Source organism: Callithrix jacchus, chromosome 11, assembly GCF_049354715.1.
Source record: "Callithrix jacchus isolate 240 chromosome 11, calJac240_pri, whole genome shotgun sequence".
Classification (NCBI taxonomy): Eukaryota; Metazoa; Chordata; class Mammalia; order Primates; family Cebidae; genus Callithrix; species Callithrix jacchus.
The window spans coordinates 88,255,255-88,531,576 of NC_133512.1; the positions used below are offsets into that span (position 1 = coordinate 88,255,255).

At 38.5% G+C, this 276,322-nt stretch overlaps 2 protein-coding genes and 1 pseudogene across 11 annotated transcripts; 1 reads left to right on the plus strand and 2 right to left on the minus strand.

The window, feature by feature from the left end:
* Positions 1-42,951: 42,951 nt before the first annotated feature.
* Positions 42,952-209,846, minus strand: CTTNBP2 (cortactin binding protein 2). Of its 10 annotated transcripts, XR_013524091.1 has the most exons (25): positions 209,740-209,846; positions 198,272-198,379; positions 147,515-147,736; positions 126,457-127,947; positions 121,207-121,246; positions 119,069-119,272; positions 117,574-117,673; positions 115,501-115,651; positions 112,929-113,183; positions 102,302-102,419; positions 95,492-95,767; positions 92,936-93,031; positions 91,302-91,381; positions 78,233-78,319; positions 78,051-78,150; positions 68,558-68,710; positions 68,203-68,390; positions 61,054-61,232; positions 57,977-58,182; positions 57,467-57,652; positions 53,752-53,815; positions 52,442-52,574; positions 50,405-50,506; positions 49,471-49,605; positions 42,952-44,073 (listed from the first exon to the last, which is right to left on the minus strand). XR_013524091.1 is itself a non-coding variant. In XM_035254209.3 (24 exons), the coding sequence occupies exons 1-24, from the start codon at positions 209,818-209,820 to the stop codon at positions 43,828-43,830; spliced, it is 4,866 nt and encodes a 1,621-aa protein (XP_035110100.3). In that variant the 5' UTR covers positions 209,821-209,846; the 3' UTR covers positions 42,952-43,827. The 10 variants fall into 10 exon arrangements, 8 of the variants coding, with proteins under 8 accessions (XP_035110100.3, XP_078199392.1, XP_035110098.3 ...); XR_004728092.3 differs by lacking the exon at positions 121,207-121,246 and having other exon boundaries at positions 126,294-127,947; XM_035254209.3 differs by lacking the exon at positions 49,471-49,605.
* LOC100412618 (actin, cytoplasmic 1) lies at positions 140,071-141,767 on the plus strand. Its single transcript, XM_002751780.7, has one exon. It carries the CDS (start codon positions 140,145-140,147, stop codon positions 141,270-141,272), a length of 1,128 nt encoding a protein of 375 aa, XP_002751826.3. The 5' UTR covers positions 140,071-140,144; the 3' UTR covers positions 141,273-141,767.
* A 42,730-nt stretch (positions 209,847-252,576) lies between the features above and the next one.
* Positions 252,577-252,661, minus strand: LOC118144056 (small nucleolar RNA U3; annotated as a pseudogene).
* Positions 252,662-276,322: the final 23,661 nt, after the last annotated feature.

Consider the following 276,322-nt stretch of genomic DNA (forward strand, 5'->3'; position numbering starts at 1 on the left):
ATACATGCATGCCTATCTACGATAATGTTTAATTTATAAATTAAGCACAATAAGAGATTAACAACAATAATCATAAAATAGAACAATTATAACAATATATTATGATACAAGTGATACCAATGTGGTCTCTCTCTTTCTCAAAATATCTTACTATACTGTGCCACAGGTAACTGAAACCACATAAAGCAAAACCTTGGATGAGGGACCTCTCTATGAATATGTGCCTGCTTCTACCTCTTGGATATAGTGAATAATATAAATCTATAAAGAGTCTATAAATGTGGGTATACAAATATTTCTTCATGTCCCTGCTTTCATTACGTAGGATATGTTTGAGGTTATATTCATTTTAAAATGGAGGCTTATAGAATACAAAAGATTTATATTCTGCAAATGTCCATCTATTTCTTTTAAAGCTTATTCAAAGAGTGGCCGCTATCTCATAGCTTTTGATAAGTTAAAAATCTTCATCAAGGAAAATACTATTTCTGCATTGGCACCTGCATGGATTTTCTTTGTCCAAATTCCTCTTTTTAATTGATGCAGCTTCTTTGGTCCACCTTTCTTCCTTGTTGAGCTTCTTAATGAAATGTGCAGGTGCTAGCAATGTGGTGGATGGACTGTAGATCCTTACTGAATGCCAGGCCCTCTGGCACTGTGTTCTCTTTCTCAGAGAGGTTTGTTTTCACATGTAGCCCCAAGAGGGCAGTCTGAGAGCATGTTCTAGTCTAGTTCTTTTTTAAAAATTACTAAACTTTATTTTTTTCAGGCAGTTTTAGGTTCCCATCAAAACTGAACAAGAAGTATGGACAGTTCACATATAACTCCTCCACATATGATAGCCTCCCCCACTCAACATCCCACACTAAAGTGGTACATTTGTTACAACTGCGAAAGAAAATAATCTCAAGACCCCAAGCTCACTATGCCAGAGGGGAAGTTAAGCTTCAGAGCTGAGTCACTCAATATTGCCTTCCTTTTGTTCTCTAGGTAGCTGTAACATTGCAACCCTGTATGATAGCCTCATCCATAAACCAGGTTTCCACAGTGATAGAAGGCCAAATATCTCCCAAAATGGCCTCCCTCACTATTTCTCCCAAGGAAAATCCTGTGAGCCCCTACATCTTTCAGGATACATATCCCTCCTATACAATAGCCCTAAAACTGAGTTCTGTTAAATTTCACCCTGACAATGTCCATTCTCCTCTTCATAGGCACAGGATGAGGGAAAGACCAGAAATCATTCCTCTGTCTTCTCTGCAATTAACACATAATTGACTTTTCCTCTGCTCCCTCTTTTTACTTATAAAATGTGAGCAGTAATCAGAGCCTCACCAGAATAGAACCATTTGCATCACTGCCTACCCTCCCTCCTTCTTTTCCTCCTCCTGTTTGCTCTTTACTCTTTACATATGAAGCTTCCCAAACCCTCTGTGGAAAAGCACAGGTCGCTGATGCTCCTCTGGCTTGTGTTTTTCTGGGTGCATCTGCAAACTTTGGCTAAATAAATCTCTATCAATTGAGACACCTGCCTCAGTCACTTTTTCCTTAACACAACCAATGAACCTACACTGACACATTATTACTGCCCAAACACAACAGTTTACATTAGGGTTCATTATTGGTATTTTAAATTTGATGGGTTTGAACAAATGTATAATGACATGTAACCACCATTACAGCTTCATACAGGGTAGTTTCACTATGCAAAAAATACTTAGTGCTTTGCATATTCATCCTTATTTCTTCCGTAACTTTTGGCAACCACTGATCTTTTAATTGTCTCCATAGTTTTCTCTGTACCAGAATGTCATCTACTTAGGATTATGCAGTATGTGGCCTTTTCAGATTGGCTTCTTTCACTTAATAATATGCATTTAAGTTTCCTCCATGTCTTTTCATGGCTTGATAGCTCATTTCTTTTTAGTGATGAATAATATTCTATTGTCAGGTATATCACAGTTTATTCATTGACCTAGTAAAGGACATGTTGGTGGCTTCAACGTTTTGGCAAATTTCAATAAAGCTGCTAAAACATCTGTGTGTGGGTTTTTGTGTAAATATAAGTTTTAACTTCTTTGGGTAAGTACCAAGAAGTTCAATTGTTGGATCATAGTTTAGTTTTTTAAAAAACTGCCACACTGTCTTCCAAAGTGGCTGCACCATTTTGCAGTCCCACCAATAACAAATGGGAGTTCTGGTTGCTCCTTATAGTTGCCAGCATTTGGTGATGTCAGTGTTTTAGAATTTAGCTGTTCTAATAGTTTTGTGGTGGTATCTCATTGTTATTTCAATTTGTATTTCCCTAATGACATATGATGTGGTGTATGTTTTCATATGCTTATTTACCAGCTGCATATCTTCTTTGGCAAGGCATCTGTTAAGGTCTTTGGCCCATGTTTCAATCAGATTATTTCTTACTGGTGGGTTCCTTTTTTGGATTTCTTTCTTTTGATTAGCGTTAGCATGGTATAACTTTATCACTTTATACATCTATCTAGGGCTTTAAATTTAACTAGGTTTCTTATAGACATCATGTAAGTCTTGTTTTTTGATCCACTCTTACAATCTGGTTTTTTAGTTGGTATATTTAGGCTCTTTACATTTAAAGTGATTACTAATATAATTGGATTAATGTCTACCATATTTATTATTGCTTTCCATTTGTGTCCTTTGTTCTTTGTTTCTATTTTTACTTTCCCATTTTTTATTTGCCTTTTTGACTTTATTGAACATTTTACATGATTCTATTTTCTCACCTTCTTAACATAGCATTCTACTTTTTTTTAAATCTTTTTGCCCTACAGTTTGCAATAAACATTTACAAGTAAACTATGTCCCTGTAAATAACAATATTCCATTTCATATTAGTGCAAGTACCTTAAACAACAAATTTCTAGCTCTGTCCCTTTTACATGGCGGGTATTCATTTCATTTATATATTAGCTTCTATATATTCCAACACTTGACTTTCATTATATCAGATTTTCTTTCCTCTTTCCCATTTAAAAAAATAAAATATTTTAGCCACAGACTTTCTATTTTTATTTAATTGTTTTCCGTACTGAACTCTTGAGTTTGGTGCTTTACTTGTCCCTGTCTATGCCCACTCCTATCTGACAAACACTTTCTTATTTCCTAGTTGTTTCACTTTATTTATCTTCATTATGAGGAAAAAAAACCCCAAACCTGAAATGAATACGCTTCCTTCCAGTAACCAGGGACCTTCCATGGTTGGGAAATTGTTACCCATTAGAGTAAAAGGCTAATAAAACCCCCAAAGTAAATATTTTTGTAGTTCACTAAAGAAAGAACCTCAAATACTATGTGGAAGACAATTTAAAATGAGGTTTAAAGAGCTCAATATAAAAACCTGTTTGACCTGTTAAAACAGGTATGGACAATCACAATTCCCTATTTTAAAATACAGTGAAAAAACCTACAAATGCAAGACAAATACACTGGAACATGAGAACTCCAAATTGTTGGGTTAGAAATTAGAAGCTGCTCCCAGTGTGTAGAGCTAAGAGACCCAAGTCATTGTCAGTTGACAGGAACAGGGAGCTTCAAGCCTGTAGGCCCAGAGGGCATGTTACAGTTTTCTTTTAGCTCTGTGGTCTACCGACAGCTTTAGTGTTAACAGCTCAGTGGGCTTTTTCCCTTTTCATGTGAGGCGGCTCATGTGTACTTGTGTACTTTCTCAATATCTGTGTACTTTCTCAGAGAAGGGAGGGGTCTTGGCAAAATTTTGGGTTTATCCTTAATTCCATGCAGTGGGAATACTCATTTGCTCATTAATAACTCAGTTTTGATAGGGACAGGGGGCAGAGAAATTCTAGGCAGAAAAAGGTGGGTCCCTGGCAAAACCCCACCCTTAGTCCGAAAAACCTGAAACTGCAGCCTAAAGTGAGAAATTCTATCCCTGTTTTCCCATTTGAATGTTGCCTTTCCTGGCCTGACCCACCCCATCCTGTGCCTATAAAAACCCCAGACTCAGCTGGTAGATGGAACCATGACTGGACAGTAGAGAGAAGTAGCTTGACTTCAAACCAACAGCTTGACAGCATAACTTGGGAGAAGAATTGGACAGGAGATGGCAGGACTTCAGGGGAAGATCACCTACCTGCCCCATACCCTGTTCAGCTCCCCTTCCCTCTGAAAGCCAATTTCATCAGCAATAAGATCCCCTGCATTTACCATCCCTCAATTCATTCATGTGACTTCATTTTTCCTGGATGCCAGACCAGCTTGGGAGCCATGAGTGTGGATACAAAAGTCTGTCATTCTGGCACTCTTCCCTTGCTGGTGGAGGGCAGCTGCCTCACAAGAAAAGGCAAAGAATCCACTGAGCTGCTAACACTTAAGCCACCTGCAGAAAGCAGAGCTAAAAGAACACTATAACATGCCCTCTGGGCCTTCAGGATCACAGGCACCCGTACTTGGATGCTGCCACAGGCTGGCACAGCATTTGCTCCTGCTGGCGCCCCAAAGTGGCTGGCTGGTTCTTGCACTCACTCATTCTGGTTCCTGCACTCATTCATTCACACGCTCCCTCCCACAAGGGGTAGATAGGGTGAGATGAGTCCGTGAGGCACCCCTGTTTTATGTCCCACGAAGGGGTCAGGGAAATAGCCTGCTTCAGTTTCTCTAGTTGTAAAATGGTTAAGTACATTATGGTAGGTGGTCAACAATTTTTAAGTGAATATGCTAATGCTGGCCTTAATTCTAAAAAGTTACTTGGATCAAAAGTTATGATATACTTCCAGTACATCTTCTTTTCATTAAAGTACAGAATCTGTACAAAAAATAAAATTTTATCTTCAAAGACTGCTGCCTTGTGGAGAATTGGTTCTATTGTTAAGACAGCCGATTTCCCAAAAGAACACATCAACAACAGAAAAGAGTACAGAGCCTCACATACTAGTGTAAGTGAATCCCAAAGACATTTTATCCTTAAGCCATTTTGAATCATAGAAATTAAGCCTGAATAGTTTTGGAGTACGAATTGCTCTTTATGTTCTTTTCCATCCACCTTTGTCACTGATGGAATAATAGAAGGAACAATCTTTATCAGCAATGGCAGATGTGCTGATAAATGAAACCAAAACTGAACTGAAAAATATTGACACAAATACTTCCAAAGGAAATTTAAAAATCAACCTTGCAATTAATCTCTATGAAATTTAAGTCATAATTTACCAAAAATTATAGAGAAATAAACTTTCTCTGTTTTATTAAAAGAAACGAATAACACATTTGGCCACAATTCATTGGCCATCATTTTTGTCAGTGTTCTAAAATCTAATTAAAAATAAGACTATTTTGAATATAACTATCTTCTTTTTTTTTTCATTGGCAGCAGGTACTGTGGGCTTATTAATATTCTAAAAGAAAAGTTGTGTGAGCAAATTTGTCATCACAGGCAATCCTCTTGTAAGGAAAAAGTTATAACTTTTATTTTCTCTTATCTCCCAATTGGGTCTGATGCTCCAATGTCCTTGAGGAGCCAAAGCAGGAGCCCATGTGTCCTTGCACAAATGCGGCTTCCCTCCTGCTTGGAGCTCACACCACACATTTACACTTGAACCAAACAATGTTGACAGGCTACTGAGCCACAGAAGTTAAACATTCCAAGTGAGCCTGAGACAACCATTACATTCTTTGACATTTTCTGGTCAATTAAAACTTTAATTTTTGACATTTAAAATAGATACAAAAATAGACATAGAGAATAATAAACTTCATATCCCTGTCACTGAACTTCAATAGTTATCAGCTCATAGCCAATCTTATTTCATCTATGCTCCCTCATACTTCTTTCCTATATTATTTTGAGCAAATCCAAATAGCATATAACTTTGGCTCTATGCATCTCTAAAAGACAGGGCTTTCTCTCTTTCTTTTTCTTTTGAAACAGATCCATAATATCATTAGCACACTAGAAAAACAGTCATCCTTAATATCCTCAAATATTCATTCCATGTAAAAATGTCACTGTCAATTTCTTCCCAAATATAGGTAATCCTCATGTTGCACATTAATATGGCACTGTGAAAATCACCATGCAAGATAATTTAAATAATTAATGGGAAAAAGTGTTCCATGACCTTTACAAATATTAAAAATTAAAAACTCTCTTCTGTTGGTTATAAATAATAGGGGCACAAGAATAGTGAAACTAGTATTTATTTAGTAAGTAAGTTGAAACGTTAGAAACATTGAGAATTAAAATGTTTCTTTTAAGTACTTATCAAGAGTAGTTTAAAAAACACTTGGTTTCTTTTGGTTATGTAACTTGCAATATGAAGAAAGCATCTTTTCTATGCCTGGGCAACTTGTCATACTCCTTTCTAATTTAGGACCAGCTTCCAACATTTTATCCTTTGTGATTTCAATGTTGTAAAATATCTCCAAGTGTTTGTTTAAGGTAATGATTTTTGCTGATGTCACTTCCTCTGGGGCATCTTGCAGGCATTCTTGCTATGTCATCCCATAGCACAGGGTGCAAAGGCCAACAGAGAGCAAGAGAGAAAGGGGGGATGATCAAACTTGCCTTTTTATTACAAATGTCATTCCCACCATAAATACATTAATCCATTCGTCCAATTCTTGTTATCTTCCTATTTTGTCAAAAATCACTTTCCTGTTTGTGTCATTAAGTTCACCTCCACTCAACTCCTCAGGCTGTGTATATAGTCTCTTCAATGGCAGAAGTGTCAACACTCCTACAACCAGCTCTTTCTTCTATAACTCCACTCATTTTCAATTAGAATTTCACTTACAGCATTATCACTTTTTGTTTCTTTGCTACACTTGTATCTTTCTTGGCCATTTTTCTTTTTTGACTATACATTTTTGTAAAATGTTAGGTGGGTTTAACACTAGGAGACCAGGAGGCAACACAACCACATGCTTTTCTGTCTGTGCATGAACATGTAGTTGTACCCCACCCAATCACTGACAGACTGTGAAAAAAGTGATGTGATTGGCCACTGATCATAATGCACATCTGCTATATGGTGATTTGTGGACTGAAGAGCTAGTAGCATGTGTATTTTATGCAATTATTCACAGTTAATATACTGCGGTAACTAAAATTCAAACTGTGTTGCTGAAGGACTGGTGTTATTTAAGCCTTGGTAGAATCTCTGAGCCACTGCTTCAGAACTAAGAGCAAATACAATTTCCCACCTCTCTTGGGGTAACACCCATGCTTTAAAGCAAGGTGCTGGGTAGAGGTGGGAGACTCTGCTCTGCTAAGTAAGTTTGCCTCTTCTGGAAGAGAGCCTCTACCCAATGAACAAGCTGGGCTGAGAGCAATTGAGGCCCCAGTATTCTTGGCCTGCTATATTTGGGATGAAAGCCTGCCCTACAGTGGGCTGCAGTTTCAGACTTTGTCCTCTCCAAATTCATGTTGAAATTTAATTATAATTTTAACATTATCAACCAGGAGGACCTGAGGGACCTTTAAGAGGTGATTAGGCTGTGAGGGCTCAGCTTTCATGAATGGAATAATGCCATTATAGCAGTGACTTCATTATAAAAGGACAAGTTTGGTCCCCTCCTCTCTCTTTCTTGCTCTCTTTTGGTCGTTTTACCTTCTGCCATGGGATGACACAGTAAGAAAACCCTCACCAGATGCCAGCCCCTTGATACGGGACATCCTAGCCTACAGAACTATAAGCCAACAAATGTGTGTTCCTTATAATGTACCCCAGCTGTGGCATTCTGTAATAGCAGAACAAAATAGATCAAGACAAAGGGGACTGCAGGCAGGAAAGGAGCCCCTGATCTAGTTTGGAATTTAGCCACTACAACACAGAGCTGGGGCTTGAGGGGATAAGAATTGCTATTTACCTGCACTTCCCAGGGTGATACTACACTACCAGGCTATAAACTCAAGAAAGAGGGAATGCCATAATCTTGGCCACATCAGCCTAAAGTAGAGCTTCTATCACACCAAGCTGGGGGAGGGAAGAGGGAGCAGCTTGTGGGTGAAGCGCCATAAACTTTTGTTCTTACTGAGATCAGTATATTTTCTCGAAAAAATGCTGCTGCTTTTGCTATATGTCCTTCAGGCCATTTTCAGAGACTTCAAATGATTGATAATTTTTTACCAGTAATGGTTATTTTGATGGGTTGGTCCATAGAGCTCCTCACCTCACTGTTCTAGAAATTGTCTTTTAGCTTAGTATTAATTCCCTCACTTTCAGTTTTTCTGATCTTTTATCTCCAGGATGACTCTTTGAAACAACTCTAAATTATTGACTTTGAAACATTTATGTATAATTGTCATTTTGCTCTTCACACAATCTCTGTGAAGGAGGTTCTAAAAACTAAGATGCTTAAAGCTCTACTTTAGGGTCTTCCTAGAAATTACACAACACTCCCAGATTTTGAACCTTTAGAAAGTTTGCATGCTTATTGGAAAATCTAGCTCATTTTTAATCAGAGGGAAGTCATTTTATAGTACCTCACACGGGGAGTCAGATAACTACTTTCTAGTTATGTTTTCCTCTCTAGAGAGCCAACCAGCCCTGCTATACTTACTTTCCCATGGGGGTGTGGAACTCCAGAAACCTGAGAAAATAAGAATGCTTACCACAGGATAAAGCTCATGTTTTCTAGCACTACTAAGATTCAGGCTTATGCCTCTGTTTTTGATTTTTTTAATAGTCTTGCTAATGTCAAAGTGATTCTATCTCACACATCCCAAAGTCTTTAAAGGTGTAATAACAAGGGGTGAGATTGTCTTAAATCAGCAGTTTGTTGATCTGGTTAGTGAGCTACTACAGGTTACTGCGAAACTTCTCAAGGTCTCCAATATCGAAAGGTACATTTTGACTTGGTAAGAGTGAAATATCATACGTAATGTTTCTCAATTTGTTTGGCTACATAACCCTATTTCCTTGTGCCACTTATATCCTGTGTTTTGGGGAAGGTTGGCCTAGAACATTTATTCTAAATGGAAAGGGCATAGGAAATCCTTACCATTGGCAGTGTAGGGAAGGAAAAATTGCATACTTCTACCCATTCAGGTTATTTTGCTTGTTTACAGATTAAGTTGACATAAGACAGATTAACAGGAGAAAAATTAATTATGTGTATATACATGGGAGTCCCACAAAAATATAAGACTCAAGGAAGCAGCCAGATTATTGAGACCTATATATTACCCTGAGCTACAGAAAGGAATAGGGGTTTGGGGCTTTTGGGGGATGTGGAGGCAAATTTGGGGAAGGTGAGTAAAGGAAATGCATGGTCAATAAAGGTTGCCTTGGGTGGATAAAAGTCTCTCAGGTGATAAAGTTGTCTCCAAAAATTAGTTCTCTTCCTGGTACAGACATTTTACTCATGAAGATTTTCTTATAGATATAAATTTTCTTTACAAAAGAGGGAATTAATAATTTATTTTATGTAGTGGAGAATTCAGTAGAGCTTTTCTGTGTTGGCTAGTTTTCAGTTTCTTTTAGCTTAAAATGAGCAATATGCTGAAGTGGAATATTCTAAAATGACAGGTTCTGAATCCTTTCAGCTGAAATACATTTTTATATCAACACTGTTTCCATCTGCCATCCCTTAGGGTCTGCTTGCAGAAGATAAGCACCTGGATGACCATGACAAAAATCTGGAGATTTTGAGAAAACACTGGGGCAAGGCTCCATCCAAAATCAATTAAAGAAGAATCTTGGAAGATGGGATTAGGTTACTGATAGCTTGAAAGGCTTCCCAGGTGATTCTAATATGCAGAGAGTTGAGAACCACGGGCTTTTTTTGATTGGGCTTTTCAGCTGGCTGAAAGAACTGCAATGATCAGGAAACCAGGGGAGCCTAGCGGTAGTGTGACCGGGGGAGACCGAAGCTTGTCAACGGGGACAACAACGGTAGGCCGGTGCCTGGCACCTGAGAGTACATCAGAGGTGCTTGTTAAAACAGAGGTGGTGACATCAAGTGAGAATTCTTAACCAGACATTCAACAAATTGAGTGTTGTCTATGTTTTCTACTAGGTGCTAGGAACAGAGCAGTAAACAAGGCAAAGTTCTCGGTGTCATGAGGCTTACATTTTCATGGGTTTGGACAAAAATAAGTCAATGTTAAAAATACATAGCAGATGGTAACTAAAGAGAAAAGGCATAGAATTAGATAATTTGCCGTAGGGTGGTGAAAAAAGTAGTATGGTGGCAATTGAGCAGAAACATGAAGGAGGAAGTCAGTTGTGTGGGTGTCTTAAAGAGTATTTGAAACCAAGGGAAGAGCAAATGTAAAGGCAGAATCATGCTTGGGCTGTTGGAGGAGCAGCAAGGAGGTGCTGTGAATCTTGGGGAAAAAGAGGGTTAGAAGATATTCTAGGAATACTGCCTCTGAAAGAATCTTACAGCCTCTGTAAGAATACTAGCTTTTACTTTAAGTGATAAGGGAAACCTTTGGCATGTTTTGAGTGAAGAGTGATGTGATTGGAGTGACATTCTAGCAGAGTGAGCTGATGCTGTGCTGAGACCAGACTGAAAGGTGTGATGCATGGAAGCAGGAGGTCAGTTAGGAGTCTCCTGCAATAGTCCTGGTGAGAGACCACAGCGGCTTGGACCAGAGGTGACAACTAAGATATCTGAGAGGTGGTCAGATTCTGCATTTGTCTTGAGAACAGAAGCATCTAAATTTGCTGGTGAATTGTATATAGTATAGGAAAGAAGGAGAGGACTCAAGAATGATGTGAAAGATTTTGGTCTGAGGAGTTATAAGGATGAAATTATTTATCGAGACTGGGAAGAATGAAGAAGTTGGTGGGATGGGAAGGATTTAGGACATTTTAGACATTGTTAAGTTTGAGACATCTTAGTGTAATAACAAGCAAGCGGTGGAATCTGAGTCTGAAGTTCAGGAAGAAGATTCAGATTGGAGGCAGAATTACAAAGGTCATCAAAATTGCATTTAACACAAGTGTGAACTAGATTCTTTTTTTTTTGAGACGGAGTTTCCCTATTATTACCCAGGCTGGAGTGCAATGGCACGATCTCGGCTCACCACAACCTCCGCCTCCTGGGATCAGGCAATTTTCCTGCCTCTCAGCCTCCTGAGTAGCTGGGATTATAGGCACGCACCACCATGCCCAGTGAATTTTTTGTATTTTTAGTAGAGATGAGTTTTCACTAAGTTGACCAGAATGGTCTTGATCTCTTGACCTTGTGATCCATCCGCCTCAGCCTCCCAAAGTGCTGGGATTACAGGCGTGAGCCACCGTGCCTGGCTAGATTCTTGTTACTTGCACCATCAACATCACCTGGGAGCTTGTTAGAACTGCAGAATCTCAGACCCCATCTCGGAACTGCCGAGTCAGTATTAGGATATTGTCATGATCCCAGGTGATCTGCAGGTACTTTAGAGTTTGAACCTTCCTAGATTAGATTACCTAGGGTCTGAATGAATATGGAAGGAAAACACCGGAGAACCTGAGACAATCCAACTTTGGAGGCCTTGGAAAAGATGTGGAGACTGAGATAATATAGGGAAGGAGAATTTAGAGAGAATGGTGTTCAAATCCAAGTTAAGAATGTGTTTCAAGAAGGAGGGAGTCAAATGCAATAGGTTAATTAATATGAGGAATGCTAATTTACCACTGGACATAGCAATGTGAATGTCACTTGTTACTGCTGTAAGAGAATTTTAGTAACATTCAGGATACTGGGAAGAGAAATATTAGAGACTGAGGAAAGACCTTCATGCGTTTTTTTCTAAGGGAAAGGAGAGAAATGGATGGTAAATGGATGGGAAACTGAGGGCAGGTGAAAGCTTTTGTTTTTAAGGTAGGAGAATGCTGGGAACAGTGGCTCACACCTATAGTTCTAGCACTTTGGGAAGCTGAGGTGGGAGAATTGTTTGAGCCCAGGAGTTTGAGACCCCATTTCTACAAACTTTAACAAAATTAGCCAGGCATGGTGGCATGTGCCTGTGGTCCCAACTCATCAGGAGGCTGAGGTGGGAGGATTGCTTAAGCCCATGTGGTTGAGGTTGCAGCAAGCTCTGATCATGACATTGCTCTCCAGCCTGGACAATGGAGTGAGACCACAAACACAAACAAAAAAGCTGAGAGAAATAACATCTTATTTGTGTAGCAGATATGTAAATAACCAATTAAGGGGCGGGGCATTTGGTGGAGCTGGGGAGGCTAAAGCTACTCTCTCGGATAGTAATTCACCATGTTGACTTCTGATGAACCCCTCTTCTGGTAATGCCTCTAAGATTTCTATTTTACCTACTGTTTCTAGTGTAAGAGTGTGTACTTACCATAAATCCTGCTGCCCTCAAGCAACTGTCCTATACATCCTTTCTGAAGCGCATATACACCCTTTCCCTATGGTATGTAAGCCCCGGGGTATGGAGTAAGGGTGTGGAGAGCCGCCATCTCGTCTCCCTGCCACCAAGATACAGACATGGCTTCTGTTTGTAAGTCCCAGTTAAATGTTTCTTTCTGAGAAACTAAATACGTCTGCCTCTTTTTTGGCTTCAGCTTCTACGTTTTGGGGTAGGTTTGCATATTCCCACCCACAGCAGAACAAGGGAGGATTGAAAGTCTTTCAGGATACCTTGAATAGGTGAGAGGCGAGGAACCCTGGGAACAAGAGAAGGGATCACCTTTAGTGAGAAGGATGGAAAGTCACTCATAGACGTAGGAGAAAAGGTAGCTTGGTAGATATGGGGATAGAAAATTGTGAGTTTTCTTTCAATTGACACAGTTGTTATCAATATGAAGGGAAGAATGTCTTTAATTAAGAACAAGGATGGGAAAGAATATACTGGGGATTTAAGGAGAATAAGATGTGCACTGTCACTTAAGACAGTTTCCCCCATCATTTTAAAGTCATGACACACATAAAAAATGAGAATATTTGAGTGGCCACTAGAAAGGGATTTGGAGCCCTGGCCAAGTTTACTGGGGTGGGAGGCAAATGGCTCAGGAGTTCTGGTTGCCACTTGCCCAGATGGCTAAAGAAAGTAATACCTTCTGGCATCCTGATTCTGTTTGACACATGAATTGGGGGGCTCTGAAAGAAGAGATGGGAATGAGTGAAGCAGAGACAGGCAGAAAGGTAGCCAGGTAGCAGGAAATGCTCCATGTGAAGTAGGATTTGTGAATTTGAAGAGGAAACTGGTCAGGATGGTTGTATTTTTTTAAATTTATTATACTTTAAGTTCTAGGGTACATGTGCAGATCATGCAGGTTTGTTACATAGGTATACAAATGTCATGGTTGTGGTTTATTGCATCCATCACCCCATCATCTACATTAGGTATTGCTCCTAAAGCTATCCCTCCCCAAACCCCCCACCCCCTGCTATTCCTCCCCTATCCCACTACTCCCAGGCCCTGGTATAAGATGTTCCCCTCCCTGTGTCCATGTATTCTCATTGTTCAACACCCACTTATGGTGAGAATATTCGGTGTTTGGTTTTCTGTTCACAATCCCATTACTGGGTATATACCCAAAGGATTATAAATCATTCTATTATAAAGACACATGCACATGTATATTTATTGCAGCACTGTTCACAATAGCAAAGACTTGGAATCAACCCAAATGCCCATCAATAATAGATTGGATAAAGAATATGTGTCACATATACACCATGGAATACTATGCAGCCATAAAAAAGAATGGGTTCATGCCCTTTGCAGGGACGTGGATGAAACTGGAAACCATTATCCTCAGCAAACTGACACAAGAACAGGATGGTTGTATTTTTTAACCACTTCAGCTACACAGGTATAGTTGTGCAATAGAGGGAGAACTGGATTTAATTAAGTTTGGGGTTATGCCTAGCAAGTATGACAAAGAGAGGGGATGAGGAAGTTGAGAGATGCCAAGTGTAGGCTAATTATCATGTAATATAAACTAGGTGAGAAGAGATATTAGGACATGGAATAGGAGGGGAATATTGAAAACGGCAGTTTGATGGATTCTGAATTTTGTGGGGTCTCACTGTTTCTGGAGATAGTAGAGGGAAGGAGATGGCTGGAGAATAGAATGCTTGCAGTTGATCATGGATGAGATGCAGGTGTTGGTAAGGACAAAGGGTGTTATATGGGAGTGGGAAGCAGAGGCACTGTGGAGGAAAAGAGGCTGTTGGACTGAGAGGTCATGGTATTGGAGGAATTATTTACATTAATATTAGAATCTCTAAGAATGATGCCAGGAGAGGGTGACAGTGAACCTGGAAATAAAATTTAACAATTCACTTGCTTCATTCAACAAATGAAGCAAATTTACTAGCATAACCCCAACAAATTGACATGACTGTTCAAAGAAGGACCAGTGTAGTCTGGTATTAGAGTCTGAGGTCAGAGCTTCAAAAAGGGGCATTTGTTGGGGAGGGACAACATGTGAAAGTGACTATAAGGAGCAAGGAGGCTGTCATCCTCCACCTCCATGTCTGGCTATCAAAGATGTTAGGGGAGGAAAGCAGCCTGCTTGAGAAGCCCCCCCCCCCCGAAAAACAGTGTTCCCCAAAGGGAGCAGGTTTTCATTAGGACCATGTGGTGAAAGGAATATTCACCAGCTGTTTGAGGATGCAGGAAGTTTTGCTGAGAAGCTGGTGACTCTGGAGGGCCCAGGGAGATAGTCTGGGGAAATTGGGAAGGCTTGAGAGATGAGAGCCCATTGAGGGATGTGTGAGGGCCTAAGGAGATAAAAGCACAAGTGCCCCTGGCTTGAAGAGGCAGACTTCTTGTTACTGAAACTGCTGCTTTATGGATGCTGGTGAGCGAACAACTCCAAATAGCTTCAGAGTTTTCTACCCAAGCAACTACAGGTTATCTCACCTCACTTTTCAGAGATCATATTTCTTCTGAAGACAGAAAATAATTTCCCCATAATCCAGCTGAGAAAATTGCTTGGCCTTCTCTTAACCCTTTCTTGAAACTTTCCATAAAATTATCAATTCCAGAAATGAGAAATAAAAGAGAATCTTGCCTTAATCGCTTGTCTTAAGACAGTTCATCCTGGAAAAATGATTCTTCATTTTTTTCGAGGCCCTCTCCATCAAACCTGTTTATGGAATCTTCCTTCTGATTTGAACATTGATCCAAATCATAAACAAGCCTCATTCCCTCTTAGTGTTATGTATCATGGATGTGAGATTGGGTGTATACTGTTGTGTATGTGAGGGAACGGTGGAGCCTGAATGCTCTTTCGACCTGATCTGTATGAATCACCATGATATTTCTATTTACTATGACCTGTGTGATTTTGGTTGTTACTTATCATGACAAATATTATTCCAGAAAATTCCAGGAGTCTGTCCAGGTTCTAATTAGATGCAATTTCCTACCTTCATAGCCTTTTATTGGGCAATCTTCGTTGACACTCGTTTTTCAAGTTACTGGATTACTCATTTCAGAGTTCAGTTACCCAGAAACCACCTACTTCCATGCCCACAATAAGAAGCAAAACAAGAGGTTTTTGCAATAAAGAGAACCAGTATCTAGGATAAGGGCTGGCATGTGGGCTGGTCCCATCTTTGCTGTGAAGCTACAGGGAGAAGAGAGTCTGGCTTTCTCACAGACTGTTGAGTAACCCCAGCGAGACACCCCATCTCACATCCTGGTAGTTGAATTAGTTGGGCTTTTCAAGATCACAAGAAGGAATCTTATGCATGTCACCTGCAGTGATGGGAGTTTATTGTTAGAATAGTGGGTAGGAGGGGAAGGATGGGAAACTTCCTCATCAGCTGCTAAATTCCTCCTGGTCCCAGGGCTTCGGAGCTAGAATAACACACAACAGACTTCTTACCTACAATCAAAGGGCAGGCAGGTAATTTGTCTTCTTTTTGTTCCCTTCACACAATGGAGATTGTACAATCAAGTCGGCTTTTGGCCTCTCATTATGATGCTCTGCAACTGGACATGGTTACCAAGTCACCTCTGTGATGGTCAGCTTTTCTAGCATTTCGAGTTTTAACTGAGGCTTCAGAGATTCATAACGCCCTGGGATTTTATGCCACAATGAGGGTCTGTCCATGTGTGCATTTTCTTGTGAGAGGATATGATTCTGTTTCTAAAGGGGCCTCAATCTTTGCTTCAATTAGAGGTGGCTAGTGTAAGAGATTTGTGTTTTATTCATGGCCCGTGACAATGCATACAGGGATAAGTCCATTTGAACCACCATCCTCAAAAGGAATCCATGTGCTGGCAGCGAGGGACTCCTCCTGCAGCTGGTCACGTATCAGAATATTGTATGAGGTAATCCCTGTACTTCCACTGATTTCTGATAGCTCCTCTGGTCATTCCATAAGTCACAGAAATGCCCCTGTCTTCTGGCTGTATACACGTGCTCCTACACCACCCCTGACTCCGTGACAATGTAGAAAAGTTTTCTTGCATGGCTCTATTGCCAAGTAAGTCTCTTTTGTGCTACTCAAATAGACCCTACAATGGGTTTCATAGTGCCGCACTCAGTACTATTTTTCTTTTAATATGATCGAGGTTGACTAAGTGAAAGGCATTTCAGGATTTTTAGTTCTTAGAAAGCAGACAGTTTATATATCAATCTCCTACTCTTTAGTAGCAAAGATTCTACAACTGCAAACTTCAAGAATTCCAGGCAATCCTAAAGGTTTTTCTGGGCCAAGCCTCTTGCAGAGGTACGTTTTTAACCATCTCCAATGAGCTTTTCAGTATTTTCAGCATTGACTCAGTTTCAGTCAACAGTGATATCAAAACAAATGAACATCAAATCTGAAAAGGGAGTCTGAATACTGTTCTCCATCACAAAAAAAGACAGGTGATGCGTACATGTGTTGCTCTTTAAAGTTGGTTATTATAAGTCAAATCCATCTACCTTTCAATATAATCAATAATCTTCATAGCTGGGGGCTGCCTGGGCTTCAGACAGCAGTTAGAGAAAATAGAAAGGTGATTTTTTATGCTGTTTGGCTTTGGAGCAATGCAATATGTGGTTCAAATTCAATCTGATTTCATTAACTCTGTAACTGAATTACCTAGTAGAACCTACCAAAACAAACATGTAGAAAACAAACTTTATCTCACCCAAGATTTCAGTTCACTGACATTGAAACGCTTTGGAGACTTGGATCATGTGAATATAACATGAGGGTCTTACAATTTTAAAAACAAATATGTTGAGAACAGGGATGATCACTATTCTGTCAGCATCAAGAATCATTTCTAATTCTTGTAAACTATTTTCCATAATAAGATCAAAGTAATTTGTAACAAATTACCCTTGGTTTGAGTCCTTGGAGAAATCTGGACTCATTTATAAAAAAGGGAATGAAAATTAATTTCTATTAAAGGCACTTAAGGGTTTTATTTATACTTTTGCATTTGTTTTAGGGAATTTTTATATGTTTATCAATAGCCTTTATTACAAAAATTTATCCTTTGAGGTTAAAAACAAAAAGCTGGCTGAGCATGGTGGCTCATGCCTGTAATCCCAGCACTTTGAGAGGCTGAGGTGGACAGATCTCTTGAGGCCAGGAGTTCAAGACCAGCCTGGCCAACATGGTGAAACCCCTTCACTACTAAAAATACAAAAAATTAGCTATGCGTGGTAGTGTTCACCTATAATGCCAGCTACTCGGAGGCTGAGGCAGGAGAATTGCTTGAACCCAGGAGGCAGAGGTTGCAGTGAGCTGAGATTATGCCCCTGTACTCCAGCCTGGGCAACAGAGCCAGATCCTGTCTCCAAAAAAAAAAAAAAAAGATGCACACACACAAAGCAAAACAAAAAGGAAAAAGAAAAAAGCTAATATTCAGTAATATGTGCTATCCAAACCTTAAAGTTCCATATAAACTTGGAATCAATTCTAGGAAAGACACATAAAGCATGGTGATTGTGATTATATTTTATTTAACTCTGTCGTGGGAAGAGGTTGGGATCATGCTTAAATTAAAACAAAATTTAAAACAAAAGTGACAACACCCCTATGAAGGAGGCTAGGTCAACACAACCAGCTGGCATCACGTTTATCTTCTCAGCATAAAAACAAAACAAAACTTTTTGGCTCTACTTCTGACCTTGGCTTTATATTGTGTTCATTTGGCTTTCAGAAAGGCTTGGTTCTTTTATTTGAAGACATATCCTATTTGTTGGAAGAACTTCCATTAAATTATCTTGTCAGTTCTCACTAAATTTCTTTTTCACAGCTCTTGCTGTCTGGGTTATAAAACCCATGGCAAACGTGAGAAGCGCCTAAGGAATGTGTGCTGGCATCCTCTTTAAATTTTATTGTCCTGGATCCTTTGAGCTCTTTGCCTCCAGAAAGCAGCACGGAGAAGGTGGGTTAGCCTGCACAGTTTCTCAGAATGGAAGAGTTTTTCTTTAGAGTAGCCATGTAGAGCAGCTCAGGAAATGACTGCTATCAAGCTGACAGGCTGGCAGAATATTATTAATAAATGTGAAATAAGCAACTGTCCTGCAAGCATTTCTTGGATGCTGTTTCTCCTGATTTCTATCCAGTGCTCTCTACACATCTTCTCAGAGTCTAGAAAGTTGTCTCCTTTTTCCCTCAAGCCAAATGGGTTATTGCTTTCAAGATTTTTTGCTATGAAGACAACAATAACAAAACAGCTATGCCACCTGCTACTTATTTTCAAAACCAGTTTGATTTCCTCTGACAAACTGTCAGGCCAGTGTGACTTTGCATCACTGGATTAGGTTAGTGTAGGTGCTGTGGTTTGAATGTGTCCCCTAAAGCTTGTTGAAAACGTAATCCCCAATGCAACAGCATTGAGAGGTGGGACCTTTAACAGCTGATTAGTTCTTGAGGGCTTCCTTCCTCATTACTGGGTTAATGTCATTATCATGGGAGTGGGTTATTTAGCCAGCAGGTGAGTTCCTGATAAAAAGATAAGTTCCCTACTTCTCTTCTCCTCCACAACAGACATGCTCTCCTGCCCTTCTGCCTTCTCCCATGGATGACTAAGCAAGAAGACCCTTGTTAGATGTGGGCCCCTCAGCCTGGGACTTAACCTGCAGGCCTGCAAGAAATACATTTATGTTCTTTATAAATTACCCACTCTCTGGTATTTTGCTTCTTTATAGCAGCACAAAATTGACTAAGACAGAGTGTAGCTGGATGTCTGAGGAAATGGCCTCTCTCTACATAGGCTGTCTTTGGAGTACAGCTCCAGGTGGACAGTGGCACTTGTTTAGGCCTTCATTACTTGGAGGACAGCTAGGAGTGAATAAAAAAATCCATTATTCCTCTAGAACTAAAAGGGTCATTTTAATTAAGTAATACCATAAACATAATTTATATTAAAAATAAAGTCATATACAAGTTAGAGAAAAAAAAATAAATGCCATTTCCTAAGTCTGATTAGAGCATCTTCATTTCTAAAATTAACTGAGTTCTGCTAATGTGCCCTACCCCAAGTGTAGGCATGAAAAGGTGAACAAGTTAAACCACCAGGCTCTGAATCAAGGGACTTGTTTAATAGAATTACGTATATTGAAGAATCCTACTCACTTTGAATTGAACGTGGAAGTTACTTCACTCACCAAAAGAAGCAGAGAGGAAAGGCACCTTCCAGAAAAGTCCAAGCAGAACTAACAAGTTTGAGCCATATGAAACAGCTAATATTTGACCATTTTGCTGAAGAAAACATCAAATTCATATAGATTGACACAATCGAATCAGCAATTTCTGTAACGGGAGCTGTGGCCTTTTTCACTTTTTCCTGTCTCCTATAGTTGAACAGAAATTTCCAGAAGGGAATAAAACTTGCTCTGCCTCTAGAATAGGCAAGAAATTGTTTTCTCTTTTTCTATCCTTCTGCGACATCAAAATATATCTTCAAGTATTCCAAGAGACATGAATGAATGAACATTATTCCTATTTTCTCCTGGGATCCAGCCATCCAGCCTTCTTTACCTTAATTGGCCTCAAAATTCTTTTTTTTTTTTTTTTTTGAGACAGGGTCTCACTCTGTCATCCAGGCCGGAATGTAGTGGTGAGCCTCAACTTACCAGGTTCCAGTTATTCTCCCACCTCAGCCTCCTGAGTAGCTGGGACCACAGGTATGTGCTGCCAAACTAGGCTAATTTATTTTTTTTGTATTTTTAGTAGAGATGGGGTTTTGCCATGTTGCCCAGGCAGGTCTCAAACTCCTGGACTCAAGGGATCTACCCACCTTGGCCTCCCAAAGTGCTGGGATTACAGGTGTGAGCCACCAAGCTCAGCCCTCAGAGTTCTCTCTCAATTAATCCACCTAAGTTTGCTGGAGCAGAGGGTGAGTGGGACGGATATGGGAGTACTTTATATGTGTAAAATTTTGCCATAGGGTAGGTTTTACTTACTGTTAATTCTTGTGTTTTTATAATTTCTTGGAGGAAAGAACTACTTCAGGTATTGTTCATGATATGTATCTATAACCTCAACTGACTATCTCAATTAAGATTTTGGTACCCAATAAGTGCAGGCCACATAAGCCTCATCCCTTACAGAATGCTGTTCAATGAGTATTATACTTGTCTAGGCGTGTTTCTTGTTACACTTATGTAAGTTTTAGCTTCTTGAAGGCTGTCTCAGAATATATTGACATGGCTCAATGCCTTTTATGTTCTTGGCTTCCTGTCAGTAGAGGCCATAGCACTATGTGCTTGCTCACCTCATCAGCTGTTTGACTGAGCACACATTGCCTGGCATGGGGAAATAACTTCAAATTTCTTCAGGTAAAGGTCCAACAGGCCGTACAAGCTCATGGTTAGTTCCTTGCTGTGAACAATCTTGTAATTTACAGAATCTCCAACATTCAAAATGAGGAACGTGCAGATCATGATCAAACGCTTTAGCATCCTTTCAACATTGGCCCCATTATATATTAGGATTAACAGCATTTTTAAAAGAGATAGTGTATTAGCTTCCTAGGGCTGCTATGACAAGGGACCACAATCTAGATGGATTAAAAAACAGTTATTCTCTCAAAGTTTCAAAAGTTCTAGGGGTCCGAAATCAAGGTATTAGCAAGGCCATGTGCTCTCTGAAGGTTCTGGTGGGGGATTCTTTCTTGCTTCTTCTCAGCTTCTGGTGGTTGCCAGCAATCTTCGGTGTTCATTGGTTTGTAAACGTATCCCTTGAATCTCTGCCTCTATCACATGGTAGTCTCCCTCTGTGTGGCTGAATTTCTCTCTTCTTATCCTTATGAATACCTTCATCCAGGTTGGCTTCATCTTGATATGATTAAATTTTTAAAGACCCTGTTTCCAAATAAGGCCATATTCACAAGTCTGGATAGATGTGAATTTTGGGGCATACTATTCACCTCAGTACAAGTAGTCTTGAAGATTTGCTTCTAAATATACTAAATCCATTTAAATTAAACCAAATATGATTCAAATAAATACTTATACATAATCACCACCACGTCCCAAGTTCCATCAGTTCCATGTTTATATTCATTCATTTGTTCATTTAACAAATACATATTAAAGGTCTATCATGTGTCATGAGCAGTGCTGGGGCCGAAATAATGAACCAAAGGGACAAGGTCGCTGTTTACAGGGAGTTTATGTTCTGGCTTGGAGACAGATACACAAGCGTAATTTCATTAGTTCTCACAAAGCAATATTTATTGAGAACTGACCTAGTGACAGTCACTGAGAATGAAGAAAAGGTAATAAGAATAAAGTCCGTGACTTCATAGAACTTACATTCTATTTGTAGGGAGACAATGTGTAAATGAGTAGATAAGTATACAAACAAATAACATTAGCTAGTGTTAAGTGCTATTAAGAAATAGGAAGCAGTCAAAGAGTTGCAGCATCAGAGAGCTTTGTATCTTTTGATCTGAGCTCTGAAGGAAGCCAGGAAATGAGTCTTGTGAAGTTTGGGTTTAATGTTCTAGCGGGAGGAACTGCAGATACAAAGATCTTGAAGAGAACAAGTTCCCGGTGTATTTGGGAAGAACAGGAGACCAGTGAGGCCTCTTGATGTGAACCACGAAAGAGAATGGGATTGAGTGGTAGCCTGGGGCTCAAAGAGCCTGGTAAAATGTGACAAGAGCTGTTATTCCAATTACTGTGGGAAAGCAAGCAGAGAATTTTGAGTAGGAGAGCAACATGAATGTACTTGAATTTAATGTACTTGAATTCTATGGTGATTGTATGAATGAATGCTGAACTGTAGGGGGCAGTGGGTGGAGAAGAAGTCACACTTGGGTGGGATTTTGACTACAGAGCCTATGGTATTCAGATAGTGGAAAGTGCTATGAAGTAGACATGGCATGATGGAGAGGAGGGTAGGAAGGAAGGTCATTCATTGGGTAGCCAGTAAGTAGAGAGGCTTCCCCAAGAAGGTGATGTTTTCCTTCGTATGTGAATGACTAGAAATTGCCAGCCTTATAAAGATCTTGGAAGATATTTTCAAGTAGAAACAAATGTTGAAAAAAGAAAATTGGAAAGCTCTAGCCCTGGTGTGTTGGAGAAAAGAAAGGAGAACAGTTGGAACCTAATAAGCCAGAAGGTGTCCTGTAGGGGATGAAGGAAAACAGGGAGGCCGGGCAGTGTTAGGGGCCCCCCCATGTTCCTTCCCAGTACTGTAAGCTTCCTGAGAGTACTAGAAGGAACAGTCTCTGTCCATAGCTTGTTGGCACTTGCTATTTTGTATGGTATAACATTGCCCAGTGTGAGAGGAGGAATTGATGACTTTCTGAGGTGCATTGAGTTAGAGGATGCCTCTCTACAAAGTATTACAGGTCACAATTTTAAATTGTCTATTGCCTTATATATAGCAAAATCATTTCTAGGAATTTATCCTACAGAAACAAAATTAAAGATACTTAAATATTGAGCAAAAAGATTTTACCGGGGCCTTGACTACAATAGCAAAAGTAACCAAAAATAACCAGAAATACCTGGATACAGTCCATTGTTAAGGAAACATATAATTAAGTTATGGTATATGTATAAGTGGACATGTATTTGGCTATTGAAAGAATGTGTGGGAACTGTATTTGTTGTTGACTTAGAAAAATGTCCACATTTCATATTTTGCAAGATATATTGACCTACCTAAATATATAAATAAACTCTAATACATAAAATATAAAATTATTTTTAAAAACTTACCCTGGTGGTCTGGTGTGGTGGCTCTTGCCTGGAATCCCAGCACATTAGAAGATAGGCAGATCATTTGAGATCAGGTGTTTGAGAGCAGCCTGGCTAACAGGGTGAAGCCCTGTTTCTACTAAAAGTGCAAAAAGTATCTGGGTGTGGTGGCACAGGCCTGTAGTCCCACCTACTTGGGAGGCTGAGGCAGGAGAATCCCTTGAATCCAGGGTCTGGGGTTGGGGGTGCAGCTTGCAGTGAGCTGAGATCTTGACACTGCACTCCAGCCTGGGTGACAGAGCAAGACTCCATCTCAAAAACCAAACCAAAACAACAACAAAAACACCCACTGTGGGTGATGGAAGTGTTTTGCAACTTAACTTTGTCAGTGGTTTTACAGGTGCACAAACTGTCAAAATGCATGGAATTATACTTTAAGTAAATGCAGTTCCTTGAACATGAAGAGTTTCTCAAAATTGAACAAATGTATATCTTAAAAAGTATCTGTCTTCTATCAGGTATGTGTGCATCTACGTTTGAACAGGTTTCCATGAGCAAAGGAAGAAAATATAGGAAGATACGGTGATTACAAAGAGATGGGTTTGGAAAAAATGGTACTTAATTTTATAATCCTATAGTGTCCTTAGCCCCAAATTCCTGTCCAACCAAAATATCTCAACGTGAAGATATACCTTTGTTGTCTATCAAGCAGAGATAGCTAAACATTTGGGCTGGCTAAGTAGGGAAAATACTTCTCATGTCACTTCTGCACTTTTTGGACACATGGGAGTTGGGGAGAGGTGGCAAGGACATGCTCCAGCATGATGGCAGTCAGCTAAAATTAAACCAGTGATCGGAGCATCAACAAAAGGATAATTATCCTTTTACCGTCTATCATGGAACACAGTGGAAGAACAAGATCTTTGAGGTCAGAAATACCTGAATTTTAGCTCCAGCCTCGTCCCTTCCTGGTAGAACAAGTTTTGTGTGGCTTTGGAAAATTAATCTACATGGTCTACATTTTCCTCAAATGCAAACAATGACTCCCCTAGTGTTATTGTAAAGATTAAATCAGATAAAATGGTTACAGGGCCTTCTACATTATAGAATTCAGTACTTGATATCATTAGCCACTGGGGAAGAAAGGATTGTGAAGTTCTTGTTCTGAGGATTATTGAGTTTATTTAGTGTGCTTATTTAGATGGCTAGCCTAGATGTTATTCTTCACTAAAAACTAATTCTAGACCCTGTTACAAGCCCACTATACAATATTGTTTTGATCTGATAAACTTTAAATAATTGAATCTGTAAAGACTTCAGCCTGGTCTCCAGTATCCCAGTGGAATCATCATGTTTCATCAGATTGCACATGATTTTCTCAGCTCTGCTATGCCAAGTTTAAGGCAGCCGGAACTCTCTTCCCTTGCAGCCAGTGAAATGTCTCTGGTTTGAAATGATGGTCATAGACGTTTATATGATGTTCATGTTAGGAGGATGACTCACCTCAAATGGCCTCTCAGTGCTGGTGGTCTTGTGGTCTGTTATCCAGGGAAACACCATTGCTCCTTGTCACATTGGTGACATGCAGAAGAGATGAGGTTGCCCTTTGATCTATTGATACGCATGCCACACTGTCAGATGGTATTTGAGATTATGTCCTGAGCTAGGAGATGCATGGCGTGAGGATGACATATGAAGGATATCTCTGTGTCCCATTACTGTGGAGCAGCCTTTGCTGCATGACCTAACCTCTCACACTTACAGTAGACCCTCCTTATCCATGGTTTCGCTTTCCATGATTTCAGTAATGTGAGGTCGACTGAAGTCTGAAAATAGCTGAATATAGTACAGTGAGAGAGAGAGAGAGAGAGAGAACATTTACATACTTGTTACTAAAGTATGTTGCTATACACATTCTATTTTATTATTAGTGTTGTTAACTCTTACTGTGCCTGACTTACAAACTAAACTTTATCATAGATATGTATGCATAGGAAAAAAACATATATAGGGTGGAGTACTATATTCAGTTTGAGGCATCCATTGGGGGTCTCGGAATGTATTCCCCACAGCTAAACAGGGACTTTCGTACCCTCTGTCAGTGCAGCATAAGGTATACTACGCCATCATCCTGGGTTTCAGTTTCTCTTTAGAGCAGACTTGGTAGGTAGCTTTACATTAATCACTCTGGGTCCAAGCTATGCATCTGTAAACTGGGGATAAGGATACTATTTCCATATCTGTCAAAAGGCAGAGGAGTGAGCAGATGGTCCTTCCAATTTTAGGTTTTATTACACCCAATTTTATATTTCTCTGCTTTTCTCTTGCCAACTTCTTTCTGGTTGTCCTATCTTTTGTACATAAGACGTCATCACCTGAAATTGAGATATGGAGAACCAAGCTCAGACTTTTATGGTAGAAACTACTATCCATGCACCTCCTAACTTTTAGAGGGACAAAATAAGGGTGACTTGCATGTTTGTCTTTACTGTCCTGACAGCTGAGACAGGAAACCAAGGATAGGAGCTCATGAGGGCAAAGAAGAAACAGGTTCAGGTGTGGAAATGACAACTTTGAAGCCACTGTCTGACTTCGGCTTCACAGCCAAGTAGATCAAATTTACTAGCTACCACACACATCTATAGTGCTACTAAATATCAGCATGTAAGTGGTTAAAACCATGGGGGTGGATGAGATCCCTCAGGAAAATTGCATTGAGTTGAAGAGGATTTCTCAAGGGCAAATTGTGCTTGGATATTTGGAGTGAACAGAAGACATTCCAGTGAAGGAGGTTGAGAAGCACCATCAGAGCAGAAACAAGACCAACAGTGCTTGGTGTCATGGGGACATGGAGGGAGAAATGCTTTATAGGGGCAGGAGACGCTTAAAAATCAAATGCTTTAACAACAAACATGAATAAAAGTTCAACATCGCTGATCATTAGAGAAATGCAGGTCAAAACCAAAATGAGATACTATCTCGTGCCAATCAGAGTAGTGATTATTAAAAAGTCAAGAAACAGCAGAGGCTGGCAAGGCTGTGAAGAAATAGGAATGCTTTTACAACATTGGTGGGACTGTAAATTGGTTCAATCATTGTGGAAGACGTGGTGATTCCTAAGAGAACTAGAACCGGAAATACCATATGACACAGCATTCCCATTACTGGATATATACCCAAAGGAATATAAATGATTCTAAGATAGAGATACATGCACATGTATATTCATTGCAGCACTATTCACAATAGCAAAGACATAGAATCCACCTAAATGCCTATCAATGATAGATAGGATAAAGAAAATGTGGTCCATATACACCATGGAACACTATGCAGCCATAAGGAATCAGATCATGTCCTTTGCCAGGACACGAATGGAGCTGGAAGCCATTATCCTCAGCACACTAATGCAGGAGCTTAAAACCATGTTCTTGCATATAAGTGGGAGCCGAGCAATGTGAACTCATAGATTCAGGGAGGGGCACAACACACACTGCGGCCTGTTATGGGGAGGGGGATGAGGAGAGGGAGAGCATCAGGAAAAACAGCTAATGTGTGCTGGGCTTAATACCTAGGTGATGAGTTGACAGGTGCAGCAAACCACCATGGCACACTTTTACCTATGAAACCTGCACATCCTGCACATGTATCCCAGAACTTAAAATTAACTTAAAAGATAATCGAAGGCTTTAAAAACACCTGTTGCTTCTGAAGACATTGGTGATTTTAGGAAGAGCATTTTCACTAATAGAGTAGGTATAGAGCAAATTTTAGTTGATTAAAGAATAAAGGAGAGGAAGACAAGGCTGGATTAGACAATCTGGGAGGAGATGTCGGTTGTTAGAAGGAACTCTTTTTGTCTCTTCATAGGGGCTTTTTGAGTGACATGCAGGCTCAAGGGAAAGATCTACAGCCAGGGAAGATGAAGGCAACCAAGTAGATCATTGAGGGAGCAAAGTCCTGGAGTCATTAACTGTATAGGTGAAAGAAAGGGAAAAGCCTCCTCTTATTATCTTTTGTAATAGGAAGTAGTTCATTTTCTCTAAGAAGCAGTACAAAGATATGATGAGATGTGCAAGAGATTCATTGGAATAATGCTTGTGAAGGATAAAGAAGAGAGCAAGAGAAAGTGGGGAGACCCTTCAGATCTTAGGAGAAGTCTGACACTTGTGACAGACAGGGGAAGAAAGGGATATGTAGGAAGTGTGTCTTGCTGTAACACAGTTCCAAGAAAGGCCTATGGAGTGACAAAGCCTTCAGTTAAAGAAGATGCATGTCTCACAGAAATGGGCATGGAAGTGTCCCCTCCATACTCAGTCACCAGCTGGGAGAAGCATGCTGGAAGCCTGGTCCCAGAGCAGATGGAGAGGGTGACCCAGACTGTAGCAGCTGAAGTCAGCAACAATTATGCATCAGGACATCTGTGCAGTGAACTTTCATGGTAAAACCCTGATAGAACTGTGGCTGATCTGGATGTCAAGACAGAACAGGAAGATAAGGGAGTTCCTAGGTGGTGGCCTCATTTATTTTTGAAGTATGAAATATAAGGATTATTCTAGCTAGAAAGGGAAGAGAAAATGGAATTGGAGAAGGAACTTGAGTGATGCTTTAGAACAGCAGAAACTCAGAGGATAAGACTTTGACCTGACAAGGTCTCACTGAGAATGGGTACCATAAAGGACTGTAATGCATAGTGGCATTAACACAGCAGGATTATGGTTTTCCTTTAAAAGGATGTAGTAAGAATAGAGAAGGTACATTTTGTGACTTATGTCTTTACTGTTAATGTCACACCTGGTTCCAAGACTGCCCCAGTTTTATAATTTTAAAGTTATTAGTAACTTGTACTTTATCTGATTAAATACAAATACACATTTATTGAGCCTTATGTATGAAGCACAGAAGGAAATATAAGAATGGATTTCTGCTGTCAAGCAATGTGTAACTTAATAAGCAATACCTATGATGCAAGGCAGACTAATGATACGTGATATAAGAGAGGCAGAAATAAAGTCTATGGAACTTCAGAAGAGAAATAGAGTACCTGAGAGGGTAAAAGAGAGGAGGGACTCAAAGACTTTATGGAGGTGGCTTTGGTTTGAGATTCATAAAGTGAGTATAATTGTGACAAATTTGTTATCATCTATGTCTACTGTTGTACCAGGCAGAGACCTTTCTTCTCCATTTTAATCTTCCTTTCCAAGGCCTTCATCTAGGCTGGATGGCAACCACCTCATGCCCAGATTACTAATGAATTACTCAGTCCGTCTTTAAATCTACCATCTCATGTATTTAATTACAAATACAACTGGGTAAATTATGTTGTTCGTATAACCTAGATGTTTTGGGGCTCTTTCCCCTGTTTCTCAAATATAATTGATGCTAATGCACTTTGTACTTTTTGCACATTTGTATGATGTCTTATTTTACTAATAAGTGCTCTCTAGACTGTGATGAACTAGTTGAGTTATAACTTTGGGTAGGAAATTACATATGCTTGGTACATGGTAGTGTTAGGGCAAGGTCTTAGGTATTTGCTTAGTTTTCTCATCTGCTAATGAATTTGTAAATCATAGTCAAGCACTTGGTTTGGAGAGAGAGGGAGGTAGCTCTGATATATTATCTAATCTGATTTTACCAGTAAACAAGCTAATGCTGAATGTTGATTCTTCACTTGGATGAGACTCCAGTTCTTTATAATATGGAATTGTAACATGTAATAATATTTTCAACCCTCAGTAATAAATATATAATGAGCTCCTTTTCTACCTTTCCAGTTACTTGGGATAAACACTACTGGAAATTACAAGATATGCAAAATGTTGTATAATCAGGGCCTCTATCTTAAAAACTGATTTGCTACTATTTTTGGGAAACGTGCCTATTGAACAGTATGGAGATTATTCACTGCTATTGTTAAATTTTCAGCTGGAGCTCAACACAGTCCAGCAACTAGCTATGCTTAGCCTCCTTATCTTCATTTTAAATGTGGCACAGTGAACTCCAGTCAAGAGAACGCATTTAAGACCCTTGACACTTGACTGATATACTTGAGACTTTGCAGTGTTATGCAGAGGCACCAGTAAATATTTAATAGTTGTGAATGAAATTGAAGTCATGGAACCCCTGTCCAATTAAATAAGCCCCTCCAAGAGACTCCTCTGATGCAGTTTACTCACATAGCCAGTGCTTAGATGCATCATGATTAGTAATTTTTATATCCTTTCTGGAGGCTTTTTGCTCTCCATTTAGAGGTAAACTCTGGTAATAAATTTTTGCTCCAATTTTTGCCTAGTTTGCTACTACTGGTTTATCAGAGTGCCTTTTCTTCAGAGGAGAAGCCATCATCTTTTAGGAAAGCTTGTCAAGGTCAATAAAACACGGACTCATGTTAATAATCCTTTTGTATTAACAGTATTTACTTTTAGGATTACGAAGACGTGTTTATCCTTCCAGGCAGCCAGCTGGGTTGTTGCACTTGAAAAAAAAAATGTGGTCTGTTAGAGTTGGAGAATAGGCAGGAAACTTAACGTCATAAAGAAAAGGATGTAAATGGACAGTACCTCAGGGTGGTTAGGAAAGGTCTCTTAGGGAGGTTTAGTCTTCTCTCTCAGATGTGGTAGAAACTTCATGTGAGAACATTTTCCAACTCAGATGAGAACATTTTTTCCGTTCTCCATAAGCCTAACTCTAAGCTTTTTCCTTCTGTACTTTCTGTTATTCTTTGAGAGGCGGGGAGGTGAGGTGCCCTTCCTTTGTCTTAAGGTTCTTACTCTTTTGGCTTACAATTCTCAGAGACTCTGGTTATCTGCATACAGAGGCCATTCAGAGCTCCATTTCAGCAAGCAATTGCATCTTTGATCCAATAATCCTCTAGCACCAGGATTTGGCAATCCTTTCCCAAATATTTTCCAAATTGTTCTTAAAACCATCCCTTTCCATTAGGCAAGTGACAGGTGAATAAACATGGCTAAACACTGTCCATTGAAATTTTTTGTTAGATTTTTTTTTGGTATGGCAGCTTTATTGAGATATAATTCACATACACATAGGATGTCACACATTTTCCCATTTAAAGTACAATCCAGTGGCTTTTAGTATATTCAGTTGTGCAGCTATCACCACTATCAATTTTAGAATCACCTCAAGAAGAAAACTCATTCCCTTTAGCTCTCAGCCTCCATCCTTTCCATCTCCCTCAGTCAGTCCTAAGCAACACTTAATCTACTTTCTGTCTCTATGTATTTGTAATTTTTTAAAAAAGATCGAGTGTTCAATTGGAAGAATTTTTAAAAGTTAATATATTTACAATAATATGGTTTATATGTGTTATATATCATTTTCTTGACATATATTCTCTAGCTTGGATTTCCCCTTTTTCTAGATCATTGATGTGGAGAAATACACATTGAGTCCTGTTCTCTACCCTCCATTTGATCTAGTGCCCTCAATGAAACACACAAATTTTCAAAATTTAAGGCAGAACAAAGTGTAATTTTCTAAGGCTTATCTCATGATGTCAAAAGCACATCAGTGAAAAGGAAAAAGAAATATTGCAGCTGCACTATGATTAGAGAATGTCTTTGACAGGTTTGGGATGGGCTTCCTTTCCTTTTCCATGACTAAATTAAATTTGGTATGCTATAGTGGAAAGTTAGGGTATTCAAGACTTTCAGTCACAGGAGACAAAAGTCTGTTTCACACTGGCTTAAGAAAAAAAAGGGGAAGGTATTGGCTCACATGGAACTAGGGTTCTGTAGGTACTGCCAAATCTCACTGCTTCAGTCTACAATTAAGGCTCAATCTTGTTCTATTTGCTTTTTTTTGGAATGACTCCATTCTAAGGGAGTCTTGACTGTCAAGGTGACAGGATGGTTGCCTCTCGTGACAGACTTACAATCCATCCTTTCAACAATGCTAGTAGTGGGGGAAATGCTTCTATTTAAAGCTGAAACATAGTCCTAGAGTTGAGTGTCTTGGGCTCTGACTGGCCTGGTCTGGGCCACATGCTAACTCTTGGAGCTGGGGAGGAAGTTAGCTCTTCACTAAAGGGAAGGAATTATTTCCCAAAAAAAAGCAATGATGTGTCACCAGAAGTGGTTAAAAGGATGGATTTTGGGGCAGGCAGAAACAAAGGATCAGGATTAAAGAGTGATGCAGCATGAGTCATAAAAATCTGGGCTTCAGTCTAATAGTGTCACTAAGTAGTTTTATTCCCTTAAGCAAATTACTTAATCTCTCTGTAGGCCTTGGTTCCCAATTCTATAAAATCGCAGACTTGCATAAAAAGTCCTCAAAGATCTCTGCTAGTCTAGAGTTCTAATTCAGAGATGAATTGACGAGGTATTTTGCGGTTAAACTGATATATCTAAACCTGATATTCTTTGAATTTAATACAGTGGCTTCCATGGAATAGTATTATATCCTCCAAGTAGTTTTATCTGGAGTCATGAAGTTGTGCGTTGTCTTTGATAGTGAGTGTTGGCCAGGTGAATGCATGGTTTCTGATTCGATTTTGAACTATCAAGGATGTTAACAAAAGTTTAAACCCTTATTTATTTATTTATTTATTTATTAATCATTTTAGGTATCAAGTTGCTTCCAGTGCTTTCTTCATGTTTACATGAATCCTTGTAATGTTGCTTGGAGAACTGATAAATTCTTGAAAATAGCAGGGATTAATTAGGAGAAAAATGAGATAGCATAATTGACCCTTCTTATATAATTTTTTTTTTTTTTTTTTTAGAGAAAGGAAAAAAGGCTGTCTTCTCAGGCCGGGCGCGGTGGCTCAAACCTGTAATCCCAGCACTTTGGGAGGCCGAGGCGGGTGGATCACGAGGTCAACAGATCGAGACCATCCTGGTCAACATGGTGAAACCCCGTCTCTACTAAAAATACAAAAAATTAGCTGGGCATGGTGGCGCATGCCTGTAATCCCAGCTACTCGGGAGGCTGAGGCAGGAGAATTGCCTGAACTCAGGAGGCAGAGGTTGCGGTGAGCCGAGATCGCGCCATTGCACTCCAGCCTGGGTAACAAGAGCGAAACTCCGTCTCAAAAAAAAAAAAAAAGGCTGTCTTCTCAAGTTGGGAAGTACAGAAGTGAGCTGGAAAAAGAGTGATTCCCCCCCACCCCACCCACCCCAAAGATTCCTAAGGCATCTCACTAGTTGCATGACTAGCAGGTAACATAAGCAGCTGGATTAGCTCACAGTATGATTGACAGGAGATGGAGGAGATCTTGAGGGGGGTGGTGGTGGTAGAATTGGAGAAGAGTTATTTATATTTGGGTGTGGCATCTTAGTTTCCTCAGAGATTCTTGCTTTGGATATTAAAAGTATTTAATTTTTATAAAAATATTCAATAAAAAGGCAAATGCCTAAGTGCCCTATAGAAGTTTGAGACTTATATGCCAATTCAAAAATCAAGAATTGTGACTGTTCTGAAAATCCTGTGAAACCTTGTATACTTCATCTGTGGAATTTTTGGCAATGTGCATCTTGACTTTGGCATAGATAAATCACTCACTTGAATTTTTAAAGCAATAACTTTTTGTTTTTCATTTTTATTTATGTTTTTCTTATACTGTAAGTTTTGAGGTACATGTGCAGAACCTGCAGGTTTGTCACATAGGTATACATATGCCAAGGTGGTTTGCTGTACCCATCAACCCGTCATCTACATTAGGTATTTCTCCTAATGCTATCCCTCCCCCATCCCCTGACAGGGCTGGTGTGTGATGTTCCCCTCCCTGTGTCCATGTGTTCTCACTGTTCAACACCCGCTTATGAGTGAGAACATGCAGTGTTTGGTTTTCTGTTCTTGTGTTAGTTTGCTGAGAATGATGGTTTCCAGCTTCATCCATGTCCCTGCAAAGGACATGAACTCATCCTTCTTTATGGCTGCATAGTATTCCATGGTGTATATGTGCCACATTTTCTTTATCCAGTCTATAACTGATGGGCATTTGGGTTGGTATCAAGTCTTTGCTATTGTGAACAGTGCCACAATAAACATATGTGTACATGTGTCTTTATAGTGGAATGATGTATAATCCTTTAGGTATATACCCAGTAATGGGATTGCTGGATCAAATGGTATTTGATTTGTGAGGAATTGCCACATTGTCTTCTACAATGGTTGAATTAATTTACACTCCCACCAACAGTGTAAAAGCATTCCTATTTCTCCACATCCTCTCCAGCATCTGTTGTTTCCTGACTTTTTAGTGATCGCCATTCTAATTGGTATGAGATGGTATCTCATTGTGGTTTTGATTTGCAATAACTCTTTAATTTAGGGCAGGCTTTTGTCTTTCAGCTTGGGCATGAGTGGTATATACTCTGGGAAGGTGGACACGTCTCAGTCTAAGGGAGGTATCATTCACATGGAATTCTATGTAAATGAATATCGGTGGTGTCCCCTGAAGCGTAAGTCTGTTGAAGACCCTTTAAAGAGACTATACTGATTAGATTCTACAATATACAGATTGATTATATCCGGTGGGAAATGTGGCCTGATTTGAAATTAGAAGGCAGACATTCGAATGACTAATCTCAAGTCTGCCCCCAAGATACTGTATGACTGTGATTCTGGACTTCATTTTTTAAAAGTCTACAGTGATAGTGAAGTAGATCTGTCAAGAAAGGCATGAAAAGAAACAAAATGATTCATCTTGGCAGTGCAAATGCTGTAATGAATGGGGAAGTTGGTAGTTGTGATCTTAACAGGGAGTAGGCTTGTGCTGAAATAAACAAATAAATAAATACATACAAACCACAAGACTGATGTGACTGCCCAGTTGTGAACATTGTATAAAGGATAAGTTGGCAGAGTAATGCTTTTCAAGTACATTGAATAAATATTAGGTTTAAAGGCCAAGATACTTATAAGTATTTATAGGATTAAGTGAGGTATAAAATAATATTTAGTGTCTCAAAGGATGAGAAGGAAGATAGTGTTGTGGTCATCCCACAGAGGAATTGGAACTGCCCACCCAAAATTTGGTTCAGTTATCAAAGCTAATGATGACACAAACACACACATACACATACATATACACATACACCCCAAGATGGTGTGAAAAAGTTTATTATTCATATAATGAGGTCTTCTGAGAAAAGCAGCCAGGCTTCCAAGCAAGTCTAAAAATGGATTGAGAGAGCAGGGAGGGAGAACTGACTTGGGGTTTATGTGGTGGCATAGCATGGCTGGAGAGAGAGTTCTCTTGAGTAAGCTGGGGCTTATTTGGTTTGACTTTCTCAATAAAGCCAAAGTTGGGGCATCCAAACATCTCATCAGCTTCTTTAGATGTGGCTTGAGTTGCCAGCAGGCAAATTCAACCATTAGTATTTTGTGTCCTAAGACATCTTGCCTAATCTGCAGCCAAAGTTTTTCCTATTTTTTTAGAAGGTGTATAATTTTCGCTCTTACGCTTAGCTCTGTCATCCATTTGAGTTGATTTTTATATATGTTATAAATTAAGGATTAGCATTTTATTTTATTGGTATTTATTGATATACAACTGTTTCAGCACCATTTGTTGTAAAGATTCTATTTTTCTCCATTGAACAACTTTGGCACTTTATAAAAAATAATTAAGCATGTGAGTAGGTTGATTTTGAACTCTGTTCTGTCCCAGGATCTCTATATTTGTCCTTGTGCTAGTACTACCTTATCTTAATTGCTGTAGTTTTATAGTAAGTCTTTACTGTTAATGCCAATTCTACAACTTTATTCTTTTCAAAATTGTTTTGGCTATTTTATATCCTTCATATTTCCATATAATTTTTAGATTCAGCTTATTAATTTTCATAAAAAACAGAAGTAAAACTACAAAAATTTTTTATGGAGATTGCATTGAATCTATAAATTATTTGGGGGAGAACTGACATTTTAAAAATATTGATTCTTCTCATCCATTGGCATGGTACAACTCTGTGATTTTTAGTTTACAGGGTACACATCTTACATACTTTATTAAAGTACCCATAGATATTTCTTAATTTTGATGCTATTACAAATATCTTTAAAATTCAATTTGCTGGTATGTAGAATTGCAATTTTTTTTTTTTTTTTTTTTTTTTGAGACAGAGTTTCACTCTTGTTACCCAGGCTGGAGTGCAATGGCGCGATCTTGGCTCACCGCAACCTCCGCCTCCTGGGTTCAGGCAATTCTCCTGCCTCAGCCTCCTGAGTAGCTGGGATTACAGGCACGCCCCACCATGCCCAGCTAATTTTTTGTATTTTTAGTAGAGACGGGGATTCACCGTGTTGACCAGGATGGCCTCGATCTCTTGATCTCGTGATCCACCTGCCTCGCCCTCCCAAAGTGCTGGAATTACAGGCTTGAGCCACCGCGCTCGGCCAATTTATTTTTATATATTGATCTTGTATCTTATGATCTTGCTAACTTATTAGTTTTAGTTCCTTACTTTTAGATTCCTTAAAATTTTTGTAACATCAATTACATCTGCAAAGAAAAATTTACTACTTTTTCATTGTGCAAACTTTTCTTTATCTTGTCTGTTTGAACTAGCTAGAATCTCTACTACTATGATGACTAGAAGAGGCAAAAGTAGTCATTTTTGTCTTATTTCTGATCTTAGGGATAAACATAATGTTAGCTGTGTTTATTTTGTTTTTGTTCATTTGTTGGTTTTTTACAGATGAACTTTTCAGGTTAAGTGCCTTCTCTTCCTGGTCAGTTGAGAGTTATTTTTTAATCACAAATGAATGTTAAATTTTGTCTTAAATGTTTTTCTGCCTGTATTGAAATGATCATGTGTTTTCTTCTCCTGTGTTTCACATTTGTTTTAGAAAGATATTTTTACTAGATATAGAATTTTAGATTGACAGTGTTTTTAGTCCATCACTTCAGAAATATTTTATTTTTTTCTGCAGAATACAGTTTATGATAAATCTGAAGTAGTTCTTTTCTATAACAGGCTTTTTTTCTAGCTACTTTCAATATTTTCTGTTTATCATTTAGTACTTCTTAATTACAAATCCATGTCACAGGAGCATTCTAGAGAAATGCAGAGGCAGCTACCACAGGCATTTCTGTAACTTTATTATTGATTGACATTAGAGCCTTTGCTAATTAGTGTAGTAAATGTCAGAAATGAGTTTTTATTGGTGAAATTAATGACTTGACAGTCAGCTTACTGGAAGTTAGAAATATAATCTCATTAGTTAAATAAGTATTCAAGTTCTGTAGCCTGGCTAAAATATTTTGAAGACACTCTTGAGAGAGAATACAGCATAAGCATCAAAGGAACCCAAGCACCTTCTGCAAGGGAGAAGGGGGTTGGGTGGGTATGAAATAATGGAGGTAGAGAAGGAAGACCAAAAAAGAAGTTGGGTAATGCCAAAGCCTGAAATACTGGGAAATACTGGAAGACATGGTTCAAGAGAGAAGCTACTCCATGGGTGCTGGCCAATATCCAGAGAGAGAGGCCACTGCAGGAGCCCCTATTTAAATGTTCAGGACCCCCAAGGATACAGCGTTTGCTAGCTGATTGCCTATACTTTCCACAGTGCCAGTTCTATTTCTTTGGTTTTTACTGTCCTATTATCCACTTACTCCATGTAATGTGACTGCAAGAGTTCTAAAAGCCTGCATGATAGATTCCTATGATGGTAGAGGAGGCGGTGAGAGTGAAAAACTCACAAATTTGCTTGAGAGGAACTTGAACTGAACTCGGGTTCTTGGTTAGGCTAGGACACCACCATTATGTCATGATGATCACCATGATCGTCATCGTATTTTTATAGTTCTTGTCAAACATGTATCTCCTATAGTACTTGTATATGGTAGTATTAGATATTGGAAACCAAAAGAAATGAGTAAGGTATGAATGGACTTTGCCTTCAAGCAGTTGACAGAGTTTGGTTGGTAGCAAATATATAGAACTTTTTTTTTCCTCCTTAAAGTTCCTGGACCCAACTAGGACTAGCCAGATGAAATGTATCTTTACCGAAATGCTAAACTTCAACCTGTGCTGCCTTTTTCCCCCTCGTGTCCACTTTTCTGGTTTTCAGCGCATCTTTCTCTTGGCTTTGTTGCTCTCCACTTCCTGTTCCAGTAGGTTGTTGGTCACTATCCCTGTCATAACAACATGCACATGGTATATCACCCGATGTTAAAGTCCCCAGATCCTCAATCGTATCTGATTCCTTCTCTCTAACTAAATGCAGTGGTTCTGATTCCATTCCCTCAGGATTTGGGCAGGAAAATAAAATCTGAACTATTTGAAATGTGCCTGATGAATTATAGAAGCAAAGAGTTCAGGAGTTATAAGGTACCTTAGCTCCAAGTTAAAAACCCAGATCCAGGGAAGTGTCACATGGTCAGTGATACAGATCACTCACGGGCAGTACAGGGAGGAGTTTCATTACTTCAATTCTCTATTTACCATATCACAAAATAATATATCACATTTTAATAAAACAATTCATAAATAAGGAAGAGAGGGATAGTGTAGCAGGCACACCATGCCTTGCCTCTCAAATTACACCAAGCAGGGGCTGCCTATTACACTCATTCCAACTTCATTACTCACAAAGCCAGTCTTGAAATCTCCCGGTAAATTGTCAGGAAGTTCTGAATGATAAACTGGTTTGATAAAACCAACTCATGCTGCTCCTACCTCAAAAAATATTTTGGTGGAAATATTATTATATTTGGACATAAATACCCCTTGAAGGATTTGTTAGGAAGAAAATAGAACATTGCTTAGGTCCCTTAGCACAGAAACCTGGAAGTCAAACAAACTTGGTCAGTCTGTTTTCTCTTCCTAAAAAGAATAAAAGGCCCCAGATGAATGGGTGGTCACCATGGGAAGAATTCAGCTCTAAGTCAGAATAACTTGAATATCTGTGTGCTATGTTTATTTCAGAAAACCAAGAAGACGCACCAAAAAATCCAGATTAAAAGGGAAGTCATGTGTTTAAAGAGCTGTTGACTTTTTAAGAACAATAAAAATTCCTGCATAGATTTTGGTTAGGATTGCTTTAAATCTGTAAATTTGGGGATTTTCAAAAATACAGTGCATTATTATTATTATTACTATTTGAGACAGAGTCTTTCTCCATTTCCCAGGCTGGAGTACAGTGGCATAATCTCTGCTCACTGCAGCCTCCACCTCCTGGGTTCAAGCAATTCTCCTGCCTCACTCGGCCTCCTGAGTAGCTGGGATTACAGGCTCCCACCACCATAAATTTTTGTATTTTTAGTAGAGACAGGGTTTCACCATATTGGCCTGGCAAGTCTAGAACTCCTGACCTCATGTAATCCACCCCCCTCAACGTGCCAAAGTGCTGGGATTACAGGCATGAGCCACCGTGCCCGGCCAATATATCAATATATTATTAACCATAGTCACCATGATGTGCAATAGACCTCTTCAACTTATTTCTCCCTTCTGTTTTTTTTTTTTTTTTTTTAGACATTGTTGCCCAGGCTAGAGTGCAGTAGCATGATCTTGGCTCAAGCCATCCTCCCACCTCAGCCTCCCATGTAGCTGGGACTACAGGTGCATACCACCACACCTGGTTAATTTTTTGTATTTTTTGTAGAGACAGGGTTTTGCCATGTTGCCTAGGCTGGCCTCAAACTGCAGAACTCAGGTGATTCACCTGCCACAGCCTCCCAAGTGCTGAGGTTACAGGTGTGAGCCCCCATGCCACTCCTCTAACTGAAATTTTGTGCCCTTTCAGCAATACCTTCCCAGTCTCCTCTCCATTCCACTTTCACTTTCTATGAGTTCATATTTTTTTAAAGATTCTGCCATGTTAGTGAGATCATGTGGTATTTGTCCTTCTGTGTCTGACCTATTTCACTTATAATGTCTTCCAGTTTCATCCTGTGGACGAACATTATGTGCCATATTTTCTTTATCCGTTCATCTGCTGATGGACACTTATGATGATTCCATATCTTGGACATTTTAAATAGTGCTACAGTAAACATGGGAGTACAGATATCTCTTTGACATACTGATGCCATTTCCTTTGGAAATGAAATATCCCTACCAGTAGAAGAATTGCTGGATCCTATGTCAGTTCTATTTTTAATTTTTAAAGGAACCTTTATACTGTTTTGTATAATGGCTGTACTAGTTTGCATTCCTACTAACAGTGTACAGGGTTCACTCTACATCCTCCTCAACACTTATCTTTTTTGATAATGGTTATTCTAACAGGTGTGAAGTGACATCTCCTTGTGGTTTTAATTTGCATTGCCTTGATGATTCATATGTTGAACATTCTTTCACATCCCTGTTGGCTTCTCTTGAGAAATGTCTATTCAGCCCATTTAATTGGGTTGTTTTCTTTGAGTTGAATTTTTTTATATTTCGAGTTGAATTTTTTAATATATATTGAGTTGAATTTTTATATATTTTGGATATTAACCCTTATCAGCTATGTGGTTTGCAAAATTGTTCTTTCATTCTGTAAGTTGCTTTTTCACTTTTTGGATTGTTTCCTTTGCTGTGTGATGCTTTTGAATTTAATATAATTTAATCTCATTTGGCTGTTTTTCCATAAGAAGAGTTGCTAATGCTGTTTACCCTGGCCGCTACATACCTTGATCCCTGAAGACCCTTCCTTGAACCATTCTGTTCTAAATTAATCATTTCACAATCTTTACCAAGTGCTCTGTATTATCTTGCTTTATTTGCTTCTTTATTTACTATCTCAGCCATATTAAGGTGAAAGGTGCCTGGCATGTCTTAATGCTTTATTCCTAGTCCCTAGCACAATGTTACTTTAATGAATAAGTAAGGTTTGAAGTCACTCTGAGCATATGTGAACATTTGAATTAGTTCAGGAGAGATATATTCTTGATTTCCTTAAATTACAACTGAAATAACTTTTATGGTGTGTTTAGCTTATGCCCTCACTATAAGGTATTAGGATTTATAGAAACAGCGGGCAGGATTTTTAATTTTTCCATTGGTTTCCTTTCTGGGAGGCAGAAAAACCTTCTGAATTTTTACCACAATGACATCAAAGCCAGAGATGTTGAGTGTCATTGTAGTTAGCTCCGTGGCCAGAACCTGAGCTCACAACTCTTGATATGAGTGCTTCACCCTGAAAGGCAGACTAGATATGGCATGAAACTGCACATTTCTTCTCAGTGTGTTTCCCAGTCTTCTCTTTCAAATTAACACTTAATGGTCATCTTGATACACAACTAAACATATTTATTCATGGTCAAACCAGGCAAATAGAGGATATCTCTTCACTCATTTTTTCCTTTGACACCTGCAGAATGTTATCTGAATAAAATGATTTTGCAAAGGATGGGATAGAATTAGAAAGCTTCACATTACTTCAGAGAGTGACTTTTCTGTAATGGGTCTTCGTTAAGAACAGATGCCTAAATAAGGTGATGTCTAGGGCTAGTCAACTGAATCTGATGTTAAGGATTAACTACTCACAGGAATATTGTATTTGTGAAAAATTGACCTTGTTTATCAAAATTGCCTACTTCTACTAACAAGTAGCTTTTATGAAATCTACTTGTTTTCTCTTTGACATAAGCAACTACAAAATTTATTAGTGTATTTTGGAGAAACTCTTAAAATAGAATGAAATTGGAAATTGCTAAAGTGCTACAGTTACTAATTTCCAGTTAGATATTTCTATGAATTGGTTGTTTCATACACTCATGGTTTAAAATTCAGTTTTCATAATATAGTTGCCAGTATTTGTGAATTATTACAATTTGAAAACATTTTCAAATACCATGGGTTTTTTAAAATTTTCTGATCTTTATTTCTGTTCTTCCAACTCTGGGCTTAGTTTGTCCTTTTCTTCTAGCGTATTAAGGTGTGATATTTAGGTTATTTGGGATCTTTGTCATTTTTAGATGTGTATTACTATGAACTTCCCTCGTAAACTGCTTTTGCTGCACCCCATAAAGTTTGGTGGTGTCTCAAGATATTTTTGTCTCAAGATATTTTTAATTTGCCTTGTAATTTCTTCATTGATCCATTGGTAGTTCAGAAGCATACTGTTTAATTTCCATATATTTCTGAATTTTCTGAAACTTCTTACTGATTTCTAATTTCATACCATAGGTCAGAAAAGGTATTTGATATGATTTCAATCTTTTTAAAGTTAAGTCTTGTTTTGTGGCTTAATAATGACCTGTCCTGGATAATGTTCTGTGTGTGCTTGAGAAGGTGTATGTTCTGCTGCTGTTGGATGAAATGTTCTGTGTATATCTAAGTCCATTTGGTCTAAAGTGTAGTTTAAGCCCAATATTTCCTTATTGATTTTTGTCTGGATGCTCTGTCCGTTATTGAAAGCGGGATATTGAAGTCTCCTACTGTTATTGTATCGCTGTCTACCTTTAACTTCAGATCCTTAAAATTTGCTTCATAGGGAATACCACATAAAGTCCTGAGAAATTGATTACTTATTTTATGAATGTGTGAGGCAATTAGGAATGCTTTACTGTTATCTTTTTTAACACTCATGGACGACCTGTAGGTTTTTTTTTTTTTTAAACACTGAGAAAACTGAATAAAAAAGATTGGCTTTGCATGGTGGCTCATGCCTGTAATCCCAGTACTTTGGGAGGCCGAAGTGGGAGAATCACTAGGTCAGGAGTTCAAGACCAGCCTGGCCAACATGGTGAAACCCTGTCTCTACTAAAAATACAAAAATTAGCTGGATGTGGTGGTGCACATCTGTAATCTCAGCTACTTGTAAGTTGAGGCTAGAGAATCGCTTGAGCCTGGGAGGTGGAGGTTGCAGTGAGCCGAGATTGCACTATTGCACTCCAGCCTGGGTGACAGAGACTCCATCTCAAAACAAAACAAAACAAAAAAACAAAAAGTCTCATGCCACATAGCTAACAAATGGCCGTGCCTAATTCATCTCCAAGGCTGTTTACCACCAAAGACCATATGGCCCCACTGCCACCACTAGGTGCCATTATAGAGTATTGACTTTCAAAGATTTTTGACCATGTCCCACAGTTATACTTTGTGTCACATGTACATACATTCCTACATCCACGATAGAAACTGTCGCAAACAGTTCTTGTATTGACAGTGAGACAATAAAAGATGACGCCGATATTTTCTATTTTTTCATGCTAGCTGTAACTCACTACATTGCCATAATGACCCATTGGTAGATCTCTACCTGTATTTTGAAAGCCCTGTTCTAAATGTCCTCTTTAGACATCGTGTAGTCTGCCATTAATTACAAAAAGTGTACATGTTGAATGTTACTGACAGTAACATGGATAAATGACTACAGGTCATCTTAATAATGCATTACAAATTTGGTTTTGTTTTCTCACCTCTAGATCTTGAGTACACTAATGGGATCTTTATTTTCAGAAAAGCTGCTAATATAAAACACAGTGCCTTGGCACTAACAAATCAAATTAGATATAATCTAAACAGGTGTATGTAAGCAGGAAAAAAAACACATTAGAGCTACCTGAATCTAGATATTATCTATGATTTTGAGAGCATTCAGTTTTGTTCCCAAGATTAGTGACAGAATCTCCACTAGACATTGTTTATTTTAAGATATGTGCAGTTTTGTAATAGCAAGACAAGGCAGGTGTGTGTACTTCATTGTCAATAACTACTCTGGCCAAAAAAAAAAAAGGCTTTCAATGACTTTAGACAAGTAAATGGTTCTTAGTACAAAATTGTACTTTTTTGCTATTTATGGAAAAAAAGGTGTTTTAACTCAGAGAGCACCCAGTTCCTGGTGCTCCATTTAAGCACTTAAACTAAGATTCTTCTAATAGGGTTGAGTCTTGTTAGTGAAATATTAACATGGAGGGCAAGTTTTATTAGCATTTAATTTTTACATAGACTACAAAGAGCTATAGATAAAATGTACAGCAAAATTATTTCACTAAATCAACATTTTATTTAGTGTCAAAGCATCTTAACTGAGTTGTATAAGTAATTTTGTCTGTAATTTTAGAAGTAACATTTCTAGAAAATATCAATTTTATCAGTTCTGGAAATAATATTGAAGGAATTCTGAATTAATTTCTTGAAGCATTTATGTAATTTATATCCACTTAGGTACAAAACTTTTGTAAGAAAGATAACACTTTTATTGCATTATAATTTCATATTTTACAGGAGTCATAACGCAAACTCATAAGCATAAATATATACATGATGCTACAAAATGGCAATGTAACCACTAAAAGATTTAAAACATAAAATTAGAATTTAACAGGCAAAATGCTTAATATGGCTTTTAATGGAAAATAACTGTTTAGAAATGATTTGTTATTGCCCCATTCTAGTCATTCCCCATCAAGTGAACATAAAATTATGATCTCCTTTTAAAATGGCAAATGTTATCTAAACCAAAGTTATATGCATTTTGTAGCATGTATGCAATATGATTTGTGGACTTCCTTAAATATACATACATATGTACATATATACAGATATACAGTACACAGACAATTCTGTTTTAATACCCCTGAACATCTTGATTAAAACTATTACAATTTTTCTATTATAAAACTACTTGAAAAGTTGGCATAACTTCTTGGTATTGAAGTTCAATCCTACAGAATTAAAAAAAAAAGCAACAAAATGTTGGTTATAAATACATTCTTTACAAAAAAATTGAATAGTGGTCCCGCACTCATAATTTATATTACAGTGAAAACATTTTATCCATTTAAAGGTATTTATATCTTGTTGCCCTTGGTTACTGTGTGAAACAGAGGAAGTTAATAGTGAGAATATTGTAGGCAGGCCTATTTGTTAGGTTTTTCTAGGTGTTCATTTTTGTGTAAGTTCCAATTCTCTTCTTTTGAGTTGTTGTTGATTTCTATTTGCCTTGTATTACTGCTGCTGCTGCTTCTTTTGGTGTTCTGGGAACACTGGGTGACTTTACTTCTAGGAACAGGAAGAAAAGATTTAACTCTTGAAACACCCAACTCAGTCTTTGATTTACTGTTGCTGCATTCAGTAGTGTGATGGCTGCTGAGAGGACAGACCTCCTGTAAGAGAAGAGAAGCCAAACAAATCTATCACATATGCCACTGTTGTTGTCAATGTTGTCACCAGCTTCTCCTGTTATGAGCCCTACCCCTGCCTTCTTTGTCTCTGAGCAAATGTGTAGGAGTCTCTCTCTAAAACTATAGATTCTCATGAAAAATTAAAAGAAAATGGAGAGAAGGGGCTGAATAATTAATTTCCTATAGGCTTACTGCATGATTTTTATTAATCCCTTCCTGGTGTTACAAAATTCCTAAATACGGGAGTCAGTGAATCAAGTGCTAAAGCATCGATCTCCTTACTAACAGAAACTTCACTCAATTACAGGCATGAGGAAATCACCAAATTGGAGTAGTCCAGTTTGTAGGCGGCTCTACAGTCACCTTGGGTAAGTCACCTAACTTTTCTACTTTCATGTCTTAAAAATGAACTATTAATAATCAAATAATTTGGAGGCATAAGAAAAACTGTCATAGAGCAGAAAACATAAGAGAAGCATTCCTCCCTAGCAGAGCCTGCATTCTAGTGCATCTATGATTAGGTGGCTCAAGATCTTCCATACGTGGAAACAAACAGCATGTTCTCATTTCTCCAATGTTTCAGAACTCCTATGATTACCTGGTCAATGTCTGTCGTTTTGCCTGTGAAGTATCTGAAAACTGGATAGGTAAGATCACTTACCCATAGTGAACGAGTGGTGAAGCTGGGACAAGACCTCAGGTCTCCCAACTTTCACTCAAGGTGTTTTCCCCTGTATTGCATTAAATTCTACAAACTAACATGATATGACTCCTACTAAGTGAGCCACTCTGAATGCCTCTGAAGGAGTTGATCTTGATAACTTCCCCTCTCCAAAAGTAATAATGCAGCTAAACAGCCATATAACCATTGAAAGATTTAAAACAAAATGAAAATGTAACAGGCAAAATTTAGCTTCAGCTGTCAGTTGCATTCTCCTGGGAATCTTCTTACAGGAGTTGCTGTCAACCTTGACCATGACACTGGAATCACCTTGGAGGTCTAAGAGTCATTGGCTGGGCCCTATTCCCAGAGATTCAGGTTTCATAGTTCTGGGGTGTGGCATGGACGTATGATTTTTAAAAATCTTTCTAATATGTAGCCAAAGTTGAGAACCCCTAGCTTAATTCCTCAATATCCTTTTTCTCCATTGACCAATTAAATCGGGAGTCCCCAGCCTCCAGGCTGTGGACCAGTCCATGGCCTGTTAAGAACTGGTCTGCACAGCAGAAGGTGAGCCAGCATTACCACCTGAGCTCCGCTACCTGTGAGGTCAATAGCATTAGATTCTCACAGGAGTGCAAACCCTGTTGTGAACTGTGCAAGTGAGGGATCTAGCTGGCCCACTCCTCGTGATAATCTAATGCCTGGTGATCTGAAGTGGAACAGTTTCATCTGGAAACCATACCTTCTACCCAGATTCATGGAAAAATGTCCTCCATGAAACCAGTCCCTGGTGCCAAAATGGTTGGGACTGCTGTCTTAAAAGGTACCATTTTTCTTAGCCCTCTATGTCACACATTTGATGATCTTTCCCTTCACAGTATTTCAATGATCTCTAATTACATATCTCCCAAAGTTCTTTCTTTAGCCCTCATTTATCTCCTGCATCTAAGAACTGATTTTCATACTACTAACTCACCTGTTTGTCCAGCCACACTTCACTCTAAAACTGTATTTTATTGCATTTCTTCATTACTACTTATTTCCTGAAGCCATTCCTCGTCTCATTACTGGTTAATGCTGCTCTCCCAGTGAATTTAGCAGGAGACCCTCAGTTATCTTTAGCATCTACCTCTCTCTTCCCTCCTCACCAACCTAATCCAGTGTTACCCACAAAAATGGGCAGAGAATTATGGTGATATTAGTGCAGATAGGAAGGTAAGAGATAATTAAGCCCTCACTAACTGCAGAACAAGTCCCAAGCTTTTAAGCATGTCACTAAAGTTCGGCTCCAATCCCCTTTAAGTCCCACTTTTATTTTCTGCTATTAAAGTCCTAATAATTCTTTGATGCCCAACACAACGTGCCCATTAAACTTCCCCCAAAGTTTTCCCCCAAAGAAAATCACCAAAGTGACATCTCTTGGTGTCAGATTTTCAGACTCAGCTAATTTTAAAGGGAGCAGCAATGTAACTCCAATATACACTTGGCTAGAGGTTTGGGGAAACATAAAAGCACTGAAACATCAAATATGTAATAACAAAGAGGGGACAAATATGGGGTCCAGAACACCTGCATTTGCAGGGAAAGGAAAATGAGAAGTTGAGAGAGCAAGAAGCTAGCTTAGAAAGGCAAGAGCTCCCTGACAAAACAAAAAACAGATGGGCTCAGTGTTAATGACATCCAAGGACGCCTGGAAAAGGGCTGAGCCTAGGTCTGGTGAGGACCCACTTCTGAGTCCATCCTTGTCACCTCCATGTGTGGTTGACGGTAGGTTAAGGGTCAATCTGTTTAGTATGTTCTGCTTTTGTTTTATAAAGATGCTTATGCTTTCAAGTTACCAGAAAGAAAATGAGAAGCTAAATTGCTTGTCATGAGTTGGATGGTGAAAGAGTCACATACTGAGACACAGTGTAAAAACAGTGCAGGTATCATGATCCAATCTCATTTCTCCTAACAAGAAATCAGTTAAGTCTGAAAATGGGACTTAGTCATGGGCTTATTAAGGCCAATTACAACTTGCAATTTGGTCAAAACCACCAGAAAATTCAACATACATAGTATTCAGAAAACATGAAATATGGCATTATAATAAGAACAACAGCTAGTTGGCATACAGAATCTGGTGGCGGGGGGTGGGTGTTTAATTTTGCTATTATTGTCAAACTCCTCCCGGCATTCCAGAGTTAATGCCATGGCTCAGAGGAAGGAAAGGAGACATACACTGTGTTCTAGTCTTTGTACCTGCAACACGATGGAAGAGGAATGCACCTTCAAGTCTGAGGCAGGGAATGTCGGCATGAAATAAAATAATGAGAAGTACCCAGAACTGAAAAATGTAGGTGGGTCAGTGCCTGGAAGTATGAGGATACAATGTGAGGAGGCAGGATGAGAACATGGAGAATCACCTGGGCTTAGTGTGAGCCACAGCAATTCTAGGCCAGGTGTTAATAGAGCATGAGACCGATGCACTGCATCCTGCCTGAAAAGTGCTCCTGACACCCTGGAAGGCAAGACTAGGAGGTAGCGGAATTTTGGAGCAGGAGAGTTAAGGGCATTTAATACTTTTTGGGATAAAACCTCCACCTTCTGTGTATTAAATGCATAACGTTTACTGTCTACATTGCTGTGCATGTTAAAGAAAAACTCTAATTCGTATAGGAAGGCACTGACCTAAAGTAAGTTTTATTTAGCTTTTAAGAATTATCGTTAGAGCAATTCATTCAATATACAGCATGTGCTAGAAGCGAAGAGAATACTATAAGTTCTCTATATGGGAAACTAGGGGGCAGGAGGAAAAAATATATATATAAGGAAGATGGCAGTGGGGGTGGATCTTTAAAGAGGCACAGGACTGACAGATGGAAAGAGAGGGTTCTGTAGGGAGGATTAGAGGGGTGGGGGAGTAGTAAATTACATGTAAAAAGAAACTTGTAAAAAACAAGCTATGTGAAGGCATATCAACCCCTCTAAAGATATATTTGGAAAGGAAGAAATGGGTGGAAAATGAAGATGACAGATCAGAGCTATGTTTTAGAGTAGTGGGTCTCAACCCTGGCTGCACATCGGGGAGCTGTAAGAAACCCATTGTCCAGGCTCTGTCCAGGCCCTGAGGATTAAAAAAAAACTCAAGTGGATTTTATCATGTGACCAAAGATGTGAACTTGTGCTTTAGGAGGATTTACATGAAAGGAAAATGTTTATTAGCATTTGTTCTTCCTGTTGCTTTATGTATATTTGTTTCTAATTTAGAAGACCAGCTAAATGTCACTTGATTCATAAACCCAATTATACTCCCTTGCTGTTAGAGCAGTGAAGAGTTATACTGTGGGAAATAATAATAAAGGTAACTTACTCATTTTGGTTTTCCAACAGATAATGAGGGTTGCAGGCCCCCTCTCCAATGGAGGCATTGCCAGCCTTCTAACCATGAAGGAGAAAGTGAGCTCAACTAACCCAGGGAGGTAAGAACCTCTAAATGCAGATACTTCCTGATAACAGAAGAAACCGGGCATCTAACCAAGAAACACCAGCTGAGTAGAAGAGAAAAGGAACGAGCCAGCCAAGGTTTCAGAAGGCTGCCAACAGTACCACTTTGCCCTCTGCTGGCAGTTTCTCAGAAACACATCATCTAGCTTTTCAGGAAGAGTAGGAGACAGTGGTCCTAATCCCCACATCAAATTGTTCATTTAAATAATAACATAGTGTGTGGGTTTTTTTTAATGGCATAACAGTCCAGATAGTATAAAAGTACCCGTTTTAAAAAAGACCTTTTAAACAAAGTTGCCCAGAGCTTTGATTTTCAGGACTATTATTTTGTGGACAGTACCGTATTGTAGCAACCTAATATGGTCACGTGACACAGAAGTAGGGGTACAACAATGTTTCTCCATTAGACATTTCAACAGCCAGTCTTACCAGTCAACAACATTTTTATACAAGAAAGTGATCTGGCCCTGTGGGGAAGGTGGCTCACTGTTCCTCTTCCTAGATCCTCCTGGCCCCTTTCACTGACCATGTTCCATAAGGAATCCTAAATTCTTAGGTCCTAGAGACTGACCTCCAGTCAAGCATAGCTCAGGACAAGCCATAAATCCAGGGCCAGTGAGTTGAGGCTTTAAAGATGGTAAAGGAATGGGCCCTGGACAAAGTGTTTTCCAACCAGAATGCTCAGTGCTGACTCCAGGTCACCTCCTTAGGTCATCCTCCGAATTATGCTGGGCTTCTAAATTGTTCCCAATTAAACAAAAAAAGGGCAGACATTATGGTAGAGTGAGCTTTAAAGCCATGCATTTCTTCATAGGATATCCTGTTAAATGTTTTGTATTAGGGGTCCCCCCACCATGCAGATTCCCATACCTGATCCCCACAATGCATGCAGCTCATATAGTTCCACAGGTAAAAGCCAGGATCAAAACCTAACAAAGCGGGGCAGGGGGGGCAGAGCTGTGGGGCCCAGTGCTGCTGGGTGAGCAGATAAGGCTTAATAACTTTATAGTCTCACCGTGCTTACTTTATAATCCTGCTATCTGCACCCCACCCTCCCACCCACCCACAGGTCTTTGTAGGCCACGCTGGGAGTAGATGAGAACAGGATGCAAATGGCAATCAATCAACATGGTTTGGTGAACAAATCATATATTACAAAGAGCTTCTGTGAAGTCTGCATCGTCACAACATAACTAATGGGTGAGACGTTTTTTATTGTTTCTGCTCACCTGGGAATACCAGCCTGTGCTAGCTCTTGCCATTTATTAACCAATTGATAATGGTTCAGTGCTGTAGTCATGGAAGCTATTTCAAAAGGTTAAGGAAGTCTATTGGAATCCTGGTTCTTCTAGTTGCCATTCAGACTTGTTTTCAAAGTCGCATCGAAATGTAATGCATGTTATGAAAAATGAGGATGAGATAAAATTGAGATTTTTCTGCAATGTATAATACCTTTATGTTACCACTCAATGCTTTGCTTTGTCATAATTAACTCCAATTTTCTAAAATGCAGGGAATCTTAAAAATACATGTAAAAAAAATGGAACCACCAAAATGACCAAAATTTTGTTAAAGGAGTACCCTCCTCATCCACAATTTTGTTTTCTGTGTTTTCAGTTAACTTGTGGCCTGGAAATACACAATTCCTAAGTTTGCAGGCCATTCTAAGTAGCATGATGAAATCTTGCACCATCCTACTCTGTTCTGCCCAGGATGTGAATCAACTTATCCACGCTATCTCCAGTACCCAGTTTAGCCCCTGGGTTACTGGATTGAAGAAACATAGTACATATAAACTTTGGTACTATGTTGGGTTCAGGCATCTCCTGAGGACAGGGCAGAACTACTATATTTCTAGTTTTGTCATATACAAATGGAAAAAAAAAAGGAGAGCTCAACAGGCATCCAAAATTTTGGAATAAAATTTAGGAATCAAATAGAAGGGAAAAAAGTAATGCTTTTCTATGTCACTTTTTCCAAAATGTTCTATAAAAACTCTTTCTAATCTTGATAAACTAATGAACACTTTTACCTTTATCCCATTTTTCAGTTCTTAGCTTTGGTTTAAAAAAATAACTCTGTGATTCACACTGAAAGATGCTTTGTGAAGTCAATTCCAGAGCAATCCTCCTTTGCTTATTTTGGGGAGAAAAGGACACTTACCTTTTGTGACACTGGCATTCTCAGATTATTAATAGTTGCTGAAAATACAGGGTTGTTTCCAGAACTATCAAACATCCTTAAATCATCCCTGGAATCAGCAATCTGGAAAATACAGAATTTGCCCAGTCATGTCTCCCCAGTCACACTGTGCACACTCAGGGCACAGCTAAGTGGTGGAGAAACCTCAGAAATATTACCCTTATCCTCTTCCCCGACCCTCAAATCCTGAACTGTTCACATGAAAGACTTGAAGTCTTTATGTAAAACTGACAGGAAATGCATGAAAAACATCCTCTAAGGAAAAAGAATCCATTTGAAAAGTCAATTAAGACCAGAAGATGAACTCTCTAGGAAAAAAAAAAAGTTACTTCGCAAGTAAAGAAAGGATATAAAATTTGCAAGATTTTAATCATTACCTTACTTTTCCAGTGAATATATATTTTGTTTCCAACAAAGTTAAATACGATAGTTAAATAAATTGTACTTTGTTGTAGATATTATGATCACTCAAATAACACAGTTGAGTGTTTCAGGGGAACCTGAACAAGTATCGACCACTTTCTTATGCTCCCTTTCAAGCAAAAGGCATCTATCAAGGCAGCTGGGTGAAACCTGCTGCAGATACCAGAGTGCCAAAACAGGTTGAACTTGATGCATGTTTTGAGATTTGGATCTCAAATTTCACAGCTTAAAGATTATGACGATATACATTATACAAGCTAATTCTTTTTCTCATTTGCAAAGAAAGTTGTTGCTTGATCTATAAGTCTGCTGTGATGCTTTTTTTTTTTTTCCCCGAGACGGAATTTTGCTCTTGTTACCCAGGCCGGAGTGCAATGGCGCAATCTCGGCTCACCACAACCTCTGCCTCCTGGGTTTAGGCAATTCTCCTGCCTCAGCCTCCTGAGTAGCTGGGATTACAGGCACGTGCCACTATGCCCAGCTAATTTTTTGTATTTTTAGTAGAGACGGGGATTCACTAAGTTGACCAGGATGGTCTCGATCTCTTGATCTCGTGATCCACCCACCTCGGCCTCCCAAAGTGCTGGGATTACAGGCTTGAACCACTGTGCCCGGCCGATGCTTGTACTTTTCTTATTGATAGATGACTGACATGCCAAAGTTAGGAATATGGAAAGGAAAAAGATATGGGGAAATTCAAATTTAGGCTTATACAAAAAACTGCCCAGGCCAGGCATGGTGGCTCACACCTGTCATCTCAGCACTTTGGGAGGCCGAGGAAGGCAAATCACCTGAGGTCAGGAGTTCAAGACCAGTCTGGCCGACATGGTGAAACCCTGTCCCTACTAAAAAATACAAAAATTGGCCTGGCACGGTAGCTCAAGCCTTTAATCCCAGCACTTTGGGAGGCTGAGGCGGGCGGATCACGAGGTCAAGAGATGGAGACCATCCTGGCCAATACGGTGAAATCCCATTGTATTTTTGTATTTCTACTAAAAATAAAAACCCCATTTTGTATTCCTACTAAAAATATAAAAAATGGCTGGGTATGGTGGTTTGTAGTCCCAGCTACTTGGGAGGCTGAGGCAGGAGAATTGCTTCAACCTGGGAGGCAGAGGTTGCAGTGAGCTGAGATTGTGCCACTGCACTCCAGCTTGGCGCCTGGTGATGGAGTGAGACTCTGTCTCAAAAAAAAAAAAATACAAAAATTATCTGGACATTGTGGCAGGCACCTGTAATTCTAGCTACTTGGGAGGCTGAGGCAGGGAAAATTGTTTGAACTCGGTGGGTGGAGGTTGCAGTGTGCTGAGATGGCTGCACTGCACTCCACAGCATCCAATTTTAACTTCAGGTCTCGGAGGAGTATAGAAAGGCAGGCTTTAAAAAGTAGAGCTCTTTTATCATCAAAATAATATTTTGGAAGAAACAGCTTTTCTAAGCAATGTGAGGGATGGTTTGATTTGGAGTATTAACCATACTATTCAATAAGGAATTTCTTTTAGGAAACTGTGGTCCCCCACAAGTCTCTCAGCTGCTGGGTAGAGCCATTCAATGCCCAATATTTGTACTGCTCACCTTGCTGATATCAGACTCAGACTTGCTGGAGCACATGCTCTGAAGTTCCTTGACAAGATCTGCTTCATCATCTGAACCCAGAGAGAGTCTCTGATCCAAATTCAACGTCAGTGATACATCATTCTCTAAAGACCTAACACAAAGTTCAGAAAAATGTTTTTCAAAGTGAGAACAATTCCCAATTTGGAAATCTAGACACTGTACCTTTTCTAGGATTTGGTGTAGGGTAGGGAAAACGTTTTTAATATCCTTTAAAGTATTTCATAAATGTCATTTAATGCAACAACCCACTCCCAAACCCTGAGAGATTAGAATACTAAGGTAAGAAATTTCCACAGGATTTTGATAACTCCTACTCAAAACTTCTTGATAGGATAGAATTTTGTTTCACAAAGACATTCACTTTGATGTACAATATTCCAGGCCAGATAAAACAAAGATGCTAAACACTGGCATAGGGAACGGTGTGAAAAAATGGAACAAACATGAATTTCAAACTTGGCTCTACTGCTAACTAGCAATATGACCATGCATCAGGCTTTCTTTCTTCCCTCCTTAACACCTGAGTTCCTGGGTTCCCTTTTCTGTAAATAACCCTTATGTGTACATCCTAGGGTTACTGGAAAAATGACACAGTCTGTTGCATGTAATGGATCTAGCAGTGGTCCTGGCAGAAAATAGCAGCCCATGCAGTTTCATTCATCTCCCTCCCTCTCTTCACCCTCTCCTCTTCTGTAATACTGCAAACCAGAGGACAGGATCCTAAATGTTACCTGCCAAGTGACAGGGCGCACAATTTATTGTGCTCTCACAGGGACCTATTTACAAACTGCCTAACCATTTCTATAATTGTCCAAATCATCCTTTATATATCAGTATTTGTAAGCTGAAAAAGTCAACTTCTTAGGAACAATATAAGAAAGTATCACTGTAACTATATAGCACTTAAAAATAGTATGCTGTTTCTGTAAATCTGTGGAAAAGTTATCTAATGACTGTCTAAAAGTTCACAAATGCATAAACAATTTGATCAGAAATGAAATGTAATATTTCTAACCTTATTCAACAAATTATAAGCAAAATAGGGTTTATATTATATTAATCTTAAGCAACAGTTGAGATGTCATCCAAGGATATCATTCATTAGATTTCAGTTTAGTATCAGCATTTGAATGACATCTATTACTTTTTAAAAACTAACAGCATAATAGTCATATAAATAATTGAGAATATGGAACATTCAAAATAGTAATTGAAGTTACTTGATTTATCTTTGTTTGCTATGAGTGAAATTTGAAAGGGGGACTTACATTTGTTTTGACAGAGAAGCATTCCTGTTACAATTCAGCTGTGATAGGGTCTTATTTTTTATTCCTGTTAAAAAAAAAACAGAACCATTTTCAATAGATCATTGTCCCTGTGCATTATGAACTCTATATTTAAAAGAAACAGACTGTGGACTCTGCAAGACTTTCATACCGTTCTTGGATTAGCATCCACCACTTAAGGAAAGAGGCTCTAGGCATAGCCTCCTGCACAGACATTGTGGGAAGGCCAAGGAAGAGCCAGCTTCCTCGAGTACATTTTGATGGAACTCAGTAGCACTAACACTATCTGAATCTCAAGTCAAGAATCCTGAACTTCGCTTTTATCTATGGCGCTTCTCTCTAGTCAAGTTCCTAGTTCCTTAAGGGCCCTTATTCTCAAAGGACCTAAAGATTTTAATACCTGCCTTTTGGTGATGGTAATCACCCTTTCTCTACCTTTGTGTGCAATCCAACATTACTATGTAGTCAGGCATAGTTTTTGATATGTGGCATTAGCCATGCATTTGTAGAAATAGCAGCTTTTGCATTATGCAGTAAAGAAAATATGAACAGTATAGAAAAAGTCAGGGAATTTAAAAAATGCTGAAAATCATATCAATGTTTTTTGAACTGCAGATTATGACCTAATTAAAAAAAGAGAGAGAAAATAGCCTGTATTGCTTGCTGTAGGTATACTGATTCATATCAGTTATATACACACAAATGCAAAGGCTTGTATGTACAGGTCATGGTATAAAATGTATTTCTCACTACAGTTATGGTCAAAGTTTGAGAAACACTCTCACAAATCATTTTAGACTCAATGTTATAAATGCATTAAAACACTTAGTTGCTTTTGAGTGAATTATAAAATATTAATATTGCTGGCACAAGTTTTCTCTAAAGAATGTTTTTGAAAAGTAAATATATCCTCATTAAAAGCAGATCAAAGAAAATCACTGTCGAGTTTCTTTACTCATACCTTTGTCATTATTGTCCAAAAGCACCAACTAGTGGCTTCTACTAATTACTACATAGCACACAGCCTTGCGCTCTGCCCTAAACGCCTGGGATCTGACATCACTTTTTCTGTTTTAGGTCAGAAAGGAAATGGGCTGTGTCTTTATAAAATTTTATGAGCTTCCACAGTGATCTGCATGCAAAAGGATTCCTGTGTTGGTTTTTTTAAACAACCAAAGTCACCCCAACCATTGTAATACTCATATGTGCAATGCAATTATTGGAAAAATTTACCATTATAAAATTAATGAGAGGCATTGTCAGTCATGGTTTTTTTTAACCCAACTACTGACTCGTGAATTATATACTCTATAAAATTACCTTTTAGAAATCTCCTAGAAGTCAGTGTAAACTTATAGTTTTATTCTGTCAAAGAAGTTCATGCTTCAAGGAATTAATATTTGATATCAAATAGTTCTAAAACTAAAATTATTAATTTAAAAATAATTTCAAATCTATTCACTTTTTCTTTTTATATTTAGCATAATAGAGTTTTCTGAGCTAGATTCTTCCATGATACTGCTTTAAAGTCATATTTTGATTCTGTTTGTCCATTCTTTTTTTTTTTTTTTTTTTTGAGATGGAGTTTCACTCTTGTTGCCCAGGCTGGAGTGCAATGGCGCAATCTTGGCTCACCGCAACCTCCGCTCCCTGGGTTCAGGCAATTCTCCTGCCTCAGCCTCCTGAGTAGCTGGGATTACAGGCACGCGCCACCATGCCCAGCTAATTTTTTTGTAATTTTTAGTAGAGACGGGGTTTCACCATGTTGACCAGGATGGTCTCGATCTATTGACCTCGTGATCCACCCACCTCGGCCTCCCAATCTGTCCATTCTAAAGCGTATACCAACAACACTTATTATAGCTCAAAAAGTTGATCTTAAACTTTATGTAGAGATTCTAATAAGCTTAGAAATGACACAGTGAAGAGCCTCAGTGGGTTTCCAGTTATTTGAGTGCCCACAGATCACTGCACATCTAATGGGATTAGGGAGGCATGGACTACAGAAAACAGCACTGGGCTTGCAAGAACCAATTACAGAACCCCACATTTCCAGGAGAGTTGATTTGGAGCTATCTAAGGGTTTCTGAACCTCAGTGTTGTTCCTGTAAATGGAGATCATCTTCATTGTCTTAGAGCGTTCTTGCATACTGAAAGGATGAAGAGCAAATGAAAGGTATAATCCTTGCTACAGAAAGTCATCTGGGTGGTCTATACTGAATTGGTGGGCTGCAGTCTAGTGACTCTCACTCGTGAATCAAACCCTCTGACAACTTTGGGAAGTAATGGCAAGCTCTTAACATCAAAACAGTATCTTACCAATATAAAATATTTATCTTTTAAAAATTATAAGAAAATTCATTTTATTCCATAAATTTTCATTTACTTAAAAAGGTCACAATTTGCTATCATGCACTTGGGGTAATTAAAGAACCCCAGCATACATTGATAGACTTAAAAAACATTAAATTTTTATTAAAATTAACAAAATACAAGCTTAAGAATGAAAATATACTCAAAACTAAAAACAACTATTTTATGTTTTAAAACATAAGATTTTAAGCGTCTAATTTAGAAACCAACTGCTATAAAGCTGGCATAAAATTCCACAAAACAAATACTTTGAGAAGGGAGGCACATGAATTATATAATCTGAAGTCCACAGTGCATACGAGGTGGAATTTTTTTTTTTTTCATTTTTATTCCAATTTGGATTTCTTTTGGGAAGGACATTTATAATTTATATAATAGCTGATTATCCTATTATCAATGCCAAAGGGAATAGGTCTAACACAGGAAGATACAGATGTGTTATATCTTCTTTGTTAGAATGAAATCTTACATATTTATTTTTCACATGATGTCCCATCATATGAAATCTGTCCAATTTATTAGAATATAAACTCTATGAAGTCAGGAATTTTTTTTGTTTTTGAGCCAAGCGTTTTGCTATGTCACCTAGCTTGGAGTGCAGTGGCGTGATCTCAGCTCACTGCAACCTCTCTCTCGCAGGTTCAAGTGATTCTCATGCCTCAGCCTCCCAAGTACCTGGGATTACAGGCATGCTGCACAATACAGGTAATTTTTGTATTTTTAGTAGAGACAGGGTTTCACCCCCTGACCTCGAGCTATCCACCCGCCTCAGCTTCTCAAAGTTCTGGGATTACAGGTGTGAGCCACCATGCCTGGCCAGGAATGAATGAATATATATATATTTTACCGCTCTGTTTCCAGTGCCTAGAATAGAACCTGGCACATGGTACACATCATACATGAGAAAGAAATGTGTACACCTGATTCACCTGGAAAGGCCTTAAGTGGGTATTAAATATGTCTCTACATATATTTTTTTAAATATAAGATTAACTTAGGAGTGATAATAGGAGAGAAATATGCCAATGACTTTATATGCAAATTATGAACAGCAAGAAAAACAAATTAATAAACAAATGACCATTAACAAGGTAAAGATTAATTTTGGAATTCTAGTTTGAAAGTGGTATTTTTCAGGTAGGGATCTCCCATATATTTTTGAAAATGTACCTTCTATATAGTTTATTCTAAGAAAATGTGCATTGAAATACTTAACCTTTGTTTTGCCAAATGCAGAGTGGATAAAAATGAAAGCAGGTTTGCTTTCAGACACTGGATCGAGAATGTCCATCTCGCAGGCAGCATGCCAACCCCTGCCCCTTACCTTCGGTGCTTAGGTCTGGCTTATTCCAGGTGGGTAAAGAGAAGCGGCCAGACTTCCTTCGAGGACTGGTGTTCACCTTTCTCCAGGCACCACTCTCTCCTTTCTTCTTGCTGCAACTGTTATAACTGGAAACTATGGATAAAGGGAAACTTCCTCCTTTGAAATCAGCTCTATGCTGTTCTAGCTCTGAAACAACACGAATCACAGCAGGGATAATGCAGTTTCATTGATTAAAGTAAAATAAATTTCCATTTCTCAAAGATATGGACTCTTCAAAATCACGCACTTGTTTAATATCCAAGCTGGGGCTTTGTGAACCAGCACAAACTTTACTCAGAGGTCTAGAATTCAAGCATTAACCAGTAATTAAATTCACAGTTCTGGAACACTGCTGTAAAATGTATATTTTTCTAATTACAAAGAGAAGATAGCCAGCTCTCTAAAAACAACTTTTAAAAGATATTTTATAAGGGTGTGAATTTCCTCTTTTCTCTGTAGAAACCCACATACCTGCTCTAGGGAGGGGACAGCCATGCAGTACAGCTTTGTTTAGCAAGATGCTGAGAGCAGCTTTGACCACAGCCTGCTGTCCTTGGCTAGGGTGTCTTTTAGCAATTGTCTGCCTGAAGCCAGCTTGTCTTTTCACAGAAGCTCTTGACAATATTGCTTCTTGAACTCTGGGTGTGATGACGCCATTCCACAGCTTAGACATCCATCTAGCAAGAGAGGGGCCAATTCATTCCTTAGGAGCAGGCTTCTCAATTATTATACGCAATTCTACGAAAGGACAGTTTGAAGACTATGGGGAAAAATGTAAGTGTTTCTATAAATATGCTACCTTTCCCAGGTAGTTTTCAAAGAAGTGAAATTATTCAATACAAAAGTAAATCTGCCTCAAAAATACAACGTATTTAAATGAAACTGATTATTTACATGTATCTCTCAGGGTAGAATCAATGCTTGAGTGCTGAATGAATGAATGCATGAACCAACACATGGAAAAACAGGTAAATTTAAAGACTGAAGAAATCTGGAAGAAAGATGTCCTAACAGTCCATGTCTAAAAAGCTTCAATTTCTTTGTTACATCTCCTTAATAAGGTATACATATATTATATTTTAGTATTTCTGAAATTTGGATACTTTTTTTTTTTGAGACAGAGTCTCACTCTGTCATCCAGGCTGGAGTGCTGAGGTGGAATCTCTGCTTACTACAACATCTGCCTTTTGGGTTCAAGAGATTCTTGTGCCTCAGCCTTCCAAGTAGGTGGGTTTACAGGTGTGTGCCACCATGCCTGGCTAATTTTTGTACTTTTAGTAGAGATGGAGTTTCACCATGTCGGCCAGACTGATCTCGAACTCCTGACTTCAAATGATCCACCCTCCTTGGCTTCCCAAAGTGCTGGGACTAACAGGCATAAACCACTACACCCAGCCTGGGATACAACTTATAATCACTGGCAAATTAAATCTACCTGTCCTAAGGCAAGGGCTCACTGTTGCACCTGGGTGGACTCAGTTCTATAGAGAGATGGGGATCAAACAGCTATCGCCTCAGGTGGACTGTTTGCATGAATAGCCATAAACAGTGGGACTTCAGCCCAAATTTGTAAGCACTCAATGCCAATTAAAATTCTTTCAAAAAAAGATTATACTTTGTTGCAGTATTTAAAAACACTTACATGATTAAAGGCTATAGAAACAAAACCACATCACTCAGGTTAGGAATGTTTTCAAAGCTATTGGATGTTGCATATAACTTTCAAGAATTGTCAAACACTATGCCCCAGGTATTAAGCATCCATCGGTTTTAAGTTTCTCTCATAATATCTAGTGCTGTGTAATCAGGAGAAAAATAAAAGTACGACAGGGAACACAGATAAAATTCTGGTATTCTACAGCATGAATCAAAATTATGCAGTTATTCCTAAAAGTGCTAACAGTATAAATATGATAAGCTGTGGTTTGAAAAAAAAAAATCAACTCCTTAACTTAGACATTGGTAGACAAGTCTCTGCTGCATTTCTGCACATCTGGTGTCAGGTTTTGTTCTGGACTATCTTTTCAGTCTTGGAAGACAGAGATAAATGTTTCCTTCAGGAGCAGAGGGCAGAATTGTTTCCTGATCAGGATAATAAAATAACATCTTCTTCCAGGGCCAAGGATCAACAGAGTTGAAGGATCAACAGAGTTGCAGCATCCCTCTTTAGAAGCCTTGGAGGGATGGGAAGGGGGTCTCCACCACTGTGAGGCAAAATCCAGCATCCATGGCTACTATGTATCATCCTGTGGGACTTCAGGGGTAAAGGGATCCTACTAAAGTGAAGCACAGGCTGCCTGCTGTGCTGTGGGTGATGAAGTCCTGTGTCCCTAACTTAGCATCCTGATCCATGGCAGGCTAACTTGGTAGCTTGCAAATAAGGTAAAAATCTTGGAAGCTCCACAGTTTTTGACAAAGACTATACTCCATATAGGAGAGGTCAAGATTGGTTCCTAAGAATCCTGACACTCTGGATATATAAAATAATTTAATTGAGAGAATAATGAAGAAAGTGGTAATTATATTAACAACGGTATTTACTTTGGAGTAAAATTCTAAATATATATTTAATATGGTAATTCTTCCTTTCCTGCCAATTAGCTGTTATAAAAATGGTGGTTTGTCTTACAATAAAGAAGATATACATATATTTTATAGAGACAGGGTGTCGCTCTGTCACCAAGGCTGGAGTTCAGTGGCTTAATCAAAGCTCACTGCAGCCTTGACCTCCTGGGCTCAACTGATCCTCCTGCCTTAGTTCCCCACTCAAGTAGCCAAGACTACAGGTAATGCATGCCACTATGCCTGGCCGCTTCTTTGTTTTTTAATAGAGCTGGGATCTCACTACGTTGCCTGAGCTGATCTTTAACTCCTGGCGCCAAGTGATACTTCCCTCTCTACTTCCTGAAGTGATGGGATTACAGGCATGAACCAGCATACCCAGCTGAGAAGATATTATTTCTATCTCCTGCTTTCCAAAATAGACTTCTGCCCATGACACCAGAAACTGCAGTATCAAATGTGCTTGCTGGTCACAGAAGCATTATTAAGCTAGATGGTGACAATATTTTTCTCCTTTCATTTTTCTCCTGATTTTCTATTTCATTAACCTTATTGTATATATGTCTGTTCTCATAAGCTGCTTCAAAGGAAAACATGGTAAGTATTGAACATATATCTTAATAAGAGAAGCTTTTCAATTCATTAAAACACGGCAGGTTTTTGGAGGGTGTGCATACAATAATTGATGAAACTTCTTATGTGGAACCTCACTCAGGAGACTCTGCACAGCAAGCCGAACATGACTTGGATGAGAGTTTTCTAATGGAGGAAAAACTGCCACCTAGCTCTTAGCAAAAATGCAGCTGCCTTAGGAAGCACGCAATAGACAAGCTGTGGCCATCCTCTGAAAGAGCAGAGAGCACTGGCACTCCATGTCAGCGACAGGAGGTGGCGCAAGGCAGCCTGGACAGCATTCTCACTCTCAAACATCCTGAATTGGCCATGTCTTTATCATAAGCAGGAAAACAAGGAAAAATGGTACTTACTTCACTGTCACTTGGGCATGTCCAGGGACTACAGGACAAGACAGGAAATACTTTGGTCCAAGAAGTGCTTCAGGGGTGCCCAAGCGGGACAGGCAGGAGTTAAGCTGACGCCAGACAGATAGAGCCCAGTCGACAATCTTGCACACAGGATCGCAGGGTGGAGGCACCTGACCTCTGAACTAGAGAGGCAGAGAGGTGGAACACAGGGGCTTGGTTTAGAACATTTTGTCTTTAGAAGCCCAAAATTAAAAACATAATACTTTAAATCAAAACTGAAAACTAGCTGAATCTTATTTAACTTTACTTGGGATGGCTGAAGGAGGGATAATAACACATACTACTGGTTGTGCAAATGTGTTAGTGTGATCAGTATTTTTTCTCCTTTAACTCTCACTAGGAGCCTGAGTTAGGCATTTTTACCCCATTTTGTGTATCAGGACCCCGAGCCAGGAAGAAGAAACAACTTGCCCAAAGTCCCACAGCTAAAAGTGGCAAAGCCAGGGCTAGAGTCTATTTATATTTTTTATTAAGGTATAATTGACAAAAATTATACATATTCGTGGTGTCTATCATGATGTTTTGATGTACGTATATACTGTTAAATTATTAAATTAGACTAATTAACCTATCCATCCTTTCACATACTTATTTTTTAGGGTGAGAACATTTAAGATCTACTCTCAGCAACTGCAAGTATATATTAACTATATAGGGCTTATCTTTAATAGAGAAATAGGATATAGCATATAGCTGAAATAATGAAGGAGTCATTTATCACATTTAAAATGAATTTAGTAATCACTATTAAGCTAAAGAACTTCCTCTTTGTCCTCAGGCTTACCATTTCTGAAGCTCTCTGTTTAAGCTTCACTTCCTTGGTCAGCCAGGGCTGAAAGAACAGGCTTAGCTTTGTGGGCAGCTGATAGAGGGAGAGGAGCCTCTCCAGCTGCCTCATCAAGACCAATGTACAGGAAAGGAGAAGGAGGGTAGAGCTCTCATTAGAACCCGTCCCCAGGAAAACATTATTTTTTTCTGGGAAGATTGAATTATTCTCTTAATGACTGTCTAATAAACTCCTTCTAAAGATCAGACTGTTAGACATTGTAGCAGAATCACATTTCACAGTTCCTAAAGGCAGAATGTAATCTGCCTTTCCTAAGGACCTGAACAAACAGGTGAGCACCCCTTGTCGCCAAAGTACAGATGTTGTTTATATAAAATTTCTCATTTTGCAAGGTGGCCATATATGGGAGAAGTGGTCATTATTGGACAGTACATTAAAAACTGGTGTTTCATTAAAGGGACTAGCTGATAAACAGACTTTCCAGTAACTACATGTTTTTATTTCTTTCCCTAGAGATATATTCCTTCAGTGTTAATGGATAATTTTGCCTAGCGGTGTGTATGCCTACTATGTATTCTATGCCTATCTGTTATTGCTGCTAAGAAGGAAAATTCCACGTAACTTAGTATACTCATAAAATACAAAGGAAACAAAAGAAAAAGTGGGAAAAGCTAATGAAGAGCAAATAATCAGTCCTGGTGCAGTTCAATGGAGCTAAGGAAGCCACCCACCAGGTACTGCAATTGCCTTCCATTTTTTTCTTTTGAATTTTACCAACTGGAAAAATGAGAAAATTGGGTCAGGCCCTTTATCCTTCAGATACCTTCCAGACTGGCAGTCTTGAAATACAGACAGACACGAGCTGCTAATGGTAATTCGAAAGAAAAATTGACTAAATACAGCATGGTCAGGAAAGGCAAATAGATGAGGTGGGACTTCAGCCGGGTCTCTCACAGGATGTCCAGGACACATGATTGGTGGGGGGAGGCGGAAAGCGTGTCCCAAATATAGAAGAGGGAAGAAGCTGTGGAGGAGTGGTCAAAATGAATGCTGATGTTTGCAAATAACAAAAGGGATGAATAAATGACAGGCTTCCACAAGTAAACAATCTATATAACTGTTATTGATTCAAGGTGCTGGACCTGATCCCCCACCTCACATGTCCCCTGAATGACTATACAACCACACAGTTGTCCTTGAGTTTTCCCACACACCAACCTCCTCTTCCCTATGCCTGAGATGTGTTGCAAGTGCTGCTCCTTTTGCCTACACCTCCTGCCTCCCTATTCTCAGCAAACTCTTCTTCCTTTAGATAACAAATTAGAGTGACCTACAGATCCTTTAATGTGACCACAGACAGAGAGGCCTCCACCCCCCAATTCCTAAAATAAGTACTCCTCCCCTCTTCTGCCAGAGTTTCTATAGTGGTATGTTACCTATTTTTTTCACAGCCCATATTAGCCGCCTGTTAAATTAGCATGATTTTAGTGTTGTGCCCGTGAAGTCAAACAGAATCAGAAGTGGGAACACAAGAGTTTAATCTGATGTCATTTATCAGATTTGTGGCCCTGCCACTCAGGAACTGAGACAATGCTTCAATAGTTGAATCCAGTCCAATGCTGAAATAGCATGGGTAAGGGTTACAGATTCAAATTGAAGCTGAGGATTAGGCAATGTGTAAACTGAATCTACCCTACTTGGAAGGCATGGACTTAGACACTTGTACACAGTGACTATTAGTGAGACTCTACTGTTTTTTTCTCCTGTTATTGAGAAAAGTCTAAGGTCAGATCATAAGTCCTCAATAAGCCTAGCCAACACACAGACTTGGCCAACCAAGAAAATAACTCTAAATTTTCACAGAAAAAGAACCCAGGTTTCTTGAGATGGCAAAAAATGGGGGGTGGGGTATGGGGGTATGGGGGATATTTTTATCTTCATTAATGTTCAGGATTAAATATAATCAAACATTATTTTTTGGGTTAGGATGAAAGAATCATATATTGAGTCTTTTTAAATACTTGAAATGTTCATAGGAATTTCATATTAGAAAACCTTCATATCTAGTTTAAAATGGTAACTGAGTTATTGATTTAGAATTGTGATCTTAAGAAAGAAGGGGTAAGAGAATTTTATGAAGTGTATGTAAATGGTAAAAGAATTAAGAGAACATTTGAGCCACTGGATTTATAAATTTAATTTTCTGGTTTTATAAGAATTAAGTACTTGGGAAGATTTGTCAGACAGCAGAAGTTCTTAAAAAGAGAAATAAAATATATTAATGTTTTAAAGACCAATCTATGTAAAGAAATGTAATTAAGTTATGAGTCCCTTCAAAGACGACTGTTAAATTTTGCTCGATTTATACATAGAAAGATAAAGCTGATACAGTTAACTTAAAAGCTTGAGGGAAAGCCAGGTATTTGGGTGTACAACTATAATACACTGAATACATTTTTTAAAATAGCACTTGAATAATATCTCCTGAATAAAAACTGTCCTCTAAGTCCCAATTCCCACAAAGATAGTTTCTTTTTTGAGGCCTGTCTTTCCATGAGAACACTAGCTCTCTGAGGGTGGGGAGGACCCCCATCTCATCCCACAGTTCCCAGGCCAGGGGCAAATATTTACAGAATAACCAGCTAACATTGTTTTGATGCATGTATCACATTGTGTTTTGATGATCAGTTTCCATGGCTAGACATCCTTTCAATCTTAGTACTGCATTTTCCTTAGTGTGCCACAAAGTGAGGACTTATAAAATGCTATGATTGACCAATGACAAGAACAGGCTGAGTAGTTCTAAGTCTGGGTGACTGATAACAAAAAAGGAAGTTGGGGACTGGGGGGAAGCCCAGAGTTAGGTCTGGGGACAGGATGTGTTGAGGTTGTTATGTGTGCAGTGTCAGATGCACTGCATTATACTGATCTGTAGCTGATGCCATGAAACTAACACAAAATAAAGGGGTACATAGACAAAGGAGAAACTTGGATGAATTTTTAAACATGAATTCTGGAAGGAACATTATTTTCATGTATGTATATATAGTCCCTCACCAGGTCTTACAAAGTTGAAAAAAGTTTTTTGACTTAATAAGAATGACATTAAATATTTCATATTCTGGGTAAGTGATAAGATGCTGTACCTGAATTTTAGTATGTTCACCTGGTATTAATGGTAATGAAAAACAATTTTATTTTTCTAAAAGTAAGGTCTCAGCTAAAATGCTAATGTCACCAAAATGTACAGAGCTCTTTCAGCATAAAGACATTTTTTCCAAAATTTAAAATGTGCCAATTTTAAATAATACCACATAACACACATGACCTAAAGGAAGCAATTCTTTTTAGAATTATATTTTACAAAAACCAAATCCCTTTTTTGGTGGTATGGAGGGTTCACATAAAAATAAATATTTATTTACTACTAGGAGAAATATCCCTTGATTAGAAGTCAGGCATAGAAACTAACTTTGTATTTTCTAAGAAAGAAGAGTCTGGCTGGGTGTGGTGGCTCACGCCTGTAATCCCAGCACTTTGGGAAGCCAAGGTGGGTAGATCATGAGGTCAGGAGATCGAGACCATCCTGGCCAACATGGTGAAACATGGTCTCTACTAAAAATACAAAAATTAGCCGAGTGTGATGGCACCTGCCTCTAGTTCCAGCTACTTGAGAGGCTGAGGCAGGAGAATCGCTTGAACCCAGGGGGCAGAAGTTGTAGTGAGCTGAGATCATTCCACTGCACTCCAGCCTGGCAACAGAGCAAGACTCCATTTAAAAAAAAAAAAGAAGATTCACATAAATCTTTGCTTTTTCAAGTAATGATGACATTAAGACAGGGGACAATTGGGAATGTTAGTATGTCTTACATGAAGGGAATAATTTGGCCAAGGAAACCCAAAAATGCTGATTCTATGATACCAGAAGCTCTATTAAATTGGTATCACTGTGTTATCTGAGGCTTTGGGATCTGTTACAATTTTCCTTCTCTTCAAAAGAGTAATGATCATTATATAATTCTTTCAGTTTTCAGTGACAATTCTCAGATCATGTATTTTACAATTAATGACAGTTTGACATTTCCTACTAAAAACGGTATAATTATTTTTTACTTAATACTAGTAGAAAGCCTAGTATTGTCCTGAAAGTTTGGTTTTCTTGTATCTCTTCAAGGAACTGGAAGAAGAAATTGTGATCAATTGCCAGTGGGCTTTAAGTATAAAGATTAGGTTCTGTGACATTACAAGATTTCTGATGTTTCGCGGGAGTCATTCATTCCCTTGTACACACACCCCAGGGAATGTTTTATTAACCTACTTGAAGTGCTTCTTGGTGAGAGACAGGCATTTCCCTTTCTTCCCATTCTATTCTCAGCAGCACACCCCACTCTCAAGTATAATGGGAAAGAGAGTGAACCTGAAGCTTGGAACTTTCCTTTCAAAATAAGTTAATTATTATCAGAGACCTAGGGGGAGGGAGGTACCCTTTACTTGAAATAGGATCAATCCTACATAATAAAACTGGTATCTTTTCTGCTTATTATGTGAATTATCTTGTGCAATGAGATTTAAATATTGACAGTGATAAAGTTAATGTATGCATCAGTAATTTGAAAAGCTAAGACCTATGACTATTTTACCTCACCATTCTTCCTTCTTGTTGAGATCATACAGTGGCTGGGCTTTGGCCAAAAACATGTATTTATGACCAGGTCACTGATTTAAATACAACATGAGGCTGACTTCTCTAATTAAATTGGAGATTTCATATATTAATTCTAACTGTCAGTGGCAGGGATTGTTGGATGAATTCCCAAAAGCCATCTCACCCAACACTTCTCCACCTATCTCCCCCGCCCCAGTGCACATGCGTGCACACACTTTAACACAACAGACACAGAAATCTGTTCAAGCCCTTGGTGGAGAGCTTCAGTCTTGCAAAAGCAGGCCTGGCCATGGTCTGAGATGAAACCAGTTTTGGTTAATGAAACATTAAAGAGAAGTCTTATGTTTCTGGAAAAGTGCTTTCCTCCCTGATAAAGAGACCGAGGAAGCCAAAGCTCTCTATCCTTTGCTGCAGCCTGCTTTCTGCCCTTGAATGTGTTTTCATAAAGGCATGGTGTCTGCAGCCTAGTAGGTACCCTGCAGTCTTGAAGGGAAGGTCAACAGACTCCCCTGGACCTGGGGGCTGAGATGTTGAACACCTACCACAAGACATCTGGTTACATGAGGGAGAAAATCCTCTTTCTGGGAAGCAGCTAGCAGTTGGCGTGTTCTGTTATTAGCAGCTTAAAATACTACAATAATGCAACGATACGATGGTTCTCCAAATGTGGCCCATTATACAGAATTAAATGAGAAAATCTTACTAAATCAAGCTCTATTATTTCTAATCTACCTTGATGCTCAGTTACTGGCCAAATTTAAAATATTAAATAATGATGCATTAGATTTGGTCAGCTCTCAATTATTTTTATCACTTGGGAGAATACAGAACCCTTATTTTGTTATTCTGTGAAAGTCACCAGAAGTTGGTTTTACTCTTGAAAATGTGTCATAAGATATAGAATTCAACTTTTTCATGTGGCTTTTAAATTTTACCATAGCATAATCTAACAGTCCTATTTTAAAATGTGCCCAGAGTGGTGTATGTTTTGAAGGCTCCAAGAAAGCAGTAACTTTTCCTTAAGAAGAGTGATTAATTTTCTAACCAAGCCTTCTGTAGCATTTAGGACTTGGTGAGATTCCCTGAGAACAGTTGATAACAACAGTAAAGCCAATTTACTTTTTCTTGTACATAAGGTAGTGCAGAAATTGCTTTTTGTTGTTATTTTCGTTTTGTTTTGTTTTTGAGATGGAGTCTCGCTCTGTCGCCAGGCTGGAGTGGAGTGGCTCAATCTCAACTCACTGCAACCTCCACCTCCCAGGTTTAAGCAATTCTCCTGCCTCAGCCACCCAAGTAGCTGGGACTACAGGCACACACCACCACACCCAGATAATTTTTGAATTTTTAGTAGAGAAGGGGTTTCACCATCTTGACCAGGATGGTCTCCATCTCTTAACATCGTGATCCACCTGCCTCAGCCTCCCAAAGTGCTGGGATTATAGGCGTGCGCCACCGCGCCCAGCCATAGTGCTGAAATTGTTATGGGCTTCACATTCATTATGTTATTTAGGCCTTCAATATCAAAATATTTTACTTGGCCAAGGCTGCATAGTTAGTAAGTGGTGGAACTCAAGTCCAACTCTCCTGACAACTAAAACCCCTGCTCTCCTGGCTATAGGCTGCGGTTGCTGTTTGTTACCTTATTCACAACTTTCCTCCGTAAGAACCTCTGCAGCAGTCCTTGCATGGGCTCACCATCCCACCGCAGCTGCACCCAGCGGAAATGCTGCTGTACCAGCAAGTCAGAGCCCTGGAGACAGGCCTTGGCGATGGTTCCCATCAGAAAGCAGTTCTCATGAAAGTAATAACACTCAGACATTCCATTTCCTGAAACACACCAAAAGCAATGGCCCATCCTCAGTGAGTTATATTATGGGACAAATTCAAATTCAAATAACTAAAAGAATATGAAGTATAACTGGTACTCGGGGAAACAGAAAGATCAGAATATTATGGAAGCTTGCTTCTCAGCATGCTCTGTCTATTAGCGTTACCTTTGTGGAAAGTGCAGGGACTTTCAGTGCTGCGATTTTCAAGAGGTGCCAAAAAGTCCCTCAATAACTCAAACAATGAAGATTTTTCCAAATTCTCTAAAATGATGATGATTTTCTTCTTAACAGGAGATTGTTTCACTGGGATCAGACAAGCTGTAATAAAAAAGTAAATTCACAGATTCAAGCTTTTGACAAAAATTTATCCAAATTGGCAAAAATCAAAAAGTCTGCATTTACAAAGCATTGGCAAAGATGTGGTATAAGGAGAAGTTCTTAAATTGCGGGGAGAGTGAACAACTCTGGAAAACTGTTTGGAATTATTTGGTATATTTGAATGCATTCATGATGGTGCAACATGTGTTGCTCTGCAACAGGTCTCACATGGAATCAGCCCAATGTCCATCAGCAGTAGAATGAATGAATACATAAATAAGAGTTGTTCATACAACAAAGAAAAAGTGCACAAATGACAACTTTTACGGCATGGAAGACTCACAAACAAGATACTAAGAAGCAAATCAGAAAAGATTATATAAATGTGATTTCATCATGTAAAACTGAAAACAGGTAACACTAAATCTATAATTTAGGGATTCAAACACAGGGAAAAAAACTATTAAAAAAAAGCTAAGAAATGATTATCATGAAAGATAAGAGTAGTGCTTATTTCCAAAGGGAAGGGTTTGTAATAAAGGGTACACACCACACAGTCACATTCTGGGAGCTGAGAATATTCTATTTCTTGGCTTAGTCAGTGGTTAAATGGTTATTTAAAATTATTCATTAACCTGTAAACATAAGTTGTATATATTTTAGCATATCTTTTTCACAATACAAAAGGTTAAAAGCCCTTAAATTAGCTTTAAATTCTGCATATGTAAAATGTTCATAAAATTATATAGAGAGAGCTAGGTGTGTGGCTCATGCTGGTAATCCCAGCACTTTGGGAGGCCAAGGTGGGCTGATCACTTGAGCCAAGAAGTTCAAGACCAGCCCAAGCAACACGGTGAAACTTTGCCTCTACAAAAAATTAGCCAGACATAGTGGTGTGTGCCTGTATTCCCAGCTACTTGGGAGGCTGAGGTGAGAGGATCACTTGGGCCCAGGAGGTTGAGGCTACCATGAGCTGTGATCGTGCCACTGCACTGCAGCCTGTGCAACAGAGCAAGACTCTGTCTCAAAAAAAAAAAAAATGTAGACAGGACCTCAGAGAGTTAAGTAGGTCCCTCTCTCCATTTTCCAGATCTCAGAGAGGTTGAAGTAATTTGACTGTGGTCTCAGAAACAATGGTAAGGGAGGAGTGAAATCCAGGACTTCTGAGTCATATTTTCATATTCCTTCCACTCAGGATGGGAAGGGCTGACTTCATGTCAACCCAAAATGAAAGTTGGAAAGTAAATGAAAAATTATTATTATATATAGGACATAAGTCAGGGCACAAAATACACTTAAACAGTACCTGGCATCTACTAAGCAAAAACTATTAATATTTTAGTTAAAATGTATTATATATGGCACTTCCTATATACCAATCAATTAAAAATAAAAGCACTTTATTTCTCAAAGATTCTAAGATGTCACCAAATTTTAGCCAAATTAACCTTGAAAAGAGACCAGTTTAAACTACTTGAGAGTAACATTACCAAATAGTCGACTTTTTATAAATACTCATGATAGTCTGTTCTCAATTCCTTGTTACTATAGACACAATGCATTTTCATTTTCAAAAGAACTCCTTGAACATTGTAAATGGATCTCCTCTCAGACAGGAATGGCTTTTCTGAATGCTATGAAAATTTAAAAATGAGAAGGCTAGAAACAATCACAGCCACCTCTCAATCTAGTTGTACTTGTGGAAGGCTGTTAACACTAGTGTCTAGTGAGTGTCAGATCCTTTTCAACACAGCTATTCAGTAAAGAATGCTAAAATACTGTGTGTTTGTTTGGGTTCAAATGTTATTTCAGGAATAGATGTATTGTGGAAGCATGAGAATTCCATAGTTAGTTAACAAGACAATGGAAAACTAACAGACCCTTTTAATTCAGTGATTTTAAAAACACAGGATTGATGGTTGATGTATCTGGTTTTCTGTAATTGAGGACTGAAGGTCTCTAGTTTTTCCCTGATTTAAGTGCATCGCCAGTTAAGTGGATCTGAAGCTGCTGCAGCCAGCCAGAATGTATCTGAAGGAAGGAATATTTCCTTGCATTTCAACAAATGCTTATCCAATGCTTCTTTGCTACAGGTACTGTATGCTGAATGCTATGGCATGCCAGAAGTGACTCATTCTAACTGGGGGTGTGTGGCATTTTAAAGTAAGTTTAAGAAATGGCACTGGCTGAAGAATGGAGGCTGGGTAGGACTCAATTCTAGAAGGAAATGGGGCATCGCATCAAGGTCAGAATAATTACAAAAGTGGCATGATGGTGAGCTCAAAGCTGATTCGTATGGAAAGCTGGGGCAGGGCTGGGAACTTGGGGTGGAACCGCGGGAGTGGCGTGGGATCCAGCAGTCACAGCTGTGGGCAGTGGGAGAATGCAGGATGTGTCTTCATCCTGGGCTGCATGAACATTGGATCCACACACAGTGATTCTGATTTCATTGCTCCATGCTGGGCCTGGGGCATTGGTATTTCATAAAAGCTCCCTAGTGACTGGAATGTGCAACCAGGGGTGAGACATGCTGATATGAAGCCTCAGGACCAAGCCAAAAATAAAAAGTAGAAGACCCAGAATGTCTTGTTGGAAGGGAGCTACCAGTTATGGGAATCAGTGGAAGTCTTTAAGTAGGGGGATCCTGTTCCAAGATCCTCGCTGGAGCAGAGAATTGGCTGAGGAGGAAAGAAATAGGAGAACACACCTCCTAGACTCTTAATGCTGTGGTTAATAAGGAAAGAGATGATGGGCGCCTCATTCAGGACCAAGGCACAGACTGAAAAGGCAGTTTGAGACTCAATCAGTAAATCTCAGTGGTTGACTTACTGAGAGAGGGGCAGAGAGGAAATACTGGAAACAACCCTTAAGTTCCCATCAGAGAAGAGGTTGTGCAGTTAATGGAGGCAGAGAGCAGACGACCAAGCATGTACTTGAGGATGGGGTGGTGCTGATGGGTTGTTTCAGGCTTGACGTGTTTGATGAGTGAAGCATTGCTTCTCTGATGTCCAGCAGGTGCTGGGGCATGAGGGTGAGGGCACTGAGGAAGGATCTAGGCTGGAGATAAAATAAATAAGTTTTCAGGCATGCTGGCGTCTCTTGGAAAGAGGCAGTATGCTCGTTCTCCTGGGTCCATAAGCAAGGACTATATTGCTAATGACCTAATTCATCTCACATTCAATGGACTGAGGAGGAAAGAAATGGAGCTTGTGCCCCAGACAAAAAGGGGGAAGGGCTGCTATTCATAACCACTGGGTTATGTTTCCACTTCATCTTTATCTTGGCTTCCCGTGAAGTGCAATCAAGGGTCAAATAGCATGCGTTTCTTTGGGGAAAACCTTTGTCTTCATCTGCTTGCCTCATTGCCTCAGTTTTTCATTAGTACCTACTTTTCCTTCTGACCACTTACGTTCAACATCCTTAGCCAAGGTGGAACAAAAACTCATTACAGTTTCAAGGATTAAGCAGTCTCTGATCAAGGCTCATGGAGAGGTGAAAGAAGGCCACACACCCCATGTTACAGCCGCAGGTTCCTTTTTACCTGTGGCCAGAAAGTCAGCCATTTGAATTCCCTTTGCTTTGTGCTACTTCAAAATGCTATTTCTGAAACCAGTCTGCTCTTTTTGACGTTTCTCTTCCAACTTTATAGGTTCCCTGAGCCCTGCTCCTCTCCTGCAGGTTGGTCATTTTAACTGGACACTCTTTGTGAGGCTCAGGACTACATTCCAGTTTTGAACATCTTTATATTAAAATCCCAAAAAGTAAATTCTGCAGCAAAACTTATCAGTTTAAATATAATTAACATATCATATTTATAGCTAAACCCAAACTGCTTTGTGTCTTAGGTGACTCCAAGTCTATAATCTCCCCTTTGAGGATAGAAAACAGCCCCTCTTTTCCATGTGTTTGTAAACCACGGCTCTGCAGGAACGATGCTCTGAGAGTCCCAGCGGGAAGCACAGGGCAAGTCTTCAGTCTCCTGGAACGCAGGGTCCAAGGACGTAAACTCATTGCTGGAGATTCCAATGAGTCTCCTAGTCTCCTATTGTTATCATATTAATCCCATCCTCATTACTTTTACAAAGGAACGTTCCCTTGAAAAATTCAAAGTATTAAAATACCCATCTAGTGTTTAAATTTGTTTTACTGTTTACAGTCACTTGTCCTTTTAAAAAGTATCTGTCTTGCTAACCCAACTTCATACTTTACACTGAGGAGACGTTTGACCTGATTCTAATATGCATTCACAGCCTCCTTACCAAATAACAGAGTCAGATGACGTGACTCTCTCAAGAAAGGGAATATGAGAAGGAAATGTCATTTAAAAATAAACACAAAGTAATTTATGCTAGAATAGCTGCTGTGTCATTCTCTTTGAAGTAGTCTTAAGTCCTCTGTTCTTTTCTTCATTGGCACCATTTTAATCTCTATTTAAGTTTTAGATTCTTAAAGCTAATTATTTAAAATGCTATTGCTACTCTTCATTTCTGTCCTTTTTGCTCACATAGTTTTTTAACGCTTTCTCTGTGGCTGTTCACTGGCTTTCTTCTTCAGTGTCGTAGAGAGGAACAAGTAAAGCAATGTGTGCTGTGCTCAGTGGAAGACAGAAGCTCAGCATTCTGACCCCAGTTCTATCCACGCAGGTTAAGGCTCTCTCTTTAGAGAAAATAAGGTGAACCATCAGGAATACATGTAGAATACCTCAGGAATCAATGTACTCTTCAGCTGTGGTACTTATCATTTCATGACTTTAATTTCTTTGTAAAAAAAAAAGAGAGTAGCTGGTAGATAAGCTCCATATACTCATTATTCTAAAGGCTTGAGTGGAACAGCTTAGAAAACCGCTCTCCTCCATCCAGATCTCTGCCTTCTCTACCCTGTGGCCTCATCCATCGCCTCTTGACTGAAGGATCATTCCCTGCTGCATGCTTTCTGCACAGTGAAAGTGCTGACACCATGCCCGTTGATGGATGCTTCTCTTTGGCTCGTAGGAGTTCCCCTGCACTGCTCTGAAATCTCTGGTCCCCTCACTGATTCTAGTTCTCTGCTATGTCTTCATCAGCCTCCAGCCCACAGCATGAGTTCTACTGAGAAGATGGTGGTGGAGGCAGAGTGGGTTTTAGGAGATGAGGGTGAACCGTGGCATGGGAAGGATGAGAGGCCAGCCCACAATGTTCCTGATGTAGATTCTGAGGGTTTTAGCTTTCATTCTGGAGCCTTGGGAATGTAACATCAGGGAACAATCTGAATGATTTTGTATCCTCCAGTGAGCCCCGAATGCTTTGTGGAGGGCCCCTGGAGGGAGTGAGACCAGAGGAAATATGAAGGATTAATGATGAAGCCTCCAGAATCCCTTGAACAAGAAATGATAGGTGATAGGGGGAATGGAGAGCAGGAGGAGGAGATGAGATAGAGGAAGTAGATTCCATAGAGCTTAGGGACTGCCTAGCCATGGGGAATGAGGCAGACAGAAGTTATAATGCTCACCTTGCTAACTTGGGGAACCACAGTCAAGGTCTTAGCAAATGAACCTTGTATTTCTATCATAGTTTTATCATTAAAAAGTGAAGAGGCTGGGCACAGTGGCTCACGCCTGTAATCTCAGCACTTTGGGAGGCCAAAGTAGGTGGATCACAAGGTCAAGAGATTGAGGCCATCCTGGCCAACATAGTGAAATGCTGTCTCTACTAAAAAAAAAAAAAAAAAAATTAGCTGGGCGTGGTGGTGTGCGCCTGTAGCCCCAGCTACTTGGGAGGCTGAGACAAGAGTATGCTTGAACCCAGGAGGCAGAGGTTGCAGTGAGCCACGATCATACCACTGCACTCCAGCCTGTTGACCGAGCAAGACTCCATCTCAAAAAGCAAACATGAAGAAAGATACTAATACTTGTAAATTACTAAGCCGAATACAGAATAAAAATCCTTCTGTATGAATTTTTTTCTGCTTTACTCCTTATGATCACTTGTAACTTTAAAATGCATCTGTCTTACTAACCTAATTCCATACCTTGCACTGAGGAATATTTAATCCATTTATAATATGCACTCACAGCCTCCTTACTAAAGCACATTCATGTGATATGAAGGATACAGAAGGATTTTTATTCTGTATTTGGAGATGACACACAATTTCCTACTCTTCCTCACTGAACCTACAGTGAAGTTTTATTTTGTTCTTAGTCTATTGTTTAAACACTTCATTTTTTAAAATCCAAATTATTCTATCTATGTGCCAGGTCCTCAATGACTCCCTTACCAACTCCTGTCTCTCTAATCTTACTTCTTTCTACCTCAACTCTAAGCAAGTTCTTCTACTTGCTGACACCTGAATTGGGCTAAGAATTCCCTTTTTCTTTGCCTATGCTATTTCTTGTATCAGAAAATTCACCAATTCATTCAACAAATAATTATTGATAATCTACATACAAGGCTAAGAGAAGAATAAATTCAAGTGCTAGCCTTCATGGAGCTCATCATATAACACGTGTGTGGGACAAGGCAAAACTAATAATAATACGCTAATTGCCTTGACATACAGTTGGGTGGTGCCCAGAAGTATAAACAAAGTTCCCTGCTGTTTACCAGGAGGAGGGAGTCACAGAAGCTTCATTTGAGGTGTCCTTCAAGTATTTTAGGTTTCCAGAAGACAGAGACTGTGTCTACTTTAATCACCAGTGTATAACAGACTACTTGGCATCATACCTGCCATGTGGTAGCCATGGTGTGTGTGGGATGAGAGGCATTTACGTGTTACTCCTTAATTCTAGTGGAAGCTGCGGCATGAACAAAGACATGGAAAGTGGAAAGCAAAGGATACATAGGGAGGAAACGTCATAATCTGCTGGAGCATGGGTATCTATTTTAAAAGGGTGAGATAGGCACATCAGGTGCCTATCACATAAGGCTCCAGAATAGAAGGCCTTGAATGCATCGACCTAGTCCATTGGGCAATGGAGAGATGCAGGATGGGAGGGACAGAAATCACAGGGATTTTAACCCAAGGTCTGCTGGCCTGTGAAGAATGCTCAGGGAGGAGAAACAATAGACAGAAAAACCACCGACATAAAAGCAAGGAGTTCCAGGAAAGGGGAGCATTAAAGTAAAATGGTGCCGATGGAAATGGATTTTTAAAAGCAGATGGAGACTATCCGTGTGACAAGGGTGAGGGTCTGCAAATGAGAGAACCTGGGGTTCTATGTGGTTCTCATAGTGATTTAAAAAATTAGAATAATTAGTAATACTGAAGGAACAAAACCCCAAAGTTTTTACATAAAAACCTGGATTTCTGGTTTCTTCCTAAAAGTCACAAGACCTGACAACACTGGACCTACAGTTCTGTCAGCAACAAACAGCTGGCTCTGAGAGCTACTGCCCCTCATGGGGACTGGGGCATGCCTCCCCTCTTCCTCCTCTCTACCTGAAACCCCGCCCAGCCTGCTTCACCTCTTCCTGTGGCTTGTTGTTACTTGGGGGCACTGAGGTTTTCAAGCCTGCCAATGAGATCTGAGTTTCCAGTGTGGGAGCCAAGAGACATGGGCCACTCTCCAAACTGGGAAATGAGGAAGAGGAGTTCTTTCTAAGAAGATGCCCACCGTAGATATAGAAACACTGAGCTGGTCACCTTTGCATCCTTCATGACCTCATTCCAGTCTTCTTAGCTCTCTAAGCTTAGAGCAGACTTCAGTCTGTCATTGCTGTCTACCCTCAAAGGGTGAGCACAAAATACTTTAGCTTCTTACATTGAGAAGAAGCAAGACTGAAAGTTGAACAAATGTGGGGAACTTCTGTTAGATAACTAATGGGGGAAAAAGGATATTTTGGCACTTGGGCGTTTTTAAGGCCTGTGGTGAGTAAGGTCAGGCTTAGGAGCCAGACTGCTGGGGTTGGTGTTCTGTTTTGTGTTCCTGCTGTGGGACCTCTGGGCGGGACACTTAATCTTTTATCTCAAGTGTTTTCATGCTTATAAATCAGGGATAGGACTGTACCTGCCTCAGAAAGTTGTGAGTTAATAAATGCAGTGTTCAGAACAGGGCCTACCAGAGTAAGCGCTTAAAAAGTGTTAGCTACAATTAGTAACATTATCAGAAAAAACAGCTTTCTGTGTAGCTAACTTCACTAGTTTCTAGCCCAAGGCTGGCCTGTGTAGTACAGTGATACTCAGATTCTACTGGAATTTTTCTGCCCCCAATATGTGTTTCTAGGTTTGTAGTATTCTAAGGGAAATCCTCTGTACTTCCTTAAACCTGCCTCTGAATTTCATTTCTTTTTTAAAAAATTAAAATAAAAATTGTGGCTACATAGTAGGTGTGTATATTTATGTGTATATGAGGTGTTTTGATACAGGCACACAATGTGAAATAATCACATCATGGAGAATGGAGTATCCATCCCCTCAAGCATTTGCCCTTTGTGTTACAAACAATCCAATTACATTCTTCTAGTTACCTAACAATGTGCAATTAAGTTATTACTGACTCTAGTCACCCTGTTGTGCTATCAAACAGTAGGACTCATTCATTCCATTTTTTCAGTACCTATTAATCATCCCCACCTGCCCCCCAACACCCCATTACCCTTCCCTTCCTCTGGTAACCACTCTTCTGCTCCTTCTTTCTCCATGAGTTCAATTGTTTTGATTTTTACATCCCTCAAACAATTGAGACCCTGTGATGTTTGTCTCTCGGTGCCTGGCTTATTTCACTTAACATAATGATCTCCAGTTCCATCCTGTTGTGAATAGCAGGATCTCATTCTTTACTATGGCCAAATAGTACTCCATTATGTACATTCACCACATTTTCTTTATCTATTCATCTGTTGACTTAGAAAGTGCTGACTAGGCACGGTGACTTATGTCTGTAATCCCAGCACTTTGGGAGGCCCAAGGCAGGCAGACTGTTGACCCCAGGTGCAGCACCAAGGGATGTATTGGTTGTAGAGAATTTATGAGTAATAAAATTTACTAAAAAAATCGATCTGCTGTTTATCACCACCATGCTCCAGCAATTCTAAACAGCATCAAAGATTCAATATCTAAGTCAGCTAGGGTGAACTGCTCCTACCACATCCTCCCTTGGTATACCACTAGTGCCAGTAACACAGTATGCTAGCAACAATTAATGATTCATAACAAAAGATAACAAAAAGAAGAAAATGCAGGATGCTCAACAAATGCAATAACATACACGTGAAGATAATTTTTGCAAGTATTCATTTTTGCAAATGAATAATTAAAGTTATCTTAAGTGTATTCCCAAGCAACACAGTGTATTTCCTTTTAATGGCACCACTGAAGAGCATGCCTTTAGGTTATCACAGCCAATTTGCTAAAATGTTCTTACCGCTACTGATGAACAGGTCTAGTAGCTGTTTCTTGGAAAAACCAGCATCTACTTCAGCTTTCACTATTTCACAGGAGAATCCCGCAGCCATTTGTCTGTGCTGTGATAAGAAAACAAGGTGATTAGTTCTACATACTTGCCAATTTTCAAAGAAAAGGCGGTGGTATACAAGTAATCAATACCTTCAGGCAGAGTGCAAGCTGATGTACTATGTAGTCTTGCAAACTTCCTTCTGGGCCGTGGAAAATGACATTATGATATTGCTCAACCTATTAACAAACCAAGAAGAGACCTAGGGTGAAGATGCTAAGTTGAGAAGAGGAAAAAAAAAAGTGGTACTCAAGTGTGGAATTCTCTTTTGTCTTCATACTTTTGAAAGATTAAAAACAGTATTTTAGAGATTCGTGTTATTCATTGGACATGTGTACTCTCATTTGAATATGAAACGTGGGCAAAGGGTATTTAGCAAAACCTGATATTTACAAAACAAATTTTTCCCTCTATTTTCTACAGTGAGGTTCAGCTGGTTAGCTGAGAAACACAGTTCCAAGTACATTTTGTCCCTTGCAGAAATTCTGTAACTTTTTCTTTATTATCCTTTGCAGATACTCTTTATGTTGAATTTTCTCAGTGTTTATTTAACTTGTTAGTGGTTAAAACAGTAATGTATTTCATTATGGAAATTTTGGTAAACATAAAGCAGAATAAAAAATTACTGAGTGTTAGCACCCACAGTCACCATAAATATTTTTGTTTTCTTCAGTGTTTTATTTCCATAGTGGCTGTGTATGTGTGTGCATATGTTTAAAAGATGGGTACATGAGTGTAACCTTTTTACAGCTGTTGTATATAAGAGAATGTCTTTGTATTGATGTCTTAGGTAAAATATGCTTTGGAAAGTATAAAACTCAGATCAACTTTATATATTATTTCATTTTGGAATTCAGCGTTTCAAAGAAATCTAGGTAGAGATGGATCACTTTTGCTTTGTCAAAAGAAAAACTCTGGCTTTGATGCTTACAGATTTTTTTTTAACCTTTATCCTTGCGTATAAGAATCTCTCTCCTGAGAACATGGAGATTCATGCCTTTCCTTGGATGGAAAGGCAATTATCATCTACACAAGGCAAAGGTGGCGATAATGGTCTTGAGAAAAATGTGGACAGGAAATTCAGCTTCCCACTTCAGTCATCCCAGGGCTGACACCCCTGCCCCTTCCCAGCACACATGCTTGGGAGAAGCTTTCTTAGTGGAAAGCTAGCCTTGCAGCAAGGTCTTGCAGGAAAGGACCTGGACAGGCAAGGCTCCAACCTAACTGGTACCGTTGATGTTGCTCACATGTGAAGATTGAGCCACCCAGACTCAGAGAAATTTTGGGTTTGTTCTCTCTATAACCTAGAACAGGACAATGTAAGAACGTGTTTGTTTATCTCTGTGTTGTCTTTCCATTGTAGTTATCCCTTCGTGATCACAGAAAAAGGCTCACTCTTTACGGTAGCTGGGGTGGACTTCTGTGAAGATAGTAAATATGACTCAGTGCATGATTACAGGGAGGCAGATTGTGGGATATAAAAGAAAGGCTTGAGGGAAAACTCTTAGAATAAAAGATGAGGTAACTTTTTCCTTATCCTAGGTCTTTAAGTCTTAAATTTTGGGCCAGGCATGGTGACTCATGCCTTTAATCCCAGCACTTTGGGAGGCTGAAGTGGGCAGACCACTTGAGGTCAGAAGTTTGAGACCACCCTGGCAAATACAGTAAAACTCCATCCCCACTAAAAATAAAAAAAAATTAACCAGGTATGATGGTGGGCACCTGTAATCCCAGCTACTTGGGAGGCTGAGGCAGGAGAATCACTTGAACTTGGGAGGTGGAGGTTGCAGTGGGCCAAGATCATGCCACTGCACTCCAGCCTGGCAATAGAGAGAGACTGTCTCAAGGAAAACAACAACAACAACAAAAAGACATGAGGTTTGGCCTCTAAAGAGACCAAGGAAGGTTTGTGGGCACTTCTGGAAAGTGGAGGCAAGCCATACATGACAAATAGGTAACAGACCATGAGCTAACAGAGCAGTGGTTCTTTAAGGGGTTCCTTGATGTTGGGCTTGGGGCTGAGTTTTAGGCTCTAAAAGATAATATGTCTGGAAGCCTGCAGTAATATTCTCTGAGTTGGAATACTATCCCATTATTAGCACACTTTTAGTAAAAGGCCTAGGGTGTATGTACAGGCAAGGACCAAACCTGAAGCAGGAACTTCCCCAGAGACACAGGAAAGAAGAATACCCTAGAAAATGCTGCTGAGGTTCTGCCTCTAGGAGTAAGGCAGTGGGGCCACAGGTCTGCAGAGGTACATTATTATTAAATAATAAATAATTATTAAAGAATAATATGTTTTCATTTATAGTTATGAGATGGGGTAGCCCGTGCAATGTACACGTTGTACTCGTCAATAAAAAATGTTGCCCAGATATATCTTGTTATGGCCTCTTTCTCCCAATCTTCAGTGGAGCATCATAAGTCCTTTTGATATGCATAGTCAGAAATTTTGGATTAGGAAATTTTTCTCCGATTTTTTGGTAATTTCTCCTCTTCTAGGTCTCTTTAATTATAAGGAACACCTACAATGCTTAATTTCTGTTTTCTGTATCTATCATCTTATCTCATCATTATAACCTTGTCCTCTTTTGCATTCAGAGAGAGCTCCTCAAATTAGTCTTGCACAACACTCAACAGAATTTTCATGATCTCACTTCTGCTCTCTATAGTCAAGTGCAACTTTATGCCATTGCATTTACGGTTGTTCTAATATTGCCTAACCTCATTCATCTCTAACACTATTTTTTTGTAATCTAAGCCCAGACTCTACTACGACTTTCTTGCACAGTCTACCACCTTGCATTCTGTAGACAAAGAACATAATTTTCCAAACTTCTGTTTTTTCTGGTTGCTGTGGGCAAAATGTTTCTGTTGCTTCCCCTGGTCCCAATTCATATGTTAAAATTCTAACCCCCAAGGTGATTGAATTAGGAGTTGGGGTCTTTGGGAGGGATTAGTGCCCTTATAAATGAGGGTGAGGGGAACTCCTTGCCCCTACCACCACTTGAAGATGGAGTGAGAAGGTGCTATCTATGAACAAGGAAACAGGCCCTCACCACATACTGAATCTGCTGGCACCTTGATCTTGAACTTCCCACACCCTAGAACTATGAGAAATTTATTTCTGTTGTTTATAAGCCACCCAGTCTATGATATCTTGTTAATGGCAGCCTGAATGGACTAAGGCATTAGTAAATAATTTTAAGGGTGTGTTCTTCCCTGAGTTCTCAGGCTGAAAACAATTCTGCAGTATTCTTCCATAGGTATAAGGTTAATTTGTTATTTGTTTACATACTATAAAACCAGAGAAAGAATTTTGCAGGAAAGCAGGATGTGTGGACCACCCCTGGCTTCACTTGCTGTCCACAAATTGTGTGGCTGAATCTCCTTCTTGGGTCAGTGGGTAGATGAAAGCTTGGTGTCCGCAGTTACTGAACTCTGGAGTCTAGCAATGGCTTCAGTGGAATAAAAATCCTGCTGACCAATGAGGATAAACAGCATGAGGATAAACCACAGTCCCAGGAAGTCCTGCAGCCCAGCAGCTCCTGTCTCCATCCCTGCTGAGTGCTTCTGGAGAATCCACCTCCTGGGATGCAGCACAGTCTCACTAATCCACACCAACTTCTTGTCCAGTTATTCCTAGGAGCTGTAGTCTTCAGACAGTTGTGAAAGGACCTCCTGGGAGTGGAGGAGAGTATCATAGTGCAGATATGCACTATGATAAAAAGCAGAGACTATGAAGTAAAGGATAAATGCCCAATTTTCTAACTGGTATAAATCTTATTTTTTTGAATCACCAGGAAGATGGTGAGGGAAGGATGATAATGCATTCCTACCTAATTTCAGGTAGTTCTCACATAAGTGGGCCTAATACTCTATTATCCTTAACAACAGTTGAAAATGTTTCCAGATTCTTGCCAAAGAGAGACCTCAGTTCTCTTTTTCTCTTACTATAAGTATTTGGCAATTTTCAAAATTACATTAGTGGGAAATTGCGTATTAGGTACACAGTTTACTAGTCAGGTGCAATTTTAAACCAGAGCTCTTGAGCTTTCCAAATTAAGCCCAAATTGCTATGACTTATTAGGTAGAATTTTTCTTTTCACAAGTAATGGATTGTTTCATACCGGCGAAACAGGACACCGATTTTTAAGATTTATTGAAAACAAACAGGCTAAAGATTTTCAAGATTTACCCCTGAGATTTTCAACTGGCGTGGCTATTTAATCTTGTCTCACTTCTAAAAACAAGAGTGCTCTATTCATTACGGCCATCCTGTCAAACTGCCTGCACTTTCTTAAGATTGATTTTGAAATCAAATAACAGATAGAGACCCACTTTCATAAAGAAGCTATTTTTAGTTTCGAAACTTCGTTTTTCTCAGACCATAGGCTTTTAGGAAATACATACAGGAAACATTCAATTTAAAATTTCATTGGAAAGGCCATTCACTCGCAGTAAGCCCTTTGTATTTACATAGTCTAATGTTCTTCACTAGATAAAGTAGAAATATACATAAGTGAATTAGATAGGTAACGAGAAAAACAAATATATATGCCTACATTTTAATGCATGCATTTCATTAGTAGGTTTCTCTTCATTTCAGGTATTACCAATTTTTTGTAAAAGGCATTTTGTTATCTCATCGAATGACATAGTTGTGTTAGTTACCATTTAATTTCTGAACAACAAAAAAAATAGCTTAATTACTGGGAACCTGTTACTCCATGCAAAGCTTTGCTGAGACATTACATATTGTTTTGAAGTTATCATATTTCTCCAAGTACCAAGATCTGAATATAATGAATATATATGCTCCATGCTTCCAGCAGAGGGCTCTAAAGATAGATACATAGGCAGATATTTTTGGGGAAAGAAGGGTATAAAGATTCTAATTTTACTGAAAGGAGATCTGTTCTTTGAAAAAGATAGAGCACAACTTTTAAAATTGCAGTCTTAATGATAGTTGCCAGAATCATCCCCTAAGTGCACATTTATAGTGTGACATTTCTGCTTATTAGTAAAGGGACACTGACCTCATTATCACAATTGGTACCAATCCCTTTTATTCTAGTGTCTTCACGGCCTATTCAGGAAGCTCATCACATGTCAATTAGTGCTTTGTGAGGCAAAGAGATTCTGGATTAAATGGAAACAAGCGACCTCAACAATGTATCATGCATCTCTCTTTTCCCTCCACAATGCTTTCCTGCAGAATGGGGTTTACCGGGGAGCTGTGGTCTCCACTACTGTTGATGTGGCACCTGTAATGTGTTTGCAGAGTTGTGGCACTTTAATTTTGTGTGTGTGGCATTTTAAAGCAGTAAATCACAGTCTGGTTTGGAGTTTCAGTTGTCATACACAGTCTGAGGGGAAAAAGTTTCTGTCCAGAGACAGTTCTAGGCCAGCTTGTGCTGATTAATAAAAAAAAAGAAAGAAAGAAAGAAAGAATGAAAAGGGCTTTATAGAGCCAATAAAATTGGGATGGTCACAGCTTAAAATCACATGCTTTATAGCTACAAATTTTATTCCATCCACTTCTGACACCCAATTTTAAATAACTAATTTACTTGTAATTTTAGAGCCATTAATGACACAATTACAGTGTATTCATTAACATGAAATTTTCTCAAACAATATTGGAACATCCAGCATTTGGAATATAAAAAATTGGAATTCTTCATGTTAGAGAGCTTTTAATCATTTGCTGAGGTCCCTTTTAAAGAATAGGTATAAGAGAGTAATAGAAATTTAAGAGAAATTACAGTTTACAGAGAGACATACATGCACTATTTTTAAAATTAGCTTATTGAAACTTAAAAGCCAACATCAGATTGGTTGCTAACTTGAAATATAGACAAGTCCCCATTTATTGATATAGACATAATAACCTGGGTACTACAGCTATTTTAAAAATAGAAAACGTAAAATGGAACTCTCGGACATAACTGCTTCCTTGTCAGCTGGCCTCTGGAATTCATGAAGTTTTTCTGCTCTAGTCCTTTACTGACTTACTGCCCAGAATCCTCTTCCATTATTGCCATGGAAGCCAAATGTTTCACTAGTGGCAGAGCCACCTCTTCCTCATACTAGGCAACCCCAGCTGCTTCCCCTTCCACTAGGACCTCACCCAGGCTTGCTCCTTCCTGAGAAAGATCAGGCTAGGGCTGACTCTCTGCTAACAGGGTCATGGGATGTTTTACACACATAACCATCACTTGCAACTTTCTCTTTCTCTCTTTTGTTTAGACAGTCTTGCTCTGTTGCCAGATTGGAGTGCAGTGGTGCAATCTCACCTCACTGCAACCTCCGCCTCCCGGGTTCAAGCGATTTTCCTGCCTTAGCCTCCCGAGAAGCTCGGATTACAGGTGCCCACCACCATGCGCAGTTAAGTTTTGCATTTTTAACAGAGATGGGGTTTCATCATCTTGGCCAGGATGGTCTTGTTCTCTTGACCTCGTGATCTGCCTACCTCGGCCTCCCAAAGTACTGAGATTACAGGTGTGAGCCACTGTGCCTTATTTTTCTGGGAAAATAGTGAATTTACTTTGGGAATATATGGAGAATAAGTAGATTCTCCTAGCGATGATTCTTAATGACTGGCACGGCACATATTGGAGTGAATGAAAAACAGGTAGAAGAATCTCAAGGATCCCATCCTGAACATTCAGAGTTTTAATTTTAAAGTAGGGCTCAGATCAGGATAATTGAACTCCAGCATTTTTTCTAATAAAATAATTATTCATAATTTAATAATTATTCATAGTAAATTATTAAAATACGACTTTCAAATAACCTAATAAAAAATTACAAACTAGCTAAGAGAAATGTTCGAGTTACGTTAATGCCAAAAAATTCAACAATCACAATAAATTACTAGCGATTCAAAACTCAATTAGGTTGAATATTTTCCCTATTAAATCAAGTGTGGAGATTTAAAATGTACTTGTATTATTTTTAACAATAAAAGTATTTAAAAATAACATCATTAAAAACAAAACAGAAGCAGAATCCTGATTTAAAGTCTTCAGTACATGTGGTGTTCTGCATAAGAGTTTTAGCATATGCATTTTATACAATACATTTGCATACATAGTAATGACTGGTATTACAATGCTTAATCAAGAGGCTAATAACTAGTATAACTATGATTACATGCATGAATAGGCAGAAAGGCTTGTTTCAACTCTGGGGGTCCCATCACTTAATCACTGAAGGCACTAGGTAAATTATTTTGAGTCTGTTTATTTACCTGTAAAATGTAACTTGTATGGGGTGTCTATCTCATAGAAAGATTAAATAAGATTATCCATATATTTAGAACAGAGGTTGGCATATAATAAATGCTCTATAAAAAGTTAGCTTTTCAAAAGCAACTATCATCAGAGTGAAAAGACAACCTACAGAATGGGAGAACATGTTTGCAATCTATCCATCTGACAAAGGTCTCATTATCCAGAGTCTACAAGGAATTTAAACAAATTTACAAGAAAAAAAAAACATTAAAAAGTGGGCAAAGGACATGAATAGACAATTCTCAAAAGAAGACATTCATGTCACCAAGGAACATATGGAAAACAGCTCAACGTCACTGATGATTAGAGAAATGCAAATCAAAACCACAATGAGATACCATCTCATGCCAGTCAGAATGGTGATTATTAAAAAGTCCAGAAACAACAGATGCCATAAGGTTGTGGAGAAAAAAAAACACTTTTACACTGTTAGTGGAAGTGTTAATTAGTCCAGCCACTGCAGAAAACAATGGGGTGATTCCTCATTTCTTTCTAGAGGCAGAAGTATCATTTGACCCAGCAATCTCATGACTGGGAATTCACCCAGAGGAATATAAATCATTCTGTTATAAAGATACATGCAGAGTCGCCCATTATGGACACAAGAAGGAAGCCAGACAGGAGAATCCTGGGCAGAAAAGCACCATCAGTCTTAACGCCGCCGTTCTGGCCCTGGGAACTAACAACTTGGACGTCCAATCATGAGACCTAATCTGAAAGTTGGTAATTTCAAAGACGACGGGAGGATAAATTTACAATGATGGGAAGAAACCAGCGTAAAAAGGTTGAGAATACTTAAAATCAGAGCGCCTCTCCCTCTAAAGATGATCACAGTTCCACATCAACAATGGAACAAGGCTTGATGGAGAATGAGCACATCCCAATGACAGAATCACTCTTCAAGGAATGGATAATAAGAAACTTCTGTGAGTTAAAAGAACATGTTGTAGCCCAACGTAAAGAAACTAGGAACTTTGAAAAAAGGTTTGACGAAATCCTATTGAGAATAGACAACTTCGAGAGGAATATAAGTGCTGAATTAATGGAACTGAAGAATACAATACAGGAACTCCGAGAAGTATGCACAGGTTTAAACACTCGAATTGTTCAAGCAGAAGAAATGATAACAGAGGTCAAAGTCCAACTTAATGAAAGAAAACAAGAAGACAAGATTAGAGATAAAAGGATAAAAAGGAATGAGCAAAGTCTCCAAGAAATGTGGGACTATGTGAAAAGACCAAATTTACATTTGATAGGTGTACCTGAATGCGACGGAGAGAATGAATCCAAGCTGGAAAATATCCTTCAGGATATTATTCAGGAAAATTTTCCTGAACTAGCAAAGCAGGTCAATATTCAACCCCAGGTAATACAGAGAACACCACAAAGATATTCCTCAAGAAGAGCAACCCCAAGGCACATAATCGTTAGATTCACCAGGGTTGAAACGAAGGAGAAAATACTAAGGGCAGCCAGAGAGAAAGGTCAGGTTACCCACAAGGCAAGCCTATCAGACTTACAGCAGATCTCTCAGCAGAAACTCTACAAGCCAGAAGAGAGTGGGGACCGATATTCAACATCCTCAAAGAACAGAACCTTCAGCCCAGAATTTCATATCCAGCCAAACTAAGCTTCACAACTGAAGGAAAAATAAAATCTTTTATGAACAAGCAAGTACTCAGAGATTTTATTACCACCAGGCCTGCTTTACAAGAGCTTCCGAAAGAGGCATTACACACAGAAAGAAACAACCAGTATTAGCCTTACTAAAAATATATCAAAAAGTACAGAGCACAAACATAAAGAATTTTCATCAACGAATGGATCAAACAGCCAGTTAACATCAAATGGCAGTAACCCTAAATTTAAATCAACTAAATCCCCCAATCAAAAGACACAGCCAAAACCGAACGGCATGTTACATCCAGACCTGTTTCACATGCAAGGATACACAAAGACTCAAAACAAAGGAATGGAGAAAGATTTACCAACCAAATGAAGAGCAAAAATAAATAAATAAATAAATAAAAAGCAGGAGTTGCAATTCTCGTAGCAGATAAAATAGATTTTAAAGCAACAAAGATGTAGTGGTAAAAGGATCAATACAACAACAAGAGCTAACGATCCTAACACCCAGATACATAGAGACTTAGATTCAATGAGACAGAAAATTAATAAGGATATCAAGGACTTGAACTCAGATCCAGAACAAGTAAACTTAATAAATATTTATAGAGCTCTTCACTTCAAATACATAAAATATACATTCTTGTCAATACCACATCACACCTACTCATAGGTTTAAATAAAACATTGATTGGCCATTATTAATACCCATTTTTTTTTTTCAGAATAAAGCAATATTTCCGTTAACCCTCCCTCTCTCTCTTCCTCTTTCTTTCTCTCCTTTACTCATTTTTTTTTCTTTCCTTCTCCCAAAAAAAAAAATCAACTTGTAAACCTCTAGATCCAGGTCGGCAATGTCTCTCTCATTGCTTGAATTCCTTCCTTCCCTTCCCTTCCCTCCCTCCCTCCCTCCCTCCCTCCCCAGCCTCCTCCCTTCCTTCCTTCATCCCTTCCTTCCTCCTCCCCTCCCTTCCTGCCTTCCTCCCTTCCTCCTTCCCTCCCTAAAAAAAAAAAAAAAAAAAAAGATACATGCATACATATGTTAGCTGCAGGACTACGGATAGTAGCAAAGACATGGAATCAACCTAAATGCCCATCAGTGATAGACTGGATAAAGAAAATGTGGTACATACACACTATGGAATACTCTGCCGCCATATAAAGGAACGAGATCATGTTCTTTGTAGGGACATGAATGGAGCTGGAAGCCATAATCCTCTGCAAACTAATGCAGGAACAGAAAACCAAATACTCCATGTTCTCACTTATAAGTGTGAGCTGAATGATGAGAACACATGGACACATGGCGGGGAACAACACACACTGGGGCCTGTCAGGGTTGGGTGTGGGGGGAAGGAGAGTATCAGGAAGAACAGCTAATGGATGCTGGGCTTAACACCTAGGTGATGAGATGCTCTGTGTAGCAAGCCACCATGGCACACATTTCCCTATTTAATAAACCTGTACACCCTGCACATGTACCCCATAACATAAAAGTTGAAGGTAAACAGAGTCAACTATTATTGCATTTGTTTATCTGCTGTACAGATTTCCAACAATTCAACACACATCAATATGTGTGTAGTTATTTGTGGAAGCTATGCCACTCTCTGGCTCAAATTCCCCCAGTGGCTTCCTACCCACCTGGAATAAAATTTTAGTTTTTGCCATATTCCTGCATGATCTAGTTTCTGAACATTTCTCAGACTTCACTGTCAACCTAAACACATTTGTATCTGTGGTTCCCTGTACCTCAAACACCCCCCACAAGGCTACTCCCTTCACTTCATTTGTTTTTCAGTCCAAACATCACTACAGTAAGATCTTTCCTGAAAACTCCATCTAAAAATAGTGCTTTCTGCCTCCCCTTCCACCCACTCTTTACCTCCTTGACTACTTTATTTTTCTACACACTTGTGTTAGTGTTGGTCATCACAATACATATGCATTTACTCATTTGATTTTTTAAAAATCTGCCTTCTTTACCACTAGAAGGTAAACCCTATGAGGCCAGGGAATGCATCTTATACATAACTCTATCCTCAGTTTCTAAAACATTACCCGCATTTAAGAGGCTCTCAGTAAACAGCTGTCAAACAAGTGAAATAACTAACATGACACAAAAATGCATAACACATGGTCTATGCTCCTATGGGGCTTCCAATTGTTTATGGAAAAGAAAACATTCACAACCATTATGATATATTGTTGTCTCAGTCACTTTACATTTTGCAGAGACTGCTGAAAAAAGTGAAACATTTTTATTATATTCCTTCAAGAGTTAACTGTTGGATTAAAAAGCCTTTTAGGTACACTCACTGAATTCAGAGTAGAATTAACAACAGTGTTTGTTCTCTGGTTTCCTGGTCATTGGTAGTCAAACTAAGTCTCATGTAAAAAGAGGCACATATATAGGTGTACTTGGGATATTTTACATATAATTTGACTAGCAGACATTTCGTTTTACAGATTTGCTAGTCAAGGATAATTAGCAGTTGCATTTTATCATCTTAAGGGATTAAGGAAAAGTCCTGGGTTAGAGCCTTGCCTTGTATGGAGAAACAGAGAAGAGGGAAAGGGAGAGAAGGAAGTGGTTCTACCAGCTGATTCTGCTGAAAGCCCGAGGCTAACATTCCTGAAAACCAGTTGATCACACCCTTCCACCTTCAGTTAGGCCAAATAATGAGACAGATCTTCCCATCACAGGCATACTTTGATGCTTTAGGGAAAGGGGGACAAAGAGTAAGGCAAAGAAGTGAAAGTATTCAATTCAGGAGAATCCACTTTTTCCACATTGTGAGGCTTTGAATGTTTCTCTGCTACTGTGGCTGCTGGTATGAAGGCTAATCCTAACTTTGAGCCTAGCTAGATCATCAATGGAATGGTTTTGAATACTTCTTTTCATAAGAGGTGAAAACAAAGGCATCAATTCACAGTCTATGGAAACAACTTTTGTAAAGTGTCATAGTTCCAACTCATTTATTTTAAAAGGTCATCTAAATTAAGGGAGCAAGCAAAACTATTATTTTCTTATGTTTTACACTAGTAGCATTAGTTTTAGATGGATCCCATACACCTCAGAGACTTGCACAATTCTGGCTTCATCAATTATTAGAGACATGACTTTGAGCATTTTACCTCTCTAAGTTTCCTCATCTATAAAATGGATGAAATTATCTCATAGGGATGTTCTAAAGAATAAAATAAAATAGATCATAACAGCACTCGGCATACTCCCTGGCACGTAATAAGTATTTAACGAATGCAAAGCATTACATTTATCCATTTTACATTTATAATTTGCTATTTTCTTTTGATGATCACATTCTGCTTCTTCCTTTTAGTAACAGACCACCTAGTTTTAGGTGGGTGCACGATTGCCCAGCAAAAGCCCCACTCCCCAGCTAGGCACCGACAGGTGTATAAGTTCTGCTGAACGGGATGTGGGCAGGAAGGATATGTGCACTTCCCCAGAAAGGAAAGGCTTGCCCTCCAGGCTCTCTCCTTCCAGCTAGGAAGTGGGAGTGGAAGTGGTGACTACCTTTGACCAAGCAGGAAGGATATGGGCACTTCCCCAGAAAGGAAAGGCTTGCCCTCCAGGCTCTCTCCTTCCAGCTAGGAAGTGGGAGTGGAAGTGGTGACTACCTTTGACCAAGCAACACAAACAACATCCCAAGGAAGAGTGGAGCAGGGAGCAAGGGTGCTGAGACCCTGCAGAGGTCACCTGCCACTGCTCCCTCCCCAGCCCTCTCACGTGCTGAGACTTATATGTTTAAGAAAAATAAACTTCTATCCCATTTAAGCTGTAATTATTTGGTTTCTGTTAAAGTGGCCAAATTAACCTTCTCACTAATGCTAGCATCTTTACTCAATTTTAAATTATAAAAGTTTATAGTAAGCCATCTTGATATTTGTGGCCATTCTCTTCCATATTGATCGTCATTTACTTGACATCAAGTTTTTGTTAAAGGAAGACATCCTCCTCCTGCCCGAATTATAACACTTCACAGGTCACAGGTGGTCTCTGGATCCAGGCAATAGATACTTCAATGACAGTGACAGAAATCCAGACTATGTAACGGGTAGTCTGCCAGGGAGTGGGCTGATGGGGAAGGTAATTGTCAGAGCACAGGGTGGGTGGGGGCTGTATGCCTCCTTTAAACATAAAAATGGGCCACCCAATTTTCCAGTGGCAGGGACAGGAAGCACAGGCCTCTGTTCAGCAGTGTCCACCTACCAGCCTGAGGTAGTTCTGCATCATCTTAAGAGGGATCATGGAGGCATAAGTCACACTACTGAGGCAGCCTTCTTGAGGACCTGTAGGAAAGGAGAGACAGAAGAAAAATGGTTGCTCCCTTATTAAATATAAACGATCAAAACACCACAGAATCTATCATAAAAGATAAAACGTGTCTGCTGACTTATGTAGGCAGAGCTAACATTTGGCCAGGAGGCACCAATGTGCCTTTCTGTTATGAAAATATGACCACACTTTGTTCTGGCTGATAAACTGCCACTGATCCTGACCTCCCAAGAGCTCCCAGCTGCTCCTTACCCTGCCCCCTGGGAAGCCCACTCACCTCCCAGCAACTATAGCCAGGTCCTCCAGATCCCAGCCCCAACACTGGGCCTGGTATCTGCGGATTGCTGGGCTCAATGTTTTACAGTTCATAAGTAAAAGTTATCATAGATCATTGCAATCCTCAGAAAGCTTTAGCCTTCACCAGTGTTACGTCCATTGGCAATATTCTGCCCGCCCCCAAGTTCTGCCATTCTCTCAATACATTATTTGGGCCTAAAGCAATGTTCTGGGATGGCCTCACACTTTTCTTTAATTTTCAGTAAGTCTAGTTCAAGTAATAAAATAAACTTTTATTAGTACAGATTGAATTTTCAAAGACTCCATTCCCAAGTATGGAAAATACATGATGAAATCCATGGCTGTTCAGAATCAAGGGCTGAGAAATTGAGTATTCCTATACCACATAGTGGTAGCATGACCTTAGGCAAGAATATCAATCTCTCAGAGCCTCAATGTCCCTGGATATAAAATGGGGATAAGCAGAAATGCGTATCTCATTGGGCTGTTATGAGAATTAAATGATTTGATACTTATGCTATAAACAACAGAGTCTAGCACATAGTAGGTGCTCACTAAACATTAGCCTGTACCATTATAATAATCACATTAAGCATAAACTGTACTTGACAGTAAAACAAAAAAAAAAAAGACATTTCTCTCTCTCTCTCTTTTTTTTTTTTTTTGAGACGGAGTTTCACTCTTATTACCCAGGCTGGAGTGCAATGGCGCGATCTCAGCTCACCGCAACCTCTGCCTCCTGGGTTCAGGCAATTCTCCTGCCTCAGCCTCCTGAGTAGCTGGGATTACAGGCGTGCACCACCAAGCCCAGCTAATTTTTTGTATTTTTAGTAGAGACAGGGTTTCACCACGTTGACCAGGATGGTCTCAATCTCTTGACCTCGTGACCCACCCGCCTCGGCCTCCCAAAGTGCTGGGATTACAGGCGTGAACCACCACGCCCGGCTGACATTTCTCTTTTAACACAGTCTCTGTCACTCTCTTATCAGCATGTCAGTTTGGCCTCTGGTTTATTTTCAATGAGGGATGCAATCAGAATGGCAGGAATCAATGATCCAGACAGACATCACCACGGGTGTCAAGAACATAGCTTTGAGTTTTCCTCCCCTTAATCAAGCATTTCAAAAAACATCTAATGACCTAGTGGTGGAAGTCACAGCGTGAGGCTAGAAGACCCGGACGAAATGTGAAGCTTTAAGAATGGGTGCTATGAGGCAGCCATGAAGCAAACACTCTAATTTAAACATCACCTCAGGTAGAGACATCCTTACCTGACAAAAGCACAGTGATGTGCTCTGCCTTATTCTTTATCATAAAGTCCCACGGGGACTGCACAAAGCTCTGACCCACTGACCATGGCACATTTCCTAGTTACGAAAAATGAAATAAAATGTCAAGGGCAGCTTATGAGTGATTTCTCTCACAAGGGTAAACACATGCTCTTCTCTGTGAGAACCCTAAGGAATGCAGAGCTTAAACTGTCCAAGGCACATAAAGAATACCTATAAGGCTACAAAAGGGGTTAGCTCCCTAATGAAATTCTTGCTGAGGTCAAAGGAAGGTGTTCAGTCTATAGACTTCTCCAAAGCAGCCCATAGGAGGGATTAAGAGAGAGATCTAGAAAGCAAATATATCCACTCAAATATTTCTAGGGTTAAGCTCTGAAGAACAAAGCTGACCATAATCGAAAACTGTTTCAGGGTTCTTCCAATGCTTGTTTCTCAAAGCCTAAGAAGCACTTCGGATGAGATATTAGATCATTTATGAACTGGTTCCTGAGGCCCTTTCCAGCAAATTTTTGGATTCCGGGGGGGGAAAAAAAAAAGATAATTTCAGGTGCTCAGAATAAGGCAAGCCTTCTCCCATTGTGGGCCCTTTGTTCACTCTGGTTCTGAAAGGGTTGTGCTTCATAGATATCTTCCCTAGGGAGTGATTGGTAATAAGTATTTGTTTTCATCTCTTCCTTCCACAGATCAATTCTTAAACATCTACTCTCAGTCTGCCTCCAGTATCATGCACACACACCTGGAACTCTGCTTATCTGCTGACCTGAAGTTCCTTTCATGTAGCTTAGGTTATGAATCCAGCAAACTCACTTACATATACACAATAATAACACTAATGTATTATGAAGCGGTTACAGCCAGGCACTAAACTAAGCCCTTTATCCACAAAACTCAATGATTTCTGGATCTGAAATGCTACTAGTGTATGCTATACCTTTGACACAAGCATGAATACTGCAAGAATCAAGCCTTAGCATGCATTGTGCACAGAGGTAAACTTATCTGTTAGCAATGAATATCCATCTGCCTTTGTCAGTTTCCACATTAGCTGAATGAAGGCTGATGGGAGGGCCATTCCCTTCAAAACACAGTTGTGCTGACTTTGTTTATCAGACCCTGGGGCAGAACCACATTTTGAATAATACTCCATGTGTGGACAAAATGTGTTCCTAAGAACTGGATAGTTTCTTAATGCAATTTTAAGTACATAATAACAATTCTATGATAATAATCTTTTATTTTTTAAAGAGACAGGGTCTCACTTAGTGGCCCAGGCTGGAGTGCAGTGGCTCCATCAGAACTCACTGCTGCCTCAAACTCTTGGGATCAAGGGATTTTCCCACCTTAGCCTCTGAGTAGCTGGGACTACCTAAGTGCATGCGGCCACACCCAGCATAATTTTAAAAATTTGGTTTGTAAATATGATGTCTCAGTATGTTGAACTCCAGGGCTCAGGTGATCCTTCTGCCTCATCCTTCCAAAGCACTGGGATTACTGGTATAAGCCACTACGCCCAGCCAATAATAGTAATTTTAAGGATCATGCCAAGGTTGCATAAAATCAAGTTGTCATAAATACTTTTGTCTAAAACATAGTAACATTTTTTTAAGTGAATAAGCATATATGAGTAAACAGAATAAACTGCTTTCTAATATAATACTCTTACAGATAAATAGCAATGATAAAAAGCCCACCTTTCCCTCAACCTTTGCCATTCTTTTCCAATATGGTGCTATTGAAAGTGCACAAGCTTTCCTATCAGACAGAATCTGATTTGAATCCTTCTGCTTTGCTCATTGGTTCTGTGACCTCGAGCAAGGATCTTGTACACAGTTATCTGTAAAATAACACTACTAACAGGACCATTTATAAAGCACCCAACACAGTCCTTGCAAAGGAGCAGACTTCCCATAGATGGTAGTTCTCCTAGACCAAGAAGAAAGGAGCTAACCAGGGACAACTCATATTTACAGAGCAGTTACTATGCCCAGCAGAAAGTAAGTCTCTTTCTAAGTTTTTTGGAATCTGTTTTGTGGTGTCTATCAAATTGAAATCACCAATTATCACGCTGATTCATCCCATGTGGGAGCATTGAATATATCTTTATTAAAGTGCTTCTTTCAAGTCTAAACTTCATCAGAAAACCTGTCCTAGAGGTAAGGTACTAATGCACTACGGTGCTCCTGGCCCAACTCAGGAACACATTTTGAGCTGTGTTTAGTACTCGTGCAAAAGCAAGCAGCTGCAGTGTGTTTAGTTTCTTACATTTATCTAGAATAGCAAGCGCAATCACAAAGCCTCATCAAAGGCTTTCATGTTTTTTATTCTTAGAGTATTATTTGAGGCATAAAAGCATTTTTATATTAACAGGCAACGTTACATAATGGCTACATTGTGAATACTCAAGATTTTCAGTCCCGGCAGCTGCCACAAGTAAGCTTTGAATGTGCTTAATCAATGGACTAAGAATCATGTTATGAAACCCACAAACATAAATAAACCCAAAATTTCACTTTCTCTTCATCATAGGACTCCTGATACCTAGCGTGATGGATCGTATGCTTCTTGCACTGAGGCCAATGTTGGAATCAGTAGTGTTATTACAAGTCATGTCTTCCAGACTCCACCATCCATCAGAAGAGATTGCCTGGAAATGATTTGTCAGAGCTTGACTCACTGCTTTTGAAAAATCATCCCATGATGTCTGTTTGCGGATATTTAAAGCACATATTGTGTTTTCGCATTCAAAGTCATCAGAACCATAGTTGCTTGGTTCAATCTCACCCACTGAAATCCTTAAGGGTATTTTAAGAGCATCTGTTAGAAGAATAAAAGAATTCGGAGTTAAAAAAAAATCCAGGCAGAAAAACATTGCAAAACTATTATATAAAATAAGCAGATATAAACATTTTTTTAAAAAACCCAAAAGATTGCTATTTTATTTCCTTAAATAACATTACATTGCACGTTCTTACACTGGAGTAAACTTTTGTCTCCCAATCTCTTAAGACAGTTTAAAGCATGTTGTATGAACTGTCTCTTTCCTTGTATCTTTGGCTTGTTCTAGTATTTGACTGCTTAAACCCATTAACTCTTTCCCATCAGCAAGACTGCCAAGTTAAAAAAAATATGAGAGAACTATAAGCCTCCCTTGACCCTGAGTTCTCTATATTCTCCTTTACTTCATAGATAATGTCATGGTTGAGGCAGGTTATAGTTGGAAAGGTTGGTACGCTTAGGACAGTAGCTGAGAATCATATAGACCTTGGGTTGAGCCTCAGGGTCAGGAGCAGCCTCCTATAGCTGTGTGTACTTGTAAACTTCTTGATCCCTGTATCCCAATTTATTTCATAAAATGGAGGGAATGTACATTGAGTTGGTATGAAGAATAAATGAACTTACTTTTGTAATAGCTTTTACATGTTCTTATATGGTAAATACCATAAAGTATTTGAGAAATGGTTAACAGAGTAGTAGGAATGAGCTTTTGAAATGGTCTTTCCAATTTCTCTGACTGAGGCTCCAGTGCAGTGGGTATCACCCTCATGCTCTTTTGCTGTTCTCATGACCAGACTGTATACTGAGTTACTTGTGTTTGTTTCCAAATATTCTATGTCCATTGAACTGATGACTATAATTAGTGAATTAAATATTCCATAAATTGATGAAATATGAGTTACTGTTCCTATGAAAACTAAGTTGAATCCTTTAGAGACAGTTTAGGCATTGCTAAAAAAAGTTACCTAATGAGGCATAAATGGAACACCTATATGAAATTAGAAACAGTTTAATAATCTCTGGACAGACATTACCTTTAGTTTGCTTCATAAATGTGTTTAAGCATTCAAACACTAGAAATCAGGGATGATGCGTTAAAGGTATGTTGTCTTCAAATGAGTATGTGAAATTTTAATTGGTAGAACTAATACTAAAGACCTCTATCTAAATGTTGGTAAAGAAAAAAAAGACTTTGTACGCTTGAAAATTAAAATAAAATGTCTTAAAACAACATGTGTTTATATGATCCTCACCTTAACTGTATTTTTCCATTAACTAACCAACTGCTGGATTACTTTATTTTCCATTTGCTGACTCTCAGTCGTCTTACTTATCCACAGTATCTGACACAAGTGATTTCTCTCTGTTCCTTGATACACTCCACCTGGATCTCCTGTACCTGCTGGATACACTCCTCCTGGATCTCCTGTACCTGCTGGATACAGTCCACCTGGATCTCCTATATCTGCTGGATACACTCCTCCTGTACTTCCTGGATACACTCCTCCTGGATCTCCTGTACCTCCTGGATACACTCCTCCTGGATCTCCTGTACCTCCTGGATACACTCCTCCTGGATCTCCTGTACCTCCTGGATACACTCCTCCTGGATCTCCTGTACCTCCTTGGCTGCTCTTTAATGTTGTTCCATTGACGTCCCCTCCAACTTTTCCAGACTTCTTAATGATAGCATATTTTGGGGCTTCTTTCTCTATTTATTTTGTATGTATTCATCCCTTAGTGATCTCATCCAGTCTCATGACTTTAAATATCTGATAGACTGCTGACCTTCACATTCATTCACCCAGCTCACACTCGTCTCTGGAATTCCTGCTGACTTGACATCTCTACACAGATATCCTAAGAGACATCTCAAATTCCTGCATCCAAATCTGAACTCTCCAAATTCATGAGCAAAGTCTGTTTCACCCACAGCCTTTACCCTAACAAGTACTGGCAACTCCATCCTGCCAGTTGCTCAGACTGGCATTATCTATGACTCCCCGCCTCTCTCATACTTCACATTCAACCCATGAGGGAGTTCTGTTGACTCTACCTTCGACTGTATCTAGAAACCAAGTCCTTCTCACTACCTTATCTGCTACAGCCCTACATTGAGCCAACATCATAGTCTCTCACCCGGAATATTACATTCATGTACTAACAGGTGTTCCTGATTTACCTATGACTTCCTATAGTTGATTCTCAACAAAGCAGCTAGTGCTACTGTTAAAATGTGCATCAGATCCCCTCTCTCCTACACAGGAACCCTAAAATGTCTACCTTAAGTTCTTACGACAGCCTACACATATTAACAAGATCAGACCCCACTCCACTCGGTAACTGCTCTCCTACACTTTAACACTGAAATGGCTACTGCTCTGCCCTGTCCTCCTGCCTCTCGTTTCTCATTCGTTTGAATCCAGTCACCCTGCCCTCCTTGTAGTTCCTCAGACAGAACAGGAATGCTTCTAACTCAGGCCTCTGCCCAACTGGTGCTAAAGCTCCTACCATAGATAACCTCATAGCTGCCCTGTTTACCTCCTTCAAGCCTTGGCTTAAATGTCTTATCAGTGAGGCAAACTTGGCCACCATTTTAAAAGCTGAAACCCACCCTCACAATCCCATTCCCCCTTAGTCTTTACCACAGCACATCTCACCATCTCACAATGCCATAAAAATCCTCTTCCTTATGTCTATTGTTCATTTTATCTCTTAATATTAGACTATGAGCTTCAGGATGAGAACAATCTTCTTAAAAATTCTCTGACTTACCTCAAGTGGCAAAGATAGTGACTGGCACAGACAGCAGCTCAATAAGCATGTGTTCAATGAATTAATAAAAAGGTATTCAGTGAGTGAAGAACACTATTCTAGTAGAGATTTTCTTCCACTGCCTTTCCGTATTATTCTCTGCTTAAAATAATCAGCTTCTGTCTACATACTGCATGAAACTTGCCCCCATTAACAGTAACTTCCTATTTGCCAAATGCAATCGACTCTCCTTCTAACTCTCACAGTCTAGGTAACGTATACTGTTAAATCACTTCTTCCTGTTGGAAGGGTCTCCTAACTTGAGTCCAATTACACTATTGTTTTTTCTTTTTCTTTTTTTCAGAGACAGGGTCTTACTCTGTCACCCAGGCTGGAATGCAGTGGTGCCCTTTTGGCTCACTGCAGCCTTGACCTCCCTTGCTCAGGTAATCCTCCCGCCTCAACCCCCTGGGAGTAGAGAATAGTGGGGACTACAGGCACATACCACCATGCCTGGCTAATTTTTCATAATTTTTGAAGAGATGGGCTTTTGCCATGTTTTCCAGACTGATCTTGAACTCCTGGCTCAAGCAAACCTCCTGCCTCAGCCTCCCAAAATGCTGGGATTACAGGTGTAAGCCACCATGTCTGACAATGCACCATTGTTTTTTTGACTCTTCCTTCCTATTTCCCAAACTTCTTTTAGAGTAATTTTTTTTATCTGTTCTCACCTAAGAATGGGGGTTTCTCTGGGCTTGGCCTTCAGTTCCCTTTTGCCCTCACCCTATACATCATTCATGTCTCTTAGCACACCTGTGACTTGAACTGTGACCCTGTCCTCCAGCCCTGTTCCTCCCGGGCTTGTTCAGGCTTCCTTCCCTCTTACTAGGTAACAGTCATGCTCCCCATCATTGGTACCCTGTGTATCAAGACAATTATTTCCACATTACCTACCTCTTACTTCCTCACTTATAATCATTCAATTTTTCATTCACGTCCACAGGAATGCATCAAAACTTACATGGAGGATTGAGTCAAAAGGAATACAAGGCCTTTTATGATCTGACTTTCCATATTCATCTCCCTCTTCTCCCCAGCACTGCAGATGTAGCTGAATACCTCCAGAGACTCCCCTTCAGTGCCTTCATCCCTTCAGTGCCTCCTGATATGCTGCTGGTTCACCTGGAATGGCTCTACTTTCCACTCTTTCTTGGCTCAGCCCTTCAAACTTCACTTCAATCTTCCAAGGGGAAGCTCTTACCTCCCCTATGCATATTTTTATACTTTGCCTCATTTAGTAGTACTTATAACAAATATAGGTTTGGAGTTGTATTTTTAAACTTTTACACAGATGGTTTTATATTATGTGTCCTTTTATAACTGACTTCTTCACTCAACATTTTTCAATGTACTTATGGTGATTTATATAGATAAAAAATTTTTTGTTTTGTTTATTTATTTATTTATTTTGATACAGAGTCTCACTCCATCACCAGGCGCCAGGCTGGAGTGCAGTGGCACAACCTTGGCTCACTGCATTGTCCGCCTCCAGGGTTCAAGCAATTCTCCTGCCTCAGCCTCCCGAGTAGCTGGGACTACAGGTGCGCACCACCATGCCCAGCTAATTTTTTTGTATTTTTAGTAGAGACAGGGTTTCACCATGTTGGCCAGGATGGTCTCAATCACTTGACCTCATGATCCACCCGCCTCAGCCTCCCAAAGTGCTGGGATTACAGGCGTGAACCACCGCGCCTGGCCTAGATAAAATTTATTTTTAAGTGCTATTTGGTACCTTTAAAATATGGATTTTCTAAAGTTTATTCTATTTATCTATTCCCTAATAGCTTTTCTTTAGAATACTTTCAGTATTCTAGTATTACATGCAATGCTGCAACACACATCTTCATATGTCTCCTGGTACACATGTGCAGGAGTGCTTCTAGCTATGTGCTTAGGCAAGGAATAATTTGTTAAAGAAATGAAAATAATTATGCATCTCTGTGCTTGACATATTCATATTCTTTGAAATATTTGACAGAATATGTCAAATAACTTCCTATAGTTCATTTGCATTCACAGCTTTTATCATCAGCCTTATGGAAGTAATCACAATCTAAATGCATATCCTGTCTATGCTACTTCTCTCAGATTGTCAGATTTGCAAATCTTAGAAAGACCTTAAGAAACAATCCACTCTTTTGCACTCACATATATGAAGAATTATTAACCCTATTAACAGGTGAAACTGAGGTAAGAAAAGGTGAAGCACCTTGTCTGACATTACATAGACCTCAAAAAATGGTACTGGGATTCAGCTGTCCTTTCCCTTAAATCACACTATCTAATATCCGGTCTTCCATGGGATATGCATGTGCAAATCCTGCCATTATGTCTGAGACAGAAATTATACTCAGGTCTCCCATATCAGTCTTTTATTTCATAAAGTCCTCCTTCATCCTCAATTTTAGGATTTGCTATCCCTCTCCTTTACCCTGGTCCAACTGCTGACATATCATTAAAACTTTTTGGTGCTTGATCTGTTTCCAGACTCTCTATAGGCTGATTTGTCCCACATAGAGCTGCCTACAAAATCCCAAAACGCCATTTGTATTATATTATGCACTATCAAGAATCTCACTGGCTTATCTTTGATTGTCATATAAAGACAAAACTACTGAAATGAGCATGAAACTGCCCAAAACGTCAACTGTGCTGCCTCATTCTTCCAGTTCCCTACCTCTAATCACACCTCTATCCCAGCCATGCAAATATGCTTCATATTTTTCACATCTCAGATACCATAGCTATACACATTTATTCCTTCTATTTTTTAAATGTTTAATATCAAAAAGTGGAATACAATTAAATTATAGCATTTAAATTCCATAATAAAATTTTAGCCCAACAGAAAGCTTTCCATGTTTGTTATTAGGTTAGCATCAGCTTGTAATAAGAGAACCATTTTGGAGAAATCCTGTCCAAGGCACTGTTTCAGACAAGGAGCAACAATTCAAAGTTTAAGGCAAGACTTTTGTCAATAAAAAAAGAAAACCCACTCAGGTTTAAGAGAATTTCTATGATTCTCTTTGATCTTTTTATATTAAAGTATACTTATACAGTTTGCATATATGCTTCCTTACCATTCTAAAATTTTCTTCACAAAATCAAAGAACATGAATGTATGTATTAGGTTAAAGATAAAAACATTATTTCCATTTTTAAAATCCTATTTATTCTAAAATTGAATTACTGATATAGTTGGCTGACTGGATGGATTGGGTGATGATCTTAATATAAGAGGTCATAATGTTTTCTAAGGTCTATACTCCCCACTCATAAACCCACAAGTGAACATTTACAAAATGTGCTGAGGAGCATGTACTCTTAGAGCTGGAAGGAACCCAACGGATAATCAATTATCTTCATAGAAAAGTAGGCAACCAGGTGCTGGGAGACAATCAACTTGCCTGGCTCATACAATCAGCTGATGCAGAGTACATAGCTGGGATTTCCCATATCTTGCTTGTCTAATGTCTAGAAAGACAACATAAGTCAGAAGAAAAATGCAAAAAGTACTTAGATTGCTCTCCTAGGTTAGTAAAATAGAAGGAGTAGCCAGCATTGCTTGAATAGCAATTAGTTCTGCAAAAAGTCATTCTACATGGAAAAAGAATTAATTATGACACAATCAATGAAGTATTTTTGCCATAGCTAGGGCTCCAAAAAGGTTAAAAAGGGGATGCGAAAACTGTTAATAGTTGTACCAGAGGCCCAGTAGCATAGGGAAAAGATAAACAATAAGCTCTGAACATCACTCACTCAGATTCTCCAGCAAATGCTTGCAGTCATCAGTGGCAACATCATGCACAGTCCGATTGCACTTGTCTCTCCTCTCCGTCTCAAGCCCTCCGTGCCTACACAAGATTTCTAGGCAGTTCTGTAAAGACAAGGGCTCTATTACCTCCAAATCCAAATGAATTAACTTGAGTGCAAAACCCAAAGGAAAAGCCAGTTGCCTATTACAATCAAATCAAGAATTCACAGCTATAATCTTGTTTCAATTCCATCAACCCCAACATACAGATTAATCTTAAACTAAACAATGTCTAGAAATGCAAAGCAGAGAATGCTTCATTTAAATGCAAATGATATGATCCTAACATTGTTCCACAGAACTGCTTCTTAGGTTTCAAGAAAAAAAAAAAATAGCTTACTAATCACTCATTTGCAGATTGAAATTAAGAACAAAATTAACTTCAGCAGACATTCTCCTTTTATGGTAATTTGGTAATATAAAGCAAAAAGACTTTTGCTATAATGGGATGTACTTTGCTGTCTTCTAGACTATAAACTGCTTTCCTGGTAATATAAGTGCAGGGTTCTAATTTTAACAATTCTAAGAGTCCTCTTAAGCATATTTGTATTTGAGATGTTACCTTGCCATATTTGATTTGAAAAATATGCATATCATGTTTATTGAGATTTTATAAAAACATTCCCTATAGATATTAAAGTTATGTTTCCTCTCCTTTTCAGCTTTTTCTTCTTCTGTTTGCTTAAGGAAATCTGCATTAAAAAAGTATAACTACGTACTGAAAGGTCTTAGTTCTCCATATTTTTTCAAATGCAAAGTAAGAGACTACACACACACACACACACACACACACAGACACACACATTTTCTAATAAATAATCACATGACAAGACATTATATCAGGATATTTACCAAGGAACTTTCCTATATCAATGTTTAACACTTGATAATTTGTTTACTGATTTCCCGCAAGGCTAAGCAGAAAAATGAATAGATCAGAAAGCATGACCGAGAACTAATAACCAGAACAAGCAATGTCCTGCCCATCATTCCCCTAAACACACACACACACGCGCGCATGCACATGCACATGTAAACACATCCACTCAGAGGCATGGGGCTGTTCTGCAGTTCTAACAACAGATTAAATCAAGCCATCTTGAATAGCCTTTTCTAATCTTTCTGTAACATACCCTTTTAACCACTTTAAAAATATACTTTTTTCCTAATATAAAATATTTTTAAAAGAAATATAATACCCAGCTGGATGCAGTGGCTCATGCCTGTAATCCTGGCACTTTGGGAGGCCAAGGCAGGTGGATCACTTGAGGTTAGGAGTTTGAGACCAGCCTGACCTGGCCACCATGGTGAAACCCCATCCTACTAAAAATATAAAAATTAGCCAGATATGGTGGTAGGTGCCTGCAGTCTCAGCTACTCCAGAGGCTGAGGCAGGAGAATCGCTTGAACCAAAAAGGCAGAGGTTGCACTGAGCCAAGATCATGCCACTGCATTCCAGCCTGGGTGACAGAACAAGACTCTGTCTGGAAAAAAAAAAAAAAAGAAAAGAAAAGAGAGGCAGAAGTGTATAACTTGAAGCATTATCACAAAGCAAACCCATTTGTGGAAGGAGCACTTTGGAAGCCCCTTTTGTACTCCATCTCAACAATTAACTCCTCTCTCCCCCGCCAGAGGTAACTGCTATCTGATTTCTAATATTAGAGAATGGTTTGGCCTATTTGTGAACTCTATATAAATTCAATCATACTGTATGTAGGTGCACTTTTATATTTGGCTTCTTTCACTCAATATAATGTCTCTAAGATTCATCCATGTGTTGGGAGTAGTCAGAATTCATCTTCATTAAAAAATGATTACTATGTGGGATTCCATTATATTCCATTGTGGTAAACCACAATTTACTTATCCATTCTCTTATTGACGGACATTGTTGTTCTGCTATAAACATTCTAGTACATTTCCTGTGGTGGGAACATTTGGGTACACAGTAGAGCTGGATTGCTGTGCACAGGGCACGCATATGATCTACATTAGTCCATACTGCAAAGAGCTTTCAAAAGTGGCTACACCAATTTGCACTTCCACAAGGAGTAAACATGAGTTCCAACTGCTTCATGTTGCCTCTGAAACATACTTTTAAATGCAATAATGAGTTCACAAGAAAGTACAGGGAGTCCCTAAGGGCCAGAAAGAAAACTCAGGAAAAGCAGAAACCACCAATTCAGTGGAATTTTAACAGGAAGCCAGTGCTTCTTTGAGGGTAAAGCTGACAGAGAGAACTTTCTTGGATGGTGGAAGAATGGGAAACTGGGTCTTGGTTTCCTGAGTAAAGAAAATCTGCCTGCTTGCAACAGGAAACAACTAGGACATTTGTTTCTCACTGCCTGCCCCTCTTCAGGTTGAAGGGATCTCTCTAAAACTTGTCATTTACATCTGGCAGTCTGTAAAATTATTATGTGGCCATTAAAAAAATAAATCTTAAAGAAAAGTCTGGAAGTTGGCTTTTATAGGTCTACAGTTCAGATTTAAGAAATCACTAAGCTAAGAAATTAACAGAAAACAAAGACAGATAAATGTCAATTCATATCAATTTGTTACTACTAATTTGGACAAAATCAGTAAGTAAATAAGATAGTGTTGATTTAGAAATGAACTCTAGTTAGAAACTTAAATAGAAAGCAATCTCAGAACTAAACTTAGTGAGTCCTCAAGATAAGAGATGAAAATCACGTTTATTTTGCAAGTTAGAACTTGCAGTAAACGTAGGTAAGAGCCACAGCAGACCTGGATTCTAATCCTGCCAATCAAAATGACTTTATCTACCACTGTTGCTGAATCATTTAACATTTTCCTGCTTCCATTTCCCTATCTGTATTTCAAATATCTATGATCTCGTAAGGTTGTTAATTGACTTAAATGAAAGATGCACAAAAAGTTCTTATACTCTTGGCCTATGCTAAACTCCCAATATTCATTAGCAGCTATCATTGTTATTATAATCAACATCATCATCAACTAGAAAACAGTCCAAATATCCAATTAACTGGTGAGGTACTATAACACATCAACAAATGTCACTAATCTCAAGACAATTTAAGTGTTAATTCAAATTACAAACAGAAATGATAAAAGGTGCAACATAAGTTTGCAGTACTCCTGAACTGATCATCTTTTATTTCTGACCTTCAAAATAGGTTATTTCTAATTTTTATTACATTCAGATAGGTCAGTGGGCCAGAACATATAGCAGTGCCTTTCTCTTTAAGGAAGCATGAACGTCAGTCCCCATGAGAGTACTGCATAGCCAAACACTACTACAAGTGTAAATTCTGCAGTGCTATGCTGGCTGCATGGGGGACTCAAAGAAAGTGAAAACTCTGGCCCCACCGACACTTAACAACAGCTACAACAACAGCTGGAGTGCATACTAAGTTCTAGGCACATTCCACACTTCTTAGCCCTCACCACAACTTTATCAGTAAGGCACAAAGCCCCTTTGGGCCAGGAGCTATTATGAAGGCTGAGGGTCCTGAATAAGACAGAGCAGTTCCATGTCTCAGGGAGGAATGCAAAGTGTCCTGATACACTCAGAAGAAAGGCTGGTGAAGCAACAAGTACAGTTTTACTTTATGGACGAGCAGGAGGTAAAGAGGGAGAGAAGCATCTACACTCTCTCCTTGTTAGATGGGATTGTGTGAAGAGGACAAATGCTGTGATACCAGTTTCTGCTTCTGGAAATAGATTTCCAAAGGCCCTAAACTGGGCGGGATATCCTATCCAAGTTATAAGAGAGGGATCTGGATGGATGACTTTAAGCTAAACTCTATTAATTAGGATATGGAGACATCTGCTGTTACAGAGACTTTTTAAAGTAGTAGCTTAGGCCTCAGCTTTCATGTGCACTCACATTCCATTTGCCAGAACTCAAGTATTTGGCCACAGTTCCCTGCAATGGGGACTGGAGAATGGCATCTTTATCCATGGGTCCCACTGAAACAGAGGGATCCATTATTATAAACCAAGGAAAGAGGAGAGGCTGAGGGGTGATGGAACTGCCAGGCTCCTTTAAACAGAGCTGAGAAGCAAGGTACCAACACCCATGAAATTCAGTAGAAACCTAAAGTCCAGAGAACTAGAGATAAAAATCAAAGTCGGAGCAGGGAGCCAAGAGTTTGAGATTGAGCAGAGGAAAAGAAAGTGAAAACAGTTTGCATTTATACATTTATAACCCAGCTCAAGTGCTGAGAACAACCTTGGGCTGCACCTGCTGCTTTACAGGGCTGGGGAAATGGAAGCTGTTAATGTGGAAAATGATGACATGAGCAAGAAGGTGGACTTAGGTGTGCATGGCACAGATGAAGCTGGCTGCTGTCGGCTGGGAAGGACTGCGCGTTATGCAGTTTGCATGCTTTTCTGTGGGCATGGGGATGTGTTTGGGAAGGAAAGTGCCATGTTCGGCTCTTTTCTGAAAACCAGTTGTTGTACTGGAAAATTACATTGGAAAGAAAGAGAGTGACAGGAAGAAGACCAGTTAAGAAAAATGAACTAGTCTATTCTCTTACTGATTCAGCAAACATTTAGCACTTTTGGGCCACAGACTCTGCTGGGCACAGTATACGTAAGGATTAAAAAGTAATTATTCAGAGGAGGTGAAGAGGGAGAGAGGCATGCAAAAAATTACAATAAAAGTACACGCTCTCTAAGCAAAGTGTGGAGAGGTATCCTGGAAACACCGAACTCCAAGAAGCCAAGACTTAAGCTGAAATGTTTTTCAGGCAGAGAGGGGTCAGGACAGGAGAAGAGGCCATTTGAGGTAATGGGAGTAGCAGATACAAAGGCAGGGAGGAGAGAGAGCACAGGATGTTTGCACACTGGCTGGTCACAGGTGGTCAAAGCCTAGCATGCACTAGGGAAGGAGACATAAGAGTGCCGAGGGGAGCAGACCAAGGCCAGATCAGGAAGAGACTTGACTGTCGTGATAGGCATCCCTGCCCTGGAAATGAGGCTTGGGAAGACATGAAGCAGGTCATTATGTCACCATGTTCACTTGTTAGAAAGGCCCCTCTCACGGCAATGTAAGGGAAGTGGGGAGACTGAACATGATGGGACTGTGGCAGTACTCTGAATGTGACCAGACAGCAGATAATGAGGGCTCCCTCAGGACAGTGACCATAAGACTGTGGAGGGGGCAAGGTATTCAAAATTTATTTGTAAAAGAGTAAATCTAGAGTTGTGTTGATCATTTGAGTTCTTTAAGTTAGGAAGACAGAGCAAGTAAACAAATGTCAGGTGGATTAAGGGGGAGAAGCAAGAATTACAGCAGATTTGCTCAACATCTGGGCCCAAGAATGTGCTAGAAGGATAAACATCTGGGCCCAAGAATGTGCTCGAAGGGGTGGAAGCAAAAGTGAATGTGGTCCCCAACAGGGTTAACCTATAATTGTTTAAACTGGAACACGTTAAGGAGTAAAAGGAGGTATTGCTAATAATTACGCTGGGATGCCAGGTATAAAAAGGGCTGTGCTGAGCAAACTGGAAAGTCTGTTACCAAGGAGAGGATAAACCTCTTCTTCCTGAAAAGGACCTGCCTAGACAGACTCAGAAAATGCTTAAGTATGGCTAGAGATGAGATTTTAGAATCCTTATAGATTATATTCTGGGGATCAACAAGATCATTCAAGTGAGAAAGTTCAGAGTGAGATAAGAAAAAGGCTCAAAACCCAGGTCCATGAAAGCTGTTGGTGGGAAACCCAGGAAGGCCCATGTCTTGGAAGAGGTGGAGCATGACCCTGGTTGGCCAAGTTGACATTCCCTTTAGGGTTCTGCCAGTCACTGCTGCCCAAAGAAGAAAGGATTCAGTACTCTTCACTGAACGTTATAGGGAATGAGCATAAAAAAGGCATTTTCCAAAATAATTTTTCTAAAAATTAAAAGAAAAAAGGAATAATCAAAGATAATCAAAAGCATTACAACACAGTTCAAATACCAGATTTCTATTTGTCATGATTAAAATCTAGTTCCAATAACTCTGTGCCTTTATAGGCAACCTTATCTAATGTTTTCTTTTCTAAACTAGTTACCCAATTCCATGAGACAATGAATAACGTTAGTGACTCCTATTATCTTGTTCTTGTTGCATCCAGTACCTAGGAAGAAGGAATCCAAATTATGAGGACCTTTGCACATACCTCACGTAGACCTCTTAGAGGACCGAGGTGGCTACTACAGTGTGAGTGCAAACTCTGACTGTCCTATGGCTAAAAGCTAACAATGCATCAGGCAGACTGCAATCCTAACACATAAAAATGACCTAAAGAGGGTAACAAAAGGGTTACCACCTGATCAGAGGACAGTGGGTCTGCCCAGAGATGACCTCTAAGATGCTGGAGAAAATGTCTGGAGGATAAGTAAAAAGGTAGATATGGAGATACAGGTTTGGGACTAGTTATTGCAGGAGTCATAGTTAAAGCTGAGAAGAGTGGCTAAGCTCTTAGAAAATGGTAGGCAGCTGAGAATAAAGTTTGGTAGTTGCTTAGAGTTAAAACACACACACACACACACACACACACACAGTGCGTGTATGCACAGAAAAACAAATAGCCTGGTCAGCAAAGTTGGAGGGGAAGCGAGAAAAAAGCAATGTTCTGGAAGTCCAGGGAGGAAAAAGTTTGCACTAAATCAACTTGTTAAAATACCCAGGGAGACTGAGCAAGAGCAGAATTGACAGGAAGCCACTGGCTTCAGCAACATGTAAGCCAAAAGTATAACCTCCTCCTCTAGTCAAAAATTCATGCAGTCCCCCCAGTGAAAACAATCTCTGGGTATGTGAGCTTCAACAACAGAGACGCTCAAATCCAGACAATCTCCTTAATTTGATTCCATTGCAGGAAACTAACATGCTAATGGCTTCATGATAGAACACGAAGTTTCATTAAGAAACTCATCTATCTGTTCACATGAAGTGATGGAACAAAGGCTTATCCTTAGTTCAGCAGCTGCAGAGAGAGGTTTTCCAATGACATTTAATGGTGGTCTACACAAATTTCTTAACCACTGGGAAAAAAGACGAAGGGCTAAGATGGAAAAAGCAGATTTGGGAATTTGATCTTCAATGAATTGAGCTTGAGGAATTAGTTACCCATTTCCCATCTGTCCTAGATAAATAGTTTCTTTTTTGTTTGTTTGTTTTTGTTTTTTGTTTTTTGAGACAGAGTTTTGCTCTTGTTACCCAGGCTGGAGTGCAATGGCGCAATCTTGGCTCACTGCAACCTCCGCCTCCTGGGTTCAGGCAATTCTCCTGCCCTTCTGAGTAGCTGGGATTACAGGCACGTGCCACCATGCCCAGCTAATTTTTTGTATTTTTAGTAGAGACGGGGTTTCACCATGTTGACCAGGATGGTCTTGATCTCCTGACCTCATGATCCACCCGCCTTGGCCTCCCAAAGTGCTGGGATTACAGGCTTGAGCCACCGCGCCCGGCCTACTTGGTTTCTTTATCTACAACACAAGGGAGATTGACTAGATGAACTATGTCAGGAGTCCCCAAACCCCAGGTCACAGACCAGTACCATTCTGTGGCCTGTTAGGAACCAGGCCGCAAAGCAGGAGGTAAGAGGAGGGGCAAAGCATTCCAGACTGCGCTCCGCCTCCTGTCAGATCAGAGGTGGCATCAGACTCTCATAGGAGTGTGAATCCTATTGTAACTGCACATGCAAGGGGTCTAGGTTGCGTGCTCCTTATGAGGTAGAACAGTTTCATCCTGAAACCATTCCCACCCCACCCCAGCCCAATCTATGGAAAAACTGCCTTCCATGAAAGCCGTCCCTGCTGACAAAAAGGTTGGGGACCACGGAGCTACGTTCTGTCCCTCCAAGCTCTGAAATTCCACAATTCTCTACTGAAAACCATGTGAAAACTTAAGTCATCTTGGGTTGCAATGACACTACTACCCTGTGTAGACTAGACAAATATATGCTAGAGTAAAGAAAAAACAATCTATTTTTAAGCTCTACTTGTGGTCAGTGTAGAATCTTTTTACCAATACAATGACTAACTCAGAGCTGTATTTCTTTTCAGAAATCTGGCCTTAATAACTTAGTTATAAATGGATTACCTTTCTGAAGAATGATCTCAGCCAGAATATAAATATTAGGTAAGTGATATAAATATATTTTGCAATATCTTTGACTAGGAGAGAAGGAAGTATGGTATAGTGAAAAGACTAATGGACTCAGGCAATCTGGGCTTCATTCCCAACTTTTATCTACTAAACCTTCTGGGGTTTAAATGTCTTAATCATAAAATGAAGAGGTTAGACTAGAAGATTAAATATCCACTCCAGGGCTTAAAACAGATATTAATAGTCTAGCCATGTGTGAATGTTGTCAGTCATGCCCACTTTAAAAAAATCTCTTTCCTTCCCCAAAATTCATCTTGTGCTTCTTAAAGTAGAAGAATACATTAGAGTCATAGTCTATGGGAGAAAAAGGTCACATTTCCCTTGGACAAAAGGCCAGAGGTGCGGAAATCAATGACAATGCCATCTTTGATCATAAAAACACCAGAACTAATAAACAGTTGATAATTAAGAAGCTAAGCAGCATCACAATCGCCCAACACTGAAGTGTAACTCACCCTGGGGAGTGAGTTCCTCTCTTCCTAGCCTGAGAGCTTCAGTAACTGAACATCGTAGAAAAAGTGGATTCAGGTTTTTTCTTTTCTTTTTTCTTTGCCTCTAAGCTGAGTGCAGGCATAACACAGTCCTATCATTAACATCTCATATTACATTCAGAGATTTTCTTTTAAAGGGGTGGAAGCAGGTTGCAAACTACCCTTTCTATGAACCTCTATAACAGCAAAAGAGATTCACAGTCCTCAATTAACTGTGCATATTCAAGTTTAAACCATTCACATTTCCTATCTTCCTTCCTGTTTCCTAAAAACTTATGTCAAATATTATTGCATTCCATTCAAATCAGACATACAAATCAAGTTCCTAGAATTTTTGTATTTTTTTTGTCAAAGGGTAAAGTGGGAAAAACAAAACTACTGCTAACAAACAATACCTCCAGATTGAATTGAATTATGCCCTTTTCTCATTTTGGAGAAAACCAAAGTCCAAAATGAGTATCTTCTGCTAGGATCACAGTAACAGGAAGTTACCCAACCAGGAGCTCTAAATACACGTCCTTAGCTATCTCCAACTGGATGAACAAATCATAGCACCTACATTCAGCATGTCTAAAACCGCATTCAATCTTCTTGATCAAAATGATGTATTTTCTTTGTTCTTTCTGGGAACGTCACTATTATATTTTTATTCAGCTCCCCCATTTCCCACATCTAATTCATGTTTGTTCCTTGGGCGTTTCTAATGTTTCTCATGATTTCCACTGCTCTAATTGTCTTTCATGTAGTATATCTTCCTGATACCAATTTCTTCATCATCCTAAATCTTCTCGATGTTGTTGCTAAACGAATCTATTTAAACTATTGAGTTGATCATTTTGTTCCTTTGTACAAAACCTTTCAATGGTTTCACTTTGACTAGTAAATTAACACCAAATACCTTGATATGTCACTGAAGGCCCCAGGCCCTGCTGTGAAACTCCCAGTCAGGTCTTACTTCTCACTACTCTCCATGATTAATAGGGACCTGTTATCCACCTGTCTACTTCCACGCATTTGTTTTTACTGCTCCTTTCACCTGAACCACTCTCCTTTCTCAGTGGTGATGGTGAATTTAACTCTCCTTGCAAAGCTCAAAATAATTTCCACCACCTCAGACTGAGCCATGCCTGAGCCTAACATTCCTGGAGCTCTGCCCTTTGAAATATGTGTGTTCTCTTTTTTTTCCCCTATAATTGCTGCATGTTTATACTGTTCCAACTGCATTTCTATTTTCCTTGTGCTCATTTTTTTTGTGCTTTTCTTATCCTACATTTGTTGTGTATCCTGCACACTTGCCATTGAACTAGGAGCTACCTAATGGCAGAAACGATCCTTGCAAATGTTAGCACGCAATGCCTTGCAGTCAGAAACTTCCTATTATCTTATTGCTAACACATATTAATGCTGAAGTGATTGACATCAGAACATGAGAACTGACTACTATGTTACACTATTTCTTTAATATTCAGAATCTTTCTATACTCTGAGCATCTAAAGCTCCTTCTTAGATATCGGTAAGACAGCACACATAGGTATAAGTTTGGCAGCTGAGGGTAAAGGGCAAGAGAATGAGCGCTGCAGCACGAGTGTGAATCCTGGCCCTGCCTCTAGCAGCGTGGCGTCGGTACTGAAGTAAGCAACCCAATGGACTAAATCAACACCAATGATTTGCTCCTATCGTAAACAAGATAAAATGTTTGAAATTACCCTCATATTTATTAACAAACTAAAAATAAGAGATTTTTATTAAAAGTCTCTTATAACCTTGACCATAAGTAACTGCTGCATAGGAATAATGTCGATTTGTATTGGTAAATAACATCTGCAAGTGTATTACTCAGTCTCCAATTATTCAATTTAAGTACAATTAATCTATAGCAGACATCTTTGCTGCTCATCAAATTACAGCTGCATGATGAGGCCAGCTGCTACCAGACACACCTTAAAGCCTTTGGAAGCAGCAATGTGGGCAGCAGTCCAGCCTTCTCTGTTGGCGTGGTTAATGAAGTCTGCAGTAACAACAGGCTTGGATTTGCCTTCAGGACTCTCTTCTCCTTCATCCAAGTCAAAGACACCTGACTCGGACTCCTCCTCACTGAAAGAGTTTCCATGAGCTGGTACTCTGTGGTACATAAGAAGCTTGAGGCTGTCCACATTACCAGTGTCCACAGCTGCGTGAACGGGTGTCCAGCCATCCTGAAAATAAAACGACCATGGGGAAAGGGGTTGATAACAACATTAATGTCAAGGATAATGTTACTGAAAGTTCACTTCTAAATGTTCTTGGGCACGGACTATTGAGCTGGGAAAAGCAGGCATTCCAATCCTGAACATCACCACTGATGAGCTGGGTAAAGTTCTCTGACCTCTGTCAGTTAACAGTATTTCCAACTGTTATGACTCATGTTTGCTATTTTGTAATCACTTCCACCTACCAGTCAAACATTTGGGGTGAGCCGGTACTGTCCAGGGCATAACTGGACATTATGTATGGTCAGTCAAAATCTCAATTTAATACTATGAAGGAGAATGAATTTTAGCTTAAAGGGATTTAAAAAATGTATATGCAAGAATAATGTTATTAGCAGAGTACTGAAAGAATATAGTTACAAGCCAGTTTTACTTACAAGGCACTGACCTAACTCTATGATCTTAAAATTTTATGTGAACCATTCTAGAAGAAAAGACCCTAGATAATAGGGAAAAGGTAGACATGAAGGAGAAACAAAGCCAAATAATTTCAGTGGATATTTATGGGCCCCTATTCAGTGTTTTGTAACTGCAGAGGGACACTAATCACTACAAACTTAGAAAATGTTTCAACTAAAATTGTTGGGTCTGTTTTCTAGAATATATTACTTTGGAGCCTTATGACCCACTTAGCCACTTGCTAGAGTAGCGGTATTAATACAAGTCCTTTTTAGGGCAATGGTTCTCAGATGTGGTCTTCAGACCAGCAGCATCAGTATTACCTGGGAACCTGATAGAAATCTGAATTTTTAAGCCTTATCTCAAATCTACTGAAGCAGAAACTCTGGGGATAGGGTCTACCAATCTGACTTAAGCCCTCCAGGAGATTCTGATACACTAAAGTTTGACCAGCATTATTCTTGGAAATATCTAGGTTCTATCTATAGTCTTCCATCTTTATATAGAGGTGGGTCTGCCTTCTACTCAGGCACCCATCTTCATTAGTTTTTAAAAAGTTTTCCATAAAAGAGCCAGGACTTATTTTAGCGATTTGTATTTTGGCTTTATTTTTTCTACCTTTAATTTCCCCTTGACATACTTTTTTCATGTATGTCAAGGGGAAATTAATTTCATTAATTATTTTCATTTCACATTGCTATACTACGTATATTTCAGTAAGCTAAAGCATACTTTAAAAAAAAATAACAGAGTGGAAGACAGAAATAGACAATAAAAACAATCTAAATTTAGGCTAAGTCATCTGATCATTTGCAAAAGCTGTCCCTGTATGATGTGGCTTTTTCTCTGGGTTGGTATCTCATACCAATACAATCCACTTGGCTAAGATAAGACTATGGTGCTTCTATCAGCTCCATGCAGATGTGTTCTTCACTGGGTTGTAGATACCTTGACTTGGGTAGTATAACAGTATACTACACAAGTAGTCTGCTACCAAAGAGTTTAAGTGCTTTTGACCTTTCCGAATTTATATTACAAAGGCCATGCAGCCATTTCTGAAAAAAATAAAATTTCTATCTTCTATTCTCTTTTGAAAATTTCTTATTATAAGGCACAAGACATAATTAATTCTTCCCAATTACACTGTTTTGAGCATCTATACTTCTAAAGGTTTTGTTCAGCTCATCAGCAACTAGCTGGAGCGCATGGACTTATTTGTTCCCTAACTTAAGGTGTGACTGATTTTGATACTGTACTATATATTTTTCATTCAGTCTGGAGATATAAAATTCACTTATTTTTCACTATAGAAATTTATCCTGAATATATGTAACACCACAGGTTTCCCAAGTAATATATATATATAACATGAAAATATAAAACTTAACTGTTTTCTCAGATTTTCAAAAAATAGGAAGAGGTAAAAAAAGTTCTAGCAACAAGAGTCAATAAAAATGTTTATATCTAGCTTATTACGTCTCTGCTTATGTTATTAACTATTGGTTCTCTTTTATTTAAGAAAACCCGGGATCCGAGACTATTATTTGTTGAATGAATAAAAAGTTACATCTTGTCTGCCCTAGTCCTAAAAGTAAAGTAATCAAAGCATAGGTATTTGTTTTCCTGTTTGACAGATGAATCTGAAGCGCAGAGGTTAAAGGACTGGTCAGGCTAATTAACAAGGCATTTAATTAACAGGCAAGAGACTCAAACAAGGGTCAGACACTTTCCAAATCCTACAAGCAAAACAAAATAAAGCAACCTCTATTTTAATGTGTTTTTCTAGTTGTAGAGTTTACAGATATAGTGCAAATTATATATACAAGAAAAAAACAAAAACAAAAAAATGCCGACTGGTACTCACTGTGGTTTTTACACTTCGATCGGTTCCAGCTTCCAACAAGAGTCTAATACATTCTTTATTTCCATTTTTACAGGCCAGGTATAGAGGTGTCTGTCCTCCATCAGCAGCATGATTAATATTAGCATCATATGCTATTAATAATTCTACACACCTAAACACAAGATTAGAATTACACAAAACCTGTGATTGGCCTTTGAAGCAGCACCTAACCAAGATATTAAATATAGAAAAGAAGGCAATGGTGCATCTTTATATACATCAATTGTTTCTATTTATATATCAACTATTATGGATTTTATTACATCAATACTGTTTTTTCACAAGGCTAGAAAATATATTCTAATCATAAAATTTAATTTCTCCCATGGAAATCTGAAAAGTGCTAATACCTGCTTTATGACATTTCCCTATAACCAACTTGTGAAAGTGGAGTCCTTAGAATTTGTTTAACTTGCTGGGATGAACAGTTTAACTGTATTTGATAAGTATATATTATTTTGGTTCAAAATAGTTGGCACATTGAAAAAAGGCTGCTGAGTCATTCTGAGATTTTCACTTGAGAAAATAATTATAAATAGCATAGACAGCAGGGCACCATGTGCCTTCTCTATAAAAGGCAGCAGAAAGGCTGAGGAAAGGGTTGCCTTGGGGAGAAAAGATAGCAGAGGTTGTCCTGTCTCCCAAAGGCAGTCTGGTTGATGAGGAAAAAGATAGCTAAGCAGGAACTCACTGCCCTGAGAATCAATGAGAAAAGAAATGAGGCAAAGTCAAGAATTTGTGACACTTAGTTCCTAGCTAAACATGCAGAGTTTAAGTTGTAAAATTAGTTGGAAATAAACTTAGAAAAGAGGGCTAAATCATAATCAAAGTAAGAAGCAATCCACTTCCTTTTTTTTAATTCCAATGAACGTTTTTCCTAGTTTTCCCTTGTAGTATCTGATTTTTTTAAAAAAATTAAGTGACATGTTGATATATGTGTGTATCAGATACATTTAAATTAACCAATCCCCAGATTTCTCCAGGGTCCTTCCTTTTTGCGGAGTTATCCATGCTTCCATTCCCGTGACTGCTATATTCTCCAAGAAAGCGGCCCGACAGGTTGCCTAGTGAAAGTCAAGGTAAAAAGCACAGCCTAGAAGGAGAAATTCCTTTTGAAGGAGTCAGGATATGTCCAAGGAGTAACAGCAAAATCAGGGTCTAGGGTTCTTTAACAAACTCAGAGTAATGAGATATATGTTAGATATGCAGAAAAGTAAATAATACTATAGATAAATAATTCATTTTGAATTTTAAAAATTTTATATTTATGATTAATAACATGGAGGTCAACCTTAAAAACCCGTATTTCAATAATTTTGGAATTTGTTAAAGAACATTTCTATCAGGACAGTTAGATTCAAAAGCTGAAAGCAGCCTGCATTTCCCACAACCTGCCATTTCAGCACAGGCAGAGAAAGCAACTTAATGTTAAGAAGTCATGCCTATAGCTAACTGACTTAGTAAACTATTAAAGAAATCACTGCTAAAGTTATGTATTATTTTAATTAATATGGTCTCTTTGGCTTAATGCTCAAACTACTTTCAGCATGTACTATTCATGCTTCAATTTTGTTTTAAATGGTAAAACAAGATGAATAATTAGAATACATTACCACTAGGAAGTTCAGATTATTACAACCAATATAATTCTATGTTCTACTTTAGTGACATTATAAGTAAAAAAATCTTTTGAGGGGTTGGAATGGGGTAAAACAGTGAACAACAAACTTCTCAACAGTCCTTTATCTCATGACATATGTGTTGATATGCCACAGATTATCTTTCAAAGAAAGTTCAATCGCATTCAGTCGGGACCCAGCACAGTTCTCTTCTTCACTTCCCTCAAACGTAACTATTATTAAGAGCAAATTTAGAATCCTCATTTACATTTAAATCCTCAAATATATTTAGTGAATTTATTTGCCAGTGATTTTAAACACTAGTTTACACATTCAGCCAGAACTAAAATACATGTGCAAATCATAAAAACAGGCTCCTTTCATAGTGGGGAAAAAAGAATTAAGAGCAACTTACTCGAAATGTCCCTGAGCAGCTGCAGCACACAAGGGTGTGAAGCCATTTTTATCAGCAGCATTGACTTGGGCTTCTGCACTCAGCAGCAATCTCACACAGTCTAAGGATTTTAATAGAAAGCCATGTAAATTCCCCATTTGGAGCTATGATGTGCCAAATTCTATACAAGCTGTAGATAGATTCTAAACCCAAAGGGCCTCTCCCCTGCACAGTTCATCTCACAATTCCATCATGGCAGACATAAGACTCTGCAGACTACTTTACAGGAAAAGCAGCCTCTTTTCCCAAAGAGTATAATACCCCAGACTCACCAACTAAGATACAGGGGGGGTGTGTATGTATGTGTGCGTGTGCCCATGTGCATGTGCATTTTGGGAAGAGCTCCTGCTGAGTAAAAGGAACGTTAGGTGCCAGAAAATGCTTTACCAGATTTTTCCACCAGCCTATCCCAGAAAACAATGTTCCTTGATGGAGAACCAAATTCATTTACCAAATTGAAATACCATTCTTTGTACTTAAATAAATTCTTACTTTATGATGTTTAATCTTTAAACTGCTTTTGGATGGTGGTCATCCTACACTTCCCTCCATGAATGAGGCTAAAGGAGAGCCCATATAAAGTCACCTAACTAACTCAGGAATAAATATCACCTAGATGTCACATTCCTCATGTTACTTACTAAATTTACTTCTATATTAAAGAAAATCTCCATAGTGTTTATGAAATAATTCTAGAATATTTTTTAAATAATGGGCTTTCTTAGCTCACTAGAATCCTCCATTTACCTGAATTAATCGACAATCATATGGGTGCACATATGCAAGGCTATCTGACTTTGTATCTGCGGTCAAATCATCTCTCCTTCTGCACTACCATATGTTTTGGTAGATTTGACGACAGGATTTGCATTTTAAAGAACAAGAATAATTCCCAGTCTTCATCGATATACCATTTATAGCTACACAACTTCTCGGTTCTTTTAAGACATTCAAATAACTATAAATTGTTCCAACCATGGAACAATTTCAGGCTGATGACCTTTCCTAACTACTAAAACTTTCCCTCACTGTAGCATACAGCCCTAAAGTTCTGATACTTAGACTTTCTTACACATCAGGTGTTTCTAAAAGACCAGTTAGGACTGTTCTGTCCCGACCAAAGTAATCACAGATGGAGGGCTCTATTCTAAACTGTGCTTCACAACGAGTAGACCCTAAATTTCTATATGCACAATACATTTCATCGTGCATAAAACAAACATTACTTTTTACTAGCTGTGGTAAAATTTTATATTAAGGAACTGTACAATTTGGATTTTTTAAATGTTTATAAAAACTTTAAATCTCTTGTAAAAAAAAACTATCCGTTACCACCTGTAAAAGAAAAATAAAACTAAATAGAATCTTCTGTTCCTAACAATGGATACGTGGGCTTTTGACTTTCCATCCTTTTGCGAGTGTGTGGCATGATGAGATAAAATCTTGCCATATTTACCTGTATGTCCATTCTTAGCAGCAGAATACAAGGCAGAATGGCCATCTTCACAGGAGTAATTAATGTCCAGTCCTTCTTCATTAAGCAGCATTGATAATAAAGTGACATTTCCCTGGGCAGCAGCTTGCTGAAGAAGGGTGGGCCTGCCAGCCAGGGGGGCAGGACCACCACTCATTAGCAAAGGGGTTAGGGAGGGTGACCAGCCTGTAGGTTAAAGTGACCCTCATTAGAGAGTAGGAGTAAGGACAAGAGACAGATATTACCCACTCCTTTCTGAATTACACACACACAAACATATGAACATGTGTCCCTAGAGGATTATGTGGTGTCTAACATTATCAATCTGTTAATATTTACTTAGCATGAATCTGGACTGTTATTTCAGATCTTCTATCTGCTGCTAATTAAATCAACATACATGGTGAAAAATTATTTTTAGTCATGAGTTTTGCACAGATAAGTGTTAAAGTGATGATTGGTTTTAGAAAAACTCAGATGGCTGTCTCATCTTTTTTTAATTGAAGTTTTGTTCAAATTCCTCTTCAGGATTTTAAAAATAATTTGAATTTTAAAATGTAAAGATTTTACAATGTAAAGGTTTCCTCTAGTTCAGTATTAATCTGGAAAAGTCAACTGATATGTTTAGGTATAAGAGAAATCATGGTAAACAACACATTTTTCTTTCTCAACAAGGTTTCAAAGTTGTTTAACTACAAATTTTATGTAGCCCGTTAAGACGGATCAAAGAGTTTATTTATATTCCTTGAATTCCCTTATTTGGGAATAGAAATAATGGAAGCCAACTGCTATTCAGTATTAAGAGGTAATAAAACATAACATATATAACTGAATCTAGAATTCACCAGCACAAATATTCAATATACAGTTGTGAAGACTGCATCATCTGGCCACCTTTACAAAATGCCTAATAAACTTTTAATCAGCCAACAAAACTGGACACTCAACTATATAATTTAAAAAAAAATAATGAGTTATATAGTTAGATACTTCTCATCAGTATTTAGCAGCTTTAGAAGAGAATCTGTTAAGTGTGTGAAGTCGGCTGCATATAGCATGAAAAATTTTCTGAATTCTTCCTTGATCAAAAGGCTGTAAAAACAGTAAAGTAAAAATGTTCATTCAATGTGATATACAGGTATTTGTGTATTTTAGACTTAAATACAGTGAATAGTCAAAATAAGAAATGTTCCTTTTTTCTTAGAGGGTTCTAATATCTGTAGCATCGTTGTGCATATGTACATATATTCATCCCTAAGGGCACATTTCACAGACCAATTAGGACTTTTTGGTCCTGACCAAAGTGATCACAGATGGAGGGCTTTATTCTAAATAGCACTTCACAAAGACTAGACCCTGAATTTCTATATGCACAATACATTTCATTGTACATAAAACAAAGATCATTTTTTACTAGCTGCAATAAAATTTTATATTAAGAAATTGTACCATTTGGACTTTTAAAATGTTTACAACCATCCACTACCACCTGTAAAAGAATATTAAAACCATATTGAACCTTCTGTTCATAACAATGGTTACACAGGCTTTGGACTTTCCATCCTTTCACAAATGTGTGCTATCATGAGATAAGACCTTGCCATATTTACCTGTATGTCCATTCTTAGCAGGGGAATACAAGGCAGAATGGCCATCTGATAATGATACATGCTAACGTCCCTTTGGTAAGACACAACAGATGTATATTTTACATTCTCTGTACACTGGTATCAGCATAATATTCTAAGAATATGGGTGTCATATTAATACATATGTAATACTCAATTATGATTAAATCCTAAATTACTGGCCTTAAATTATCTTAATAAATATTAAAAGGGTACATATCAAAGGAATTTCTCAGTATTTTAAAAATTCTTTATTAAAATGCAAAACAAAGCCAATTATATAAATGAAGCTATACTGCTTATAAAAAGCTGGATATTATATCTTCATAATCAATTATTTGGGTGTATGAATAATTTATTATTTTTAATCCTACTTGTAGAAACATACGAAATTAAAATGCTCATAAAATTCAATATCTAAACTTTATGATATTTTCCTACTGATACTCATTAGCTCTTCTTACAAAAGTAATATTTTTACTTCATACTTACAAGAAGGCTCCTCTCTGGTACATTTTACCTTTTGTATTTTCTTAAAAACAAACAAACAAACAAAAAACAGGCCCACAAAAATTAAATCAGTACTTATTAGAAATGGATGATAAACAGAGAAAGTATAAGCACAAAGGTATAAAACCCTGACTGCAAAGCAAATACAGGCAATATGAAGGCATCACACTACATCCTCTGTGAACAGGAGGGAATGGGGCTCATAGCCTCTCTTTCATTCTCTCTCTCTTTAGAACTCATCCAAGGGGTCTTGGTTATTGATATTCCTTTATGAATACCAATGTATGTAAATGGTTTGCTATTCTTTTGGCTTTTGTTTATGTTTTTCTTTTTTCACCATAAATTTAGGATTTTGAGGGGAGGAGACAGTTTAAATATATTTTTCAACTGCTTTACATGGAAATATTCAATTGCAGCTATAATTTCCTGAGAAACTCTATTTTTAATTAGTTATCTGAAAGATAATTTTTTTCCATTTTTTTTTCAATATTTAGACCACACAAGGGTCTTATTATACAGAACTTTAGAAGATATGTCAGTTGCCTTATTTTCTTAGAGGTCTGCAATATATTTTAAAAATCTTTACAAAGGAAAAACGCTTTATAAATACCAAGTAATTTAAAACTATAAATACATTTTACATCTTCACTAATGTTTCCAATGTTCTCTAGCACAGACAAGCTTGCTTTAATCAATCCTGCCTAAATATGGGAAAAATAAGACTTCACCATGAGACTATATCGTTTATCTGAAATTCCTGACAATGATAAAAATGGTAATGCTTAGTTAAGTGGTTAAATAATGGTTAAGACAGAACAGACCGGTATTCATACAGCTACTCTAATGATGTTAGCAAAAGGTCATTCAGCTTAGCAGTGTCATATGCAAACATTAGTAAGGGGAGCATCCTGCACAACATGCCAGGAAGAAGGGAACAACTGATCATGCAATGGCAGAGGGAAGGCGTGAGAACAGCTTCTGGCATCAGCTTCAGAGGGTGGAGCAGGTTAATGTCATAGCCCAGATCATTCTTGTTTTCTCATGTAGCCTTTAAGCCAATCATACATGGAGGATAATTTTTAAAAGATATGTGTCAATAGGGAAAAAGTATAAACCAAATTAAATCAAATGTATCAAATAAGAAAAAAAAAAAACAGAAAAAAAAATGTCCAAGGGTATGGAAACTCAGTTGCCTGGAGTGATTTCTGGTTTAGGCTTCCGTTCATCTAACATTTGAAATGTGTTTATTTGGAAAGTTCAGGAGGAACAAGAAATTCTAGTTGATTTAGAATTAGGAATGTTATTTAAAATTTTGACATTTGGCTATAAAGGTTGCCAAATAGAGTTTGGGTAATTTATGCTACGATTCATTAAAATGGTAATTTCTGTCATTCCAATTTTCCTTGGGGCTTTAACTTAGTCATAATTGTTATAGATAGAAGGTGACATAGAAACACAGGATTCTAGAGTTGGAAAGATCATAGGCCAGTAGCTGTCCAAGGATGGAGAGGTAGTTTGAAAATTCATCAGGTGAGTTTAAATCTTTTTTTGTCTGGAAATAATATAATTTTGATTCACTGTTTATTTATTTTTTTGAGACATGGTCTCACTATGTCACCCAAGCTGGTATACAGTGGCATGATTATGGCTCACTGCAGCCTTGACTTCCTGAGCTCAAGTGATCCTCCTGTTTCAGCCTCCCGAGCAGTTGGGACCACGGGTGCACACCACTATGCACAGCTAATTTTTGTATTTTTTTGTAAAGATGGGGTTTTGCCATGTTGCCCTGGCTAGTCTTGAACTCCTGGGCACAAGTGATCTTCCTGTCTTGGCCTCTCAATGTGCTTGGATTATACATATGAGCTCTGCAGCTGGGAATGCTTTTGTTTTTAAATGAAAAAGCTAATGGCTCAGAGGGAATTAGCTCTCTAGTGTGATACTTATAAAGGGGCAGGAACAGATTAATCCTGCCTTACTATAGTTAGTTCAGTGCTTGTTTGATCACTGAAATTGGAAGAGACACCTGACAGGTATTTGACAGCTGTGCTTTGTCCCTGTGCCTTGCTTTTGGCAACCACAATGGAATCAGTGGCTGTTTGGAAGGTTAATACCCATCAAAGGGGTCATGACCTGGAGAGGCACAAGCTCACCCAGGCACAGAAAGGTTAGTAAGCAGGGTGGAGGCAGCTCTTGTGCTTCTTCGTTGCAATGGGCTTGGTGGCGAAAATAGGGGCAGTCTAAATGCAAATCAGAGTTGAAATCCTGTATCTTATTTGGAAAGTTCAGCTGACCTACATTTATAGTTGAGTTGTAAAGTTATACACCCCCATTGTGCAAGTGTAATAACACTTCCATTTCCCAGTCTAGGTGCTCAGTAAACACTTGCTGAATGACTAAAGGCCTCCAGTGCCGCCTCTATTCTCCCATAACAAGCCACATCTTATAATCAAAGACATAGAAACCTGTTATTCTACCAAAGGTAATTGTACAGTTCTGAAAGGAATAAATAATATACTTTGGCAAAATTGGAAAAATCAAAGAGTGGAAAATAAGGAATCTGGCCGGGCACAGTGGCTCATGCCTGTAATCCCAGCACTTGGTTAAGCTGAAGTGGGCAGATCACAAGGTCAGGAGTTCAAGACCAGCCTGGCCAATATAGTGAAACCCCATCTCTACTAAAAATACAAAAATTAGCCAGGTGTGGTGGCACACATACCTGTAGTCCCAGCTACTCAGGAGGTTCAGGCAGGAGAATCACTGGAACCCAGGAGGTGGAGGTTGCAGTGAGCCAAGACCATGCCACTGCACTCCAGCCTGGGTAACAGAGTGAGACTCCGTCTCAGAAAAAAAAGAAACAAAGAAGGAATCGTTTTCTGCATCTTCAGTGGCTGCTATTTGTTTGGTTTCTGGTCTATATTGTCTTTTGTTCTCCAGACATAAGTGAAAGGCATTTTTCAGAGGAGTTATATCTCATTTATCCAAAATTTCACTGTATCCTAGGGCAGGACATCCTGGTGAATAGATAATAGATTAGCAAATCTCTGTCTTTAAAAGTTAACAGATTTTAATCCATTAACTTTTCAATCCTGCTGACAAAATGTTCCTCAGTCATAGATCCTGGTTTTAAAGCTTCTCTGCTGAAAAACGTGTAACGAGATGGGCACGTGTAGCTAAACCCTGGACCACAGTAATGACCAGGGCAACAAGTGGCAAAGCCTCAAGGTCTCAAAGTAAAGATGGCTTTGCATTTTTTTTTAAGTGACAAAACTGCTATATCCTAGGAAGCATTTTCTACTTTACAGTCTATGCATTTACAGCAATGGCACTGCCACTGCTCCACACATTTCTGGAACTTGTGTTTTGTGACTGCCCAAAGATCTTATAGTACATTCTCTATTTTCCTGAGTAGCAACATTTGTCTTCTGAGGGTGGATTTAATTTGTGAGAAACAGCCAAAATTATTTTAGGCCACGAGAAGAGCTGTTCAGCTCAGTAATACCGTTTTGGATCAAAAATATAGAATGTTGAATGCCTGTAAAGACATCTCAAAATAATACCGAAGTCAATTCCAAAGCAAATTCTCAAAAAGACTGTAAGCAACAATATCATTGAAGCATCATCTCTATTTATTGATTACTCATGCTGTTCTAAGCTCAATACTATGCTCTCTGACAGGTTATAGGATCTGATCCTCCTAACAGCCACCCTCCCTCATATAAGTAGCATAAGAAGCCACAAAAAATGCACTATTGTAAATGGCAGAGACTAGATTTCAACACAGATCTAACTTCAAAGTACATACTGCTTCCAATTCCCGATTTTGTCCCTCGAAACATGGATAAAGCCTCTCAAAGACCTTAAAGTCAAGTTGATAGTTTACAAATGGACAAATAAATCCTGGTATATTGTTCTCATCACCTGATAATTAGCAAATACGATGCTATTTGTTTTTCTCTCTCTCCCCTCAAAGTGTTAAACATAATGACTATTCAAACCTTTCTGTAATTGTAAAAGGTCCCTCCCATTAGAACCAACAATCTCCACTAACCACTAAGATCTCATAGTAGGAGAGACTTCTCCAAAGCTTCAACAGAACATTGTCATCCACATTTTGAGGGGTAAAATTGCAAACTGGAAATGGCAGGGACCTTTTAGCACACCAGACGTGTGCTGGAATCTAGTCTCTGTCATTTACAATTACATGTTTTTGGTAACATTATTTTAGAGCCACATTTGCTTAGTAAAGAACTAATCCAGTCATGTCAATAAAAAGAAGCAATGCTTTTTCTAGCACAAAAGGGGAAAATCCACCTCTTCTTTGTTCAAGAGTCCCAGATTCAGTGACTTCATAAGGCACACCTGCAATGGAAACCTGCTCTAACACAGACCACATGCTATGTCAACCATCTGTGCCCAAGTGTTGGAAGACAGCAGCACTAACTAGGGTACATGGCTTTTGAAATAAACTAAACTTAGAACAGAGATGTATAAATATTCACACTCCATTTCTGAAAGTTAAAAAAAAAACCCTAAACACCAAACTGATATTTAGAACTTAAAATATACCAATTACAGAACAAATCTAGTAAATGTGATTATCCAATGAAGTGTTAATAATTACTTGAAAGGCCTTTAAAAATGTCATCTCAGAAGGAACATAATTGAACACATATTGTCTGATGATGACCCATTAATACTGAGGTCTTGTGAGATAAATATTTAAAAAGAAGGAATACCATTTTCTTCCATGTAAATATTTTAGTCACTCTAAATTAATGGTCTCCATGTGCTTTAAGCCACAATTTTCAAGGTTATTTTAAAAGAAGAAAGCACTTAGCACATAGCAAAACCACAATTCATATAGCAAGATGAATCACCATACCCTGGAGCCTTTAAAAAATACAAAAAAAAAAAAAGAGAGAGAGAGAGAGAGAAAAGAAATAGGGGAAAAAAGCATCAAGTTTAAAAAAAAAAAAAAAAACAGTTTCAAGGCACTGTGAAGAAAATCAAGGCAAGTGAGCGGAGAGGCCATGTTGTTTAAAAAGGGTATAACATTTCAATCCCTTTACCTGATGCTGTTACCAGGAGGCTGTCTGAGGCACCTGGTCTACAGGATGAGGCACTAACGGGGTTTATGGAAGAGCAAAAGGCAATGGTGGTGGGAATGATAAGGGAACTGTCTGAACATGCAGGTTGGTTCAGTCCGGGGGTTGCAGCAGGCCAGGCACCCACCTGAGACGTGGCCAGGGCTGAAACGGCACAGCCTGCAGGTGCCACAGTTAAATCTATGGATGGTTTTGGTGGCAGCTGAGGGGAGGATGACTTAGGAAGGTTCTCCTCATTGATCACCCTGTTCCCTTGTGGCAAACTGGAAGGAGGCGAAGCCACAGTTTTGTTATCACCTTTGGCCCCTGTGTTCGAGGCCCTGCTGCTATCTATAATAACCTTGAGTTGGGGGTGTGGTGGAGAAGGCGTTTGGGAGAGCCCTGGCTTTTTTGGAGGGATAGGAGGAGGGTTTCCTCTGTCAACTCGTGCTATGCCATGTGTCTTTACACTGGTCCGACCGACTGATGGGTGGGTGCTGACATCCCCTGTTGGGGGCGCTCCAGGCCTTGGGGGAGCACCTGCTTGAGGTCCTGTAAATCTTGACAGTGCTTGGGTCACAGTATTCCGAGCCAGTTGTTTGGCCACTAGGTTGTCACGACTTGTAGGCGAGACATCTCTTGACGGAGGACTTTGGGTAGTATTTCCATTTTGGTCTGGGTCATTAGCATTGCCCTGAAATCTAAATCTAGCTGCTTGGATTCGTGGGTTTAGACCTGGATGCAAAGAGGCGTTGGCACATGGTGAATGTAAACTGTGCATAGGTGGAGCTTGTGAGTTCTGAGGAGTTATGCCTGGTGTTTGAGCAGTGGAAGGGGCAGCGTTACTGGGAAGTGGGGGTATGCTACTGGTTGGATCTGGTGTTGAGCCAGTGCTTGGTCCATTTTCCTCAATTCTGTTTGCACTTGAAGGTGGGAAAGCGGGTACAGAAACACCAATCAAGTCACCATGGGAAGCCTGCCTGTCAATACCTGGTCTGGCCATTGCGGCACTGCTGCACACGCTTCCTTTTGCATTTGCAGAAGCTAGGGGGCTCCCTGTGGAAGGTTTTACAGGCATGGTTAAAGGCAACTTCTTCACGTGGTCAGCACTTTCTGTCACTAGGTCTGTCTGGCAAGCAACAGACCTCATCACAGTTCCTTCTGTTCCCACAGATATGGAAACCAAACGCCTATCTTTCGTCTTCCGGGGAAGAGAGAGGCTTGGTTTGCTGTCACTTCCCCTTTTCAGTTGCTCAATCATTTTCTTCATCTTGTCTATCTCCTCTTTGAGGTCAGTGGTGTGTGCTTCTTCTCGGTTCAGCTTGGCACGAAGCTGTTCCCGCTCGGTATCAAACTCAGAGAGTTGTTTTTCCATCTGAGCTTCCATTTCTGAGCTTCTTCGTTTCTCAGCAGAGAGTTCCTCTTCCAATTCATTCGTCTTTTTCTTTTCCTCTTCCAGTTTGGCCATTATGTCTTCCAGCTTCTGGGCCTCCTCTATGACTCTGCCTGAGAGCTGCTTGCACTCTTTGACGAGCATCAGGACCACCTGCTTGTTCTTGCCGCGCTCTTCCTCAAGGCGGGCGGCCAGCTTCTTGTGCTCTTGCTCAAGGGCTTGTAGCTGAAGCTTTTCCATTTCCAGCTGAAAAATTCACAGAAAAACCCTGATTAAGATACAGAATTTTCTTTTCACCAAAGAAATGCCTTTTGTGAGATTCTTATTAATTTTCTAACAATTACATAATTTGGGTTAGCAAAAATGCCACATTTTCAAAAAGTGTTGTGATAAGAAATATTTTAAAGGCTCATTAAAATGAGAAAATACATGTAAATGGTTTTATTAAAAAATCTAAATTACAACAATAGAGAATTTTTAAAATCTATTGAAGTTAACTACAGAAAAGGAGAACAATAACCAGATGCTTTAAATCACAGCACAGGGATCGAAAAGGTCTATTTTTGTAAAAACACAGCTCTGTGATGGAATTGGTGATATTTTTTAAAAAGGGTTAATGATTTGATATTAATCCCTGAGGTAAAGTATTATAGAAAGTACTGAAAACCGAGGACTTCAGTGAAATTCTAAGCCCCTATATTTGCTAATTGTATTACCTATCTCAGTAACGGAACTTCTTTGAGCTTCCTATGATGAGTTGTTGTGGAAATCATACCAAATCATATATGAAAGTTCTTTGAAAACTCTAAGGAGCTAAACAATGATCTTATTAGAACTGTATTTGGTGTCAGTGGAGTCTGACCTTGTCTCCTACTTTGATCCCACTTGCTCCCTTAGCTTCCCTGGATGCCCGGGGTTTCCTAAACATGGTCCTGCCTCAGTGTCTTTGCCCTTGCTGTTCTCTCTTCGTAGAATTCCCATCGCACACCTCCCCATAGCACTCCCGCAAGCCATGTGAGCACGGCACAGGAGTGACAAGTGGGAGGGTGAGTGGGAGCAAAACTCCAGCCCTCCCTCCCTTCCTGCAAATTTCCCTACTCACTCAGCCACTTGCCCAGGCATGTAGAGTGGGTGCCTTTCCCTTCACAGAAAGACATTGTCTGTTCACCAAGCCACAGGCCATTAGGATTGGTGCTTTCCAGAGCAGAATCCTTTTTTCTAACTGATCAACCTAGAGAGGGAGTTTTTAAAGCCTCTCTCTCTCCAGATGGGGCTTTCTAACATACACAAAAGCTCCCGAAAGCATAAGAGGTTGGCTCATTCATTTCTTCCAGGCTTCTGCTCAGCTGTCACTTTTACAGTGAGGGCTTCCATCACCACCCTGTGGAAAATAACAGTCCCTCCCACCCTTGTGTTGATCACCCTTTTTTCACTACCTGCCTGCACCCCCCACCCCCCCAACCTAGAATGTGACTTCACTGAGGGCAGGGACTGTGTCTTTTAGACACAGAACAGTGGCTGGCACACAGTGGTGCTTAATAAATTGTAAATGAATGAATGAGCTGAAATTAACACAGATCCACTGATTACAATGAACTTCGGTTATTAATGGGCTTTCTGGATACATGGGCAACCTCACAGCAACACTAGTCTAACATATTCTTGCAGATTTCTTGCTTCACTCCAGGGGAGCATCTGTCATGAGGGGCTCATGAAGGACAAAGGACACACCCCCAGCTGGTATGCAGAAGCCAGGTTGGCTCACACGCCTTCCTTGCCCAACTAGTGAAATATTCCCCTGGCAGTCTAATGGGCCTTTATGGTTCCTAAAGGTTAAAGTAGATCTACCTGATTATAAAGACACGAATAGATTTACATTCTCCTCTAGATGTTAAACACAAATATACTCTCAAGAGAGTCATACTTATTTGAGTCGAATTTTTGTCATCAATAACAGAGGAAGAAGACACTCTTATGATCTATGAGTCATGAGGATGTACTGCTGTTCCTTACCCTGTTATAAAAATCCACAACTCTGTTCCCCTCAGTCAGTCATGGAGTCATGGAATCAAAAGTAGAAAATGGCTTGCTATCCAACTGGTGGTCAGAGATATCGTTTCTTTACTCTGGGCTGCCTCCTGCTTTGACAAACAATTGCTAAATAGCATTGGCATGTGTCCCATAAATAGATGATCAGGAATAGAGATTATTCCTCAAGAATAATTACACATATACTTTATTCTACTGAATGAAATTTTGGGAGCAATTTCATAAGTAGATTAGGTAAGATTTGGGGAACGATAATGTCATATACTGCATTCATATGTGTATCTTACTCACATGGGTGCCTTGCACAGATTTGACATATTAACTAAAACATGTTGAACTCTTTTTAAATGCACCAAATAATGGACTGCTGTTAGAAGGCATATGCAAAATTAGAACTAGTAAGAAAATTTAAATCATATTTTATACTAACCCCAACAAAAAAAAATTTACAGTAATGTAAGAAAAACATAAACTAGGTCAATTTTCAGCTTGCTATTAAAATACAAGTTTTATCATCTGCCTCTGAAGGTAGAGAATTTTAAGAGCTACCTTCATTTTACAAAACAATTTCTAGAGGCCTTATTAGTGTTTTTTTTTTTCATGTCATCCAGCTAATAAGTGTCAGAGTCATGGTAATCACTCGGAGTTCTGCTTGTTTCAAGTTTTTCTCACCATATCTCACATTTTGTCCACAGTAATTCTGCACTGTGGATGATCATCTTTCAAAATCAAATTGAAAAAAGAGTTCCAAGTAGAGAGCAACTCAGCTAATGTCAGAATTTATACAGAAAACTATACTATTATAAAAGCATCTGTAATTCTTTTCTTTGTCCTCCATCACTTGAGCTTTGTAAATCCTATCTCAGACTAATGCATGACTTAAAACAAAAATCTTACCACAGATAGCCAAGCAGAGGAAACCTCACAATTGACATACATATAAACATATGGCTCCAAACTCAATTAACCTTTGACCTCCAACCATCAATCACTCTACCCAACTTTATTTAGCTTCCTCTGCCATTTACTACAAGGGATATTTCAAACCTTTGCCTTTCCCCAAATCTTGACCCAATGACCACTCAACTGACTCTTAGTCTCTCTTTACAGACTCCTTTATCAAAAACATTCAAACTAACTCACTCTCCCTATCATCCTATCTCCTCCTTTAAGCTTCTTCATAGGCACACCAATCCATATGTCCTTCCCTTCAATCTAAGGAAGAAAGCTTTCCATCTGTTCAATGCTGAACTTTCCTTCAGCAATTAACTTCATTCTCTCCCATCACCTCTGGGACTCACTCCATTAGCTATCATGTTACTCTTTTAAAATATTAAACTCCTGTTTCTCTACAGGAGCCTTTCAGTCAGTATGTAAACGTACTCCCATACTTTAAAAATAATTTTTACATTAAAAACTCCTTGACCATTTAAGCTCAGAGAGAAAGTATGTGTACTTAAGAGAAAAAGAGACATAGTACTAAATTCTGATTTCAAACTTACTAGCTGTGTGACTTTGGTAAGTTCTCCCTCTAAAGTTTGGTTCTGTATGGTCCTAATAATTATGTTATTTTATGCTTTTAAATAAGACAACACGTGTAAAGCACATAGGGTAGTCCCTGGCACTAAAAAATACTAAATTTTCAATTCATAATAGCTATTTGTATTATTTTAAAATGTGTGTGTGACTTTGCACTATAGTTCTTCCTCTGAAAACACATTAGAGGCATACAAAGATCTAGAGAATACACCTTATTAAACATGTAGATGAATGTTTTTATTAGTTAGATGGGATCTAATAAACATTGCTTCTCCAATACTGGTAGTAGAACTTTCTCTGATATGTTTCATAATTGAAAAATATATGAAACATTATTGGTAGAACTTTCTCTGATATGTTTCATGTAGTTTTCAATTATTAAACATATCAAAGAAAGTTCTACTATCAGTAATGGAGAAGCAATGTTTATTAGATCAATTCTCCTGCAGATAATTATTATAAATCCTTGAAAAACATGTAAAACATAGTGATTTGAAGGCTCTTGAGAGCAATAAAAGAGGTAGAAATCAGAAAGGGGTAAACCCTCCCATAAGAAAGGAGGCCATAGCATTGGATGAGATTTGCCTTTGTGTAGCTGTTCAGCTGGAGGCAATTCTCTATTCCGGTAGCACTGGCAGCTGAAGCTCAAATACAATGCACTGGTCATGTGGGCTTGAAGAGTCAGAAGATGAAACTGAGGTTGCCATGATTTATCAGCATTCTTGGTTGATCCTTGAATTACACATTCATGGGAGAGACCCCAGAGAATGGTAGAAGGTGGCTACTGAATGGCTGAGAGAGCTGAGCAAAGACCTCAGATGCTGCCAACTGCAAATACTAGAACAAAGTACGACCCTTCAGCAGTTGTACCAGAGTCTGTACCACATCATCTGCAGTGTTCAGTATACAATAAGAAATTACTAGACATACAAAGAAATTAAGAAAAAGTGAGTCATAGTCCAGAGAAAAGTAGTCAATAAAAACTGGCCCAAGATTATCCACATTGGAATTAGCAGACAAGGATTTTAAAACAGCCAGCCATTTTCAAAGAAAATATGGTCATAATAAATTAGAGGAATCTTGGCATACAAATGAAAACTGTAAAAAAGAACCAGATGTACAAACAGGACTGATAAGTATAATATCTAAACTAACAAAAAGTTCACTGAATGGGCTTAACAGCAGATTTGAAAGAGAATATAAAGGATAATGAATTTGAAAATAAAGGAAAAGAAAGTATCCAATTTGAAGAGCATAGGAAAAAATGACTGAAAAAAAAATGAACAGCATCTCATTTATATCTAGGGCAATATAAACTGGTCTAAATTCCATGAACCGGAGATCCAAAAAGAGAAAAAAGGAAATGGGGAAGAAAAATATCTTAGAAAAAAATGGCCCCAAAACTTATAAATTTGATAAAAAAGAAAACATACAAATCCAGGAAGCTCAGCAAACCCAAAGCAAAAAAATATAAAGAAAGTTAAACTTAGGCACATCATAGTAACACTGCTGAAAAGAAAGATAAATAATCTTAAAATCAGCCAAAAAATTAAAGACAAATTTCATATAGAGAACCTACAACAAAAATGATGGCAATGATTTTCTCTAAAATATACAAAGCAGAATTTGACAGACATACAGGGAAAACAGACAAATCTACAATAATAATAATATCTCATTTTAAAAACCTAGATTAAAAAGCTCAGCAAAAATATAAATAGTATATCTGAAAACATTACAAAAATCACCTGGCTATTGATATTTATAGGGTACAATATACCAAAGCTACAAAAGATATGCTTTTCAAACACACTTGCTGAGGTATTGAGAACTGCCAAACCAACAGATTTCAACAGGTTAAAATTTTATAGAATGTGTTCTCTGACTGAAGCAGAATTAAACTGGAAATAAATCATAAGATATTAAGAAAACCTCAAAATTCAAAAGTAAAACAATATATTGCTAAATAGTAAGGCGGGTTAAGAGAAAATCACAAAGTAATTTAGAATATATTTGTGGCTGAATGAATATAAGAACACAGCATACCAAAATTGGTGGGACTCAGTGAAAGCAGAACATCTAAAAGCAGCAAAAGCAGAGGACAGAGAAATTTATGGCTTTACATGTTTACATTGGAAGAGCTGCCTCAAATCAGTTATCCTAGTTTCACCTTAAGAAGCTAGGAAAAGATAGGCAAATTAAATCCACAGTAAGTAGAAGGAAGCAAATACCAAAGAAATTGATGAAACAGAAGAAATAAATGATAGAGAATTTTTAACAAAGCCAAAAGTTGTGTCTCATCTAAAAGATTAATAATATTGCTAAATATGTAGAGAACCAGATTTAGAAATAGAGAAAGACACAAATTACAAATATCAGAAATGAATGCGGGTATATCACTACAGAATAAACAAGTATTAAAAGGATAATAACTTTGTGCCAATAAATTCAACAAATTAAAAAAAAACAAATTCTTCTGAAACATACACTTTCAGAAATTACAAAATGACACAGAAAATTGGAATGGCTTTATTTTTTTAAAATTACAGTATCACGATTAAAAACTTTTTAAATAATATCATGATTAAAAACTTTTCCCCAAAGGAAACTACTTGCTTATAAGGTTTTACTGATGAATTCTAGCAAACATGAAAAAAAAAAAAAATGCCAAACTTACACATACCCTTTCAGAAAACAGAGAAAGAAATACTTCCAATTCATTTTATGAACAAAAAATTGCCTTTAAACAAAACAAGATATTTTTTAAAAATTTACAGGAAAAAAAAATCTCTTTTGAACACAGACAAAAAACTCCTTAGCAAAATACAAGGAAATGAAATCCACCTATATATAAAAAGAGTAATAAAAAGGTGACCATGTAAGATTTAACTCAGGGATCTATGTTAATTTACTATTTGAAAATCAATCTGTGTAATTCTTTATATTAAAAGAAAGAAACACCAGGATTATGTCAACAGATAAACTGGTTTTTAAAATCAAAACCATTCATGACTAAAAAAAAAACTTTCAACAATGTAAGAACAGAACGAAACCTCAAATGAGATAAAGGGCATCTATAAAAAGCACAGCTAACATTGTACTTAATGATAAAACATGAAATATTTTTCCCTAAGAAAGAGAAAAAGACAATAAAGTCTACTTTCATGCTTCTATTCAACATTGTACCAGAGGTCCTAGCGACTGCAGTAATTCCAGGGCACTGGTGGGGAAGAAGAAGAAAAAGGAAGCCAGGCAAGCAATTTGGAAATGAAGAAGTAAAACGTTCTCTATTTATAGATCACATGGTTTTATATTTTTAGCCTAGAAAATCATGAATATACAAGATAATGGCTAGAACTAAGTAATATAGCAAGATTACAGAATATCATATGAACGTACAAAAATCAACTGAATACCTGCACATTAACAACAAATATTCGAAATTCTTAAATAATGAGATTTACAATAGCATCAAAAAATAAAATATAAATAACAGCAACAAATGACTTCTAAGACCGCCAAATGTTGGCGGTAGAAGCCAAATGTTGCTAAGAGAAATAAAAGAACTAAATGATCGGAGAAATATACTACAATCATGGATTGGAACACTTCATTTTACTAAGATGTCAGTTCTCACAAAATTAGTCTATAGATTCAGTGAAATTTCGACCCATGCAAACTTTCAGAGAAACCAAACTGCCTTTAATTGTTTTTCGTAGAGAAGACCAAAGGATCTAGACTAGCCAAACAATTTTGATAAAACAAAACAAAGGCAGAAGACTAACAGCTCCTGAATTTAAGGCATACTAACCACAAAACAATAGTCATCATTTACCTAATACAGTTAAGACTAATTCATGATGAAAAAAATCAGAATAGTGCTTAGTAGTTGCCTGAGTTGGGGAAGGGACTTATTGGAGAGATACTCCAGGAACCTTTATGTGACAATGGAAATATGCTATATCTTGTTGGTAGGGTCAGGGGATGTACACATTACACAGGTGTATGCATTTTCAAAACTCATTAATTTTTAAACATAAGATATATGAATTCTACTTCCTGTCAACTTTGCCTTAAAAATCTGTGAATATCAAATTCCAGGTTTCTATTTTGGCTTTATACAGCAGTATGAGTAATTAATTCTGAAACTACTCTGTGTGTTCCACACGTGAGTAAATGAGTAAATATACTGAAGTACAGTGAAAATCGGGTTTCTCACTGGTGGAAAAAAGGAGTAATAAATAGAAAAAGAACTGGCACATACGCTAAAGCTTGGAATTAGAGTCAGGAATGTCAGTGTCAGTATACTGACAGCTTGATACATAGAGAGACAGACAAAATATAGCTATGTTTTTGGGTACCTATGAATATCATAAATATATATAATTTCCTAGCTCCAGACTGGTTGCTAAGTGTTGTCTGCCATCAAATAGGAAACTCAATGCTCCTGGAAGAAACAGCTAATTCCAAGCATTGGGTTAAAGAAAACACAAAATCAACATGGAGTACCTTGCTCAAATGCTCAAAAATGATGAGAAGAATATACAGATAGTGATGGTAAGTTTCTAACTTATCAAATAAGCATCTGTGACTCCACACTGATGTAATAAACAAGTAAACGGGGAGAAAGGAAAGCTTTTCCTTACAGTAGAATGACACATCAAAAATGTAGAAGGAGCAATGGAGGCTGGAAAATCATCAGTGGATTCTAAAACTAGCAGGTGAACATTTAATGAATAAGAAATTTAAAGAATTTCAACATATTTCTCCGCAAACTACTGACTAACACAAAAGAAAAGGTAAGAACTAAACAGTGAGGACAACTGAGAGACACCACCTTAACCAGGTGATCATTACTATCAATCAATCACATGATTTGGTTTTGGAAAAAAATCAACAACATATGCCTTTTGAATTTTACAAACTAATAAAAACACAACATCACAGACATGGTATTTCTACCAAAAATCCAAAAGCTGAATAAAATCACCAGGAAACATTAAACAAATTTGAATTGAGTGACGTTTTACAAAATACCTAGCCCATGCTCTTCAGAAATATCAAGGTAAATAAAGCAAAGAAAGGTTGAAGAACTGTTGCAGCTTAAAGGAAACAAAAGAGAAACAACAATTAAATGCAATGCCTGATCTTGAATTAGGAAAATAATTATTACAAAAATCATTACTGGAACAACTAGGGGAAAATGAATATGTTAAATTAGAAAAAAATGCTGTTTCAATGATAAATTTCCTGATTTTAAAAAACGGAATGGTGATTATATAAAAGATTGTCCCTGTTCTTAGGAAATATACATCAACATATTTTAGAGTAAAAAAGCACTATGTCTCTAATTTATTCTCTAATGGTTTGGAAACAAATCTGTGTGTGTGTGCATGTGTACATATGTGCATGTGTGTAAAGGGGGAAGGAAAAAATATAAACAACTGTGAATCTAGGTAAAGAACACTGTTATTGTACTATTCTTGCAACTTTTCTGTAAGGTTGAAATTATATCAAAATTAAAAGTTTGGAAAATGTAAGCAGTACTACAATAGAGGGAAATTACAATTATGTAAGAAATAGATATGGTAATCACTTGAGTATGAGGAGGAAGGATTTCTTTTGAAAGCTTCAAAATAGTCATATACAGAAGAGCAAAACTGGACCCCCACCTTTCACCATATAAAATAAATAACCCAAGATGAACCAAATATTTAAACATAACATCTCAAATTATAAAAATCCTAGAACAAAACCTAGAATATATCATTCTGGACTTCAGCATTGGCCAAAAAAAAACCGTATGGCTAAGACCTTGAAAGCAATCACGACAAAAATAAAAATTGCCAAGTGGGACCTAATTAAACTAAATTGCTTCTATATGACCAAAGAAACCCTACAGAATAAGAGAAAATATTTGTAAACTATGCATCTGACAGAGGTCTAACATCTAGAATCTATAAATAAGTGAATAACCCCATTAAAAAGTAGGTAAAGGACATGAACAGACATATCTCAAAGGAAGATACACAAGTAGTCAACAGACATGAAAAAATGCTGCATATCACTAATCATCAGAGAAATGCAAATCAAAACCACAATGAGATACCATTTCACACCAGTCAGAATGGCTATTACTAGAAAGTCAAAAAGTAATAGATGCTAGAGAGGCTGTGGAGAAAAGAGGACACTTATACACTGTCGATAAGAACGTAAATGAGTTCAGCCACTGTAGAAAGCAGTTTGGAGATTTCTCAAAGAACATAGAAATACCATTTAACCCAGCAAACCCATTACTGGGTATATACCCAAAGGAAAACACATTGTTCTACCAAAAAGGACACATGCATGCCTATGTTTATCTCAGCACTATTCACAATAGCAAAGACACGGAATCAACCTAGGTGACGAGCAACAGTGAACTGGATAAAAAAAAATGTGGTACATATACACCATGGAATACCACACAGCCATATAAAAGAATGAAATCATGTCCTTTGCAGCAGCATGGATGCAGCTGGAGGCCATTATTCTAAGCAAAGTAATGCAAGAACAGAAACCAAATACCACAAGTTCTTACTTACAAGTGGAGGCTAATCATTGGGTACACACAGATAAAAAGATAGGAACAATAGATGCTGAGGACTCCAACAGGGGAGAGGGGAAAAAACCAAAAAACTACCTATTGGGTACTATACTCAATACCTGGGTGACAAGATCAATCATGCTTCAAATCTCAGAATCACACAAATGCCAATGTAACAAACCTTCATGTTTCCCCTAAATCTAAAATAAATTGAAATTATTTTTTAAGAAGCTTCAAAATAAAGTTGAAAATGAAAAGAAGAAAGACCAAGGAAGAATGGCTTTTATGTATTAAGGGAGTTCTGACTCATCTAAAAAGGTATTTCTGGAATCCATCAAACGACATAAGTAAAGAGAGGGTGAGAATCTTCTCTAGATAAAGAAGAATGCACCAGGAGACTTACAGATTTAAAGCATTACCACAGAAAGCCAGAAAAGGCTACTGAAGGGAATAAAAGAGAGCCAATAAGATTCTTAAAGAAATGGATACCAAATGGCATTGAAGAAGGAACTACATTTTTGTCATTAAAAAATTAAAAAGCTGGCACCATGGCTCATGCCTGTAATCCCAGCACTTTGGGAGGCTGAGGTGAGTGGATCACGAGGTCAGGAGTTCAAGACCAGCCTGACCAATATGGTGAAACCTGGTCTCTACTAAAAATACAGAAATTAGCTGGGCGGGGTGGCGCATGCCTGTAGTCCCAGTTACTCTGGAGCCTGAGGCAGGAGAATCACTTGAACCAGGGAGATGGAGGTTGCAGTGAGTCAAGACTGCACTACTGCACTCCAGCGAGACTCCATCTCAAAAATAAAATAAAAAAATAAATAAATATGTGTGAATCATGATACATGATTTTTAGTGATTTAGTATGGTGGATTAATATTTGAATAACTGCTTTTTGATGTTCAAAAGCCTGGCCTCAATTTTTATTTATTTATTTTTGAGAGGAGTCTCGCTCTGTCACCCAGGCTGGGGTGTAGTGGTGCAATCTCAGCTCACTGCAACCTCCGCCTCCTGGGTTCAAGAGTTTCTTTTGCCTCAGCCTCCCGAGTAGCTAGGACTACAGGTATATGCGACCATGGCTGGCTAATTTTTGTATTCTTAGTAGAGACAGAGTTTCATCATATTGGCTAGGCTGGCCCTTGAACTCCTGATCTCAAGTGATATGCCTGCCTCAGTCTCCCAAAGTTCTGGGATTACAGGTGTGAGCCACTGTGCCCAGCCAAGCCTGGCTTCAATTTTAATAAATGTTATGAGTCCACTGAGTTTCTCAAACCATTCATGTATACAATAAACATTTTTTTTCTGGTGATCAAACTAACAAGTCACAACTCATTATTATAAATTTCCTATATGACTATTCACATTAGCAAAGACATGGAATCAACCCAATGCCCATCAGTGATAGATTGGATAAAGAAAATGTGGTACATATACATCATGGAATACTATGCAGCCAAATAAAGGAGCAAGATTATGTCCTTTGCAGGGACATGAATGGAGCTGGAAGCCATTACTCTCAGCAAACTAATGGAGGAAGAGAAAACCAAACACCACATGTTCTCACTTGTAAGAGGAGCTGAACAATGTGAAACCATAGAGACAGGCAGGGGAACTATACACACTGAGTCCTATTGGGGCAGGACAGGGGTAGGGAGAGCATCAAGAATAGCTAATGCATGCTGAGCTTAATACCTAGGTGATGGGTTAACAGGAGCAGCAAACCACCATGGCATATGTTTACCTATGTAACAAACCTGCACGTCCTGCACATGTACCCTGGAACTTAAAATAAAAAATTTCCTGCATGTTCATTTTCCCTAATATATAGGAAAAAACACATTTCAGGCAAAATCTTTTCTGTGGCCTCTGTTCTTGACAGTTTTATACATCTCGAATGTGTTTAGAATACCCAATCCTTCGTGTTTTTAGCTCTTTTTGAAGCATGAACTAGGCTGATCACACATTTAAGGATAAGGGTTTTAGAGCTGGTCTTTTGATCCAATATCAGATAGGCATTTTTTCCCTCGAAACGTTGGGATAGTCTCTTAATTGTAGAGCTATGGGGGAATAAGCGTGTTAAAATCTGTGTCTCTCAATCTTAAGTGGCTTGAAGGAATGACATAAAATCACAAAGAATCCAAACTATTAAAGATTTTCAACTTTTTTAGCAGTAAGAAAGAAATACAATGCATGGCCGAGACCGCGTCCGCCCCGCGAGCACAAAGCCTCGCCCTTGCCGTTCCGTCGCCCCCGCCGCCAGCTCACCATGGATGATGATATCGCTGCACTTGTTGTCGACAACGGCTCCGGCATGTGCAAGGCCGGCTTCGCGGGCGACGATGCTCCCCGGGCCGTCTTCCCCTCTATCGTGGGGCGCCCCAGGCACCAGGGCGTGATGGTGGGCATGGGTCAGAAGGACTCCTACGTGGGTGACGAGGCCCAGAGCAAGAGAGGCATCCTGACCCTGAAGTACCCCATCGAGCATGGCATTGTCACCAACTGGGACGACATGGAGAAGATCTGGCACCACACTTTTTACAACGAGCTGCGTGTGGCTCCTGAGGAGCACCCCGTGCTGCTTACTGAGGCCCCCCTGAACCCCAAGGCCAACCGTGAGAAGATGACCCAGATCATGTTTGAGACCTTCAACACCCCAGCCATGTATGTGGCCATCCAGGCTGTGCTTTCCTTGTACGCCTCTGGCCGTACCACTGGCATCGTGATGGACTCCGGTGACGGGGTCACCCACACTGTGCCCATCTATGAGGGGTATGCCCTCCCCCACGCCATCCTACGTCTGGACCTGGCTGGCCGGGACCTGACTGACTACCTCATGAAGATCCTCACCGAGCGCGGCTACAGCTTCACCACCACAGCTGAGCGGGAAATCGTGCGTGACATCAAGGAGAAGCTGTGCTACGTCGCCCTGGACTTCGAGCAGGAGATGGCCACGGCGGCCTCCAGCTCCTCCCTGGAGAAGAGCTATGAGCTGCCTGATGGTCAGGTCATCACCATCGGCAACGAGCGGTTCCGCTGCCCTGAGGCACTCTTCCAGCCTTCTTTCCTGGGCATGGAATCTTGTGGCATCCACGAAACTACCTTTAACTCCATCATGAAATGTGACGTGGACATCCGCAAAGACCTGTATGCCAACACAGTGCTGTCTGGTGGTATCACCATGTACCCTGGCATCGCTGACAGGATGCAGAAGGAGATCACCGCCCTGGCACCCAGCACAATGAAGATCAAGATCATTGCTCCTCCCGAGCGCAAGTACTCAGTGTGGATTGGTGGCTCCATCCTGGCCTCGCTGTCCACCTTCCAGCAGATGTGGATCAGCAAGCAGGAGTATGATGAGTCCGGCCCCTCCATCGTCCACCGCAAATGCTTCTAGGCGGACTGTGACTTAGTTGCGTTACACCCTTTCTTGACAAAACCTAACTTGCGCAGAAAACAAGATGAGATTGGCATGGCTTTATTTGTTTTTTGTTTTGTTTTGGTTATTTTTTTTGGCTTGACTCAGGATTTAAAAACTGGAACGGTGAAGGTGACAGCAGTCGGTTGGAGCGAGCATCCCCCAAAGTTCTACAATGTGGCCGAGGACTTGATTGTGTACATTGTTTTTTTTTAAGTCATTCCAAATATCGTGAGATGCATTATTACAGGAAGTCCCTTGCCCTCCCAAAAGCCACCCCATTTCTCTCTAAGGAGAATGGCCCAGTTCTCTCCCAAGTCCACACGGGAGGTAACAGCATTGCTTTTGTTGTAAATTATGTAATGAAAAAAATTTTTAAATTTCGCCTTAATACTTTTTTTATTTTGTTTTATTTTGAAAGATTTTAGCCTCTGGCTACCCCTTTTTTGTCCCTCGAGATGTATGAAGGCTTTTGGTCTCCCTGGGAGTGGGTGGAGGCAGCCAGGGCTTACCTGTACACTGACTTGAGACCAGTTGAATAAAGTGCACACCTTAAAAATGAAAAAAAAAAAAAAAAGAAATACAATACATATAGGAGGAAGCTTGAGAAGCAGGAGATCCGAGTTCTCCCACCAGGCGGCTATAGGAAAGTCGCCCTTGCACAGCAGCTAGGTATGTGGACTCTGAAGGCCGACTGCTTGTCTTCAAACCAGCAGGCACAGTTGTTCAACTTCTCTGTGATCTTAACTTACTCATGCTTAAAATGCAATAATAATAGCCTCTACTGTATGTTAATAATAATATCCTAAGGATCAAATGAGTTGATTTAATAGGGAGTTGGGCACTGTGAGCTCATTACATCTCAGAAGAATCCCTTAAGCATTCTGAGTTTCATCATATAATTTTGAAATCTCCTGTCATTATAGCCACCGAGTCATTCATTCTTTCCTATATTGTTTTCCTATCATCAGTAAAGTAGTTTCCAGTAATAATTTTTTTAAAGAATTTTTCAGGTCAGTATAACAGCAGTGAATGCACACTTGTTTAAATTTGAGTCACCTTGGTATAGGTTTGTTCACCTACTATCACAAGCAATGTCTTAAAGAACTTTTGGAGAGAAAACATGTACTGAACTGCATATAAGAAACCACACTAGAAACTACAAAGGATATGAAAATTCATTAATTCCACTTATTAGATTGCAGCACTTGACACAAATTTTAGAGAGATATCAGATGGCAGGACCACATACCAAAAACGAATACATAAATTACGGAGTTCCAGGTGACTTTGTTATGTTATTGTCAAATTTATATCTCCTTCTAACACTTTCAAGTAGGGGCTGAGGGTAACTTTGCATGGAGCAGTATCACTAAACTCTTTTGCAAAAAGCAGTGGATTGTGTGGAAGAGCTCAGAAGAATGAACACAACTTCCCTGGTAGTGAGAAAGTGGGTGGTTGCTCCAAGAATAGCACCCAAACTGAAAGCTATGAATGAAGAGGCACCAAGCACATGTTTTTATAGAATGAAAGGGAAAACTATGTAGGTGGGAGCACAGCAGCAATGTAAAGGCAATTAGTTCTAATTCAAAGTGGAACACCGAGAGGAAAGCAATTATGGCCATTTATTTATTGAGAAAGCAGAGTGCATATCTGCTACACCACAAAACGCTCTTACAACATTTAACCATATTCTCTAGTGCTCCCCCAAAATCTTTTAAGGCTCATTGCACCATTGTGCTCTTCTCCCCCTGGGCAACTCAACCCATATGCTCAAACTGGTAAATAAATACATAACGACAAGATATATTAATAGATCTTTTCATTTTTTTTCTTAATTTCAAAGGGGCTGTGGCTAACATTCAGTGATCTGTGCTATACAGTTCTCATCTGCCCCTCCCTCTTAATCTAGAGTTTCAAGAGTGGCCCTGGAAGCAGACGTTTGGGTTTTTTTTGTTTTGTTTTGTTTTGTTTTGAGATGAAGCCTTGCTCTGTCACCCAGGCTGGAGTGTAATGGCACAATATTGGCTCACTGCAACCTCTGTCTCCTGGGTTCAAGTGATTCTCCTGCCTCAGCCTCCTGAGTAGCCGAGATTACAGGTGTGTGCCACCACACCCAGCTAATTTTTATATTTTTAGTAGAGACAGGGTTTCATCATGTTGGTTAGGCTGGTCTCAAACTCCTGACCTCATGGTCTGCCCCCCTCGACCTCCTAAAGTGCTGGGATTAACAGGCATGAGCCACTGCACCCGGCCAGCTCATTTCTATTTACGTGGATCAGGCAAACTACCCTGTCCTTGAAATTTCTACTCAGAGCCACAGACCTCAATCTCCAACTCCCCCTTGATAATGGTTCTGCAATGCTCCTGGGGAATGAAAATGGATTTTGCAATGTAGCAATGCAACCAAAAAGACTCAGAAATGAGCTAAATATTCATTCATGTGCATAATTTTATTACATATGATTATCCTATTATTACTGAATCAAAGTCTAGAAAGCAATTTAAAATGAAAATATCTTTATATATGTGATAAGCAATATATGATGAAGTAGAGAGCATGGAATACAAATGGCTGAATAAAGTGCAATTATTTATAAGAAGAAAAGGGCATATGAAATCAAGGAAACAAAGCAAATACTTTGTTCTTTTCTGACCCATGTCCATTTCTTCAGTTGTCTAGCACTGGAAACTCCTTCCTGTGTTAGAAGAACTCTCTATTTTATGATTCTCCCCTGTAGAAGCTAAGTATGTCCATGGTCTTCTGTGTAGCCTAAGCTTGGTAAATGACATGCACTAGTCTTAGGCTTCAAATAGGAAATTAGTGATATAAAGAAGGGCCTAGGGAGTGACCACTCAGGGTCTGGAGCAGTGAGGGCACTGGTGCTGTCTGGCATCAACAGGGTGAAAAGCAAGCTGCAGCATCCAATTCCTATCAGCAGAAGCATCCTCTGCTGCAGACGAGCTCTGCAGAGGGTACTTGTCTGTGATGCTGGCTGGGAAGAGCTGGTCCTCTAGACTTTGCCAGCCATGCTGAACCATGTTGTAAGCCAACTACTAATTCTGTAAACCAGTCAATAAATGCCCTTTCTGCCTTCTCAGTGAGCACTGGCTTATCTGTTCACAACTAAGAATCCCATCTGAGGCATCTATTGCCATGAAACTCACCTATTTATGATGCACTGCCACGTAGAAGAAGCTGTATCTAACACACACAACTATTTTTGGTCTTTCACTGGTGAAAAGAATTTCTCCCCTTCTGAATTTCCTGGTTATTATTTTGGCTACATACATTCAAAGGTTCTGATTAAATTATAAGGTCTTTCCTATTTCAGGGCTAGAACTTACGTTTTCTAAATGTGAAGAAAATGTTTGAAAATATAGATTTCCTCCCTACTGTTCAAATAAATTAGAATGGAAATTCCATTAAAAGATGATAGACAAGATTACAAAAGAAAAAAAAAACCTCCAAATTTCATTTCATCCTGGGTTATTGGCTTAAAATGGGAAGTGGATTACCGGAGGCAAAGTTCCCCATGATGATTACTCATTAGCTTATTCAAAGTGGCTTTACAGGCTCAGTCCATTTGCCAAATTGACTCTTGCCCAAATTTCCCTGGCACACAAATTACCAAACAGTTAACCCGCCTATTAGTAGTCACAGCAGGAGCCAAGGCATGAATGAGCATGGACCCTGTTCTCCTGCCTTGAGAAGCCAACCAGAGCTGCGCTCAGGCCAAGTGCCTTAGAATTACCAAAGAGATATGCCTGGTGTCAGATAATAAATACTTAAATCATAGATAATGGAGCCTTTGCTTTCCCAGACATTTGCTCTGGCAGTGATTTAAAGAACTGGACTCATTTAAAATAATGGATTTTTTTCCTTATGGCTTTTAAATTTCTAAAGCTGCAATTTATATGCGAGGGAACTGAAGACATTTGGTTAAAATATTTGCTTTCAGAGGACTAAAGGTGACAGACAATTTTGTTTTTAAAGAGATGATTTTGGTGTTTTTGCTTTCATCAGCTGATACGATATTTTCCTTTTAAGACACAGGGTAAGAGTACAAATTACAACTCTTCTCATATACTATAATCCACTAAAATATAATATTTTAAAGAATAAAATGTAGCACCGTGTCAGATAAACCTTTCGCTGAGACTACATAGCCAATGAATTTAGCTATAAAGGCCTCCTGTATTCCCATTATATATGGGAGACTCACCACTGGCTCATTTTATATTAGCCTCTCAGGATCCATAGGACAGAAACAACTTCCTTTCACTATCAGCCAGGTTGGAAATAACCCAGTCATTCAGAAACAAACAGGATGTAAGTTGATTTTTTTAAAAATCAGCTAGATAATAAACTCTTTGATCCAACTAGAAATGTACTTTTTTTCTCCTAAAAGAGAAATGAGTTTTTTTAAAGGCAGAACAGAAGTAAAATTTAGGAAAGTATTTTTTATATATTCAAGGACAACAAAATGTTTTCTTAATTTGTTATAATGCAGCATAAAGTCCAGCAAAAATAATTTATATGAAATAACTAATTTGACACATTACAGGCATAACTGAAATGTATCCCATCCAAGAAATACAAATGAGTTTCAGTGACATCAGCTGAAATTCATTGGCTCTTATTTACACGGTTTGTGGAAAGTTTTGAAAACCTCCAGATATCTTAGTGGTTGTCTGCAGGGCTTTGTAAAGGGTTTTCAAAGTCCAGAGTTAAACTGTCTGATTTTGCCTTACAGCTATAGAAAGCCTTCTATTTTTTCTTAACTATTTTACTCAGTACTTTGGTTTTCTACCATGTAACTTACTGAGAAAAATGTTTCCTTTTATGCAGCACCCATACCAGAACACTAGCATTTATGTTAATGTAAAGATAAAATTTCAGGGAAAAGACACACATGAAATGACAATATCTATCATAAATATCTATAAGTATAGTACATTCAAGTTAATCATCAACCAGGTGTTACATATGAGATATTAGAAGTTCTCTGAAAAGGCCAAATAAAAGATACATTTTAATTTATGCTTTAATAATAATGGTGAAGAGAACATATTAGTTTTAGTTGTTTTTTCAGTTCTTGAGATGGAGTCTCACTCTGTTAGCCAGGCTGGAGTGCAGGAGTGTGATCTCAACTCACTGCAACCTCTACCTTCTGGGTTCAAGCAATTCCCTTGCCTCGGCTTCCCAAATAGCTGGGTTTATAGGCGTGCACCGCCATACCTGGCCAATTTTTTATATTTTTAGTAGAGACGGGTTTTGTCATGCTGACCTGGCTGGTCTTGAACTCCTGAGCTCGTGATCTGCCTGCCTCAGATTCCCAAAGTGTTCCCATTACAGGCGTGAGCCACTGCGTCTGGCCCATTAGTTTCAATTTTAATCATACCACACAGCATCAACTTCTAACTTCCTCTCTTTTCAAATAAAAGGAATCAATAGTTTTGGCAGCGTACTGGAAGGACAAAATTTAAATTTCTATTTCCTTCTAGCTGATCAAGGTAAGTTTTTTATTGAACTTTATACTCTTTGAAGTAGATACTCAAGTGAAAGGAATATGTGTGTGATGGTGGGGGATGGGGAGGGGAGGAGGTTGGTTTAAATGAAACACATGTGAGCAGGAGGCTTGTGGTCTGCAGCTGACACAACTATCATATCGCAGAGGTGAGGTTGACACTAACCAGGACTTTAAGATGACACACTGTGAGACTGGATATACCATGGAAACTTGTATTCCATTTTCTTCACATTATTTTCATTTCCCCCCACCAAAAATAAAAAATAATAATTTCTAATTGCAAATAACTATTTTAGACAAGCTGGATAAAATAAGTTGGGATGTTACCATATGATCCGAGAGTCCTGGTTGCATCACTGGATTAACCTACTTAGCAGCTAAGCATGTTTTCTAGAAGGCAGGAGGAAGTCCAAAATATAGAGAGAGATTTTAAAGAAAGCACCAAAGTAACCATTATCAGAAACAATTTTTCTATTATACTTCCTTTATAGTTTAGTGTTATTTTGAGCTACATTTTAAACATGAAGTTACATTGACTTAAAGAATCTTTCAGCCTCTTGCACTTCTAAGTACTTATTGCAATGCTGCCTGAAAATGTTGTACTTAAGAACAAACAACAACCTTGGAGGTGATCTCTTCATCTGACACCATGTTGAAGGGAAAATGACCATTTGAACGTCTCAGTACCTTCTTTTGTCTGCTCTCAGCAGCAGCCAGCTGTGCGGACATCCTTTCTTGCATTTTCCTGCAGTGGGCCATAACTGCTTCAAGGATGGAGAGGGGGTTGGTACAAACTGGCTTCTCTTTGTCACCAGCACCTGCTTCATAGTCTCTCTGGAGTGCCAAGAACGGGTCATTTAGATTAAATCTCCCATACCGTTCCTGGATAAATACCTCCTTCCTGCGAGCCTGGAACAAAATTAGAGAAATGTATTGAAGTAAGAAATGAAAATATACAGAAATATATTTATAAGAAGATTTTGTGATTACATTTCCAAATGGTATTCCCAATTGCTGTGAGTAATGGCTTATACATGATGTCAGTGGTGAGTGAGAGGCAAATGTGACCCCCCCAGTTGCTGACTAGCCTGGAATACCATTACATCTGCTTTCAAATTTTCTTCCTGTAAGAATATCGTATTTTATATTGCAAATGATGTAAATATAGTTTGCATGCTGTACTACCTTCAACGATCAGAATTGAAGGCGCAGTCTTTATTTCCCCCCCAAGACAAGTTCTTGCTCTGTCATCCAGGTTGGAATGCAGTGGCGCAATCACAGCTCACTGCAGCCTCAACCTTCTGGGCTCAACAATCATCTTGCCTCAGCCAGCGTTATAGCTGGGACTATAGATGTATGCTACCACAACCAGCCAATTTTTTTGATTTTTTAAAATTTATGATGAAATCTCACTTTCTTGCCCAGGCTGGTCTCAAACTCCTGGGCTCAAGTAATCCCCCCACCTCGGCCTCCCAGCGGAGGCCCCACACCCACCTAATCTTTCTAATTTAAAGTAAAATCAGAAATACTGACAATTAAAATAACTTTTAACAAAAGTTTAAAAATATTATCTCTATGTTGATGGAACTTATATTTAAAATAATAAGTATCAGGTTGAATCATGCACACACAAAAATCTCCTACAAGTTTTTTATAGCCAGAAGGAAGTCATATGGATAACTAAGAAGAAGAAAATTCCTCGAAAAATTCTTAATGTAAAGATTTTAATTAAAAAAACTAAAATTTTTAATGTAAAAATAAATCACAATATTCACAGTTTGTAAAGTTTGATCAATCACAACAGCCTTCAGAAAATTTTAAAAATGCATCTATCTCCTTCTCACTGAAGGGCATTAAAATATAGTTCACAGAATCCCAGGAAAGAATGCAACCTAATTATACGCTAAATGTCAGTCCATCAGAAACAAAGTTAATTTCACACCCACATAATGAGGACCAAATGCAATTTTCTATAATTAGTCTACAAAGTCATTGCATAAAAATGGAAAATAGCAGTAGATATGTATTAAAACCTAGCGACATTTTCCTAATTCAGGTCATTTTGGAATAGCCACTAGAAAGAAAAAAATATCTATGTCACTACCAGTAGAAAAATTAAATTAGACCGAGTGCATTGGCTCACGTCTGTTATCCCAGCACTTAGGGAGGCCAAGGCAGGCGGATCACGAGTTCAAGAGATCGAATCCATCCTGGCCAACATGGTGAAACCCCATCTCTACCAAAAATACAAAAATTAGCTGGGCGTGTTGGTGTGTGCCTATAGTCCCAGCTACTCAGGAGGCTGAGGCAGTACAATTGCTTGAACCCTGGAGGCAGAAGTTGCAGTGAGCCAAGATCATGCCACTGCACTCCAGACTGGGTGACAGAGCAAGATGCAGTCTCAAAAAAAAAAAAATTAAAATCAAGCTTATTTGTTCAAAACATTAAACATGTTTTCTAAAGAAATATTATTAATACATACAGTTCCTTACTTGAAAAAAACCACACTTTTCCTTTTTAGGCCATTATCAGTAAGCCAACAACTAGATAAACACAAAGTCTTATGACAACTGGAAAAAAGCTAACATTTCTTTCCCTATTATCAACTTAAATTAAGAAATAAAATTTACAAAAGTCCAGTTTCACCATTAAATTTAAGCTAGCTTTCAGAAGACCACTTCAAACTTAAAAGATAAGGTTTATGAGTTAAAAACATTTGGTGTTTCTAGATTCTTTAAATTCAATTATGTAATCAATACACCGAATAAGTATCACTTGAGAGATGCAATTTCAAAAGCAATTTCATTTTGTCCTTCACTTTTTTCTTAATATTTATTCGATGTAGTTCTTTTCCCACCCCTGAATGAACACTTGGCTAGCTCTATGTTTTTTCTAATCACTTTAATAAAAAACCTATAGTCACTTTGAGTCAAAACCGTCTCAATTTGGTTATTAAAATGTTCATCTTCATTCAGAGGTATAGCAACTTCCCTTCCTCAGCTAGCATCTACTGCAGGCTAACATCCACCACCCAGAAAAGGGGTTTATATGACAACCTCTCTCTTTTTCAAGACCTTCTCCCCCTCTCTCTAAGCTGTTTTAGTTCCTTCTAGGTTGGAAGGGCCTGGAGGTAGATGATAAAGGAGAGCTGAAGGGAGCAGGAATGATGTACCTGATTGGTTCAGTTGGTCACCTGGGTTTACCAACAGAGTGTGCAGAATATTTAAAGCCTACTCTTTTCCCATGAAGGGCTTGGTGATTTCTTACAGGAACACCCCCTCTTGCACTGCTGGGACTCCTTCATCTGCAATTTCTTCAATGTAGGCCATAGGACAAACTACATAATCTGCATGACCCACTGCAAGATGAAGACATGGGCTTTTTGTTCAAAATTATTAAGCATTTTAAGATGGCAACAGTGCAGTATTTAACCAGGCAAGTGGCCGTTCTAACTGCATGGCCTTTGTGACTGCACAGGTTGCAAACCCATGAGGCCCAGTCTTGCATACTCTCCTTATTAGCATTTGGAATCCACCTTTTGTCAAATGAGGTCCCATGTTCTCTCCAGACTTCCCTATTGAACAGCGCCTGAATCCATCTCATTCCTACCATTTCATGACCATGGCTCAAACTGGACTACAGGAAACATTCATGGATGTTTATCTAAACAAAAGTTGGGAGTCTCTGCAAGATGATCCTCACATCTATCTCTCCTTCACTTCCAGAGAATGGCTGCTTGTTCAGCCCCACCTCCACTGAGTCCACCAAGATCTGCAGGAAAAACCTATCATGTCACTCAAAAGTCTCTCTGAAGCCCTTTTCTCTTGAGAAGAAGGGAGAAGCGACTGGATGAGGCAAGTCTGATAGCACAATTCTCTGCAGAGAAATGCTCTCTGATAGAAATCTTTCTTTAATCTCCAAAAACTACATTATTTTATGTTCACAATGTGGATGAAAGGTTTAAAAGTCAATACTAGCTTTTAAATATTTCTTCTGAAAATTTGCATCCTGGTCCTCGCTGTAATATCTGATATTTATCACAATGCGTTCTCTGCTGAAACTGACATTTTAACAACCCATTGTAATTACCTGATGTCTACTCACCCATACAACATATTTTACGATGTACATTACTTAACACTGATTAAGCAATTTGTTAACACACAGGTTATTCTTAAGCCTGAGTAAACATCTTGATAAATGGGTTAAAATTAATTTTTGTATAATGTAAGAGGTAAATATATGTATCACGGACCCATTTCCAGTTTTGCCCAACAGATTTTACAGTCAGAAAGTATTTCCTTTTTTTTACTGGTGTGAAATAGTTTTGTATATGTGTATTTTTGCTGTGATTATTTTTGTTTTAAAATTACTAGTTTTAACTGATAATCACATTATGACATTGTTAAACGCAAATTGCTTTCTGCTGAAAATGTCATAAAGTGATACATGTACAGTTTCATAAACATAAAACTGCCTATTTATTTAGAGATAGGGTCTTGCTCTGCCACCCAGGCTGGAGTGCAGTGGCATGATCATGGCTCACTGTAGCCTTGAACTCTTGGGCTTATCTGATCCTCCCACATCTCAACTTCCCGCGTAGCTGATACTATAGGCATGTGCCACCACACCTAGGTATTTTTTTTAATTTTGGTAGAGATGAAGTCTTACTACGTTGTTCAGGCTGGTCTTGAACTCCTGAGCTCAAGCAATCCTCCCGCTGCAGCCTCCCAAAGTGCTGTTATTATAGGAGTGAGCCTCCATGCCAGCCTAAAACCGCCAATTAATTTGCCTCACAAATATGGACTAACATGCAGCCTTTACAAAGCATAAAACATGTACATTAGATTCCTTCAAGGGTAGAAACAGTGGCTTTGTGTTTGTTGCTAACTAGCTATGCAACTGTGTCATTAGTTATCAAAATGAGAGAAATAAAGCAGCCTCATGTGTTGCTTAAGACACCTTGAGTTTAGACAGAAAACCTGATTTCATTCTTTCATTTTTAAATCCTTAAAAGCATGGAAACCACATAAAAATGAATGTCAAAAATCACATGTTCTTAATTAACATTAAACTGACTCTTAAACTCATATTATTTTCAGTGATGCCAGCTAATAATCTTGTTCTATGACCACATATGCATCTATTTATGTGTATTACATATATTCAACATGTACTTTTGATATTCTTGTCTTATAGCAAGGGTTTCTAGAAAATTGTAATTCTAACAATTAAAATGTGCTTTTTGGTCTACAGCTTTCTATTAGGCTTCTAAATTAGAATCCAGTTGCCCGTTTTGATTCCATGGTGAAAAGTCATAGATTAAATAAGACTATGACATGAAGACAAGATGCTATAATATGAATTCAGTGCACTCATGACATAGACAAATAATCCACTAACAACTAATTTAAAAATATATTTTTATATATTTAATGTTGAATATATATCCACGTATTTTTTAAAATTGGTATTACCAGAGATAAATAGAAAGTTACTTTTCTATATAAATATATCCTATCTCCAGTGGATGAGTTTTCCCAGATAGAGGAATAGAAAACATAGTAGACATAAGTATCCACCTAGGAACTCTTGGTGACTTGGAAATTTCAAGATCCAACAACAGGCTCCCCACTATTAGGATGCTGGGCAGTGCTGACTCCCACGAATGCATGCAGGGGCCAGGTAGCCAACATCAGTGTGTATATTTGGCTTGCTATTAATCAGTTTGAAAGGACAGACTTTTGGTGAACTAAACATGATATGCTCTAACTAAAGACATTCAAGTTTTGTAAAAAATCACGACACTTGGGCTGGGCACGGTGGCTCACGCCTATAATCCCAGCACTTTGGGAGGCAGATGCGGATGGATCACGAGGTCAAGAGATCGAGATCATCCTGGTCAACAAGGTGAAACCCTGTCTCTACTAAAAATACAAAAATTAGCTGGGCATGGTGGTGCACACCTGTAGTCCCAGCTACTCGGGAGGCTGAGGCAGGAGAATTGCTTGAACCCAGAAGGCAGAGGTTGCGGTAAGCCAAGATCATGCCATTGCACTCCAGTCTGGGTAACAACAGCGAAACTCCATCTCAAAAAAAAAAAAATCACATCACTTAGCCAGTGAAACAAAATATAACTGGCAGGCCTGGTTTGGACAGCCAGTTTACCATCTGTGACTTACGGGAAGAGTCCAGTCACTCTGAGACTCACTAGCCTGTATCTTCTCCTAAGCATTTTGCTTTGAATCCCTTTTAAGTGGGGGTACTGTTATTTAACTGACACATCCAATCCCCCTACAGGGCAAAAAACAGGTGCATAATGCACACTGGTTGACTGAATAAAGGTAGCATCTAACAGACTTAGGAAAATAGCAGATGTATCTTTGAAGAAAGAGCTCAGACCACATTTCCCTGTTGGAGGGAAATCTCTTTTCCAAGAGAGCAATCTTCCCAGGAACCTGGAGAGAAAGTTGGGCCAATGTCAGACTCCTCTATGCAGGACTAATTCTAGAGAAAATGATAGCTAAGGATCAGTTCACCCACTGCCCAAGACAGAAAGCAGGGATCCCAGGAAAGATTCATCAACTTTCCAACCTAAAAGCAGGTGAGAGCAGTTCCAGGAGAACAACAGGGTATATCGGTTGGTTTTGCATAGTTCACCATTGTTTGTAGTGATCACTTTGCACCCCCTGCATTGTGCTGCATGGAGGCACTCTGTACAACACACAGTTGTCGGGGTAGTCTTTCTAAAATGGAAACCTCGTCATTTCTCTGCTCAAAGCCTTTCAGCACCCTTTTGCCCCAGGCCTTTGCGTTGCTTGGGATGCTTCCCCTCCTTTACCCATGTATCTCCCCATGAATTGCCAACCCTCACTGCCACTTCTTTTCATGCTCATGTCAAAAGCTTCAGAGTTTAGCCTAATTTGGATTCAAGGAAACATCTGTATTGAAACACAGGCCTAAGCCACTTGAAGTCTCTTAAGTGTACCTACTTTTCAACAAACAAAATGTGTATTCCTTCTAACATTCTTGTAAAAAGTTTATTGTTCTTAAAATCTTACTTTCAATGGGGTTCTTGTTTACAATGTATTACATTATGTTTAATAAGGGCAGATAAACAATATAAATGGTTTTAATATGTAAGGAGACCATGTAACAAAAAATGACTTGGAATGTTTATTTTCCTGGATTTGAGGAGGCCTGACCCTAAAAAAGGAAGACCTGAATGTGTAAAGAATGTCTTGGTTTATGCATCAGAATTACTTGAGAATGAAATGCACTTCAGGAAAATGAGTCATTATGAAGACATGAACTACTTACAATAAAAACAGACTCTTAAAGGAACTGTTAAACCTAGCCACGCTGGTGTATAAAAATATAATTTCATCAAAATCTGAAATTTTTTGTTGGAAATGTCACAAAGCAGGAGATTAAAGGATGACCATTATTGCCAGAGGATTTAATATACATGAGGTTTCTACTTTGGCTTTCTTTGTTTGATATAATCAATTGAGCTAGTTTGGACATGATTAGTAAAAATAAAAGAAAGCATCCTTAAAATATCCAACCTTTCCTATAGCACTTAATCCTCTGAGAAACAGAAACTAGAACTGGCACTGTGACTCATAATTAAAACATTATAAAACATACTACCAATTTTAAAACATACTGATAAACTTACAACTAAAATAACTTCATTTTATGGAAAGCCAGAATGATTCTGTAACAATTTTAAAGATAATACTAACAAAAGATTACTTTTATTGACATTATTTATTGCTAAGTGCTTTATATTTATTTTGTCCTAAAAATAAGCCCAGGAGATAGCCATTATTTTAATTCACATTTTATAGATAAGCAGACTGAGGCTTAGAAAAATTAACTTACTTGCTTAAGGTCACTTCAACAGCTGATACTGAACCCAGGCAAGCACTATGTTAAAGCCCACATTTTTAAGCACTAAAAGATAATTATGACTGTAGTATTTTGGAACACTAGAAAAGGCTTCAAAAATAACTATTATTTATAACACTTTTTAAACCAGTATAAAGAAATTAGATTTAAAAGAAAGACAAAAATATGACAATGTTTTCAATAAGTTAGTTTTCTATATGCTGTATTTGTACTTCCACTATTACTGACCATATGCTAACATGATTTAATCAGACTTAAACGGTTTTTCAAGATTCCGCACAGAATATATTATACCATTTAAATATAAAATCCAACAATAAAATGGTTTTCAGATATTTTTTCGCAAACCACTGATTACCTAAGAATAACAAAAAATAACCAAAAAACTAGCATTAATACAGATCTAACTGCAAGAAGACCACTAAGGAATTCTATACTCTGCTCTAACCCGCTCAACACAGCTGTCACTATCTTGGGTGCCAATGATACAAAAAGTCATAGGGGATGGTTGAAATGATGAGTCCAATCTGGCAAGATGGAGTTTTTCAGGAAGAAATGAGTCAGTTCTTGAGGATAAGCACAGAAGCAAGCATGAAAAACACATAGGGGTGTCAATCAACAAGATACTGAACCAGCAAACCGTGAAATGGACACTGACCCTCCTCCAAACCAGCAACTCCACCCCAGACTTCATTATTCAGTAGATAACAGGTGTCAGAACTGGACTTCTGGACTCATTTTTGGCTGAAGTATTCGAAGAAAGACCAATAGCAAATCCGAAGACAAGACTGAAGACAAAAAGCAGAAAGTACACTTCAAAGTAGAAAAGACTTCCAGGTGCATGACGGCGCTCTTTCAATACCTGAAAGCATTTTATGTTTAAAGAGATGTTCGATGATTTATTTACATGATTCCCAAGGAATAAAATCATGGCCAATATAAGAAAGAATTTTTAAGGGTCAAAGCTTTTCCACAGATAAAATGAGCTGCATTTGATTGGAACAAAATCTCTGCCTTCAGCTGTGTTTCAAATGCGGGCTGAAAAAACACCTGCTAGAAATGTAATTCCGGAGTCTCAAAAGTCAGGAAGGTCTTTGGCTTCTAAACTGTTATATCCCTCTCAAACCCCGAAATTCTATGACTCAAAATCAAAAAGGATAGAAAATACATAGCAGTTTTTCCAAACAGCCAACACAAAAATTTATCTGTCCAGCTATAAATCTCTTAGTGTTAAGGAGTTCAAGTAGACCAACAATAAATAACACTAAAATTAAAAGCTCTTTTAAGAAGGAAGGGGAAAAATTCTACTTGTAAATAAAAGAGAATGGAAAGCCAGAGATGAGCCTCAGTCCCCAAAACTCACTCTCACTCTAAGAGGGGTAGAACAGCAGAGGAGTGAGTTTACACATTCACATACTCTCTTCTCTTTTCTCCTTCTCTCTCTCTCTCTCTCTCTCATACACACACACATTTTTAAAGCCTTAGAAATTCACTGGCCAGAAATGAAGAATAACTTCTGGAATTACAACTTAAATGCCAAAAGAACTGAAGAGTTCATTTCAGTGTCTGCATCTCAGACACATCTATGTGTGAAGATATACTTGAGCCACAGAAATGAAGGAGAATGTCATGGCGTCACATGATTTTCTGTGCAATGCTGAGAATGTCAGAGAAGAGATAAGCTTTTCCTCTTCCCTCTTGCCTCCCACCTTCATCTCCCCAGCGTTTCTGCCTCCTACAATGTCCTACCTGCTCATAGACATCATAATCTGCAGGTGCAGAAACTGTCATGCCAGGAATATACATAATGCATATTGTGAATCATACTAAGACTTTGATTTATTTTGTTCCCAAAGCTAAAATCTGGAAGGCATACTTCAATAAACCACCAATTTTTTCTCAAAGTGTAGACAATTCTAACAGAATTCATGAAAGGCTTGGTTTCACAGAAGTCAGAGCCAGAAGTAACCCCTCTCCTTTCTGAAATCTCCCACCACTTTCTTTTGACCTTGTATGCCACTTACTACCTTGTACACATTCATTAGTACTCCTCTCAGTCAGATATGGGAGCCCATGCTCACCTGTAGAAAATAACATCGTTTTTATTCCCTAACTAGGTCAAGAATGGTATACAAGTGCTGCACTGTTCCACTCTCTTGCCCAGGGTAGACATTATTAAATTATCAGTGCACTTAAAGCTGAATCCAGAACAACCTCCAACTTTGTCTTATTAAGACTCCAGACAACCACCACTTATTAGTAATAATGGGAGCACAGATGAACCAACCTACCCTTTCTGCCCTGGGCACTGAAATATCATTAGCTAGATCTTTACTTCTAAAGAATATGTTTTTAATTTTTATGAAATCCAATTTAACCACTTTTTCCAAGTTTCATGTTTTTCACCTTCTATTTAATAGCTACGAAACCTCTGCCTAACTTGAAGTCTAAAGATTTTCTTCTGGAAGTTTTATATACATAGCTTTTAAGTTCATGATCCACATTGAGGCAACATTTGTGTGTGGTGTTGGAAAAAAAGGGTTGATGTTTACCTTTTCCACATATAGATTCAATTTCTCAATCATTTGCTGAAAAGACTAGTCTTTCCCCATTGAATATCTCTGATGCCTTTGTTGAAAATCAACTGATCATGTATGTGACTCTGTTTCTGGATTCTATACTCTAGTCCATGAGGCATATGTATGTTTCTTTGCTTTATAGTAAGTACTGACATCAGGCAGGTTAAGTCTTTCAAATTCTTTTAAAAAACTGCTTTTGTTATTCCAGGATCTTTGTTTTTCCACATAAATTTTAGAATTCATTTGAAAAGTTTTTTATTTAATATGTCTCCTGAAATTTTAATTGAGTTTGGTAACTCTATTTCTCTCAGCAATTTTATTTTTGTTTTCAGCATAAAAGCTTTGTTTTTATGCTCATGTTTTTATTTTGTTAGGTTTATTCTTAAGTATTGTATGTTTTTTGATGCTACTGCAAAGAAATTACTTAAATTTCATTTTCGAATTATTTTCCTAATAGTATGTAGGAATATAACTGACTTTTCAATGCAAAGTTTTTATTCCACACATCTTATAAATTCCTTTTTGGTTTCAGTTGTTTTTGAAGATTACCTAGAATTTTTACACAAGCAGTAATATATGCAGAAGTGACAATTTTACTTCTTTATGCTTATTTCTTTTATTCCCATCTTGCAATGTCTAGGATTTCCAGCTTGACACTGAACAAATGTGCTGTGAAAGTGCTAAATGCTTCCCTTATTCCTGTCTAAATTGCATTCCTCAATTATTATGTTAGTAGTCTGGGTTTTTTTTTTTCCAGGTGTTTTTTGTTTTGTTTTGTTTTGTGTGGGGTTTTTTTTTTTTTTTTTGTAGCTGCACCCTTTATCACTTTGCAATTCTCTACTATTCCTGGTTTGCTGTTGAAATTTTTCAAATATTTTTCTCCATCTGTTAATGAGATTATGTGGTTTTTATCCTTTATATTGTCAATACAGTGAATTTTATTGTTTGATGTTTGAATATTAAACTCTGATTATATTATTGTTTGGAATTCAATTTGCTAATATTCTGTTTAGGATTTTTTATATCTATAGTTATCAGGAGTCTTACTCTGTAATTTTCTATTTTTTTTTAAATACCTTGGCAGTTTTGGGATTATGATACTTCTGACCTCATAAAATGAGTTCACTCATTTACCAGGGAAATCATCTAGGCCTGAAATTTTCTTTTGGGAAAAGATTTTGATAGTGAACTCAATTTTAAAACAGATACAAGGCTATTTGGATTTTTTATTCCTTCTTGTATTAGTTTTATAAGTTCCTTTTTTTTTAAGAAATTTGCCTACTTTATCTAGGTTGTCAAAAGTGTTCATAGTATTTACTGAATATCCTTTTAGTGTCTGTTGGATCTATAACGATAATCCCTCTTTCCATCCTTAATATTGGTGATTTGCATTCTTTTTTTCTTGTTCATTCTAGCTAGGAGTATGTCAATTTTGTTGATCTTTTCAATGAATCAACTCTTGTCTTTATCATTATTTTTACTACTGTTTATCTATTTTGCATTTCATTGACTGCTGCTTTTAGCAAAAATTTTTTCCCTTCTACTTTGTTTACTTTCCTGCCCTTTTTGTCATTTCATAAAGTAAAACCATAGGTCATTGATTTATCTTTCCCTTTTTCAATATAAACCTTTAGAGCTCTAAATTTTCCTCTAAGCACTGCTTTAGCTGCATCTCAAATGTTTTGACATGTTGCATATTTGCTGACATTCAGTTCAAATTACTGTCTAAATCCTTTTGTCTTGGATATATGAGTTTTGTTTTCATTTTTAATCCACAGATACATGGAATTTTCCTAAATAGCTGTAATTGATTTCTCATTTAAGTCTATTGAGGTCACTGAATACACTCTATTATTTACATTAAGACTTGTTTCATGGCCCAGCATACGGTCTACCTCAATAAATGTATCACATGCACTTAGCCAGAATGCGTTTCCGGCAGTTGTTGGATCTAATACTCTACAAATGTCAATTAATCAAGGTGGTGAGGGTGGTTCTTATTGAGTTGTTTTCTAGCTGTTCTATTAATTACTGAGAGAGGTATAAAAGGTATGATTATGAAATTGTCTATTTCTCTTTTTAATTCTGTCAATGTTTGCTTCATGTATATTGAGGCTCTGTTATTAGCCACATAAACACTTCATCTTTGTGATGAACTGTCCCTTTTATTATGAACTGTAATCTCTCTGTAACACTGGGCCTGTTATTGAATCTTCTATTGTTTCCTTTGTCTACTCATAACTCAATATAAATATTTTAATTTATATTAGTAAATGCTACCATTTACTAATATATATTTAAATATATTATATATTGTATATTATTACATATTACTATATAATAGATGGGAAAACATAGGTACTACCTGCTACAATAGGACAAACTCTGTGTTCATTTCTTAAAATTTGCTATGCAACTAGCTTATTCTTCTAGATGCAATTTATTTGATCTACTTCTAAAAATAAGCAATTATAATTTTGATTGGAATTATGTGTAAATTAGAGATACATTTAAAATAAGACCTCTTCATAAAATTAAGTCTTGTTGTTAAAAAACATATTGTTCCTTAATATACTAAAATTTGCTTTTATAGCTTAGAAAAGTTTATATTTTCAAATGAATTTGCATAAATTTGAAAATAAAAAAATATTTTCAGATATCTTTGGTAATGTCCTCATTCGCCTAATTTTCTTTGTACTTATTTTATCTTGAATAAAATTGCTAAGGCAGTAGTTTTCAATCCTGACCACTCATCAGAATCACCTGCATAACTCTGCAAACTCAGAGTCGGGTCAACACTCAATGGCAAGTCCACTTGATCCTCTTAAGTCCTTGGATGCCCCAGCCAAGGGTAAGACCTAGTTACTGATTTCTTGCTCTTCTTGGACAGTTTCTTTTTAGAGACAGGGTCTTGCTCTGTCATCCAAGCTGGAGTGCAATCATGGCTCACTGCAGCCTTAACCTCCTGGGTTCAAGCGATCCTTCCCCCTCAGTCTCCCCAGTAGCTGGGACTATTGGCACACGCACCACTCCTGGCTAATTTTTTGTATATTTTGTAGAGAGGGGGTTTCACCATGTTGCCCAGGCTCATTTAATTTATTTATGCTTATTTCCAACTAGGAATCTCTCTGGCCTTTTTTTTTTCAAGCAGCTATTAGATGGGAATATTTTCTATCCTTTCCAATTTGAAGATGATTTCTGTTTTCTTCTTATGTAAACACTGCCTTGTCTGGTAAAAAGATGTTTAGGTAGTATCTCTCACAATGGCAGATATTAATTTCAACATCTCCTGAATTCAAGAGTAAGCAAGAGCAAGCCTGAGGTAAGGTGGATTTTTCTCCTTTTCAGTAAACCTTCTGTTTTTCTGCCTTGTTAAGCCAATTCTTTTTCTTATGTTAAAATATATAATATTTAAGATTATTCTTGGTGTCAGCTGCTATCTTCCTGGCATATCGTGTTTTTAATCTAAAAATTCTGTGAAATCTTAGTAGCAGCATTTATTCCACTTGTTCCAGGCTCCTTGAGGAACATCAGTTTTTCTCCTGGTGGATCTCCATTCTGCATCTTGCACATTACATGAATCTTTATTTCTACTTTATTACTTTAATCTTTTCCACTAGGTCTGGGGTTCTGGGAGATCTTCTTAAGTTTGTTACTGGTTCAATTTTTTATAGGGTTGATTTTTTCTACTGCTTCCAATACATGCTTTAATTCTGCTAATGCACTTTAAGTTCTCATAACAATCGTATTACCTAGGTACTAAGATGCTCATTTTAAAGACAGGAAAACTATAGCACCAAGAAAGGGTAAGCACTTGCCCACAACTGCATGGCTAGAAGTTTTGGAGCCTGGACTCACTCCTAGCAATCTGCCTCCAAGATCTACACCCCATTCAATGCTTTCTCTTCCCTAGCTTCACAGCTAGTCCATCCTTCACAATCTGGCTTCCTTCACTTCAAAGCCTAGGTTTCTTCAAATTTTAAGACACAGAACAGATGGTATCTAAAAATGACACTCTAAAATTTGTTTCTTATAATAATTTTCTCAAATGTAAGCTGTTCCTTTGCATTTTAAATGTTACGTTATCTTCCTTGTTCTATCCTGCAAAATCTTTCATGGGCCTTATGTTTTCTTTTTTCTTGTTTACTCCATCCTTAGACCAGTAGGAGTTAACCCAGATCTGGTGTTTATCCATAAGCAGGTCATACGGGTAGAATCTTCCTGAATATCCTTACTGTCCAGCTGGTTGCCATTAAAATGCTTCTTTAATACCAGGAGTCAATGGATAAACTGGTACAAATTTACATTTTATTGCACCTTTCATTCGACTGAGAGAGAGTAAAAGCCAATGGCAGGCCCTTCAAGACAAATGGACTCCTAATTAGGTTTTTCTCCTCTCATCTGTGTTAAGGATATGCAGTCTCTTTGGCTGTGTCTGCCTACAGGCACAAGAAAAAGTCTGTGTTATCCTCAGTCCTTGCAGAGCATAAGGGAATGACCAGCTCCCCGGTTACTTCTGTCTGAGCCATGCACGCTTGCAATGCTGCTTTCTGGTACTTCTCCTTCACAGTCACAGAAGGGATTTCAATCAGCAACTCCTACCTATCCCACATTCTGCTCTGGCCTCTCCAAATGCAAGAGGGTAGGCGTTGGCTAGCTGTTTTCCAGAGCATCACAGGGTCTCAGGAAGAGTCGGTTTTCATTTATCCCTCAGCCTGGTCATACAGACATTCAATCTGTCAGGCATTCCTTTATGTTTCAGGCTATAGGTAGTGCAATAGTACAAGGGTGAGCTCAGAGGTCAGACAAACTGGATTTGGATATAGAATCTGTTGCTTCCAAGTTATGGAGACTTGGGTGGGTTACTTTACTCCCCTTAAGCTTTCACCAGTTACATGAAGGCAGTAGAGTACCTAACCCAGAATTTCATTGTTGCTTTGAAGAAGAAATAATGCAGGCAAGGCACTTAGCTGGGTGCCTAAACAAATGGAAGCATGTGATAAATCACAGTTATCTTTACAATAATTATTATGCTGTTTCTAGATTGTAGCATTGGTGTAAGTTTTCACCTATTTTTATATCCTTCGGATGTCTCATTAGAGAAAAGGGAAGTGGGGAGCCAGATGCCAGTGCCAACGTTCCATGTTACTTAGAACTCCCAACTGCAGTTTATCAGGCATGCTGGGTGACTGTTTCCATGTGTGTGTCCACACAGTCATAACTGTTCTTTCTCTTCAATTGCATCACACTCTAGAAGAAAAAAATCCTGGCACTCCTAACCACCTATTATTCTAGAGCCCCTCATCATCTGGGGAGAGCCAAGAATGATGGGTGCACTCATGAAACACAGCCAATTATGTCGAATGTATCCACGTGCCCAAGGATGAAAATGAACTCACCATCATTCAGCACTTACATAAACATGCATGAACAAAACACTCCATGTAGTGAGAAAATATAAATAAATCCTTTTAAGTGATAGTTTTTAAAGGATTACAGAGCAAAAAAGGGCTTAGAACAAAATGCACCAGAATCCTGTTTCAAGGTCATTCTTTGATACATAAATTCAGGTCTAATGTAAGTCAAATGATGTGTTCTAAAGCATAACATTTAGAATAAAAAGTTATTGTATCATTAACTTTATATGTTTTGTCCTTATTAATAAATGTTTTCAGCTTTCAGGGTTAATTTAGATGTGAATGTATAAATATTGTCTGTAGCCCTAAAATAACAAATATACAAAAGCCATTCATTTATTTAACTTCTAAATCATATCCTTTATTTTTTTCTCAAGCTTCTAAATCTTGAGTGATATGATTTTCTAAGCAATCCTATTATAAAACTTATTAATGTTTGTGATATTAATCCCATCATAAAATGAACCAGTTTGTGACATTATAATAAACTGGATAATTATAGTAATAGCTCCTATAAAGACTTGACTTAGAAAATCTATAAGAAAATATTCTTTCAATAATTTAAAAGAAAGTTAAAATTTCAATTAAGCATTATTATTATTATTATTATTATTATTATTTTTGGCAGAGTTTTGGCTCACTGCAACCTCTGTCTCCCAGGTTCAAGTGATTCTCCGGCCTCAGCCTCCCGAATAATGGATTGCAGGAGCATGCCACTGCACCCAGCTAATTTTTGTAATTTTAGTACAGACAGGGTTTCACCATGTTGGGCAGGCTTGTCTCGAACTCCTGGCCTCAATTGATCCACCTGCCTCAGCCTCCCAAAGTGCTGGGATTATAGGTATGAGCCACCGCAACTGACCAATTGACCATTACTTTTAAAGTAAGTGTTTACAAAATAAGGCTTCTGAAGAGGGTTTGATATTGTCCAAAGAAGCACTCATCATGTTCTGGGGGATGAATAGCACTGTAGCAAGCACACTGGGAGTGGGGGCTGGCGCAGGATTCAGCAGGTTCTGCTTTCATGTTTACTTGACTAAATTCCTGTTTTGGAAATTTTCAAACAGGAGTTTCTCCCATTTGCATGTCGTTCTCATCATTATGACTGCACAGAAGCATTTTCTTATTTGGCTTTAATCATGTTTGTGGTTTTTTTTTTTAATCATCTAGGACATTTCAACTCATAACAGAAAAAAATTCTCAATATTAAACTTTTCACATAATGAACACATAAGCAGGTATACAAACAAACAAGCAAATGAAAAACCTTAAGAGAATGCAGGAAGTTTCCCTGAGGTGTTTCAACATTTCGGGAAGAATGTAGTTTACAGTATAATTCCAGAAATGCCTACTTCTCTGTGACTTGAGAAAAGAAATGGGGAAATAGTAGTGGTTGTGGAAACAGAGTTAACAGAAGCATTCCCACACACAAAATTTACCGACTGAAAAACACGGAAATAAATGTAGTGTCTTGTCTACTGGAGAAAATACAACAGATAATTTCTGTGGGCAGAAGTTGTGATTAAAAATTTTAAATACAGTCCCTTTTATGGCTCCAAGAAACATAAGTTGGCTTGGTTAAAAATAAAATTCCCCTGGACCTTAAGAGTGACTGGTGGAGACGCTGTTCTCCTGTACTCTCCCCACGCCCCTGCAGAACCAGTCTTGGCCACTGACGAGTAACTTGCCAATTGCAAGAACCACTGAGCATCTGGAACAAATAAACAGAAAGATCTTAACATTCTCACCATCTACCAGCTGAAGATGACTCACTCCATATCAAAAACAATCAAGGGAAAAGGAACGTCAACAGTTTGAAAGCAGTCTTTATTCAAACCCTGCCAGTGATTTTACAACCATTAAATAAATGTTCCCCAGTCATTGAGAGAATGTATACCTCCTGCTACTCCCAGAGCAAACCAGAAAACGCTGGAGGCTGACAGAAAAGGATCTTGGGGCAGCCCAGAAAGAAAGCAGGGTCCTTTGAGGGTAACTCCATCTTATCCCTGCAATAAAGAACATGTGTACCCCTCAGATGCATGGCAAATGCGCAAACAGTGGATAGGGTACTCCTGGCTACCCTTAAGTCAGAGGTACAGGGACCTAGGCAAGAGGGAAGGGAAAAGCTGGTCTTGCTCAGGGGTAAGCACATCTCATCAGGACAAGTATCATTTGGAGGAACAGGTAAGAATCTACTTCAGATCATGCAATTTTGTCTTCCTTCATTGTAGGTAATATATTAACTGCTGTAAAAAAAAATGCTTTACAAACCATCAAGTGTGGTGCGTAGGTTAACTGGTGTCAGCAATATAAAACTGAACACGCCATTTGTCACAAGCCTGTTTTTGTTCATTCATATTGGTAAAAATGCTCAACTATTTATATTTCTGCTAGACTTTTAATATTACATCATTTATCCAAAGAAAATTCATCAAGAATTGTCTGTGTGTATACAATTTTTCTCCAGCAATTAGCTTCCCTTGTCTTTCTTATTATGTTGGGCATTTGGGGGCAGAATGGGAAGTGGGTAGGCTCTATTAAATAGTCTGTAATACAGAATAAATGATAGAATACTGTAATCATGTGTTACACATTATAAAACAGTGAAATGTAGCATCTCCTCCAAAGGAGTTTAGACCAAGATGGATGCAAAGCATTTCCTGAGTCTCCAACATGATTTATTTATGACTGGCTGTGATCAACTTCTGAAAAGACTAAACCTGAATTATGTATTTAAAATCTATTCTTGTAGGAATCTGTTTTCTCTTCTCCAAGCTATGCCACCCACTTTCTCACTGAAAGTGGAGCACAAGCCTTCAGGCCTCAGTGGCCTCAGAGCATGTGACACCACTCTTCTGTGTAGGTGGCACATAACAGCGCTTGTTGGAATTTGCTGCAGGAAGGAGGTCAGGACCTGATCATTCCCACCCCCTCTATTCTGGAGCAGCTACTGAAGGCATCTGTCTCTGTCCTTTAATGTCCTTTATCTATCATTAATATTCCTAGAGAACACAAGGATGGCAAAAATAATAAAGTTAGTTAGGATGAGACTAAGGTCCTCAGCTTCTGCCCCAAATACGTCTGTTCTTAAAACTCATCAGTTAGAAGTGTTGGTTTAGGCAAGGCTAAAGCCTGTGGTCAGCCTCTCAGCCAGGGCAGACAGCACTACTAGTTCAGACTAAAGGTACTCATTTCCTTCTCACCTGCACACCTTTTCTTTGTATTAGGCAGATGATGCTGTGGACTTTCTCAGGATACAATGGGACTAGGAATACGGGATCCACAAATGCTCATGCCCTATTCCTCCTCATCACTATCTCCCCATGTGGCCAGCCAGTGGTAAAGGACAAAGGTATAAATTAACTACCTCTGTGCTATAGTAAATGCCCCAAAGAGGAATTACATCTACAGCTCTAGTCACAATAGCCCAAACCGATTGAGCAACTGCACATCAGAATTCATATAAGAGGAGGTGTCAGAGTACATATGAGGCATCCTGATAGTCTGAGCTGTCTCAGAACAGCCATACATCTAGAAGAGCCCTCTAAAATAATATCATGCTTGCCTGTGAATGCACAGTTTTGCCTGTGTAGTCTATTTTTAAATATTGATACCAAGCACATGGATGCTTGCAGCTGTGTTTGAGAAGTAAAGGATAACATGTACTTGAGAATTAAGCCTGGCATTCATAGAAACAATTCCTACTCCATTCCATAGAAACAGGAGTATCAACAGAAGAGTCCACCAAAATGATCTTAAAAAGTCAGTTAAGGCAAGTAAATATCTTGAGAGCCAATTTCCGAAATAACTACTTTGGAAGCTAATTTAGTATTGGCGAGTCTTAATTTTATTTCTATTTTTCAGTGTTAAAATTACTCTAATGATAACAGGTTTTTAAAATACATGCACAAGTACATGTACAGAGTGTACAACAGGCAATCAAGTTACTTCTAATTGAATATACTTCTACAGGTGACCTACGTGACAATGTTTCACTACAATTCTGTTGAGTTACAAAGTCACACTTCAAGGCCAACAACAAGGGCTCCACGGAGACCTTCTAAGGTCAAAAAATTCATTTGCAACATGATATATTAAGAATCTACCCCAAGATCAATTAACCTGCTAGCTCTTGAATGAGGGAGCAGCCAAAGACACAGCAAACATCAACGCATCTGGCACTCCTATTCTTTCCTCTTTGCTCTTTGGGTGTCAAGAACACTCAAACTCATTTGGAAATGAAAGCAAACAATTAGAAAGCCAAATATATAGCCATCGGGAGAAACATCCTTAAAGCTAACATATTATTTGGAGGGAAAAGAGACCCAAGAAGGCATTAGCGTCATTAAACAGCTGATGTTTTGCAACCCTGTTTGTCTGCTCTTTCTTCACTAGGAATGCCTCCCTCTCTAGAATGAATGCCACCCTTCCCTGGCTATTTGGCACTTCTCAACGCTGCCTGCCACACAGAAAAAAAAAAACACTTCTCTGGCTGAATTAACTGAGAAAGTAATGAATGTTTTTGTTTCACAAGGTCATAAGAAGAATTTATGTTAGAATTCCACTTTGGGGATGAATAGCATAGACTACCAACTGGTCAAAGAATACTCCTGCCTAGAAAACAGGTAATGTGTTCACCTGTAAGTTTTTTTTAATTATTATTATTTGTTTCTTAAGCAAATGAACCTCAGGGTTAAAGTGTAATTCTGTGCACGAAATATTTATTGGCATTTTAAACTTTTCAAGCACCTAGAGATAAAACATAAACATGGCTATCTAAAGCCCTAAGTCCCCTCATTCACCAAGAACTCTGTCATTAACCAGGAGTCCTCGAATCATGTGGATAAGCAAAAGAATACCAACAGCTCACTATTTCTTAATATCCTTGGCTCCAACAGCCTTCACTAGAACTCCCCGACACCTTCATGTCTGTGGGCTCCATCACAACTACACAAAGATCTCAGCATCTTCCCCAACTTCATCTCCCACTCCCCATCCAGTGTAGAGCTCTTAACATTTCTCCAGATGATTCTGGAGAATCATCTCTTGCTCCAAAACAAAGCAAGATCGTATGTCATGAGGAGGATAATGGTGGGTTAGGAGTGTAAAGGAGGTTTGGAATGTTCTCCTTGAGCCGCAGCCACAGGAGAGAATAGGCTCCTGCTAGCCAATATGATTCAAGCCATTATTTCTCAATACTGTGAGCTTGGGTCCACCCAGAATCTGCCATCTGTGCTCTCTCTCAAGTACACAACAGCACATTTAAAAGACTGTACATTTGAGGTCTCCAAACACACCTGGGTCCCAGGAGCAAAGACTATGACAGTTTCAATGAATTGTGTTGGCTAGAAGGAGCCTATTCTCTCCTGTGTCTGCTGCTCAAGGTGGACATTCCAAACCCTTACTGCACTCCTAACCCACCCTCATCCTCCTCCTGACATTTAATCTTGCTGTCTTCTTCAGACCACAGATCAGTTTTTCAAGTATTTTCAACATTCTGCTTTCAACCTTATTCTCTTTCTTAAAGGAAACCAATTCTTTGCTCCTAAGGTTATTAATTCTCTCTGTGCTGTCTTCTGATTCCTTTTCCAAGCTTCTAGAAACAGTATTCTATGACCAAAATGACAGGTTCCAAACTGTTAAATTCAACTACCTGTTAAATAAACTTGCTTGGATGTTTAAGCCCCTAAAACTCAACAAGAACTAAACTGAACTCTGCATCTTTCCCACCAAGAACCTTGTACCTCACACATTTCATGCCCTGGCTGTGGCACTGCCATCCTACAACTCAGCTGAAACCTGAGTGCCCACAGAGACATTACTTCCCCCCTGCCCACAGCTAGTCCATCAAGGACTATAATGGCTAAATCCTATTATAAATCCTGCTCATCCTCATCCCCTCCTCTCCATCCCAGCCACCACCATGCGACTCTACCCCTCAGCGTCTTTCACACTTATACTTGCAGCTGACTTCTGCTCAGTCCCTACATCTTCGGACCTGACACTCCTTCAGTCAACCTTCCTCTCTGCTGCTAAGAGGGACTGCTCTAAAATGTAGGTCTCAGGCATTACCACATTTCTCCAAATCTGTCAAGAGTTCTCTAATACCTAAAATTACAGCCCAAACCCTCACTAAGCAAGTTCTTCCATGATCTGACTCCTTATTCTTGCTCTACTTCTATTTTTTTTTTTTACATACTACAATTCATTTCCTCCTTTCTCTCTGCCAAGCTTTGGATTAACTATGTTTTTATTTGTTTGTTTTCTATACTCTTGATGCTCTAGTATCTGGGACATCATGGACTAGGGAGAGATTATCTTTCCCAGGCAAGCCAATACTTAGAGACAGCAAATGACTACTAATCAACCTACATCCCATAACGTTCGCTCATCAGTCTTTTCTTTTTTTTTTAATTGAACTCACACATCAAGCCACTATCTCCCTTCACTAATCACCCCCAGGTCCAGGTATCCCGTAAGTCCTACAACCAGAGGCAGTCCCTACAGCCCGGGAACCTGCCAAAATTATTCAAACTAGCTAATCTCAAACCTGCTTTCCTCCACCTCACTCCTTCCTTCCCATGGAAACCACAATGAAGGTGCTGGCCCATGCTTCCCCTTACTCTCTTTACCTCCTGACTGGCCCTGGGGCCTCCCATGTGGTCCTGTTGACATGCTGTGCCTCCTGTTTCTAGCAATCTCTGAGAATAAAAACATCTTCCTTCGTGAGAGTCATTTCTGTGTTTGTGCGTCTTATCTGACTAAAACAAATCCTGAGTGCATTTTAAAATGAGTTCCAACTACAAAACAATTTTGAGTCCTGAGTTCACCATATGGTTTCATGCCTGTGTATGTGAAGCTGGTGAGTTGCATCCATCCTACAAGAGCCAGTCTAGTTCTTCTTTCTCTGAAAAGCCTTTCCTAACCACCCCAATGTTGAGTCTATTCTCTGTGATCACTGCATTTTGTAAATAGCTCCTCACCGAATTCATATTCCACTACAACCTAGTGATTTGTTTACAATTCCATCTCTTCTCTCTCCTCCAAGGCTGGGCTGGGGGCTACAAGAAAGGGACCAAGCCATACTCGCGTTTATTGTGAGCACTTTGCCTAGTATACAACAAGCACTCAATGAATTCTTCAATTGATTAGTTTGAGTGTGCATTGCTAATGTCAGTATCGAGTAGTACTTAATGATCAGCATTGCTGCTTTGAAATAGAGCTTCTCCATTAAGAATTTCCCAGCTGGAAGAAAAAAGATGTTAAACACCCAATAATAACCTTAGACCCCCTTACTCACAGTTCTTTAAACTATCCAAAAATATATAGAGATAGATAGATAGACGACATCTTAATGGTGGCTTAACCAGTCAAATATATACTGACTTTGGAACAAATTTTTTTTTTTTTTTTTTTGAGATGGAGTCTTACTCCGTCACCCAGGCTGGAGTGCAGTGGTGTGATCTCGGGGACTAAAGGTGTCTGCCACCACACTGGCTACTTTTTGTACTTTTAGTAGATGGGGTTTCACCACATTGGTCAAGCTGATCTCAAACTCCTGACCTCAGGTCATCCACCTACCCTTGCCTCACAAAGTGCTGGGATTACAGAAGTGAGCCACCACACCAGCCTGGAATGTATTTTCATATGTATATTTGACTAAGAGTATTTGACACAATTTTGGAATTTGCACTACAATACCTGAAAAAATCAGAGAAGACAATCTGAATCTGACTCTGAACTAATTGAGAACTTATGCTAATTTTCTTTTTTCTCCCTACTTAGGAGAAAAGCCACCCCAGTTAGGAAATTATGGGAAAGTGCAGATTTAAACAAGCTAATCTCTCTTTATCCTCAAGAAGAGCAGTTCAGTATTTGAATCATAAATTGTTAGAATTCTATGTAAGTACATAGTTTAGAGAAAAAAATAGGTATCTAAGTCATTTTGAAAAGAACTCTAATACATTTAATATTGATGAATGAACACATTTTACTTTTTAGTGTGAGTGATAAACTTCTCCATTTAACATTTAGAGAAATCTCATTTAGTCCATTCAATACCGCTTTCAAGAAGTGATGAGATTTTGTAATTTATTCTATTTTGTTTAAACATAGGGATAGAAATGCATGTACTAGTTCTTTAGTCCACACCAAAGGTGCTAGGTTGGCTTTACTTATTCAAAACAAAATAATTCTGGCCCTTCAAAGCCACACAAGAAAAATGCTTCAGGTTTCACTTGTTTACTTAGAGTTGCCTCTTGGAAATGCCTCAAAGTGATATAGCAGTGTTCCAATTTTCCTCTACTCTTCAGATAATTGCCAGCATCAATAAAAGCAAAAACAGCTTGCCGTGCACACCTCTGTAGGTGGAATTCTAAACCTGAGCAGCTCAGCTGCCACTCAACAATGGACGCTCTCAACACCAAGCCTCCCACAGGGGACAGCTGAAGTTGCACTTTAAGTGTTGGCAGAGATAGGAACAAGCCTCTCTCTGAGCCCTAAGGGCACCATGGTGAGTTGTCAGTGTGTCTTGTCCACATGAAAAATATGCACAGTAACTTATGTTTAATTAAGTTTGGCCCAAAGCTGACATTTTACATGTTTTAAGTTCAGCCTAAAGGTTTCTCTAATTGTAGTGAACTGTGACCCAACTTGATGTGTAAACAGACTGGAATCTACTTTTCTAACAAGTAGCCAAGACTCAGCCAATAACAGCAGCCAAACTTCAGTCAATCACAGGGGGCCAACCGTTAGAAGCAGATTCAAACAAGGCAAACACTCAGCTGTAACCAATCCAGCTGTTTCCCTCACTTCCCTTTTCTCTCTCTAGTCACTTTCCTTTTTCTGTCCATAAATGTTATTGACCATGTGGCCACCCTGGAGTTGTACCAAATCTATTCTGGTTCAGGGTCTGTCCAATTTGAGAATCATTCTTTGCTCAATTGAATTGTTAAAATTTAATTTGTCTAAAGTTTTCCTTTTAACAAGCGTTTGTCTTGATTAAAGCCAGAGAGTCTGGTCATGCATCTGGAAAGAGATTGAGGATTATAAGGACGCGGAGCCACATAATTCAGTCCACATTGGGGGCTCTGGTTTTCAATTACCTAGATTTGAGTTTGGGCTCTAAAGTTCCTAGCTCTGTGGCCTTTGTCAAGTTGCTAACTACTCTAAGCCTCAGTTTGTGTAAACTAGGTAACACCTAGTATTAGTAATAATACCCACAACTAACACCTAAGTCACAGGATTACTGTAAAGCTCAAAGAAGTAATGGTACAGCACAAAGCATTGTTGTCTGACACAAGTAAAAGGGTCGAGCTCTGTCACTTTCAAGAAGAGAGAATAGGATAATTGACATCCCCCTATGAACTACCCAGACTAAGTCTGAGCTGGAGGGCTGGAAAGAGGAGGCTTCATTACCAAGACTGTTGCTTCTACCTTCTCATGCTATTTCAAGTTTTAAGCACAAGTGCATTCTTGGATTAGTAAATTAAGAACCGCTGCTACCCTGTTAGCATTTCAAGTCCCCTCCCACCTCGTTTCTTTTTTATAAAACTGAAGAGAAAGATCTTCAAAAATACTGAGAGGGTTATTAAATATGTCACTGTTGCACAAAATACCTTAACTGTCTGTATTAGTCTGTTCTCACACTGCTAATAAAGATATACCTGAGACTGGGTAATTTATGAAGGAAAGGGGTTTAATTGACTCACAGTTCCATGTGCCTCACAATCATGGCACCAGGCAAGAGAGTAAATGAGAACCAAGTGAAAGGGAAAACCCCTTATAAAACCTTCAGATCTCATGAGACTTATTCACTACCATGAGAACAGTATGGTGGGAGTGCCTCCATGATTCAATTATCTCCCATGGGGTCCCTCCCATAACATGTGGGAGTTATGGGAGCTATAATTCACGATGAGATTTGGGTGGGGACACAGCCAAACCATATCACCATCCAATTCTACCAATGTTGTCCTTTTTTTTTTTTTTTTTTTTTTTGAGATGGAGTCTCGCTCTCTCGCCAGGCTGGAGTGCAGTGGCGCAATCTTGGCTCACTGCAACCTCCACCTCCCCGGTTCAAGCAGTTCTCCTGCCTCAGCCTCCTGAGTAGCTAGGGATTACAGGTGTGTGCCACCACACTCAGCTAATTTTTGTATTTTTAGTAGAGACAGGGTTTTACCATGTTGGCCAAGATGGTCTTGATCTCTTGACCTCATGATCCACCTGCCTCGGCCTCCCAAAGTGCTGGGATTAAAGATGTGAGCCACTGTGCCCAGTCCCAATGTTGTACTTTTTAGAGAATCCAGGGTCAGTGTTTTGCCTGAGCAGAGTTAACCCAAAGAAATCAGGATTGAGAGACAAGGAGAGTGAGACTGAGTTCTGATTGACATCATTTGAGCCCCTATGTCTAGCCAAACCTAAAATCTAGACTTAGTCCTATAATTTTTCAGTTACATGAGCCAGTATGTCTCTTGAGAGGTAAGGGTTTCTGTCACCTGCAACCAAAAATTCCCCTACTAAGCCACTGAATGCCAGACTATTGTAACAACAACAAAACCACCAATAACAAAATGTTCACTTGCTAATACCTACCAGTCTAATAAACTTACTGCTTTTCTCACTACCACTAACTTTGACAGCATTCTTTGCACATATTTTCTGATTTCTGCCTCTCTCTCAGTATACCCCTGCTACCTTTTCTGCTCTTTCTCTCTTCCTCCCTGTCATTTGCCCTAACCAGACTCTCTCAGTTAAGAAAATGCCAACTACAGGTTGAGGATCTCATATTCAAAATTATTGGAACCAGAAGCATTTTGAATTTCAGTTTTTCAGATTTTGAGATATTTTCATGTACATAAGATATCTTAGAGATGAGACCCAAGTTTAAATATTAAATTCATTTACAACACATACACCTTATACACATAGCCTGGAGGTAACTTTATTTCATATTTTAAATAATTTTGTGCATGAAACAAAGTTTTGTCTGTGTTTGACTGTGATGCATCCCATGAGGCCAGGTGTGGAACTTTCCACTTGTAGCATCATGTTGATGCTCAAAAAGTTTTGGATTTTAGTGCATTTTTAATTTCAGATTAGAAATGCTCAACCCATATCTGTCTATGAAGGCTGGCCAAGATACCCCAGAAAAGTGACATCCACCTGACACTGTAACATGTAGTACCCTTCATCCTCTGGCTCCCATCTGCATTTGTGGCCTCACCACCTACTACCCTTATCCCTTACACTAGCCCAGCTAAGCCCAGCCAACACCCAGAGACAGAGATCTCAAAGTTAAACACTCATGGCTTAAAGTCACAAAATGCTGGTGTAATATATTATGTGACCATAGATAAGTGAAACATTAGCCTCAAGGATGTAATCTCCTAAGGTCAGATAGTCTCCACCTAGAGATAAGTACAACCGACCAAGCTGCAAGACAGGACAGAATATTTGAATGCTTTCCATAAAACCCTCCCCAAGTAGCAGAGCCCATCTTTGGTGTTAGCAATCACCAGGGAAACAAAAACACTAAATTCTGAGCCCAAAGATGGTATTTCTGCCACTAACACCATGTGCAGGTTTCAGCTGCTGAGCTGCAATTTCTGATCTCATAAAATGTGGCCTGTTATAAAGAATGCATGGCACAAAACACGAGCATGGTCTCTAATGCTAATAACATCAAGGAGTCTAAGCTGGGCAGTGGCTCACGCCTGTAATCCTAGCACTTTGGGAGACTGAGGTGGGTGGATCACCTCAGGTTAGGAGATCAAGATCAGCCTGGCCAACGCAGAGAAACCCCATCTCTACTAAAAATACAAAAATTAGCTGGGCATGGTGGTGCACGCCTGTAATTTCAGCTACTGGGGAGGCTGAGACAGGAGAATTGCTTGAATCTGGGAGGTGGAGGTTGCAGTGAGCTGAGATCACATCACTGCACTCCAGTCTGGGCAATAGAGTAAGACTCCATCTCAAAAAAAAGAATGTGTCATTATGTAACACCTTGTTTTGGAGGATAACTTAGACTATATAGAATTCTTCTCTTTAGACACTGTTACTAAAAAGAAAAATAAAATTTTAAAAATTCATTAACAGAGTAACTCTGCATTAATCACAGGCCCAATCTGTGAAAACCACCCCAGATATTCAAAAGATTAATAGATGAATTCAGCCATTTTTACAAATGACCAGCTATTTAATAAATGATCCAGTTTAGAAGATTTGAGACAGATGAATCTCTAAAATCTACATTTTTTATTCTATGAGGGGCAAGTCATGCATCACCTTTGATTTTACCTTTGCAAAAATATTAATAAAATTAGCAGCATATAAAATACTGAAGGAAACCTGCCCTAAAATAAAGATTTCAGAATTTACTATAGTTTCCTGGGCTTATTCTTATTCATCTTTTTAATAACATGCATTTATTTAGCTGCAGCTAGAAACCACAGTACCATTTTATTATTTGGAATTTCTTCATTTCTTTGAACAGTTTTCCACATTTTGGTTTAATATTGTATAGTAACATTGCAAAGGGGAGCTTTAAAAAATCCTCCAAAGTACAATTTCCACAGGTTTATTGTTTTTTCCCAGAAACATTAATATTCAAGTTAAGGCATTCCCCAACTGCCCTACCTAAAGTAGGAACCTGCCTGTAATTCTCTTAGTACAAAATTTCATCAAGGTTTGTAATTATTTTCATAGTGGGTTCCCCTCACCCCATCCCTTGTCTGGCAGATAAGCAGCCAGTCATCAAGTGTTACCTACAACTATTAAAGTATATGTGTCATCTCATTAAATCCTGACAATCATGTTAAGATAGCTCTTTATATGCCATTAGTCAAGAGTGGTAAACTGAGATTTAAGGAACAGGAATAAATTTCCTAAAGTCACATAGCTAACAATAGCAGTCTGGACTTAGTTCCAAAGCCCTGTGTCAGAACCACAGAATTGCCTTAATGATGCATCTAGTAATTTGGCAAAATCCTCTAGTTATAGCTAAGGGATCATAATAAATACAAAATTTCAACATACTTGTAATGTGACAAATTGTTATATTTAATATGCTAGTGACTATTCATTTTAAAACAGGTACTTTTTGTTAATTCATTCTTAGGAGCATTTTGGCCACATGGTGAATTTAACAAAAATGCTCCTTCTAAGGAAGAATCAAGGTCAAGTCTCTGACTTCAGATTGAAGAATGGCAGGAAACCACAGCCTAGTTTTAGTTCTACTTCCTGCTGTGGTCCTGACCAGCTTTCAGGACTCCACATGCATTGTCCCACCTCTCTACTTTAGCTCTATTACCTACAGGATCCCATGGAGTAATTCATCTTTACTCCTCCAAAATTTCCTCCAAATAGTTTTAAAGTAGGCTTTATCTGTAAAACTTTTCATGACTGTAATTCTCCCTAATAATAATAAACTACCGAATAAACGAATCTAGTTAACATAAATGTCTGAAGTCTCAAAATATTTTCCTGATTCTAAAAGATTCACTACTCCAAATTTATGTGGGGTATATAGATTAATGAATACATACACATATGTGTATATGTATGCATACTTACATATATATGCACACCTGTTCATACAATCCATAAATATCTAGGGTATACTTTAAAGGTTTTTGAAGGCTACGAAGTACAAAACCATAACTAAGCATCACAGTTTTATTGAACCCATGGGCTTTTGAATCACTGCTGGTTCCAGAAATAGCCTAGAAGGGAGAAAAATATCTTTTGTGGAAAAGCAGGACACTTGGTAACAACCAATAGTCCTGTCCAAAAAAGTTGAAAAGGGATATTTCTGATACCTGTGAGCATCCCCATCATCAGGCTAGGGTCAAGTAAATAGAATCTTAAAAAAAAAAAAAATCCTAAATTAACCAGGTGCTATGTGGCATGCCGGTGGTCCCAGCTACTAGAGAGGCCGCCCAGGGAGAATCACTTGAGCCAAGGAGGTTGAGGCTGCAATTCAGCCATGTTTGTGCCACTGCACTCCAACCTGGGTGACAGAGTTTAAGACATGTCTTAACAACAACAAAAATTATTTCCCTGCTTCCTCCAATGTCTTCTCACGTAAACCTCTCATATCAATACAGGTAAGCCATTACCACACAAGTGCCTCATGTAAAAAGCACACAAGTCTCATGTGATATAGTTAGCTGGCTGTGGCTGTGAAGCAAATGACTATTATCTCTTCAGGAAGAAGTCTGGTCCCGCCTGTAGGCAATTATTTCCAGTGTCATTGGGAAAAGCTATGTTCTCCAGCAGAAAATCTGAATGGTGAGGGCAAACTTCAAGTAGAGAGGTTGCTCATCTTCTCATGAGGACTGAAATAGCCCGGCATGGACTCTGGAGGAAGAATGAGTCCAGGCAGTGCAACACAGCTATACTTCAAATGCCAAATTCAGCAGTTCTCCAGCTTTCTAGTCTCAGAACCCCTTTATGCTCTTAAAAATTATTAAAAACACAAAGATTTTATGTGTTATAGCTTTTGCTAGTTATTAAAAATTAAAACAGAAATTTAAATGCACTAATTTAAAAATAATTATATCCATTTATTTGTTAACTTCAACATTTTTATAGAAAAATTACTGTATTTTTCAAACGTAAATAAGTGAGAAGAATGGCATTGTTTTGTATCCTGCAAATTTCTTTACTATCTGGCCTCACAGAAAACATCTGAAGTCTGGTGTCTGCTACTTCATCTAATCTGTTAAAAAAAATCATCTGTCATTGTAGCTCCTGGAAAGCTACAATGTATACATATGACAGATGAAAGTGAAAAAAGAAAATGTTTATTATTATTAAGAAAACTGTTTTGAACTCATGAGTCCATGAGCTTAGTAGAGTCTTAGAGATCTTGCATCATGGACCATACTTTGAGAGACTAGACTTTATTACTTTCTTTTTTTTCTTTCATCTCCATCCTTTCATTAGGCCATTTGTAACATTTTAGCCTTGTATCAGCTTTGCTACAGAGAATGAAGAGTCCTCTCTCTATAGATACATGTGCCAGAAAGTTAAAGAAAATACAGCATCCCCCACACATCAAATGCCAATGTGGTTGTTGCCCCTGGACCCAAAGAGTCTTCCCCATACCTCTCCAAAGATAAAGTCAGTCTCAGATAGAAAGCTACGAATGACCTTTCAGCCAAATCTCATCTCTCCATCAGAAACTGCATGCATAGGAACGCAGGGGAATTAAACAGATGCAATGAATACAATGATTACACACACAGAGACACTACTAACTGGTGTGGTCAGATAAAAGATTACTTCTCTTTTTCGTGATGGCTGAAAAATGATGAGGTACTCAAAAGAATGTAAAGTCAAAACATAAAAGAGAAGAAATGGAACAGTAACAACCAGAAGTAGTTGCCATTAGAATCCACAATCAGGACGGTAAAACAGCAGGGATGCACTTGAAATGCACTAGAACCTAGAGACAAAAGAAACAACATTTCCCTGGCTTGCAGGAGAGCATGAGAGACGGTGGGGAACAGGAACCCAGTTTCTCACAAGCTCTTCCAGGCCTCATGGCATCACACTAACCACTAACCACTCTACATACTATAGGGTTAAAAATAGGTTAACCATAGAGGAAACTGGTGGAGGCGGGCATATGAGAACCTTCTCTACTTTCTAATCGATTTTTATATAAAGCTAAAACTTCTCTAAAAATAGTCCTTTTTTTTAGAGATGGAGTTTCACTCTTGTTGCCCAGGCTGGAGTGCAAAGGCATGATCTCAGCTCATTGCAACCTCCACCTACTGGGTTCAAGCAATTCTCCTGCCTCAGCCTCCTGAGTAGCTGGGATTACAAGTGCCCACTACCACACCTGGCTAATGTTTTGTATTTTCAGTAGATACAGGGTTTCACCATGTTGGCCAGGCTGGTCCTTACCTCAGGTGATCTGCCCGCTTTGTCCTCCCAAATTGCTGGGATTACAGGCCTGAGCCACTGAAGAAAGGAAGGAAGAAAGGAAGGAAGGAAGGGAGGGAGGGAGGGAGGGAGGGAGGGAGGGAGGGAAGAAAGAAAGGAAGGAAGAGAAAGGAAGGAAGGAAGGAAGGAAGGAAGGAAGGAAGGAAGGAAGGAAGGAAGGAAGGAAGGAAGGAAGGAAAGGGAGGGAGGGAAGGGAGGGGAGGAGGGAGGGGAGGGAAGGGGAGGGAGGCAGGGGGAGGTGGGGGGAGGAGAAAGGAAAAGAAAGAGAGGGAAGGAGGGAAGGAGGGAAGGAAAAAGGGAAAGGGAAATAAAAGAAAGAAAATATCACAGTAAAGCAAGGTAAAGTACTCCAGGGTCCATAGAAACATGTACTCAACAATAAAACAGAACTAGGTAATGTATAAAGAGTGTCCCCCCACTGGCTCCAATATCAACTATGGAAGAAGAAAATAGAGACAGAAAAAATGTATTCACCTAAAATTAGAAAGTGGATATTTCTGCATAACATGAAAAAGACAAAAGGAAGAAATCATTTCTATGTTTACACAGTATTCATTAATCTAAACTCCTTGATATAAAGATGCATCTATATTTAACAAGGAAAATTTGGAGTCAATATACTTTCATTCAGCAAATGCTTATTGAGACAGGTACAATAGTGAGCACAATAAAATTCCTGCCCTCACGGAGCTTACATTACCGTGCGAAAAGTAAAACAAACAATAAACATTTTAAAATGTATAGTATAGTCAGCCCTCTGTATTCATGGGCTGGAAATTCACATCCACAGATTTAACTGAGGATCAAAAGTATTTGGGAGGAATAAGAATCATTGTAATCTGTACTAAACATGTACAGACTTCTTTTAATTATTTCCTAAACAATACAGTATAACAACTTTTTACATAGCACTTACACTGACTTAAGTATAATAAACAGAGAAAATTTAAAGTATAGGGGAAGATATGTATAGGTTACAAACAAATACTAGACCATTTTATATCAGAGACTTGGACATCTGTGATTTTCAGTGTTCTAGGGGGTCCTGAAACCAATCCCCACAGATACTGAGGGGTGACTTAATATCAGATAGTGATAAGTGTAGAGGAGCTACATAATAAAGCCAGAAAGAATGTGGATTGTATGTTGTGTAGACAGAAATGTCAATTTTAAATAGACGGTCAGAGAAAGCCTCACTAAGATGACATTTCAGCAAACATCTAAAACAGTGAGGGAAGGAGCTACAGGTCCACCTAGGAGAGCTTTCCAGACAGAGAAAACAAATACAAAAGCTTCACGGCTGGAACAGGCAAGGGGGCCAGTAGGGCTGTAAAATAAAAGGGATGATACTAAGAAGTGATTCCGAAACATAAGGGAGGTGGATTATGCAGGCTTGAAGCCACAGAAAGGCCTTGGCTTTTCACTCTGAGCAAGATGGTGGCCACTGGAAGGCTGTGAGCTGAAGGGTGACATGACCCTGGCCTTGTTTTAACAGGATAACTCAACTGCTATGGAAAACAGAAACTGGAGTGGGGCAGCCACACAAGTGGGAGGACCAGTTAGGAAGGCATTAACATAATTCAGACAAGAGGGTTGTGGTGGGCAGAATAACGACCTTTGAAGAGGTCTACATCCTAACCCCAGGGACCTGTGAATATGTTCCCTTATGTGGCAAAAGGGATGTTGCAGATGTGATTAACTTAAAGATCTCGAGATGGGAAGATTATCTCAGATATGGGTTAGGCAAATGTAACAGCGAGGGCCATCAAAAGAGAGAGAAAGGAGACTTGGAGTCAGAGAAAGAGGCCTTGGAGTCAGAGAAAGAGGTATGACAACAGAAGCAGAAATGAGAGAGAGAGAGACAGAGACAGAGACAGACAGACACACACACACACACACACACACACACACACACACAGTGGGAGGGATAAATATCAGAACACGCCACCCTACTGGCCTTGAAGATGGAGGAAGGGACCATAAGCCAAGGAAGGCGGGCAGCCTCTAGAAGCTGGAAAAGACAAGGAAATGGATTCTCCCATGGAACCTCCAGAAGAAATGCAGCCCTGATGACTCATTTTAGACCTCTGATCTCCAGAACTATAAGATAATCAATTTGTGTTTTTTCTAAGCCAGGACATTTGTGATAATTTGTTACAGCAGCAATAGGAAGCTAATACAGGATGGTGTCAGTGGAGACAGGGTGAAGCAGAAGGACTTAAGGTACATCCTAACCTTAGAGCCAACAAGATGTACAGAGACTGGATGTAGGGAATGGGGGAAAAAGAGAAATCAAGTCCAACGTTATTTTTGTTCCTGAAAACTACAAAAATGTAGCAACTTTTGGTTAGAACAGCGTTGGCAAAAATCTAACTACAGCAGGTTCAAGGGAGAATGGACAAAAAGGAATTGCAGTCAACTAGTAGGCAACTATTTTAAGAACTTTTGCTGCAATAGGGCAAAAGGAAATAATGTCACAACAGCTAAAGGGGAGGGAGGGTGGATGAGAGGAAAAACTTGATGACATCTGAATATGTGAGAGGGACAGACCTGAGTGCACAATGGCCAGCTGGACCTCAGCCTCAGACATGGATGGTTTGCCAGAGTGAGAGGAGAAAAAGTGAGCATATGGATTGACGTGCTAATGGGAGAGTCAGGAAGCTCTTTCTGATTGCTTCTATGCTCTCGATGAAACTGAAAGCAACTGAGAGGGGAGTAAAGCAGAGGTACTGAAGGCCTAAGAGAGAAGAAAGTGTAAAAGAATCTAGGAGAACAGGTGAGTAAAAGCATTGAGAAATGCCATACAATTGCCAAGCAGCGAAAAGGACCACCAGGGGGACATGGTGAATTTAAAGTGAGGGCAGTCAGCAAGGTTGGATGGGTTTTCTCCAGCCTTGTGCAAGCCTATTGGTGTGGGCAAGAGGTAGCCAGAGAGTTTAATTTCACAGGCACCAGGGTTTTGCCAGGTGAAGACCAAGGGAATGGGAGCATCTGCAAAGGAGGAATTGCAGCAATAGTTCATGGGGTTTCAGACTCACCTGTTCTCCTAGATTCATTGAAAGAGATGTCCAAGCACAGAGGTTTGAGTAACTAAATGATATGCAGTGACTGAAAATCTCAAAGTTGAAGAACAGCTAGGGATATGTTCATTCACGATATATTAAGAATGCAAGCAGGCTGAACAAATTACCATATAGAGCACGTTCCCATTTCTGAGAGCCCTGTATTATATGTGTTCATTAATGCAGAGAAAAATGGTTGCTTCTGAGTGATGGGAAAATTTCCTTTTGTGCCTTTGAAGATATTCAATGAAGAACATTTATTACATTAATAATTAGAAAAAAATCTATAAATCATATCTCAAATAGCACAACTATTAAAATGTCTTGCAGATTATGTCATTTAAAATCATACCTACCTAAATTACACATTTCAAGCTGCCCCAAAATCTAGCTGGCACTACCAATGCTCATTAAGATGTCACAGATTTTTATAAGCAAATACATTTGACTGGGCTGTGCTTCTCTATGGAGGGTTTTGCAAATTGAAACATTACCAAATGATATCCACAGCAAGGGCTGTGGTTCAGCCAGGACACATCAAGATGGTGTAACGAATGTAATCTGTCCTGGTAATTTAGGCATCCTTTCTGATTTACTCCTGCCTGTGTGGTTTCTGTTGTTAAATATTTTGAATACCATCCGTACTCATAGCTAATGGAAAAACAGCTGATGACAGAATATAGAGTAATAATAAGGTTTTGGTCCTTCATCCATGTGAAATATTGTATACTCAAGCAGGCTATAATTTATGAATACTAGAAAAACTAAAAATCGTTAAAATGCTTGATAAAAAATGAAGAATATAAAACTTGTATAACGTGTTTACAACTATGTTATGGCAGGTTTATGGGTTAAAAAGTCAGTAATTTAATAATCAAATGACATGTTTCATTAAGAAAAGGAAGTATAACTTTATGGTACATAAATAATTAGAAGTCTGTTATTAGTGGAGAGGACTAATTTCATGGGGATCCCACAATCATTGTTCACCTACCAAAAGAAAAAAAAATACTTTAAAATATCACATAATGCTATTTATAGCATTAGGAAAAGGATTAATGAAGAAACATTTGAATTGCCTATAAATTAAATTATTATATTTTACAAAACTGATATAAACTCAATGCTCATAAATAATTATACTTATAAAAACATTAAAAGCTGCTCCATTATTATTACTAACCATATTCATTCCTTATATGTATCAAGATTTAAAAACTGGCTTCTTGAACATTGTGACTTTTCTTAAGCCAATATTTATATAATTTAATGTCATCTTGTAACTAAAAGAAAAAAATACTCTCATGTCAAAGGGGCAGCTTAACTTATTAGTAAGAAAAAATGGTAATGAATGTTTACCAGAAGTTACACTTGGTTAGTTACAATGTAAAGACAAATTGACTTGAGACAATCTGAGACTGTTAAGAGACACCACAGAAAGAACAACAATGCCCTGCAAAAATTGATGTTCAATTCATCAACCAGAAGAAGAGCTAAATAACAAAATTTTAGATTATAGGGTTACCAACATGCTTCTAACATTTAAATCATTTCGGGGGCATCCAGAAAAAAATGCACTGGTTGTCAAAGAAATGAAAAGTAGGACAATAAAGGGAAGTTGGAAAGTCCAAAAACAAGAATGTGGAAAACTGGGCTGGGCATGGTAGCTCATGCCTGCTATCCCAGCACTTTAGAAGGTTGAGGTGGGCAGATCATTTGAAGCCAGGAGTTCAAGACCAGGCCAACATGGTGAAACCCTGTCTCTACCAAAAATACAAAAATTAGCTGGGCGTGGAGGGGCACACTTGTAATCCCAGCTACTTGGGAAGCTGAGGCAGGAGAATCGCTGGCACCAGGAGGCAGATGTTGTAGTGAGTTGAGATCGAGCCACTGCACTCTAATCAGGGCAACAGAGCAAGATTCTTTAAAAAAAAAAAAAAAGAGTGTTCTAAACTGAAATAAGTTGATTAGAAAAAATAATTACCCAAATTATTTCAGTACCATAGAAAAATACAGTTTACTGTCAACTACCAGTACTTTAAAGTATGTTCATAAATTCATAACAATTTGTGTTACAGTCATCATACATTCTGAGAAAGAGCATTATAAGCTAAAATTATTTGACATCAACTCTCATTTTATTGTGGAAGCATGGATAAAACTGTTTCCCATACTTTTGTTCAAATTTTTAGATACTGCTTTTCTAACCATATATATAAATATATATATAAAAGCTCAGTATGTGCGTGAGTGTGTGTTTCTTTTTTTTTTTTTTTTTTTTTTGAGACAGAGTCTCGCTCTGTCACCAGGCTGGAGTGCAGTAGTGCAATCTCAGCTTACTGCAATCTACGCCTCCTGGGATCAAGTAATTCTCCTGCCTCAGCCTCCTGAATAGTTGGGACTACAGGTGCACATCACCATGCCCAGCTAATTTTTGTATTTTTAGTAGAGATGGGGTTTCACCATGTTGGCCAAGATGGTCTCGATCTCTTGACATCATGATCCACCCACCTCAGTCTCCCAATGTGCTGAGATTACAGGCGTGAGCCAGTGTAGCCAGCCGGCCTACCCATATCTGAATATTTGTTCAGTCTGGAAAACATGTACATAAAGTGATTAAAAAAGGAACATTAGCAAAGGTTATGAGATCAAACTGGCAAATGGCCTGAAGGTCACACAGCCCATCTGCTTCTTGAGATGATCTGCTGAAGATCCAGTTCACAGCAGACCACCCTGCTGTGGTGCCCAACCCTCTCTAAATCCAACTGTCTTGTCCACGCCTCACCACCCCACCCCATCACTTCCACCCCAGCTACTCTGCCCAAGCATCCTGACTCTCACTTACGTCAATGAATTTTATGCAAAAGCATCCATTTATACCCAGCCATTACAGTGTTATGTTGATATAGTTAAAAACATGACCACATTACCCAATACCTCCAATTTGAAGACGCAGAAAAGAAATTTTAGAGCCTGGTATCAGGAAACATTTGCCTTCCCTGAGGAAGTAATTGCTATAGCTTTTTTCTACTTTATTAACAACAACAAATTATATGTAACTCAACCTGCTCCTATTTTATTTTCCCTTTTAGTTTATTCAGGAAACTTAGGACTAATCATTTGCTCCACCCCAAGAGCTCAGCTTCTGTTTTACGTACTGGGACTCAAGTAAGATTTCACTTGAATAAGAGGTCTTATTATTAAAAGGTTTTTAAAGTCATTGTTCTAGTCCTAATTTTTATATACTTACATTTCCCCATTTTGCTGTTTTTATTCCTGTAAATCACTTCAATTCCCATGTGGAACAATTAGAAGTATAAGTGAATAATATAATTATATTTTATTCAGTCTATTGCATACAGTTCTTGTCTTAATAATTCATGTTTGATTTTTAATCCAACATCTCAAGAAAGCTCCATTAGTGCTATTTCCACAGGCTTCCTTAAGAAAGTATCCAGGCTGAGGCACTTTGAGGCACTTGCTGATGACTTATGAAAAAGCTGTCCTGAGAAGAGCCACTGCCTCTCTTTATCGCATCCAGCAGATGAGGAAAAGAAAAATGCTAGACCAATTTGCTGGCCATCATGCTTACTGAGCAGAAAGCCTTTCCAGTCCTGATACCTAATCAGCATCAGCAATTTCACCGTGCACCCTGATGTTACACAAATACATCAGCTTTATGAGTGACTGTCCAGATCAGCGGTTCTCAAACTTCAGCATGCCTCAGAATTACCCTGAGGAATTGCAGAAACACTGAATGGAACACTTTGCTTTATCCCCAGAGTTTCTGAGTTAGTTGATCTAGGGTAAGGGCTCTAAGAGTTTGCATTTTTAATGAGATGAAGCTGATCCTGCTGGTCTGGAAACCACACTTGGAGAACAAAAGGCTCAGATTATTCCATTTTCCTTTCTGATAATCTTCAGGGACTGTTCCCTGCCTATCAGGTTAAGCACATGGGTGCTTCAGCTTGGCATTCCAAACCTCCTGGATAGAGCCCATCCTAACTCCTACTCCATCCATCCACACCCCTGTGCCTTCATTCATTACCTCCTCACTCTGCCCACAGCACACACAGATCCTGTGCTCTGGCTCTTTCTGATCAGAATTACATTTCTCCCTGCTCTATTCATTAAGGTATTTAGTCTTCAAAAGACTGCAGGAATGCCACCTCTTCCCAGAAGCCATCCACAATTCATCTTCATTAGAACTCTTTTATCTGGGTTTTACTAAACACGTACACAAGCCAGCCCTGCATTATCATTAGTAGCTATTACCTAGCTCTTTTCCACAAGATCATATAGATAGTTAAGAAGATGCATTTGGAGTTAGAAAGACCTGGCTTCAAACCTAGGCTTGGCACTTAGCTGTGTGATACAGAACACTTTCTTTAACCATGAGCCTTAAAATGAGATAACAACAGTACCTACTTCCAGGGGTACTCATGAAGGATAAATGACGTAATCCACATGAAATACTAAATAGCATGCCTAGGAGTTAAGGCTCAGCAAACAAGGGCAACTATTTCCTGGAAGTTTTAGAACATCCTCCAATTTTTCAACATTTCTCGTGTGTCAGGTTTATGTCTCTTCACCTTGAATCTAAGCTCTGTGACTGCTTGATTAATAGAATATACAATAGCCTCCCTGTATGTATAAGGATATGTGCTAAGACTCTAAATGCATGCTTGAAACCACAGATAGTACCAAACCCTATATATATATATATATATATATTGGTTCAAGGCTGCAGTGTGCTATGGTTACACCATTGCACTCCAGCCTGGTTGACAGAGACGCCTTCTTAAAACAAAACAAACAAACAAACCACCTCCATAAAGTCATCTGTCAACCAGGCTGGAATGCAATGGCATGACCTTGTTTCATTTTAAGAAATAAGTTTGTTACAGCAATACTGCTTTGTAACTTCAAGTAACCAAAGAATGACAGATAAGTAAGAGAGACTAATATTCACTCTGAAAAGCAAGAAATTCATGAGGTCACCATCTACATATAAGGAGAGATCAAAAGGAGACCCAGCAAAGCAGTTGCACAAAATGAAACAACTTTGAGGGAGTTACACAAAATCCAGGGAAACCTAAGTAGTTGGAGACCAAATAAGAGAAACATGGTTATTTTTATTTTATTAGATATTATAAATATTTTGCAAAGTTTCTGTATTCTTACCTTGGCCCTATTTTTACACAGCCCTCCATCCATAGTGGGTCTTAGAAAAATACCCTATCAGTCACGGTACATAATCTTAGCATATATTAAAAGCCCGGTACTTTTCCATTATTGCAGTTATCACACATGGAACCTATTAATTATGGTTAGTGTTCTACACTAGACAACACATTTTAGAAGTACCAGGACTATCTAGTATACACTCTCTTCCCAGTGCCCAGTGCAACACCGGATATAAATATACACTGAGAAAATGTCCGCTAGGTGAATGTTGGACAGCTAAGCACTAAAAAGCCTGTTGAAAGAACTAGAACAAATGCCTGAATTAATTGAGCACAAATTTACATGGAGCATAAATACAATGTCCTTAAAAAACAAAGTTTCTACCTTAACGCTGAAATTGCATTAGGAACAACTATTTGCTGTCATCAGTTAGAAAACAATGTACTCTTAAGCTTGGTGTGGTGGTATACACCTGCAGTCCCAGTTACTTGGGAGGCTGAGGTAAAAGGATCTCTTGAGCCCAGGAGTTTGATTACAGGTTGAGCAACATAGCAAGACCCTGTCTCTATTTAAGACAAAAAGAAAATAAAACAGAGAAAGAAAAGAAAGAAAGGAAATAAAGGAAAATAACGCACTCATGCTGGAGGAGATAATTTTATTCCCAATCTCCTCCATCTATTCAAGTCCTGTTAATACCCACTCCCATCACACACACAACAAATTACCCACATTTAGAGCCATTACCCAGAAATTCAGAGCTTCATAGAACCATACTTTAATTAACGTCAACTGTAATTGCTTCCTCAGATGCTTTCTTTCCCTTTTACTGTCAATCTATTTCCAAAAGTAGTTAACATAATCTCCCTTAAACACTGTTTTTATCACATCTGTTTCCTACCTCAGAGCCTAGAGTGAATCTCAACTGTCAACTGTCTGAAATCTAAACTCATTAAGAGTTTAACATATTCTCAATATCTATTAAGAGTTACTAAAGCTCTTCCATTAGTTGTCCTACCTACAGTCCACTAAACCAAACTTACCACTTGTTACTATTCCCAGACAGGCACAAAAACGTATGGAACCTCTGATGTAGCCAAGCAGACATGATGAAAGGTTGCTTCTCAGTTACACTAGTGAAGTCTCTATTTTGTCAAGAAGAAGGAAGCCCAATACACTTTTGAGACTTTTTATGAAAAACGTATTCCCAGGCATTCATGGAAAGAGACTCATCAATAGAAAATCATCAACTCCACTAGGCGAGGTGGTTCATGCCTGTAATCCGAGGTGGGTGGATCACCTGATGTCAGGAGTTCAAGACAGCCTGCCCAATATGGTGAAACCCCGACTCTACTAAAAATATGAAAAATCAGCCAGGTATGGCAGTGGGCGCCTGTAATCCCAGCTACTTAGAAGGCTGAGACAGGAGAATTGCTTGAATCCAGGAGGTGGAGGTTACAGTAAACTGAGATCACTCCACTGCACTCCAGCCTGGATGACAAGAGCAAAACTCCATCTCTTAAAAAAAAAAAAGAAAGAAAAAAAAAAAAGAATCAACTCTAAATACTTGTAGGGATTACTTAAAAGTTTGTCTTAAAAAATCTAAAACTGGATTATGTTGATTCAATCTTCGTGAAAGGAAACCTGAACTTTCTAACAAGGGGAATGGCACATCCACATTTTAATATATCAATTATGTAAAATACTGAACTCTTCCTCTTAGTGCCTCTATCATGACCCTGGCTTACATAATCTACCTTCGCAAATTCACTTTAACTTTTATTGATTAGAAAAAAAAAAATCAAAGAATTATATAACATTAAGGAAATCTATACAATAGCGTTTCGTGGAAACCAAACCAAATTTCTATTTAAAGACTCAATTTACTACCTGCTGATGTTTTGGAGATACAAAACAAACAAACAAAAAAGATCAAATATGATAAATTAAAATAGATATACAAATTTAAAAACAAAACACAACTATAAGAGACAGACTTAATGACTGAAATATGCAAAGATGGTCAGGATGGAAAGAGCAGTTCCTTAGTAATTGTGTCATTACACATTTCAGAAATCTCCATCATGTCCCTAAACTCAGGTCATGCAGCATTCCCACATGCACCAGCATGTTCTCTCTCATCCAGAGGATGCAGAATTATGTACCAATTAAAGAAAAGTACAAGCTTTTGGTATGATAATAAGGACACATTAAAAATCAATTATGTTCTTCTACATTATCATACTTGCCATTCAATAGGATCTTAGAAGTCTTCAAGGATTTACTTCTGTTTATAATTACCTGTGCTCAATTGCAAAGGAACACCAAATGAATGATTAAACATTGAAGACTATCAATTTCTTTGTAGCTTCAACTTCTGTGCAGCTTTTGAAATTTACAATTGATTACAGGTGTGTAGAAATGATCTCATACTTTGTAGCAATTAAAGTAAAATAAAGAATCCATAAATGACAATTTTCAGCTCTAGGAAAATGCTTAGTTTCATTAATGTTGCCTTTGGGGCAGAGACATGGTGAGAGCTAAGGTTAGGAGTCAGACAGAAAATGGCATATATCCTTTACTTTCTCTGTTCCTAAAGTGGGGGTACTACCATTGATCTCAAAACATTTCATAAAGATAAGAAATAATGCCTATGAAATGCCTGACATATAACCAAAACCTAACAACATTAAGCCCCATTCCATCTCCAACCCCTGCTCAAATTCTAGCTTGTTGTAAACAGCAGTTAACCTTAGGATTCCTGCAAAGCATGAGCCAAATGGAATTACCCTTTTCTTGATTTTGGTTTGGTTACTGCCCACCATCATGGGACAGATGGAGGCAGTTATAGAAAAGAAACCGTTTTAGTTTAAGATGATAAAAACCACCCTCTTCCTTTTTTTTTTTTCATGTTTAGTTTACTTTTAAATGGTTGTGAATGGAAGTGGTTGCAAACAATTATTTATGCAAAGTTGAAAGTAATGCCACACAAAATTTAAAAATGTATTTAATAAAGAATAAGCTGCACACTGAATATGAGCACACTGCTTTAGACCCGTTTCCTCTTATAATCAAACCATATAATTAATCATAAATGTGGCAAAAGAAATTTCTGCTAAAACCCATGACTTGTAGCTTAGCCACCAAGTGTCAAGATGAGGTGGCTAAAATGTAGGTGGCTAGAATACCTCAGAGGAACACCTTGTATTTTCAGAACACATGGAATTCTAAAAAAGAACTGTTAATTGGACTGACAGTCCCCACAATTGTGATCATCTTCAAAGCGTACAAAAATATATTCCCCATTTCATCTTATTCGTAACCTTGACTCTATCCTGTGCCAGAACAGATCAAATGGTATGTGGGATAGAGCTGGGGAAAGCTTCATCTTTAATTTGTTCTCCTTACAGATATCTTGATAACTTATTAATCATAATCAGCAGGCAAATGCTACAGTTACTTCAATTGCTTATTAAATGGTCCAGAAATGGTGATCATAAACATTTTGCTTTCATGACCTCAACACCTCATTTCTGAATATGTGCAAAAGCAATGTTTTTGCATGGTATTCATCTGTTTTTTGTTTGTTATTAATGGGAAATGATTATCAGAGAAAAAATTTACCAGAAGAATCAAAGTTTCTCATTTCAGTGTTTGTCCTGCTGGAACAAATACAATGCTATTTAAAAATCATCAGCTACTTATTCTTTCTGCCAACTGATTTGCTTGCAGAAACAACACAAAATCTGGTCAACACCCTTCTTCCTTTCTCTAGCATGGCACAAAAGCATTATCTCAACAGACAGGAAAGGAAACTAAAATTAATTTATGTTTTCATAAATTTAGCTCTGCTCAGCAAATTCATTCATTAATTATAATGAACAGCACAAAAAGGGTATGTTTTGGTCAATCAAATGCCTGCATTCACAGGAGAATTTTGAAATACAAGAGACTGCATGTTTCACTTAGCTGAAACCAATAAAAAACAGATTGTTATTCTTTTATCAGGATTTAGCAGATGTGTCATATGAGGAAAACATTCACAATACTCTGTAGCATACTCTGTAGCTGTTTTTAAAACTCGAGTGGAACCATTATTCTACTTAAAATGATTGCCTTTGTTCTATGTCAAGATTCTAGCACTGAGCCATACAACCATAAAGGCTTTTTAATTTGGAAAATAAGGCATTTAATTTCTGCATAAGAAAGTGTAATTCGGGCCCGGCGCGGTGGCTCAAGCCTGTAATCCCAGCACTTTGGGAGGCCGAGGCGGGTGGATCACGAGGTCAAGAGATGAGATCATCCCGGTCAACATGGTGAAACCCTCCCTGTCTCTACTAAAAATACAAAAAATTAGCTGGGCATGGTGGTGCGTGCCTGTAATCCCAGCTACTCGGGAGGCTGAGGCATGAGAATTGCCTGAACCCAGGAGGTGGAGGTTGCGGTGAGCCGAGATGGCGCCACTGCACTCCAACTTGGGTAACAAGAGCGACACTCCGTCTCAAAAAAAAAAAAAGTGTAATTCAATTTTAAATAGTAAAATATGTAATATATTTTGAAACGGTCCTGAAATTTGTTAAATTTGTTAAAATGGGCATTTTCAGATTATTTTTAGCTTGAAGGGATGTATCCCTTGCAAGAAAAATCACTATATCATAATGCAATGTATATGGAGTTTTTACATTTATTTTAGCAAAAACAAAATTTTTTTTTTTTTTAAGACAGAGTCTTGCTCTGTCACCCAGGCTGGAGTATAGTGGCTTGATCTTGGCTCACTGCAATCTCCACCTCCCAAGTTCTGGCAATTTTCCTGCCTCAGCCTCTCAAGTAGCTGGGATTACAGGTGTGTGCCACCACACCTAATTTTTGTACTTTCAGTAGAGACAGGGTTTCACTATGCAGGCCAGTCTGTTTCAAACTCCTGACCTCAAGTGATCTGCCTGCCTCGGCCTCCCAAAGTGCTGGGATTGGAGGCATAAACCACAGCACCCAGCCTGAGATACATCTTATAATCACTGGCAAAGTAAATCTGCCTGTCCCAAGGCAAGAGCTCACTGTTGCACATGGGCGGGCTCAGTTCTATAGAGAGAATGGGGGTCAATCAGCTGTCACCTCAGGTGGACTATTTGCATTAATAGCCATAAACAGAGGGACTTCTTCCCAAATTTGCAGCCTGCCACCATGCCTGGCTAATTTTTGTATTTTTAGTAGAGATGGAGTTTCACCACATTGGCCAGGCTGGTCTCGAACTCCTGACCTCAAGTGATCTGCCCACCTCAGCCTCCCAAATTGTTGGGATTACAGGCATGAGCCATCACACCTGGCCAATTTTGGCAAAAACAGTTTTAAGAATAGTTCTTCCTTGACCAGTATTACCTCCTTAAAGCAGCATTTCCCAAGGGGCAGCAATTTGATTCCCCACTGGAGAGACCTTCTTGTCACAACTGAAGAGTTGCTACTGGCATCTAGTGGGTAGAGACCGAGGATGCTGCTAAATATCCTACCAGGTACAGGACAGCTCCCCACAAACAGCAAAAAATAACTGGTCCCAAATATCAACAGTGCTCAGATTGAGAAAACCTACTTTAAAGCAAAATTACTAAAAAGCTTTAAAAATTTTTTTGAATTTTGAACCCAATGAACAGGTCAAGCTTTTGAAAAGGAAGATCATTCTAGGTAAACTCAATATACTGAGTCGCAGTCTGAGAAAAGTAAAACTTAGGCCTAAGTAACCCTACACAGAACAAGTTTAAATACATAAAGGCAAGTAATAGAATTTTCTAAACAGAATTTTGGCATAACATATATTCACTTATATGTACTTCAAACTTTATTTTTATGCCTGCTACATAGTAGGTACTCACCAAATACTTATTGAGGAGGGAAGGCAGGAAATTTCTATCTTCCTATATCTTAGCCCAGGATATTTTGAAAAATAATATTGAAATCAAGATAGGACCCCTCCCTCTTGGACTTCAGCAGGTTGTTAATGTTCTCCAAAGCCCTCCCTTCTTCCATAGTACTGCAGTGTAGCCAGCCAGTCAGCCAGGGCCATTTTCCAGGCTCCTATGCAACTAGGAAAAGTTGCATGTCTATGAAAGGTCTCACAGATACACCTCTGTGCACTCTGCAGCAGAAAGCCCATGCTTAGAGGAAGTGCTTGCCCTTCATTTCCCCTCTTTCCCCCTTACCATGTATTAGGATGTGGAGCAGGCATTGATCCTGTTTCAAGTATGCTGATGAAGCTAACTCCCTAAGAGTAGTAGTAAAACAAAAATAACCTGGGTTGTTGAATGACCACTTGGCATGGAGCTGCCTCTCCAGCTGGGATTACTCACCTCCAGATTGTTATGTGAGAGAAATGAACTTATTTAATCTGTTGTACATTTATTCTCGGTTATAGCCACTTGCACAAAGCAATTCTAGAACTGATAATCCCCTATGTTACTGGGGTTATAAATGTATTCTATCTGAAGAAATATTAAGCTGGCTAAATTTTAAAATTTTCAATGCAAGTAATATTTGAAAGTCTAGATTATATACTCTATATATGAAGGTTAGGAGGAAGAATTGCCATGGATTTAATATGGTCAGTCTCATTTACCCAATCTAAAGGAAAAAGGCACAGAAGAAATCGGAAGATAACTGCCAAATAAATTCATTGTTTAAATGATATAATATTTATGTAAACTCATGCTAATGATAGCAGGCTGGGCCCTGTAAAATGTAGGTTTAATCATGTAATTTTGACTTTTAAAATTTTGTAATTAGAGCATCTTCATCATCTTGACTGTGTCTCTCTTTGACTAAGATACCTGTAAGAATACCAGTAGCTCGAGACCATCCTGGTCAACATGGTGAAACCCCGTCTCTACTAAAAATACAAAAAATTAGCTGGGCATGGTGGTGCGTGCCTGTAATCCCAGCTACTCAGGAGGCTGAGGCAGGAGAATTGCCTGAACCCAGGAGGCGTAGGTTGCAGTGAGCCGAGATTGCGCCATTGCACTCCAGCCTGGGTAGCAAGAGCGAAACTCCGTCTCAAAAAAAAAAAAAAAAAGCTAGAAGACTCCAAAAAAGTAAACAATTAATCTTGAATCATTAATTTCTGTATAAATTATATACTCAGATTTTGAATAGCCAATTAAATTTAATTCAAAAGCTTCTGTGCCTATCTTGGTGTTCAGAAAATGCAGCTGCTTCTCTTTGGGCACATTCCTTATTAAACTACAAAGTATTTTTCTATGGACTTTATTTGAATGTATCTATTTATTAAAAGGTTTACTCCTAATCTATGTGAATATGGAGGAATTGTTGAAAAAAATATTTCCCATGGGAATCAATTAAAATATATTTTAGTTAAGCAGCTTTATGCAATTCAGATTTTTTCAATATTGCTCTTTTTAAAATTAAATGGCCAGGCACTGTTACTCACGCCTGTAATCCCAGCACTTTGGGAAGCTGAGGCAAGTGGCTCACCTGAGGTCAGGAGTTCAAGACCAGCCTGGCCAACATGGTGAAACTCCAACCCTACCAAAAATATAAAAGTTAGCTGGGTGTGGTGGTGCATGCCTATAATGCCAGCTACTTTGGAGGCTGAGGCAGGAGAATCACTTGAAACTGGGAGGCGGAGGTTGCAGTGAGCCAAGATCGCACCACTGCACTCCAGCCTGAGTGACAGAGCAAGAATCCATCTCAAAAATAAATAAATAATTATTTAGAAATTAATGTCTTCCATACTATCATGGACTTTCTATACTGGAAAGTATCTATACCTTAAATATATGAAAATAGCAAAGGTACCATGATATATATTGCAATCTCTTAACATCCTTCCCATCCCAAACTATATTTCTGGATTGTTTTGAAAAGTCCATTGCCATTAATCCAATGATACATGCAATTTTTAATAACTTGAAATCAAAGCATCAACACAGCATGATTTAAAAAGTAAATTAGCTTCATCTGAAATATGTTTAAAGATTTTAAAATTCTAAAGAATTTGAAGGTCTCACAACAAAATCACTTCTAAATTTAATAAAGTTTAGTGTACAAATTAGATATCTTTATAGTTTATATTTTTTTAAGTTCAAAACTATTTACTATTTTAGTGGAATATTAATTTTGGCTGAAAAAACACAAGATGCACTTCCTTCCCAGTTGAATAGTAGCACACTGATTACCCACTGAGGAGATTTTGATTCTTGATTTAGGAATAAATTGATCTCATAATGTAAAACAAAATTAAAATGACAGTTTTAAAACCTCTCTCCTTCCCGATTTCTTTCTGGGGCTAATGCCTCAGTTGCATTTTACCACTATAGGAAAAGGCAAACAGATGACACACTTGGAGCAATGAATGTCCCAGGGAATACTCAATTGGTAAATCACCACAGTGAGTCTATGATGGCTACCACATGTATGTGAAAATGATGTTACCTACTGTAAAATAACAGAATCATCTAAAGAAAGAAATCACAATTCTTAATTTTAAACCAAGAAGCTTTAAGAATCTCCATATACACTGAGTTCCATACGGGAGGCTGTGTGAAAATGAACTGGTAGCAGCAAGGTATGGTGGCTCACGCCTGTAATATCAGCATTTTGGGAGGCCAAGGTGGGTGGATCACAATGTCAGGAGTTCAAGATCACCCTGGCCAACATGGTAAAACCCCGTCTCTACTAGAAATACAAAAATTAGCTGGATGTGGTGGTGTGCAACTGTAATCCCAGCTACTTAGGAGGCTGAGGCAGAAGAATCACCTGAAGCCGGGAGGCGGACATTGCAGTGAGTCAAGATCGCACCACTGTACTCCAGCCTTGGCAACAAGCAAAGGAAAAAAAAAAAAAAAAAAGAAAGAAAGAAAAAGAAAATGAACTGGAAGCTCTTAGGCATGCCATATCTGTGACCTCAGATAAGTCAGACATTTCCAGGCTTTTTTGTTTGATTTTTTTCTATAAACAAAGGAGTCCGGTCTTGGCCAATGGTTCTCCACAGGAGCACTACCTTAGAATCTGTTTTAGAAACAGACAAGAGCATTTTTGGTTTTCACAGTGATTGGCACTTAGGGAGGCAGGGCAAAGATGTGGTTCCTTGCCACACATCCAGGAACTGTGCCATGTTCCCTACCACTTTCAAATGTCTCTCTGTTCATTCCTTTCATTGGAACCCTCTGTATGACCGGTCTGGAGAGTAACTCCTTTTTATTTATTAAACAAGTCATTTTAATGTTTTAGCAAACTGAATTTTCTAGGGATTAAACTCCTGTGCACATGTGTACTTTGTCTGGACCTCTAGTAAGAGTCATTCACCATTTCAGAAAAATCAATTCACCCTCCACAAATCTGCTGACTCAAAGTAAACAACATTAGCAGGACGGGATCAGGATTCTTTTACAACTATTGTATTCATGTCAATACCATGAATAGGTTCAAATAGCCACGTGTTTTATCACATCTGACAGTACAGTCATGTGTGAGCATTTATATATTGAGTATATCATACTTTTAAAAAATATTTTCCTGTTATCTTTGTATTGGTTTTGTTATTTTTAACAGAACCTACTTATAAATGCAATTGTCCCTATATTTCATTGCAGGATAGTAATAAGGTAATAAAATATTTTATGAAAAGGAGACACTACATCTGATAGGGATGCAAAAGGCTGACCTACGATATGATCTAAGGCTCCTTGTAATTCTAACATTCTTGACTCTAAGAAAAATGTTCATTTGGCAAGTCCTGATTATTAGCAAGCCTTTACCTCTACTCTTACATTTCAAAGTACTGCAATTAAGTTAAAAAGCAAAATACATGTGGTTGCTAAGGTGATACATAAAAACACAGACTTCACTAAATGTTCAAACATTGATGTGAGCAGGGGGGAATTTCATAGTTCTGATGCCTTTCACAGCTTAACATAGAAGGACAAAAAAAAATAACTAAGGCACAGCTGGAGCCCTTCAGTCTGGCCACAAGAGGCTACACTACTGGCCTCAGCAGCTGACTGTGCCCTTGTTTTGTCCTTGGGCTAAGGGTCACATATGTTAGTTATATGCTGCCTCAGCATTTCTCCCAAAAAATTTATTCAGAAAAATATACATTTGCAAGCAATACAGATGTTCTAAATGTGAAACAGGAGGAACACAACCAAACTGCAAATGTCTGCTTAGCAGAACTTCAATTTCATTCAAAATGCAACACCTTCAACTCAATATTGGCTTGCCGACAGGGTGACTATACTCCCACTTTTCTGTGGCAACTTGTTCCTGCAATCAAATTAAGGGCTAATCATCACATCTACTATGCCAACTTCTGGTTTATGAAAATATATTGAAGACATGACTTCAGGATCTGTTCTTCTCACACAACCGGGTTCTCCCCATAATCCACCATTATTATGTCTGACCATCCAGTACTACCACCTCCCTCCTCTACTATATAAGCTCCTGTCACAGGCAACATCTTGTTAACGTTTCACAGATTTTCATATGTACATTAAAATACACTTCCTAAGACAAGGTTTGAGGAAATAATTCCCTGATGAAATAAGAAAAACCCATACTTAATAAATATATCCTTCCTGGCCAAATGACCAACAGTCAAAAAATAACTAATCACATACAAAGGATTAAATAGAAAAGAGGGGGAAAAAAACCAAGCACCAAATTATATTCGATCTACACACCAAAACAAATGCAAGATCCAGAATATTCAACTGGAAAACTGCACCAAGAAAGTCTAATTGCCATTGTTTTTTCAAAAAGAAAATTTTATTGACACATTTAAGTAATATATTCTTTGTAAGCTATTATAGAAATATTTCAAAATTACTAGAAGATCACAAAAAATTAACAGTATTTGAAGGTAGGGATATATAAACATTAACTTTGTAACTCATAGTTTCTAAAAAATGATTATAATATTTTACAGGGAAAAAATATCCACTACCAGCAATATTTTTTGTAAATCTCAATTTTTCCTAACTGCCATCACATACATGTAGGATCCCAAATTACCAATTTTCTGAAAACACATGTTTCTAACCAATTAAACATGTGAAACATGAAAGGATTTTTTAATGAGTATAGCTGACTTCTCAAGTTTCCCGTATTGAACAGTTTACTCTCAGCCTCCAGCACCTCAACAACCATCTGACTTCAGTATTTGTTTGGGCTTACAAAGGTTATGGGTTAGAGTTTGGGGTGAAGAACTCATTTTGACCTGATGTAACATTTTAAATCTATTTTATTCAAACACTTAAGAGAAAGAGGGTTTGCCAATGGCTCTTTAAAAAAAGCAAATGACCCAGCAGAGACCCAGTGCTGTGTTGTTCTTACCCGCAGGGCCTCGATGACGAGGTCTCTGGCCTCCAGCTCCCCTTCCATCACGCTGAGGAGCATCCGCAGCTCCGATTTACTGAGAGTATCCACATCAAACTCTTTTTTCTGTAACACACAAAAATAAGGCAATGAAAAATCTTTTCCTAAGGAAGACACATACATTCTAAGGGTATGTAATGGATCATTTTTATTCCAGTGGCTCAGCAGATCCAAGAGAAATGGGGTACTATCTGCAGCAGACAATCTATGCCTTGACCTTCTAGGAGGAGAGGTTAAAAACAATAATCCCAATCTCTCCACTCTCCCCTCCAAAGAGCTATAGTTCCCCAGTCTGCCTGCACACCCAGATTCAAAATCTCTCCAAATTACACAGCACCAACTTAAAGTCCCTGGAATCTGGCGCAAAATAGCTCTGGTATATCTTAGGGGAGGAGGGGAGTTTCAAGGGTAGCAAAGAAAGCATGCATGTATTCCTAGAAGGCCCCCAACATAAAGGCTCCCGGGAGGTTATTACAAATTCCAGAATATCCAATAATAATAGGTCATGTTTATATACTCTGCAGCAGAGGCCACCAGCTGGCAGCCAAATCTGGCCCACAGATGTGTGTTACTTGGGCCACAAAGTGGGTTTGTCATCGTTACTGTTTTTTATTTAGCCAACATTTTAAAAATCTGAAGATATCACCAAAAAATCCAGATCCCTGGCTTGTCTTCAAATGTCAGATGACTGGGTAACCCCAGATTCACATTTCCTCAGGGTGATAATTCAGAGCCAGGAAGTAGCTGACCCTCAAGAAGGAACACATTCCTCATGTTGCCAACCCTCCCCCACCAACACATACATACATGCACACACACACACACACACACACACACACACAGCACAGGCACACACACTTTTAAGAAGCCAGGACTGCCACCCATATGTGGTCATCTGGGCTGCCATAGTCAGGTGAGTTTGGAACCTCTGCTATTTGGTTATCAAAGTGCCTTCTTATGAATGCCTCTGTAGCTTCTTGGCAGGCCTGGGAGGGAGCTGAGGCTGGAATAAGAGAGCCTTCCAGGGACCCAGCTACAACATTAAGTCAGCACCAGGTTCCTAGGTAAGGGGGCTGGGGAGGGGAGGTGGTTATAATTTCTCACACAAGGTTCTCCCAGCCCTTTTGTCTTCTCTTGTACATTTCTTCCCTGAGTGACTGCAGCCAACCTCTCAGGCTTTAAATCCCATTGATATACCACTGACTCTTGATTCTTTTGTCTTCTGCTCCAATCTCCTTTGTCATAGCAACTTTTACAAGTAGGTCCTCTGGCATTCATTTTAGAGATAAAGCTGAGAGATCATCATTGGTGAGTTCACAGTTCACAGTCAGCCTGGGTGAGTCCAAAGCATGTGCTCCTTCCACCAGGCACACTCTGTTCCTCCCTGCTGTAGAGACCCATTTGACAAGCCCAGTCACCATCATAGTGAAGGGGAATGAAACATTCATTCCCAAATCTCTCTGTACACTTGCCCTCAGAAGCCATTGCTCGAAATGTGCCAGAACATTACTTCACACTTGCATAGCACCCAATGACTTCCAAAGTATTCTCAAAGAATCAACTCTAATTTACACCATATTGTCACCTCCTTTTTAAAATGGAAACTCTTAAGTCAGCTAATGTATCCAGATTATGCAACCAGTAAACAGTAAAATCAGGATATATGACCAAATGTCATGACTTATCTTCACACTTTACCAGCATGGCACCAACATTCTAGAATAAGCTCTTTGAGATTAGATAAAAAAGGTATCATCCTATCAATCAGCCAACATGAACACCAGGCTATTTCTGTGAAGACATAAAGTATACATAGCAAAGACAATAAATTACTTCAAAGGCTTTCAAACAGGCATGACCAGAATGGTCACATTTAAGTTTCAAAAGAAGCTTCTGGAAAGGGATATGATGGTACGAAGGGGAAAGAGACCAGAGCTACGGTGTTCTCTCAAGAAAGATTTTTAAAAGACTCTCTTTTAAAATTATTTCTTTTTGCATATACATTAGACAGATAAGTTATTTGGGAAGGCAAAGACTAAGGATAAAGAAAAAAGGAAAACCTATAGCAAGCATAAATCATGTATAGTTCTTAGGGATGCCTGCTACAAAGATTTCTTAGAGATGCTTCCTATGAATAGTAAAATCCAATATACCAGGTCTCAATTTTTGCTCCCACTACACAGTAGTGTCCATAAAGTCTTATAAACCAATTGTTCTCAAACTTTGGCATGCATAAGAATCACCTGAAGACCTTGTGAAAAAACAGGCTGCAGGGCTCCACTCCTGGAAATTGTAATTCAGTGAGTCTGAGGTGCAGCTGTGAATCTGCCCTTCTAAAAAGCTCCTGCTGATGCTGTTGGTCCAAAGATTACACTCTGAGAAGCATTTCTATAACTTACGTCATTCTCTGTTTTCTCATCTGTATAATGGAAATCCTAACATCTACCCTGCATTCTTCTGAGGATTAAACAAGAATATATCAATGAAGTAAGTGGCAAATGAAGGCAGGCGATTGTTATTATTAACCCAGATGTTTCATGTAGAGAGGAGTGGGGTATTGGCCAGGAGCCTACTTCTTTGAAGATCTACCAGCCCAAGTCCAATAAACTCAGTTTACTGACTATGATGAAAGACAGGCTCTTTTATCCTGGTTTTTCCCACTGAGATGGGAGAGTAAGCTGCAATTCTTGTGTGCTTTAGAGGGTAATGTTTTATTAATGATGCTTCTCGTTGCTCTAAAGATTTTAATTAATTGTATATTTTATTGTCCTGTTTCTCCAAAGCTTTATAAGCAAAGTGCTCCATTTTAAAAACTAATAAATTATGAAAGACATTGCCAAGATCCTGATTCATACTAGAATCAGGAGAGCCTGCCCTGCTTCCATCATCAGCAGCAACACATGTGACCTACAGCCCAAACTTCTGTTTATCTATATATTTCCATCAATAAAGAGGGAAATTCATTAAAATAAAAAAAATAGTGATACAAAGGTCCTTGCTAAACCACAGATTATGTCACACAGAATGTTAAAAAATAAATCTGTCTCCCATCACAATGTATGATGTACTGTTTGAAACATAACACTGCTTGTCTCTCTTCTACGTCTCCACCCCTATTTCTCCTCTAAAACTACTAATTTCTGGTCTTTCATAATACAAATAGTACAATAATTTCAAATTTTCAACACCTTTCATTTCCATTCTATTCTGGCAAAACAGGGTTTAAAAAAAAAGCAGGAAAAGATGCTTAAGATCTTAAGACTCCAAGTACTTCATAAATAAATACAAAGCACTTTGGTATTTTTAGAAAAATAAGCCCAGAAGCAAAAATTCTACAAAAAAACTATATATATGTATGTATATAAGAAGTGGCATTAATCTTAGGTGCATATGGTACAGAAGTACTTAGATGTAGAAAAAAATTATTAGGGTTTCTTGGTTTAGGAGCCAAAGGAATTTTTTTTAATCATATAATGTTTATAAAAGACTGCCTTGATAAACTAACTTTCAGATTGGATATAAGACAGAACAGATCAAAATGCCATTCACACAAAAAATTAAAGTCTCTATCAAGTCTCTATCAAGGCATTCATGAAAACATGACCCCCAAATCCTCAGCCCCCTCAAAAAAAAACCACAGCAGACATGTTCACAGACTAAGGTTCACTATTGAAGTTGCTTTTCCCAATTAAAAAAGAAAAAGCCAGCTCTTAATTTTTAGTGATGAAAAGAAACTAAAAACAAAACAAAATAAAACCAGACCTGCTAGATTTCAACTTCACAGGCCACTCTTCTGCCTGTTACATTGGCCAGGAAAAGTATTCCAGAAAAATTGCTTAACACCTAGTTTTAAATATCTGGCATGGCAGCTTCAACTAATCCAGAATCTGCTCATCAAATACAAATTATGCCTTATTTGGGATACAAGTCATATATATTAATTTACTGTATGTTAATCTATTATATATTATAAACTATAGTTTATTTTAAAATTAAAAATTATACTTATATAGTTTAATTATACTTATATAGAAAACTGTTTTGCCTCTTTGCTCAGAAGTTAGTGAAATGTATTTTCCTCCTAGTTTAATAGTACATGCTAACAATTAATAATGCATTTAGAAATTTCTATGTAAGCAAGATTCATGCTTTGGGAATGAAAAATATATGATATATATTATGTATAAATGAGGAGAAATAATCCCAAACTCAACTGTTCAACACAGTAGTTTTGAACAGCTCTGAATTACATGGGGCAATCATGGGGTGGGAATGCTTCAGGATTTTTTCTCATTCAGGCTGAGAGAGAGAAAGAGGCAGAACAGATAAAATAGACCCTGGCTGAATCAAGTCATCTTAAATTTCCAGAACAGAACACAGGCCAATACCAAATTTTCCCCTCCCCCAGTTCCCCAAATCTAAAATACTAGGTTTATGTGGGAAATTCAATAGACACAGCTAAATATTAATAGAAAAGTCCTGCCCATATCCTTTAAGAATTAGTGGAGGCAGCACATTGATCAGTTATCAAAATGCCTTCAGGAGACATAATGAGCCACAGATACCCCTCAGACCTTTCCTCAAACACATCTGTCCTATCAGGGCTGCTGGGGCATATGTTGGTGACTAAACACAAACTCAGGCACGTTCTCTGGCTCTTCCCACCAACACCAGGAGCCTGTCTTCCAGTTTAAAATCCAGCAGGTGGTACCTATTTTCCATTAGTAAGTTTTACACAGGAGAAAGCAAGCAGACTGGAAGGTTGGGTGATGAGAGATGTGGCTAGAGAACAATCAGCAAAGTAGGGCAAATCTGTTTGAATCTCAGGGTTTCCATCAGTAAAATAAGGATGCTGGAGCAAGTGATCTCTTAAATCTCCTCCAGCCCCTAAATGTCCTGATTTCATGTAACATCAGGGTAACTGGATTACTGGACTGAGGAAATTTATTTAGGTCATTTCCTGAGCCTAAAAGCCTTTGTGAGGAACTTGAGGAAAACTGTTTTGCCTCTTTGCTCAGAAGTTACAGAAATGTATTTTCCTCCTAGTTTAATAGTACATGCTAATAATTAATAATGCATTTAGAAATTTCTATGTAAGCAAGATTTATGCTTTGGGAATGAAAAAGGGCTATAAAGAAGGAGAAGCAATGATATCATCTTGCAAGTTCCCAATCATAATGCGAAGGCTGTATCACTGACATGCAAAAAATTAAATCCACCTCTCTGGGTACATAAGAACATAGACTATATTAAGAATTTAGCTAATTATAAGGGTTTTCATGAAGAAAAGTACAGGCTTCTCAAGATCTCAAACTATTTTCAAATCTCTCAAGCTACTTCTTACCTTGAGATTATCTTCCTGATTTCCCTCTCTGCAAGGAGAAAATAATTTTTGTGATGAGATTGCATACCTCTGATGATGCTCTTCCTAGTCCTTCATTCTCCTCTGATTCATCTGAGTCCTAGCTTTCTTTAGCACATAGCTCAAACCTCACCTTTAAATGCCTTTCCAGACTCCAGAAATCTCCTGTTCTCTCCAGTCTTAAAATCTTCACTTGGCAGTTAATCAAGTCCAGCTTTGAGCATTTCCTCATATTAAACTTATTAAATCTATTAATTCTATTTTATCACCCCTACTAGATGTGTCAGGACAGTAAGAATATTACTTCTTCACTTGATTTTATCCAACGTGTTACCCCTACGCCCACCCCACCATATACACCTTTGGTATAAAATGTCTACTGCATACAGTATGAAAACAGAAATTTGCAACGAGTCTCATCTACAACCATCTTACTAAGATACAATGTTTCAGCCCACTCTAGAGGCAACTAAGTAACTGTACTAGATCATTCAGTATTTCAAAAATATTTAGACTAACCTAAACTAGGGAAGCAGTTTGATGTTCACCTTTAAAACAACATATAGTACCGAGAAGATGGGGTCTATTTGGTGTCAGCTCTCCAAGGCCATGTACCTCAGCTCATATCAATCACACTGTCTGGGGTCTTTCATGCAAGACAAGAAACTCAGTGTATTGAAAGGAGGTAATACTGACAAGGAAACGATGTCAGGAAGGAAACCTGGTAATGAGTGTAACTAATTTTAACTAAGAGAGAGCTGAAAAGAATGGCAGAAAAGTGGCTCAGTCAGGGGTGACAGCCTCTAATAATTAGGCCCAACTACTTCCCTTTCCCTCCTTTCAGATCTCACCACAGTCTCTGTTTCCTCCTTAGGAAAAAAAGGACAACATCTCAAATAAAACAAGCGTCTATTTTGACCCTAATTCAGCTTTCCAATGTTACATCAGCCCAACACGGGACATGGATCAGCTCCACAGGCAAGCAGACATTCAGATGTAATAACCAACCTTTAAGAAGCTTATAATGCATTAAAGAATATCGTCTTGATTATCTGTTGGTGGCAAATGTCTGCATGCTGACTTTCAAATGAGACGCTGGGCCAAATGAAGAGGCAGTCCTTTGGAACCATCTTGTCTTTTCAATGAAATATAATATGTCAAAACCAAATCTTTGCAAACAAGTAGCCACTCCACATAGCAATGTTACCTAGCCTACACTACATTTCTATGACCTATTAAATGGATCCCCAACCTATTAGTTGGTTACTAATAATTTATTTAAAGAGAGTATCTCCCCCCTCTAAAATCAGGATTTCTGTATGGAAGGCATCATGCCATACACAGCATTAATAATATGATCTCATTATTTATGTAAGTTATTTAAAACATTAAAATTTTAAAAATCTTTCACTATCAGTGTTATCATCATCCTCTCTCGTACCTGTTCTCTGATTCTTTACCTAACTACCAAGAAACAAGACAAATCTCTTTTCATGTTATAAAAGCTTTGCAAAGGAGCACCAAGAGAGAATAATGTAATGGAACGTGTTCAAATAAAGTCTCCTTCTAACGCAATACTCAGATGGGCTTGGGTGGCAAAGTAAACGGAGTTGGGGCTACTACTCCAGTTCCACATTTCTGTGCAATTGCAGACTATTCTAAAGTCTTGCCTAATCTCCTTTTTCCTGCCCAATCTTTCCTTTTATTCCCTTTTCCTGTTTCCAAACTTCTCCATGTTTCTCTTAACCCCCTATTAATCATCCTCTCTTCCACATCCCAGTGGGTGATGTGGCCTTGACTCTATTATTGGAAGGATGCAGGATGGCAGGGGTGCGGCCTCAATCATCATTTTGAAAATAGAGAATCTAAAGAGAAAACTAATAGTGTTGGAAATTAAACTTTTTAAAAAACCCCTATGAAGAATCTAAGAAGTTACTGAGAAAAGCAGCTTGGAAACGGGCAGTATTAAGATGAAAAATTTTAAAACTAAGAATTAGGGTCATCTTTTTGGATCAACATCTGTGATATCTATAATGTTAATTATTACAAGTCACAGGCCAATAGTTTCATTATAAGCTAGCTGGTAACACACAGTAAATTTTCTAATTAGCCAATCATCATTAAGTTTTATGACACAACTTCTTGGTGAGCTTCCTTTTATTTTCTTCATTTAGTAAATACTTGGGGAACACTTACCATGTGCCTGGCATTGTGCTAGCACCTTTGCTTTCTTTTACAAACGTCACACCACTCTCTCCCAGCCACAGCCTTGCTGTGCACATGATCAACAGCAGCTATTTGCAAATCTAAGTACCAAGTCTGTGAAACATTTTCTCACCTCATAAAGTTATGTGAAACACACCAGGATAGAACCAACTGGCAATCTAACTGAGGCATGGGTTCAATCACTGAGAAGACAAATGTTCTCTAAACAAAACTGCTCCTATGAGAAATACAGTAACAATGACAGCAACAATAATAATGAAGTCCAAAAACTGGGGCAAACAGAAATGTACGGCCTATTATTTAAGAAGAAAAAAAAGAGAAAAGCAGGACACTGAAAACAGTTATATTCTCGTCTTTGGAAAAATATTCCAGTCAGTTTCAACTTCCAAGCTCTTTTTCTGAACCACATAGCTAAGAAAAAAATGGAAACCTCCATGCTCATCGCTGAAAGCCCTTCACATATGTCTCCCAAGGATATGGCCACATTTGCACACTCCTGCAGTGCCAGTCCAAATCATCCTTAAATCTCAAGGTCTACCTCAAATGCCATCCTTCTCTGGAAGTTTCTAGATCCATCCACTGGGGATCCTCTCTGAAGTTGCACTCCAAACTTCTAATGCAAAATCATGTGTGCCTCTCATAACACCATCATCTCTGATTTGATTCCTTGGTGTATGTCAGTTTCTATCACTGGGATGTATTACTTCAGGGCAGCAAAGATGATACTTATGATGCCTGCATCTCTGTAAATGCTCAGTAACGTGTTAGTTAAATCTACGTTATTTCCTATTTAAAACATTAAGCTGCAAAACTTTCAACATCCTATAGCTGCCATATATCTATAATTTAGTTTTTTAAAAAAACATAGTGAAATTGGCTATAAAAGTTATCTTCTGTGCATTTACATTCAACCCTGTCACCTGGAAAACAAAAATTTCAAGGTGCCAGCTGTTAATTTGTTTAACATCACTGTTGTGCATTTTAAATCACTGTCCAAGTTTTTCTTTGTCACTGTCACCATGACAACAAATTTTATACCTACTTCTTGCATATTAGCTGCTCCAGAAAAGCCCAGAATGGCAAGAATGTTGGTTGGCTTTCCAAATATAACTCTAAAAAGATCTCCATTTTCCTTTCACTCCCAAATTATTTGGTGACAATAAAAAGTATGAAGATTTCTGTTTTCCATACTGCCTTATCCATTAGGAGTTATTTTCAGAGTAGAAACAGCAATATGGCCTATAAAAGTCATCACATTTGGCTAAGGCACTGAAAATAACCCAGGTTTCCCGGCATGGTTCATGGCAAAGACTATTAATACAGTCCTACTAAATAATGTAACTGTTACCCAGCTTTAAACTTGGTATGCTTTTAGGATTTAAACAGCTAAGAATGAGGATCACAAACTAAATTTAAAACATTCCACTAAAAATGATATTAAACTGAAAACTATAAATTAAGCTTGTTTCTAAGCAACAATCTAAATAGTCAAAGCTTAGTGAAAACACTGACTTTCAAAAATAGCCTACTGCTTCAGAGCTTCCATTGGCTCCTTACTGCCAAATGTATACATAAAAATGTACAATATGTAAACTGATTTGAAATTAAATAAATCTCCAAAATGCAAAGTGAATTGTTCACTAAAATAAAAATTAAGTTCTCAGTCAACAAGAACCCAACGTGCATTAAAACGCCTTTGATTTTTAAGGAGCAACTGTGATGACACATATCACTCCTCTACACTAGCTTTCCTTTCATTTCAAAATTAATCTACAAGTCAAGTGGCTGATATGAGAGAACCATGCCTTATTAAGTCAAAACTGGAGAAGTAAAATAAAATGCCCAATTTACTACATAAGAAGACATCATCGAAATTTTACTAAAATGTCAGAAGTTTATTTCTTTTTAACTACTAGATGAAGAATCCTTATTGCATCTGGCAACCCTAAAGGATTCTACGGAAATAGCAAAGAAGGTTCACTTTCGAAGATTTTCCATGGCTCTGCCCATTAACAAGGGTGAAATTATCAAATCCCCAAATATCAGCAGTGAAAATCAGACTTGAAAATTTTAAACGGCAGAGAGGGAACACTGACCTTGTTAACACAGAAATCTTCCTGGCGACCAAAGTTTTGTTTATGATCTAACTAAACAAAACTATATATCAGCTCTACAGACCATCAATCAGATGTTTGTGTTTGGGTTAATTGTCAGGTGATTAAAATAGAGGGTAATAGAAAGAAACCCATTCTAAGTAGATTAAGTAAACAAATTAAACCTGGGGAACAAGAAACACACCCCTACACACACCCACACACCCCTGCACGAACCCCTGCGCGCGCACACATCACACCTGCACACACACCCCTACACAGGCACCCCTACAAACACACACACACCTCGCACCCTCTTTTTCCTCTTTCTTCTCCTTCCCACCTTTTGGGGATGAAGGCACCAAATCATTTCCACTTCCCCGAGAGCCTTGTCTTAATAGCTAGTTTCCTTACTGTGCCCCACAGAGGGGAGCTGATTCACGTTAAGTGGCCAGGTTTCGTTGGAAATCTTAAAGCTCTGATTTCACAAAAGTTCGTTTTCCGAAAAGTTCAAATCAAAACTTGCCAGTTTTACAAGTGGAAATCAGCAGTCCTCCTCCCCCTGTTTCTCCCTCCACTCCCAGGCTCAGTTCCTCTCACCCCAAGTACCTTCCTCCACATCTCTCTTCCCTCTCCAGAAAGCCCTACCTCCAGAGGGTGGGAGGAAGTTAAAGCGGCCCTGGTTGTTTATGCCTGGCCCTGCCCTCTCCCGCTTTTGCACGGACTCTGCTCAGGTCTTGAGAGGAAGGGAGGGGGCGTCTACGCCCCGCTCGCTCCAACCCACCCCGATCCTCCGGCAAGAGCAGCTAGATCGGGCCAAGAGTGGGAGGCGCTCACAGATCTGCCTTTCTCTGCAGATCCTTGCAGCTCCTGCGAGGCTGCTTCCCAAACACTGAGAACGTTTTCCACCAGGGAAATGTGGGTCCAGCCCTCCCCCAAGGTAGAGGCTGGAAACCACCAGTGAGTATCTGCCCGGAGATATTCAGGGGGTGAAAGTGAGGACCAGTTATAAATGGTAGCGCATTGGCCTTCTAGACCCCAAAGAAGGAGAACAATGTCTTGAAACCAGGTGCAGAACCTCCACCTCGCCCGGGCATTGCCTCGGGAAGAACCAACCCCTTCACCCCACTCCAATCACCACCACCAAGTGATGGGGTAGCAGGCTGCTAGGACCTAAAGCGCTGGCCTCAGCGGCAGCAGCGCCAACAGCTGGACACGGGGTCTCTCCCAAAGGGCCTCCCGAAGGCACCGGAACAGATGCACACAATGGGCATCCCCACACCTGCTGGGCGATGGCCCGCCTCCCCCTCGAAGCTCTCCCAGGTCCGCTGAGAGGTACCAGGCACCCGCGAGACACGCGCTCGCAACCATGCGCGCAGCGAGAGGTGAACAATGGGGGGTCAAATTCGCCAGGAAACCCGTCCCAGCCTTCGCCCCCCGCCAGAATCCACCGCAGCGGAGGGAGTGGGCGAAGGGGTCGAGTGGGACGCACGCAGGAGGCTGGGAGAACCAGGCGACCTGGGGTCGCTCCCCAGGGGCGCGGAAGGGGCAGAACGGAGCCCCAGCCCGGGTGGCCGCTCCGCTCCCACCGGCATCGCCTTGCGGGCACCCCGAGGAAGGGGCACCCGAGGGTCCCGGGCTTACAGAACGCCCCGGCGGTGCGGAGCCCGGTCCAGCTGGGGCCCCGGCGCCGCCCCCTGCCCGCGTCTACACTCGCCCCACACCCGCCCCGGGAACTCGGTTACCGCCGCCTCCGCCGCTGCCCCCGCCGCGTCCTCTGGAGCCCGGGACAAGTCGGGCTCGCAGCTCGCGCCGTCAGTCGCCATCTTCCTGCTCTAGCGGATCCGAATGCGAGCTCGGAGCCGCGGCTCCGGACTCAGCCCTCTCCGCGCGGGCGGCGCTTAACCCGCTGCTGTCCGGGACGCGGGCTCCGGGAGCCGGGCGCAGGGAGCCGAGAGTCGCCGAGCTCTCTCCGCCCCTCGCCGCCGCCCTCGCCGCTTAACCCTCTGTGCGCCGGAGCGCCCCGCCTCGGTCCCGCCCCGCGCCCTGCTGGGCCAGCCGCGGGCTTGTGGAGGTGCGAGAAATGGGCGCACGACCTGACTCCGCTGCGGTTCTGCGCACTGGCTAGGGATCAAAGACCAGGGAAGAGGTGAAGGGAGAAAGCGTGCCGCAGAACCCCCACCAAGCCCGAGAAATCCTTGCACAGACCGGATTAAATGTCAGGCCTCCTGAAACTGAATTCTCTGAAAGATCAGGGAAAATCCTACACTTCAGCTCCCTCTATCCCGCCCCGAGGAATCACACAAGGCACCCCTTTCTTCTTAAATTGCTTTCTTAAATTTCACCGCCGCCAGGGTGTTTTTACCCTCCCAATGTATGTGTATATACACCTGGCTCTGATTTACTTACTCTATCTTGACTCTAGTCCTTCTCCAAAAACAGTCCTCAGATGAAAACGATGTGTCTGTTCTGTTTTCTTTTAGTGCATGGCACTGGCCCCTCAGCACCTAACTCTGTAATCTCCTTTTCAGGGAACTTGTATCTGGCTGTCTTATGTTCTTTGACCCCTCAAGTCTGAGGTCTCTTCTGAAGGACTAACCAAGAAGTGTTAAATGTCATAGCTTTAAAAGCTAAATGTTATGCCCTCTACTTTTGAGAGTTTAAAAAAATTATTCCCTACGTGTGAGGATACGTGTACGTATACACAAAAAACAATCAAAAACCATCTTTGTAAACTTAGATTTTATGGGAATTACCCAACTCAGAAGACTTTTCATGAGGTGAGTGAATTAGGCCCAAACACTCAGACTTCCCTTCCCACATCTAACTCATTTCCTACCCTTTGCTGCCAATTTCCAGAATGTGAAAATCTATCACCTTACCAAGACCATATGGTACAGCCCTTCCCAAATCACCAGATCCCTAAAAATGTGTCGAATGCATAAAATCAAATTGAGACATTCAAGCTTTGTCTCAAAAAAGTAAAATCAAACCACAACCAAATCCTGCACTTGAAATTCTGGAAGATGAATGACTGGAATGTTCAGTCCAAGAGTTACAGATCAAAGCTTTTTTTTTTTTTTTTTTTTTTTTTTTTTTTTAATGGCAGGTCTTAATGAAAGATTTTGAGAATTTAATTGCTCCACTTTCCAAATTGGATCTAAATATGACACAAACCCGGGCAGAGAAAACCTTTTCTACAAAGACCATGAAAGGGATTGAGTAATAAATTGTGAAAAGTTCTCTTCCAGAAGAGAGGTGAAGAAAGAACTTTACCTAGAACTCTGGGGCTAAAGGTCGGAAGATTAGAAATCCTCTCCAGGTTATCCTGTGAGTAGAGGTATTTATTTATTTATTTATTTATTTTTATTGGCTCTGCTAGTTACTTCCTCTCTTATCCCTTTAATATCCATCCCTGTTCATTATACCACTTTTCTTTATTAAGTATACTCTCTAAAACTGCTCAATATTAGAATTACTAGATTCCTTTAAGATGAAAAAAAAGCATTGGACAGTAAAAGATGTCAAGTTGATAGTAAAAATTTAAAGTCCAAGAGCATTCTTTGTTCTTTTCAAAATGCATTTTCACACATTGCAAGACAATCAATTTTCTTGATTCTGATGTTGAATACTCCCCAAGCAATTAACTGGAAAAAAAAGAATAAGATAATAAATTTTACTCAGGGTTAAGAGCTAGAAATATGAAATGACACTATCTCTGGAAAGCAAATCCCTTTTATACATGCAGCCCAATTAAGAAAAAGTCATTAGGTAAAGATAGCTTGTATTCACCTAAATACAATTAAAGCAGGATCATGCCACATGGAAATCAGTCCCTGTTCCCCACCCCCACCCCCATCATTTTTTGTTTGTTTTTGTGAAATGGAAAGAAAACAGACAAAAATCACAGGACGCCACATTCTCTGACCACCAAAATCCAGGACCTTGGAAGGAGAATTGACAGCATTCCGTTTCTACCTTAAAACTGGCACTGTTGAAGATTGGCTGAGGATCTCACCGACTGCACAGAAGTGGCACACTAAGAGTTAACTTCCTCACCAGTAGCCTGGCCTGGGGCTGCTTCTCCACCAGGAAGACACTTGCTGGTTTGAATTCTCTCTTGAGAATAAGCCTCTGTTACTATTGCAAATTAACTCTTTCTGAGACTTTCTTTGCACAAAGGCAGGCTCTATTACAGTCAAAGCAAATAGATCTGAAAGGGTAGTGACTGGATGGTTCCAGAAATTAAATCTTTTGAGGCCTCATTAAACAGCTAAATAATAATGATAATTAATAATAATAATTTAAGAAGACATCCCAGGGCTACAGTGAAAGTTACTGAAAGGCAGGGTAAAAAAGGAGTGAGATAGAAGTATAAACAGGAGGAAAATAAATCCCTTCAACAAAAATGAATCGTGATTCTTAATCAGTAAATTCCTTTCAGCATTAAAATGGAAGGAGTAATATTGACTATATTGCAAATAGAGAAAACTATAATTTACATTCTTTTTTTGGAATGTAATAATGATGCTGATGACCCACTGACTAAATAATTTGAGGCTAATTATTTTCCAAACCCTGGAATAGAGGTATTTGTGCTGAGCTATAGCACACTCTCTAAGGGTGAAATGACCAGGGAAATTAGTTCTTGAAAGTAGGAATGTAGATAAATGTTTGGGAGCCAAGTGGTTTTCTGATTAAACCATGTCCTTGGCCTCATCAGCCACATCCTCCAACCCACTAAACCAAAAACCCAGAGTTATACATAATGATACAACAGGATGCTTCCTTCAATGTGAAAAGATAAAGGAATATACACATAGCCTAAAACTGTTTCCATCATGGAGTAAGAGAATTCTTTATTTTGGTAAAATGACAACATTTATGTTAATTCCAAAGAGCAAACTGTATGTCAACATGTCAGTATTGCCAAATGACAAAATTACGGAGTAGCAAATCATTTCTGACTGTATCTGTGAGCCTACAGTTACACAATTTAAATACTGCAAACCATGCTTATCCCTGTCTGCAGCACGGTGACCAACCTAGGAAGCCCCAAATCTTGACATCAGGAACTCCATGACAAAGAGTACAGAGGAGCTGAGTGTCCATTGCCAGAAACGATCTTCCTGTGACCTAACTACATTCCCTTATAGTCAACTTATCTATATGTGCCTTAGGCTTTTTGTGGATTTTACTCCGTAAATTTAATTCTAATCTAGTTAGCCACTCTTGTCAACAATCTATGGTTTTTTGGAAGGCCTCCTCCACCAACTGCAGTTGGTGAGTGCCAAAGGAATGCAGGCTAATTTTACCTAAGCTAAAGCAAAACATAATTAGGAAATAAAATCTGCCGTGTAGGAAGCAAGCCAAAGGGAAACATACATAATTAACATAATCACTCCCAGCCCCTTTTAATACCACCTTTAACTGGGAACTGTATCTCTTCACTCAATTGCTGAAGGAATATCCAAATATAACATTTTACTGCAAGGTTAGAGCCACATTAAGAAAATCATCCCCCAGTGCAGTCACTCTAAGAACAGAAACCGGCTAATACTGAACAATGAGATAGTGTTGGTTCCATTCTCTTGAATGTTTTTTACATTTTAAATCATTACTTGTTGGTTTGGACTCTTATCTGCAAAAGTCATTTGCAAGAGTCAGTTTTAGTACAAAAAGATGTTTTAGTGCAAAACTATTATGGAAAACCAATTTTTAACAACAAAAAATCTGGCCTGCTCTTTCCCTTAACCACTTGAATTGGAAATGGACCTGAATATTTCTGTTTATTCAGCCTCTTTAGCAACTTCACAAGCCTGCAGTATATAGTTACTAGGCAACCATATTAAAGCAGGAGTGTTTATACCATTAGGCATTAATTATAGTGGAGCTTCATTTTTCTTAGAAAGTTTAAAAACTACATAAATAGGTTGTGAGATCAGACCCTTTCCTCCTCTGATTAGAAGTGTGGAGCCAGCTGTAAAACCATAGCTGAGTTTTTCTTTCACTTGGGGATAGGTATTGTTCAACACAAAAGTAAATTTAGTGTTTGAAGAATTAATAAGAACACTGAAGATGATGTCTTTTGATTTTAATAAATATGTGTATGGCATTTATGATTGACTCAGTGAGGATTTACTTAGGATACAAAAAAGCAGAAAAAAAGCCACACATGTATATCTCTCCTGTGTCAAACTGCAAAATAAACCAATACATTAACACTTCCTAGACAATCATAATCATTTGTCATATATCAAATTAATAGTTTCAAATACATTTGAAATTTTTGAGATGTAAATTTCATCTTACCCTGCCCCAAATCTCACTTGAGGATAATAGTTTTGTTTTTTGCTTTTTATCTTTTTGGTCCATCAAGCCTTTCTTCATTAATCCAAATTAGTTGAGCTTATTTTAAAATCACCCGGAAATGTGATGACATTATTTAAAAATATATAAGTATATGTAGTAGCAGCTGTTCAATTAACCAATAAGCATACAATATAATTTAATTCATAATATTTATAAAACGATGTTATGGCTAGACTTGAAGGATTAATTTATTTCACTTCTTGATTTAAGAACTGAAGGAAAAAAAAGCATTGGTATTGCTATTTTCATTCTGGGGAAGGTGAAGTTACTTTTAGAATAAGGAAAAATACTTCTGACAAACCACCACTAAGGTTTAAGTAGTCTGAAATGTTTTATTCTGGCAATTAAAGAAAAATTCAACTACCAAAAATGTTTTATGCTAGCAATACAATATGTGTTTTTTTCTTATGTCAAAGATTGATAGTCACATACTGGTCATTACTGTCATCATCATTATGACATCCTCACTTAATGCCACTATCTATCTGTTTCAGCAGTAATGTCTTTGTTAAGAACCAGTTCAGTTGGGATGTATTTTACCACTGCTTTTCCTCCCTTTGACATCTGTTAAGGACCTCCCTTTGTTGGCTTGCAGTCTCCACCTCCTGATAGTTGACCATCCAAAGGACACCATGCCATTTGATTCGTAAAACACATTTGATTGACACTTTGCTGCCTTGACCAGCCCTCTCCCATCACCTAATGTGGCCATAGATGCCATTAGAATGGTAGAGGGGAACATCATTCCTAGAAATTAAAATTTGAGGTAGCAGCAGGTTAGGAATTGAGCTGAACGTGCTAAACATTGCCTGACTTTGAATAGTGGGTAAAGGCACCCCATATTAAAATACCGCATTGTCTTGTTATATTTTCTGTACAGAAACATGTTTAGAACTATAGAAGAAAACATAACCAGAATCACAGTTTTGTGGGTTTTCATTTTTATTTTCATTTATTTTAGAGAAGTTCTTGCTCTGTTACCCAGGCTGGAGTGCAACGACGTGATTACAGCTCACTGCAGCCTCAACTTCCTGGGCTCAAGGGACACTGCCACCTCAGCATCCTGAATAGCTAGGAGCACAAGTGTGTGCCACCGCACCTGGGCAATTTTTTTTTCTTTGCTAGAGACAGGTTCTTACTATGTGGCCCATGCTGGTTTCAAACTCCTGGGCTGAAGCCATCATTCCACCTCAGATTCCCAAAGTTCTAGGATTACAGGCATGAACCACTGTGCCCAGTCCAGAATTGCAGATTTAAACATGAGTGGCAAAGAAACAAAGCTGCTAGAAGAAATATATTTTCATAAACTTGTAATCAGAATATAAGTTCTTAATTTTAGTGCAATCCAACGTATCTTTATCTTGTATGGTTAGTGTTTTTATGTCCTGTTTATGAAATTTTTGCTTACCTCCTAAGTCACCAAGATGCTGTTTTCTGATGGTTTACTTGGAGTCTCATCCCACACATGCCCAGCTTAGAATTCTACCTAATTTTGAGAGGTAATTGAATGCATACTTTTTTGGGGGGCACTTTCTCTGAAGTTTCTTCCTCTTCTGGAACTTTGTCCTTCAAGTCCAAGACTCTTGGGCAACCACCAAGGCCTGATCTCTATCTCCTTAGCCCAATAAGAGTCATCTTTATTCCCCAGCTGCCCCAATTCCATCCTAGCTCTTCCCTCAAGAATCATAGCTTTTAGGGCCAGGCACAGTGGCTGCTGCCTGTAATCCCAGCACTTTGGGAGGCCAAGGCATGTGGATCATCACCTGAGATCAGGAGTTTGAAACCAGCCTAGGTAACATGGCGAAATCCCATTTCTACTAAAAATGCAAAAAATTAGCTGGGCATGGTGGAGGGTGCCTGTAATCCCAGCTACTTGGAAAACTGAAGCATGAGAATCACTTGAACCTGGGAGACAGAGGTTGCAGTGAGCCGAGATCACACCATTGCACTCCAGCCTGGGCGACAGTGCCAGACTCTGTCTCAAAAAACAGAATCATAGCTCCTAAAGTCCTGCCTGCACTCACAGCTTGACAATGCCTTTTAACAGTTGTTTTATATGTGGTGTTCCACTTTTTTTTTTTTTTCCTTCCATACCACTTCCCTGCTTAAAAGCCTGCAGTGGCTTCAAGTACCTTTTGACTAGAATAGAAACTTCTCATCCCGCACAGGGTCCCCAGTGCCTACTCCCCACCTGCTCCACCATCCCTGTTGTGGCTTCTTCCTTCCTGCTCACAGGGCATCAGCTGCAGGCATCTCATCAGGATTCCAGACAGGAGGACTGGGAAGGAAAAAGGGCAAAATGGAGCCTGACTGGGAAGGGAAAAGGGCAAAATGGGCCTGCCTGGGAGCTCATCCATTTTCTTTTTTTTTTGGACTGTAATCCAATATGACTTATATCCTTATAATAAGAGGAGTTTAGGACACAGGTGGGTACAGAAGGAAAATCTTATGAAGACACAGGGAGAAGTCATCTGTGAACCAAGGAAAGGGCTCTGAAAGAAGCCAATTCAGCTGATACTTTTTTTTTTTTCTTTTGATAAAATCTAATATATCTTCTTTTTTTTTTTTTGGATTGGAGGTTTCAGTGGGACGGAAGAATCACAAGGAATCAGGTGTTCAGAGGAATGTATTGAGTAGAGGTGAGGAACTAAGATATTGAAAAGTAAAAACAGGAGAGAAGGAGAGGAAGAAAGAGGAAGGAAAAGAGGGAGAGAGAACAGGAATATTGCTTCATTCTAAAAATGGGTATTAATAATGGCCGATCAATATTTTGTGTATTTAAAATGGAGAACTCTATAAATATTTATTGAGTTTACTTGTTCCGGATCTGAGTTGAAGTCCTGGACATCCTTATTAATATCCACTTTTTTGTTTCAGTACTAGAGTTGGCCCAGTACTAGCTTCTCTGTCATGACTGAAACTGAAAACCACACTTACTTTTAGAGAGTATAACAAAACTTCCTAATGTTTCCTTGCCTAATTGGATTATAAACAGGACTGTATTATTTGTTTTTGTATCCTGGGAGTGGAGTGAACCCAGTTTAGACTCTCTATTTACCATTGACAAATAGAGGCCAGGCACGAATCTCTTACTTCATCTGTAGTGGACATGAGAAAGCAGGCTGGCAACAAAGAATCACATTGCATTCATGGAATATAATACATGATATATACATAAAATATAATACATGATAACTATGCAAAACAGACTGTATTGACAGTTTTTAAATTTAGTAATGTTCCTTTCATTTCTAGAAAGTGGCATGCCTGCATGGGTTTCAGAAAACAAGAGAAGTGGCAGAGATTGAAAAGAGAAGAGGAGGAATAGAGTGAAGGTGGCCCTGAGCTCTAGCCAGTTAAGAGACTGATGATTAACAGGGTGTTTCATAGAACAAAGCCATCTCAAATGTGAAGATTCTAGTACATTCTGAAAACGTTTGGCAGATTTTCTGAACTTCAAGGTCAAATGAAGATTTGTGGGTCTGTAAGAACATTAACCCTACACTTTTAATATCTAACACTAGCCAGACACAAAACAAGCAGCCAAGAAATATTTATTTAGATTAATTGAATGGAATGGATGTGCAGATAGATGGAAAGACAGAGGAACAAATGGATCAAGTAAATATTACTGCTTTCTTACCTTCTCTAATGACCCCTTTGACATTGTGGTGAAGCCTAATAATTTCTTCTCAGAAAAAGGTTTTAAGTATATAAAATAAAACACATAGGCTCTTAAAGGAAATAGTTATATTAAAATCCAGTAACCAAAATTAGGCATATAAAAACAAATTTATAAGGTAGTAATGGAAGTGATTATTAGCACATTAAATAACAAGATACAGTGGTGAACTCCATAATTGATATAATTTTGAAGTTTCTATGATTGTAATTTTTTTTTTTTTTTGAGACAGAGTCTCACTCTGTTGCCCAGGCTGGAGTGCAGTGGCATGATCTTGGCTCACAGCAACCTCAGCCTCTGGGCTCAAGCAATTCTCCCACTCAGGCTCCCAAGTAGCTAGAACTATAGGTGCCTGCCCCCATCCCCAGCTAATTTTTGGATTTTTAGTAGGAGGGATTATTGCCTTGTTGACCAGGCTGGTCTTGAGCACCTGACTTCAAGTGATCTGCCTGCCTCAGCCTCCCAGAGTGCTGGGATTACAGATGTGAGCCACTGCACCAGACCCCACGATTGTGAATTATATTTTGAGATATCTGTGGCAATTGTATCAAGATTTAAATATCTGTAACTTCTACTATGACACAGTCACAGTACTGCCAGGTCTCTGGCCTGTTGCCTTAAGTCATAATTGAAATAAATGCTCACTAGGAGACGCTAGTAAACATGAAAATATTTATTTTTAATTTGTAAAAAATTTTGTTTAAAAAAATTTTATGTTTATTAAAAGTACATATTAAATATATTAATTAAATTCTATTGAGAGATTAAAATTTAGATGTGATAGGCCAATTAGGGTAGGCTAAGTAAGAGAGAGCTTAGATCACCAAATGCTCTGTCCTCCAAACAAATACAACTCAGGTCATATGCTATAGAGTTAGCGGTTAAGTTCAAGGTTATATTTTTAAAAGCCTCTTTCTAGCTTTGTGACCTTAGGCAAGTATTATGTCTCAATTATCTCTTCAGTTATGAGGTTAATCATAATGGCTCTTATCTCTACAGGGTTGTTGAGAGGATTACATTAACTTATTTAAAGCACTTAGACCAGTGCCAGGCCCTCAGTAAGTTTTGGCTCTTATTACTGTTTTCATGCTCTTCATATACCTATTAAATAATTAAGAATCACGCTAATACACATGGAGTTTCAGAAATAAATAACTTGTTGAATCAATAAAAATGATCCTACAACTACACAACAGTCCCAACAAGGCTATTTGTATAAATTTTTAATTTTAAACCAACTATGCCATGATTTTAGATTAAATATTAACACTCTCAATAAGTGCTTGCAAAAGTCTTAATAGAGAAACTCAGGATGAAGCATATACATTGGAAAGTCACTGCCATTTCGTGGCTGCTGGGTGAGTGACAGCATCAGTGGGTTCTGGGGCAGAGGGAAGTGGGAAGACGAATCAGAGGGTGTGGATTTCAGCCTGTACATTTTTTTCCCTAGCTCAATGGTCACCAGCCTTTTTGGCACCAGGGACCAGTTTTGTGGAAGACAGTTTTTCACAGGGTAGGTGGGGGATGGTTTCATGGATTAAACTGTTTCACCTTGGATTATCAGGCGTTAGTTAGATTCTCATAAGAAGCCTGCAACCTAGATCCCTTGTATGCACTGTTCACAGCAGGGCTGGTGCTCCTACGACAATTCTGTGGCTGATCTGACAGGAAGTGGAGCTCAGATAGTAATGCCTGCTCCCTTGACAGCCACTCACCTCCTGCTGTGCTGCCCAGTTCCTAATGGCCATGGACTAGTACTGGTAGGCACCCAGGCTGTGAGAACCCCTGCCCTAGATATGGAAATAAATCTTGATTCCTGTCCATTGGACAGTAAAGTTTATGTAGGTAATCTTTGAAACGATGGCAGAAAGACCAAATTGGAACAGGCTTTAGGCTACTTTGGACCACTCCGAAGTGCGTGGGTTGCTTTTCTTGAATTTGGAGAGGCCCAAGATGCAGCCGATGCTGTCTGAGAGCTCTATGGAAGAATAGCCTGTGACTACCACACTGGAATGGAATTGGCATGGCACGGTGGCTCTCACCTGTAATCCCAGCGCTTTAGGAGGCAAGGTGGGTAGATCACTTAAGGCCAGGAGTTCAAGAATAGCCTGGCTAACATGGTGAAACCACGTCTCTATTTTAAAAAAAATTAGCTGGGTGTGGTGGTGGGTACCTGTAATCCCAGCTACTCAGAAGGCTAAGGCACAAGAATCACCTAAACAGGGGAAGTGGAGGCTATAGTGGGCAAGATCGTATCACTGCACTCCAGCCTGGGTGACAGAGCAAGACTCCATCTAAAAAAAAAAAAAACGGAGTGAAACTGTCAAGTGGTGAAAAACAAAGTAAGACACAGATATCATGGCCTACCTCTGTCTTGGGGTCCTCACCCTCAAGATGATTATCACAGAAGGAGTCTGCCACCTCACCACGGATTGCCAAGAAGGAGAAGCTTCTCTCACAGCTGGAGCAGGTTTCTTTCTAAAGACAGAGAGAGACCACTGTCTTCAGAAAGAAATCACAAGCTGTCCCGATCCTTCTTTAGATCTCATAGCAGATCTAGGTCAAATGAAAGGAAATACAAGACCAGTTTGCTCGAGAAGTGGTGTATAGGAAATTACTTCATTTGAAAGGAGTATGTACAGAAAATTCAAGCTTTTTTTGAGACTTTTTAAACTTGTATTATTTTAAAGATGTTTTAGTTGTTCAAATTTGTCTCTTGAAACGGTGACACGCAAAGGTGTAATCTCTATGGTTTGAAATGGATCATATGAGACATGAAATACCAACAATTGTTACCTTACAACGTTCCCTTAAGCAAAATTGAGTTTGCTTTGAACTTTACACATAGACTGATAATAAACCTCTAAATCCTGCCCAGCAGAAGTGTGATTTTTTTTTAAATACAGAAACAACTGGCAAAAACTGAAGTAAGATTTACTTGTTTTTCATAGCTAGAATATAGTATGCAGCTATAGTTAGGCAAGCAGTCTTTAAAAGCTGCTGTGAAACACAAGCCATTGGTAAAAAGAAATGCTGCACTATTACATTAGATGTTTTTTAAAAATCCAGCGGCAGTCCAAGATCAAGATGCTGGCACACGTGGTTCCTGATGAGGGCCCTCTTTCGTAGATGGCCAACTTTCTGCTGCATCCTCACATGGCCTTTCCTCAGTGCATGTGCAGATAGAAAGAGAGAATGAGAGAGAGATTTTTCTCTTCTGCCACCCACTTATAGTAGAACCATAAGGACTCCACCTTCACAACCTAATCTAACTCTATTTACTTCTCAGAGATGTCTCCAAATACCATTACATCTGGCGAAAGGGCTTCACATATGAATTTTAGGAAGACATGATCATTCAGTCCTACAAAATTCAAGGTCATTTCTGTACCATCTCATTCACTTGATCTTGAACAAGTTTAATGAGTCTGAGAAAAAGAAGATTCACAGCCAGCCCGTCATGAATTACACAAAGCAGTTGCATGTTTTATTTATGCCTGTGGTGTACCCTACATGCAAACTTTTTCCAACAGTGATTCAGGGCTTAGAATCACCCACACTACACAACTCCAGAGGGTGCCACTCATCTGGTAGTGTATGGAAATGGCATCCTCATGCTCCACAGAAGTTTGAATAGGAAAACTCAGAAAACATTGGTATGGTGAAAGTCCAAGGGACTTGGTCTTGAAGACCGGTTTGAGCATGATTTCTCTGTGACCTGATGCAAGTCACTGATCCTCAGTGAGTCTAGTTTTGTCTCTAAAAAATGGGGATGATAATTTCAATACTCACTTTACAGAGTTGTTGTGAGGATTAAATGAGATTAATATGGATAAGTGCTTGAATACTGAAAAGAGCTATACTACTAGTAGTATATACTACTAGTAGTATTATAGACTTGATTTACCTTCCAGCCTTTGCATTCAAGGGTTCTTTCAGCTGGATCTAGACAGCCTCATCGTTAAGAAACCCCAACAGCCCTTAGTTGGGTCAGACCATGTTGGAACTTCTATTCTGTATACACACATTTCTGAGTTCTTTATTAAGGAAATGCCTCTGGAGTTTAAGCATAGAAGGAGTTTCTCTTTCCCTCATTACCACATTTTTCAAAAAGTGAAATTTCTTCTGTCAAAACACATCAAGATACCATGGTGACAATTGCTATAGAAATGCTAGATTTGGAAAGAAGCAAAGAGATTTCTATTCTTTTTCTGCTATCCATGTTTAACAGTCTAAATCAAGCCCATGCTAGCTACAAGACTGAAAATGACTGTTTACCCTATATATCTTGACCACCCTCCCTACTCCAAACCTTAAATTCTCACTTCTTAAGGCCTTTCAGAGGTTGTACATGAAAGTAAGTCTTAGCCTAGCATTACCTGAGACACAGAGAAACTGGATGACATTGGCAGAGTTTTTCTTTTAAATTATCCTCTTGAATATAGATCACAGAGTCATTGTATTAAATGATTATAAGGGCCATGTGTGCAGGATATCTGAATAGGACTGGCTAGGGTGAAGACAACAGGGAATGATAAAGATTTGAGCCAACAGCAGTGCACAGCCTCTATCCAACTAAAGGGAAAAATTCCTCACACTGAGTCAAAAAACTACACACCCAGTCATGGTAGAACTTCTAATTTTTTAAGGGGAGGAAGAAATAAAATATTTATGTGATATTTTCTAATATAAAAAGTATATCTGCAAGACAAAGCTGCCCATGACTGCCAGTTTTCAACCACTGATTAATGGATACCTTAAATCTAGAAATTATCTCCCTCTATCCTTAATACACAGAAAATGAAAGTGTGCTAAAAGTGGATTCTAAGGTATCCTCACTGAGTAAGTCCCTTTTCGAGCCTAAACAGTTTCATATTTTAGTAGGTAGCCCAGGAGTTTCATCTGGAGATCATTCAGGGACCACCTTTTGGGACACACTGCTGGAGACAGCAAGCTCCTGCAAGCTAACATCTATCCTTGTGTTTCTTGAGCCTAGCACATTGCCAAGCACAGGAAGTTTTAGGAGTGAATAAATTCTTCCATATCCTAATACTATATCATATCACTCGTCGATATTTAATAAAAATATATCATTGTCCACGAGTAGCAAGGCCCCCAAGGTACAAGATACTAAGCAAATAGAGGAAAATCCATTTGGATTGGAGTAAGGATTGTGGAACATAGGATGTTATGTGAAGGGGGCTGGTCTGAGAGTGGCCTACAGTGGGTGACCGACCCCATAACATCTAAAGGGCTCTAAGGCACTGAGAAATGTTTAAAGGCACTAAGAAAAAAAAGGTCATTATATGAAATAGACACTTGCAAATAATGGCATTCACGGCAACCTAGATGGAGTTGGAGACCGTTATGCTAACTGAAGTAATGCAGACATGGAAAAGACATGGTATCATCGTATGTTTGCACTTCTAAGCAGGAGCTAAGCTATGAGGACACAAAGGCATAAGAATGGTACAATGGACTTTGTGGATTCAGGCAGAAATATGGGAGGCAGGGTGAGGAATAAAAGACTACACATTGGGTCCAGTGTACACTGCTTGGGTGGTGGGTGCACCAAAATCTCAAAATAACCACTGAAGAACTTTTCCACCCAACCAAACACCACCTGTTCTTCCAAAGCTATTGAAATTTTTTAAAGTACCTGCTTCACCACAATAGCAAAGTTTCAAGCAGTGGAAAATAATTAGACCTTGAAACTGTAGCAATGACTACTTATCTTTGTCTTTTCATTTGTAAAAATTATGGTGGTTAAGAAAATATATCTGTGAATTAAGGATAAATAGTAATAGAGATCGCTCAATCAAAATATAAGAAATACTGATATTTTAATTCTAACTCTAGATTTTCCTATCTTAATTTCTCCTGCAACTCATTTATACATTCTTCTCATTATCTGTAGAGTGAATCACAAAATTTCACTTATTTATAAGTAACTATGCTGAAATATTTCCTGCTTCTCAGGAGAGGGGTGGTGAATTTTTAATCAATATTGATTTTGGAACAACATTGTGAAAAATATATAAAAGGATTAGACTTTTCCAAATTAATTATTTTGAGGGCCAGCATAGTAAAGTGACAAGAAAAGGATGTAATAAAAACAATATGCAATTACTTTCAGCATGTTCTTACTAATTATGAGAATCCCCCATTTCCCACCTTCTTTTTATAGAAGCAAAGTCTTTGCCTTCCTGTCTGTCTCCAGGACCTGGCTGGGGAATCATTTGAAGTTTGCACACCCTGGGTCTCTCAACTCCAATACCTTCAACCTCCCTGTTACCCTCTTGGAATTGATCTCGTTTTACCTTATGACGTTATTTGACTATTCTAATATATGTGGTGGCAACCTTTTTCCGTAAAGGGCCAGGGATGAATATTTTAGGCTCATGGGCTAAATAGTCTCAGTCTCAACTATTCAACTCTGCCCTTGCCATTTGAAAGCTGCCATAAACAAAGGGTGTGGCTGTGTTCCAATACAACTTTATTAACAAAAGCAGGTGGTGGCCCAGATTTGTCTTGCGGGCCATATTTTGCCTACCCCTGTTCTAATACAAAATTATGTACTTTTTGCATCATTTACAATAATATCTTCCCAAACACAGTGTAAGTTTCCTGCAGACGGGAAAGTCTATATTCTGTTTTTGCAACACCTATAGAACTTAGCCACAATGTTTGGATCATTATATGATCCTGATGAATGTTCACTGACTATTAGCTAATTGTTTTATTGTGTGTGGTGGGAGCATAGGGGGGAATTTGGTGGGGGGGAAAAGTATCAGAAAATGATGGAATTTTTGAGTGGAGAAGACCTTGTCTGTCACCCATCCTTGGAGGTGAAACCATAGCCCAGGTGGGCTTATTATTTTGGCTACACAGTAGGTCACATGTTATCTCTCCAAACATGAATGCAACTCTAGGGATCCCAACTTTATCAGCCTTCTATTAACATCCAAATGAAATAATTTCAGCTCCATCCACACAACCATGCTATGTCCAGTGTCTGCCTTTATATTCTGAAAGATTTCCTAGAGGTATTTTCAGTTTCCTGACATTATCCCCTTGTTTGCTGCTCTGAATTCTTCCTTTTTTGACCCACTTACCTTCAGATCTCTCAGTCATGGCCTGGTTTTCTTTTTACTGCTCACTGGAGGATCAATCTATGCTCAGCTTTTGACTTGATAAAAAATTTCTCCACATCTTCAACCCAATTTCCTTTTGGATAAATTTAAAAAAGCAACCCCCTGCTGATTCAGAAATGCATCCTTGCAATCCTGATGAAAGTCATCAATATTTGTGTATTAGCAGCAGCCAAGAAGATGGCTGAATTTTACTTTTAGGCATTTGAATTATAAAAACAATTGTTTTCCAAAATATCACACTGCATTGTCATGCTAAATATGCTTTTTCTTACTATAAACACCTTACACCCACTGTTCTTACTTCCAGAGATTCTAATTTTCATTTTCAGACCCAGAAATCCATGTATCCGTGGTGAGAATTCCTGAGCCAAAAGATGCTGAATATAGTTCTAACTCTGGCAGAAAACCCAGGGTAAATTTACAGAGTGAGAAGACTCAGATTAGAGAGAACGGACAGATTATGGTAACATTCTGCTACTTTGGGAGTCATATGCAAAGCAGGCAGCCAATTTTAGATAGTTCATTAGAGGGAAGTAAAGTATCCTTGGTGCCCCTACTGACAAAGCTTTGATGCATAAAGTAATCTCAGAGTATGTGCATAATCAAAGATTTAAGGTATCCAGCAATAGCGGTCGGGGCTTTCCTCTGAAGAAACAGCACTACAGGGCAGATCAGGGATAATAATTTTGTGAGATTCCCAACTGATTTCACAGAATTGAGAGGCAAAACAGTAAGATGGCCAGTAATGAAGGGCATTCTCTTAACTATGCCTCGCTCAGGATGCTCGTTAAATCCTTATGAAGAATGGATTGGAATAACCATCACTCCCCTGCCACGTGCTTATTGGCGGTTCTCAAGTAACATGATATTGGAATATAAAATCTAATTCCACTTCATTGGTTCTCTACTTCTCACCTAATTCTTTTGAAATTCATGAAAGGTTTATCACATAGTTCCCTATCTAAACTGGAAAACAAAACTGGGTAATAAAATTTGACCATTAACAACCTTCATTTTGTGTCTCTATGTGTTATAATATATTATGTTGGATATTTAGCCTGCATAAATCTAAAACCTCAGCCAAAACACTAAACATTGGCTCTTTGACGGCCTTTTATACAACAGAATAAAAGTGCAGTAGAGGCCATGCTGTGTATTCTTCAAATGCCATTTGATCACACAGGAAGATGGCATTTCCCAGGTCACCAGATAGTTCAGTTGAGGTCATGTAACTAGTTCTGGGTACTTGGCTATAAACAGAAGTGGCATATATAACTTCCAGCTGAAGCACAGAACAGTGGTGATCTCTCTTCCCCTGCTCAGGGACCTGAACGTCAACAATTCCAGATGGCAAAACTATAAGATGGACCCTTGAGTCACTGCCTGGATGACAAGTGCCTAGAAAGCTGCCTGGCATGAGAAAAAATGCTCACTGTGTTACACCACTGAGATGTGAGCAGTAATTTGTTACCGTAGCGTCATCTAGCCTATCTTGACTAATATGCAAACTGACACTGAAAATGAAATAACTAATTTGATATTTAAGTTACTGGGAAAAATTATAAAAATGAAATGTAGTTAAATTTGAATTAGAGAGTATGTTAAAAAGAAATGCAGACATTCTGTGATATTCATTATGTAGGGATAATAAAGTATGTTAATAAGGAAAATCAAAATATCTACATTGCACAACAATTATCCAAACGATACAGTTTTAGAAATTGAAAGTGAATTTAAGCATTCTTTAAAACTCAATGCCTTTTGCTTAAAAAAATTATTGACCCTGGGGAGAATTTATTTTATTCTCAGTGAGGCCCTAAAAATGATAGAAAATACACACAACCATATACATCATAAACAATAGGGTTGATTTTCATGTGCATGCACCTTATGTAAATTAATTACATAGGTTTCATTCTTAATTTACTTCATTGCTCTACTCTACTTTAAAGAAGATTAGCTTCCAATGCTCTAGGTTAGCGGCTGTCAAACTATACCTTGCAGGCTAAATCCAGCCTGCTGCCTGTTTCTGTAAATACACTTTAATTGCAACACAGCCATACCATTGTCTATGGCTGCTTTTGCTATACAACAGCTGAGTTGATGAGTTGCAACACAGACAGTCTGCTAGGCCTAAATTACCTACTCTCTAGAATTACCTACTTTATAGAAAAAACTTGCTGACCACTACTCTAGGGAAAATGAGACCACAGCAAAAATGTGAAAAGAAACAAAAGGAGTTTTGTCCTTTGATTCCTAAGGGATTCCCCATGGTGTTTTTAGCTATATGCAATTTTCATCTTCGCACACTTATTTTAGAACCTGTACCATACATAGAATATGAAATCATAACACCTAGTCTGGTTATCTCAAATTCTGACTTAGAGGAATAAAAAGTATTAATAGTTTGAATTTTACTATTATAGGTTCATCTTCAATATTGACAGTGCTGCTTCTAATTCTTCCAAATTATCTTGCATGTTATTGTCAGAACAATCTTTATATTTATTGGTAAGATTTCCAACAAGTAGCTGTCATGCCAGACCCATAATGACTTAACTAGGGATTGCATCGTGTTTGAGAGGCCAAAGAAGAGAGCCAGAGCCAGCAAATGAAGCAACGAGTTTATTGAGGGGATTATACATAGGTTTGTCCAGTGACGATGGGCTGGACAAGAGCACCATGACCAATTGTAAAATGCATGCAGTTTATATAGCATTTTCACATAGTCTCCTCTCCCCTAGCAACTTCCACCTACCATCTTTCATTTGACCCAAAACAAACGACCTTGATCTCTTATATGGAATGCATTCCATGGGATGGGCAGGGGGTTCCGATGTTCCTCATAGATAAGGAGTGAATCTCCAGGTTGGCTACTCCCAGATTCTTTAGCTTGGAATTTTAAACAGACATTCTTCTTAGACCATAGAGTCATTCTCAGGGTAGAAAGGATGCTTGTTATTGCAGTCAGGTGCATCTGCCATATTGTAGTTCTTTTATACTCTTACCTTTGATAATACTCAGTAACTTCCTATCATCCATGGTTTCCAGAACAGACTCATTTGCTCTCCAGAATCTAACCAGTTTATCTAAGACAGTCTTATTTTCTATCACTCCATGTCATTCTTTCTATGTCACTCTGAATTTTTCACTTCTCTTCTCATATACTATATGAGGGAGAAATGAACTTGCCTGCAAGTAAACCTGACTACAATCGCTTAAGCAAATAAGGGTTAGTTTTTCCCCCACATTGTAAGAGACTGGGAGGTAAGTGGTTGCTGGTGTTGATTTAGTAACTCACCAGTGTCGAGGCTTGTATTTTTAGAATTCTCTAGGCTTTCCCCTCATGGTCACAAAATGGGTACTATAGCACCAGCCATCATATTCATAGTCAGGTAGTGAAGAAAGGAGAAGGGAAAGGATAGCATGAACTGTATCTGTCCCTTTTATCAAGAAAGCAAACACTTGGCCAAAAACTTCAAGCAGAATTCTATCTATATGACTTACTGGTCAGAAGTAATTCTATGTTCATATGACCACATCTAACTGCAAAGGTGGCTGAGCAAGTATATAGATTGTCTAGATCCTAAGTGGAAGCCAAAAAGGACAAATGGGGTATAAAGTGTGTTAGATAAACAATCCAACATGGCTTGTTGCATACATGTTGAACTAATTTCTGGCTCCATGCTTTTGCATACAGATTTCCCTGCCTAAAATGCTCCCTCCAGCCTTCTTATTCTAAACTTTGTTTTTTTAGTTTCCAACTTTACATTCCATCTTCTTCATTAAACATACTCTGAAAATTCCAATTACCATGAACTCTCTTTTCTCTGAACACTTTTTTTCTCATACACAATAATATAACATCTGTTTCTAAAAATCAAATTATGCTACATTTACACCATGTGGGGGCTTAGAAAATAATACCTCAAAATGTGCTTTGGCTTTCTCCGAAGTTCCCAGATCTACCTGAAAGCTATAATAGGTCCTCCAGAAGATATTCAATTGCTGTGAATCCCTTCCCCAGACAGGACATCAACCAGAGGAAATGGATGCATATCACAAAAAGACTAGAACTTACCCAATGCCCAGAGCCCAGATAAGCCTTGTCCCAGGCTGCTGTCTGTTCTTTGGGTCCATTTATCTTCCCTAAACATCATTTACTCTTCCTTGAGAATTGCTTACATCTGCTACTTTTCTCTCTTATGAAGAGGTCATTTAAGCCTCAACCATGTGGCCCTTCTTTGAATCTCATATTTTGTGGGATTCCCTTGAGCTTGCACCTAATACATTTGTATGCCTTTCTCTGTTAATCTGCCTATTGTGAGGTTGTTTTATAGACTGAAATTATTGAAACTTCAGGGGGTGAAAGTTCATTTTGTTTATAGAGTCACATGTTTTTGTGGTTGACTCCCTCGTAGGACACTTGAGTTCTTCTTTTAAATTTTATTTTTCCATAAGTTATTGAGGTACAGGTGGTATTTGGTTACATAAATAAGTTATTTAGCAGAGATTTGTGAGAACCTGGTGCACCCATCAGGCAAGCAGTACACGCTGCACCCTATTTGCTGTCTTTTATCCCTTGTCCCTCTCCCACTCTTCTTCCCAAGTCCCCAAAGTCCATGGCAAAACTGTTTTCAGTATCTTCTCTTCAGGATCTTCTAAAAAGACAGTCTCATTTAGGTATTTCATAAAATAGAAAGTCTTTCTATTTAACTATTTAGTGGCTGTGTTTCAAAGGACCTCATAGAGTTTAGGAATAATTACTTATCAAAACTACTATATGAATCGTGGCTTTACAATAATGAGACTGAGCTCTTATAACAAACACAAGTGTAACTTTATGGTCACATCTCATACATATTGTTGCATTTAGCATTGCTAATAAGATGAAAGACACTGAATTTGAAATGCATTTGTTACAGCATAATTATTAATTTGACTAGGACCTGATTATTCTGCTTAATGGACTATAAGAATGCTAAATCATGTATACTACTGTAGGAACTCTAAATCGTGTATACTACATAGGAGGTTACCTTATTGATATTTAGTATAAATGTGGTTTAGCTAGGAATTTAAGCCAAGGTTTGGGTTCCTAACTCAAGAGTTTGGAGCACTCAAAAAAAAACACAACTCTTTTCTAGGCTCTCTGAACTCATCTCCATTTTAAGGGGTTTAGTCTGGTTTTTAGTACTTAATTGCTGACAAGGTAAATATTATTTTTTTTCCCAAGTCTTCTCTAGGGGTTTATATTTTTCTTCCTGAACTGAGTATTTTTAGATTTTGTTTTTCATGTGAAATATATGTCTTCCCTTCACATCAGAATCATTCTTTCTCCAAACAAATTGCCAAATAGTTCAGAAATTGTTTTAATTTCTTGGATGGAGATTTGAATGACTGCATATAATTTACAATAGTAAGTCATGTGATTGAAAATGTAGGAATACTTTTGAAAAAAGGTGAAATAGGAATTAATAAAAGGAATTCCTAGCTCATTAAAAGCGAGTCAAAGTTTGGGTATGACAAAGTCTACTTTGGTCAAAGTTTGGGTATGACAAAGTCTACTTTGGTCAAAGTCTCTTTGACCAAAATCTACTCAGGTTCTCCCGAACTCTTTTCAACTAGGTCTTGAATTTTGGACTTTTACGTTTGTCCAGTTTTAGCAAGAACCCACTAAGTCAGTTCAGCCAGAATCTCTCACCCTTCGTGTCTGATCACCCTCGATATCCGATCAGACTTCTCATCCTCCACCATCCCCCAGGTGATGTCTGATCACCCTGGCCTTCCTTCAGCAAAAATCCTGTTAGGTCAGTTAAAGTAGACTCCCTTCTTACCCTTGATATTTCCTTTCAGTAATTTCTCACCCACTAACCCCCATTCTGCTCCTTGGCTATAAATCCCCAGTTGTCCTTATTGGAATCAGAATTGAGTCCAAACTCTCTTCTCGACTGCAAGACCCCATTGAAGTAGTCCCTATACTTATCGACAACAGTACTCCCTTGAAGAAAGTCTTTCTTACTGCCTTCAACAAGTGTCATCAACAATTTCTTCCTTTACAGGTACCAGTGTCATTTTAAAATAAGTTGCCTCACCAATGCAAACATATTCTTATAAAGATATTGTGAATCTGAAGCCAAAAAACTTGTAGGAATATAGCTGTAGATGATTGAACAATAAAAGAACAAAGGCAGAGGAAGAGATGAGAGAGTGTGGCCTTCCCAGAGCCCCACTCCAGCTCTCCCCTGGCCTGCTTCTCAGGCAGTAGGCACTTGCATTGAGAAATAAACCGTGCACCTTTTGAAGTTATGCCACATCAATCACAGGCCTTTATATACTGATTAACTGCCTCTCTCAGTGAGAGGGATGATCCACCTCATTCTCTCAGCACAAAAGAAACCAGTCTTGCAGCTCATGAATTAACCCTACTTTTGCCAGGCAAACTATTTTCCAGGATAATGAAAACAAGGAAATAACATTTCAAATAATTTAATGATGAAAATTGTAATTATTTTCTGGCTAAACATATGCTGGAAACTGTACAATCATTACCTAATAACTTGAATGGCTTCTAAAAACCCAAAGGTGGCAAAGGATGTAAGAATTAGAAAACCATGAGCATCCCTAAGTATGCAGTCTGACTCCCTTTGAGAAGCACAAGGAACTGAAATCGACATGGATTCATGAAGGGCAGCTGCAAACTAGGTGTTTGAGAGAACTGAGTTGTCTAATTTCCCATGAAGGATTTGCTGGAACCATGCTCTGTAAACTGAACATGCCTACAAGTCACCAGGGGAGTTTGTTAACATTTTGGTTCAATATATCTGGATATGTCCTGAGAGTCTGCATTTCTAATAATCACCCTCGGATGTGGACGCTGCTGTCTGTGAACCACACTTTTAAGCAGTCCAGCTCTAAAGGACTCTAAGCATAACTCAGCTATCTTAACTCATGCACCCAAAGCTAATGTCATCTTTGCTTTCCTTAAACATGTGGAGTCTTTGTAACTCTATCGCCTCTCCTACCCTTAGTCCAACTTTAGCTGTATCAGATCTGTGGTAGATTTTCCAAGTGAGGTCTGTCACTAGGTTACGTGTAGTAGCTGGTGGACTGCCGGTCTAATTATATTATTATTATTATTTTATTTTTTGAGATGAAATCTTGCTCTGTCACCCTGGCTGGAGTGCGGTGGCACCATCTCAGCTTACTGCAACCTCCGCCTCCCAGATTCATGTTATTCTCCTATCTCGGCCTCTCCAGTAGCTGGGACTACAGGTGACCACCACCATGCCTGGCTAATTTTTGTATTTTTAGTAGAGACGGGGTTTCAGCATGTTGTCCAGGCTGGTCTCAAATGCCTGACCTCAGGGGATCCACTTGCCTTGACCTCCCGAAGAGCTGGGATTACAGGCGTGAGCCGTTGCACCCGGCCCAGCGGTATTATTTTCAAACAACATAGGCATTGTTTTATCGAAACCTTACATGAATTCAAACATATCAAACAGAACAAGTAGGAAGAATGGGAGAAGGTTGTTTATTGCATGAAAAAAAATGCTCTAAAGCACATGAGTTTTCTCACTTTAGCAATATGTAGAACATATTTCAGGCAAAAATACAAGACTGAATTTGCATGTAGGCATGTATTTGTGGTGCTGAGCAAGTAACCTACCCAGTTCTGCCACTTGGATTAGTGCCTAAACAAGGAGCAGTAATGATACCTTACTTTGGTTTGTGTAGTTACAAAGCACTGCCACATGCATTATCCCTTTAATCCTTTTAATAAGCATCCGATTAAGAGTTATTCTTTCTTTACAGATGAAGAAACAGAAACTGGAGGTCACATGTCTAATTTTCTAGCCTACTAGGTGGTGGCAAACTTCAGACTTAAAACTGAATTTCTGAGTTCACTTCTCTTTCTAGTATCCTCTATGCTGTGCCATCGTACTCAGCTCTGGTTGCACATTGAGATCATGGGGAGAGCTTGCAGAATGCTAATGCCTGGCTCCTACCCTCGGACATTCTGAGGTCATTGGTATGGGAAGTCACCTGGGAATCAGGATTTTTAAAGCGTTTGGGTGAGTCAAATATGGTTATTCAGGCTTAATGCTGTTGACATTTGGGGACAAATGATTCTTTGTTGAGGAGGGCTGTCCTGTGCATTGTAGGATGTCTAGCAGCATGTCTATCCTCTACTCTGTAGACACCAGTAGCACTCCTTCAGTTGTGACAACCAAATGCCTCCAGACATTGTCAATTCTTCCCGGGGGGCCAAATTGCCCCATTGAGAAGCACTGCGTGTTATAAAGCCAAAGTTGTGAATGGCTGATAAATAACTACATTATCAGCAGTAACTGTAGTTTATTTGTTCATTTCTTAACTTACCCCACTCATGGCCAAAGAAATAAAATAATTCATCATCTTTACCTTTTCCCAATTTCATCAAAATTAGGAGCAAACCTAAATTTGATGATTATCTAATCTAAAGGAAGATAGAAACTTCTGTTCATCCATAAAATTGAGTTTCTTAATTTACTCAATTACATTTCCTTAGTGGTATTATGCACTGGTATGTCTCAATTTTGCCTGATAAGAATCACCTAGAATTACAACAGATTTCTTGGCACTAATCCAAAACTACTGAATCCAAATTTTTAGGGAGAGGCCAGATAGTTCAGATAGTTAACAAGCGTCTCCAGGAAATTTTTATCACCAGGGAAGTTTGGAAAATATTAGGTAAGATAAAGGGAATACAGAGATGAATAAGACAGAGCTCCTCAAGAAGACACGTAATTAAGTAGTGATAATTCATGATGGTAAAAGCAAAATTATAAGTGTGTAGAAGCCCAGCATGTAGCATATAGGATGGAGTAATTTACTTATTTCGACTGAAGAGGCATAGCTCAGAGAAGGGCATATGTAGGAGATGATATCTATCTTGGAGTTTGAAGCATAAATACAACTAGTACAAGGTGTAAAAAAAAGTACATTCCAGGTAGAGAAAATCAACAGGAGAAAATAATCTTGTTTCTAGATGCCCAGCCTATATAGCCATGCATGTAGTAAGTGCTCAATAATTACCTATTCTTTGGTCAACATTAAACCCACCGTTCCTACATTATAGAGCTCTCTAGTCAGTGATTCGGCACACTGAATATTATCCTCAAATGGGTATGAAAAAAGTTTGCCTAGGCAAGAAGACTGCTAACAGATTAATATTTGTATCTCATTTAAGTCCCCTACATTTCAGATTTAACTCTTTTTTTCCTTGGAATTAACTTTCATACTCTTGTCTGATGTCTGTTGACTTTTTAAACCTATTCCATAGGTCTCTGTAAAAGTTGAATTACTGTGTGATTATTCTATGAACATGAAGGACTCAACATGCTCTTAAGATTATTAATGGGAACGTGAAAAACATTTGCAGGCTGGGGGCAGAGACCCATCTTAAAGTGATGATGACAGCGGCATTGCAAGCAAATGTGAAAATTTGAGGACATTTCTGAATACTCCTCTTCCTAAGGCTACGTCGCAAGCAGCTTGAGAAAATGTGTTTCATAATTAAGAGACCAGCTCAGATATAATCTCCAAATGTCTTTTTATGACTACCCACTCACCATTTCCTTCATCTCTTTTTCTTATCTTTTTTATAACATCTATCATTCCCTGACATTGTGTACCTCCTTATTGTTGTTTCTCTTTCCTCTACTAGATTAAAAGTTCCAGAAGTTCAAGAATCTTGCTAGTCTTATCTACTGTTGAATCCCAGCTCCCAAAAATATGTCCTCATACATAGAAGCCATTAATTAAATAACTGCTGAATACCGAATAGATTATATGTTCCTCCTTTGTAGGATCAACATGCTTGCTCTTAGTCATCAATGTCTAATTTTCTTTCTGGACTGTAACATTCATTAGGGAAGGGATGGTGTCTACCTTATTCTCTATTTATTTCAGCATGTAGTAAATACTTAAACACAATTTATTTAATTAATAGATCTATGAATGAATAAGCAAATCAAAATAGAAGGCCAGCAGTAGATGGCTTTAATCTAATGAGCCATTTTCTCCAACAGCACACTCACCATCAGCATAGACATTTGGGTCAGCAAATTCCAGGAATAAACAGCTCTGATTGTTAGAGCAGTCAGCTCTTCCTGTGACAGTAGTAAGAATAGAACAAATGAAATGGCTAATGAGTAATAATCCTGTTACTCTTGAAGAGAATTTTTTAAAAGCCAAAGAAGAAAAGAAACATATATTAGTGGCAGGGAAGCTCATTGAAATTGTTGGCCAATGTAGGTGAAACAGAGGGTCTTGCAAGCTAAGAAATGCGGGCATCTGGTGAGAAAATAGCAGAGGCAAAGAATCCCAGTCTAAAGAGATAGAGTGAGTTTAGAAAGCCCAGTGGAAACCACAGATGTGGTCCTATCCCTGAAGTTCACATTTGTCTACCGTCCGTCATAGGTATTCTACTCTAGGAAGTCACTCCCAATCATAGAGAGATTCCAGATTAAAAAAGGGATATCTGCTGACATCATGACCTTCAAACTAAAACTTGCTTCAGGCTCAGTATACAGCTGTGTGTGGTGGGGAGGAGAGCCTTCTTGCATTCTTAACTCTCAGCGAGTAAGAACCTGATTTTCACAGGGTAATCATTGCCAATGAAGCAGCTACATTGTCTGGGACATATACCCTGGAGTTTGTCATTGCGCATCAATTTAGGATGTGGACATACATGAGGAGTTTAGGAGTAGAGGTTTATTAGGCAAAAGAAAAGAGAAAGAGAAACAGTTCTCTCTACATAGAGAGGTGTCTCCCAGCAGAAAGGACTGGCTGGTGGCAGATGCCCTGAATTTTATCAGTGTCTGATTTATGCAGGGCTCACACATTGGTTCCATCAGGTAGGAAGTTTACATAGTAGGTGGGGAAGGCTGGTTGCCCCACCCTCATTTTATTATGCAAATGAATTCTCCTTGGCCCATGCCATCTTGTCTGCTCCTTACTATACACGTGGCTGGCAGAGAAGGGAAGATGGGGCCGCCATCTTGAACGTGTCTAGTCCCTCCTTCCTGCAGGCATTCACCCCTGCAAGCTCCCAGCTTGCTTTCTGTGTCTGCAACTCAACATTACAGACTGCTCTTTGTTAGAAAATGATTTTGGGTTGCTTTTCATTAAAAAGAAAAGCCTTACCGAGTATTCCCATACCCTTACTATCTGCCTAAGTGATTTCTTCTTAACTGCTGTATCACTGATGCTCTCAAATACACTTTACTACACCTTTTGTGTATCACACCTCACATAGAAAATTATAATAGTTGCATGGTACACTTGAATAAGCAGACATGGCTGCCACACCTGCCAACTCGGGGGCAGAGGAGAGCAGTATGTTAGGCACACCTGGAACTCTTTTGAGATGGAGCATTTAGTCTGCAGCCCACTGTTTAGAAATTCTGTGCTGGCAGATGTGTTCTTGTTTTCCATCAACCATGGAAGGCTAGGTTCTATATGCATCCCATAAATATTCTGGGGCACTCACTATGTGCCAGGGACTTCTCAAAGCAGGGGACAAAACAATAAAACAAAGACCCCTTTCTCACGAAGATTACATTCTAGTAAGGTGAGACAGAAAACCAAACCTATGTTGGGTGGTGACAGTGCTACAGTGGTAAATACAGCAGACAAGCATGACAGAAAGTGATGGTGTGGCAGGAAAGCTGTGAGCAATTTTATGTAGGAGTGAGAGAAGGGTCTACTAGCTGCTTAATGCTGCTGCAACAAGTTGCCATATACTTAGAGGCATAAAATAGCACAAATTTTTTACCTCACAGATTTGGAGGTCAGAAGTCTAAAATGGATTAGCAGGGCTACATTTCTTCTGGAGGCTTTAGGGGAGGGTCCTTGCCTTTTTTGCCTTTTAGAAATTGTCTGCCTACCCTGGCTCATGGTCCATTTCTCTACATTCAAAGCCAGTAGTGTAACATTCTCAAATCTCCCTCCCTCTCACTCCTCCTTCTTATAAGGACCCTGCAATTATATTGGGCCTATCTGGATAATCCAGAACACTCTCCCCAACACAATATTCTTTATTCACATTTATTCACAGTTGCAAAGTCTATTATGTCATTCAGGGGAACACAGTCACAGGTTCCAGGCATCAGGATATGGACATCTTTGGGGGTCATTATTCTATCTACCACAGTAGGATTCTCCTACAAGGTTACATTTGATCAACGACTGAATGGAGGTGCAGGGGAGCCATGGAGCTATCAGGGGCTTGGGGTTCTAGTACTGGGAGAAGAGAATGCAAAAGCCCTATAGGGCGAGTTGACTTGGCATCCTTAAAGAACGAGTGTGTCCAGATTGGAAGGAGAGAGCAATTATGGCAGTAGGAAGATGAGAGGGAGGGTAGCAGGCCAGGACAGGTGTACAGGGCCCAGGAGGCCATGTCACGACGCATGGGATAAGCTCATTCAATTCATACAACAACCTGATAAAGTAGGTGCTATTGCCTTGTTTTTAAGGTCGAACAACTGAGGCTCAGAAAAGTTAACTATAACTCAAAGAGCAAATAAGGAACTAAATCTGATGATTCTGGTTTAGAGAAGTGAGAAGATGCTGGAGAAAATATCAATATCCTTCCAAGTCGCTATTTCAGTTGTGACTCAGAAGCCACATGTCAGTGTGACAGCACAAGGAGCAAGGCCCAAATAGCTGCCCTCCTACCAGTTTCTTGTTTGACAACAAAATTAAGGGTTTAGGTAGCTGGGATGTAACTAAAATTAAGCCAGGTAACCCTTTTGTTTTTGGGTTTACTATCTATAAAACAGTAACACAATATTGCAAATGTACCTTGCTACAAACAATAAAAGAGAGATTCAGACTAATATGTATTTTCAAAACAGACAAATGGGACTTTATTTGTGCCTTGAGAAGACACTCTGTATTAACAAAAGATTATCCAAAGCTTTCTTATAATAGTAAGTTTCTCTGGCACATGCGTGTGTGTGCACACACGTTTTCTGATATTTGATTGACAACTTTTTAAGAAAAGTAGTGATTACCAGAAATGCCTTTATTTTGTCTTGCATATATTAGTTCTTTTTCTCCTGCTCAGATATTTTGCATTATTCCCTGCTAAAAGATGGAGAGTTTGGGGGTGATTTTGCACATTGTGTGCCTGAGGGTCTCCTGGAAAGAATAAAAGATTTCTAGAAGCTTCTTAATCACAGAGAAGTCTTTTTCTTCCTTCCCTGAGTCCCATGTCCAATGAATGCAGTGCATTTAGGGTGCAGAGTCAGGCCCAGTGTGTTGGCATTGTTGCTGGAACAGTCCAGCGACACAGACTATTAATAAAATTGTATGTTTATGTAAAATTGGGCAATTTAAAAACAGAGCTATGTGTTCCTTTCCAAACACCTTGGTTGTTTAGAATAGAATTGTTAAGTATGTGAGTTGATTCTTTAGTTTCCAGTATTCACAGCTCCCACTCACAGCTTTGAAAATTCCTTTATGGCATCTACCTACAGTAGTCAAATTGCAAAAGTTAAATGATATGCATTAAGAAAATATGGACCCCTGTGGCTGTTTGTGCTTTTGTCATCTTGTCAGGAGTCAGGAATCCTAGAAAGACCTGCATTGTCTGTGTAGCTCTGAGCTTGTAGAAAGAATACATGGTATGGAATTTTAGAAATCATAAAGGATCTCCCTTCATGTGATCCATATCACAGCTCCCCGCTCTTCCAGGTGGTGCTTCCCATGAATTTCTGCCACCCCCACCACCCTCCATTCTTTAACACGCGTGGTAGCTCTGTGGAGCTGGAAGTCCATGTCACTGCATGGTGATGTTCAACCCCTCATGCCTCTCTTCCCCTATCCCCATCCTGCCCCAGGGTGAGTGTTTTCTGAATTACCGTGATGTCAACAGAACAGCAGACTTAAATAACCAGGACAAGTCCAGGTGAGGTCTGAGAAGATTCCCCCAGAGAAAATTTTGCCTTGCAGCCTCCGCAGTGAAATTGCACAGTAGAGCAGAGATCCAAAGGAAAATAGCCTTTTATGAAGTGGAAAGTGGAAAGATGTCCAGAGGTGGACACTGTGTAAAGATATTTAATGATGCAATTATTATAAAAGTACAATGTCTCAATTTATAGACAATGAGGGTATCTGAAGGGACCAGAACATGCTCCTATGTTTTCAGCGACTTGGGTAACCCAGGAGCAAGCCTTATCTGGTTATCTGGCCCCACTGTTCAGTGAAATCAGCTTTGCTGGGAGGAAAAAAATACTGGGAATTATAGATTTGAATGAAGGCTTTTTCATTTACTGATTTTATGAACTTGGGCAGCTTGCATCCCTTTCTGAACCTAAAAGTCCTCATAGGGATGGTCGTAATAACGTTTCTCTTACTGGGTTTCTGTGAGGCACAATAAGATCGAGCGTGAATTGCTATGTAAGCTGTGAAGTGCTGCACAAATAAAGTTGTCAACATCATGAAAAACCAAAATTATCACGTTGACCTTGGATTCATGCAATTTCTTTGTTCTGTTTAATGTGGTAAGAGGCACCACATTTAACCTCCTCAAAGGAGATTTAGATATAAGTTGTGTCATTAGAAATCGACTCATTGTCAATACTATTTTCAACTTACTTGTAATAATACAAATCATAAAAATGATTCTAATTGCATTAGGTACAATAAAAACCTACTTGAAGTAGTTATAGAATATATGTAAGACTTTAGTACTATTTGGTTGTTTTGGACAACTGACCAAGGAGAAGGGTTAATTGAGATTGAACTGGGGTCCTCCTAATACAGAGTTAGGCATTTTTGTCTACAAAAGGACTGGTTTCTTTACATAGAAGCTAATTTCCTTTAGACCAAGACAACCCTATAATTCTCCACTAGTTATGACCTAAAGGTAGCACCAAATATGGCCCTTGGCATGAGTAATATGCTTACTCAAAATGTTTTATGCCGTATAACAATACTTGCAGGTGTCATGCTATAAATTCAATTTCAGTATTTTTCATTATTGCTGCCCTGCAAGCATGAACCTTCCTCTTGGCTTTGTTCATTCTTTCATTTGTATTTTTTTCTTTCTTCTCTTTGATGTTCTTCTCTTTTCCTCTTTTTAAAAATCCAGTTCTTTGTCTTTCCAAGACGCCTTACTCTTGAAATTGTGGTTTCCAATAAAGGAGATTCTCTAACAATGGACCTGAAATACACTATTAGACGACGTGTTGTGGAGGGAGAGGTACAGACAGGCATGTTTAGGAAAACAGCAAATATTCATGGTAAAAAAATAAATGAGGCTAGAGAAGTTATCCACTCAGCACTCTCTAAGTTGAATAAGAAAGGGCAGGAAGGCTGTTTGACACACTAAAAATAATGTTCAGGCAATTTAGCAGACAAGACTTGCTGGCATTGTAAACTGGTTGGGTGACCTTTCATGAGAATTCAAATGCAACACATGGCCGTAATTGAATATTTTTCATTTTATACCCTTAGCCTGATAAATTTGTGAGAAGACAGAGATACGTGTAACCTACATCTTTACCCTTAATATTATTGCAATTTCCACAGTTTTCCCATTGATTAATTTTCTCAACATACTCAAATTGTCAGAGTATGCATAAGAGAAATGTCTTAATGAAAGGATTTATTGCAGAAGCACAGAATGTTCAGAAGGAGATGGCGAAGACCTTTTATACTTCTTTCTGGTTTTCATGACCAAGCTTTCAGAAAAATAGATGTGAACAATTCAAGTTAGTTTCCCCAGGACTAGAAAACCTCAGTTTCCATTTTAGTCACTTCTGCTTTTCTAGGTACTGGCATAATATATGCTATCTGCCCTCCAAAAATGTATAACTGGAATATAAATTTGATTCTTATATTGCTTGGGACCTAGCCTTAACATCTAAAGATTGTTCATATTCTCCTCACAGCTTCGAATTCAATTTTTCAAAAAGTTAATTCAATCAGCCTTAAAAAGAAACCGTAGGATCTCCACTTTGGTTGATTTTATTTTTCTGCTCCTGCAGTAAAAAATGTTTTTACCTGCTATAAAGTATAATATTAACTAGGTTGTGATTTGGGAATCCCTTTTAATCTTTATTAAATCTTTCATGAATAACGTACATATGAAGAGATTTTAGTTGAAGATATTAATTCAATCTGATTAAAATTAGAAGCAGATTCCATTATTTGTAGTGAAATGTTTTTGCAATTACTAATAGAATGCATCAAGTAAAATAGATAAGTGTTAACAGAAATACCAAGCTCATCAAGAATATTTGAAAATACATGTAGACCTTTAGTTAATGTGGCAATCTGTTTCTTGTTGGGTTGGCCATGTAATATATAGGATATACTGAACAAAATATAAATGCATTGCTACTTAAAATTTTAGACCTCATTTCTGAGTGTAGGTTTATATTCTCTAGGCTAGGAACTCTGTCTTAGGCAGTTGTATTTATTAGGCAAATTATTTAACTCAGTGGTTTTCTGGTAACTGTGGCTAAATGTGCTCTGCTTGATTTCTCATTCAGCCATTCTTCATCTACATCCTCTGTCCTCTTCCTGATCTGTGGGAATTAGAGGTTTGTTTCTCTGTGTTCTGCTTCCTTTGCCTTCTTCTACTGCCTACCATAACCCATTCATTGCTGGCTCAAATTCGTCATAGGGTCTGAAGCTATCTAGGCCTGGCCGCAGGGGAGAGAATCATTAGCCATGGCTTCTGTCCTTTGCTTTGTACTTTGGGCACTTCCACTCCAAGAACAAGACCAGCACTGAGCCGCTTGGAGTAGCAGCGGCAACAGCAGCAGCAGTGTATCTGAAAAACTAGGTTCCCTGAGAAAGCTTTTCTCTTAGAAGACTGTGGCTTGTAGAGTGGCTTCTTGAAGACTCGGCTCTGGTGTTTGGTAAGCATCCCACACACATTACACACCACACTTCATTAAATGATAATCCTTAATTGAAAGCAAGTTCATCATACATTAACAAGGTTATAATGGATCTTGTGTTCCATCAAAAGGGTTTATGAGCTTCAGAAAAAACACATTTGTTTCCTTCTCAACTCAAGGAGACTACCATTCAAAAATTCTCCTGGTGTTTAGCAAATCAACTCTCATTGTTTCATCACCTCACACCAAAGTTAACTTTAAAGTGCTATTTATATCAAAATTCCAGTTAAAAGTGAGAATGCATTTTATATAATTATTTAACATGAGGTAGAACCACCCACCATTTTTCCCCCATGTAAATGCTTATTTTTAAAGCGAGAGTAGCTTTTTTTTAAGAGTTAAACAAAATGCATAGGACTTGATCTAATCAATAGCTGTTTGTTTTATCCTGACCTTCAACCTCTCCCTTTTCATTTTTCTCTCCCATTATTCATTCTTTCTTTCTTCCTCTCCACAATGAGCCTCTTCTCATTCTTTGTTCCCCCAGATCTTCTCTTCACAATCAAGGTTTTTGCTCTCTCCACTGCCCCGCTCAGCCACTCCCCATCTCCCACATACTGATTTCACCTCTCATTGAAACCTTTCTCTGGAAAGCCAACGATGGTCTCCCAGATGCTATCTTTCAGGTAATTTTCAATCTTCCCTTTCCCCCACCACCAAATCCTTTCAGTTTTCCATTTTATTTCTTCTTCTCTTCTTGCAGTACATTTTCCTTACATGTTTTCATTCATACCTGCAACATCAAATATCACTCAAATATCCATAATTCCCAGATTTAGAACTTTGGTCCAGATCTCTTTCTTGAGCCTCACATGTTTATTTCTGTTTGTTTACCAGGTGTCTCTGCTTTGATAATCCATAGCAATGGCGGCCCTGCCAGAATTCATCATCTACAGTAATCTCGCACCCTGCTTCCATAATTACTTTCCTGAATTTCTTATCTTATAAATGACACTTCATCTCACTGTCCAACCCAGAGACAAGGGTATTATCCCAGATTACAATTTTTCCTTTAAATCTTACATCTTGTTAATCTCTATGCTCCATTGATTCCATCTCCTAAAGAATTATCATTTCCATCCCTTATGTCTGTTTCCATGGTCACTGGAATAACTCACGCCCATGCAAATGACATTGTTTGCCCATTTGTCAGGATAGGGCATTTTCTGATTGTGCCACTTTTAGCCTTATCTCATTATCCTTCACAAAGCTGCTGAAATTTTCCAGTGTGAAAATCTGATTACTCCTTCTCCAGCCCCCAAATCTGCAGTGACTTCTTATTATCTTCAGATAAAATCTGCAGTGTTTTGCTCGACAAAGTGTTCCATAATCAAGCCCCATTCAGCCTCCAAGTTCACCTGTTCTTTGTACCTTTAGCCCCTCCCACTTAACACTTTATATTCTGCTAATATTGAGCCACTTCTAGTGCCTGAAACACTGCATAGTCTGCACACTGCTAGCTGTGGAGCATGCTGTTCCTTGCCTGGCATGCCCTCAGCATATGTCTGTTCATTCTTCAAGGCTTGTTTAGGAACTATCTATTTGTGAAGCTTACCTTTTTGTCCCTGGGCATATATGCTGCCATTGTACTTAAGCCTTACTTTCATCAGAGCAGGAAGGATCTTTTCTCTTTGCTTCTGTCTCTCTATTACATTGTAGCCTTCTTGGAGGCAAAGTTACGTTTTTCCATCTAAGTGTCTATATTACATGCAAGTGTCTAACGTATAGTAGGAACTCAATAAATGTTCATTAAATCAATGGATAACTGAATGAGTAAATGAATGAAATTACTAAAACAATTGAAGGCTTTGAAACTATGTGATGCCAAATATACCTGCATAAACTTTGTTTTATTTCAGCTTTTCATCTTGATTCTGCATAGACACATCATTAATTAAATTCTGGGTGCAGGACAGACTTTACAGAGCATAATCATATTGTTTCCTAAGGTGAAGATAAAAATATTTGCATGTAAATGAGACAATACCCAACCTCACAGAAGCACTATCTATCTCTCACTCCTCTAAATAAACTCCATTGCCTGTTGGGAAATAAATGAAAATGAATCCACTGCAGTAATGGGTTTTCAGGCCAATTTTCCAAGCAAGAGCTCACTTCTAGTTGAAAGTAAATATGCTTCTTGAGCTTATGAAATCAGCTCTTGCTTATGTGTACACATGCGTTGAGGATGAGTTCACATCTCATTCAGGATCCCTGAAGTTTGAAATCAGCCCTAAGCATGAGCAAGACGTTCATGGTTTCACAAATTCCATTTAGTCAAATTAGTAAGCAAATTCTTAAGTTTCTAAATAATTTGAGTTATAAAGGCATCTCATACTTGAAGCATTTGCTCTTGTTTCTACATAGAGAATTTTTTATTTAATTCTGGAAATTAAAATGTAAGGCAATAGAGCAGAAAAATGCTCACAGTCTTTTATGATAATTCTTTCTTCCCTTCTTCCTGCATTCGTTTCTTTAGTTCCCTTCTAAAGTTGCCAGTGGCAGGATATGAGGACTTACTATGTGCCAGGCACAAGGCCAAGTATGCTGTCTTCATAGAATTTAATCCTCTTAACAACCCATAGAAATGGATAATATTATTATCATCTCCACGTAACAGAGGAGGAAATGTGTGCAGGTGGAGGGTAAGCCATACAGCTTATAGTTGGTAAAGCCAAGGCTGGAACCCAGGTCTGATTACAAAACCTTGCCTGCAGTCCTTAGTGGCCCAAGTCATCCAAAACATGGGTAAAATTTGTGAGGTGGAAAATTATTCCAGCCTGTTTTGAATCACCTCACACTCTGTTTAATAAGAATCCCAAGTATCTCATTATTATTACATTGCCTTTCACATGTACTTTATAAAGTAGACATTTTTACAGCTAGTGATGTTGATTCCAGTTTGTAGGCTATAATAACTGGTTCAGAGAGGTTAGATGCTCCAAAGAAAATGAAGGGAGCAGGGAGGGAAGTTTTCTCCTCCCTAATTATATTATTGAGAAATAAAAACAAAACCCAAGAAAACAGAGACATTTCAGATGAAGCAGCATTGACAATTTTTTCTTGAGAGATGGCAAGTATTTTAGACTTTGCAGAGGCTTTGCACCCTCAATTGCAACTATTCGGTTCTGCTGTTGTAATCTGAAAGTAGCCATACTGAATAAGTAAATGAGTAAGTGTGGCTGTGGAACACTTATTCATTTATTTATTTATAAACAAATTTGTAAAAACAGGCAGCAGGCCAGGTTTGACCCACTAACCATAGTTTGTTGATGCTTTCTTTAGAGCATCCAACTATACTCCTTATATCATGTTATCAATCTAGATATTTGGAAATGCCTAGATGATGGGAAATGATAGCATTTGAGGCCTATCAAGATTACTTTTGTGCTATGTAGCTGAAGTCCCATAGCACAGTTTAAACTGGATATTATAAAAGTTCTAAGGGAGATAATCTATTTAAACTCCAGAAGCAGGCTGTCTGGCAATTTATGACATTGAACTGTGAAGTCTTAGAAAAGCTTTTGACGGCTATGGAACTATGTTCATACAATTTGGAATTGCAATCTTAGTTGGGAGGATTTAGATTTGGACTCAATATAGATAATACAAATATGTATTATAAATCTTTGTAGTGTAATTAACAAAGTTGGGCATAGCAGTTTTATTATCCAAACTAATAAACTGCCATTTTTCTAAAAAAAAAAAATAGAAACAAGGAAAAACAGACCTTATACACAAATTTCAACTTCATGGATCTTTATGGCATTTTCTTTATTTAAAAAATGGCAAGGCTGGGTGAGGTGGCTCACACCTGTAATCCCAGCATTTTGAGAGGCTGAGGCGGGTGGATCACCTGAGGTCAAGAGTTCAAGACTAGCTTGGCCAACGTGGTGAAATCCCATCTCTACTAAAAATACAAAAATTAGCCAGGCATGATGATGTGTACCTGTAATCCCAGCTACTCGGGAGGCTAGGGCAGGAGAATTGCTTGAACCCAAGAAGTGGAGGTTACAGTGAGCCAAGATCATACCACTGTGCTCTAGCCTGGATGACAGAGCGAGACTCTGTCTTGAAAAAGAAAAAAAATGTCAAGCCTATTTTAAGGTGCTATTACTAACTTTTAGATAGATGTATAATGGTAGAGAAGCCTATGGAAACTAAGTGTTTGAGTTGGTAGTTTCACTCTGTCACTTCCTAGCTGTGTGCACAAATTCTTAAGCATCTATAAGTCTGGGCATAAAATATATAGCACAGGCCTGGCACACAGTAACTTACAACAAATGTTTGCAAAAATGATGATATTCTTCTTTCCCCTGACTTTCTCTGCCTATAGGTGTAGATCTCTACTTTACTAAAAATAAAAACGGAATCTGGATGTCGAATTCTAACACTGATTTCAATACTAAGGTAGAAGCCTTTTAGTTATTCCAAATAACTGATCACACAGTCTATAAACAGATTCTGCATGCTCACTAAATTCAGTATCAGTAAGGCTGTACCCCAGCCTTCCTGTGATAGAAAAAAAAAAAGAAATTTCTATCTTCTGGCATTTTGGTATCATTAAAACATAATGCACACATAAACCTATTGTGTGCATTGATACTTTGTTTAAAAGAAACATGTCATCCTTTAGTGTGTGTGTGCTTAAAAGAGGAAGGGAGAGGAAAAAAGAGGCAGAGAGAGAAAGGGAAAGAAAAGGTGTGTAGATTCTTAGGCACATTCAAATTTACTACATAATACCATGCTTTTTTTTCTAGTAAATTATAACATCTTACCATTAACAGTGGATGAGAATTTTCCTGGTTCTGTATTCTTACAAAGATTTGGAATTATTAAACTGTTTTAAATTTTGTTTTTACTGACACATAATAGTTATACATATTGATGGGGTACAGTGTGATATTTGATACATGTATACATTGTGTAAAAATAAAATCAGAGTACTTAGCATATCCATCACCTCATGCATTTATTAGTTTTTGTGATGAGAACATTCAAAATCTTTTCTTCTAGCTGCTTTGAAATATACAGTACAGTATTTTTAACCATAGTCACCAGAACATATTCCTTCTACCTAATAACTTTTTACCTGTTGCTCAACATCTCTCTATATTCTTTCCTCTCCCCTCCGTAGCCTCTGGTAACCACTATTCTACTCTCTACTTTTAAGAGATCTACTTCTTCACATTACACATATGAGTAAGATCATATGGTCTTTGCCTTTCTGTGCCTGGTCTATTTCACTTTAACGTAATGTTCCCCAACTTCATTCATGTTGAGGCAAACAACAGGATTTTATTCTTTCTTATGGCCGAATAGTATTTTATTGAGTATATATACCACATTTTATTTATTTATCCGGTTGTCAATGGCCACGTAGGTTGTTTCCATATCTTGGCTATTGTGAATAGTGCTGCGATAAACATGGAGTAGAGATGCTTCCTCAACATATAGATTCGAATAAGGAATTAATATCCAGTGTATATAAGGAATCTAAACAACTCAATAGAAAAAATAAATAAATAAAAATAAAAATTAAAAAATCTGATTTAAAAAACTGGTAAAAGACTTGACATTTCTCAAAAGAAGACATACAAATGGCCAACAGGCCCCTGAAAAAAACGCATCACTAATCATCAAGAAAATAGAAATCAAATAAAAATAGAATTGCCATATGATCCAACAACCCCACTCCTCGGTGCATATTCAAAGGAAATTAAATTGTTTAACTTCAAAATTTTTATCAATCTTGTGGGTTTAAAATGGATTCTCATTGTAATTTTAATTTGCATTCCTTAATTCCCTAATGGGGCAAATATGTCTTATATGTTATATGGAAATATAATACAGATTTTAACATATATTATATAATACAAATGTTTCATATAAGACACATTTCTTCTGTTGAGACATGCCTGTCAAAGTCTTTTGCTCATTTTTTCTTCAGTTGATTATTTGTCTTTTACTTATTGTTCAATATGAATTTTTAACAAAGATATATTCTGGGTAATTCTTTTCAGATTTAGGTATCAAAACTATCTTTCATAGTTTGTGGCTTGTCTTTTTATTCCTTTTTTTAGCGTCCTTTGATGAACTGAGTTCTTAATTATGAGTCATATTTGCTGATCTTCATATACATTTTTACTTTTTTCATCTTATTTAAGAAACATTTCCCTACCTGAAGGTTATAAAATTAAATGGTCTTCTAAAAGTTTTTTACCATATTCTTATGTGTATTTAGGTTTTTAATCCACTCCAATTTTTGTGAACAGTATGAGGTGAGGATACAATTTCATTTTTCATCTGTTGTTCTAGCACTATCATTAAATATTCATTTATTTCCATGGGTGTACAAAGTCTGCTATGTTACAAGTAGAGGGTTTATATATTTGTGGTTTATTTCTAGGCTATTTGTTTTCCAACTATGGTACAATATCATGTTAACAACTACTATAGCTTTATACTAAATCTTTATACTGACAGGGTAATTTTCCCACCTTGCTCTATTTTTCTTCTCTAGGAATGTTTAGCTATTCTTTGTCCTTTGTTTTTTCAAATGCACATTGGAATAAGCCCACCATTTTCAACAAAAATTCCCATTGAGATTTGGACTTGAATTGCAGTCCAAATTGGATTTGGACTAAATGTAAAAACAATTGACATCTTGGCCGGGCCCAGCGGCTCAGGCCTGTAATCCCAGCATTTTGGGAGGCCAAGGTAGGTGGATCACTTGAGGTCAGGAGTTCAAGACCAGCCTGGCCAACATGGTAAAACCTCATCTTTACTAAAAAAAACACAGATTAGCTGGGCGTGGTGGCATGCTCCTGTAATCCCAGCTACTCTGGCGTCTGAGGCAGGAGAATTGCTGGAACTCTGGAGGTGGAGATTGCCGTAGGCTGAGATCAAGCCATTGTACTCCAGCCTGGACAACAGAGTGAGACTTGATCTGAAAAATAAATAAATTGACATATTGATTATGTTGAGTCTTCCTATTCAAGTGAATTACATTCATTTTTCCATCTATTTATATATTTTTATTATTCAATCAAATTTTATAATTTTGTACCAAAACATAAAGGGCCTAGAAAAAAATGGTACGAAATTGTACAAAATTATACCAGTTTTTCTAGGTATTTTCTGTTTTGTTGCTATTGTGAATGATGTACTTTTTAAAATTATATTTTTCTTACTGATTACTGCTGATGCATAAGATATACATTTGACTTTAATACATTCATTTTTATTTAGTAAACTTGTCACTTTCTACTGGTTGTAATGATATAGCTGCAATTTTCTTTAGAATTTCTTTTTTTTTTTTTTTTTGAGACGGAGTTTCGCTCTTGTTACCCAGGCTGGAGTGCAATGGCGCGATCTCGGCTCACCGCAACCTCCGCCTCCTGGGTTCAGGCAATTCTCCTGCCTCAGCCTCCTGAGTAGCTGGGATTACAGGCACGTGCCACCATGCCCAGCTAATTTTTTGTATTTTTAGTAGAGACAGGGTTTCACCGTGTTGACCAGGATGGTCTTGATCTCTTGACCTTGTGATCCACCCGCCTCGGCCTCCCAAAGTGCTGGGATTAAAGGCGTGAACCACCGCGCCCGGTCCTGGAATTTCTCCATTGTTACATACCTTTCATTTCTTATACCTTTTTCTTCCTTTTTACTTTTCTCTATCTGTACTGGCCAAGACCTCCAGTATAATGTTCAACAAGTGGGGTGACAGTGAACATTTTGTATTTTTCCTGATCTTAAAAAACTATTTTGACTGTTCACCATTTAGTATGATTCTTGTGATATGCTTTTTGTAGATGCTCTTTCTAAGGTTAATATAATCCTATTTCCAGTTTGCAAAAATATGATAAAAATTTGCTGAATTTTATTAAATTTGGTCTGCAATGACTTAGGTGATGTATGGTTTGTCTTCTCTAAACTATAAAGGTGGTCAATTACACTGACTGACGTTTTTTAATTTTTATTTATTTATTTATATTTTTAGTGGAATCTTGCTTTGTTGCCCAGGTTGAAGTGCAGTGCTGTGATCTTGGCTTACTGCAACCTCTGCCACCCAGGTTCAAATGATTCTCCTTCCTCAGCCTCTAGAGTAGCAGGGACTACAGGCACATGCCACCACACCAAGCTAATTTTTGTTATTTTTAGAGAGAAAGAGTCTCACTATGTTGACCAGGCTGGTGTTGAACTCCTGTCCTCAAATGTTCCACGTACCTTGGCCTCCCAAAGTGCTTGGATTATAGGTGTGAGCTACTGTACCTGGCCTAAATATATTTTAAATTATATATATATATATAATTTAAATATAATATATATATATATTAATCTTTATATTTTTTGGTGAGATTTACATAATTGACAAATAGTAAGATTCACACTTTTTGGGCATACAATTCTATGAATTTTGACAAATGCATAGAGTTGGGTAACCACCATCACAATCAAGACACAGAACCCACATTACCCACTCCACTTCCCATTATCTTATGCTCACCCTTTATGGTCATATCCAATCTCAATTTAATCCCCTAGAAACTACTGAAATTATGCACTATCCAGCTTTTTGAGTCTGATTTTTTTGCTTAGCATAATATGTTTGAGATTCATCCATAATCTTGCATATTTAGTAGTATTCTATTCGATGAATATAACAATTTATTTACCTACTCCTCAGCTGATGGACATCTATGTTGTTTACAGTTTTTGATGACTACTAATGAAGATACTATAAACACTCAGGTACAAGATTTTAAGTGAACATTAATTTTCATTTTACTTGAGTAAGTATCTAGGAGTGGGATTGTTAGATTGTATAGAAGGGCAATATTGGCTCCATAAAATGAGTTGGGAAATACTTCTTCTTTATTCTGGAAAAGATTATGTGCAGTTGGTCATTTTTCTTGTTAAATGTTTAGTAGAGTTCACCAGGAAAACAATTTGGATCTGGATTTTTCTTTCTTGGAAGATTGTCAGCTGTGAATTAAATTTCTCTAATTAATATATGACCATTCCGGCTATCTAGTTCTTCTTCAGTGAGTTTTGGTAATTTGTTTCTTTCAAGAAACATTTTATCTACATTGTCAAGTTTATGGGTATAGGGTTGCTCTTGCATTCCCTTATTATCCTTTTAATGTCTTTCGGGTTTATAGCAGTTTCTGCTTATTTATTCGTGTTATTGTTAGTTTGCATATTCTTTCTTATTTTTGGTCAGTCTATCTAAAAGCTTATAAATTTTGTCTTATCAAAGAAAGCTTGTTTTCACTGATTTCCCCTATTATTCCTTTCTTCAATTTTATTGATTTCTGCTTTTATCTTTATTTTCTTCTGTTTACTTTGTGTTTCATTGGCTATTCTATTAGTTTCATAAGATAGAAGCTTATTGATTTGAATCTTTCCTGTTTTCTAATACAAGGTTTTATTGCCATAAAATTTCCTCTCAGTATTACTTTAGAAACTTTCTCTAAGTATTACCTTAGCTGTAACCCATAGCTTTTGATGTGTTGCATTATTTTTCATTCAATTCAAAATATTTTCAAATGTATTTTGAAACTCCTTCTTTAACTCATGGGTAATACAGAATTGTTTTGCTTAATTTCCAAATATTTTGAAATTTTCCAGGTATTTTTGTGTTATTAATTTCCGGTTTAATTTTTAGTTTCATGGTATGTATGATTTAATTTATGCTTGTTAAGATTTACATTATGGTCCAGAATATGGTCTAGTCTGTTGAATATTTCACTTGAAAATAATGCATATTTTGTTATTGTTGGCCAATGTGACTTTTAAATGTTGATTAAGTCAAGTTGGCTGATACCGGTGAGGTCTTCCATAACCTTCCCAAATTCCTGTCTACTTGGCAATTCCACCCACAATTTTAGAATGATCTGTTTCTCTTTTCAGTTCTATCAAATGTCACCTTATATATTTTGTAACTAAGTACAGACATATATAGAATGGTCATGGTGAATTAACTAATTCTATGGATTCTTGGTGAATTAACTCTTTTATCATTAAATATTACCCTCTTTGTTCCTCGTCATTTTTTTTGCACCGAAATAAACCATGTAATATTAACATAGTTACTCTAGCTTTCTTTTGATTAGTTTTATGTTTATATTTTTCCATCATTTTGCTTTTGACTTATCCATGTCATTATATTTAAAGTAGATTTTCTATAGCAGCATATACTTCATCTTCTTTTAAAAACTCAATGTGTTAATTTTTATCTTTTAGTTAATGTGTACATACCATTTACATTTACGTAATTACTGAGAAAATGGTAGAACTTAGGTCTACCATTTTTTGTTTGTTTTCTCTATTTTTTCTTCTGCTATTCATTTTCTGCATTTTTTTTTACATAATGTTAACTTTTATTTATTTACTTATTTTTATGATTCCAGTGCAACTTGTCTATTGCTATGTTTGAATTTATTTAATATTTGCTCTAGCAACAAACTATAGAAATGATCCCTGAAAGTATAGTCTTCTATTTGCTCTAGCAATTGAAACATATATGTTTATATATATATATATATATATATATATATATATATATATTCACTGTCTATAAATAGTTAATATCTTGTCATTTTAGTAAGGCACAAGAAACTCAGCACCATGTAGGGCTTTTACCTTTACTGTCTTTATGCTTCAGTTGTCATATGCATTTTATCTATGTATATTGAAACCCCTCCAGGTGATGCTGCAAGTCTTACTTTACACAGTATTAACTATTTTAAAGAAATTAAAACTAGAAGAAACACAGTTTATCCAGATATTTACTAATTCTGTTAGTGTTTATTCATTTCTAAAGGCTCATTTTTCCTTAATCATTTTACCTTCAGCCTGAAGAATTTCCTTTAGTAATTCTCTTAGAACAGGTTGGCTTACAATGGATTTTCTTAGTTTTCCTTCATCTGAGACTTTATTTAGCTTTCATTCCTGAAGGATATTTTTACTGATTATGAAATTCTTGACTGATAGTTCTTTTTCACGTTGCAATTTAAATATGTTGTTCCACTGTCTTCTAGCTTGTTGCCTAATGAGAAACCCAGTCAACTGACTTGTTAAAAATGTAATGTGCAATTTTCTCTGCTTTAAATGTCTTTTTCTTTGTCTTTAGTTTTCAGCAGTTTCATTATTTATAATATTTGGATATGCCTTTATTTGATTTTATCTTGCTTCCAATTTGTTGAAGTTGTTAAGTCTGTAAATTTATGGCTTCTGCCAAAATTTGAGAAGTTTTGCGTGATTTTTCTTCAAATGTTCTGTACCAATTCCTCCTTTGTACCACCTACTCTTTTCCAGGGACTCTAATCACATGATTGAAATAAAAATAGTTTGAGTTATAGGGGCTGGTGAGACAATATTGTTCCCATATCAAGGCATACAATAATTTCTTCTTTATTCTTCAGATTATTTGACTTTTATTAATGTATCTTCAAATTCCCTTGCTCTTTTCTTCCTCCTCTCAATTCTACTATTGAGTCCAAGTGACTTTTAACATTTCAGATATTGTAATTTTCAGGTCTCAACTTTTCATTTTGTTGTTTTGTATATTTCCTAATTTCTCTGCTCAGAATTTCCATGTTCCATCAGAAATACATTTAAAGTACATTTCTTTTTAGATGATTTATCCAAATTTTTAATTGTTTCAATTGGGATGGCTGTGTAGTGTATCTAGTCTGTGAAATTGCCAGAAACAGAGTCCACTTTTTTTTTATTTCATGTTATCTTGCCTGCTATTTTTATGAGTCTTCTGATTAGTGTGCCAAGTAACAAAATATTGCTAGCAGTTTCTTTATATAATAAAATATATCACATTTGTATATCAATCTGCAATTTATAAGTAGTTTTAATGCTTATCCAAATAACTTTATGAAGGATGGAGGGCAAAAATTATCTCTATATTATAGAAGACGAAATTGACTCACAGAGGTTTACTTAACTACACCAAGGGAACTCCCTGTGGGACAAAAGAATCTGAACAGCAACCTTGAGCTCTAGACTTTCACTCTGACATAGACTACCCAAATTAGAAGAAATCAGAAAAACAATTCTGGTAATAAGATAAAATGAGGCTCTTTGACATCCCTGAAAATCACACTAGCTCACCAGCAATGGATCTAAACCAAGAAGAAATCCCTGATTTACCTGAAAAATAATTCAGGAGGTCAGTTATTAAGCTAATCAAGGAGGTGCCAGAGAAAAGTGGGGTCCAATTTAAGGAAATAAAAAACATGATACAAGAAATGCAGTGAGAAATCTTTAGTGAAATAGCATAAATAAAAAACAATCAAAATTTTAGAAAATAATGGATGCACTTAAAGAAATCTAAAATTATCTGGAAAGTCACAGCAACAGAATCAAACAAGGAGAAGAAAGAACTTCAGAGCTCAAAGACAAGGTTTTCAAATTAACCTAATCCAACAAAGACAAAGAAAAAATGATAAGAAAAACTGAAAAAAGCCTCCAAGAAGTTTGGGATTATGTTAAATGATCAAACCTAAGAATAATTGGTGCTCCTGAAGAAGAGGAGAAATCTAAAATTTGGAAAACATTTGGGGGAATAATTGAGGAAAGCTTCCCTGGTCTTGCTAGAGACCCAGACATTCAAATACAAGAAGCTCAAAGAACACCTGGGAAATTCATCACTAAAAGATCATAATGTAGGCTCATTGTCCTCAAGTTATCTAAAGTTAAGACCATCTTAAGAACTGTGAAGAAAAAGCACAAGGTAACATATAAAGGAAAACCTATCGGATTAACAGCAGATTTCTCAGTGGAAACCCTACAGGCTGGAAGAGATCGGGCCCTATCTTCAGCTTCCTTAAAAAAAAAAAAAAACAATTAGCAGCCAAGAATTTGTATCCAGCAAAACTAACCTTCATAAATGAAGAAAAGATATAGTCTTTTTCAGTTAAACAAATACTTGGAGAAGTCACTAGTACCAAGCCAGCACTGCAAGAACTGCTAAAAGAAGCTCTAAATCTTGAACCAAATCCTGGAACACACATCAAAACAGATGCCCCTTTAAAGCATAAATCTCACAGGACCTATAAAACAAAAATACAATTAAAAAACAAAACAAGTTATACCGGCAACAAATAGCACAATGAATGGACTAGTACCTCACATCTTAATACTAACATTGAATGTAAATGGCCTAAATGCTGCACTTAAAAGATACAGAGTTGCAGAATAGATAAGGATTCACCAACCAATTACCTGCTGCCATCAAGAGATTCACGTAACACATAAGTACTCACATGAGCTTAACTTAAAGGGGTGGACAAAGATATTCCATGCAAATGGACAGCAAAAGCAAGTATGAGTAGCTATTATTATATCACACAAAACAAACTTTAAAGCAACAGATGTTAAAAAAAGACAAAGAGGGACATTATATAATGATAAGAGGTCTTGATCAGCAGGAAAATATCACAATCCTAATTATATATGCACCTAACACTGGAGCTCCAAAATTTATAAAACAATTAATGCTAGACCTAAGAAATGAGAGATACAGTAACACAGTAATAGTGGGAATCTTCAATACTCCAATGACAGCACTAGATAGGTCATGAATACAGAAAGTCAACAAAGACAAAATGGATTTAAACTATACCCTGGACCAAATGGACTTCACAGATATTTACAGAAAACTCTACCCAACAACTGCAGAATCTACATCCTATTCAACAGCGCATGGAACTTCCTCCAAGTTAGACCACATGATAGGCCACAAGAGGAGCCTCAATATATTTTTAAAAATTGAAATGATATCAAGCACCCTCTCATACCACAGTGGAATAAAACTGGAAATCAACTCCAAAAGAAACCTTCAAACTGATGCAAATGCATGGAAATTAAATAACCTGTTCTTGAATGATGAAATCAAGATGGACATTAAAAAATTCTTTGAACTGAAAGACAATGTGACACAACCTATCAAAACCCATGGGATACAGCAAAGACAGTGCTAAAAGACAGCCCTAAATGCCTGCATAAAAAAGTCTGAAAGAACACAGACAGGCCGGGAACGGTGGCTCATGCCTGTAATCCCAGCACTTTGGGAGGACGAGGGGATCACGAGGTCAAGAGATCAAGACCATCCTGGTCAACGTGGTGAAACCCCGTCTCTACTAAAAATACAAAAAATTAGCTGGGCATGGTGGCGCATGCCTGTAATCCCAGCTACTCGAGAGGCTGAGGCAGGAGAATTGCCTGAATCCAGGAGGCGGAGGTTGCAGTGAGCCGAGATCGCACCATTGCACTCCAGCCTGGGTAATGAGCAAAATTCCATCTCAAAAAAAAAAAAAAAAAAGAACACAGACAATCTAAGGTCACACCTAAAGGAACTAGAAAAACAAGAACATACCAAACCTAAACCCAGCAGAAGAAAGGAAATAACCAAGATCAGAGCAGAACTAAATGAAATTCTAGCAACAACAAAAAAACAAACAAAAGATAAATGAAACAAAAAATCTGGTTCTTTGAAAAGATAAATAACATTGATACATCATTAGCAAGATTAACCAAGAAAAAAAGAGAGAAAATCCAAACAAGCTCAATTAGAAACAAAATGGGAGATATTACAACTTACACCACAGAAATACAAAAGATCATTCAAGGCTACTATGAACAGCTGTATGTGCACAAACTAGAAAACCTAAAGGAGATGAATAAATTACTGGAAAGATACAACCCTTCTAGCTTATATCAGGAAGACACAGATACCCCGAACAGACCAATAACAAGCATTGAGATTTAAGTGGTAAGTTAAAAAATTACCAACAAAAAGAAGTCCAGGACTAGATAGATTCACATAGAATACTACCAGACATTCAAATAAGAATTGGTACCAATGCTATTGACACTATTACACAAGACAGATAAAGAGGGAATCCTCCCTAAATAATACTATGAAACCAGCATTATTCTAATCCCCAAACTAAGAAAGGACATAACCAAAACAGAAACCCACAGACCAATTTCTCTGATCTACATGGATGCAAAAATCCTTAACAAAATACTAGCTAACTGAATCCAACAACATATCAAAGAGATTATTCACCATGATCATATGGGTTTCATACCAGGGATGTAGGAATGGTTTAACATATGCAAGTCAATAAATGTAACACATCAAGTAAACAGAATCAAAAATAAAAACCACATGATCATTCCTATAGATGCAGAAAAAGCGTTCAACAAAATCCAGCATTCCTTCATGAGTAAAACCCTTGGCAAAATCAGCATACAAGGGACATAACTCAATGTAATAAAAGTCATCTATAACAAATACACAGCCATCATAATTCTGAATGGGGAAAAGGTGAAAGCATTCCCTCCAAGAACTGGGCCAAGACAAGGATGCCCACTCTCAGCACTCCTGTTCAACATCGTACTGGAAGTTCAGCAGCCATTGGCTATCATATTAAAAAGCACAGTACTAAACCATATTAGGGTGGCTCTTAGAACTAAAAAAGTTCCTTAAGAACCACCTCTCTTTCTGTGGTTGCTTTCATTACTGTACACTTCTGATTTCTCAGTGTGCCTGGGCACATGGCTGCTAGCCTCTCTAGAATCACACATTTTCAGCTTCATCACAGAGGAGAGAACTCTTCATCCTCCCATCAAGATCCCCCTGACTACTCCAATTCCCATTCAAAAAATATTTGGGAAAAAAATCTGACTGTGCCCATTTTCAGGTCAATCAGATGGCTCATTAATGAGGCCAGGTAACACAATTGGCCTAGTCTAGGACAGAGTGGGGTTCTGTGACTGACAGCTTCAAAAAAAAAGTCCCTATGACTAGAGTGGAGAAGGGAGAGCTCTCCAAAAGAAGCAGGGTTTCTGTAACAAGAAGAGGAAAAGGGGTACCGGGAACTCTGAAACAATAAATGTATACATTCTCCCATGCCCAAGGAAGAATAAAAATGGCTGTTTACACAGGTACTATGACTATTGTTGGATGAACTGAAAACTCAGATACAGATACTAGTATATCTGCTTGCTATGTAAATATTCAATGAGCAAACTTGGAATTTCTAGAAAATGAAAATGACAGCTTTATTTAACAACTAACTCCTTAATCAGCATATTTCTCACACTTATTTTTGTGTTTTTGGTTAAAAAATAATCAGGATGCATAATACATTGATTTGGTAGTTTAATATTAAATCATAAAATGTGTTCCTAACCAGAAATGAATGTGTGGAATGTCAGAAGAAAAGAATGTAAGTGATCAATAGTATTTTTAAGAATACAGTCATGGTGATTATTTTTTAAAAATCAAAAGATAACAGAATCCCATAAAACCCTGATAAGCAACAGATCCTACTGATTCCAGGACCTTGCCAATTACTGTCAGTTTGCAAATTCCTTCCTGGAAAGATTGACTGATATTTAAGTGTAACTGTGGATCTTTTTTCTCAGATCAAGACACAGAGCAGAAGCTTCTCTGACTGCTATGGCAGGTGATCATTTAAGGTTAAGCATGATTATTGTTTATCTTAGTCTACTGGGACCCATCAGTAGCTTTCAACACTATGAATATATGATGCTAATGTTCCTTTTAAATGTTCTGGCTAATGTAAAGATGACAGCTTTTCCCCAGGGTAAATTCAGTCCTGTTTAACATACTGTAGCTGAAGATGTTCCTATGTTTGGCCTAAATTGGTACTGATTATAGGATTGTCTTGAGAATCAGTGTAGTCGAAAAAAATCTTTCACAGTTTTGTGCTTAATTTCTTCCTGTCCCTTCCATGTGGTGCTGGAGAGTCAAAAGAGACGCTGTCCACTACAATGCCCTCTTCATCACAAAATCAGCATTTTTCTAAGTTCAATGTGCATCACAGGTAGGTACTTAAAAATGTATCTCAGATGGCCCTACCACTGGAGACATTTAGTATATTTGGAGAGGGACAGGGAGATTGATGTTTTATAAGCCCTGTAGGTAATTTTAATGTACACACTTTTAAACTCAACTTAAATTTAAGTCGTGTCACTGTCTCTATTTCTCAACTCCGATCATGTATGGAGGAGTGAAATAAAATAACATGAAATGATAGTTCCCTTACATCAGCTCCTTCTCAAAAATTTTTAAATCCACGGGTAACCAGTGGGGAAAGAGTCTAGAGAACCTCCAGGTGTCTATGAACCTCTTGAGATGGTAGGCAACGTTTTATATACCTGTGCACTTTTTTAGGGAAATATATTCATAGCTTTTATCAGATTTGTCAAATTCTCAATTTGTAAACAGATACCTTAGTAACTCCTCACTGACCACCTATAAATGCCTCAACTTGGTATTTAAGACATGCAGAACACTACTTTAAATTCACTGTCTCATTTTTCTCTCGCTCTAGCTTTCTCCAGATTAAATGCATACTGTTATCTTAATGGGATCATACAGTATGTTGTAAGTGAGCCTGGCTTCTTTTACTTAGCATAATGCTTTTGAGATCCAAGATGACTTCTGAAAAGAGGAAATCACTCTTTTGTATATATTCTAGAAGGTTATTGGAAAATTGCATGAGGGAACCCCACACACATTTTCTACTATGTGATGACTTTTTAGTTTCCTAGGTTTGCTGTAAAAAAATTGCGACAAGCTTGGTGGTTCTAGACAACAAACATTTACACTGTGACAATTACAAAAGCAAGAAGTCCGAGATCAAAATGTCAGTAAGGCTGATCCCTCAGAGGCTCTGGGAAGAGGCTCCAATTCTTTGCTTCTTCCAGCTTCTGGTGGCTGTTGGCATCCCTGGGTTTGTGGTGCCCTCATCTACTTTGTCTCCATCTTCACATGCTCTCTTCCTCTTTTCTTTCTCTCTTATGTGTGTCTCTTATAAGGACATTTGTCAATAAATTTAGGTCCCATTCGGATAAACAGGTAGATGTTAGTTACATCTGCAAAAACACTTTTTCCAAATAAAATCACATTCCCAGACTTCAGGTATTATGGTATGTGTATAACTTTTGGGGAGCCACTCTTTAACCCCAAACTGCACTATACTCTCTGGCCCCTGCCAAATTTACACCTTTCCTATACACAAAATCCATTCATCTCATCCCAATATCTTCAAATGTCTTGACCCATTACAGCATCTACTCTAGGTTCAAAATCCTAACTAATTATCATCAGTTTGAAAAGTTCCAAACATCATCATCTAAATCCTCCAGTCAGGTATGGGTGAGACTCTAAGTATTATTTATCTAGAGGCAAAATTCCTAACCATGGGTGGAATGGTGAAACTAGGACACAAGTTACCTGCTTCCAAAATACATTGGTGTGGCAGGCATAGAATAGACATTCCCATTTCAAAAGGGAGAAAAAAGAAAGAATAAAGGGGGTAATTTACCCCAAGCAAGTTTGAAATCCGGCAAGGCAACTTCTGTTCCATTTCTGTGGCTCAAAGCTCTGTCTTCTGGGCCTTCAGGAGCTCTGAAGATGTCTGTGCCTACAGCTTTAGTCTTTGATTCTACACCTCTAGCCTCTGCCTCTGCACTAAGGCTGCTGCACTCAAGAGTCATCATTCTGTGTTTTTTTTTTTTTTGAAGGACTCATGTTTAGACAAAGTTAAGCTGAGTTGCTCTATCAACTCATTTCCTGAGTGTAGAATTTTAAAAGTCCAACAGCCCTGTTTCATTTGCCTTACCTCTGTTCCCTCCCATCCATGCTGGCAGGGTTTCTGCTTATACAACCGTATCAAAAACCTTGTGGGTCTCCTGTGTATGTTACGGAGATATACACTATTAGAGAGTAGAGTACTCCGCAGATCTATCCTGGATAATCCTGTCTCTATTCCTGGCTCTTTCTGAATGATTGAGTGGATTCATGAGTCACACACCTAATCTCTTCAGCAAAAGGTTGTCCAGCCAAACTTAGAATTCTCTCCATAGCATGCATTCTCAATAGTGAATTTTCTAATTTTAGCATCCTTTGCAATCTGAATAGGCTGAGCACCTCTCAAATCATGAAGTGCTGGTTCCTTTTTGCTTAATACTTCCTGCCTCAAATTTCTTTCCTCACACATTTTACTAAAAGCTGCAAGGAGAAACAAGGTCCTATTGTCAAGACTTTTCTTGGATATCTCAGATAAATATCCAAATTCATCACATATAAGTTATGCTTCCCGTGCAATTGTAGAACCAATTCAGACTTACAGTTTCTGCCACTGTATAACAAAAATTTCTTTTCCTCCAGTTTTAATCATATATTCATTTCTGACTGAGTTTTCACTAGCAGTACCTTTAATGTTCATTTTTACCACTATTCTGTTCATGATTGTGTATGTATTCTCTAAGACAATAAAAGCTTTCTCTACAATGTTCTTCACTTCCTTCTGAGCCTCACCATTGTCTTTGAAATCCCTATTTCTATCAATAGTCTGTTCAACATAATCTAGTTTTTTTTCTTTTCCTTTTTCCTTTTTTTTTTTTCTGAGACAGGGTCTCACTTTGTTGCCCAGGTTAGAGCACAGTGGCCGGATCTCAGTTCTCTACAAACTTCACTTCCCAGTTTCAAGAGATTATCCCACCTCAGCCTCTCAAGTAGCTGGGACTATAGGCATGAACCACCACACCAGCTAATTTTTCTATTGTTTGGTAGAGATAGAGTTTCACCATGTTGGCCAGCCTTGTCTTGAACTCCTGACCTCAAGTGATCTGCCTGCCTCAGGCTCCCGAAGTGCTGGGATTACAGGCATAAGCTGCTGCACCTGACCATTCTAGGATTTTTCCTATCATGGTCCTCAAACTTCTTCCAGCTTCTACCCAGAGGCACTTCCACAATTTTAGGTATTTTTTGGAGAGAAAAACTGAAACATAAAAAACCCTACAAAACCTCTACATACTAAAATTAAACTGTTGATCCAATCTCGTATCAATCTATTGACAATTAAACAACACCATGTTTTACTTACCTAGTTTAAACATACTCAGATAATTATTATTTAAAGTATTTGTTCCTTTGAAATAAATTCTTAAAGAGAGCTCAAATCCTCAACAAATAAACAAGACCTTTTACCAATCAAAAATTATTAATGACATCTCCAAATTTCCTCAAGGAAAATAGATTTCAACTTTTTTTTTCCAGCTGACAAACTTTGAGAGACACTGTGTTCAATGTGGCATCCACATGAATAAAGACATTTTTTGATAACAAGGACATTATAATAAAATATACCTCCACTTCTTAATATAAAATTTCTCCTTTGGAATTAATGGTGCTTTATTCTCTTGAATTTAGATTTAATGATCATCTAAATTTGATGTAGCCATAATCTTTAAAATGATTGCATTAAAAATAGGGAAGTAGTTTAAAGCTCTCAGAAACACAAGTTATAATAATAGATATATTTTATCAGGCTACAGGAAATGTAGTATCAATTTAAACACCAAAACCCTACTTTTTGTTCTTTTATATATATGTGTGTGTGTGTGTTTCTTCCCTCCCTTATCATCTAGCATAAGATATATTAATAAGTTAACTTTACATCACTGTACTTAAGTAACAGGATATCAATGAGAAAAGTGAACGAATATCACTCAAGGAATTTGCATCCTCTTCTGGAAAAAGATTATTATGTTTTCAGTTTTATGTAGGATAGTTTTATCATGTTAAGTGGAAAAACGACTTTGTTATTATCTTTATGTGAAGGTTAGGTATGGTTTAAGGAGATGTGTGTGGGTGCTGAGACGACAAGGGGTGCATTGTGAAGGACACTTTTTTTTTTTTTGAGATAGAGTCTTGCTCTGTCACCCAGGCTGGAGTGCAGTGGCGTGATCTCAGCTCACTACAACCTCCGCCTCCTGGGTTCAAGTGATTCTCCTGTCTCAGCCTCCCCAGTAGCTGGGATTACAGGTGTGCACCACCATGTCTGGCTAATTTTTGTATTTTTAGTAGAGACAGGGTTTCACCATGTTGGCCAGGCTGGTCTTGAACTCCTGACCTCAGGTAATCTGCCCTTCTGGGCCTCCCAAAGTGCTGGGATTACAAGCGTGAGCCACTGCACCCAGCTGAAGGACACTTTGGTGTGTCAGCTTGGCTATGCTGTAATACTCAGCTCTTCAATCAAACACTAAATGAGGTATTTTTGTGAAGGTGTGCTGTAGATGTGATTGATAGGTATAATCAGCTGATTTTAAGTAAAGTAGATTATCCTTAATAGTTGATGCAGTCCTGATGCAGTCAGTTAAAAGGCCTTAAGAGCAGAACTGAGGCTTCCCTGAGGAGGAAGAAAGTCCACCTTTGGACTGCAGCATAAACCCATGTGAGTATCCAGCCTCCTTTCCTAAAGGTCTGCCTTATAAATTTTAGTTACATTCTTTCCTTGCTACCACTTGCTCTTGAAGGCTCTTCCATAGGCTTCCAGCTTCCTTTATGTCTCCCATTTAGTTTTAAGGGTTTCACCACAACTCAGAATAAGAAACGAACAGGGGATAACAAATGTAACTAACATATTTGACATTCTCCTGAAGGCTGCAAAATCTTAAGAATTGTGGCCCTTGACTTAAGGTCCTGGCTTCCTCTGAAACAAAAAGGAATCCTGTAAAGCTTCTATTTATTTGATAGGAGCTTGTAAATACTCCTTCTAAGAATCTTTCCCTTTTCTAGGGCCTTCCTTACTAATTTGAAGTTGGACCCAAGGCAAACCATGGATTCCTCTTTGTTTTGTGAGGCCAGTCCTCCTTCCTGCCCAGCGATGGCTCAGTCCCTGAAAATTATCTCACATTTTTAGCGGCAGGAAAAAGTATATGAATTTTAAATGATATCCAGTTTAATGCTGCTAGTAAATAACACTTTTCTAGCTCAATAATGTGAATATTCTTAAAAATGTCAAGATTGTAAGCATGTACGTTTACAATATCCAAGCTCATCATCCCTGATTGCATTTCAAATGGTTCATTTATTTAGGATGACTGAAAGGAATTTTTCAAAATGAATGCTGTTGGTATTATGAGTACTCAGGCAGTAGGCCAATTAAAATGACCCTGGAGAGAATGGTCAAAATTTGCTTTATTCTCCATCTATCAAGATAGATACTCTTATGGCAAAGAAAGAGATATCAGGAAGACATTGTTAAAAAGAACATCCGGCAGGGTGTGGTGGCTCATGCCTATAATCCCATCACTTTGGGAGGCCGAGGTGGGTGGATCACCTGAGGTTAGGGGTTTGAGACCAGCCTGGCTCACATGACAAAACTCCATCTCTACTAAAAATACAAAAAAATTCGACCGGGTGCAGTGGCTCATGCCTGTCATCCCAGCACTCTGGGAGGCCCAGGCTGGAGGATCACGAGGTCAGGAGATGAAGACTAGCCAGCCCAATACAGTGAAACCCCATCTCTACTAAAAATACAAAAATTAGCCAGGCATGGCAGTGGGCACCTGTAAAACCAGTTACTCAGGTGGCTTAAGCAAGGAGAATCGCTTAAACCTGGGTGGCAGAGGTTGCAGTGAGCTGAGATTGTACAATTGCACTCCAGCCTGGGCAACAAGAGTGAAACTCCTTCTCAAAAAAAAAAAAAAAAAAAAAAAAGAACATCCTACCTTTTCATGATATCCTTACTATATAGATCTCAAAGCTTTTGCAAACAAAAATTTAGTGTAGTACTTCAGACCAATGGGAATAAGCATGTTCAGATTTGGTCTTTATTGTCACTACTGAAGCTCATGAGCACAAGAGTGCACAATTATCCGGTGAACCCAGGGCCTCTGTAGTATAGGCACATTGAATAATGCAGACAATGTCAATATTTCTGATTCAATTTTTCTATGTAAACTATGAAAATGAGTTATCGTGTCCACGATGATTGTCCTGGATATAATGACTATCAGCTATGTGGTCACAGACCTGGTGTATTGTGCAATGGAAGAAAAAAAAGACACTGCATGCTTACAAAATGCAAGTTTCCATTTTTAAGTCTCATGACTACCCCTAAATCCCTTACCTCATTTCCTTCTAACAGCTGTCTTCAAGAAATTGGAGAATTAGAGAAGATATGTGTCCAGGAAAAAAAATAAAGGTTAAGATTTTCAATTGCTTCTCTGGGAATTATATACATCAGAGTTCCTTCATGTAGATGATCTATTCTCTAAATTTTAAAATTATATACATTGTTCAGGTTCATGAATCATTCTCTGTAACTGGATTTTTCAGCTATGATACTAAATATTTCTCAAATCTTAAAGAAATTTTGAGCAGGTACTTATGAATATCTAAGCTTAATGGATCAGCACATGTGCACAGAGTTCTCTGTTAATAATAAACTAAAAATCAGTCAGTTTAGTCACTCATCGGGTGTTTTTCCCTTACTAGCTTTCTGGCCTTGGGTAAATCACATAACCTCCATGGTTCTGAGTTTTCTCATTTATAAAACAAAGAGAATAATAAAATATGTAACTCAGAGGAATGTGTGGAATTCACGCACTTTGCAGAATACCCAGTGTGTTGCTGGTACTTTTAGTTTGTGTCACTGCTGTCACCATGTGCAGGTAATCTCTTAGGCACAGGGCATGGAAAGAATAAATCACCCATGGCCCTTTCTCTTGAAGACTCCTTGTCTAATGAGAGAAAGGCATATAAGCAAATACTTGCATTTCATTGCTATACTGAGAGGAATCAAGGCCCAATGTATCAAGTATCATGGCAACCCAGAGAAGAGAGTGCTGACTTTTTCTGGCATTATGACGAAATGCTTGGAAGGATAGCTGCTGAGCCTTGAAGGGTGGAAGGAACCATCTAAGTCAAACTAGAAGTATAGGAAATTTTTGTATGTAAGGACACATCATCTGAGAGATGTGAATGAAGATGGCTCATGCGTAGCATAACTAGTTACTCGGGAGGGCTGTGGCCCTAGAGAACACGTTAGGGTTGGTTGGAAACAAAATATATTATGACATTAGTTACTTCATTGCTTATTTATTACCTGTCTCTCACTAGAATTTAAATTTTATCAGGGCAAGGACTTAGCTTATTTTATTTTCTTCCATATTCCCAGCAAACTTCCAAAGTTCCTAAAACATGGTTTAATTATATATTATTGTTTGAACAAATTAATCAGTTATCTATTAATTACTCAATTTGCTCTCCTCTTACAATGTTCCCATCCCTTTCTTATGTGTCTCTGTGTCATTTTCTTAATAGCCTTAAGCTATACTTTTGTGTGCAGGTCTCTTAACTCCTGTACGGGTTAGAAGCTCTTTATGAAAAGTGATCAGTATCATAGCTGCTGGCACATGGTATATATGCATAAATGTCTGCTGAACATAAATATTAAAGTGAAAATACTCCTATCATATTATTTCCTAATTTGTTATAGAACACAAATATGGCAGATGCCAGAAAAAGAGCTAAGGAGAAGATGCAGAAGGCAAGCTAGCCCTCCCTCATGATGGAGCATCTGGGCACTCTATTCACTATCACCTGCTTACAGAGAAATGGAGGCTGCACATGCAGGTGTTTTGTACCATATATACCACAGTGAAGCATATAGACATCTTTCTTTAGATAGTAGTTGCTAGATACCTATGTCTTGCCTACATAAAACGAGTAATCTAATGTTTTGCTCAAGCAATTTTGATAGACCCAAACACATTTTGAAGGTCCAAACTTGCTACATTTTTGTGGGCAATTTACTTGTTTGTTTGTTTGTTTTTTTTACATAAAGAAAACATCTGATTCTAGAGGGACCAGGTGGAATGATTTAGAATGTAAACACTAACAATTCATCCAATGGCCATCAACTACCTTTACAGAGAGTTATCCCTGGAATTTTTCACACATTATCCTCCCTTCTCCTCCCTTGACTTGGTGGTTATAAAAATCTGTGACCTCTACCCTGTAGAATTTATAAAGAGCTAGAAAAGAGGCTTTTAATAAGAAAATTACAGCATAAGGCAGAATGTGATGGGTGATGGGTGAGTCGTACAGGGAATCAGCTGGGGTCATAAGCAAACATATGAGCCTAAACATTAGCTGTTAACATAATCAACTGCTCTCATTTCCTTTATGGTGAAATTAGCTCCAGGAGAGCTGGGATCCTATCAACTCTCCGTACTATTGTATCCCAATACTTCTTCCAATGCATCATATAAAATAGGTGATATCAATAAATATTTGTGAGATGAAGGGCTGAATTCTTCCCTATGCAGGAGTTCTGTTGTCTTACCAAGCCAGTGTGATATTTCTGTAGATCCTTATAAAGATATTCTTCATACAAGGGCTAGTTTGATATTCTTCAGCCTCTCATACTGTATGTGTGTGTGTGGAGGGGGGAGAAACAGAAGGGAGAGAGAAAAGGAGACGCATGACAAACAGTAGGATGTGGGAGAAAAAAAGCACTAGATTTACAATCAGTTTAGTTCCTTCCCTAGCATTCCTATGTGTCACCTGAGTAACTGCATTCACTCTGAAACCTGCCTACTAAATGGGAGAAGTTCCTCTCCTGCTGTTTTCCCAAAGCAGCTGCATATGAAAGTGTTTGAAATTACTAGCCAATATAACAAATGCAAGTAACTGTTATTGCAGGCCTGGAGTCACAGTGGGTGAAATGGCTCTGCTCCTGACACTGTTTGGTACACCTTCTTGACCACTAAGTGTGCCACTAGCCTCACCAACGAGAGCTCTCAGATTACTCCTGAAGGCAAATGCTTCTTGCAGCAGGTCTAGTCCCTACAGGAGGCAGATAACATCACAGGAAGGTGCATTCTGGCTGTGTATAAAATAGCATACCCCACAGGCATTATAATGACTTCTAAGACTTGCTTTTTTAGTTTTTCCATTTTTTGTACTTCTTGTATGCATTACTTAGAAAACCATAGAGAAAGGAAATATACACCTACAAATGTACACTCAGCTTCCGAGGTAGACAGGCAGGGCCAACCTATGGTATTGTTCTGCAAACTGGCTGTGAGTAGGGTTGGCGGCTTCACAAAGAACATAAATCCAGAACTGACAAGAAAGCCACAGGCAGACTCTCATATCAATCCATCCTCTTGGCTTAAAGTTGAAATGCAAACACCTGTCAAAGTGTTAGTTGTTACTTGTTATCAATCGCATTTGTATGCATGAAGGCATCGCTCTTCTTCTGCCAGAAACTAATGTATCAAAAGGCAGAAGGTTTACTGAATGCTGGAAAAGGGAAGGAGGGTGAGTGGAAGCAAGAAGGATCACAGAAAGACAATCTCAGGAGCACTAGGAGATAAAAGCTATTAAAAAGATAAAATTATGTTAATTCCAGTTATTGTGCCACTACATATGTAAAATCATGGTCAATTACAAACTTATTTTAAACATGATAAGAAAAACTTGCATGTTCAAGATTATCTTTTTTTATTTCTAAAAACACAGGAGGAATTTAAGTTATATCAAAAACTTGAATAGCTAAATTTTTCAACACAATTCCTTGATTGGTCAAAATCCCTTCCTGCTCTATAGTGAGGACTCCAGATTGATTTTTTAATAAATTATTCTCCTGTTTTTGTAAAGTGTGCATGGTGGAAAAGACAGCTGGTGGCTGCTTAGATGGCCAAAACATTAATTGTTCTTCCAAGCACCTGTGGCAGAGTCTTCGTGTTGAGAATGGGGGTTCCACCAGGTATCCTGGTGTTCAAGAGAATAATACAATTCCCATCAGAGGTCCTCTTTCCATTAAAGAAAGGAAATGAAACAATCTGATTCCTGAAGATGTGCCTGCATGTCCTTTTATTCAATATTCCTCTGGTGCCCCTTGAAAGATACTCAATATTTGCCAAGTTGAGGTTTTGTGGGGTTTACAAGGCTCTTTGGAGCTGTGTCAGGAATACATTGGAAAAATATTTTATCTGCCAGTTGACTGCACATGAGTATGCAAAGTCAAATCTGGAAAATTTAGCACTTTGGGGGAATGAGAGAGTATTGGAATGTTTTAGGAAGTACTGATTATGACCATGAATATCAGGATGTGATAGAAATTGTAACAGCTGGTAATCTAAGATGAAAACAATAGAACCCTATCATACTGGTTTACACTGTAAAGAAATTTATTAAAGGATATTAGGAAACTCACAGACTCTCTGAGAGGTCTAGAGAATGGGCCTTGGAAGCTATGGAACCAGGAACAATACTAAACCACATGCTGAGGTTAATCCAACAGAGATCTTGCTGCTGCTACTGCTGCTACTTAGCACAGATACATAACTTGCCTTAAGGCTACTTGGCATTTGATTCCAGAACTTTCATCTCTGCTATCTTGGCCAGCCACCTGTCACTGTGGTCATTCATTCCAGACAATGAATTCCTCTTGGTACCTGCTTCTCAGGTTGGTTTCTTTCTACATAGAGGTTTTACAACAGCTTATCTGGCTGCACACAAGCTGCAAAAAGGGCTAAAAAAGAGTTTCTGACTCCTACCCCCAGAGAGGTGAAACATCATAAAGGATAGACTACAAGTAATGGGAGGAGAATTCAAAAGATGCTAGCCACATCCATGCGTGACAAAAGGGCATATCAAATAAAATGCTACTTTCTCTTTGCCCTCAGCTGATACAGAATTTCAGCCCTCAGCAAAGATACCTTTAATATTTTGGGTGATTTCCAGATGAGTCTTTTCCACATTATTTTTCTTTTTCTTTTATTTGAGACGGAGTTCCGCTCTTGTTACCCAGGCTGGATTGCAATGGCGCAATCTCAGCTCACCGCAACCTCTGCCTCCTGGGTTCAGGCAATTCTCCTCCTTCAGCCTCCCGAGTAGCTGGGACTACAGGCATGCGCCACCATGCCCAGCTAATTTTTGTATTTTTAGTAGAGTTGGGGTTTCACTATGTTGACCAGGATGGTCTCAATCTCTTGACCTCGTGATCTACCCGCCTTGGCCTCCCAAAGTGATGGGATTATAGGCGTGAGCCACCGTGCCCGGCCCCCACATTCTTAAACAAATCTAGATATAATCACATGGGTGTAAATTTGGACAGAGTGTTTCTCAATTCTTCTGGTGCTATAGTCTGTTAAAAGAGTGTCAACATGTTCTTGATTACTCCATAAAATCTCATAGAATTTTTGGAAAAACATATCTTTCAGTTTTTAATTATAGTCAGGTCTGTGTTTTTATTCCTGGCTTCACATATAAATCCCATCAGGACCTGGCTCTGTGAAAAATCTAAATGACTTTGTATTTCCCTTATGTAATAACACTCTCCTTTCCTCCATTACCATTAAACTTTACTACTAGATCAGTCTGCTTCCCTTTTATCTTAGGATGTCTTTTCTACCAAAAGATGCCTCAGTTCCTCTGGTACATAGACTTTTGGATGGCCTACCCACAAGCAGGTCAAATTCATAAGCATATTTCTTATGCTTTGACATTAGTCAAAAGCATTTGAATTCCTCCTTTGACATTAGTATGCTTTCTCAGTTTTTGTAAATCTTAAAAGTTCTTATTTCACCTTCATTTTTAAAAGAATATTTTGCTAGGTATAAAATTCTAGATTGATAGTTTATCTCTTTCAAGAACTTATTTATCATTATTATTATTTTTTAATTATACTTTAAGTTCTGGGGTACATGTGCAGATCATGTAGGATTGTTACTTAGGTATATACATGCATGCCATGGTGGTTTGCTGCATCCATCCTGCCTGTCACCTACATTAGGTATTTCTCCATATTATCCCTCCCCAATACCTCCACCCCTGCTATCCCTCCTCTAGCTTCCCCAACCCTTTAAAAGGCCCCAGTGTGTGATGTTCCCCTCCCTGTGTCCATGCGTTCGTTCTCATTGTTTGACACCCACTTATTAGTGAGAACATGCAGTGTTTAGTTTTCTGTTCTTGTGTCAGTTTGCTGAGAATGATGGTTTCCAGCTTCATCCATGTCCCTGCAAAGGACATGAACTCATCATTTTTTATGGCTGTGCAGTATTCCATGGTATATATGCACCACATTTTCTTTATCCAGTCTATCATTGATGGACATTTGGGTTGTTTCCAAGTCTTTGCTATTGTAAACAGTGCTGCAATAAACATACATGTGCATGTGTATTTACAATAGAATGATTTATAATCCTTTGGGCATATATCCAGTAATGGGATTGCTAGGTCAAATGTATTTCTATTTCTAGATCCTTGAGGAATTGCCACACTGTCTTCCACAATGGTTGAACTAATCTATACTCCCACCAACAGTGTAAAAGTGTTCTTCTTTCTTCACATCCTCTCTAGCATCTGTTGTCTCCAGATTTTTTAATGATTGCCATTCTAACTGGTGTGAGATGGTATTTCAATGTGGTTTTGATTTGCATTTCTCTAATGACCAGTGATAGTGAGCATTTTTTCATATGATTGTTGGCTGCATAAATATCTTCTTTAAGTGAAGGAGAAATAAAATCCTTTATGGACAAGCAATTGCTGAGAGATTTCATCAATACCAGCCTGCCTTAAAAGAGCTCCTGAAGGAAGCACTAAACATGGAAAGGAATAACCAGTATCAAATACTGCAAAAATGTACCAAATGGTAAAGACCACTGACACAATGAAGAAACTGCATAAACTAATGGGCAAAACAACCAGCTAGTATCAAAGTGGTAGAATCAAATTCACACATAATAATATTAACCTTAAATGTAAATTGGCTAAATGCCCCAGTCAAAAGACACAGACTGGCAAATTGAATAAAGAGTCCAAACTCATCAGTGTGCTGTATTCAGGAGATACATCTCATGTGCAAAGACACATATGGACTCAAAATAAACGGATGGAGGAAGATTTACCAAGTAAATGGAGGGCAAAAAAAAAAAAAAAAAAAAAAAAGCAGGGATTGCAATCCTAGTCTTTGATAAAATGGAAATTAAACAAACAAAGATCAAAGGAGACAAAGAAGGGCATTAGATAATGGTAAAGGGATCAATACAACAAGAAGAGCTAACTATCCTAAATATATATGCATCCAATACAGGAACACCCAGATACAAAAAGCAAGTGTTTAACAACCTACAAAGAGACTTAGACTCCCACACAATAATAGTGGAAGATTTTAATGCTCCACTGTCAATATTAGACAGATCAATGAGACAAAAATTTAACAAGGATATCCAGGACTTGAACTCAGATCTGGACCAAGCAGACCTAATAGACATCTACAGAACTCTCCACCCCAAATCCACAGAATATACATTCTTCTCAGCACCACATCACACTTTCTCTAAAATTGACCACATAATTCGAAGTAAAACAGTCCTCAGCAAATGCAAAAAATGGAAACCATAATAGTCTCTCAGACCACAGTGCAATCAAATTAGAACTCAAGATTAAGAAACTCACTCAAAACGGCACAACTACATGGAAACTAAATAACTTGTGCCTGGATGACTGCTGGATAAATAATGAAATGAAGGCAGAATAAAGATGTTCTTCAAAACCAATGAGAACAAAGACACAATGTACCAGAATCTTTGGGACACATTAAAAACAATGTCTAGAAGAAAATATATAGCACTAAATGCCCACACGAGAAGTAAGGAAAGATCTAAAATCTTCACCCTATCATCACAATTAAAAGAACTAGAGAAGCAAGATTAAACAAATTCAAAAGCTACCAGAAGGCAAGAAATAACTAAGATCAGAGCAGAATGGAAGGAGATACAGACACAAAAAACCCTTCAAAATAAAAATAAATCCAGAAGCTGTTTTTTTTAAAAAGATCAACAAAATAGATATATCGCTAGCCAGACTAATAAGAAAAGAGAGAAGAATTGAATAGCTACAAATAAAAAATGATAAAGGGATATCACCACTGATTCCACAGAAATACAAACTTCTATCAGAGATTACTACAAATATCTCTATGCACATAAACCAGTAAATCTAGAAGAAATTGATAAATTCCTGGACACTTACACCCTCTCAAGACAAGATCGGGAAGAAGTTCAATCCCTGAATAGACGAATAACAAGGTCTGAAGTTGAGGCAGCAATTAATAGTCTACCAACTAAAAAAATCCAGGACCAGACAGGTTTATAGACGAATTCTACCAGATATACAATGAGGAGCAGGTACCATTGCCTCTGAAATGATTCCAAACAATATAAAAAGCGGGAGTCCTCCCTAACTCATTTTATGAGACCAATATCATCCTGATACCAAAACCTGGCAGAGGCACAACTAAAAAGGAAAATTTAGGCCAGTATCCCTAATAAACATTGATGTGAATATCTTCAATAAAATACTGCCAAGCCGAATCCAACAGCACATCAAAAGGCTTATCCATCATGATCAAGTCAGCTTCATCCCAGGGATGCAAGGCTGGTTGTACATATGCAAATCAATCAATGTAACCCATCACATAAACAGAACCAATGACAAAAACCACACGATTATCTCAATAGATGCAGAGAAGGTCTTTGACAAAATTCAACAGCCCTTTATTCTAAAAACTGTCAATAAACTAGGTATCAATGGAACATATCTCAAAATAATGAAAGCTATTTATGACAAACCCACAGCCAATATCATATTGAACCGGCAAAAACTGGAAGCATTCCCTTAGAAAACTGGCACTAGTCAAGGGTGCCCTAGTTCACCACTCCTATTCAACATAGTATTGGAAGTTCTAGCCAAAGCAATCAGGTAAGAAGAAATAAAGGGTATTCAATTAGGAAAAGAGGAAGTCAAATTGTCTCTATTTGCAGATGACATGATTGTATATTTAGAAGACCCCATCGTCTCAGTCTCCTTAAGCTGATAAGCAACTTCAGCAAAGTCTCAGGATACAAATCAATGTGCAAAAATCACAAGCATTCCTATACACTGATAACAGACAAACAGAGAGCCAAATCAGGAGCAAACTCCCATTCACAATTGCTAAAAACAGAATAAAATACCAGGAATACAAATAACAAGGGACATGAAGGACCTTTTCAAGGAGAACTACAAACTAGTGCTCAAGGAAATAAGAGAGGACACAAACAGATGGAAAAACATTCCATGCTCCTGGTTAGGAAAAATCAATATCATGAAAATGGCCATACTGTCCAAAGTAATTTATAAATTTAATGCTATCCCTATCAAGCTACCATTGACCTTCTTCACAGAACTAGAAAAAAACACCTTAAACTTCAATACAGAACCCAAGATGAGCCCACATAGCCAAGACAATCCTAAGCAAAAATAACAAAGTTGGAGGCCTCATACTACCTGACTTCAAATTATACTACAAGGCTACAGTAACCAAAACATGGTACTGGTACAAATATAGAGACCAATGGAACAGAACAGAGGCCTCAGAAGTAATACCATACATCTACAACCATCTGGTCTTTGAGACACCTGACAAAAACAAGCAATGGGGAAAGGATTCCCTGTTTAATAAATGGTGTTGGGAAAACTGGCTAGCCATGTACAGAAAGCTGAAACTGGATCCCTTCTTTACACCGTATATAAAAATTAACTCCAGATGGCTTAAAGATTTTTTTTTTAATTTTTAAAAAATTTTTTATTGCATTTTAGGTTTTGGGGTACATGTGCAGAACGTGCAAGATAGTTGCATAGGTATACACATGGCAGTGTGTTTTGCTGCCTTCCTCCCCTTCACCCACATTTGGCATTTCTCCCCAGGCTGTCCCTCCCCTATTCCCCCCAATAGACCCCAGTGTGTAGTACTCCCTTCCCTGTGTCCATGTGTTCTCATTTTTCCTCACCCGCCTATGAGTGAGAATATGTGGTATTTCATTTTCTGTTCTTGTGTCAGTTTGCTGAGAATGATGTTCTCCAGATTCAACCATGTCCCTACAAAGGACACAAACTCATCATTTTTTATTGCTGCATAATATTCCATGGTGTATATGTGCCACATTTTCCCAATCCAGTCTATCATCGATGGGCATTTGGGTTGATTCCAGGTCTTTGCTATTGTAAACAGTGCTGCAGTGAACATTCGTGTGCATGTGTCCTTATAGTAGAACGATTTATAGTCCTTTGGATATATACCCAGTAATGGGATTGCTGGGTCAAATGGAATTTCTATTTCTAAGACCTTGAGGAATCGCCACACTGTCTTCCACAATGGTTGAACAAATTTACACTCCCAACAGTGTAAAAGTGTTCCTACTTCTCCACATCCTCTCCAGCATCTGTTGTCTCCAGATTTTTTAATGATCGTCATTCTAACTGGCGTGAGATGGTATCTCAATGTGGTTTTGATTTGTATCTCTCTAATGACCAGTGATGATGAGCATTTTTTCATATGTTTGTTGGCCTCATGTATGTCTTCTTTTGTAAAGTGTCTGTTCATATCCTTTGCCCATTTTTGAATGGGCTTGTTTTTTTCCTGTAAATCTGTTTGAGTTCCTTGTAAATTCTGGATATCAGCCCTTTGTCAGATGGGTAAACTGCAAAAATTTTTTCCCATTCTGTTGGTTGCCAATTCACTCTAGTGACTGTTTCTTTTGCCGTGCAGAAGCTGTGGAGTTTCATTAGGTCCCATTTGTCTATTTTGGCTTTTGTTGCCAATGCTCTTGGTGTTTTGTTCATGAAGTCCTTGCCTACTCCTATGTCCTGGATGGTTTTGCCTAGATTTCCTTCTAGGGTTTTTATGGTGCCAGGTCTTATGTTTAAGTCTTTAATCCATCTGGAGTTAATTTTAGTGTAAGGTGTCAGGAAGGGGTCCAGTTTCTGCTTTCTGCACATGGCTAGCCAGTTTTCCCAACACCATTTATTAAACAGGAATCCTTTCCCCATTGCTTGTTTTTGTCAGGTTTATCAAAGATTGTATGGTTGTAGATATGTTGTGTTGCCTCTGATGCCTCTGTTTTGTTCCATTGATCTATATCTCTGTTTTGGTACCAGTACCATGCTGTTTTGATTACTGTAGCCTTGTAGTATAGTTTGAAGTCCAGTAGTGTGATGCCCCCCGCTGTGTTCTTTTTGCTTAGAATTGACTTGGCTATGTGGGCTCTCTTTTGGTTCCATATGAAGTTCATGGCGGATTTTTCCAGTTCTGTGAAGAAAGGCAATGGTAGCTTGATGGGGATAGTGTTGATTCTGTAAATTACTTTGGGCAGTATGGCCATTTTCACAATATTGATTCTTCCTAACCATGAACATGAAATGTTTCTCCATCTGTTTGTGTCCTCTCTTATTTCATTGAGCAGTGATTTGTAGTTTTAC

Coding starts and splice junctions, on each gene's coding strand:
- LOC100412618 (XM_002751780.7), top strand. CDS start 140,145: ATGGATGATGATATCGCTGCACTTGTTGTCGACAACGGCTCCGGCATG.
- CTTNBP2 (XM_035254207.3), bottom strand. CDS start 209,820: ATGGCGACTGACGGCGCGAGCTGCGAGCCCGACTTGTCCCGGGCTCCA. Junction 119,273..126,293: donor CCTCCTGGTAACAGCATCAG/GTAAAGGGATTG, acceptor TTTAACCTACAG/GCTGGTCACCCTCCCTAACC. Junction 78,151..78,232: donor AGCTTGCACTCTGCCTGAAG/GTATTGATTACT, acceptor TTCTTATCACAG/CACAGACAAATGGCTGCGGG.